Source organism: Lynx rufus, unplaced genomic scaffold, assembly GCF_022079265.1.
Source record: "Lynx rufus isolate CCGP_SWC_20201006 ecotype Redwood Valley unplaced genomic scaffold, mLynRuf1.p SCAF_3, whole genome shotgun sequence".
Taxonomy (NCBI): Eukaryota; Metazoa; Chordata; class Mammalia; order Carnivora; family Felidae; genus Lynx; species Lynx rufus.
Window position 1 is genome coordinate 87,555,627 of NW_025814845.1, and position 288,358 is coordinate 87,843,984.

General features: G+C 41.1%; 1 protein-coding gene across 4 annotated transcripts; it reads right to left on the reverse strand.

The window, feature by feature from the left end:
• Positions 1–3,364: 3,364 nt before the first annotated feature.
• On the reverse strand, positions 3,365–124,224 carry LEF1 (lymphoid enhancer binding factor 1). Of its 4 annotated transcripts, none has more exons than XM_047092168.1 (12): positions 122,715–124,223; positions 120,210–120,276; positions 118,653–118,786; positions 39,598–39,730; positions 33,280–33,370; positions 31,606–31,689; positions 29,408–29,530; positions 28,204–28,366; positions 23,201–23,308; positions 18,180–18,228; positions 17,504–17,544; positions 4,406–4,572 (listed from the first exon to the last, which is right to left on the reverse strand). In XM_047092168.1, the coding sequence occupies exons 1-11, from the start codon at positions 122,928–122,930 to the stop codon at positions 17,510–17,512; spliced, it is 1,203 nt and encodes a 400-aa protein (XP_046948124.1). In that variant the 5' UTR covers positions 122,931–124,223; the 3' UTR covers positions 4,406–4,572; positions 17,504–17,509. The 4 variants fall into 4 exon arrangements, with proteins under 4 accessions (XP_046948123.1, XP_046948125.1, XP_046948124.1 ...); XM_047092170.1 differs by lacking the exon at positions 122,715–124,223 and adding an exon at positions 121,425–121,630; XM_047092167.1 differs by lacking the exon at positions 17,504–17,544 and having other exon boundaries at positions 3,365–4,572; positions 122,715–124,224.
• Between the last annotated feature and the right edge of the window lie 164,134 nt (positions 124,225–288,358).

Genomic DNA, 288,358 nt, shown 5'->3' on the forward strand with positions numbered 1-288,358 from the left:
ACAGCAGCTTCCAAAAGGGTTATCTGTTGGGGTGCCTGGGGGGCTCTAGATTTCGGCTCAGGTCATGATCTCAACGGCTTGTGAGTTCGAGCCCCATGTCCGGCTTTATGCTGACAGTGTGGAGCCTGCTTGGGATTCTCTCTCTCAAAGAAAATAAATAAACTTAAAAAAAAAAAAAAAAGCAAAATGGTACCTGCTAGGTGATGGCCAACACCAATGATCTTAGTTTTGTCCATAATACATTTGGAATCACGTCCTTCTTTTAGTATTAAAATGCTTAACTGAGGTCGAACTATTCAGTTTCTACTAAAAAGCAGTTCAGATTTTGGTGTAATGTATGTATTCCTAGAAGTTAGGTAGTTTTGTTTTTTTTTTTTTGAGGTATAATGAACATGTATTACGTGCATGTGTATAGTAGGATTCAATATTTGTATAGACTGTGGAATGATCGCCACAAGCGTAGTTCACATCATCACTATAGTCACAAGATTTTTTTCTGGTTCTCTTAGCAACTCTCCAATATGCAATACAGTATTATTAACTGTAGTCCCCATACTATCCCGGGACTTCTATTATAACTGGAAGTTTGTGCCTTTTGACCCTCTTCACTCATTTCTTGCCACCTCCCCCCTCAGGCAGCCACCAGTCTGTATCAATGAGCTCTTTTTGTTTTGTTTTAGATTCCACATATAAGTGAGACCAGGCAGTATTTGGTCTGGGTCTGGCTTCAGTTGGCATAACGCCCCCAAGTTCCAGCCAAGTTGTTGCAAATGCCAGGATTTCATTTTTTCTTATGGGTTAATAGTATTCCATTGTGTATATTATACTGTATTTTCTTTACACATTTATCCATAGATGGATACATCGGTTGCTTTCATATCTTGGTCACTGTAAATAGTGCCGTGTCGAGTATGGGGGCGCATGTGTTTTTTTGAATTAGCGTTTTTGTTGTCTTTGGATAAACACCCAGAAATGGAATTGCTGGATATGGTAGTTCTTTTGATTTCTTGAGGGAATTCCACACTGTTTTCCACGGTGGCCGCACCAATTCACGTTCCCACCGCCAGTGCCCAAGGGCTCCACGTCCTTTCCAACATTTACTTCTTATCTTTTTGAGAACAGGCATTCTAACAGGTGTGAGGTGATCTTTCATTGCGGTTTGATTTGCGTCTCCCTGATGATTAGGGACGTGGAGCACCTTTTCATGGACCTGTTGGCCATCTGCACGTCCTCTCTAGAAAATGCCTGTTCAGATCTTCTGCCCATTTTTTAATCAGAGTGTTTGTTTTTTTTGTTTTTTTTTTTTCCTACGGAGTTCTCTGTATCGTTTGGATATTAACCCTTTATCAGAAATGAGAAGTTAGGTTTCACAGGGCAGCTCTTGACATTCCCCAGGTTTCTGTGTATGAAAGATAATACCCTGTGGCAGGAGTAGTAAACGTAATTTGTAGAACAACTACTATGTCGTGTGGAACATTTAAGTTTCTCTTTTCTGTCAGAACCACGCATTAGCCCCTCAGGATTTTTCTCTTTCAGAAGGAAAGCCACACAGACATCTTGTTATTGCTCACAGGCCCTTGATTAGAGGTTTCCATGTTGTTGCTGCCTTAGACCAAACTCTGGGGGAAAAAATTACTGTACTTAGGACAGCTGTAGTCATGAAACAGTTCAAAGGCCCCTTCGAACAGCTCAACAGATCCTTGCCAGCAACCTTAGCAACCAAACCAACTAAAACTAGGAGTTTCAAACACCCCCTCTTAAGGACCAGGATGCCAGCTGTGACCTCAGAGGAAGGCTGGGCTCCCAGAGAGGCTGACCTGTCGTCCTCCTCCTCTTAGCACACAGTTCGGCTCTGAGCTTGCAGGGAATGGAGCTGAATCACTCCCAGATGAAGCAGAAAGAGCCGGAGGCGCGTCCCTCTGCCCGCAGATGCCCCAGGGTGGCTTCCGTCGGGCTGCACCTCTCGAAGACTCCCGACTTGCCTTGCCCAAAGTGCTGCCTGCAGAAAGGTTTGGCAGAGTGGGCCAGGAACGAGCACCACACTGGGGCAGCCGTGATATCTGGGAGAAACAGGTTTTTCTGGAAGGAACATAGAGACCTAAGAGGGAATCAAGTTCGTGGAAGGAATATCTGACTCGGAGGACCCAAACAGACCATGTCCTCATCACCGTTTACTCATCTTTTCTGTCATAAAAACATAAAGGAACCACCGGAGAGAGGGCCGGAGTGGGCTTTGGTGGGTCCTGTTCCCAGCCTCGGATCCCGGCTCGTACTGGGTCAACAGACTGTTGCTAGTTTCCTTCTCAGTCACCGTGTTGGCATAAGGCCCCCCGCCCTGCCCCCCTAAAAGTAACACTTCACTACCCCCTCCTGCACCGTTTGTGTTTGGATTTTCTAGTGAACTCCCGGGAAGAGCATGAATGGCAGCTTTAGGGCGTTTGGTTCCTGAACGTTAAGAAAACTCAGATGGTTTTCAAAGGAGTCTGAAAACTTTGTAACAAGTACGTCTCCTGAACAGAATAGGGTTCTCCCCGGTTGGTTTCGCGTCTGGGACTGACTGAGGAGGAGCTGGAGAGGCTCCAGAGGACAGTAATGAAGATGATTAAAGGGCCGATGATGAAAGGTGGAAGGAGTCGGATCGCTTCGCGGGAGGAGAGAAACGGGCCGGTGACTTAATGGCAGTCTTCAAGCGCGGTCCGTGCAGGGTGAATGCAAGTGTGGGGCCAGCTGTTCCCCAGCTGTGCTGGGGGTTGGGAACGGAGACTGGCTACAACTTCAGCAAGAGATTTCAGTCAGGCTGGTGGAATCACTGGTTCTCAAACTGGTTCAAGGGATGCAGAGCCACGAAATACTGATTTTTTTTAACTGAAAATGTATATAGCTTTTGCTAAATCAGATACCAACTTACAGACCAGCCTAAGAAAAGCTTAAGGGAAGATTATGGAATACAAACTGAAACCTGGGAAAACGTTGGCTTTTCGAGACAGGAGTGGGGGCACAGGGACACCTTGATTTGGGGAGCCCAGTTTGAGGACTGCAGAGCTCTGATGATGGGAAATGACCCCAGGCCTGCTGACGGCTGGGGCCCAGGTGGCTGGCTGAGGCGCTGAGGGAGGAAGAGAGTCACTCCCATCCAAATCCTGGGGACAGTCTTCTTCACACTGGCCCCGATTTATGTCTACACCTGGGAGAGGAGGAAGTGGGGTCCAAGCCGTCCAAATACCTTCGAGGACTGCACGACCTGGAGGCAGGGGAAGGCGCCCCTCTGATGTGGCGAGGCCAGGTTGGGCCTGGCCCACGGATTTAGTTCGCCATTACCAGCTGTGATTGTTAGAACTTTTTTTTTTTTTTTAAAAAGGACACGTTGTTTTAAAATGTTTTATTACAAAGCTTCTTTTAAAAAATGCTCAGCACGTTAACTCAAACTGGAATGACAAACGTTAGATGGCAGTTTGGGGCAAAGGCTGTGCCTTGTTATTCAAAAAAAAAAAAAATGGGTACATCAATGCTCATTTTAACAACTGGCATAAAATCCCACTAATTGGCTAATAAAAACAGATACAAATACAGAACATTGAAAGTAATAACAATTCAAGTGCTGGGCTTTTTACAACAAGGGGGTGAAAAGGAAAGAAAGGAAAATTCACTGCAAACCGGCCTGCTGACGGTATGTGTCAAGGTTTACCATTTAAACAAAGGAGATCAGAAGAAAAATAAAATGAAATAGGACTGCCAACTGCTACCCACGGCGTGGATTCAGCTGTTACATTTATTTAGCTCTATCAAACACCTTACGAAGACGGGAGGCCACCATTTGTTACAATTCACAGAGAAGCCACTTGCCGGAAAAGATGCCGCTCAGAAAGGGGCGGCTTCTTTTCATTTCGTTTTTATTTCCAACTTTTCCAGATCTTTGAGTTTTACTTAAAAGCTCATAGCTAGCAAAATATACAAGAAAGTTTAAACTAAAAAGTGTAAATTAAAAAAAATTCAAGTTTAAAAAAAAAAGCAAACACAAGACTGATCCTTTTGCACTGTTAAATAAAAGCTTCAGGAGAAAGGCAAAAAAAAAAAAAAAAAAAAAGAAGAAGACCTAAACAAAAAGGGACGTCTTCCACAAAGTTCCGCGCTGGGGTGTGAGGACGTGCCGGCCGCAGGCTCGGGTTGCTCCTGGCAGGCAAACGTAGCCAAGTTACTGTCCTTGCCAAAAGGTTACAGGTGTGGACGCAAGACGCTCTGGGAAGTGCTGAGAAGTGCACGCGGAGAGGAGGGAGGGCAGCTGCTCAGCCTGCTGGCATTCTCAGGTGCTCTGTCTGCTTGGCTGGGAAACCTTTTATGCTTGATTTCGGAACTTGGCTCTTGGAGTAGATGAAGGGGGGTTTGGCAGTGATTGTCTTTATGGATCAGCGTCTCTAGCGGTGACCTCAGGGTGAAGGTGGTGTCAATTCTCCATTGGGGTCGACTGGGCAAGCCCTGGAGACAGTCTGGGTTTTCAACAAGCTTCCATCTCCAGAAGAGGTCCCGGGGTCGCTGCCTTGGCTTTGCACGTTGGGAATGAGCTTCGTTTTCCACCTCAAGAAGGAACAAACGAAATGTTGTTAATGTGCGTTTGTCACAGGCCTTTAACTTCTGCATACGGCATGTGTCTTGAGATCTCTGCATCTAATAGTCCACTCTGGTGATCTGGTGATGGCTAAAGCGGCAGCCCTAGGGTAGCCCCAGATCCTCGCACTACGTTGGAGAGTAAGTCTACTTCGGTGAAGTTTTGCCGTGGTCGCATGTACGCGTATGTGTGCGCACAGGGACGGGGAATGCGTTCACCACCCCGGGTGCTGAGCAAGCGCAGGGTAGGCACCATGAGCTATTAGGGCTGTTGGCACTATAGTGACCTGGCAGTGACTCTTATCATTAACGCACCTACTGCCAGCTCTGTCCCTCACAATGACTGATGGGAACTGTGAAGAAACCATCTATACATGTAGGTCGCTGCTGACAAAACAAACGAAGCGGGAGGAGATCGGTCACAGAATGCCGACTTCAATTCCTATTCTGTAAAACTGACCTTTCCCTATTTAACAGGGAAACACATGCTACAGCACTGTGGTTTTTAAAATTTAAGCAGGGTACAGATAAGAGCCAGGAAGGACGGTACCTTTCCAAGGACAAAGGAGCAAAGCCTAGACCAGTGGGGAAGGCACCCTGCACTTTCCTATTTATGCTGTACTTGTGTAGCACAGATTTTCAAAGGTTTGGTCCAGGCTGCTGCCCCTGATGAGGAGTGGCCCTGCAGTCCTGGGCTAGGAGCTCCAGCAGCTGGAGACAAGTGCAGGCATCAGGATGGACTGCTCGCTGATGGGCACAGACTGTCCCTCTGCTGCGATCCGTCCCCACCCCCAGCTGTGGGCTCACTCTGAAATCAGAGCTGGAGACTGTCCCCCCACCCCCCGCCCAGCAGGGCGGACACGTGGGGCAGCACCCTGCAACTCCTGGCCCGGCAAGCCGTCCTTCCCCTCCCCTCCTCCCTTCTTGAGCTGAGCACAGTCACAAACTTGGCTGTCCAGCATGGCCATTTACCACACGGATACTGTGTGCTTCCCTGGAAAGAGTCCCAGTATCTCCTAAAAAAGCCATTTCTTTGCACAGCCTCACATCTTCCCACTGTTGTCTCAGTATTCCAGCGTCCTCTTACAAATGCTCCTGGAAAGCTGCTTTCACAGATGCTCTGTACAACTGCAAACCTAAAGGCGACCCCTCCCCACTCAGGATGCTCTTCTAATGTGTGTGTAACTGGCACTGGAATCAGTTGGCAGAGAATGTGTCTTGCTACCAAATAAGACAGACCGGATGCGACTGCTCCTTTAAAATGCAGGGCCATCAGGGCAGACCAAGCCTTACCTCCAAATGGGAGAAATGGGGGGCTTACAGAGTTGCTTTATAGATACAAAACAGGTCAAATCACAATTCTTTTCAAGAAACCACAGGCATGAGGCTCCGGAGACTGGAGACTTCCCACATCTAAGGCTTCACTGGGGGGCTGTGGCTGGGCCAGGCCAGGCGAGCCCCAGCACGGCCCAACCCACCAGTGAAGTCGGTGCAATCAAAGCCGGCAATTACTGCTCGGGCTTCAAAGGCAGCGCGGCGAGGCCCATCTTACAGATGTCAAGGCTTGGGCTCCCTCCGCCAGGAGTCACCGCGTGGGCCATTTGTAGAGCGGGTTTGGAGGCGGGCGGCATAGGTCTCCTCCCTCCCCCGACCGTACCCACCATCCAGCTGAAACCCACGAAGTTCCCTTGGACCAGACTCTAATCTTGACAAAAATATCCCACCAAGCAAACGGAACCAGGAACTCAAAAGGGCGGAGTCACTTACGAAGAGCCCAAGTAGTAAAGGGGTGGCTGGAGATTTCATGACTGGATCTATTTCTGGTAAGTAAACAGCACTAACTCGGAGGCATTAGGACTGTGTAGGCCTTGATGCCAAAAGATGCAAGAAAGGACAGGGTGGGTAGGGAGTCCTTCTCCACAGGCTCAAACGAAGACGCTACCAAAAGCTGAGTGCTTCATCCTTGGGGTCTGCAGCCGAGCCCCCCGCCTCAGGCTGTCCCCGGCGGGAGGGGCCCAGGAAACAAGCCCCTTCCTGAGGCTGAGGTGGAGGAGAGGAAGGTCAGCTCCAGCTGTCCAGGCCAGGCCGGGGGCAGCGGAGCCGCTCTGTAGGAACAACCTGGGAATACCCCCTGCGTATCGAGTGATACCATTTCCTTGTTCAGAAATGCTGAGGAGTCCAAAACGATGGGCCGGAATAGAAAGATCCTTCTCCCCCCTCCCAAGTGTTGCTAGGAAGGAGCAGGACCTTTAAAATGTTTTCAGTCATTACACAAGATTTGAGAGAATATCAGAGATAAGTTTTGCAAAAGGTAAACAGAGGCAGATTTTAATTGCAAAAAGTGCCCCCAGAGCAGCACCCCACACACCTCATGCCAACTGCCTAGCCCTGCTGGCCGGCCTTGGGGCAAACTGTGACAGAGTGCTGTTATTTCAGGGTGTAAGATCTAGAGGCAATGACTTCTAGAGCAGGAAGCAAGCAGGACAGAGCTAGTCGGGCCTTGTTATTTCAGAGCACACTGAGGCCCATGGTCATTACATGACTGGTGCATTATGACCCCTAGAGAGTACCCGTGCCTCTGGGGGCCTGTGGGTCACAGCCTCATGACTTTGTGACTCTGAGGTAGCCTTGTCTGCAAGGAGTTGGTGAGGGAGGAGGAAGAAAAACACGGTCTGCTGAGCACGGATATGCCAGGCACGGGACACACGCTCTACACGCTCAGCGTCACATGATCACAACAGCCACCATCCCCCCCCCCCCCGGAATTCTGACCATCTACAGAAATTGGGGGTGGTGTGAGGTTAAACAACCTAAGGTCACCCAAACTACAGGTGGCAGGACTCACTGTTGAGCCCTAAACCGATGTGCTCTCTACTGTATCTTGGGGCTAAACTGTCGTTCGTTTTCTTCTCCTACCTTCCAATCATCCATCTGCCCGTCACTAGTCAATAGCACTGTGGAGGTGGGCTGCATCTAGACTACCGCCCACCCCAGGATATTATGCTCTGTGAGAAAGCAGGATGCTGAAGAGAACAAGAGGCATAAGAAGTTAACTGTGAAGTTTAAATCTCCTCAAAGATTGCAAGTGTAACCTACAGAAGCCAGCTCCAGCCCCTTGTAAGCGAACACCACCCAGTGTTTGAGAAAGAGGAGAAATGACAGTGTGTGGTTAGGGAAGCTGCCACTGGGTCGTCTTTCTGCAGCTAGGTGTGTCCTTAGTCCCTGAGTTTGAGACCGGTCAGTCTGCCAGCCACAAGCTCTGAAGCAAGGAGGTGCCCAGAGCCCGGAGGAAGGGGGTCAGTGCGGTGACGGGTCTCTGGCCCTGTGCTTGGATCCAGGCTATACATTCCGAGGCAGGGTTACTGAATCCATGCGGTTTCCTCCCCTGTGGTTATTCAAAGTGAATTATCAGTGAAAGCGGACTTGGGCAACATTGAGATGATTCTGAGGCAGGCGTGTAACTATTTAACAAACTGCTCTAGGGAAACTTCTGGTTTCTATCTGCAGCTGTCGGTTTCCCTTCCCGATGGGCCCCTTGTGTCTCCTCTGTGAGCACATACATCACAACGGGAGGCTGGGCCTCCCTGTGCAGGTCTTATTCGCTTAGATCCTTGCTACTTCTGGAAACAACACAGAAATATTCTCGAAGAACTGTTGGAATAAGAGAGCCTCAAAACATCATTTTAGCTCTATAAGACGAAGTACTTCAGGAAGACAGGAACTATGTAGATCCACCTCAACCTCCCATCTCCAAATTCTTTATCCAATTCACATTTCTCTAGAAGTTCTCCCACACCAAAGATGCCAACTTCACCTCCTAAAAATGAGGCAACAGGATCAGTGCGTACTTTCTTTTCAAACCAAGAATTTCCACTGTTACACACACACACACACACACACACACACACACACGTGTTTATGTCTAAGCATATGCTTGCTGCACAGGGAGGCGACAGTGCACTGTGCGGTTCACAGCAGAGCTCCAAGCATAGTCCTGGACTGGGTTTGAACACTGGCTTCATTACTCTACCAGGGTTATCTTGGGCCAATTACCCGAACATACCAAACCCTGGTTTCCTCATCTGTAAAATGGAAACAGTAAGTTCCCACGCTTCATAAAATGGGTTTGAGGGGATGAAAGGAGACAATGTGTGGTGAGCTTGGCGAGTGCCTGGCATTGGAAGGACACAATAAGGGTTATTACTGCAGTGGGTGGAGACTGGGAGTTAAAGACAGATCCAGGTTCGAACCCGGCCCTGATGCACCCCAGTCACGTGACCCTGGACAAGTCACTGGTGTTTCCTCATCCCTGTCCAGGGCTGCCTCAAGACTGGCATGGGGTAATCTAAGCAGAGACGTCTAGCAAAGCACCCAGGACACAATATGTGGACCAGAAACGTCCGTTCCATTTCTGATGCTCCAGCCTCAGCATACTTGGGGGAGTGGGCAGAATTCATACCATTTATAGGGCTTCTGGTGGAAAGTACAGACCAGTAGAGAATTCTGCAAAACCTCTCTTATGAAACATAAAATATCTCTTATGAAACACAGTATCTCCAGACACACAATGATAATTGAGAAAAGTCATCGCAAAAGGGCAGCCAGAGAGATCTGTTGTGATATTCTCAAAGAACGTACCTAAAATTTTAGACAATTTCAGGTTAGATATGAATTCAAATGTAAGCAAGAAGATGAGCACTACTGTCCCACTGAGATGCCCTCACTGTCCTCTCATTCTGCCAGAAAGACACAGTGACTTTGCTGAGGCTCACGGACGGTTTTAGGCAGGCTCCCCTCACTCATCGGGAGCTTGGCTGGCCAGCCGGCAGCCTCAGGTCTAAAGAACGCAGCTGGGGAAAAGGAAGTAAAAGAGCCTCAAGCTATCACAGTGCCATCGAGGAATTCATGCGCAGAAGCCGCCCCCTTCCTTCCAAGATCACCCTGCATACACCAACGCAGAGCCCATTTACTTTTAACTTCTAAATTATTCAGATATACTTCTTTTTCTGGTTCCCGAACCCACACAACAGATCGGAAGAACGTGTTACTTGAGAGGAGGGCAGCGTCTCAGGAAGGGAAGGTACAAAAATGATAAAGGAGTAGATTTCTTAAAATCCTACATTATCTGCGGTCAGTTAGCATAGTGGCAAACAGCACTGAGTCCTTGTTACCATATACTATATGCACCGTAGAACAACAGCATGAGGTACTAAGAAATATTTAATTTGAAGGAGAAAGAGCTGAGTGGCACTCAAGAGTTAAATTACATGTTTTGATACTTAAAGAGGGAAACCTACAGTTCTCTGGGAAACCATTATCCAGAAGGGCTCATTTCCTCAATAGTTCCAGATGGCTCAGTGAGAAAACCATTCTTCTTAAACCAAATTTGTCCAAAATAATTTTCTTATTCTATAAACTATTCTTAAGTGCACTGATCTTAATTTCATGCTCTTTCATGAACAATACTAAATATTACATGTCCCGAGAGGGTTTAAATGAGCCTCTCCCTCTCCTATTATGAGCAACTTTGCTGGCCAAGGGTCCATTTCTCTGTTTCAGTTTCCCAAGGCAACTTAAACACATTTCTGGCTCTCCTGACCACTGAAGAATTGACACTGTAGCACAGGAGAGATTTTAAAAACCTTCACCACAGGGATGAGTGTCTCCCCACATCTTCACTAAAGCACGGCTGCTGATCTAACAGATCCCAGTCACCGGCTCACTGGTGAGCTGCAACAGACACCCACTGGGTTGCTGCCTAGCCCCCTTCTTGATTATCCCAACTCCCAACACCCCCCACAGTGAGAGCAGTGTGCCCCGATGGCGATTTTGTACGGTGTGACCGTTCCCTCTGGCCACAGCGGATTGTGGACCGAGGCAGGAGTCTGACCCATGCTGGGCTGACTGGAGTCCCTTCTCTGGAATTTGAATCCTCATCTCTTTGGGAGACTGACACTGTCACAATGTGTCAGCTCGGGAGCTCTGGATACATGATCAAAGAACTGAGAAAGTCGATGTACAGAAGGGAGAAGAGAGCAGTTTTCAGGGGCACATGTAAGAGCAGGAAAAGGCCATCTTCCAGTCCTCTCTCTGGCTCATTTGCACTGTTGTCTTTGGCTTCCACAAGATGCCACTGCATCCTTCAAATGGACTTCCCCGTTCTCCTTATGCCAACATGGGCTGTCTCTTCTTGCCATCAAAGGCCCCCGCGCTATGAGTCAGCATACAGCGTCCTGAAGAATGGTCAGAATTTGAAAACCTGCACTCCGCACAGCATTTAGTGTAGCCACACAGTGTCATTATGCAGCCATCTCTCTCTCCAGGACAATGTGACCACGCCTGCCCTTCCAGCCAGACGTCTGGATTTTCCTTACTGAATGTTCTTACTAAGAGACATTATAGTTAAGTGTCATTGCCTTGTGAATTCTTTACAGGTTTCTACTAATCTGTGACAAGTACAGCAGGAATTTGAGGACAAACATAAGAGGAAGGAAGACACAAGTAGGCCACCGCCTCAGACAGGAACATGTCTAGGGAAGGTGACATGTGGGAGTGTCTCCGGGCCATCAAAATCTCCATTTCCTAGGAAAGCAACCTGCTGACCCAGACAAGACCAATGCCACACCAGCGGCTGCCTGGCAAAAAGGCAGGAAGTCCCCCACTAGGCGAGGCTTCCTTTTTTTTATTTTTTTAATTTTTTGTTTATTGATTATGAGAGAGAGAACATGAGCACATGCATACAAGCGGGAGAGGGGTAGAGAGAAAGAGGGAATCTCAAGCAGGCTTTGCACTGTCAGCACAGAGCCTGACATAGGGCTCGATCCCATGAACTGTGAGATCATGACCTGAGATGAAGTCAAGAGTCAGACACTCAACCAACTTAGCTGCCCAGGCGCCCAAAGGGCTGCAGCAGGGGTGCTTTGGGAGTGCGAGCAGGGTGCCCGCTGCAGGCTGCACGGCCAGGCCCTGCCCCCATGCCGTGTCCTGCGATGGGGGGCTGGTCTCCCTGATCGGACAGCCACCTGCCGCCAGGCTTCAGGCTCCCTTCCCAAGAGCCCCGAACCCTCACACATCTCCTGCTTGTTGAGTGACACTTCAAAGTATTTGACCATAGTGTCTAAGCGTGGGACAAAAAGATGAAGAGTGGAAAGCAGGATGTTATTTTTTCCTCTTTCCCATTTTCAAAACGTTAATTTTTACTTGGAGACTCTGAACAAGCCTGAAGGTTTTTGTTTCTGGTTTTATTACTTTGTAAGAGCTTGGTTTTGCTTTCTAACTGGCCATGTCAACCGGAAGCAAAGAGCCAGAGGCTTGCTGATACCTAATGACTCCATCTGCTCTCAAGGCACAGAACTCAGAGCGAAGATGAGGCACCAGTGGCAAGCTCGCAGGGCGGGCATCAAAGCCTGTACAAAACACTGTTGTCTGTGAGACCCCTGGGCACAGATGGCTCCCTGACTCCAAGAGGGCGCGGCTTCGGAAAGACCCTCAGTCCCACGGCCGGTCCCGGAAGTGTCTCCAGCCCCATGCTGTAGCGCTGTCAGGAGGCTGCATGAGCACCGGGGCCCCGGGCCCCCAGCCCTTAGTTAATAAACAGCCCATCAGGCTCCCGAGCATCACCGTCAAATGGAAAGCTAGAGATGTAAAGCTAAGCACTGTGCAATTAACTACTGCATTCTATACTGTACTAGAAATTACCTCTCCCACACACCTCTTGGCCCCAGGGAAACAAAGCCTCAAGTAAAAAACACATTTTAATCTCAGGTTAGCAAGTATACAAGGTAGAGATTACACCAATATCCAAAACCTGAAGTTTTTGTGAGTATGTCTGTATGTGGGTATCTGTGTGTATCTCTCTGTGTTTAAAAAGGTGTTGTTTTAAAGACAGTTTGTTCTTTTAAACTAGCTCTTTGATGTTATATAGTCAAAAGGAGTATGTTGAGATATAAAAATCTTTTCAATCTATGTAATTTTAAGATAATGGGATTTTTTCATTTGTTAAAGTAAATATTAATAAGCCAATTTGTAAAGGTATGTTTTTACATTAGTAAACTTGGAGTGATAATTCTCTCCAGCTTTTCAAAAATTTTAATTCTTCTGTAACTCCCATGAATCTCGATTAAGTAAGGAAGGAAGGGAAGTTCAGTATTTGATGACAATCTCTGACTTCTGACAAACTCTCGAGATGTTACATATTCCAAATAAACTTGGACCAAAACACTGGAAATTCCCAGCAACTTGATCACTGTTCTATCAATTCCCCTCATGGCTACACAGCTCAAGGGTTACTTACTCCAGAAAGGCTTCCTTGATCTCACTCCGATGTAGATACTTCTTGTTCTTATTTTAACACAATGTATCCATCTCCTTTATAGCACAGAATGTATTACTTTATAATTCCTATTTATTTTTATGTCTTTATCTTCTGAAACTAAAAGCCCCTCCGGGAGGGGACAGAGTCCATGTGGCAAATGCCCCACTGCTTAGTGCCGTTTCTGACTTGCAGTGGTCCTCGCTGGGTGTTTGCAGAATGAATGAAGAAATGACTGGCATTTACAACAGTGGCCTAGAGCTGGACACAGCAGAACGTGTGCAGGCTCATTCCCCGAGGCCCTGGACTTCCAGCATTCCTACAAGTGACAAGTTCGTCCTAAAAGCTCAGGATGAATTTGGCTTTTTTGGAAGACCACACAGCTTGGGAATCACCTCTACCCTGAAAGAAAGTCTTTCATGCAGCCCGTTTCTAATTATCCTAAAAGTCACTGCAAAGTGTTGAGACCAGTCAATGCTCATTCATTTCAACTGATTTCACCAGAGTGAATACGTGTATAAAGCGTGCAAGTGGAAACACACGGGAAGATGGGGACACAACTGGTATACGGGGAACTGTTAAAAGGCCAGTTATGTTGGGCTGCAGGAGACAGCTGCAATGGTATTTCGCACCCAAAACATGAAAGCAGTAAATGAAACGTCTGTCTTTCAAGGAGCAGAAATACAAATTTTCAGAGGGCTTTTTTGTTCCCTGAGGAAAGATTTTCCTTATTAAGTGGTGGTATTTCCCTACAGTTCGTTGTCCTATGCTAGTTCAGAGGCAAGAGAGTTCTCTCGCCTTTGTGCTCCATGCATGGTCATCTGAGCTCAAAGATCTAATTTAACAGGACTTTTCTTTTAGGAGGCCAAGAGAGGGTTAAGTTCCACTGTGTACCTAAGAGAAATAAACCCTCTCAAAATACATCTTCACATTGGAGTAACGGTATCTTCCCCTCCTGGGTGCTGGGTTCCATTAGCTCCACCTCACTGGAGAGGAGATCAGGAGGGATTTAGCTAATACTCAGCAACTTCCCTCCAAACTGAAACCAGTTGCCCGAGATTTCACGCCCCGTCGTTGGCAGGATCAGCTCTAATCAAACAGTTTATCTGTCACTGGCTTGTTTCTAAGGTGAAGCCAGCACTAGTGTGGATGCAGTGTGGCCAACAAGGGGCTCACACCAGTGGAGAACCAGATTCCCTAACCAGAGGCGGTCACGCTGGGTGGAGAAGGGGAGGCCGGAGATGATCTACACAGGAACTGAAAAATAGCCACGCTGTTTACATGTCATTTTCAAGACCGTACAGGTGCTTTAGTAAGTTCTGTGGAACCACTCCCAGAACGGGGACTACAAACCTGTAAACATAAAGGAGACTTGAGTCTCTTCAGCAACACTGGGAGGCAGTGCAGACCACAGAAGAGCAAAGCAGACCAGGCAGTAGGGCCACGGACACAGGGTGTCTCAGAGGCCTAAGGACCCAGCACTTTCACTGGAGTGGGGAACCGGAGGTCTACTGGCTTTAAAGGACCTGCCCCAGGCCACACAGTTCAGGAAGGGGCTTCTCTCAGAGCCTGGGTGGCCTCGTTCTCAGTCTAAGTGCTTTCCACAGCACAATGCTCAGTTCCCCGGGTCGTTTCTCAGCCACTGCTCTGGTTTTCAAGGATAGCAGGTCGTTATCGGTATCACCTTCTCAGAAGGGCCTTCATGAGCATCACACCCAAAGCAGAACCCCGCCCAAGTCAGTCCCTGTTTTATTTTTATTACTGCACTCCTATTTTTCTGTTTACTTTTTAATAACCACCCTCAGCAATGTGAGCACTACAAAAGCAGGGACTTTCTCTGCCTCACTCAACACTACTTTCAGGTCACAGGATGCTATCTGGCATTAGTTAGGGGCTCAGTAAGTGCTCAATGTTGACTAAACAAGTCAACTACTACCCTTACAGGAGTTTCTGAATTCCCAAAACAAAGGGGAAGAGTGGACAGCACGGATACCACCATTCCTGATTTCCTGAAATCCTTATGAATGCAAATCAGAGCTCCTCTCTGCTCTACAATTCTTATCAAATGACTGCCAGTGCTGCCTTCAGAAGGAGGACAGTGACTTCAAAGGCTGTGGGACTGGCCCAGCAACAAGAGAAACACTGGGGACTCTGATTAAGTGAAGGAAACCACCAACTGCAGCAGCTGCTGAGAAGTGGGGTTGGGGGGGGGGGGTAGGGGTAGGGGGCACTTTGCTTTTTCTTCTGGGCTAGAGTAGAAAGGACACTTTAACTTTTAGAAAAAATACGGAAGTGACCAGAAAGCATAATGACAGCTATGACATTAAAAAAGGATGTGTGAGATAAATTGTAGGACTCAAATATACTCCACCTAATCTAGTCTAAAATACTATATACCGTGTTAATCATTACGGACACAAAACCAAACTATGAAGTATAGACACATATTTTTTTGCATGATTTGTAACAGAAATGGCATTAAAGATTTTGGTGCAAACAGAAGATGGAGTGAATCAATGAATGTCAGTCCTCAGCACACTGCACTTGTGAGGGTTTTTCCATTTAGAAGCAGAGCATGGAAAGGCTGCTGTCCCTACCTAAGGGTTAGTGATTAAAAGGACAACGTTCTTTAAAAAGAAAAAAAAAAAGAATGCAAAAATAAAGTACAAAAGCATGTGTATGTGCTTGCAACCAGAATACCTTTACTACGACACAGGGCCTGCAACTGTCCTCTCTGTGCTCTTAATGACCAAGCCGGGAGGCCAGCTCAGAAGAGGTTCCTCCATGAACAGCCATTAAGTGGAAGTAAACATGGACATCGTCTGTGATACTGGTTTTTGGGTCCCTTGGTTGGTCATCTATACGAAGGGCAGATCCTCTTTTCAATCAGGGAAAAGGCTGCCACTCAGTATTTAGAAGCATTTTGATATCATTAAACTATAATGATGGCATTGGAAGAACCTGGGGAATCTGAATAAAGATCATGAAAGTTTCACAGAGGAGAGGGCAACTGAGGTAGGTCTCAGTGAGGAGTAGAGGGAAGAAGGAAGGCATATATGATAAACAACCACAGGCCCTAGGTGCTACTCCCGTTGTACAGTTGAAAAGAAAGACTGAAAAGCTGAAGTAGATTGCCCCGGCAAACAGCTGACTGAAAATTTCTATTTGGCATCAAAATGTCTATAACTTTCTTTGGGAAAGTCCACTGAAATTTCAGCACCAAAGTTAAGTTCTACAAGATGAAGCAGGGGGTCATCTGGTTCTAGCCAAGAACCAAATCTCTGCATGCTAACGCTCTCTCGTGAGGAACACTGCACACATATCCCTTGCGTGGCAGGGGAAAACAGGCTTTCCAAGCACAGGGACAGCATGTGCAGTGCCCGCAGTGTATGTGGGGAACTGCTAATAATCTCGTTTGAACTGAGCACAGGACTCATAAGGGCTAGGTTGCAGATGAGCAAGAGGGACCGAAGGGAAAACCCAGGACGGGGCAGAGTAAATAGATCCACGCTGAGTGGTTTGCACTTTGTCAAACAAAAAGCAGTGACCATTTTTTAAGCTGGGAAGTGACACAATCAATTCGTGTTTTGGCAAAAACCCCCCGGGAGCAACACGGAAGATCAACTGGCAGAAAGGAAGCCTGGAGGTGGGAAGATTTCTGCAAAGGCTATTCTAATAATCCAGACGGCAGGCTTGAGAACCTCAGCAAGGACTGCAGCCATGATGAGTTAAGAGGGAAGATTCAACACAGGCCAAAAATATCTGTAGGACCTGGTGTGGGCTGCTGGAGAGGCAGCAGAATCAAACGTAGCTCCTCTGGGAAGAGCTGTCACTGGGAAAGAGGTCAATGCAATGAATTCAAAGGTCAGCTAAATTTTAAGGTCAGTTTACAAAGCCAGGTTCCCACCAGGGCTGGTGGCTCAATCGATCAAAAATATGGTCACTACAGTAAAAAGACAAAAACAAATCGACAACTAAACATTACCTATAAATACTTGACCAGGATCTAGCAATGGTTACCAACAGAGAAAAGAGCCTGATAGCAGAATAGAGTTAATCGAGTCCCCACCCAGATTTTTAAATAACAGGGGGGAAAAAAAATACATAAAGTCCCTCCTTCTCACTAAAAACAGATATATTACTTTTAAGTATCTATATATCATCTCAACTGAGAAGTCTCTACGGAGCAAAACCTTCCAGGTCCTGTGCCAGAATGGGTCTGGGTGCCCCACATGCCACCCAGGGCTTTTCAGAATAAGAGGGCGTTTTGCTTGCTGGTTCTGTGGTTTGTTTCTTAGAGCAGGCAGATTCGCCACTGGTGGTCAGTGCGGAATGGTGAAGAGTTAGGGGAAGGGGAAGAAAGATTAGAGGGGCAGAAGGGGAAGGAAGAAAGAGAGAAATGCATACCATATTGCAAAAACATAGCCGGTATAAAAACCATCAAATTTTTTTTAAGCACTAATTTGATTTTGGTGGGGTTTCCTCTTTAAAGGAGCAGAGTTGAATGCATCAGTATGAGCAAGGAGATTCACAAGCAAGTGCCTCTGTTTATAACTAACGTCAGCAGTAGGACCAGAGAGTCGTTCTTACCATGTTTCAGATGTAGGCAGCTGTCATTCTGGGACCTGTACCTGCAGAAAATTGTGTCTTTAACAAATTTTTACTGAAGAGGTTTTTGTACATTCCAAATACGTAGTAGCTACAACATCAGGTGGGCTCGTTTGATTTACTTTCTATGGTTCTTATACCAGCCATTTTTATTTGTGCAGTACAAGTAGTGGCCTTACTTTTAATGAAAGAAAAAGGGGAAATAAATAGGACCTCACTCACTGTTGCCTTGAATGAATGTCCGGGAAAGATAAACCCTGCTGTCATCATGTTTTCTACTTTCAGAAAACCCAAACCACAGAAAAGGTAGCATATGATAAAATCAGGATAAAAAACTGTTATTGTAAGGAGTTGTGCAAATGGAAACACAGCAGAAGTGCTACGGAGGGTATAGACAATAAAAGCAAACACAAGACAAAACACCAACAGGATTCCTGGTGACAGGGTTTGGGGAAGGAATGTGTAGACGTACCTTCACGAACTCACATTGAAAAGAAAGGTCTTTTAAACATCTTTAAAGCATTTCAGGAAGGAAAGCAGAGTTTAAAACATCAGAGGTTACAGTTGCAGAACAAAAGCAGTGTGTCGAAGATGCCGACTACTTTCAAAGGTATTTGTCAGAAGCAGAGAATTGACTAGAAAGTCACATGGTGCCTACCTGATGTCGACTCCTGGAGTTTCTCTCTCTTCCTCTTCTTTTTCTTACCCTGGAAGAAGCCAGGCACATGGTCATGTTACACACTGGACTATGAACACATGGACGAACGGGATACAAACGTACAAAAGGCAAGAAGTCAACCAAGAAGGGTGCCTCATTCTCTCCCTTTCCCATCTACACCTAGACACACAGACCGAGAGAACGAGAGAAAACAAATTGTCACCTCTTTGTGACCTTTGTCCCTACAGCTTCTTATTGAGTATCAGTACTGACAGTGGAAGTGGTTTCCCAAAGCCACGCCAGGCTGAGGAGGTCCTAGGGCCGTGGCACCAGATACCCGTTCAGAGAAAGCCCACTTAAGGAGGCAGGCTATCACTGACCACCACGCTGGGAACCCGCTTCCGGCAGTGTTCATGATCAATCTTCCTTCCGGTGAATTCTACCATGTAATTAAAAGTACATGACATTAGCTGAGGACCTCTTGTCCCCACGGCACAGGCATGACATGATCAAGGATAGTGGCAGCAAGGTAAGATAGAACCTGAGAAAATGGAAGGTAATTTCAAAGGCTGAATTTCTGGCAATCAAGGACCTTGTTTCCTAAAACAGACACGAAAACGTGCAATCTTAAATACATTTGCAAAATCACCTTCACAGATTTACAATTTTAAGTTCCATTTATACTGGTCTACTCTTGTTTTTCTTCATGATTTCCCCTAAAACATCATTGTAATAGGTAGGGCAAAGACGCAGTATCTGTTCGATTTACGTGAACAGTAAATGGCCAACCTGGATTAGGATAGTACTTTCAAATAACTTTAACAGAACACATATTTCATCCAATATCTCTATCTTATGGCTGCCATAATAATCACATGAACAAGGAACAAAACATAAAACTCTAAGATTACACTGAACATACTATGTGTCTATATTTTTATGCATCTCAGGATAATTTTTCTTCGTGTCACATGACCTTGACCACTGAGGCTTTAGAGCTTAGTAAGGCTGACTCACACTGTCCTCACAAGAGCAGATATTAGTGACCCTGGAAAATGGCATATGGGAAATAATGGAGTTCTCGTTAACATTATTATTAAAGTACTCTGGGAGAAGAGGAGCAGACAGAGGGAGAGTATGCTTCTCACGGGCTTCCCCGGTCTTCATTTCAAACGGGCGTTACTGTGGTTTTCAGAAGATGCTATGACGTTGCTTCATGTGTCAGGAACTTCCTCCTCCCTTTCTCCTCCTAGCTCCCGTTTGCCCTTTAACATCATCTCAAGTGCCAGCTCTTCCAGGAAGCTTCTCGGCTCCACCCCACCTCCCTGTCCCATCCGCCCCTCCCCTCCCCCCTCCGGCAGACCTCACCTCCTCCCAATGCCATAACTGGCTGTGTCCCTGAGCCCCCCTCCAGACGGCCCCTGGCTCCAGATCACAACCTGATATGTCAGCCTCCTCTGCAGCCCTGTGTATGTCCAGCATGTGTGACTGTGGCCTGAGGTGGAGGACTGCCAATGCTTTGTGAAATAGCCTCTACTGTAGTCTAGGTATAAACCAGTGTTATGAGAGAACCAACATTTTATGGTAGACAAAAAGACCGGAGTAGTTTGGATGTACTCGTGTCAACTTACACAAAAAAACTCATTTGTGTGCGGTAAATATAAAAATATTTTTCATTAAAATATTTAATTATAGTTAATACTGGGATTATGAAGCATTACATTTAAAAGCTCTAATAATACAAATATCTGACTGAGCTCACCTAAGAAAATATGTGTGCTGCTGATTTATGAAGACTTCAGTTATAAAATCTATGATGCTGTAGAATAGAGCATTTTAATATTACATAGTTGAGACATAATATTTAATGTGATCTCAGTAAGGATAAGGATGGCATTCTGACACTAACTGCTATGATACAAGACATGTATCTTGTTTAGACTCCATTTCTATGTTATTTTAAGAATAATTAGCTAAAGTGCTATCATTTGATTGACTTCTGTTTGCCTTAGTAATTAATAGGCTTATTGTTATTGTTATAAAAAATCATGTAACAAAGCTGGGTTTTCCCTTCATTCCGGGGGATCCCACAATCAAGTTATGTGAAACAATTTCCTTTAAAAATTCTGCAGGAGAAAATCTTTAAAGGTAAATTCACATTATACTGGATTTCTTCACTACTTTCTTCTCATCTCTCCATATGGACGAAAGGAGAGAGAGCGAGAGGGACAGAGTATGTATGTATTCATCTCTTTTTAAAGCTTTATCCTTTACCTAAGGGTCAGAAACAGAACCTTCACTCAAAGACGTTCAACAAGCAGTGCTAAATGTATACAAATCCACAGCACAGCTCCTCCGTGGGTCACATCTGTCCAGAAAGATGTTAATTACTGCCGAGAAAACAGAAGCACGGTTCAGGGGAGAGAACTCTTGCCCTAAAGCAGTCTTCTTAAGGCCCCAGAAAGACCGTGCCAGTCTGCTGCACAGAAGGCAAACTGCACAGATTCGGACAGTCCGGGAGGGCCGGGTAATAACCAGCAGCTTAGCCACTACCTGGCCCTGGACCAATGACTTAACCTGTCCGACCCCTCGATTTCCCTCATCTATGAAGTGCAATAACACTGTTTATCCCCCCGAATTATTATGAGGATTAGAAAACATCACAGAAGACACTTAAGACAGTTCTGGACAATAGGCACACGGCAGTTAGTACAACGACCAGACGGCAGCTCGTGAGGGTCCGATGAGCTGCTGCTTCCAAGTAACAAAGAGCATGGCCCCTCCTTTCTTCATCATGGTCGCAGCCACCGTTCAAGCTCCACATCCCCACCAGCAGTGACTTTTTTCAGAGCACGTTGCAGGAAATAAATGTGTTCCCTAAGTCTTGGTGTCCCATTTTATGGGACGTATGACCTCAGACATGTAGCCAACAGGACCATCGCCCCCAAGGGTCACACGTTAAATTAGATATCGATTAACGGCTTCACCTTCACTTAGAAGGGACAATTCCTACACCGAATATTAAAACTGTCCTAGCTGCCTTTTCTTTTTTAATTTTTTTTTTAATGTTTGTTTATTTTTGAGAGAGAGGATAGAGCACAAGCCAGGGAGGGACAGAGACAGAGAGAAAGGGAGACACAGAATCCGAAGCAGTCTCCAGGCTCTGAGCTGTCAGCACAGAGCCCAATATGGGGCTCAAACTCACGAATGATGAGATCATGACCTGAACCAAAGTCAGACGCTTAACCGACTGAGCCACCCAGGCGCCCCCTGGCTGGCTTTTCTAATGCCAGGCTCACATGGAGCACGAAAGTGATCTATAAAACTTTAAATTAGGAGCTTAAATAATCAAAACTGTTCCCTTCCATAAAATACAAAACTGAAATATATCATTTATAATACACTTTCTCAGTAATAGTCTTTGCTATATCAAGACCACATTAGTAAATTGTTCAAATTCTAAAGTAATAAAGTAAGGCCCTGTAAATGGGGTATTTTTGGCCAATTAGTATAACTTAAAAAAATATAATACCTATTCCATCTGAATAAAATACATAATAGATATCAAGGTATGTTAAAGTGAAACAAAAATTTTTTTTAATTTTATTTTTGAGACAGCGAGAGAGAAAGAGAGAGAGTGAGCATGAGCAGGGGAGGGGCAGAGAGAGAGGGAGGGAGACACAGAACCTGAAGCAGACTCCAGGCTCTGAGCTGTCAGCACAGACACCAACGCAGGGCTTGAACCCGTGAACCGTGAGATCATGACCTGAGCTGAAGTCAGACACTTACGGACTGAGCCACCCAGGCGCACCTCCCCGCCAAAATTTTTTTAATCCAGTTTTGATTAGCCTGTGGCAAAACAGTCACTTGAACATATTCTTTTTAAGAACTGTAAAATAATATCCTTTTGAAAAGAAATTTGACAATAAGTGTCAAAGAGCCTTTAAAATATATTAACTCAACAATTGCACTACTGTGAATCTATCCTACAGAAATAGCAGCCCTAAACACAGAAAAAAAAACTGTTATGCATGGATACCTTCATTGTAGGATTATTTCCAATCACGAAAAAAAAAAAAAAGGCAACCTAAATGTCTAAAAAACAGGAAAAAATAGTTAATTGTGACATTCACTGAAAATACTATATAGCCATTAAAATCAATATGTAGAAACACTATGCCATAACAGAAAAATGCTTATTATATATGAGAGCAAGCATGACACAAAAGTGTATGTTATACCCACACGTACTTATATCCAAGTAAAAAAAAAAAAACATATACGCAGAAAAAATACCTCGAAGATACCGTAACTAGTCATTACTAATGTTGCCTTTACATGAGGAGATTATGTGCTTTTTAAAAAAATCTTTTTCAACATTTAATGGGAAGGCTTTTTTGGATTAAAGTTTTACCTAAAAAAATGTACTATATAACCAAAGAAAAAAAATCATGATCGCTCAAAGCTTACAAATATATCCAGGAAATCTTTATTATAAAGTTCACTAACTTCCAAAAATAGGAAATAGTACCAGCAATACATATACAGTAGTCCCTGCCTGCCTGTAATTTTGCTTTGCATGGTTTCAGTGGCCCCAGTCAACCAGGGTCTGGAAGCAGAAGGTCTTCCTCCAGACATAGCGTCAGAGGGTCAACAGTAGCCCAACACAACATCACAGTCTAAGTCAGTCACCTCGCTTCATCCCATCACACAGGCATGTTGTCATCTCACATCATCACAAGGAGGGTGAGTGCGGTACAAGAAGATTTATTGCTAATCGCTCACTGTGCCTAATTTACAAACGGTATCATAGGTGTGTATGCACAGAAAAAAAACATATCTACAGGGTTCAGTACTATCCGTGGTTTCGGGCATCCACTGGGAGTCTTGAAACGTATCCCTGTGGGTAAGGGGCGATGGGGGGGCTACTGTAGTCTGAAACACATTTCCCTCACAAAAGTGGCCGAAAGAAAGAATGGGTGAGAGGAGAGAGCTGTTGGTAGGATGAAGAAGGAGCTTACATAATTGTCTCTTGCAGACCAGCCTGGATAGAGCTGCATATGTAGCTGTCTTTCCTTCCGTGCTAATTCATAATATTTAGCCTGCTCTTCACGGGAGAGGGCATGCCACTAAAACAAAAAGAAGAAGGGAAAAAAATTAAATGAAAGTAAAATAGCAACAATATTATATATTTCATGTTTCAAACATTCAAGAATGAAGATAATAAGCACTTAGACTCTGATTTATTTTTAAATGGCAGAAGAGCAAGAGCGGCAGAAATCCACTTGGGAGTCTGGTGGCGAGAGTGAAACTCAAACTTTGCTCTCTCTATCCTGTTCTCCAGTATCACATGAAACACATCAAAGGCAATTAAAGAATCCGAAGTAAAATGATCTGTCACTCACCCTTTCTCTTTTCCAATATAAATTGGAGAGAACTTTCACTGGTGACCTCAACACCCAACTCAGCCCTTTCTCATAGTTTGTACCATATTCTGATATTTGAGACTGAGTACCATGTATTTATGCAAAATGTGATAAGTTCCAGATGTCTTTTCCACCCAGATGCATCATCACCTCACACGGACACTTCCCACTCTGTCATATGAAGAGTCTGAAACCTTCATCCTATGATCTAGTCTACAAAGCAAGACCTCAAGTCAGTCTGTCTGATTCCCCTCACCCTCTCCTCATACTTGTAGAAATCCCACTGTCTAGAGGGAGCACACGGACAACCCCGTACAACTGCACGTGTACTCCTTACGGCTATGGTTTTAGCTTCCTTCTGATGGGAAGCAAGGAGCGTTGTCCAGGGTTATTCTGCCATCTAGAATCTGACCCTGTAGTATCTAATTTAAAGAACGTAAGGGCTGATACCCTGCAAACTTTCCATGTCTGTTTTAATAATTGCCATAATTATGTATCACAGCAAAACAGCTTATGTAGGCAAGGCATCTGTTTGGGAATTTAAGTGGCGTTTGTTTGCACACAACTTGCTCCAGGTCCCCTGGCAGGCAGTTTTCAAGTATTTTCCCCACTTCTTCAATGCCAGGATTTACCAGTGAGCCTTCTGGGAGGAACAGCTGGGCACTGGAGGGACCAACTGGCCAGAGGGGATGGCACGGAGGCACGGGAGAACAGACCTGACCCACACCACACACGCCCACGCTCTGGGTTAGCTCCCGCCTCCCCACTCCTGCTCACCCCCAGCTCTAGGGTGGTAGGAGATTCGTTCTCATTCATGGCTGCCCTGCCTATTGATTTTCATTTCCCTGTCATAGTTTTAAAAAGTAAGTAAGAGAAAAGAAAGGTGTGGCTAAACTGGGGAAAGAATGGAGGAGTGAGGGAGAGAGGCGATGAGAGAGAAAGAGTTCTCCTGGAAGAGACTAAAGTCCTCCTCAGTTTGGACCCGGCTCCTGCGATAAGGCTAGGCAGCGTTCCTCAAGGAACAAACACCTGCTGCTCCCATTTCTTAAAAGACCAGGAACCCAATCTCAAGAACACTTTAAGCACCTTCTGCCACATCCCACCCACCTCCCACTCCAGCCTCCGGCACAGGCAGTGCCCAGGGGCAGGGCAGGGGATTCTGGCTCCTCTGGAACCAGTGCTTCTGTGCCTGGGCCTCTGCGTTGGATAGGCCAGACGGCTTATTTTTTAATTGCTTTAGAGGTGCCGAGTATCAAGTAGCTAAGAAGCATGACTCACAGCAGGACTTGGTCCAGCTTGAAGGCAAATCAGGTAGTATGTTTTTCTTTTAAAAAATGATGGGGGGGGGGTGGGACAGGCACTGGGGAGGTGGCAAGAAAAAAAAAAAAAAGCCTGAAAAAAAGCTACGTGAGACAGTTCTTTGTACTAGCAGAGTAAGCACAATTAGCAAAATCAAGCCGAAGAAGGAGGCATGTCTGGGGCAATAGTGTGAGTTTGAACCAGGCTTCTACCAACTGCTGGCTTTCCTAAGTCTAGAACACTGACCCAGTGCTAGAGACTTACACAGGAAGGGAAACCAAACTGGACACAGAGGAAAAGATCAGCCTTGACTGTTTGTTTGTTTTTGAGAAAAGACTAACCATCAATATCTACACAGTTCTGGTGCTAAATATGATTGGCAAAATGTTAACCAAAATGTTAACCAAAAAGGAACAAACAGGGAGACAAAAAGGGAAAAAAAAAAGTAAAAGCATACTTTTTATAAATGTGTTTATTCATTTGACAAGTCAGAGTGCTCTTATACCAATGTAATATATATCAGTATAATTTCACGTAGTTTATGGCAGCTTTATAACTTGCTGGGAAAACCTGGAATAAGTTTTATAAAACTTCTCTCTCAAAATACGTATGGAGGTTGGGTCTTCCACGAAATCAACCAGTTATTTTTCAGCTAAAACAGGACACAGGTTGACAAAACTGAGCAAAATGCAAGGAGAAAAAGCAGGCCACAAACTATATACTTGAATTTCCAATTGCTTTTAGTTCCCTGATATTTCTAATGCATAAAATCTACCCACATATAAAAGACCATTTACCAGAGTAAAATGGTGGGTAAAGCAATGATGTTAAGGCTTTATTAATGTAAACGAAAACAAAAAAATCTAGTACAAACTAGAAAGATAGTCTTTCTTTATAGGAATTTCTGCAACACAATGAGCTATAAAAATACTTTTCTATGTCTTGCTTACTGAAAATTTGAGTTAATCTTTTAAAAAACCAAATTTCATTCTCAAGATGTTGTTGGGAAAATACTCATTTAACTTGGAAAAAAAAGTTTATAGTTCCAACATAAAAAAAAATTCTGACAATAAATTTGCAATAAATGGACTTCCTTTAACACCCTGGAAGGTCTGAAAAGGCTTATTTTAAATTAAGATTTGTACTATTATTATTTATAACATGAAAAAGAAAACCTTAATTCAAATGACTGAACATTTCTTTTTTGAGATATGTTGATGATGAATAAGAATCAAAAGATAAAATGTTCTAGGATGGATTTAAGTTCCACTTTTAAGAATTCTAATTATCTCAGTGTAAAACACATGATTTTAAAGCCAGGAACTTTAAAGAAACAGCAAGGACTACCCTGCCAGAGGGAAGTGATGAGAGGACAGAAAACCTGATCTTCATCAAAGATCTCAGAGACCTATAAATAGAAACAGGTGTCCAAATCAAAGACAGAGAGAGACCCCAAATGAGAACCATCCCTTAGGACACACGCTCTGATCTGGGGATCGTTAAGGGAGCTGAGAAAGTAGCAATTGTTGGAAACGTGCATTAAAAATAGGAAGCAAACCTCCGTATAATATCCTTACTTGCTCTCTTGAGCAGGAAAATAATTCCCACTGGAGGGCCAGGGGACCTTTAACTCAAAAAAGAAAAAAAGCTGAGAGTTTTATTCAAACTGAGAGAAGCACATCAACTCTTCTTTCCCTCCGGTTTCTTCTTTTAAAGGGTCAGGGGAATGGTCATCAGCCTTTAAGCTTTTAAGGTGAGGTTCCTCAAAGATGATGGGAATCATTTATCTGCTATGCTCTGGCTTGGGAAATCATTGTAATTATTGTTATTAAGTGTTTAAGAATCCACAGGGAGGGACAGTATTATACACAGGGCACCAAGAGAGCTATAATCTGCCACCACACCCTACCCCCTGAAACCCGGGTGTCCTGCAGATTGGAAATAACTGCATTTTTATTCTATCCAACAGGAATCAATAATGCAAGTAAGCTGGCTTCCCTCCATCTGTTCACATGGCCTGGAAACCTCCTGAATGTCTTACGTTACAAATGTTGAAGCTTATTAGGTTTGTATCAAACATGGTAAAAATTATCCACAACAACAGCTAAAACACCATCCTCTAAGTTTCACAAAGGTTGTCAGACCTTCTTTGCCTAAATGTTCATTTACAAATCATGAATTCCTTGAGAGGCTGCAAAAAACAAATACACGAGGTCGTGATTTAAGTAGCTATCACACATATATGAAGAGCATCAACAAATTAAAATGAAGCATTTCTAAAATTATAATTTTCCCACCATTCGTCAGATACCTAACGTTTTAAAACCATTTCAATCCTGAGAAAAGCACCTGGAAAGATTTACTAGCCTATGGGCCCGGTGGATGGAGAAAGAAAGTGTCCGTCCTAGTTGTAGCCTACTTCCTGGTATACAGGTGATCAGAAAGATATCTTGGCATGGGTAAAAGAAGGAACGAAAAGAAAAGGGACAATCCAGAAATCATCCACATATACACTTTAAGAACCAGAAAGCAATTTTTCTAGAATAAAGATTTTTCTGGCCCATATAAATTCTTCCAGTTAAAAGCTTCTGAGTAGAACAGATCCACTTCTGTCTTGGAAGGAGTGGCCACTTGCATTTGCCAGGGTTCTTGCAGAAGCTTGGCTGGTACTACATGGCCTTTCTATAGCTCCCTATGTGGGCTAAGTGCTTTCTTGCTTCAGACGGTTGTTCACACACCTGTCACTGCACCTGGGGAGGGTCCGTCCATCTCTCCCCACTAATCACTTGGTTAACTTCTACTCCTCATTCAGGTCTCAGTTTGAATACTATTTTCTTAGAGGGGCCCTTCCCTAGCTCCCTGTTACTCCTTCTCATAGTCTTACTCTTTACGTTCACAGTATTTATCACAATTTTAATTAACCACTGGGTAATTATCTAATATCTGCATCCTGTCACAAACCTTTAAGCTTCATGAAGACAAAGACCATATCTATTTTATCCAGCAATTATTATCTAATGCCTACCAGAGTACCTGGTACATGAAAGACACCCAATAAATGATAACAGGGGGAATGGTTAACATTTACGGGAGGTTTTCTATGTGCTAGGTACAATCTAAGTTGTTTACAATGCACTCTATCATTTAATTCTCCTAAAGATTATTAGCCTATCTTGTTCTCTCTGTTACTTCCCAAAGTGGCTGGTGATTATATAAATACATTCTATGACTACCTTTAAGGAAACAGTTCCAAGGTCACCATAAAAATTTACATATCCACTCACCCCCAGACTACTTACCCTTCTGCCCAGAATCTGGTTGATAGCTGCACTTTCTTTTAGAGTACACTCAGCTACAACATTCGCTCTCATTTCTTTCATGTATAACATAAAAGCGTTCAGAGGCTTCTTAATGTGAGGTCTTTTTGGCTCCTGTTCCTTTCTCTGTTCATGCTGAGGCTTCCTAAAAGGTGGTTGGGATGGTGTGGGGGCAGGGGGCGGGGAGGGACAGAGAAAGGAAGAGATGGGAGGAGAGAAGCAGAGCACCTGTTCATGTCACCAGTCAAAGTCAGGCCAGGGATAACCCTCTAGAAGGGTTGTCAGAACAGCATTCACTTAGAAGAACAACTCATTGGGAGTAAGGATCCTTTGGTTTGAGAAAGTTTACCTACAGTTATGGAAGTGTTTGACACAAAATGTAAAAGGGTTTGTGAAGATGCTCCATCTAGGACCCTGAGGCTGAGCTCCTTGGTTATCTCAGGAAAAGCTGAACACATAGTATGGGTAGTTATTCCTCTTTCAGAATTGAGGTTCTTAACTTTTTTGGGTCAAGGGCCCCTTTGAGAAGCTAATGAAACTCTAGACTCACTCCCCCAAACAAATGCGTGTTGGCTTTGCCTACATGTGCAGGGGTTTTATGGACTATCATATGCACCCTGCCACCCCAACCTCCCATCCTAGTCTACAAATCCTAGATTAAGAAACTCATTCACTAATCTCTTCAGGGAATTTAGTCCTGCTCTAACAGCCTGGGACAAACCCTGGCCCAATTGGGGGATCCTAGGCTTGGTTGTCCCTTTCCCTTGAATTCTGTGCTTTCGAAGCCTCAAGCAGGGTGAAGTGCGTGTCCAGAAGGAAATACATGGAACTTTCCGGTCTACTTCCCTCTGGTACCATCAGGTGCTCCCCAACAATCAGAACCCAATTTAAAACCTGGTAGTAGCTTTAGCAGCTCAAGATTATTCAATGCCCACACTCTGAAGATTACTCTGTTTTGGTGAGATTCCCTTGATCTTCTGGGGTCTGTGCTCCTTTCCAATCTTAAAATCAGCACAGTGAGAATCAAGCTGCCTAAACTCCTCAGGGGCAGAACTTTCAAGGCAGAGCTACACTGATTTTCATACTAAAAGAGAGGGGGAGATATTCAACGGTAGCAGGAAGAAACTGTGTTTAAATCCTCACAGTATCTTAAGGCATTCATAGGTGAAATCAGATGTGTACTCACACGTGCATTAGGTCACTGTCAGTGTGGGGATGTTCCTGTTTGACCTGAGGCGTTACGATAGCTGGATGAGGGATGCCAGTTGTGTGGGGACCAGGAGGACCAGGAATCATATGATGGGAAAACCTAAAAGAAGGAAAGGAAAGAAAGCATATGTACTAGTGGCTGTTGTAGCAAAAGGAGGCAGAACCCTGAAACATTCTACTAACTGCTAATGACTGAGAGTGAAAACACATCTTTATACACAGGAGTATTAACTACGAATTAGAGTGGGCCAATAATTAATTTCTTTCTGTATTCAGGTGGAAAATATTTATACTTATTCCTCATATAACAGGGTTTTTTTTGTTGTTGTTGTTTTGTTTTTTCAAACTAATAGAATCTGACATTTTTCCTGGGAGGGCTCTAGGTCCTAGAATTTAAAAAAAAAAAAAAAAAGAGTGACTTTTCTTGCAAAGCAGTTTTTAAAGAAGGATTCCAGTTTAGTGTAATTGCTGGAAATATAATACTTTATTAGGATTTAGCTTTTTAAATGATTTTTAGATAATAGCTAAAGACACCACATTAAAATATCTCTGCGTACATTCCTAAGCAAACCACCACATTAAATAAATCTTCTCATATTGTTGGCTTCTTTATTGATAGTAGGAGACAATGAGAAAACAAGGGACTGGAAGGGTTTTTGTTTTTTTAAAGCCCCCAATTTAATAAAGTTGCCATCAACATCATTGAAAACAATCTTTTACACAGAAAGTAATGTTTGAGAGATCTAGCCTTATGGAAAATTGATAATAAAATTAAGGGGGAGGATACAGTTCTGCACCAGGTAAAAACTACACATGCTAAAGGCTTTTCTCCCTAGTATGCTAAAGAGCATAAAAAAAAAATTTTTTTTTTAAATATCCACCACCACACAAGCCAAAGGAGGGTAACTGCCATGCAAGAAAAATAAAAGAGAGTACTTTCAATAAACGCTTTGGATAAATTTGAACATCCTGTCGAAATTTTTGCTTTTCAAACTGCTTTAAAGTAAACATTTAATTCAACAAGAACAATGTTCTCAGATCTTTTATCACATCCAGCACAATTAATTCCTTCATCTGGGAGGGAAAGAAGGCACCCCACTTGGATCAGAAACAAATTTTTAAAAATTAAGGAGGCATGGGAAAAATACAAATATTTGATTAAATAATGACGCTCTGCTACTTGGATCGTTTGCAAAGATACATGATGCTGGTTATTTGCATGGGAGAAAATCCTGTCATCACAGAGTTCTTACGATGTTAAAAGGGGTAAAAATATATTTGGGGGAAAGGTATTAACTTCATGCCCTCCCAACAAGCTAGATTTCCAAGTTGCTGAGCAAATAATGATTTTTTTAAAAAGCTGAAATCCACCCCAGAACTTGCGAAGTTCATACCTATGTAAGTAAAGATTCACGACCAGTTAGCAGCCCAACAGTTTGACTTCCAGCCCAGTACGGCTAGCTCCCCTGGACAAGCCACAGTGAACACACAGATGGTGCACAACAAGTGTGTGTGTACATCAAGCACAGGGCACAGACGCCATCCTCTCCAGAAGCAGAAGCATTACACAGAGCAGTGTGGCATGGCAGATCTCACAGAGCTTCGCTTGAACTAACATGTCCACACAGGGCCTGATTCACACACTAGGACACACACCCCGGATGGCCTGACAGCTCATAAGCGCCATTCATTCTCTTCTGACAGCCTTGGTCCAGGAAGGCTCTAGACTACCTGGGCATTTTCAAACACTGTCGCATTAAGCTGCTACAACTTTCCTCCAAGAAAGCAAATTACAGAACTCAGACCAAACCAGTCTTTATCCTTCCCCCTTCCCCCACTCCCGGAATATTTTGAATCAAACAAGCTCTTCTTATAATGTCTGCTTTCAGGACATTTCACATCCCACAGTCAGGAGGCAGTAAATTCTTTGGGACGCACAGTGTGGTGTGGCCGAGTCCATCTCCCTGAGGGGTGTGGCTGTGCTGGTGGGGTGCAGCGTTTGGCTCCTACCCAGGAGTCTCTGCGACATCTAGTGTGGGAGCCAGGCACACTGCACAGACAGACACGTGGCTGAGGTATGCACCCTCCTAGCCAACCGAGAGGCAAGCAGAGGCGCACACAATGCAAGCGCAGGAAGAGCAACTTGTCCTGGGCCCAGTTTCCGCCTCCACCTACCTGGACATGGAAGTGTCGACTGACAGTGAGGATGGGTAGGGTTGCCTGAATCCTCCCGTGATGGGATATACAGGCTGACCTTGCCTGAGGTCACAGAAGAAAGGAACCCATCAATGACAAAACACGAGTTACCAACCAGCAATAAGAGTTTGATGAGGGGAGAAGAGGGAGGGCTTCAAAAGAACTGTGTTCGGGTATTACAGACCACGGCATTTCTTCAGTTATCCAATGGCTTCCCTTCTTAACCTCCACCTGATCAAAGCATCATTTACCTTGAAGAGCTCCCACCCTCAACTTTAAAAACAAACCAGCCCATGAATTACCCTTCACCCCTTTCTCTCTCCCAGCCCCACTGATGCTCTGAACAAAACAGGCATGTAACAAATGTCTACGGAGTGTAACGGAACTGTGAGAATGGGGAGTACTCCTTTCAGAGTTTTGAGAACTTCAGGGAAGGAACGAGGGAAGGGAATGAAATTGATATAAAAATGAATAAACATTTTAAAAGCATTACACTCCCCCTACACTTTCGTATACTCATGCTACAGTCAAGAAATAAAAGATCAATTAATTGGAATTATTCCCTCTCCACTGTGAGAATTCCATCTCTCTCATTTTTTCCCACATCTCACATTTCTCATTTACATCATCTGTATTTCCAGCTACCACTCAGCACAGGATTATTGCCCCTAAGTAGTAAGTTCAGACAGAGTAATTGATGTAGGTTTGAAGGTGTATGCATAATCAGTTAAACAGTTATTGACTGAGAGATTTAGTGCTAAATAGAGACAGACAGACAGACAGACAGCTGGAATTTCCATGGCAGGATGACAACTTCTTGCTGAAGAAGAGAACATAAGGGTGTCGAGGTAGGGAGACTGGGGCAAGGAGAGGGGGCCTTGGGGATAGAGGACCAGATCAAGAAAGGAGAGGGTCCATTTCCTAAAGCTGGCGCAGTGTTTCTGTGGAGAGAGCAGTGGGGAGAGGATAAATGAAGAAAGGGTGGGGGGAAGCTGTGTGCTAATAGTAAGATGATAAAAATAGGCTACACTAAGCCTTTCTTCCAAAAATATATTTCCTCTCCTTTACCTTTATAATTTAAAAATTTTTGAAAACAGCAGTAAGAATTTTTTTAGACATAAACAAGAAAACAGAAAGTGTTTGCATTCTGAAAAAAGAAAGTCCACACATCAGTTTTTCACTTGTCTGAACTCAAACTGGTGCTTACTTTATTAACATTCAAACGATGCTTTTGTAGTTTTGAATTTCTAGTTATTTGTCATTTACTTCACCTGCTCATTTTATAAGCAATGTGTCTAAGTTTGTTTCAAAAATAAGTTGTTCATAAAAAACTAGACAAGAAAAACCACACTGAGCACTCTGTACAGGCATAGCAAGTGCCCAAAGCCACAAATTGAATCCATAAACCTATAAGCTTCAAAGCAAATGCTACATAGTCATTTTCTACACATATTAGCAAAGGCATTCAATCCATTTCAAAGTCTGTATGTTTTTCAATCTTTCAAATTGAAATGAAATAAAGTTAGCACCTTGCTTGTTGATGTGAAATTTCTTCAACTCTGCAAGTGTTATCATTCATAAAGCTAATTTCCATGAATGGAAAGAAAAACATGTGTTCAAATGCCTGACTGAAGGTTGCAGGAAGGATCTTACCAGCCAAGAGGTGGGGTAATCTGTCCAACACCACCTGGAGACAGAGGATAAAAGGTAGGGATCTCAGGAGCTGGAGGATGTCTGGACATGCCTGTTCAAAAGAACAATGAAGGAGTAGAGTCTCAGATTCACAGAACATTTGACTATAAGGATAACAGAAAAGCAATAAAGTACTTTATGCCATTAATACTTAAGGTCTAGCACCAAACAATGTTTACCGGATGCATTTAATTGAAGTCTGTTAGCTTTTCTCAAGATTTCAAAATGTGAGAAATCACGTCTTAAGATAGGACATCCTGAGGAACTCTTGAAAGAGTAAGTATGCTCTGTGTGACCATAATGAGATTTTTAAATTTTTTAGTTTGCCCTCATTATTTCACTTTGGTTAGGAAAATGGTAGACAATTGTTTTTGTGTAGAATGGAAAATGACAGCCTTCCTAAGTAGATGGCCTGCCATGGCGCTCAAGGATTAGGTAAATTGCCACTTTCATATTTCCATTGGCTCCCTTACGGACACATAGATTTGGGAAATGTGATACCTCGGAGGATCAAAGATTAATTAGGAATCATCTTCAGCCCCATAATGGTCACACTTGATATGATTCATTTGGTCTCTGCCACTTCAGCTCCAACTAAGCTCTTCATCAAGTTGAGTCCTCTGGGCTCCAAGGTCAAGCTGTTCTGGATTAGTTGTATTCCACAGAAAATGAGAATGCCACCAAATTGTTTCTTGAGCTCACAGTCCCTGGGGTACACTGCCCTATAACTGTAAAAACCACCTAAAGATTATACCTAATCCCAGTCCCAAATGACATCTCTTTGTTTATATTCTACCTTGGGTGTAGAAAAGAAGGGACACATGCATAAAAATGCAAAACATAAAAACCTAAGATTCGGTGCATTTTGGGGAAAGTGATTCTGATTAGGAAAAAAGCCACAAAAGTTTCTTTATATAGTTCATCTGGCCTAAGAAGCCCACTTCCATATATAAGCACACGTTTCCACATTTAACACCCAGATATGCATTCAACGGTTATGTTCAGACCAACATGTGAAATTAGGTGAGCACATGAAAGATGCTCTTTAATTATTCTGTTTTTACTGTTTAAAATGCCTATGAGTTTCATTTGGGTCTTAAAAGATATTTAAGGTCTTGAACATATGGGAATGACTTAAGTGTTGCCTTCAAAGTGGATGTTAATTTGACTCTGAAGTTAGGATAAACTATTTCTCAACTCTCATAGGAAGCAAGTAGGAAGAAGGTTTTTAATCCCTCAACAGCTTACATGAGATTATCTCATTTTTGCTGTTTTTAAAAGATTGTCTCAAATCCCTCCCCTTTTTGGCTAGAAATACCACTGCTTATGGGTCACAGTGGGCCCCAAATTTCATACTCTGGGATTTTTTTTTTCTTGGGCCTGAGGAAGTTCAGGCAGTGGGGTGAATCTAAGGGAGCCTACAGTGATGATTCGTGATATCGGATTCACTGGGGAGTTTCTCCAACATGCTGCCCCCCACCTCCAAGATCCAGAAACCTCCCCAGATATTAGGGTCTGTAGCGGGACTGCTCAGTTTAAAAAGAAAAATCAGACTAACTCATAGGAGCTCTGGAACCTTCGTGGAAATTTGAGCTTGAAAATCATGACTAGAGGTTACAGACTGTCAGAATTGTCCACTTTAATCCTTTGTTTTGCAAATGGGGAAACCAAGGTGTGGGATGATTAAGTGACTGTTTAGGCATCCGGTTAAGGTACCTACAAAATATGTATTGTCCTGGACTTTTACCCCTGGGACACAGCCATGCGTAACTTGCTGATGTCATCACACATCTAAGAAGACAAGCCTAAACCCTGCTCTCCGCTCTCGTCCACGTTCCAGGCACACTTAGAATGCTGCATCAGTGATTCTGTAGTAGCAGGAGTGATGCAAACGAACACAATACAAACTAGGTTGATTTGGTTTTACTGCTCCAAGGAGAAAGGGGGAAACCACCATTTACTTAGCACTTGCTACATGCTAGTTCCTATGCTGGGTATTTAGTTTGACTGTTTCCACTCATACTTCAAATACCCCTCCTTCTAATGTCTATAGCTCTGAGATATCTTTCTTCCTTGTTTGAATCTATAATGTTTTATTTGTACTTGTAACAGTGTACTTAAGATGGTCTTCATTTTGTTTTATAGTTAGTTTGTGCCAATGATTTTTCCGTGTGAGCTTATATACTGCTTGGAAAAAAGAGACGATGTTTTACCAATCTATGTTCCAAACTATGGTGGTCTCCAGAGGAGGTTCTCAATAAATACTTTTGAATGACTGAACAAATGAACTAGTAGTGTTTAAACAGACCCATTCTTCATTCGTCAATATTACCAACAATTTTGCCAACCATTATACCAACAAGCACATGGTGTGGCTTAGGCCATTACATGAACAGAAAATGGATCTGTGTTTTCTACACAGCCTATTGTCATGTTAGGATCCTAGAAGTGGATCTCCACCAACTGCTATGCTACTGAAGACACATTTCACATCATTCATTTAACTAATATTTACTAAATACTATGTGAAGGAGAGGCTATACACAGCATAGCCTTAAAGATTTTCTTTTTAATGTTTATTTTTGAGATAGAGACAGAGAGAGAGAGAGAGACACGGAGTGTGAGCAGGGGAGGGGCAGAGGGAGAGGCAGACACAGAATCTGAAGCAGTCTCCAGGTTCTGAGCCATCAGAGCAGAACCCAACTCTGGCCTTGAACCCAGACACTACCAGATCATGAACTGAGCCGAAGTCAGCTACTTAACAGAGTGAGCCACCCAGGCGCCCTTAGCCTTAAGGATTTTTAAGCTTTTATAAGTAACTCTGACAATTACAGATGAAATGATTCTGGAATCAAACTCATATGGATCTATTAATTCCTTTTTTTTTTTTTTTTTAAGTTTATTTCTTTTGAGCAAGAGAGAGAAAGCACAAGTAGCGGAGGGGCAGTGGGAGAGTGAGAGAGAGAATCCCAGGCAGGCTCCATGCTGTTAGTGTGGAGCTCAATGCAGGGCTTGAACCCATGAACCATGAGATCATGACCGGAGCCAAAGTCATATGCTTAACTGACTGAGCCACCCAGGTGCCCCTGGATCATCAATTATGCCACTCACTAGCTACTTATCTTTGAGGAAGCTATTTGTTATTGTTCTTTAAAATCAGTATAGAGGTGCCTGGGTAGCTCAGTTGGTTGGGCATCTGACTCTTGATTTCGGGTCAGGTCATCATGAGCTCATGGTTCGTACGATCAGGCCCCAAATTGGGCTCTGGGCTTATAGCGTGGAGGCTGCTTGGGATCCTTTCTCCCCGTCTCCGCCCTGCCGCGGCTCATGCACGCGCATTCTCTCTCTTTCAAAAGAAATAAACTTAAAAAAAAATAAAATCAGTATAAAAATGGAATAGGGGTTGTTGTGAGGAATAAATGCATGAATATATGTAAAACAGAAAAATGCTTGGTACACAGTGTTAAGTGCTACGTGAGTGTGGTTACTTATAAGGATACAATGGGTAATACAAAGACAGATATGTAAAGCCAACATTTCCTAAAAGCTCTTTCTTTCCAACGTTTTCGTAAGACATAATGAGAAGAAAATGACTGGTATCAGCTTCCTTTCCCTTTCCCACACCTACAACCTATACCCACACACATACCCCACACCAACACGGTGAGAGAAAGGTAAAACTGAATGTGTTTCCTACTGTGAAACGAACCTATTTTCCTACAAATGAGAATGAGTTCTGCTACAGTATATGTTTATTGGATAGTTCTATCTATGGTTAAAGCATGGACATAATACTTTTGTATTTATTATTATTATTTTTTAAATAAAACTAACCAGCCTCCCAATAGTTTTGAAATTAGCAACTCTGGCCTCAGTACCACCATGTTCTAACTAATTTAGCTACATGATATAACTAAAAAGACTGGCAGTAGAAGACAAAGAGAATAAAAGCAAGAGACCTAGTGAGCTTTTTACTTATTTTTTGGTGATGAATGTGACCAAGTGGAATGATACAAACCCCAAATCACGTAAATTAGTTCTTTTTAAACCAATGTTACATATCCCCAGAGAGAAATGGTGACAAGGTATATAAACTCTTTGCTCACAAAAAAGTAGCAAAACAAACAAACAAAAAAACTTTATATTAAGAAAAAAAACAAACACTGTATGCAGAGTAGAATGCAAAAATCACAAATTTGGGGACAAAATAAGAACTTCAGAGAAAATGCAATTTTCTGATCATGCCCACTTGTTCTTTATCTAGTTCTGGGAGTTTGTTTAAAAAAAAATTTTTTTTTAAAGCAATGACATAAATTACAATTAGTAAGACAAAACAAGGTAGGGCAGTAGAAGAGATGGAAACAAAATACAAATGTAACTGGTAGCCAGTCATAAATTTGTCTTTTTAAAAAATAGAACTGTCCTAGGATTCTTGGAAGAAAAAACTTCTGAACCATAATGTGTTATTTTTTTTAAATAAGTGTGTTTCAAAGTGATTAGAATAGGGCCTAGGACATAGGAAGCACCATGTAATTGTTAAATAAATAGTTAAAAACCAAATAAATCACACTATTGGATTCTTTGAGCCAATAGCTTGTTTGAGGCTTTTATATCTATCTTTAACTGTCATTTATAGCTTCATGGCTCCCAGATATGCATCTCTAGCACAGATATCACTCCGAGATGGTGACCTATAAATTACCTACCTTCTCTCTCCCTCCAGATATCTATAAGGCACCTGAAATTACCACCATGACCAAGGTCACACTCTTGATCTTCCCTCTCAAACTGCACCTTCTTCCTAAAATACCCATCTCACCATACATCCTCAGACCTGTCTTGATGTTTCTTACTCCTTGGAGGTCCTTGATAAAAGGAAGTAGAGGAAGGACTGGAAATGAGGAATAAAACCAAGGCAAACCTGGAAACATCTGCATAGGTGATTCTTACATTTCCTAGGTAAAGGGTACAAAGCTCCACTCAAGCCAAAGTCTAACAGTGACTAAGTCCTCAAATAAGCAGTTTTAACAATGGATGGGAATGAAGGCATTGAGGATGTAACCTACAAGAGTTCACAGTAGTGGAAAAAACACCCAGCCTCTGAACTCCACTCTTTTTCTACACTTACTAACTTTTCTTGTCCACTATAGTTCAAAGATAAGGCTGGAAAAAAGGGTGAAATGCCGGTGATGGCAGATTTTACATCTTTACATTCTCTGTTTTCACACAGTTTTATAGGATCTTTTATTTTGAATTTCTAAAGATCCTGTTGAGGTCCAAGTGTGTATGTACATGGAAAGAGGAAAGGCAAACAAATTCATCTTCAACGTATGCTCTAAGCAGAATGGACCAGAAGGCCTGCAGAACCTGAGCTCTAAGTCCTACAACCAACTCATACCAACACCCACCACGTTAGAAACTGGGAATTCTGAGAGTGCCTGGGTGGCTCAGCTGGTTGAGTGTCTGACTTTGGCTCAGGTCATGATCTTGCAGCTCATGAGTTCGAGCCCCGCATTGGGCTCTGTGCTGACAGCTCAGAGCCTGGAGCCTGCTTCAGATTTTGTGTCTCCCTCTCTCTTTGCCCTTCCCCCACTTGTGCTCAGTCTCTCTCTCAAAAATAAACAAATATAAAAAATTTAAAAAAAAAAACCTGGGCATTTTGATTTTACAAACTTCTTATGCTATGTGTTCTTCTATAAACAATATAGAAGCAGAACTGGGTAATAATGTAGAGAAGCAAAACAGGATTCATGTTACTTTGACTTTAACAGAGATGGTTTTATACTTTAATTATTATTAATATCTAAGTTGGTGCTGGTAAATAACAAAAAGAGGATAAAACATAATAAGGACTAAAACCAAAAGAAATCACAAAAGGATGAAAAAGAGAACATTCAAAGTAAAAATCTCCTATGCTGTCTGTTTTCTAACATTTTTCTAACACTACCATCAACACCTACAACTGCAATAAATGAATACTGTAGGGGGCACCAAGCACTGAATTTTTAGTATATCTGTACAATATATTGGTTTATATGGTGGATTCTAGATTTTCAAAGCTGTCACTTTGAAAATAACCCTTTTATGTTTTTCTTCTTCTGTTTTTTAATCCTGAAAAATAAAAGTAGTAACAACAAATCTTTTAAAAAAACTCCTACCAAACAAATGTATTTTGATCCACCCAGTGACATACAGCAAAGGCACCTGTACAGGTACTTGGTCTGATGAGATGTGGCTCCTCACTTATCGAGAAAGGCCCAGGAAGGCAGGGGCTCTCACCTTGTTTGGAGTTGACATCTGAAGGGAGGTGTGAGGGGTGTGATCCTGGAGAAAAGTGCTCGTCGCTGTACGTGATAAGGGGGGTGAGAGGATGGACCGCGTGTGATGGCTGCACCACAGGCACCTTATTTGACTGCAAAGTAACCACAAGGTCAACAGTTAATAGGAACACCTCTCCCAAAGAAACAGTCACAAAATAGCAGTAACTGGGCATTAGCACAACCCAAGAATCATCGCTAGACCTGAAAAATTGAACTCATCTGCTGTACTCATTACACCTTCAGAATTTTTCCATGTTAAATACTCAAGTATATGGGTATCATATACTATCAGTTATTCAATCAGCACCTATGAGACTTAGGTTATTATTTCATATTACATAAATTTCTGTGCATACATATTTATCACCTTCTGGATTATCTCCTCAGGTTATGTTCAACTGTTCAACCCGGAGTTACTGGAGCAAAAGTCACAAACGTTTTATAAACTCTTTTTTATTCATTACATATGTCTGCAATAAAAAGGCACTCAAAAAACTGTTCAATAAACAAATAAATGAATATTACCAATTTGAAGGTCAAATTTTTAAACAACCCAATCAATATAAATTTTCTGTACTGATATCCCCTTAGTGTATATAATTTGTAAGTCTACAGTTTGTACATCTTACAGAACCACATTACACCATTTTTTTTCATGTCTTATAGCTTTGTCAATCAAATATGACCATCCTTTCATTATGCTTTAGCACTACTCGGTTCGTCTTCAGGTTCTCTAGTTTCTACAAGTTTTGACTGATAAAAGGGAATTTCTAATCTTGAGTTTAACTGCATAATGGGAAATGTGGCCTGAAAGAACACTTTAAATTGTTAACATTTTATATGTCTTATATTAGCTTAAAAATAAATTTTATTATTGAATTTGGAAGTCTAAAATTACATAACAATAATATTTTTAAAGATTCAGGTTATTTTTTGGGCTGTATCAATTTGAAATCTGGGATCTCTTTATTTGTTTTAAGTTTAATCCCCCCACCACCAAAGGAAGTGCTTACTAAGCAAGTAATGTAAACAAGACTCAGGCAGCTTAACCTGATTAGGGAGATTGCTTTTGATAAACTCTACACTGCCTCCCCCTGCCCTTGAAAAAAGAAAGTAAACTCGATGCAATTATATACATGCAAAATATGTTTCTGGTTTTAAACTTATCCATTAATTACAGCAGTCCCAGGAAGATCTCAATTTTTACAAACACTACAGTAATAAGTAACTTGTGATTTAACAGAAATAAAATACAATGAATTTTGAATATTCACTAAGTAACTAGTTCAGACAGGTCTTTACCAGTTTGAATCAGTGAGATTTTTACTGTGCTATAAACTAAAATACATGTGAAATCTGTTTCCCCAGAAGCAAATATCTATATTAAAAAATATATATATTGAGGAACTACCTGACAACTGCACAGTATAAACTGCTTAAAATGTGGGTCCATGTTGAATGGTTGAGAGCCCTATAACACACTTGCTGACATACACACTAATTTTAAATTTGGTGTTTTTGTTTGTTTTACAAATTAGATATAAAAAGTATGTGGCTCCAATGGGAAGGACTACCCTCAGGAAAATTAGGAACAATTATCCTAGTAACACTTAATTCTCTTTACAGCTAGTAATACTAATTTTCTATACCCTATCATTACAACCTCCACCCAAAAAAACTTATTAAAAAAAAAGGGGGGAAAAATCACCCTTTTTTAGACAATGACATAATTTCCATACTAGATTTTCCCTGTATGATCAGCTCCCGTCTAATGGCAGAACTTGCACAGCTCGTATAGCCCTGGGCATTTATTAAATAGAGCACCATTATCAAAGCCCCATGCCTTTTCTCTATATACCTCAGCACAGACATCTATGCATATAAATGTGTGAAAGGTTAAAAAAATGTTTCAATGCTTTTCAAGTGTTAATGATGCAGTTTGCCAAATACACAGAATGAGCTTCTTAAATACAAGGAATTTAGAATGCTACAGGAGGTGGGGTGGGGGTGGGGATAGAAGGATATCATTACAAACCCTTTTTAAAATGGAAACAAAAATCTCAACACTCAAATGCTAAAATGAATACATTTCAACTCCACTAAACTGCTTTGAGTCTCATTTCAAAAGTCTCATAAGAAGCATAATTGCCAAGCAATCTACAAAGGTATTTTCTTGGAGTGCTTATAAAGAGTAAGCATTGCAGAAATCTTCTGGAAATATATATATTTTGCATGCCTTTCTTATTTCCAGAGCACCACCTTAAGGAACCTGCATTAGCAGGCAGCATCTTCTTAATGTCTGACCTATCCCTCCAGTCATATAGCTCAGAATCTGGTGCCATGAATTTTTGCTAAATTATGCTATCCTTGCTCTCCTCTTAATTTTACGGTTTTCAACACAGATTTGCTTTCCTGTGGGAAGAAGATAAGAAGCTGAGGATTTTAATTTAAGCTCTGGCCTTGTCTTATATTTTGCAAGATGGATAGTGAAAGCAGTACTAGTAGGTGTGTTAAAGCCAACAAGGATTATGTCCATTTTTGTGGCCAAATAATAAAAGCAATATGAAATCTCAATAATATGTGTGAGCACAATTCTGAGGTTTGTATTTTGCCTCCTGCTGACCACCCCCACTATGTATATAAACGGATCCAACCCCTATGCTAGACATCACCAGCTTGATCACGTGTCCACAGCCCTAAACTGTGGGCTTCCTCTGATAGGAGGAGTTCTTGTTCTCTGATACTATATGTACACACAAGGCAAGAACCCAGGCAGTGGTACTCTGTGTAAGTTTGAAGACAGACAATATAACCATTCTTAATTCTAGTCCTCTAATCTCCAAATACCAGTGTGGTGTATGTTGTAGTGGGGAATAGGGGAGGAACAACCATTTGACTAGCTAGTCAAAAGGACAATTTTATGTAACTATATTATAATGCGCGGTTATACCTGCATATGAGGGCATATGTGTATATTGGTTAAACACCTAAAATGTGCCAAGCGCTCTTCTAGCACTGAAGGTCAAGAGAGACAAGGTCCCTATTCTTACTCAGCTTCCTTTCTAGGTGGGAGTGGGATGGGAGTGGGATGGGAGTATTGGAGACAAAGAAAAAATACGTAAAAAAAAACAAAACAAAAACAAAAAAGACGGCAGCAAGTACTATGAAGAAAAGGAACTGGGTGATAGGAAAGCCAGTGTGTATCTAATTATATGCCTTCATATCACATTAAAGCTGTAAGAAACCAAAATTTCATTTTAAGAGATTTGTATTTTCTAAGACGAGAAGCTGAGAAATGGAGGCCCCAGGAAATGGATGATCAAGCCACGACTACTGTCAGCACTTCTAATAATACAGCCTTGCTCACTACACAACTGCAGTGATACAGGGTCGCAATGCATAAAAAGGGAATGGAAACCCCTGGGTCACTACATACAGTGGAATCAAGTAGTAGAGAAACACCATCTTCCCGGCTCCCACTCTATACTGGGTACTGTGTACCCAGGACCTCACTGAACAGAACCCAGGTCTCCCGACTCCCACTCTGGTGCTTTTCCCCACGACACATCTCCCTGTAAGGTAGAGATGAAGGGTAAAAATCACATTGACTCTTTTTTCTTTCGTAGGTACAGTCAAGCGCATTCACAGGTACATTCATTGGTACATAGGTACATTCACAGGTAAAGTCTTAGTTTCCAGTGGAAAATCACCAGGTATTTTCAATGTGTGTCCTTTGTTTCATTATCCCGGGGTAACAGCACCCACTATTAATCCCATCTTTATGAGATAACCTGGCGACCTTGAGACATCCTGAATCTTCCACTGCTGCTCAGAGAGGTTCAGAAACTTGTCTAGGCTCACATGGCAGTAAGTGGCTGACCCAGGACACAGACTCTGATCTTCCAACTACATATTCTTTACTCTCAGGCTGGTGAACAAAAGACAGGTAAGAAAGATGTTAAGAGAAGGTACCAGAAAAGGGAAAGAAAATATAAGGGGCGTGGGGAGACTCTAGAAGACAACTCTCTCACCTACACTCCGCACCCACACATGGCTATCAGTAGGAAGCCTGCAGTCTTTTCCCAAGCTTGGAAAACTACCAGGCCATGCTACCTACCTAGTGCATAATAATTATTATGCAACTAACACAAGTGCTTACTGTGTGCTAAGCATTTTATAGTACCTTTAAAGCAGGTACTATTATTATCCTTCTTTTACAGGTGAGGAAACTAAAGCATAGTGAAGTCAAGGAACTTTCCCAAGGGGACAGAGCTAATAAGTGGCAAAGCTAGGTTCAAATGCAGCAAGTCTGGCTCTAGGGGCCACGTTCATTACCAGCACACCATGCAGCTTCCCCGAAGAGCCAAGTTCATAAAATCTTGGACACTGAGTTGACCATCTGGGCCATACCTGACAGTATGTGACATAGATGAAATGACTGTGTGGTCTCTGTCCCAGGCACAGGAATCACACCAGACAAAGAGGCACCTCAGGAGAAGTGGTCAGAGCTGCAGAGACTCAACTGGCGCCTTTCTCTCCAGGACTGGAAAACATTCCAAGGAAGCTAGCTTGGCTGCCACCCAGGCTGGTCCTTGCAGGTAAGGACCTCTTTGGCATCATAGCCAATAAAACCCACACCTCCTGTGGACACGAAGTGGGTGCCACTTAGGGATCCTGAGAGCCACCCCCAAAGCAGCGTTCCCAGAAATGACCCACTCACCGCTGGCAGTAACTCAAGCTGCCATGAATGTTGTCAGCCTCCGAGGATGTGGTTCTGGGAAGGACTAAAAAGTGGTTCAGCGCCCTCCTGGCTAAAGCCGTGGGCCTGCTGGTAAGAGCAGGAATTGGGGGAGAAACCTGCTGGTCTAGTAGCTTGTCCCCATTCTGCACATCCCCAGATTTCGACTAAACCCACAGTGCAAGACCTGGCTGTGCATAAAGGCCTTGAGTTCCATTTCAATTGGCTGTGCATTTTATCAACGATCCTGCTGGTAATAACCAAATCCAGAGAATATTAACATTCCACCAACTTACTAAGATGAGGCATTTCATCTGGCCTCAATTTTTATGGTGCGATTTTACTTTTTATTAAACTCAAGAAATCTGGTCCTCGTGGAACAGAAGCCATGTAATTTTATATTGTGTCTTCCCCTCCTCTTCTGAGAAGCTGAGCTTCTCAAGCTTTCCCACAGAGGAGCAGATTTAATTTACTCCAAAAGGAAGGATACAATGGTTTTCTTGCATCGACTAGACCTCAAAAGTAACATTTTTTGCACTGGAAATCTCCTAAGCTCCACCAAAGCTAAACACCTGATTTCTGTCTGATGTGGCTTTCAAATCTAAGACCACTGCAGGCTGTGATGCAGCAGCTTTTTAAGGTAACAGTTAGGGCCTGGGCTCTGAAGACTTCCTGAGCAGGAACTGGTAAGTTCTAAGGTTCGCAGGACAAATATTCTTGAGCCCGAGTCTGGAGGCAAAGGGACGGTCTCTCTATTGGACACCCAGAATGTTTTCTGAAGAGCAGAAGGAACGTGTCGTAGGGGAAGGAATTAATATGGATTAGACACCCAGTTAAGTGCTAGTCATTACGGCCATGTCTGTATATTCTCTGGCACTCATCCACATAAGTGGGCAGTTTCACCTCTATGTTTATAGAGGGGAAGGCAGAGTTCTTTCAGACACAGAGTTAAGCAATAATTAGCTGAGAAAGGACTTGTGCTGGCATTAGTTTGACACCCAAGTCCCTACTCTTCTTGTTCCACACGGCTTGCTCCTCGGCTTCTCTCTCCATCTCGGTTGCAAACTACCCCGCCAGATGAGTGCGGCCTGCAACGAAGCATCTGGACAGGAACAACCACCCACGTGGAGAATAATGGTGTCATCAGCAGGTCTGCAGCTACTATTTTCCTAGTTCTCCAGATAGTGGTGATTTCTATATATTATATCATTTTGTCTTGGAATCACCCCTAAGTTAAGTGTTATGATTTTTGTTTTACCGGGAAGAAAACCAAGGTTCTGTGAGGGTAAGGAACTTGTACAAGATCACACAGGATGTTAACCTCAGGACTGGAACCCCGGTTGGTGACTCTGAAGTCCGCAGCTTGTATCCCAGGGAACCAAAAGCAGACAGTCCTAGCATTCTCTGGCTTCCAAGTGGAAGAGATGAGTAATAATATAGTTTAATATTCAAGTACATGGGCAGTGGAGGCAGAGAATTCACATGCCATTCATATTCACTTGGGCACTACACTTAGGTAATTCACTTAATTATTCAGAATCTGTTTCCTCATATACAAAGTGGGTCGAATGATACCTCATAAAATTAAGGCATGGATTAATGAATAATTCACATAATATATGCTCAATAAATATTTATGGAATGGATAAAGGAAAGAAGAAAGGAAAAAGAGGCCGATTAAATGAATTACTCCGACTCCCAAATGTTTAAATTGCTCATCGCTAAGACATGGTATATTTTAGAATTTAGACTGGCTTAGATCTGCCGTAGCATTCATGTACACGTAGGTTTGCTATGTGCTTGCTTTGTTTCCCTTTTTAGACTGTAATTTAATAGATAATACAATTTTAGCCCATTCATTTGAAAAAGCTCTTACATGGGTGATGGGCATTGAGGAGGGCAACTGTTGGGATGAGCACTGGGTGTTTTATGGAAACTAATTCGACAATAAATTATCTTTAATAAGAAAAAAAATAATAAATAAAAAATAAAATAAAATAAATGAAAAATCTCTTACAGTAGTTCTCAAACCTTTTTTCTCTCAGGGCACTTAACACTCTTCAAATCCACTGAGGATCCTGTTGAGCTTTTGTTTGTGTGGGTTTATCTACAAACACTTATCACATTAGAAATTAAAATGAAAAATTTTTAAATATTAATTCATTTAAAAACAACAAACTTATGTTTGTGGCATGTTAACAAAAAGTATTCTTCTGAAAAGTGACTGTTTTATAAACAAAAATACACGGGTGGCATAGTTTTACATTTTTTTTGCAAATCTCTTTAACATCTGGTTTACTGATGACAACTGGATTCTCTTAACTGCTTTTGCACTCAAATTTCCATCTTGATATGTTATTTTGGTTGAAGCATATGAAGAAAACCCGACCTTGCACAGATGTGTTGTTGAAAGAGGAGTATTATTTTCGTAGTTTTTGAGATTATTCTGGAACTTCTTTGATACTATACTAAAACTTGACAAGTGGTAGTTTCTGAAAGGCCATCTGCAATGTAGAATCAAAAACTATACCTAGATACTTTTCCTACCTTACATTAAAATCCACTGATCTATCTTGCATTTTGTTTAAATTTAACCCTGCATGATTTTGTTACATTACCCATTGGTCATTTGGCAAATACGGGTTGACTGAGTTGAAACATTTCATTACACAATATAAAAATCGCATTAATATCACCATTGCTCTCATCAGAAACCTTTAAGGATTTGGGAAGCTATGTGGCCCACAGTAATGGATACAAATTTTCTAAAATTCTAACTTTTGCTTGAAAGCTCAAATTTTACCACTGGCAACAAATGCTGTCGATTGTTTTCACTAAAGAGAGACCCACTTTGCTCATTTGTGAGAAAATATCTGCCGACTACCAAAGCTGGAAGAGCCATAGTTTGTCAGGTTATGCATTCGAGGGTCAAGATTTAGTAAAATTAGTAATTTTTGCTGCTTCATCCTAGGTGACAGTGGCAATTTTTTTCTTGGGAGAGTGCTGTGGTACAGAATTCAATAATTTGAATTACTTGTGCTATTACTGGTACTATTTGGAGCTAACACCCACCACTGCTCCTGCACCATCAGTGCAAACGTCAACACGTCAACACGATGGAAAAGACAAGTAATGTGCTAGTGCTATCATGAGGATAATGACTTTATGGACCCCCTATCTCAGGGAGCCCCAAGGCTCCTCAGACTACACTTTGAGAATGCTGCCTACAGCACTCGGACTTGTACTACAGAAAGAGTGGATTGTCGACGATCAATGGTAATAAAGTGAAGAGTATTATGTCAGTTAAGTTGAATTCAGAGAGAAAATGACTCATGGATTATAATATGGAATGTTTCCATGATATACTAAGCTCTCGTTTTTCCCCCTCTTGTTTGCTAGGATTCTGAATGTACCGAATCAAGAGAAATGTGGGAGGCAAACAAACAAAAATAATATATGCCACATCCTTTTAAATGATGTTTAAAAATTTTTAAATTCCTTTGACTCCTTTAATTCAAGTCAGTACAGAACTCCAGACTTGTGCTCTTTCATCAATTTTGAATTATTTTCACCAAAGGGATTCTTGATTTACAGTAGCTGGGAATACAGATTTGTACCCTTTGATGCTAAGAAGCCTTCTTCAACTCCCTCAGTCACACTCATCGTCTGCACTGCACTTACAGCCCCTTGGACCGGACTCTTCATGTATTTATTATACTGTACTGTTACTATTTGTGTATCTGGTTTTTCTCACTAGAGGTCATACCATGGTGACTTATCCCCAGCATCTAGTGCAAGTCCTGGCAAAGCACAGCCAGTCAATACCTATTTCTTATACTTCTAATTGTCTGAATGAGGCATTTCAACACTAAGAAGTCAACCCCTTTCAAGAAAGAATCTGCACCTCTACATTTCAAACAGGGATTAATCCTTGCATGTTCTACTGCCGCATAAAAAATTACCACAAATTTATTAGTAGCTTGATGATATATAACGATTCATTATCTCATGGTTTCCATGGGGAAGGATTCCAGCATGGTATGACTGGGTTCTCTGCTCAGGGAATCACAGTGTATTGGCTGGGCTGAATTCCTGTCTGGAGGTTCTGCAAGATCATTTCCGTGTTCAATAGACTTCAGTTCCTTGTGGCTGTCCCCATTCCCTTGCTAGCTGTCAGGTGGGGACCACTCACATTCCCTAACAATGTATGCCCTCCATTTTAAAGCCAGCAATGGTGCATCAAATGTTTCTTGTTTTGAATCTCTGACTTCCTCTTCTATGCAGTGGAGAAACCTTTTGGCTTTTTAAGGGCTCATGTGATCGCTTCAAGCTTACCTCCTAATCTCTTTTCCCTCAAGTCAACAGGGAGAGTGGGAGAGAAGGAGAGGGGAGAGACAACTATGATAAGCTCAGGGTGCTGCCAGACCTATATCATCCGTTAAGACAAAGATAACCCATTTAACCTCATTGTTTCTCTTGTTTACAAAACATTATTACCAAGTTAATCTTTAGCAGATAAAAAGGAAGTGTCTTCACAAACATTATTTGGTGTTTTAGTTATTCTGATCACACAATAATGTTCCGAGGTTCAGTTAAGTTTTGTGTTTTTCTCCTCTTTTCTTTTTTTATCCAGGGGCCAATGTCAAGAGTATGTTACTCACACGTATCAGAATTGACAGGTGTTGCAGTTCAGCAGGGAAGGGACAAGGGTTAGGATTAGCACATCTTCCCCTTCCCTCTTCCTAATATCAGGGAAATTGGGGAGAACTACATGCAAGGAAAGGCCTACATTAACTACAGGGTCATGGCTTTAGGAATGGAGGAGGACAATCACTAAACAGAGTTGAGGGTCCAAATACATTTATTTTGAAGAAATTTTAAAAAATATTTGGTTTTCTCTCCAACATCAACATGTCCGATTTTGGCCTATCATCTTATATTTAAGTGCAACTCTTCTATTACAAGGTTATGTCCAACCTTAAGCTTTATTTTAATTTAATAATCTGACCCTATAGGGTGACTAGAGAGTCATAATTGTCTTACCATTTATTAGTCACTAATGCACTGAATGCTGTATGAAATAAACATGGTAGAAATGAAATGAATCAAAGAAAGATCATTAAAAAGAGAGAAAGTACAGGTTGCAACAGCTAAAACCCAGATGCATGAGTGAGAAAGACAAAGGAAGAGACATTCACTGAGTATTTACATTATTCTAGGAACTATGAGCTATGCTTTTATACCTGTGCTCAAGTTTATTTCCCCATTTTCAAATGAGGACACAAACCCAAGGCTCAGAAAGACTTAAGTTTTGCCCCAGGTCACACAGGCTAGCCTGTGAATGGTTGAACGTGGATCAAATACTGAGTTGTCTTATCCCAAAGAGCTGACCTTTTCACCATGAACAGCTAAAAAGAATGGCAACAAAAAAGAATAATTCATTCTCGGAGCCAAAAGGGGACCCACACTGGAGGCTCTAGATAGAGGGACTAGGGTTGAGGCTGGAAGCTGAGAGAAGATCAGAGTAAAAGATAAAATGACTTCTAATTATGTGAAGTTGCAACATCCTATTATTTGACTGATTTCATACCTCCTCCACTACATCCCTAATCCTCTGAGTGCCTGCCTTTATTATTTGTGTTAAAGATTGCCCTTTGTCCATGTTAAGATTGTCCTTTGAAAATAGTGAGAAACAACTACAGTTGTTCAAGATTAGCAAACAAACCAAAGAACAAAACAAACAGGTTTGAGATTTACTGTGCTAGTGGTGAAATATTACAAGTAAGGCCAGAGAGTGGCTAGGCTAATTCAGAAGTAAAAGGCCTTAATGAAAGAAAGGATCACTGAATTCTAAGGACACAGGAGAGACAAGATGAGCCTGCCCAGACCACTAGCTCTATGACTGCAGGTTCTATGGAGTGCGTACACGTATATAAAATTTTACAGTGGAAGGACATGGGGTAGAGAAAGATTCCAATGGTTCATAAACATTTTCTGGATCACAGACACAGATGTGAAGAAAGCTGCGTATAAGTGTTTTTATACACAGACACAATCACCCATCACCGGATTGTGGCAGGAGGTTGCACTGTATGCATAGGGGAGGACAAGGACTACAGATTAAAAACTACTGCCCTAGGGTACACGGAGTGCTCAGTAGGAAGAGCATGTGACTCTTGATCTCAGGGTCATGAGTTTGAGCTCCATACTGGGTGTAGAAGTTACTTAAATAAATAAAACTTAAAAAAAAAAAAAAACAAAAAACACTGCCCTTTTCAAAGACAGAAGAGCTTTAACAATCACTGCATAATAATATTATTAATAAGCTGGAAATTAATCAGCTTGTCAAAAGTAGTATTTGTGTAGCTCACTGGGAAATAACGGAAGTAAACAAGTCAGTGCGGCTGGGCAAGAAGTCAGAGCAAGAGCCTTCTTTGGATCGTCACAGAGAGCTTGGAGCAGGGGCAGCAGGCGACGCTTCCCTCTGTAAGCCAGTGACAAGGCTGAGTGATGACAATGGGTGATAGCAAAGGACAGAATAAGGCAACTCCAGGAGCTCCAGAACAAGACAGAGTGCACTGCTTTGGGGTGAGTGAATTCCCAGAAATTCTCCTCTGAACCTCATCAACCATTATTCCTAAACAGATTCTATCAGGCCTTTTGGTGCTGGTCTGGGGACATGTTGATTAAAAAGGCTCTGCCCAGGGATGGCAGACCCAAAAGGAAGGGAAGTCTTCCCGTGGCCACCACGGCAGCATCTATCACCCAGTTTCAGAGGGCCAGAAGATCTCTTTGTGGCACTCAGAATGTCCAATGGGACAGGAAGAATGTCTGGGGCCCAACAAACTGGATGACCACAGCTCTTCTTGGGGTAGGAGGTGGCTGGAGCCTGCACGGGGTCATGGTCAGGAAAGTCCCACAGCTACCCAGAAGGGTAGTATGGATGAGCTGTTTACATGGTCACACTACAAAGGCATGGTGCACAATTCTACAGGGACAAAGGCAACAGCCCTAAACCTAATAATTCCATACTGCAAAGGCACCTTTCACACTTAAGTAACTATGAAAATAATGTGCCTTATTTTAGTTTAAATAAACTGATTTTTGTTTTAAGATCAGGTGTGAATCATTTACAAAACAATAAGAAAGTTTCTGTGCAAATTTTGTCCCACCAAGCCATCTCTGATTTTAGTTAAGTGTCATAAGTGTAAAAATAGTCTCTGCTTAAAACTGGGTGTTTTTAAAAGGTGAAAGGACTAAATTTAAGTCTGTGGGATCCTCATTTTTCTACAAAATTTGCTTTAGAGTTTTTCAGAAATCAAAAGAAAAAGAATACAACAAATATATTATTTTGTGTTCAGCTACTAACACAAAAATTCTAATTGAGCTAAAGTTTATTAGGAAATTCAAGTCATTTTCCATGAGTGTATAAATGTGGTATTTACACTGTAATATAAGCACTAAAGCTAATCTATAGAGCTGCACTGCCCAAAGTGGTAGCCATTAGTCACTGGATTTTGAGCCCTTAAATGAGTCTGTAAGTGTTGTAAGTGTGAAATACATACTGAATTTCAAACAATGTGAAAGAAAGAATGGGAAAAATCTTAGTATCCCTTTTTTAATACTGATTACACATTGAAGTAACATTTTGGCTACACTGCATTAAATAAAGCTACTACTAAAATTAATTTTACCTCTGTCTCTTTATTTTTCTGATGTGGCTACTAGATTTTTTAAAAAATGTTTTTATTTATTTTTAAGAGAGAGAGAGAGAGAGAGAGAGAGAGAGAGAGAGAGACAGAATCTGCAGCAGGCTCCAGGCTCCAAGCTGTCAGCACAGAGCCTGACATGGGACTTGAACTCACCAGCTATGAGATCATGACCTAAGCTGAAGTCAGATGGTCAACTGACTGAGCCACCCAGGTACCCCTGACATGGCCACTAGAAAATTTAAAATTCTATATATGAGTTGCATTTGTGACTCACATTGTATTTCTTTTTAAGAAAAAAAATGCTTAATGTTTACTTACTTTTTAAGAGAGAGAGAGAGAGAGAGAGAGAATGAACAGGGGAGAGGCAGAGACAGACAGACAGACAGACAGACAGACTCCAAAGCAGGCTCCAGGGTCTGAGCTGTCGGCACAGAGAGCCTGATGCGGGGCTCGAACTCATGAACCATGAGATCATGACTTGAGCCAAAGTCAGATGCCTAACCAACTGAGCCACCCAGGCACCCCACTCATATAGTATTTCTAACAGGCAGGTCTGCTTTATAGTTCAAAACCTGTAGGTAAGATTGCCCTTTTGCCTACTCTACTCCAATAGACTTAAACAACAACAAAAAAGTAGGCATATTTACTGACAAAAGTTCCTTTTGGAAAAGGAAACTTACAGATAAGGAAACTGAAAATCAGAAAAGTTTAGTGGAGAAGCTGACAAACATTAGATTTCAATACCCCATATTCAGGGCCAAGTCAAGAAATTTAAAACCAAGTATTTATAGAAGTATAGTATTAAACTCTAACATTTCATATTATGTATGAAAAAAATTACTAAATGATATGTATCTTTTACAGGTTAGAGTGAGCCTTCTGAATAAATGATTTTATTGCATTGCAGTTATATGTAACTTCTTCAACTTGTCAGCTCGGATCATTTTGAAAACACCTAATACACATTTTCAGATTCATTATAAATTAATGATTAACTCATTCCTTGATGTGTAACCATCTTTTCCATCTCATATCAGAGTATACTGCCTGAAAAAAAAACCCCACAGCTTATCTTGAGTTAAAGTGATGCTGCAGACATCACTCTTCATAGGATATACTTTATGAGTCAAGAAAAAATAACCTTTTGTTTTGGATTTAAAAACAAAATCCTGAAATGAGTTGAGGCAGAAAACTTAAATGACAAATACAGTAGATTATACAAATTAGGTTTTATGTAATTTTGTACGTTCTGATTCATCTTAAAGCCCCCAAGTAAGTCAAACTAGAGCAAAAAACTCTCCTTGAAAATGTTTACTTCAGAGGTAATAAGAGGAAGCAAAATGTAAAGAGCTTTTAAAAGATTCTTTTTTTTTTTAAGTTTATTTATTTATTTTGAGAGAGAGAGAGAGAGCACAAGCAGGGGAGGGGCAGAGAGAGAGGGAGAGAGAGAGAGAATCCAAGCAGGATTTGTGCTGTCAGTGCAGAGCCCAATGGGGCTAGATCTCACGAACCTCGATCGTCACCCGAGCCAAAATCAAGAGTGGATGTGTAACCAACTGAGCTACTGTCCCTAAAAGATTCTTTTTAAAAATTTGTTAATGTTTATTTTTGAGAGAGAGAGAAAGAGAGAGAGAGAGAGAGAGAGAGAGAGAGAGAGAAAGAGAACAAGTGGGGGAGGGGCAAGGAGAGAGGGAAAGACAGAATCCGAAGCAGGCTCCAGGCTCCGAGCTGTCAGCACAGAGCCCGACGTGGGGCTCAAACCCACAAACCGCGAGATCATGACCTGAGCCAAAGTTGGAAGCTTAACTGACTGAGCCACCCAGGTGCCCCAAAACATTAACTTTACTTATATCTTATAAAAGAGAAACATTCTACAGCTAGTGGAAAATTACAACAGCAAAGATGAAAATAGCTATTCTCTGCTGGTGAAAAACGATACTTCTGCAAATATAAAAGCAAAGATAAATTCTACTTTGTACCATTTATTGTAAATAGAAAATTTCCTCTCTCAATTTTATTTTGCATCTTTTCTGGGAGGAACATGCTGATGAACTCAAGGCAGACACTGAATGCCCCATCTAGAAATCTTTCCCAAGAGTGACCTAGGTTGCCTTTAATTTACGGTAGCATGTTGGAGCTGGCTTGTACTAGCTTTAAAGAGCAAATTCCTAAATTTTCAGAAATTTTGAGAGTCTGTTAATATTATGTTGATAGCTAGAAATTGTTCATGGTGGGATTATTTACACCAGGGAAACTGGCAAATGTGAAAAGTCAGTGCCACTTCCCCTGAAGCTGGTTGTTGAACATGTAACAGCATACTACTGGGGACCACTGAAACCCTTCCTAAATTATGAGGTGAAACAAAGTTTTCTTTCTTTATTTCTCTTTGACAAGCAACAGGAACATAATTTTGATCTTTGTCTGAAACCATTCCAGGACAAGAAATTTCAAAAGATCATCACTTGACATGATCTAGGATGACCTGATCCATGCTCCCAGGTCCTGCCAACACTTCAGGAATGTGTGGCCATTGGTCATTAATTCCTCTCCCTGGTTTCTCGCCGCTGGGCCTCAACAGCACACGGTCTGAGTCACCAGATAGAGAAGGAGTTCCACTGCACAGAAATGAGAAGAGACACGCAGAAGATTCAATGGGTTATTTTCCTCCCTCTTTTCAAGGAAATAATTAATGTAGTAAAAAAAGTGTAAAAATGCCTACTATAATTATTTTTAAAGTTATCTATGACAAACGTATCTTACACAGAAAAGGAAATAATCAAGACCATGTCATGTGTGCATTAAAGAATGCAGCTTTCAACATGAGGGCAGTATGTCAGACTGCAATTATTCAGGCCACCTGCACAGAATCTGGCATGGGGCTCAATATTAAAACAGAGGGAGATGAGAGGCTATTTGTTGTCTTTGCAGCACATTCATTCAGGCAACGTAACATCAGTTCTTATAGGGATATCTGAAAATAATTATGAATTTTAGGGAGAGTTATAAAGAAGCAAAAATAATGTAAGGGCTAATTAGACAACGTCCTTTAAGACACTCAACTCTTTAATAATGCTTTTGCCCAGGTTGTGATACCATCCATGATTGGAAGTAGGGGCTGGTTCTTGGGCAAGAATAATAGCATAGTGAAGTTGAAGTCAAAAGACCTGGATACTTACTATTCCTGGTCCCACCTGCTATTTGCTGTGTGAACTTAGGCAAATGACTCACCCCTTCTGTGTTTCAGATTTCCCATTAAATGAGGCCTATATTTTCCCTGGCTAAGTTTGTGTAAGGATCAGATGGGATCATGCATAGAAAAACATTTTGCAAATGGTAAAACACCATGTAAACACCATATTAATTCCACTTTGGAAAAAGGAAGTCATTAGGCTCATTTCCTATACTGAGAAAATATTACCTGAATCAACGTGTATGAGTTCGGTGAAAACCAAATAAAGGTAACTTTGAAATTTACTGCAACAGTAATGGCCTCAAAGCATCCTCTCAATCATTGTTTCACTACTGATTTGCAGCCTCTACTTCCCTAAGATAACTTCTTCGTATAAGAACATTTTTTCTGTGATGCAAACATGTTACAATATGGTCCACTGAGATGCATGAAGGCATTTTAATTCACTTCTTTAACCTGGTGTTGTCTGCTCCATCTGAATAACTATATATATATATATATGTATATATATATATAGTTAATTTTTTTTTTTTTTTAAGGGAGAGAGCACACGTGCACATGCATGCAAGCACGGGGAAGGGGCAGAGGGAGAGACAGAATCCCAAGCAGGCTCCATGCTCAGCGTGGAGCCCAATGCAGGGCTCAATCCCATGACCCTGGGATCATGACCTGAGTCAAAATCAAGAGTTAGATGCTTAACCAACTGAGCCACACGGGTGCTCCTGAACACCAATATTTTAAAGATGTCTGAGTGAAAGGAGATGAAAGGATGACTGGCTGGGGAGGATAATACAGAAGATGGAAAGATATACACTGGGGAGCCAAGAAACACCACAGATGATCCACAAACACAAGAAGAAGCAAGAAAGGCAAATGCAGGGGAGAGGAGGGGGGTAGACAAGAACCTCAGCTGTAACAACTTGAATAGCACCTTAAGGGTTGGATTGCTGCCATCAATAAATGTGGGCCTGAATATATTCAATGCCCTTTCCAGCACTGATGACCCTGTGATCCTAAGGGTTCTAAAGCTTTGAATTACAATAGTCTAATATCCTGTACTTTGGATTTTTCTAGTAGCAGCTACAGAAGAAGAAAGTTAGGAAGGCAGAAAACAAAGCAAAACAAAAAAGAACCATGTACAATTAGAGATGACTTATTTACCTCAACATTTTAAAAATCAGTTGAAGATGGATGAATGTCACACTGCTGATGGGGCACAGGTTCAATGGCAGCATGTACTGGTAACGTGAAGGAACACCAATAAAGCTCACAGAACAGATGTTAAGACAGAAAACAGGAGCATTTTAATTGTCTTTAAACCTTGTTCCCAGCGTGAGGACTTGTAAGGTTATGCTCATCATGATCTCAGGACAGGACCTCCAGATGAAATGGGGTCATACTGCCAAAACTCCATTAAAGGCTTCTCCCTTCCAGCAGCAAAGCCTGAACCCACTGGGTATTGTTGCACCCAAATCTACCATGAATCTCCAACATTAAATTAACCTTCAGAGACAGGGGCACCTGGGTGGCTCAGTTGGTTAGGCTTCTGCTCTTGGCTTCCGCTGCTCAGGTCGTCATCTCACGGTTTGTGGGATCCAGGCCTGTGTTGGGCTCCATGCTGACAGTGCAGAGCCTGCTTGGGATTCTCTCTCTCTTCTTCTCTATGCTCTTCCCTCTCACACTGTCTCTCAAAATAAATAAACAAACTTAAAAAAAAAAAAATCAACCTTCAGAGACAAGCCCAGTTGGACAAGTCTGTGACAAGGAAAGTGGCATTCCCCCCATCAGAGGGGCAGAAAGATAGCAGCCACCTATACAGTTCATTGCACATTCACAAAAAGGCCTGCCCAACATCTCCACCAACAAAGTGAGCTGCCCCTCAGTACTTGGAGGCTCTACGAATTGCATGATTGAAGAGCTATGGTCCTACATTAACAACAAATGTGGAAGAAGACTTGGCTTTATTTCAGGAGTCTCACTTTCAGGTCTCCTCTGAGTACGTTATTGCAAAGAGGCTGCAGCTTTGGCAGTTGGGTCCAGCTATGAAGAAGCCACTCAAAGGAAAGGCTGAGGTCTTGGGGGTGGGGGGGGGGGGAGCCAGAATTGGACTATAACAAAACAACCAAATTTACGTTAGTTTACAAAGTGTTTTCATGTTCCTTATTTCATTTTGATCTCACCACCCCCTGTAAGGAAAGAATTGTCAACATCCCCAAATTTTTAGTAAGGACACAAAAACTCCAGAAAGTCCAACCAACCTCACACAATAAGTAGAAAAGGCTGGACTCCATCTTGTTTCCTTTCACCAAACTTGATGCGATCCCCTTTCTCATTATCCAGTGGCCAATGCCCCCTCTTAGGTTGGTCTGAGAAGGTGACCTGCAGCGGCCAACAGGACCTCAGAGGCAGGTCTGAGAAATGTCAGACTAGAAATGCACAGGCCAACAAGAAACCACTGCAGAGCATTCCCTTCCTCTTAAAATGCTATCATTGCTATCATCATCTGTGTTCATGTTTTTGAAATTGTTATGCAGTATCAACTTATCATGCTAATGAATAGTACAATCAATAAATTATTCACGAGCCTCATGATTCCCAAGCAAAGCTGATGAGTGGAATGTCAAGAAAGAATGTAAAGCTATCATTCTATTCAGAGAAATCCTGTCCGTAGAAAAAAGAATCATCATGTTGAGAAATCTATGTGCTATTTTCTACTTTCCCTTTAAGTTGCCAGTTTATGTTAATAATGGTCATTTTCACTTTCTCCAACCCTATTTAAGCCAGTTTTAATGGATAAATGTGCAGGTAACACAAACCCCTGTAAGTAACACATTTTCTTTTGTTTAACAAAACCTGGAATTTTCTCCCTCAGCTTATGACTAATTCAGTTGTGTTTTCTCTAACTAAATACGTTTTAACTGCTACTGCTCTTTAAAATTTTTAACTAGGTGATACTTAGGGCGTTAAAAATAGTTAAAAGAAATAGGAAAATTGCTTTTCAGTTCCTCAAAAAGTCAAACAGAGTATAGCTTAGCAATTCCTCTCCTAGGTATTGCGCCCAAGAGAACTGAAAACATGTGTTTGCATAAATACTCTTATACAAATGTTCATAGCAGCACTATTCCTAATCGCTGAAAATTGAAAACAACCCAAATGCCTATCAACTGATGAATGGATAAACTGTGGTATATCCCTACAATGGAACAGCATTCACCATAAAAAAGGAATGAATTTCTGATACATGCTACAACATGGATGAGCCTTAAAAACTATGCTAAGTGAAATAAACCAGACAAAAAAGGTCATGTGATTCCATTTATATGAAATGTCCAGAATAGGCAAATCCATAAAGACAGAAAGTAGGTGAGTGGCTCTAAGAACCTGATGGAAGAGGGAAATTGGGACTAACTACTAATAGGTAAAGGGTTTCTTTTGGAAGTGATGGAAATGTTCTGGAATCAGTGGTGATAGTTCACAACTTAGTGAATATGCTAAAAACCATTAAATTGTACAATTTAAATGTTGAATTTAATGTTAGTGAATTACACCTCAATTTTTTTAAACATTTTTTTTATGTTTATTTTTGCGAACAGGGGAGGGGCAGAGAGAGAGACACACACACAGAATCCAAAGCAGGCTTCAGGCTCTGAGCTGACAGTTCAGAGCCCAATGTGGGGCTTGAGCTCACAGACCGCGAGATCATGACCTGAGCTGAAGTCGGACGCTTAGCTGACTGAGCCACTCAGGTGCCCCATACATCTCCATTTTTAAAAACAAACTGAAGTCACAAAAACTGATTTGGACTGAATGGAGGCTAGCTTTACTTTATATGTAAGGCAAATTGAAGTGAAATCCCACTGTTTATGGCTTTTGTATCTCTGAACCTAGTAATTTCACATGCACTGATGGCAGGGGAATCTGAGAAGGCCAAACTTTGGATTATATATAACCAAAGCACAGCCCGCAGCAAAAGCATGACATACTGTGTGTGTTTAGGGACACGGAAAATACCCACATTATCGTACTAAGACCTAACTAGCAGCTTACCTCCCACCTTCCCACAGACACACTTCCGGAGCCTATCTCACAGTGATGGCACTAAGGCTGTTATTAGCCCTTTTCTGCCCCTCCCCTTACAGGAATGCTCTCTGGAGTGATTCCATAAACAGCATCAGTCTGACTCTTGGTGCACACCGCCAGTGAACTGACAGTTGGGAACTGGAGGTGACCTTTTCAGGTATTCCCCAACCTGCTGGAGAAGGATTAGGGTGCGTACAATCCTTCTGGGAAGCGGCACTGTCTGTCAGCTTCCTCTCGGCTGCCAGGTGGACAGATGGGCATGTGCTGTGGGAGCTTAAGGGTGCACCCCTTGCAGACTCTGAAGCAAGGCATGCACAGAAAAACGCAAGGGACTTCTGCTGGCCCAGTCACCAATCCAGGGTGGTAGTCATCAGTAACTTCAAAACTATACATTTTTAACTTGGCACACTGCTATGGTTTGTATTTTTTCCTATATTTAAAAAATGCAACAATTTTTTAAACTTCAATTCTGTGAAGAGTCTACTTCAATGAAATATCTACTCCTTAGGAGGACTACTAGGGTTGAAATAAAAAGCTTAAAGGCTACTCCCTTAGAATTTTAAATTGTTTTCACTTCACATATCTCCATTTTCCCACTGGGCTTCAAAATTAATTTCAATAATGTTTCAAAAGATGATTTTTACTGTAATGAATGAATTTTTAAGTCTTCTGTTTCATTTCTCTATAGAAGATCTGGCCAAATTGTTATGATAGAGCAACGAAAACGATCCCATCTCTAGCAATGTAAAGTCTCGATCAGGGTTTCATTAGCCTCCCATCATAGGATATGTGCAAAATGACTTCTGGGCTTGAGATGAAATATTCATTTTATCTCATACGAGAGGGGGAAAATTGCCACTTCAAAGTGATTGAGTGCAAAGCAGTTTATTAAAGTGGAATTTGAGAGCTGGAAGGAGCCTAAGGGCCCACAAGCCTGACTACCCTCAGTGTCCAATGAGGAAAGCGACTTCCAGAGAAGTTAGGTAGCTAGTCATATGCAGCCAGACTCCAGATCTTCCCACTCTGGATCCAGTGCTCCACCTAGGACACGGTGCCATGACCAGATAGACCAAAAGTGCTCAAAGGTGAGACCAAATCTGGCTCAGGGAGAATGAACAATCTAATCAGTTCAGTTCTCTTCATTAAACTTTCAATGGAGCGCCCCCCCCCCCCCCGCCCCTTGTTAGTTCAGGGCCAGACAAGGAAGCATGGCAATGGGGACAAAGAGAAGTAAAATCTCATGTCCTTTCTCAAGGAACTTAGTATCTAGCTCCAGCAGGTAAGACATATATGCAAGTAACTGTAACATGGAACGTTCAAAGGAAACTACACCGGGTGGGAGAGGAGCAAGTCCGGCAGCAGGCATTAGGATGGGGGGATGGTGCTGACAGAGGGAATGGTCCCAGACCTGAGCACCACAGAGCAGGCAGAGGACAATGAGCTAACTGGTGACAGACTGGGTGTGGTGGGGAAGGGAAGGGCCTGGAGAAAAAACCTTCCAGGCTTCCAAACTACAGAAACCTCAGAGAGCATGAGGCTGCCTTTGTGGACCAGAGTGGGAAAGGGAGGTGGATGAGGATCAGTAACAGGCTGGGTTTTCCATGTTCACGGGAAACAAACTGGCAGTGATGATAATGCCACACATCCATGTACCAGATATTTTTGTTGTCATTTCATGTGACAAAATTAACAAACTGACTTGCATGAGGTCACTGGGCTAGAAAGTGGCAGAGCCAATATCAGACTCCAAGGCCTGACTTTTTCTGGTCCCCAGGCATCCTACAGACTTCACAATGCTACCTTTTATCATGGATGAGTTTTAAAGATCAGTTGCACCAGGTGTTTATCCAAGGGATACAGGTGTGCTGTTTTGAAGGGGCACATTCACTCCCATGTTTATAGCAGCGCTATCGACAATAGCCAAAGTATTGGAAAGAGCCCAAATGTCCATCGACAGATGAATAGATAAAGAAGATGTGGTTTATATATACAACGGAATATTACCCGGCAATTAAAAAGGATGAAATCTTGGGGCGCCTGGGTGGCGCAGTCGGTTAAGCGTCCGACTTCAGCCAGGTCACGATCTCGCGGTCCGTGAGTTCGAGCCCCGCGTCAGGCTCTGGGCTGATGGCTCAGAGCCTGGAGCCTGTTTCCGATTCTGTGTCTCCCTCTCTCTCTGCCCCTCCCCCGTTCATGCTCTGTCTCTCTCTGTCCCAAAAATAAATAAACGTTGAAAAAAAAATAAATAAATAAATAAAAAATAAAAAGGATGAAATCTTGCCATTTGCAACTACATGGATGGAACTAGAAGGTATTATGCTAAGTGAAATTAGTCAGAGAAAGACAAAAGTCATATGACTTCACTCATAGGAGGACTTTAAGACATAGAACAGATGGACACAAGGGAAGGGAAGCAAAAATAATACAAAAACAGGGAGGGGGACAAAACATAAGAGACTCTTAAATATGGAGAGCAAACAGAGGGTTACTGGAGGGGTTGTGAGAGGGGTGATGGGCTAAATGGGTAAGGGGCATTAAGGGATCTACTCCTGAAATCATTGTTGCACTATATGCTAACTTGGATGTAAATTAAAAATAATTTTTAAAAAAAGAAAAAAATAAAGATCAGTTGTACAAAGAGCATTGTTTTTCCAAAACCCAGTCATATTAGTAAAAAATATATAAAAAAAAGTGACGTCACATGATCATCCAAAAAACCCCCAACAATCGAAGTCTGTTTACACATATTTCTATTCCCTTTCGATTTTTGTGAATGCTCAGAGAGAGGAAACCCACCTAGGTGAGGAAGTAGACAGGCTGAGAAACGGGTAACAGCAGAGAGACGAGTAGAAATCAGACAGCGGGCCAGCACAGACAGTATGTCACCCAGAGCCCAACAGTGGTCTGGTAACTTGAACCTGACTGGAAAACATGAAAAAAACTAGCCCCACACCTCTCATGCCTCTTAAGATGAAAAGGCCCTTCGGTGTTGGTGAACAGGCTGACTAGGCCTTTAAATAGCCCCTCTCTCTGCCCCTCACCGTTTGTATTCTGCATGAATGTACAGACTCATGCCTGGAAGAAGGGCTGAGGTCAGTGACCTCTGCAGATAAACACGATGGAGTTCATAGGCATAGACAGGGAAAACCATTTTCTGAAAAGATCACACAGGTGTAGCAGGCTCAGTTCTGGGAAAAATGGTATTTCATATAAAGTCTACAAACAGAAAAGAATGGAAATATATGCACTGAAAAGCTAACCACGATGTTAACTTGTAAGACTAGAGGTGATTTTTGTCTCTTGTGCTTTTCTGTATATTCCAAAAATTTGGCCAAGGATATCATGCATTAGCCTTATAACCAAAGAAAAAAATTGTATTCTACATATATAAAAGGGAAATTTTTGTGTTACTTGAGCTTTCTAGTATAGAAGAAATAATGAATTTTATTTTGGATAGCCACTGAAGTAAGCCTCACATGTAAATTTTTAGGTTTTTTACAAAATTTCCCCCTATGTTTCTGTCAAGTAAAAGATTATCTACCCACACACACACAAACACTTTGATACTATTTTATTAGGCCCATCAAAGCAGAACAACTGGGCATCACGTCCTCTATCATGGAGTGCAACACTCCTTGCCCAAGCCCACTCTGCTGCTTTCAGTGCCATTTCCCCTGTGACTGAGAGAACAAGGTACAGAAAACCTAGCACAGGCACAGATCAGGTGGGGACAGATACCATACGAAGGTCTTGCAACGGGAACCAGGATATCCTCAGAAAGCACACCTCTGATGACCCAGAGCCAGACAGCACAGTATGAGGCTGGCTAGAAAGGGACAGGTCCTCTGGACAGAGATGGGTAAGACAAAGAAAGCCATGAAGTCAAACTCTTCTCCAGCCAAATTCAAGAGAGAGATGGAAGTATCGGTAAGACCCAACCATATGTTCAATCATTCTGGAAAGTGTACAGCTGCAAGGGACCTCAACCTTGATACGTGGCTTTATAACAGTGTGCTTCAACTTTGAGGTTTCCTCTCCAAATGGCTCAGATTTTCCACATCAACCTTCAGGTGCTTTGCAAGAGATGACAGTTTTGTAACAAGCCATAACATTGTGCTGGTAATTAAAAGGTCTCAGTTTATCATCATCTTATCTGTCATCAGTTTGCCATAGCACCTCTTTCTTACTTTCGGCTTCTTCTAGATTTGACTCACTTATAGTATATATACCCTTTCTCCTTGCAACCTGACCTGGTTAGGAGGTGCAGCACTTATGTTTTACTGGACTTGGTTCTTTCCTATCCAAATTTAAGCAATGACATGCATAAGAATTGGCATTTTTCTTCTGAATGTGTATACTCAATCATATTACAACATGGCAGATACCCAATGGCCCTGGAACTGGGGACACTTCCAGCAAAATACAGGCAGCCACACGGTCAGGAGAAACTGAGGTCAAGTGCTGGAAAGATGTCCCACTTCATCTTACCAGATGTTTTCCAGGAGGTAAACAGGATCACCCATAAAACCCATACAAACCACTACCTTCTCAATTTCCTTATTTATAAGGTACACTTGCATGAAACTAGGAGTAACAGTTAAATATTAGGTTTAAAAATAAACAGAAAACAAGCAAACAAGCCCTTCCTGTTGAGCTTCACTCGTGCCCCTATTAACCTTCTTAATTATATTAGAAGATCTGGAGAGAAGCTCTTACTAATAATTAGAGCTGACTTATGTGTGTTTTTCATTCTCTGTCTGCAACCAGGAATACAGGATTGGATCCAGACCGAGGATCAAATTCAATAGGTCCCTCCTGTGTCCCCAGTTTAGCATGCAAACTTTGATCTATAAAAACTTACATTTCTACCTAGGGATGTTTTGATAACAAAGGAGCTTGGCAGACAAAAGAAAATTTGTTAAATCTTCTAGAAGCTACTTATCTGCTGTGGGCATGAAATCTTTTGGCATATTTGAGTTAGCACCTGTGTGGAAGAACTAATTAAATGCGAGGAAAGAAAAATCCATTCCCTGTAAGGCCATCCACTATTCCTCCTTAGTGTTTTAGCCTGAGCACTTCCTCAGTCTGTTTCAATGATTAACAGATGAAAACTAAATGCTGTTGACTTGCTGGAGGCGGTCATCTAGAACGTCTCTGAAAACGAAGAGGGGACAAGTTGTCTTCCAGTATAGTAAGGTGATCAGGCATGAACTCTGTCTGGAGCCAGACTGCCTGGGTTGCCTGGCTTTGGCAAGTTCACTCCACCTCCATGTGCCCCAGATTCCTCTTTTGAAAAATGGGGAAGAACAGGAGCACCCATGAAGGACTCTGTGAGGAGTACATGTGTTAATGTCTATAAACCACTTAGAACAGCACCTGGCGCATGGTAAGTACTGTGTCAGTGTCAAGCAAAAATAAACATATGTGACATGCTTAGAATGGTGAGAAGCATTATATATTATTACCTTTATCTATACAAAAGTTAATCTAGAAACAGAGCCCAAACATTTAGGGTCCTGAACACAAAGACATTCCCTGAGGTTCTAAACTATGGCCTCCTGTTGTATACGCACAGATTAAAAAAAAAAAAAAAAAAAATCCAGACAAGTTATTTTCCATCAAGTCCCAAGCTCTTGGGAGTGTGGGTGTGTTGGGGGTGGGGGGCGGTGGGGGTCAGGTGCAGCAGGTCCACAGAAATACCCATCTGCCCAGCCCCATAATTAAAAGAAGTCACCATTATAGAACAGATTTGTTTGAAGTTCACCAGAGCTTTAACAATACAAATTACTTTCTCCCAGTATTTCAAGCAATTATCACTTTTAAAGTCTAGTGGGGGAGGGGTGTGAAAGGGAAAGTAATGAGGATTTGTATTAGAACTGCTTTTCCCTTCAATTGTTTATTATATTCAGCAAGGGCAAGTAGCCCCCAATGAGGAGGGGAGATGGGGAAGAAAGGCAGATGGCAATGTTGGCTAAACAGTTTTCCAGGTAGAAAATTAACATCCTCCAAACAATACTTGTTAAATTTTTCTGTGTGCTATTTTGAGTACAGCAACAGGGGTCACTAAGTATTATAATCATTTCCTTATGGGGCCTGTTTTCACTTTCTAAAATTAACATGTTGCATTATTTTATACTCATTTCTCTGAAGTCAGAATTTCTTCCAAACATCATACGGTGTAGGCATTTGCTATCTCTACAGTTTAATAGCTTCAATCTGTCCCTGGTGATACAAGGATGTCTGTTGCCTAGAAGGTTGCTAATAGGATGATTATAATGGTCTTTGAGATTGACACTTGTGCTACCAACATTTAATAACAAAACAACACAGGAGGTCATTTTCCAACAGAGAGACACATCACCGTCCTTTATGTCTTCGCCTTCCTAAGAATGTCCCCCTTTTCACTGCTCTCAGGAAATCATCCCAGCTAATCTATGTCCCTCTCCCAGCATAGGCTCTCCATGCAGGCCTCCTGGTATAGTGCCAAGACTGATAGATCTGGGTTCGAATCTTGACTCCACACCCTTTATAATCCTTGTCAACTTACTTAACCTCTTCTTCTTCCACTGTAAAATGGAAATGTTAATATCCACCTTACAGTGTTGTGGTAAGGATTAAGGAGAAATATATAGAAGTCACAGTCCTAGTAGCTGCTCAATAACTACCTGGCAATCCCTCACAGGTTTCAAACCTTGGATGGGTCCAATAACCATGAGGTCTCTGAAATATGTCTGTTTGAGCATTTATTAAATTGAAAGAAGTTAGGTCTTTTTATATGCTGAGTTTCCTAACAATTGGGCAAATTCAGGCAAATAATTTCCTCCAAGTTTCTCTTAAGCAGAATATAGAGCTTGTCAACACCTCCCCCTCACCCCAATATTTCCTCAGATTACATCAAAGAATGAACACATGAGTCACAAAAGGAAGAAAAGGATTATTCATGAGGACAATCTGAATAGAACCCCTATGAAGGTAAATGAAGAACACTCACTTATAAGATGCCCCCATGCAGACTTGACTCTCTGCCTTCCCCTCCCATTCCCACTGTTTTGTTTTTTTCCTGAACGTATCTAAAGCTTTGATGGCTTCACAAGAGCTGTACCTTCATCTCAATCCCCAGCACATTGGCCTATAGTTCATTTCTGAGAGCACCATCTGCTGAGTGTGCGCAGTGACCCAGCCAGTGAACTGCACTGTTGGTTAGCCTTGCAGCAACCAGGCTATGCTAGAGTCCCAAAACTCCCGCTTGAGGGGAGGAGAGGAGAGGAAAACAAGAGAGGCTGCAAAAAAGAGATGCCTTCCCTTCTGCAACTACCACAGCAATTCTCATCCCTGATTCTGTCATTTATCCCTACTACCTTATTTAAAAGGAGAGTTGAAGGATGAGGTAGAAGAAAACAAGGTGAGCAAGAAACCTGTTGGCATACAAGAGTGGCAAATGGCTTAAAGAGGACTATTCGTGCTACATCTTCTCGCCCATGAAATCAAGCCCTGCCGTAATCCTCCCTTCAGAGGTCAGCAGCTAGTGGTCAGAGCAGGCAAAGAGACAGACACGAAACAGTGGTTCAGTGGTGCTGGAACGGCGGACTGGTACCAGCCAACCTAGATCATGTTGACATGTTAGCAACTGGTCTACATCATATGGCTGTCGGGGATTTAGAAACTCTCGTCCCTGGAACCCTGCTCCGTGAGCCTATGACAGCTTTGGCGTAGTCAGATGAGCGCCTGAGAGATCTACTCCGAAGGGCCAATGCCAAAGAGCTCCTTGGCCTGAGGGTCACTTTCTCACCATGTGCCCCAATCCTCTGTATAGAGTATTCTGACCTTAGTTTTTCACAGGCAAAGAGAATGTGTCTCTTGAAATGGTACCCAGGACTATCTGGCCACCCTACCACCTGGACGCTCATAGCCATAGGATGGGGGTAAAAAGGATGGTGCCCAGACCAGATTGCCAAGCTCTGAATCTCATCTCTGCCACTTATTAGATGACCCTGGGTAAGTTACTTGTCTTTCTGTGCCCCATTTGAAAATAAGGATCATGATAACAGTACCTAGTTCAGAAGGTTGTTAAGGATTAAGTGAGCTGCTATTAAGTTTTTGCATCAGTTCCTGGCTCTTAAAAATGTACAAATAAACCAATATCTGCTTCACAGTAACCAAATGTCATTTGCACCTAATACAAATGCCTTAGCATGAGTATGATTCATATGTGCTCCTCATTTTAAACTTAAACCCTTTTAGAGAAAGAGCCCTCTCAGAAAAGGCAGAGTCAAGCCAGGGTCTCACTCCACAGAGTAGAGTGTCATCTGTCTCTTCGACGTCCCCAAGAGACCCATAAAGTACATCATTAAGCAATGTCAAGAAAGCATGGGCAGAAACTGCCGTTTTAGAGTGGAAACAGCAACAGAAGAGGCAGGAGCCTCGAAGTGGAAGCCTGGTGCTGCCATAAGCCTAGAAGCTCTAATTGGAGAATGCTGTTCAAAGTTGAGATATTAACTGAAGTGAAAAACACACCATGTGTCAAATTAATGGTACCAATGGAAACCATTCTCCTTGTTTAAGGTCATATGTGACCAAAGAAGAATAAATGCATGAAGCCAGTAACTCCACAAATCAAGAATTTTCAATTTCGAAACCAGACACAAAGTACATGGGACAGAGAGGTTCTGATGAAGGCAGAAAGGGATCAGATGAAAGAGGTCCATAGGGCTTGGTGTTGCTGTTGTTGACCAAGCGTAGGGGAAGAGAGCCATTCAGGTTTGCTTTGGAGAATAGGGACTGGGGACCAGTGGAGCCGTGTTACATGGGGGAAGGGAGCATCTACTGAATGCCCCTAGACAAGTCCCTGAAACTAATATGCACACAAAGAAATAGAATTGTTGTGGGTGTGGAGGGGGAAATGGGGACCAAAGTCAGGGAGCACCCACCCTACCACAAGCCTACCGCCTGTACAGTCAGGCTCACCTAAAACATCCTGTTTTTGCCACAGATCACAAGCACCTTAAACCCAACTCTGCACCTAGTGCTGTCAAAATATCAAAACACAAGACATCTACAAATCTGCTCTTCGAAGAATTCAACAAGTTTTCCCTGGCACTCTTCAAAACGGGAGGAAGGGTAAACACAAAACAGTAACAACCACACTGAGAGGCTGGGGCCATGAATAAACTGAAGATAGGTGCATTGAGACAGAGGGGAAAGAAGAGAGGATGAAGCAACACATAGCTATTTCTACCATTCGGCCACCCACCATCACCACCGCTCACAAAATTTTGAATAAGAGGACACATTCAAGTTGAAAGTTGGTTTACTCTACTTTCAGCTATAAAAGATTCAGCTTAGATACTAGACTCATTAAAAACCACCATGTGAAGAAAAAGAATAGAAGAAAGGCAACAAGTAAGTTTAAAGTTACCTGGATTTCTTTCCCTTTTTGTGTGTTGAAATGCAAGTATGTGTTAGGGAAACTTCAGGAAGTTTCAATTACTCAAAATGTGACCTATTTCATTAAAAGTCATCAAAATTCCATTTTTTTCATCGTAGAAATTCAGTATATTTAGGCAGTTACAAGCATTCAAGGACTCTGGAGTCTGAAACAGCCTAGAGTATTTAGCATTCAAGCAAAACAAGAAACATAAAGAAAAATTGTCCTTCAGAGATTTTTCTCTCTCCTTTATCCATTTGGTAAGCAAATTAACCTAAAAAATATTTTCAGAGTTAAGTAAAGAATCTGTAAAAACAAGCCAGGGAGGACCAAACTTGCATAAATGATAGAGGTAAGAGCATTCTGTATACAAAGAGCCACACAAATGCTGCTGCTGCTATAATCGTCATCGTCGTCGTTGTCGTCGTCATCATCATCATCCCTGTTGTTGATACAGCTGGATGAAAAGAAGTATCAACTGAGCCCCTCCAGAGAGTGGTTACTGTAGAAAGACTTTTATCGCCACTACCACCTTGAGGGGCCTGTGAAGGGGAGAGGTCAAAATGAGGAGAACAGCAAAGGCACAGAGTTTGTGAAAGTCTGGATAGTCAGCGTAAAGCAGCATGAAATGCTAAGATGACTTTGGTAAGTGGAAAAACTCCGTAAGCTGAAGATACGAGATTTAACACTTAGGGAGAAAACATGGAATACAGTGAGCAGTGGCTAAAGGGCAAGGAAAACACCTTGCATTCTAGAAAAGGAGAGAAGTCAGGACCACTCTCAGAGGCACATGTCATATATAACATACAATCTGTCACCATCAAATGACGTCAAATTACAGCAAATGTGCAGTATTTGAGAGAAGCGCCTGTCCACAGTCGGAATGGAACAGAATATACACATACATACACACACTACTATGACTGGTATATATATTCCTCTGCTGGAGACAGAGAGTCTCTACTGGCCATGTGAACACTCTATATATTAGCAATGAGCTGTCCAAATACATCCGATCAATAGGCACAGCTTAACACAAGGGCCCACTTGAGGATGAGAACCAGGAGTAAGCAGAAACAGCATGATGACCTGATGAAGAGGACTTAGATATAATCTGGTTTAATATTAAGAAGCTACCTCCTCTCTTGCCGGCTATAGTGAGCCCACGGCATTCCTCTGCTTTTCAACCTGAGAAAATCTCTATTTAAACGTTATGTTAAAGTGATGCACTTTGAAGAGATAATGGTCTTTCTAGAAACAGTTTTGCTGATAACCAAGAATGTGTAACTCTGAGCTCTGCATCGAAAAGTGAATTAGTGACTGATGCCACAGTACAGATGATTGCTATCAAATCAACAGGACACAGCTGAGGTACTAATACTGGCACATGTTAAAGAGAGAAGAGAGTTTTGTGGCTATTGTAGAAACATACAATATGACTCTAATCTCTCCCTGCTCCTGGAATATACTAGAAAAGCAATCTGTAAGAGAGAATGTTGAAAGACTGCACTGAAGCTTTTCAAAGCATAAAGCAGTGAGAGACCTTGAAATCACTTTAATTCTGTCCTTGCATTTTTCCAATAGGGAAACTGAGGCCCTGTTTGAAGAACACTGGCCAGGGGTGCACGTTCCTCTTTACCTTGCTGTCCTCCCTGCACTGAGAAGCAGTTATGGAAATGTTATTTTTGTAGGGAGAACTGAAGCCACTATGACAGAAGGAAAAGAAATGGTGGCTTCAATTCCGAATGCAGCTGCAGACTCCAAGCTGGTTCACAGCCAGGTATTGACTCCTGGGTAAAGGTAGTGGAACCCCATGATAACTGAGGTTGTCACGAGGGATTAGGATGGGGACCCAGTGAGGAGGGCAGAGGGACGCGGGCTGGACAGGAGGAAGAATTCAGCAAGAGAAGAGGGCCCAGAAGAGCCATCTGCATCCATCTCTAACGGAATCTGCCCACAGTACCACAACTCACCTCACCATGGCTACCTGTCTACACTCTAACTTGAAAACTGCTTGCCAGGACTGCTGTCAGGGTCTCAGCCCAGGGCAACTGGAAGAGCGTGTGGCTCAAGTGTGAATTCTGATACTGAGCGTTGGTTTTCCTTCTGTCTGTGTGTGAGCCTGGCTGCGTTAACCTCCCCGTGCCTCAGCTTCCCGTAGGATAAGGATAACAGAACCTACTTTGTGAAGTTCACGGACCCAGGGTGCTGGGAGCAGTGCTGGGCATACAGTAAGCGCTGCTTAAGTGCTCACAAACGAAGGAACTGGTTACATCCCTTGGCTTCAAGCCCACGAGCCTCTGAGGCTGGCAACATGTGAGCGTGGTAGAGTCACTACATACCTCACATCCACACATCCTCTTTTCTCTGAAAGGGAAAAGGTTAACCTTTTCATTTGAAAGACAATTTGGTTTCTTTCTTTAAAATAACTCCGCTTTGTGTCTCCTTATTACACTTCTTAACTCACATAAAACATTCAGAAAATCCAAATAAAAGTTAATCAAAGAATTACCTGATAACTGCCACCCAGAAAAAAACTTTTGAGATGAATTTCTTTCCAATCTTTTTTCTCTATTACAGTTTCACACATATACCTTTATTTAAAAAAAAAAAAAAAAGAAAGCCTATGATGGTTTGCAATCTAGTTTTTTACTCAATATACAGTGACTAACTTTCCTTGTTGATTGTGTTTTACGACACCATTTATAACGTTTGCACTGTTTGACCATTCCGTAAGTTGCCACTTGCTAGCATCTTTAGGGTGAGACTTGACTTCCACGTTCCTATTCTCACCTATTCTCACACATCCCCAAAAGAAAACAAAAGCGTAACAATGAAAGCTTTTGATGGCAACCCTGAAACACGTATTCTCCTTTAAAGTTTCTTTCTCCCCAGCTCAGCTGAGCCCCGGTGTTCGGACTAGAAAAGCCTCTCCATTTAGGGTCTGGAGTTGCAGTGCCTGATTAGGAAAGGGCAGTACCGCAGCCAGCTGAGTGTCTCTCTGCTCCAGGAATGCCTGACCTTTCCCAGGGCTTTGATCTAGCAACCTCCTGCGGGGGCGCTAACTGGCCTGGGTGGCTAGCTGCAGGGAGGGAAGGGAGCTGGGGCTGCGATGGAGTGTGGGGAGGGAGGGGCAGGACCCTCCAATGGGCAGCTTGCCAACCTCCTGAAACTCAACTCAGAATGTCCAGCCGGAAGATTCTTGGAGCTCACCTACCAACTCCCCATTTTAGAGATAAGAGAACCAAAGCTCAGGAAGATAACAGGACTTAATTAGGCCTGTGAAATACAACTTAATATTAGCGATGATAACAGCCACAATTACTATTGCTACCAGTTGGAACATTTGCTGTGCACCAAGTACTGTGCTAAACAAATGTTTACTCCCAACGACAACCCTGCGGGATTGTTATAATTATCCCCATTTTAGGGAGGGGGTAGTGATGAGGGTTGGAAAGGCTAAATTAGTTGCCTAAGATCACACAAGCTAGTAAGTGGTAGAGGTAGGAGTCAAACCTAGATCTGACACCACAGTACAGGCTCCTTCCAAGCACACTGTTAAGAGCGAATAACTATTTTCAATTCCACTGCACTGTCTTTTAAAAGATGAGCTTATTAGTAGCCACTGCTGATTTAGAGGATGACCAAGAATTCATGCTTTCATTTCTCTAGTCACCTTTTTACCAATCTCCCCTCTGCATTTGCTCAACAGTGACACAGAAACACTTGTCAGGTCCCTTTGATGGTAGTCAACCTCCACGGAGTTCATAGAATACTGGTTTTAGGCTACATGGGAAGTGCCAACTACAACTCGATGGTTAACAGGCAGGAAGGTGACAGACTTGACAAACACAATGGCCACAGTGAATGACAAATAAAAAGGCATTTTTTTCTAAATTTCTCCATGAGGCCATTTCAGGCTTAGAAAGGCCTCAGGCCAGGGACTCTCCCAAGTACATAATTACACTGCTTCTCTTAGATGATTATCAGGTAGGAGACAAAGATTTCAAATGGTTTGTTTACTTATTTTTTAAAAGGCAGAGTCTCTTTTCAGAATGACTCATGTAAGCAATTTTAAACAAACAGCTGTGGCAGGAGCCGGCCATTGCAGCCCTGGCTGGTGGGTAAATGTGCTGAATCCATGTGAGTTCATTAGATAAGTCTTGACTCATTTTCTTTAATGAGACCGTGTAACCCAACATCCACCTGACCTATCTCCCGGGTTTTGGTCGACACACATTTGGTGTTACAGTCTAATCTGTTCTTGAGCTTCTTTTGGTGAAATAAAACTTTGCAACTACATTTTTTTTTTTTCAAACACAGGACAGCTATACATTCTTTGTGAGGGAGCTATATACTTCATGGCATGTGGTCTGTGGTCAAATACATTCAAGTAACCTACACCAAACAAATCCAAAAGTCTACTTGTAAAAGGAGGATTTTGTTCAATTTCATCGTCTTCTCAGTAGGTCAGCTATGTAGTGTACAGGTGCAAATTCTTCAGAAAGGTGGACTTCCCAGTCTTAGTAGTTTCTTTTTTTTCCACTTTCTGGACTACTGTATGGATACATGGAAGATGATCTTTTTTCTTTCCTGCTCCTCCCATCTCTCTTAATTGTGCTTGTGGAATTCTGAGGTCTAAAGGCCAACAGGAAAGGCTGTGATCACAGCTCTGTCTTATAGAGGTGAAGGCCAACTCCCACATTCAGGATGAAAGCTCAAACACCAGGTTACCAAAAATCACATACTGAGGAAAAAAACAAGTGTTTGGGTTCTAAATCTTTTGTCTCCATTTTCTGTTAACATGGGGAGTTTCTTTTTTTTTCTTTCATTAAGAATAGATCAATTCTATTCTTGATCTCCTTTGAAAACATATACTGAAATTTTGTTCTGTTTTAATTAAGTAAAAGCTAAGAACATGACCAACTCTCAAACTTCCACTCAGAGAAATTCTGAATCTAGTTTATTAATAATTTTTTTAAACGTTTATTTATTTTTGAGAGACAGAGATAGAGCACGAGCGGAGGGGGAGCAGAGAGAGAGGGAGACACAGAATCCGAAGCAGGCTCCAGGCTCTGAGCTGTCAGCACAGAGCCCAACGCGGGGCTCAAACTCATGAACCGCGAGATCATGACCTGAGCTGAAGTCGGAGGCTTAACCGAGTGAGCCACCCAGGCGCCCCATAAATCTAGTTAAAATATGTGATATGGTTCAGATTTATGGTGCTCAAAATGTCATTTAAACATTACAGTCATACAAAATGACACTGAGAATTACCCACACTTTTAAACGAAATCCCACTGAAACACACACCAAAAAATAGCTCAAATGTTCAATAAAAGGTCTTACAGTCTTTGCCACTGTGTGTATCTGGGATTATGTTTAATGGTGTGCTTCATCACTAATAGCCTTTGTTACAAAAAAAAAAAAAACCCACTATGTATGTATCTATGCTGTGCAATTTGGCAGACTCAAATTTTTCCTATGAAAGAGCCTAAAAGTTTGACTTACTAATAAATAAGTGGTTCTCCAACTTTTTGGTTTCAGGATCCCTTTACTCTTAAAAATTATTGAGAATCAAAAAAAAAAAAGCTTTTGTTTATGTGGAATATATCTATCAATATTTACCACAGTAGAAATTAAAGATAACTTTTTTAATTTATAATAACAATAGTAGTGAATGCATCACATGTGAACATAAATCACATATTTTCATGGAAAATTAGTGGCACTATTCTACATTTTTGAAAATCCTTTTAACATCTGACGTTTAGTAGAAAACAGCTGCATTCTCATATCTGCTTCTACATAAAATCTGTGATACGTTTAGTTGAAGTTTATGCAGAAAATCTGGCTTCACACCAATATATAGCTGGAAAAGAGAATCATTTTAATAGCGTTTTAAGATGATTATGAATATTCTCTCTTGATGCTGCACTAGACAAAATGATGATTCCTCAACGGTCAGCTGCAATATGGAATTTGAAACCATACAGGTAAACTTTCCTCTCCTGTTATACTAAAATCCATTAGTTTATCTTGCACACTGAATGGATCTTTCACCTATGTATGATTTTGTAACAACCACCAATAATTTAGAGAATGCCGGTTTATGGATTTATGCAGATCTTCCAAACACTGACACTTTTCATTATACAGTATCAAAATCACATTTGTCAGTATCACCAATATCTCATCAGAAGAGTCTTTAAGGATTCAAGCTTCAAGCTACGGTGAGAAACACAAGATTCCCCAAATCCTAATTTTCCCTTGAAAGTCTGAATTTTATCATTGGTAACAAATACAGTTGTTTTCATGCAAGTGACAGGCTCACTTCGCTTAGTTTTCATAAAAGGCTTACCAAATAACCAAGTTATTAGCCATATTTGACCTGTCAATCGTTCTGTAAAGTAAAAATTTAATCGCACAGACTTTTTCCTTGAAACAGCCATGACACTTCACTACAAGCAAAGGTGTATATGTACTTCTCATTTCATCACCAGAATATTAGATAGAAGGGCATGTACTCAAGGGTCTAAGTTTAATAAAATAACTTTTACTGCTTTATCAAGTGACACCAGCATTTTATTAACCAAGTGAATGATAGTAAAGAATATAATCACTATTAGTACAGTGGGTACCAATGCCTTGACTTATGCTAAGGTGCCACTAATTGTACTCACCATTGCTTTCATATCACTAGTGCAAACGTAAACACGGTGGAAAACAGGGGGGAAAAAGACTTATTATCATGGAAACATTTTTGATCTCACGGACTCCTCCAAAATATCTTAGGGGCTCAGGGGTTCAGAGATTATACTTTGAGAACCTATCTACTAAACCAAACCTACTGATACTGATCCACCCATTTAAAGGAGTTGCTTTTATTTTTGCTCTGGGCAAAGAATAGAGATACCAAAGCACAAGCCAAGCATGCCCTAGTATTTTAGGTCTTACGGAGTAACCACTTTCTTTTCTCTCCTTTTGGACCATCTGTTCCCAATAACCTGTATAACGTTTTCTGGCCAAGATCTTAAACTGATTTTTAATCAAGTTATGAATACAGGTGCTGATAACTGCTAGCAGCAGGAGAGAGTAGTCCTCTGCCTACATTGTTAACAATAATTTCTCATGCCTCATTCTCTTTGATCCACCACATACTTACTGTACCTTTAGCTTCTATAGGCTATTACTAGCATTTGAAGGCTATATATTTCCCTCTAAGTGTCCCTTTGGCTGCATACCACTGATTTTGATATATAAACTTTTTATTACTATTCAGTTCTAAATACTTTGACTTTTGAGGCATTTTAAAGTTTTCCTTATTGATAGAAGAGGGTTTTTCCTATTTGTCTTCTTCTAAATTAATGGCTTTGTAATCAGAGAATACAATCGTATGCTAATAATCCTTTGAAGTTTGGTAACACTTGATTCTTGGCCCAATATTTTATAGCCTGGAGTTGCTGGATACAACAATCCACATAATCCATTTGATCAAGTTTGTTAATTGTGGTGTTCAAATACTTCAAAAATTTTTTAAATGTTTACTTACTTTTGAGAGAGTGAGAGAGCGAGAGAGCAAGAGAGAGCAAGAGAGAGAGAGAGAGAGAGAGAGAGAGAGAGAGAAGGAAGGAGGGGCAGAGAGAGACAGAGACACAGAATCCAAAGCAGGCTCCAGGCTCTGAGCTCTCAGCACAGAGCCCAACATGGGACTCAAACCCACAAGCTGTGAGATCATGACTTAGGCTGAAGTTGGACACTCAACCCACTGAGCCACCCAGGCACCCCTCAAAAATTTTATAGATTATTCTGAGGAGAAGGGGAGTGTCTAGGGATTACCAATTACTGAGATATGTTGAAATCCCTTACTAGACTGTAAGTTTGTTTATGTTTCCTTGTGGTTCTGTCCATTTTTCCTTTATAGATTTTGAAGCTATGTTATAAGCCTAACAATTCAGAATTAAACTTTTGTCTGATGTTATCATAGTTCCATCAGCTTATTCTGGACTGGTCTTTGCATGTAATACCTTCACTTTCAAAATTTTCCTTTGCCTTTCCATACACATTCTGTAAAATTTTTTCAGATCACTCTTCCATTTCATTAATTCCATCTGCAGCTAAATCTAAGCTGCTCTTAAACCCATCCATTTTAGTAGTTACCTTGAAATATTTTTTCCTTTCTAGAAATTGTTTGATTTTTTCAAAATTATGCTTTTTTTTTTTTAAGTTTATTTATTTTGACAGAGAGCAAGTGAGCAAGCAGGGCAGGGGCAGAGAGAGAGGGAGAAAGAAAGAGTCCCAAGCAGGCTCTGCACTGTCAGCACAAAGCCCAACACAGTGCTTGAACCCACAAACCATGAGATCATGACCTGAGCCAAAGTTGGATGCCAACCAACTGAGCCACCCTGGTGCCCCAACTATGTTACCATTTTTATATACTCTCTTGATCTTTATTCATACTTTTTAATTTCCCTTTACCATTTCTTAAACATATTAAAGTGTGTAATAATTCTATTTTCTAAAGTTGTACTGTCCAATATAGTAGTCACTTGCTATGTGGCTATTTAAATTTAAATTTAATTAAAAACTCAGTTTCTCAGTTGCACTAGTTAAGTGCTCAAGAGTCACATACAGCTAGTGACTACCACACTGGATAATACGTACAACACTGATTTAAAGACTCTGATGTCTGACTCAACTGAATCTGTTGACTGTGGCTCATGGAGCCATGTTTCCCTGTGTGTTGTGATTTTCTTCCTTCCTTTTTCCCTTCCTTCCTTTCTTTTCTTTTTTTCTTACTGTAAGTGTCCATGTCTTATAAGTTTATCTACAGAAATTCTTTGAGGCCTATACTGAAGGTAAGGGCTTCCAGAGGGGATCTGTCTTTGCTTCTGCCATGTATTGGGAAACATTACCAAACAAGAACTCCTTTAAAGAAAATTCCCAATTTGAGATCTTTCAATCCACCTGGATAATGTGAACTCAGTTTACAAATCTGAGTGAAAGCTGGCTGTGATTACAGTTCTCAGGGGGAGTGTTTTTTCCTCTTCTGGTCTGTGCCAATATTTGAGACAACAAATTTTCCTTGCAGTTCCCTGGGAAAGTGGTTTCTTTCTAGTTCAGCTTTACACTGAAGATAGAGCCTTTGGGATCCACCTTTCTGCCGGGGTTGGAATTTTTCTGTTAGACTCTACTCCTTGTCCTGTGAACCCTGCAAGATGTAAAATGAAGCTTGATTCACTACGTTCAACAAAAGCCAGCTTCCATGGACCATTTACATCACTAGGTTCCCATCCCACGTATACTTTTGTTTGGCCTCTTAGTATCCCCTAAGTTTCTAGTTATTCATGGACGCATTCAAAATGTATACTTTTAAAAACATGTATAGATTGGATGTGCGTATGCATGTTTTATGTGTGTAAATTATGAATGTGTACATATTTCTGTATATGAGTGTGTTTAAATAAAACATATCTTTGTAATTTCAGCTTATTTCATAGATTGGTTGGTTAGAGCATCTCACCTACCATGATGCTAGAATTAGAAGACCACACCAATTCTGAAGATGCCTAACATCAATTTTAAATATAACGTTAATAATCAAAGCCACCATTTATGGAGTATCTTGACTGATCACCTATTAAAGTTTAGAAAGCTTGAAAGTTTAGAGACTTTCAAAGCAAATAACCATACAAACTAAGAATTATCCTTTCAGAGGTTTAATAACCTGTCCCTGGTCACACAGTAAAAGGCAAACCTAGATTTAAATCCATGCCTGTCAAATATAAAAATCTGTTCTCTTAGCAAAATAGTATGGTGTTGTTACTCTAACTTACACGAGGTAACTGAAGTCCTGGTCCACAATGACCATACCTGCTCCACAATATGAAACCTGTGACGTCAAACATTTTTGAATTTTCAGAATTTTCAGATGTATGAAAAGTAACATAGGATGGATACTGCATAATATGTAACATCCCCAGCAGAGTCCGGGGCAGTGTCTAACCAGATATATGAGCAGTCACACTAAGTGGGTAGATAATGGGTGTAAAAAGTCTCACATCAATTTTGTTCAGCTTTGGCTATCAAATACGTTATGAAAACACTTTGAGAGTTCAGGGCTTTTTCTGGATTTCCTCATTCTTTTATCTGTGAGCTATCTGTCCAGAGTCCAACTTGGACCTAAAACTAAAACTTAGGTTTTTTTTTTTTTTAACCCTTCTAGGTGTTACCTTTCTAGGTATCACAGGATTTGCTCCATATACTTTAATGTGGTATCCCTGGTACTAAGCTGTGAGAAACATTAATTTTTGTTTGTTAAATTTGAAATGAATTCTTAACTGAAAGACTAATCCATATAGAATTTAACTCTTCCCAACTTAGAATTCCAACATACCAACTTATTTTCTCATTACAGACTAGCAATTATTTTTCTCTGGACTAGCTCACTCAGCTTACTAGTATTCATTGCACTCATCAATTCAGTATAACTCAGCCATTATCATGCCAATATTATTTACAATGGTAAGACTCCAGTGCTTTAATTAATTTTTTTTTAATTTAAAAAGAGAGTACAAATGGGGGAGAGGGGCAAAGGGAGGGAGGGAGGGAGAGAGAGAGGGAAGGAGAGAGGGAAGGAGAGAGGGAAGGAGAGAGAGAGAGAAAGAATCTTAAACGGGCTCCAAGCTCAGCACAGAGCCGGATGCAGGGCTAAATCTCAGGATCCTGGGATCATGACCTAAGCTGAAATCAGCCAGATGCTCAACTGAGGGAGCCAGCCCCCCAGTGCTTTTAAATATATCCCTCCACACATTACCATTTTTAAATTTCTCACTGTTACAGTGAAATGTGTAGTTTTAGAATTTACTTAATGAACTAGTAAAAATGTGTGGAAGTTCAGCAGATATTCACATATTATTGATCATTTATATTTTAGTGGGATTTTGCAACTTTGAGATTTTCCAAAAAATCATTTGTTTACTATTACATACCACATTAGCTTTTTTTTTTTTTTTTCTTTAAAGCACATGAGTTTAGAAAACAGTTTAGTAGTCAAATTTTGGAAACAACTGATTTACAACAGATGATTTAGGTGCAGCAGTGTGAATGTGCAATATTACCACCAAAGAGAGGCCATAACTTGCCAGACTTCAATTTAATGTAATTCATAAAGGTTGGTCAAATCCATTGTGATACATGTATAAGGTAAGCCTAAATGTATTTTGTTGTGTTATTTAAAACTCTAAGTTCAAAAAGTTACTAATCATAACAGTGTGGACAACACCAAAACCCACAACACTACCCACAATCTACCAATTTTGAATGTCTAAATTCTTAGATGGACAGGAGACAACCTTACTGAAATGGGGTAGTTTTTGTTGTTTGTTTCAACAAATGGTCCTATTCCAGTGTCCGCTGGTCTTAACTATGTTTTGCAACTTTCTCATTTCCACTAAGGACTGAAAGCTCCAATTATGTTTCTTAAGTTGCAAAAAATTTTATATACACAGACATAAGCCAGTTCTAGAATTGTGACCATAAAAAACCCAGATATCCTGAATATAGTTTTACTAAGTGTTCAGAAGTTATTTTAGGCAGTTATGTCATTTTGCCCTATCAATATTTTTCATCTAAGCTCCTAACCAGGACTTGAACTGGTTAGTTTGATTTTAACCTTCCTATACCATTTGGTATGTATATAAAGATATGACAGGGATGAAGGAAAAGTGTGTAAAAGGATCAAAGTTAAGGTAAATCACAACTGGATAATCATGACTGTATTTAAAAAATTTTTTTTTTGTTTATTTATTTTTGAGAGAGAGAGAGACGGAGTGTGAGCAGGCGAGGGGCAGAGAGAGAGGGAGACACAGAATCCAAAGCAGGCTCCAGGCTCTGAGCTGTCAGCACAGAGCCTGACGCAGGGCTCGAACCCACGAACTGTGAGATCATGACCTGAGCAGAAGTCGGACACGTCACTGACTGAGCCACCCAGGTGCCCCAATCAAGACTATATTTTAATAGTTAACATACTTCTCTCCTAATTTTTTTAACCTTAAAAAAAAAAAGACATAGAAAACGTCATTTATTTACTTCATTATTCACGGATTTGTATATATGTGGCCCTATTTTAGGGGCTGATCACATAAAGGTGGCCCACATTCTGGAGAATCTGTGTACAATCTAATGAAAAGGATTAAGATGCAAATTAATAACTTTAACACAATGTGGAAAATGCTATTACTTGAGGCATAAATAAAATACAACAGGGGTAAGTAAGGCCAACTAGGGCTCAAAGAGGGCTTTTCAGGGGAGGTGACATGTAAGCTGGGTCAGAAGCCCAGAAGTTTTCCATGTGGTGGGAGTATTTTGACAGAAAGAACAGCACACGCAAAGGCCGAGTCCAAGAACAGTACTTGGAAACCAGGTATAGGCTTGTAAGTACACTTGGAACTCCCATCTGACAAATCAATTCTTTGGGTTATCCTACAACAGGGTTTCTTAGGTTATTTCAAAGCCCTTTAAATTTGACAGGCTATTAAAGAAACAGACGATATCTAAATATCACTTATTTCACTTATTTATAACGCTGTGTTCCTAAGGAAATGTGGACAACTTGAAGACTGCTATATAAATCACTGAAGCTAAACCTCCTGTGACCCTCCAGAGAGAGGCAGCTGCAGAGCAGAAGGGAATGGTGGCTAGAAAGAAGCCAGCCCAGGGGTTCACTAATGACAAGAAATACTTTACAATTACTATTGTGTTGTCACAAATTTCTTGTTCTCTTTCCTTCCATGTATTTGAAAACCACCAGCCAAACCATTTCAAAGGGAATACAGGTAGTATCCCCAACTGGTCTTACAGCACATCTCACCCAGAAAATTATAGCACTCTGCCACTACAAGGAACCAGAGATTTTTAGGAATATCAGTAGTGTGAAAATGGAAGTCACAGAGAACTTATGGATGTACAGAGTATAACTTGTACAAGATAGGAAAGACTGGACTGTGGGAAACAGAATTTAAAGTTTCAGGTGTTTTGAGCCAGGCAAAGAGAACTAGGTCAAGGACTGGGTGTCTGTCCTTGTGTCTTTCTTTTCTGGAGCCTTCCACCATGGCCCTAAATCTTCTCTGTAGGGTCTATGTTGGACATTTCAATCCCACAAGCCTTATTTAATTCTCCAGTCATTGGAGGTTTGCTACTGTAACACACGCAAAGAATTTTCTCATAATATGTGAGTGCTGGGAAAAAAAACAGCAAATGAATTATGTACTGTTCTCAGGAGGGTGTCATACTCTCAAAAATCAATACACATGCAAATCGTATTACAAAAGTGAGAATATTCACCTGTTGCGGAGCTCCCACAAAGGCGCTTTTACTAATGCAGGCAGAATCCAGCAGTCAGGACCTTCACAAGGACCTTAAGTCTTACCCTCCAAAGACAAGTCAGAGGTTGAAGAAAAATAAGAAAAAGATGAACTGGGGCAAGACCTCTAAATATCAATGTTTGCAATGTAAGCAAAATTATTTAGGTGTCATTTAAAAAACTATATCCTTAAAAGCCTAGCAAGAGATCAGTCACTGGTAGAAAATCAAGGAAGGATCAAAAAAAAAAAAAAAAAAGGCTTTTTGTTTTTAGAGGATAAATTGATAACTGAAAGTAAAGAGTTAGACTTTTTTTTTTTTTTTACCTTTTGTAAAGATATTATTTTAAAGCTGACTCTAAAGAAGTTCTTTTCTAAATTATGAGGTATGTTCACTTTAAATAGGAAATAAATATATAGTTAAGATATAGCACTCATAAATATCTAAACACAGCATTGCAAAAATGTAACACTATATGTGTGTATGGGCAAGGACTAGAAAAGATAAGGAATAATGAAAAGAGTTATTTATTAGGGTGGTAAGGCAGTATATAACTTAGCGCATTTATTTCTTTCATTGTTGCTTTAATACAGATTAAAAATAGAAAGAGGAAAAAGAATCCATAAAAATGCCTATCATTAAAGGTTGTTTGTAGCAATCACATTAATATTATCACAGATAAAATAAATGAGCACTTCCCAAAGTATTAAATCATATACAACATTATCATTTTGGAAAATAAGACGAGGTAAAACCTGAAAGAGCCCACTAGACACCATCTTCGCCACTTCCTCCTCCCCCAATACCTCAAAAAATGGAATCAGGACACTTTCTTCTATTTCTGATCTTTTCCCAATTCCTGACATTACCAAACATACTACTCCCAAGGGAAGAGGAAGAGAATAGAGAAAACCAAGTTTCCTGAACATCTTTATAGGATTCTGGCCAATTCAAAGTCTTGCTGATTATATAGAACTCTGGTCAATTGCAAATTGTTTAGATTAGCCAACCAACTCAGTAGAAAGACACAGAAACATACAATCCCTTTTCGTTCTAAAGGACCAGTGGTCAATTAAAATGCTCTTTGCCTCTAACATTCTAAGAGCACTAGAATTCCAAAGAAAATTATATAATTTTTGGAAGAACCAATATCTTTGAATCAGTTTCTCTAAGTCTCAGAATATATATATATATATATATATATATATATATATGTATACACACCTCAGAATATACCTCAGAGTATGCATACACACACACACACACACACACACACACACACACACACATATATGTAAGGAATAGTTAGAAGCTCAAACCATGTATGGACTGCATGAATTTTGAAAGCTCTGTTCTGAAAAACATGATCATTCATGAATAATAGAAAGGCAGAAGGAGAGAGAACAATCCAAGTAAAACGGCATTTTTCTAGATTCTGAGAAAATCCATATCAGAAAGGCCATATATAGAACAAACCCTGTCCTAGGTGTCCCATCTGAAAAACAAACAACAAAACTTTATGGCTTTTCTCCTCATTCTCCATAAGCCTATCCAACAACAAAATATTCCCAATTAATTCAGGCCATATCTTGGCATTCTAATTGTTTAATAAAGTTAGAAATATTGTATACTTAACTTTGTTAGTAAAAGCTAGTTGCAAATCCAAGGCACAAAAATGTGATATTAGTATTGGGCATTTACTAGGGTATAACCCTAGGAATCACATTGTGTATTCTTTGAATAATTTTCTTAGTGGTGTCTGAAGTATCAATAATAAATAGTATCTATTTAAGGGGTGCCTGGGTGGCTCAGTTGGTTGGGCGTCCACTTCAGCTCAGGTCATGATCTTGCGGTTTATGGGTTAGCTCTGTGTCAGGCTCTGGGCTGACACCTCAGAGCAGAGCCTGCTTTGGATTCTGTGTCTCCCTCTCTCTCTGACCCTCCCTTGCTCACGCTCTGTCTGTCTCAAAATTAAACTTAAAAAAAAAAAATGCTATCTATTTAGGAAAGAAACACGGTCCTCTTAAGCCATGTTACGGGAGGTAATGTTATTTACAGAGCGGGTAATCACCAATGTATTCAACAATGATCCCATTTTTCATTTGTTTTCTTCCATAATATCATCTGTCCCAATTGTCACTTACAGAAAAATAATACTTCACACACTTCCCTTTGAGTTTAAGGATGAGTTGAAATAGTCCTTCAAATCTCTCCCTTCAAAGATTTTTAAAGCACAGGAGGAATTCAGGTTAAAAAAAGAGAAAGGATAACCTGAAACACAGGTGACCAGAACCAATTATTAAGACTGCTTATATGATTCTCTTTAAATAAAACCATTGAGAGCCTGACAGATAACTATCTACCTGGATAATGCTGATGAGATCCTTAAAGGCAAAGACTACTCTTTTATGTTACCTGACAATCCTATAATGCTGTGTTATCAGCCTATGATTATATTAACTGTTTACAGTTCATCAAAAGGCTTTCCAGTTAATTTTCTATGAGGTGAAAATAACATATTTCCTTCCCTCGTCGTCTGCAAGTTCCTTCCTGGAACTTAGCCTTGTCCCTAACCAATAAAGAAAGAGAATTAGTAAGGTATACATTTTTTAAAATCTTAAACAATATTAAAGTATTACATGTGTGCTATATAGATATCATCTTCCCTAATTTAAACCACTCAAAAGTCCCTAGGCAATTGCGTCCCTAGGCTGACGCAATTATGCATGAGGCCATCACAAAAACAGACTTCCATCTATTAGACAGAATTTTGGTCGAAATAAATACATTTGCAAACACCGAATTCTCAAGCAACGGCATCAAAGTCCATCTCTGCAAACCGCCTAAGTGGTCTAAAGAGGAGACTGCTGAAGACAGACCCGAAAGCCCTTGTTTCGAGTAGTATTCTGGAACAAACCAATATATGCTACTAGTTACAGTGATGGATTCTGTAGGCATGGGCTCTTTGGGAGCATAAATACAACTTGAAAGTTTCCAACATGCTAAAAATCAGACAAATCCTGTTCTTGTGCAGTGTATCGAACAATGTAAACTGTATCCTATAAAAAACTAAAAATGTAAAAAGTTCCCAGTAAAAATAAAGGGTGTGTTGTATAGGGTATGATGAGAGAATGAGACTGTTTTTAGAAACCACACAAGAAATCAGGATTATTTCTTTCTAGTTGGAGTCTAGTGTTAGGATTTAGGTCAAACAGGAGGGTAATTTCAAAATGCAAGTTCAAAGTTTTTATTGATGATTTGCACGATGACCTTAATCAGGCAATGGGGTAGACAGATTTAGGAATCCAAAACATTATAGGACTAGACTGATGTGCCTACGCAAGCAAGATGAAATTCAACAGGATAAATAAGGTAAGGCACTTGGGCCCAAAGAGAATTTACTTCATGTCCAAAGTATATGAGAAACATAATCCAGTCGTCTGGCTGATGGTACTGACATTCTAGAGACAAATGAGTTCCCCAATGGGGAGGTTAACTGTTCTTTCCCCTAAGCCAGGAATACTACCCTATTCTGTAGCCCCAAAAGTCTTATACATGTCTTAAAGCACACTCTTCCCAAATGAGATTTACTCATTGTCCTAGTTAGAATCTCTTTCTTCCTCCCCTATTCTCCTTCTGCATTCTGAGTTTCATTTGTAGCCCTTATAAAATAGCACCTTGGCATAGAGGAACCTGGCTCTGTCCATCAATCATACTTTGAGACCTAGAGTGCAGGCACCATGGGCCCCTCCAAGTGTTTTCTTCATGAAAAGTACTCAGTAATGCTTACTGAATTAGTATGCATCCAAATCACCTGGAGGACTTAATAAAACAGGTTTCTGGACCTCACCTACAGAGTTCTCAGGAGATCTGGAATGGGTGTGGAAATTTAACATTTCTAAAAAGTTCTCAGCTGGTGCTGATGCTGCTAATTCAGGGACCACACTTTGAAAACCTCTGGGTTAGTTCAACCACATGAAACAGAAGTTTATCACAAAATTTTATTTAGAATTTAAACTTTACAATAACTGTACCACTCTATGTAATCAAGAGACACAGGTAATAAATGTAAAGCAATTATAGTCTTCTCCATCATCAGGTGCCTGCACTCTTGGCATGACATCCGATGTTTAGTTTACATCCTGATTCGCAAAATGCACCGTGGGCTCATTTTCCCAGAGAAACTTCTGTTGGAACTGACCTTACTAGGGCTAAATCAACTGTCTTTTTGTTTTAAGTTTGTTTCTTTATTTTTCGTAATCTCTACACCCAACATTGGGCGAGATCAAGAGATGCAGTTTATTAGCTGTGTCTTTTAAGTTAATAAATGTAGAGTTGATGGAGAGTTGAAAGAGGTCCAGTCTTCTACTCAATAAACTCCTTTGACGACATCCTTAAGAGATGGTTACATAGCAAGTCCTCACCCCCACCATAAATGATCTGTGTTTGAGATGCTATCACGTTGAAAAGTAATCTTATTTTATCATCAGTATGTGGGAAACTCTTCCTTAAACTAGGCTAGTATTTCCCTTTCCAAGACTTCTTTTTACCTATTGGTAGAGACCTGCAATCTCTCACCTGAAACCCTTGAACCACAAATTTTTCACTTAATTTTTCATTAGCAGAAAAGGAATATAGGACACACGTTATACATTACATAGTTCCCTCAGTGGGGTCCAGGGCAGTACTCTATAATCAAACACATTTTTATTTTTGCAGTGAGGCATAGGAGTATTCATGCTTAGTGGAATAAGGACTATAAATACTTTCACGTCAGGGTCAGATTTTGCCACCAAATTTAACAAAAAACTCAGTTTTCAGATTGTTTTTCAATTCCCACTTTATGGATAAAGGACTGTGGACCTGTATAATCTTGTTCTCTGTGATTACACAAAGTCTATTTCTTACTCCACATCAACTTCTTCCACTCACCTATCTGAAGACAGCCATCCCATCCCATTACCCACTATGCCTCCTCCAGGTTACCATATCTTCTAAATTATCAACTGACACGTTAATTCAGTGTAATGAAAGAGGACTAGGGAAAAAAGTCAAGCCAAAGCCGCCTTATGTCTTTATTTAAAGTTCAAACGTGCAGTCATGTAGAACGTGGGAAGAGCACCCAATGTTAGAAAAGACAAGACCTGTGGAGCTGACAGGTGAGACGGTACAGTAAACTCAAGACAAAGGGATGAAGGGTTACACTTTGCCTCTGTGATTCCAAAGCAAAGAGGAGAACTTATCTTTTTTGACCACTATTGTGTGCTGGGCACTGTTTTTGAGGATTTACATACCTGATCCCCAATCCTTACAAGAGCCTGATGAAGTGGGAGGCATCACCATTTTATATAGGAAGGAATTAGCACCTTGAAAAGGTAAATTACTCCAGCAAGCCAAAAGTAAAACCAAGATTCATATTGGATTCCAAGTCTGAACAGGATGTACTCTGATCAAAAACACCAGAAGAGTACTAATGATGAATGGCTCAGTAAGTCTGTTCTTAGCCCTGCCTCTACACACGTTTTATTTTTTTATTTTTTTTTTATTTTTTTTTCAACGTTTATTTATTTTTGGGACAGAGAGAGACAGAGCATGAACGGGCGAGGGGCAGAGAGAGAGGGAGACACAGAATCGGAAACAGGCTCCAGGCTCTGAGCCATCAGCCCAGAGCCCGACGCGGGGCTCGAACTCACAGACCGCGAGATTGTGACCTGGCTGAAGTCGGACGCTTAACCGACTGCGCCACCCAGGCGCCCCTCTACACACGTTTTAATCAACAACCTTAGCATGAAGTGCCTGCCTTTCAAATTCCAACAGGAAAAGAAAATGGGAGGAATAAAAAAAACCAGATCACTGGATCCAAAAAGGCTAAAAATATTCAAGTGACACTGAGAAGAGATTTAATATAAAACTTTGTAAGTTGTTGGTTCACACACCAACAGGTTGGAAGAAGACAGAAGTGTCAGTTGCTCAAAATTAACTTTGAACCCTGGTGTCAAAAGGTGATTAAAACTCTAAAACCTGTGGCTACATGAATAGAACTCTAATGTCCAGAATAAGAGATGCCACAGATCATCCCGATGCTGTAGTACTCAGACCCATCTGAAGTACTCAGGGGTTCAAACCTCAAGCAAAACATGTGATAGGACAGGGACCAGAACAGCAAAACTTCCGAAACCAGAGGTTTGAAGTACGAAGTATGTGTGTGGCACCTGGAAGAGTGGAAAGGGGTAGGAGGAAGGCAAAGACAGCAGTCTCAAATACATGTGAAAGAGTGATTCCATTTATTTTCAGTGTTGGGCCTTAACTGCAGGTGCCCCTCCCCTCAGGGGCAGGGTCGGGTGGGGTGGGGTGGGGTGGGAGAGTGAGAAGTGAGGGAGTTACTCCTACAGCAGGTTGGCCTCACCTGGGCAAAGCTACCATGCCGTGTCTACCCTCCAGAAAGTTAGGCTGGTCCCCCTAAGTCCCTCCCGTTCCCAGTGTCTAGGTTACAGGCCTTGAAGAGGGGCTGTAGGCAACAACGCCCCTGCTTTGTCTGTAGAAAACCTCTAACAGAGGGAATTGGGAGCAAGTAGGCTGGCTGAGTGACACTTCAATGGACTGCCAGCAGGGGAGAGATTTTTAGGCAAGCATTGACTTGTAGCCCTCCTCTAGCCCTACGGTGTAGGTAATTATCCACTCGGAATCCTTCAGGGGCTAACCCAGCTTGGAGCCTGCAATTCCTTCTGCCCTCCTCCCACTCACCCCATGGGCCGGCTCCAAGGAATCTCTTCTTTTTGGCCTCATCACAAGCCACCCCCACCAAATGTACATCAAACAATATGTATGATTAAATACATCCTTTAAAATTCCTTAGGCTGATTTCTTCTTTACCCATCCATAAAGAAAACCAGTCAGAAAGTTATTAGACAAACAGGCAAACTGAACAAAAACTGGTCTCGTTTTACCTAGAAACAGTGCAACCACTCATAGGAAAGTGAGGATCGGAGGCAAGAAGACTTAATTAAATCTTTCAAAAGTTAAAATTCAGGTAGAAAAACAGAACATGATAGACAAAAGAAGGGGAAACAACAACAACAACAACAAAACCCTGATGTTAAATGCAAAATAACTTCCAGAGGATTATACTAAAAACTTTAAAATCATAAAACATAAGTCATCTTTTCTAAGATGCACAAGTATTACAAATTCTATCAAGAATTCTTATTAAATGTTTATCCTTGTAACATTTCTGCTTTGTCCTTCTGCTATACATAGCCCCTCCAAGCCTTTAATCCTTCAGTTGCACTGGCTATTCAACCAAGTATTCTAAAATCAAAGGATTATTCTTTATGGAAACATTTATTTGCATGCTAAATTGCCAGTTCAAATACTTCTAATGAAATAACAGGGGGGCCTGGGTGGCTTAGTCGGTTAAGCAACCGACTTCTGCTCAGGTCATGATCTCACAGTTCACGAGTTCGAGCCCCGCATCAGGCTCCGTGCTGACAGCTCAGAGCCTGGAGCCTGCTTCGGATTCTGCGTCTCCCGGTCTCTCTGCCCCTCCCCTGTTTGTGCACTCTCTCTCTCTCTCTCTCTCTCTCTCTGTCTCCACTGCCCCCCCAAAATAAATAAACATTAAAAAAATTAATAAAAAAAAGAAAAATAACATACATCTCCTTGAATTTCCTTTTTTTGGTTTTGTTTTTAAGCTTTATTTATTTTTCAAGATTTTGTTTTTATGTAATCTCTGCACCCAACATGGGGCTTGAACTCACAACTTTGAGATCAAGAGTCACATACCCTACCTATTGAGCCAGCCAGGTACCCCTGTTTTGTTTTTAAGCTTTAGATATTTATGCTACATAGTAACATTCTAGGTTTGGGTATCCCACACAAATCTCTAGAGCTCAGCAATGCATACAGGATCAAATACCAGAAGTGTACCTTTTAGGGCTCTTCTAACTGCAGAGTTAGAGTTATGATTTCCATGTTTATAAAGTGTATTTAATCATGCCTGAAAATCACTTAGGGTCATGTGTCCTCCAACAAGATTTGTATTTTTCTTTCAAAAGCATAAATGTTTGTGATTATATTTGCTATGCTTGTAAGATTTTGAAATAATGTTCTAACTCAAAATAGCCAAGAGCAAAATGAGAGATATCTTCCAAATAATTTTTATGAAGTTCTCTACACAGAGGTATGTAGTAACTAAAAATTAAATAGCCCCAAATAAGAGCTCTGGGCATTCCTTTAAAATTCTAAGAGGCTGGTTAAACTATCACATTGTACACCTTAAATATATACAATTTTTATTTGTCAATTATACCTCAATAAAGCTGAGGAAAAAACCTGAAAGGTTGGCTGATCTTTTCTGCTAAGGACAAAGCTATTTAACCCAGACTAAGTTTCTTTTGGCTTCTCAAAATTTCAGTGTTTTCATTTTAAATACTTTTAAGTTAACTTTAATTAACCCTAATTAATATATTTTGGTGTCCTTTCCCTAAATTCTTCTTCAAACAGTGCAGGAAAGGGCAAAATCATTAAATACATTTTTCAACATATTTTTACAAAAACACTACAAGCATCTCAAAGTTAGACATTTCCTATTAAACCAGAAGGCCACGTGATATTTTAAGTAACATCAAGTTACCTTCACACTACTACTCAGATTTTCAATTTAGAGTCTGTATGTGATAAAACTGCCCTCAAAGACCCGAGGTAGAGAGAGAAAGGTAAGGCAGCGCGGCCAGTCTGATGGCACTAGGCGGGTGTGCTGGCGGGCGAGGGGAGCAGTCTGACTGCAGGAAGGACAGATATTAGTCACTACACTGTCCAGAGTCTAGTTTCATCCCGAAGGACCATTAACAATCTAGTAACCTGAATCCTGCTTGTGTCACCCACCATATCCCTGAACATTATAAACTTTAGACCCTTAACCCATATATTGACTCAAAATATTTGAAATATGGCCTTCCTTTTTACCATTCCAAATGCTAGTGAATTACATATGCACATACTCTGTGATATGAACTTAATTGTCCTACAGAATTTATCCAACTAAATATACCATTTGTGAAATTTAAAAATTTTCTTCCTTTGAAAGAGATAAGCTTTTTCCTTTAGTATATTAAAAAGGCTAGAAAATAAATACAAATCATGTTTCTTCCCTAAGTTTCAAATTACTGAAACCTAGAGTTTAAAGAATTATTAACCATATATTTTCTCCCATGATCTTACAGCCCTTACAACCACCACACCAAAACCTCCTATTTGTGCATCTTCAATAGAAACTCAGGCTTAGATAAAACAGGCTGGACTCAACATTTCCCTCCAGAGCCTAGGCTCTACTCTAGGAGTAGGACATGGAGAAATTCAAATATCAAAAATGCATACATAGATAAGCTAGTACATCTCAAAAAGTTAGTACGAAAATGCAAATAATGTTTTAAATTAGGGTAGAATAGACTGTTGTTAGCATTCTAACAATGACAATAGCTATCATTTATTAATTAGCACCTAAATGTCATGTATGCTTCGCATTGGCATTGCCTTTACACAGGGCCCATGGGTAGCTACTACTAACACTCTCATATTAGAGATAAGGAAAAGGAGGATTAGAATACTTAAGTAATGTGTTTAAGGTCCCAGAGCCATTAAGTGGTGGAACTAGGACTGAGGTACCGGCGATCCAATTCACAAACTGGAAACACTGCGTCGCATGCACACGTATCTACACAAGGGTAAATATGCCTGACAGTTTACCTAGCATATACGTCTCTACATAAAAGGGGTTTAGGAACAGCAATCTGGTTGGAAGAGGGGATTAGCTCTATCCTGAAGAATGTTTTACTTAGCACAGGTGTTTATTTGGGGTGGTTAAGAATATTACTGCTGGAGATTATGGAGGCCAGCCCCCTCCCCCACCCCGACCCCCCACCCTGGCCATCCCACTTCCCAGCCAAGCCCTTGCAGCTGCCACTGGCCATATGAGAGTAAAAGAGTTCAGAAGGTAGGGCTGGGGCGTCACAAATTCCAAGGTTCTCCCACGTGGGCCAGACTGGAGCTTGCTGGAGCACGGCACCTCTGTGCAACATTCACCAACTTGCCCCTTTTTCCTCCCCTGCTTTCTTTCCTTCCTCGAATGTAAACATGAAGCCACTTATAACTACATCCTCTAAGGAGCCTGGAAGGATGACAAGAAGGGATTAAAGATAGGAAACGGCAGAGAGAGACTGGAGTGGAACTGCTAGCTGAACCCAGCCGGAAGGAGAGTCAGAGGACAAAGGCCTAAAAGTACAGACTGTGATTTTCTACCATTGCTTAATTATAAGAAACTAGAAAGAATCTTCATTCCACTTCTTCTCTCGGGGCCTACAGCACATACTCTAAGCTTCAATGTTTATAATAAAGTACATTCATTAATAGTTCAAAAAATTTTTAGCCTTAGATGTGTGGAAATGGCTCTGCCATCTTTCTGCTCATTAACTCTCTGCTAGGAAATAAAGGCTGCAACCCGCAGTGTGTGGTTGTTTTCCATTTGAGTTTATTTAATTTTCAAAACAGTGAGTCATCTGAACTATGCAAATGAAAGCAATGATGGTTTTACTCAAATGATTAACTATAGTTTACACATAAAACAAGTTTCTTTAAATAGCAGGGCATCTAGTTCGACGATGCCAACCTAACTAACCTCTTTCCCTTAAAATCTGGAAGCTGATTACCCAGCAAGGGGCAGACCAGGCTCCACAGTGGTTAGGGACATGGATGTTGAGGCTGGCTCCTGGACAGAAGCTCAGGTACACTGTCAGTGAGGAAAATAAAGAGAAATCGAGGGAAAGGTAAGAATGAAAACTGAGGTGCCATTTTATGAAAGACCTTAGGGAAGCTAAGAAGGAACTGTATCTTAGATAATCTCAAAAATGTTTACAGCTACAAATATCTAAAGGCATAATCCACCCCCCCTTCCCCCCCCCCCATAACTTGGATTCATAAAAATGCATTCTGGCTCATATATCAAAATGCTAGCAAAAATCCTTCAGATAGTTAATCTCCAAAAATATCTGACATTACCCACAAGAAACAGGAAAAACACAGATTTCTTACCTCAAAAATAATTCATGGGGGCTTTCTTGCTCTCCTTAGAAATTTGGCTTGAAGAAAGAACACACACTATAGAGATTTGCCTTATTTTTCATGTAAGTCTACAGCTTTCAACAAATGTTAAAAAAAAAAATCCTCTTCTCAATTTATATTCAAAATATCGAGGGATTATCGAAACCTCTAATTTGCTGTTGGAAGTCTGTGGCGAGTTTTATACCTTGAGTGAAATGCAATCTAATTCCTATGTGGTTACATTTAAGAGGGAGGGGGCAACTTTACTGAAACCCATGCTCCAGGCAGCCCTGGAGCAGACTGGATCCAGTCGGAAAAGAACTGGCAACCCTAAAACTTTTTGATAAGATAAAAATTCATTGATGTTGGCTCACATGAGGCCCACTTCAGCTCTGCACTTGTCCTCCCGGTTTCCTTGGCATATCTGCTCCTTTCCTCTATCTGCTTTAGCATAACTTTATTTTTCTCTTTTATCTTTCGATAACTGCACCCAGGGACCGGAGGGGATTGATTTTTTGTTTTGACTTATTGTTTGAAGATCTGTAACTCAAAGCAGCTCTCACGCCTCTGATGTCTAAGCTGGAGCGGCATAAAAGGTAAACCCGGGCCTGGGTAGCAAGCTGAGCGGCAGCAATACCATTTTATAATCAGCCATCTAGGTTTTCATCTTATTTTGCCTCCCCCCCACCCCCCTCCTCCCATAGCCGGGCTAGCTGGCAAAGTGTGAGGTTACTCCTATGCCTTTTTGAGGTGACAAGAGCAAGTTAAAATAAAAATAAATGCCTCGACAGCTTTGCGTGCCAGGGCTCTGAGATTAAATACACTTCTACTTAAAGGAAAAAGTTATTTCCTACCTAGAAAAAAGGCCCTGCTTTTATTCACAATGAAAGGAGACTTAAACGCATTTCAGAAGGCTGCTTTAGAAAAATAACATTTGAAAACAAGGGAAGATAGTGCAACTGACAAACCATTTTTCCAAAGGGTTTAAATCAAGATGCAAAAACAATGCTTTTTTGAGGCAGATTAGTGAACTCAAAACAAAAATGTCACTCCTGAACCAGAAGATGTTTAGAAAGACTCACATATATGAGGTTAGAAACTTTGGTTGTGTTTTCAGTTTGGTGTCAGGATACACTCCAAATTAGCAAAAGTAATAACCCAAAGTTCGCTTTCTCTCTCCTAGTAGAATTCTCAAATTATAGGATTATTTTTGCCTTAATTCAGCTACTATCAGATTCAAATGCTAGTATACATATATACAAAAACCCACAAGAGTTTTTGAGGGTCTGTTTCCTGAAGTTGTTCAGCTTGCTGAAATATGGTTACATATGCAAACATTATCTCCCAATTGTAACCTCATTTTCTGCTCTGCTGGACAGCGTGACCAGCATTTGTCATCATGCCTCCCCCGCCTGCCACATCATTCATACGTCTATAATTGTCATCGAGATGTGGCATGTCAGCAGGACTCCAGTGTTCTCTGCTCCCCGTCTCCACACAGTCACTCAGGTAACAAACCCGTAATCTCGTCCTGTTTTCATGATGGTTGAATTACACATAATTGTTTCTGCACAGTGATTGATTTCTGCCTGAATAGAGACCTCTGCCTTTTCTCAATGCATGCGAGTGGCAGCCAAGTCTCTCCATCTAGGAGGAGGCAGCAGCCTTTGAAGAGATCAAAGCCAAGGCCGCAAGCAGTTGTGCGCCCTGGGAATATGGAAAGCCTTTATGCTCTCAACCCCATTTCCAGCATCATGTTGGATTGCAGCTGCATTACATTCTGCCAGCATTCTTAATGCTTTTAGTATTGACTCTGACATCACCGATAGCTGTTTTAAAGTAACAAAAGCCGAAAGATGACTTATTTTCACAACTCTGTAATTGGAACATGCAAAGATGGGGGTGGGGAAGCAAGAATGAAGGGGAGGGAAGTACATTTGCTTTTAATTTAAAGCAGCACAAAAGAAAGCCAGCAAAAAAAAAAAAAAATTATATAAGTTTCCACAAATGAAAAACATGTCTTTCATATGGAAAAACCAGCAGGGGCATTTTTATAACTCAGACCACACAAAATGAACTGATGGTTAAATACACACTTTTTCAAGCCTAAAGGGTAAAACGAAAACGATGGGGTAAGTGATTCCAATTGGGAAAGGGACTCTAACATGCTTTCAGTCTGAAGACCTTGAAGACACCTGATGCAAGGTGAACCACTGAGCTGCTGCTCAAGACCTGCCCCTCCCCCCCTCACCTGCTCCCTTTCAGTCAATTCAGCAGAGCTAAAATTTGCATGTGTAATAAATCACATTTGGGAAATTGTAAGTGCATAATTCCTTATTAAGAGGAAAAATTATATGAGAGGAAAAAAAGTCAAAAGAGGTTTTCAATTCCAGCTCCATACACACAGGCACAACTCAGTCTGCCAAGATTACACCTTGATATTTGAATCAAAACGTGAAGCCACCAAACAAGGCAGAAAAAATCTTAAGGATACAATATTACCAAAATATATCAACACCAGTATGCTACTCTTTCTTAAAATAGCAAATAAGAGTCAAGGTATTTCTGATTTAAAAAAAAAAAAATAGGACATTTTGGTTGCTATTAAGCACATTGTGCAAATATATCCATTATTGCATTTAAAATCAACCCAGAATACGAGGTCAACTAATTACCATCATACTAAGTCTTTAGGGTTACATATGGTGCTATATATGTCCCTAGCTATCAGAAAATTTCTTACATGGCTATTTTCAAAAATGTCTGCCCCAATTCATATATGCAGCTCTATAGAGAAACTCCAAATTAACAAATGGCAGGGCTTTAGGATGAAGAGAATGGGAAAGCATAAGAATTTTTAAAGAATTTATAAAATTGAATGCATCCCATTTATTAACGCTCCCTTTTCACAAAGATTTAATATTGCTTATATAGATACTAGTCAATGAACTATCAGTTTTTTACTTTTCCTAATCTATGAAGTTCTGAAATTTACTGACATCGAAGAAATGACTCTGAAATAACTGCCTCCTTTCATTTTGTACAAAATCCCTTAGTTCTGAGACACAAGTAATTGGTGAACAAAAGCTGCCTTTGTCTACTCGATAGGATTTTGAATCAACAGGCCTGGTTGTAAGGTACCAAACTGTACATTTTGTCTGAAAAATTTGTCTGAACTGGAAAACTCTTTAACAGCTTGCCTACCTCAGTTTACTGGGTTACGGTTCCGATGTTTGTTTTATTTGGGGTTCATTTTGCTTGTTTGTTTTTGGAGGAAGGTGTGCAAACTACACGAATTTAGAAATACAACACCAAAATGCAGCAAGAAAAAATGAATCATAACATTTCAAAGTCCAGATTTTCTTCTCTCGGAAAAATGCTCTCTTTCCTTAATTTTACCATTTTGAGAAGAAAATGCCAGAAATAGGGTCCAGTTATTAAATATTCTTCCCTAGGTTGCATTCCTAATAAGCTTATCACATTTTCCATACCCCTAGGCCCCAATCTAATTTCAGATTATCACGCGAAAACCATTTCTTTTAGGATTCCATCATTAGCCTTCTCCAGCCAACTAATAGGCTGAACAGCCGGTGGACGCATCCCAGGCCTTTCGCTCACACCTAAGCAAAGCAAATCAAATCAATACAGGGGAGACTGACTGAACCCAGGTCCCCTGTTCACAAACAAGCGTGCCACTTTTGCCAGATTCTTTCCAGTGAGTCCAATATTCTTCAAGACCCTCCTTAGAGAAACCGAATTTGGAATTTTAGTCGCCTGAACTGCATGTGAGGTGACAGAGCACCAACCTCGAGACAGACACCACGGCGGCTGAGCAGAGACGCACGAAAAGCACACAGCAGCTCAGCAGCCGCAGCAGCTGTGGGCCCCACATACTCCTAAGACTACCCCTCAGCAAAAATTGCCATAATTGAGAATTGCGGTGACAACACTGTAATAACACACAGGAGACTCGTTATATAGCATAATCTATATGCTGGCCTATTTATTTTTCCCTTCAGGAAAGAATATAATCTCTTGGAGGACCTGGAGGGTTTATATGCTGCTTACTGAAAAGAAAATAAAACTGCATCAGAGGTGAGGACTAGGGGAGGCGAGCTGAGTAAGAAACAGGACCAATAGGCACAGCCAGAGGGCTGGGATCCCTCCAGGTGAGCCATTTGAATCGCTCCACACAAATAAACATTTATTCTTAAAACCTTAAATAATCAGATTCCATGCTTTCCTTTGATAAACCATTTCAATGTTTATTAATCCCTCCCTCTGAAGTAATTCTTCCAGCCTAAATTCCTTTGACGATTTAAGCCCATTTCCTTTGGATATTTCTTCAGCAAAGAACAAAGCTGGTCATAATGGTCACAAACTCGTGTCAAAGAAAGTCTTAGGTTTCAAACTGCCCTCCTGCCTTCTCCAAGCCAAATGACCAGCTTCCTATCGGGCAGATCTCTGTGGGGACCAGCAAAGAGTTCCGCCATCAAGATCCACACGAACAAGGCAAGATATGGACAGTGCCCAGTATTCAGCCTGCTCGTCAAAGCCTGAGAGCCAACTCGCTCAGGGCTTTCTTTTCCAGTGCTTTCACCACATGCGCACACAGTGCATATTTGGTTTCAAACAGCAACCATGCCAGCACAGACATCTAACCCAGGGAAAGGAAGGCGGCAGAATCCCCACACAGCTGCTGAAGGGTGGGGCCGCACCAGGGTCCCAGCACAGCCTCAGCCCGGCACCGGGGGCGCAGAAGTCCAGGTGGTTCTCTGAGCAGCCCACAAGTAACCCACAGAGCAGACAACTGACACAACCAGACAGAAAGAGAATGAATTTCATAGTGCTGTGTAATCTACTGGTCTCAGAAACAACCTTCCTGTGAAACACATAGCAGCCAGACTGTGAGAAGTGGCCTACTGGAACAGACAGGAATATAGTTCCAATTTACTTTCTCCATCAGTCTACAGCAGTGGGTTCTAATGGACTATACATTAAGAGTACACAGCATCACCCATTGGGGTACAGGAAGAAAATATGACAATGTCAATATATATTTTTATGTTAAAAAATTTAAGCTTTATAAAAATATTCAATATGCGGATTGTCACTGGGGCCCCGATTTGCTCTGTATGTCAGATAGGCAAGAGTGCTAGGTGGTCTGAAAATAATGCTAATAATGCAAGCACAAGCAAACATTAAGAAGATGGCAAAGCTAACAGCTATCCTACTTCTTTCTAATACCAACTCTTTAAGAGCCTGCATTAGAGCTAAAATCTTCAACAAGATCTGAGAAGAAGCTGACCAAAATAATAGAAATTATCAATTTTTACTGGCATTAAGGACTTGCAGCTTCCATCAATGACCATAAACATTGACTTAAGTATATGTAATTATCTAAGTTATTACATAATTATGTAATTCAGGTATTTAATTCATAATTATAAAAGTTTTTTAGCTGATAAGGACCTATAATAAAAAAAAATTCTCAAGGGTACCTGGGTGGCTCAGTTGGTTGAACCTCTGACTCTTGATTTCAGCTTAGGTCAGGATCTCAGGGTCATGGGATCGAGCCTCATCGGGCTCTGTGCTAGGTGTGGAGCCTGCTTGAAATTCTCTCCCTCCTTCCCTCTCTCAAAAAAAAATTCTCAGCACTGATTTGTAGATCTGAATTATCACTTAACTTTGACTTTCTTTCCTCTCCAGATAGACTAAACCAACTCCTTTTCTCAGTGCACTGATACTTGTATCTGCATCAGGGAAATTATCTAACCTCAGGGAAGTAAAATACCGCTATGAAAAGCCAGAAGGAAGAAGGAATGAAGTAGTGATACACACTACAATATGGACGAACCTTGAAACTACTATGCAAGGTGAAACACATCAGTCGCAAAGGACCACATATTATGATTCCATTCTTATAAAATGTCCCAAACAGGTAAATCTACTGAGACAAACAATAGATCAGAAGTTGCTTCGATCTGGGGTGGGGGTGAGGGAATGGGGGGCTACGGGGATGAGAGCTCAAAGGCAAGAGGTTACTACTCTCTGAGGTAATGAAAATGTTCCAAAACTGACTGTGGTAATGGTTGCATATATCCATTAAACTATACACTAAATGAGTGAACTATTATCATGAGTTATATCTCAATAAAACTTTATTTTAATTTTTTTAATGTTTGTTTATTTTTGAGAGAGACAGAGCGTGAGCAAGGAGGGGCAGAGAGAGAGGGAGACACAGAATCCGAAGTAGGCTCCAGACTCAGCTGTCAGCACAGAGCACAGCACAGGGCTTGAAGTCACAAACTGTGAGATCATGACCTGAGCCGAAGTCGAACACTTAACCAACTGAGCCACTCAGGCACTTCATCAATAAAACTATTTTAAAAATAAGTAACCATTGAATAAATGTTTGCTGAATAAGTAAATTCCTCCTCCCCCAGTTAAAAAAAGAAAAAAAAAAAAAGCCAAGGGGAAAAACCTCCTGGATGTCAGCTCCCCAAGTAAAATTACAATGTAGCTTAATCCTTGTCCACGGAGTTACTTGTGACTTTAAAACAACAAAATGTTTACTCATGAAGATGCAGCATCTGGATGACAACTGTGGGCAAGGAATTCTAGAAATATACTGGGGTGTGAGAAGAGGAGGAAAGCAAAAAATCAGTATGGGCTGGTTCTCTGAAGGCAGACCTTCAATGGTAAGCAATTCAACCCAATGAATTACTCAAGGTAGATGTCCAGATCTCCCCTGGTATTAAGTTTGCACTTTTGGTGCCCCCCAGAAAGTTACTAACACACGAGATGCCCTCCCAGGGCCAGGCAAAAGTAGTATTAGGTCAATTTTCTACCTTTCTCAAATACCATCAGACCTTGCTTTACTCCTAGAGCAGAAAAACCTCCTTTGCCAAAGCACTGAAGTCAATTCTGATGCCTTCAGTACTGATAAAACAACCTGAGAGAAATGCAAATGTGTCTTCATCTCTGATCCGGCTCAAAGGTCTGGCACCAAGAAGCCCAGGAGCTTTTAAACAAGGAAAACACACTAACATGACTGTGCCTTCTTAGTCCACACAAGCCATTTGTTATTACCACTTCCAGATAAGAAAACTAATGCCTAAAGGTGTCAGCAACATGTTCAGATACATAGAGCTAGTGAATGATTTGCTTGACTCCACGTCAGTATTTTTTGCCCACCATAAAATTACCAACTTAAAAAAAAAAAAAAAAAAGTAAAAGCCCTCTAACTTTTCATTTTTCCTCAGCCAAGTATTTTCAAACTTCACATTGCATACACATTACTGAGTTCACTCAAAAACTATTAAAATAATAAACACAAAATAAACATCCCCGTTGTCCCTAAATTTTAACTGCTTTTTCATTTGAAGGTTAAATGTCTTATTTCCCTTGCCACTACACAGAGACCTCTGTTCCTTCCTGATGACCAGCCATCTTGGGAGGAAACGTTCTGTTTTTGTTTTTTTTTAATTTGATCTCTAATTTCCCCAATCAGGTACATAAGAATCCCTCATCAAATCTAGTTAATATGATCTTGCCTTACTTAACTCTGGTTGCAGCTCAGAATTATTTGATAAATTGTATATGCGGCTGAAAGCAAACATCCTCAGGCCTGCAACTCACAGGTCTAGTTTAGCACTTTATTCCTAGCACACAGGGATTCCCTGCCATGGATTTTGACCAAATATTTCCTCGGTTAACTAGGCTACATCATTTTCAAAGCTGCGTTTCCAAACATCGCCCAATGTTTCAAACTGTGAGTAAAGAAACAGAAACAAAGGTAAAAGTCATTTTCCCGTTAGACACCTAGCAGAAAGCTGATCCTGGATTTGGGCTCAGTCCACTGCATGATACAAATAAATGAAAAATTGTCTGTTTTCATGAGATTCTGTTTGCCCAATTCTAACTGTGGTCAAGTTTGACAATAACTATTTTAAAACATGGTTAAAAAGTACACAGAGCAGATGTCTTACAAATAAAGGTTTCTGGTGATTGTGCTAATAAAACAGTGCCATAGTACCAATGACATGAAACAGAAGAGGGTGTAACTCCTAGCCCTCGTTCTTACCAATACCAGTTAACTTGGCAGCAATGTTTATAAACTTTTTCATTTAAAATGTTTTATGGGGCGCCTGGGTGGCTCAGTGGGTGAAGTGCCTGACTTCAGCCCAGGTCATGATCCTGCACTTCCTGGGTTTGAGTCCCATGTCGGGCTCTGTGCTGACAGCTCTGAGCCTGGAGCCTGCTTCACATCCTGTGTCTCCCTCTCTCTCTGCCTCTCCCCTGCTTGCACTCTGTCTGTCTCCCCAAAATAAACAAACATTAAAAAAAATGTTTTATGATGGGGACGACTGGGTGGCTCAGCTGGTTGAGGGTCCGACTTCGGCTCAGGTCATGATCTCATGATTCATGAGTTTGTGCCCTGGATCAGGCTGTCTGCTGTCAGCATAGAGCCCGCTTTGGATCCTCTGTCCCCCTTTCTCTGCCCCTCCCCTGCTTGTGCTCTCTCAAAAACAGACATTAAAAAATAATAAAATCTCTAAAAAAAAAGTAAACACGAATTAAAAAATAAAATGTTCTAGAAATGGTTATTTTTTTGTTCTAGGTTACTTAATATACATGACCTTTTAATTTAAAAAGTATTTATTAAGCAACTTTCCTGGCCCAACCAGAACAGAGCTACACAACCACTTTTAAACAAGTAAACCAAACAGTCTCTACCATGCTTCAAATGGGCCACATTAAACTGCAAGCAGGTAAAGAGAGAAGGGCACATTGTAAAAACTGCAGTCACGTGGAGCTGCCGAAACAGGCTGTACCACGCCAGGAGACCTGGCTCATCTCTGCCCCTCCGGGATCCCAAGGTCTGCACTACTGATGCTGCTTCTGCTCACTCTGTGTCAGGCTGTAGGTGCTGCACAAGTTCATGTTTACAACTGTAAGCTCACTAAGGGTAGTGACTACCTTCATGGACATTTACCCACAGTATGGCTCAGCACAATGACTTTCAAAGTAAGTATACCTTCCATGAATATCTATGGGATGAATGACATATCATTCCTGAAATAAACATTCTCTGGTGTTTGTCTTCATTCTACCAAGATACTTGTTTACAGTTTAGGGTTAGTGCAGAGAGAACAGAGACAGGTACAACAACAGACATCTTCCTCTGAATAGTGAAATGGAATAAAGTGTTCTTTCTGGTTACTACACCATCCTACCAGGGACAAAAGAGTTTTATTAGCATCTTCTTTCCTGAAAAAAAAATACAAGAAATGAACCAAGCTAATGCCGGAAAGCATTTTAATTAAGTAGCTAGTTGTTTATACAATAACCAGCAAGTAGATCTCAATTGTGTTCTCATAAAGAAACAGAAAAATCATAATTTTGTTGTAGAATTGTTTTGAGCCATTATTTTAAGAGTAGTTGATCAAAATGATTAAGGGGCGCCTGGGTGGCGCAGTCGGTTAAGCGTCCGACTTCAGCCAGGTCACGATCTCACGGTCCGTGAGTTCGAGCCCCGCGTCGGGCTCTGGGCTGATGGCTCAGAGCCTGGAGCCTGTTTCCGATTCTGTGTCTCCCTCTCTCTCTGCCCCTCCCCCGTTCATTCTCTGTCTCTCTCTGTCCCAAAAATAAATAAACGTTGAAAAAAAAAATGATTAATATGCTTTACAGATAAAAAGCTCACATAAACTCATAAAGATATGAACAAGCGGGGCGCCTGGGTGGCGCAGTCGGTTAAGCGTCCGACTTCAGCCAGGTCACGATCTCGCGGTCCGGGAGTTCGAGCCCCGCGTCGGGCTCTGGGCTGATGGCTCAGAGCCTGGAGCCTGTTTCCGATTCCGTGTCTCCCTCTCTCTCTGCCCCTCCCCCGTTCATGCTCTGTCTCTCTCTGTCGCAAAAATAAATAAACGTTGAAAAAAAAAAAAAAAAAGATATGAACAAGCAATTCACATAAATATGTAACCACATAAATATGTAACCACATAAACATAAATATGTAAATACATATTTATAATCTACTTGATTAGATTTCTATTTAAACCTATATAACCAGAGAATACCTATCCTTAGAAATCTATTTAAATCTATATAACCTATAAAAAATAGATTACAGATTATGTATGTTTTTAACAGGGTTTCATTTTAGCATGATTTAAAATTTTTTTTAATGTTTTTATTTATTTTTGAGAGAGAGAGGGAAACAGAGCATAAGCAGGGAAAGGGCAGAGAGAGAGAGAGAGAGAGAGAGAGAGAGAGAGAGAGAGAGAGAGAGAGAGACACAGAATCTGAAGCAGGCTCCAGGCTCTGAGCTGTCAGCACAGATGTGAGGCCGGAACTCACGACCGCAAGATCATGACCTGAGCCAAAGTCGGAAGCTTAACCAACTGAGCCACCCAGGCACCCCGTCATTTTAGCATGATTTAAAATAAAAACAATAACGTTCATAACTGAAAACATAATCAATAAATTGAAATATTCTCATAACTGGATAGTATCCAACCATAACTGATGACCCAGACCTATATTTATTCACATAAAAAGATGAGCACATGATACATTTTTAAGGAAAAAACATTGTAATAAAAATAATCTTATGAACCCATTTATAAAAATGCTTGTATTGTAAGTATAGATGCAGAAAGAAATCTGAAAATGTGTGTGTGTGTGTGTGTGTGTGTGTTTGTAAATGGAACATTATATCTGAATGGTGGAAACATATTTTTAATTTATTTTCTCTATTGTTTAATGAGTTCCCTCAATTTTTTTAAAAATATATTACTTCTTAATAAAAAAAAAAACAAAAAAGGCATTTTTTTTTTGAGAGAAAGAAGACTGCTCCTAGTAAGTATCTTCATAACAAAAAAAGTTTCTTCACTTTTTAAAGGAAACCCACTGTTGCAACTTCTCAGGAATGATCATCATTCCAATTAATTCTAATTTCTCTTACTTAATCTAACATCATGATACCACAAAAATCACCACTAACAGCTCCTAAAAATGAAGCACATACCACATTTTAATTGTTTATTGTGCAAAGAACACTCTTTGGCAGTAGATTTTTGCCTGTAAATGCTCAGCTCTTATGGAATAAGGAGACAACATTATTTATCAAAGAGATTCCAAGAACCACAAAACCTCTGGCCACCCAGCTATTTGATTAACCTACTTAAATACATAAGATTTGGGGACACAGGGCCCCTAGAAGTAAGCAATAGGGACTCCCATAAAATTAGACATTTATCAAAATGTGTCTGATACACCCAAAGAACAAATATTTCCTGGGAATTTTCAAGAACACATTAAACAATCACATGGTTATGTGTTGAATGAACCAAAAGACAATTTTTACATATTCTAAGAACCTGTTATTTAAGCCACTACTAACGCTAAACCGTTTATATTGTTTAATAAAACACATGTATAACAGACACTTTTAATCCTCAAAGTAGTTTACTGACACTGACTAAGGATTCTTCTCAACACCTTTTCAAGGGAGAAACTAGTTTATGGATTGGGTCCCAACTCCTGAATTAGGGATACCTGGCTTTGAATTCAAGTTCTACCACTTACAAAACTTTGGGACTACAGTAATCAAATAACTTCTCTGTGCCCCACTTTCTTTTTTGGAAACATGGAAAGACTAGCAATATTCACTTCAAGTATTTAATAAGAAAAATGCATGTACAGTGCATTCATTAGATATTACATGCTAGTATATGAATACTATTACTCTCCTCACCTCTGGGCAGTTCTATGACTCACAGTCATACAGAAGCTTTGGGTAAAATCCAGGCAGCTTCAGAGGTAAGTAAATGAAGTGATTTTGTGAGGCACTGCGGACTTAAATAAATGATGGGACCAAAACGATGGCCATAATATAAAATGTTTTGACTCCAGATATTGGTTAATTTTTTGTTTTCTTAGCATGAAAGAGAAACGTAGGATAATCCTTAAACCAAACTCATGAATGTCTGTCCTGAAACTTGCTCTTCTTTCTAAATTCATTTTTTCCACAAATGCTGTCCCCTCATCATCAAGCTAGAACTTTCACCATCTTTTATACATCTCCCCTTCTCCTTGCATCTAACTGGTTTGCCTTTGAACTCCATATTCACCACGAGCACAACTATTTCTACCAAATATAATATTAAAGAAATTTACAATTTCATACACTATCTCATTTTATACTCACAAAGCTTCTATAAGAATTCATACACCTTACTGGAGAGAAATTGACTGATTCAGTGGTCATCTAGCATCTTCTGTGTGGCAGTGACAGTATTAATAAACTGAAATTGCAGAAAGCACCCAGCAGTATAAGTCAAGACCTGGGCCCCAGTTATGGTACCACTACTTACTAGCTGTGTGATTGGAGCAAATGACCAACTTTATTTGTACTCCTACTTCTTGAACTGTTTTATCGTGGTCCTTAATCTCTTCTATGCCCTCTATTCCTCAGTTTCTCAACCCTCTTTATGCCCAGTCTCACGTGTAAAATTGAGATATTAGGGATATCATCAGGTTATTCTGAGATAAAGTGAGCAAAAACATACAAAGGACTCAGAACAGTTCCTATGTACTATGTACTCAAAACTGAGAGATGGGGCGCCTGGGTGGCGCAGTCGGTTAAGCGTCCGACTTCAGCCAGGTCACGATCTCGCGGTCCGTGAGTTCGAGCCCCGCGTCGGGCTCTGGGCTGATGGCTCAGAGCCTGGAGCATGTTTCCGATTCTGTGTCTCCCTCTCTCTGCCCCTCCCCCGTTCATGCTCTGTCTCTCTCTGTCCCAAAAATAAAAATAAACATTGAAAAAAAAAAAATTAAAAAAAAAAAAAAACTGAGAGCTAATGTCTAGTCCATGGACTCCATGTTGAATGTTCAGAGAACTTCTAAGCTTAATTTCAGCTTTGTGATTCTCTATAAGCTTTTTTTTTTTTCAAGGGTCTCCATTTAAATATGGAATGACATCTGGTATTATTGCCCGATATTAGTGGGAATTCAAATTTTCTGCTAAATTTATTCCACAATCATCTGGAAAGTAACCTGCTCTATTCCAGGTAGTGTAACAGGTTCTGGGCAATAGAGATGAATAAAACAGGTGCTCTATCTGCAAGGAACTAACAACTAGTATGAAATACAGATGCAGAGACAGCCAACTATTATTAGACGTGGTAACAGTTATGAAGAAGGTCCTGTGGGAATCCACAGGAGACAGCACTTAGTCTTAACTGGTGGTAGAATCAGGAGGGGCTTCATGAAGGAGGTACCATTTAGCCTGGACCTTTAAAGATGAACAAGATTGTGCTGGCAGGGAAGAGGGAGCAGGGCACTTCAGGGAGACCAAGATAAGAAATGGAAGTTGGGGATTTGGGAAAGGGTTTAGGGTATAGGTCTGGAAATGTAGGTGAATGGTAAGCTGCAGGGTAGGGCAGTAAGGAGACAAGCCTTGAAAGGTAGATGGTTCCAAAATGTGCAAAGCTTTGAAAATAATGCTGAAGAATGTGGGATTTATTCTGTAGTCAATGGAGGAGGGCATTCCAGGAGGAAACCTGACCTGACTAGAAGAGAACTGAGTGCCAGTGGTCTCTATGAGGGCTAGGCAGAGAGAAGGTGAGCTCTGGGGCCAAAGTGCCCAATGTTGCTCTACTGCTTTCTCGGTTCGAGGCCTGTGCAGGTCACTTAGGTCATCTGAACCCCAGTTAAATTATTAAGCAGCTAGTGGGTCAGTGTTTTTCCAAACCTTACTTTAGGTAAGAATCAATAAAGTAACGTGTTCAAAGTGCATATGCATAACCTGCCTGCAGCTTCTGGTTCAGGACATCTGCAGAGGGGCCCAAGGATCTGCCTTTTTAACGAGAACCACCCCCACACCCCCCCCCCCGCCCAACTAGTAATTCAGATGCAGTCAGTCCCTGTCCCAGAAACACTACCAATAACACAGAGCACTGTGTATTTCTGCAAATAGAACAGGTGGCAATCCATGTTATAGGTGAAGAAACCAAGGTCCAGAGAGAATAAGTCACTGGCTGAAGAGCACACAGTGTGCCAGTAACAGAGCACTGGGATCCAGATCTTTGGACTCCACCAGCAGTACTCCGCTGCAACTCCCATCGTCGTATGAATGTGTCTTTTACCACTACTGTCTCTGGGCCACAGTCTGGTCAGTCTATCAAGGCTTATGACTAAAGGGATAACCACTGTGCCCTTCTTCCCTACTCCCTGGCTTGGCCAATAAAGTAGGAACTTGTGTTCTCTGGGCAGCTCCCAGGAAGGCAGCCTTTTCCTCTCCCATCTCCTCATAAGGCAGGACTACTCCTCTCTGGTGATTTGGAGAAAGAAAATGAGCAAGGGTAGAGGACTCTTTTTTCTCTCTTTGAGGCCAACTTGCCCAACCATGGATTTGTTCTCACCTCAAGTTCCACAGGAGATAAGCTCCCAGCCTCTGTTAGGGAAGTCTGTGGCTCAGTGATGTGTTCAATTTGGGGAAGTCAAAGGAAGTCCAAATTCATGTCATAGTCCAAGCCATATTCGCCAATCCAGTCTTATTAATAAATAAGCTGGGGGCACCTGGGTGTCTCAGCCGGTTGAGCATCTAACCAGCTCGGGTCATGATCTTGCAGTTTGTGAATTTAAGTCTCATGTCAGTCTCTCTGCTGTCAGCGCAGAGCCTACTTTGGATCCTCTGTCCCCCTCTCTGCACCTTCGCCACTCATGCTCGCTCTCGCGCGCTCTCTCTCAAAAATATGTAAACGTTAAGATATATATATAAACAGGGGCACCTGGGTGGCTCAGTCAGTTAAGTGACTGACTTTGGCTCAGGTCATGATCTCACAGTTGGTGATGGGTTCGAGTCCCACGCTGGGCTCTGTGCTGACAGCTCAGAGCCCGGAACCTGTTTCAGATTCTGTATCTACCTCTCTCTCTGCCCCTCCCCTTGCTTGTGCTCGCTTGCTCTCTCAAAAATAAATAAATAAATTTAAATGCACACACACATATTTATGTGTGTGTATATATATATATATATACATATATATATATATATATGTATATATATATATACACAAACTAACAAACAAACAGATACTCTGCTCTCCATCTGTCTGACTTCTTCATTAGCACTGGACTCATTCTTAACCAGAAGAGGCATGAAAATTATCAGCCTCAAAACACCAACCATAACCAAACCTGAATATAATCAAATACATACTTTTAAATATGGACTTAAAATAAATGTTTTTTTTAAGGTTAAATTGCAATGTTGGGTTAACCCCAACTTAAAAATAAGGTGCATTCACTCATTGCCTTTAATTCTGCAGTTCTACTTCTAACAATTCATTTCAAGGAAATCGAATCTGTGCAAAGATTTAGTTAGAAAACATGCACTTTGGGGAGCCTGGGTGGTTCAGTCAGTTAAGAGTCCAACTTTGGCTCAGGTCATGATCTCACGGGTTCGTGAGTTCGAGCCCCATGTTGGGCTCTGTGCTGACAGCTCGGAGACTGGAGCGTGCTTTGGATTCTGTGTCTCCCTCTCTCTGCCCCTCCCCGGTTCATGCTCTGCCTTTTCCCTCTCTCAAAAATAAATAAACATTAAAAAAAATAAAAAAGAAAGAAAATATGCATTTCATCACAATGTTGCCGAAGACAGGGAAAAATGTGACTTCATCTGAATGTCTTCAGCAAGACTGATTACATAAATTAGGCAATCATTAAAAATGATGTTAGGTGCGGTTAGGGGCGGCTGGGTGGCTCAGTTGGTTAAGCATTTGACTCTTGATTTTGGCTCAGGTCAGGATTACAGTTCAGTTTGTGGGATTGAGCCCCACATTGGGCTCCTTGCAGACAGCATGGAGCCTGCTTCAGATTCTCTCCATCTCTCTGTCCCTCCCCAGCTCTTGTGCTCTCTCTCTCAAGGTAAATAAACTTAAAAAAAAAATGATGTAAAAATTATATACTGTATCTTGGTGGGAAAATAAAGCAAATTACATAACAGTATATTATGTTCCCATTGTCATAAACATATAAAATATATATTTATATATGTGCATAGGTACAGTAGAGGTCTAAAAGGCTACATAGTGAGTTTTAAGAGTGATTGCCTCACACAGTGGGATTCTGGGAATTTAATATTTGTTATTCGTCTTGCTTATTTTACAAATTTTTCTAGTGACCATGGATTGCTTTTTTTAATAAAAGTATTCTATTTTCATAAAAAATAGTGAAGCATTAATGAAATTTCCAATAAAATCAAAGTAATAACTGCTTTTCTATTTTATATTTTAACCAATATTACGATTCATTTAATAAGTGTTTTATGTTCTGAATGGCAAATGTGGCTATTTTCAAAGAAAATAAACACCTCTTTCTATCTTAAGGGAGGGCACTGACTCCACAACTCCATGGGGATCAGAACACCCACCTACAGTTTTCAGTCAGGACTAAACTAAAGAACAGCTTCTGGCTCAAAGTAGTCGTTTTTTTAAAAAGGGTGTTTTTCCTTTCAAAAAAAAAAAAATCTTGAGTTTTAATGTAAAAATTTTAATGTATACAGACAAATGAGCAAACACTAATTCAAGCAACGTTTGGGAGACTTAATTCTTTTCCCAACCTTGCTAGTTAGCTAAACTGGTTAGCCCAATGCAGTAAGCAGTAAATAATTTTTTACTTCAGTACTTTTGGGTTTATTCCAGACTTTAAAAAAGTCTCACTGTTGGAGTCACAGACTAAGTCTAACACACTTGAGACAAGATTATAGTACCTTTTTCTTGATCCAAGTCATCTGAACCAGTGCACCAAGATGATATGTGATCATAATTATGAGATATAATATTTGCCGTTAAAAATGGAAGAATTCTTTGCCAAGAAAGCTGACTCCATGTTGAAATATATTTAACATTCACTGGGTTTTATTTAGAGAAAAAGTAAAGTCTTAAAAGGATGGAAGCTGGAATTTTCCACAAGGCTAGAAAATCACTGATTTCTCCTTGCTCCTGGGCCAACACATCCCCTTGGACCTGATCCTTTTAGGTGCCAGGAAAGCTGGAAAGATTTAAGTTAGAAGAAAATTCAAAGGGGAAAAAAATAACTTGCCTGTCATCCTCTACATTCACATGGCTCTTAGATCTCCTCTATATGATTTTTGCAGTGGAGAGAAGAAACTTGGCTCCTAAAGGATTAAGGGGAAAAGTCTCCTAACCAAAAAATATTCTTACCTCCATCCAAGGAGTTAAGAGTTATCTGGCAATTTCATATCAAATATTAGAAGGATATGAGATTTTTCATGAATATGAAATTTAGAAACCTGCTCCTTCACACATCTCATTCTCTATGGTGCTAACAAGAAAAATCACATGCTCTCCTAACATGACTAGAGAGAAAAAAGGAACCCAAGAGAAGAAAGCCACTTTGGTAAGGGATGTAATGACAATTCCCAAAATTTTTATTTATGCAAGATTTTTCTTTTTTTGTTCTTTTTTTCCCGAAAGTTTATTTATTTATTTTGAGAAAGAGAGAGAGTGAGGAGGAGAGAGAGAGAAGGAGACAGAGAATCCCAAGCAGGCTGGGCACTATCAGTACAGAGCCCAATGCCCTGACTCACAAACCCTGGGATCATGACCTGAGCCCAAGTCAAGAGTCAGACACTCAACCGAGCCACCCAGGCACCCCTACGCAAGAATTTTCTACAGGTGAATGTAAGGCCTTCACTCAGTGTCCAAATTTCAGGTCAGCACAGTGGCATGACAAAAACCAAACACTTCTTCCTTTTCTCAGGAGCTTACTAGGTACAGTCAAACACCCCTTGTGGCTACAGCATTCCCAGCAGGTGGGGGTCCAGGCACTGGCTTATACCATCTGACACTCCTGCTCTGTTCCCTTAGCTAGTAAACCGAGTACTTTTACAGGCTTTGTGCCACCTAAATTTCACATCAACCACATAAAGCAGGCAAGAAATATTAAAATTTCTCATTTTATAAATGAGGAAACAAAGGCTTGATGGAGGTTAAATACCTCCCCCCACGGCTTTGGGAAAGAATGAAGGACTTGGGACGAGACCTCAGGTCTCTGACATCTTACCCAGTACTGGTCTTCCCCACAGGTTCGCCTTCACAGGGAACTACCTGGCTCTACCTAACCAAGACTCAAATATGTTGTTCTCAACAACTCAACATCACAGAAGGACATAATTTACAGTACACATTGGCCTAGAAAAGTCCGCAGTGATAATGCCACATATATTTAGAAGGAACACACAAAAATTTTTAATACCTGTAAATACCTCAAGTTTCACTGGGAAACAAAATGGTTCTATCTGGGAAAGAATAAAAATAAATTGCATTAACCATATGATACTAAAACATAATTGAAGATGATTTTCTATTACTATTGTATTTCTATCTCAAGTATCCTTTTGAAAAAAGTATTTCTATCGCCTCTTTTTCTTCAATTAAGTTTCTAGAACTAAGTAAGAAAGTACTTCTTGTGACCAGTCCTCATATGAGGGTCCAGTTCCATTCTTTTTCATTCTTGCAGCAAGCTCCCAGCTGGCTGTTTTTAGCAGTTACTTGAAAACTTAACAGTCTTTAAAGAGTGACTTTGATTTTCTTATTAAAGATTCTAGCCTAATGTTCTCTCTTTTCACTGATGCAACAAATCAGAGAAAAGATAAAATAATAAAATACTAAGGATTATTTAGCGGACAGTTTTTGCTTTTAACATAGCATTTGGTTTGATAAAGAGAGATCACTTGGAAATATCCAAAAAACATACATGAAAAATTTCTAGTGCATTTTTTATTCAGCAAATCTACTGACGTGTCTATTCAATGCTAGGCTGAATGGAACTATCTCATAATTCATCAGTAGTCCTTGATCAATTGACCAGCTGATCAACTATCATCAACAGCGGATAGGTTTTACTGCAGAATTTTTCAGGATTGAAAAAAAAGGACTTATAAGTAGGTATTAGTATGTCAGCATTTAAAAATTTGCTTTGGTAACTGTTTCATTAAGAAGCTGACAACATGAAGGGAAAATTAAAGCTCCACTTGAGCCACTCCTCCTTCTAGATTATAGAGCCTTCCCTTCAGCTACCCCTCATGCAACCTTTCTCTGTGCTAAGTAAAATTGCAATAGTCCTCTTTCTTAAAGTGAACGTAACATCAACAACAAATTACTATGATGAGGATCAAAGCCTGATTCTGAAAAACCATCATCAAGTTTCATATAGAATTATGCATGGACATAGCTCAAAACAATGGCCAACAATTAAAAGTTTTTTAGCGTCTACCTGCCCCTGGTTAGCTGCAAAAATAAAACACATTTCTAGACTCTCTGTGACACAACATCTCTGCCAGTCATATTTCTCCTATAGATGGGAAAAAGGGGACAGGTAGTAGGCAAAACTCTTGTTTGCTCTGTAATGCCCTTGCAATATTCCCCATAAAGATTGAAGACCGGTAAGTACCACTCCTGAGAGCTTTGTGAGTGATCTACACATAGCAAGTAGTTAATTTCAGCAGGTTTACAAGTTTAGTTTGAGTGGGTATGGTGTATAAAGGCATCATCTTACAGAGATTTTAAAATCCCCTGAACAATCCAAGTAAAATAAAATACTGGCCAAAGAAATATAATAAATATAATTTAAAAAAAATAAAAAATTAAAAAATTAAATCCCCTGAACATCCTCTTAAATAGTCTGCAAACAGTCCCAGCTAAACTGGCTACATTGTCAAAATCTCTGGAGTGAGCAATCCCTGTTTCCTTTCCATCTTCTCTACTCAACTGCCCACTCTTCCTGTCAAGTCAGTGTATTTCAATATCCCTCTCTTTCTGCCCCCATGCCCCACCCAACCTTTGTGGTTCATCTCTAGGTCATTTTCTGGCTTTACTTCTTCAAATTTTATAAAGATTGAATCACTTACATGCCTAAAATGACTTAAGAGTTTATAGCAAAGTGTACAATTCCTATACTGTGACTTCATAAGGTCATAATTAATATTGAAAAGCCATCATGATCTAAAATATATTTAAAAAAGTATTTAAAGTCCAGTGGCTGCCTTTTCCAAATGAGTAAGGACCTGTCAGGACAGTACAAAGCAGTACTAAGTCTCTTGACTGCTACAGTATTAGCTTTCTATAGACTCTCTGTTTGGCATAACCACTTAATAATATTCAAGATACACAAGTTTTAAACGAATATCTTCTTTTTAAAAAACCTTCACTCCCATGATAGCAGCACCTATATAATGCTGAACTTTACTTTTGCCAGGGAATAAAACATATGTGCTTTTCTGTTAACCCATGGACAGTGCTGGCTTATCTATTTGGAAATCAAAGGGAAACCAGTTTTATAAAATTCCAATCATGTCTATAATACATAAATGAGGAACAAAGGGGTCAGAGAGTTATGGAATGATCTACTGCCTAAAGAAATGTCAGTCACATAAACCAAAAATGGTTCTGCCTAAAGAACTGATAGGATTAGTTTAAAACAGCAAAAACAACACAACAGGACTCAAAAAGCTACAAAATTTTCTCAACTGATGTTACGAAAGAATACTTGTGAGGCTACAAATTCAAGTCCAGTTGAACCCCATCGTGAGGTCCAATCTCGGTCCTGGTAAATCGTACATAAGTCTCCAACCACAAGATAGACTGAACCAAAATAATGGGGTTGATGAGAGCAACTTCAGGACCTGTGTGGGGGCAGAAGAGGTACTTCGAAGAGCAAGATTTTCTTCAGGATGGCTCAATGGTCTTTAGTTTTAGTGAAATTGGGTTGTTCTCTTATTTTTATGAACGAACAAGAAATTTCTAGTCATTTTGAAAAAAATATAGCTGAATAAAGATCACACTTTGGCTGCACGAGTGATGCAAGTACGGTATTAGCTACTGGAGGGTCAGATGTAGGTAGTATGGCTCCCTGGAACGCTTGAATAAGCAAACCATTTGGTCCTGAGATAGCTCAGATACATGAAAGGTAGTTGCGGGGGAGTAAGGTGTCGCATCAGCTTCCAATTATTCAGACTAAGATCCTTCCCTGCTTTGTAGCATTACAATTAAAAATGTATCAAATGAATGAACTAGAAGAGTTTGAGGGCTCTGGGGAATTTCCCCACACATTCTCCTGACACACACATTCAAATTTGAGATAGAACCCATCTTCTAAAACTTAAATTCTCCTGCACTTCAGGTAAAGAGGCAAATTTAATGTACTTAGCTTCGGAAAGTATGCAACTTAGAAAATTTAAAATAATTTCTCACTAAATCAAATTAAGTAGCTTCTTGTAAAGTGAAGACACCCCACCTTAAAAACCTTGCTCAAAATATAAGCCACAGTCTCCCTCCACTCTTGAATTATTACTTCTGTATTTTCAAAGCTATTCAGCAATGCACAGTGGTATAAGTGTAAGCTTACAGATAAGCATAAGCTTACCTAGTTCCTAATTCAAGATGTAGCAATGACGAAAATCAATTTTAAGCTGTTTGTGAGCAAATACAAACATGGGGGTAGGTTATCACAAAGTCATAATAGATACCTATTATATTCTGTTCATCAGAAATCAAAATGATGTTTCTCTTAAGGTAAAAAAAAAAAAAAAAAAAAAACCATACAATAGAACAGAGATGCTCAAACTAATGAAAAAAGATCCCCTGAACATTTTAATAGCAATGTCTACTAAAAATAAGAAAAAAAGGAAAGATGAAATGCAAACATAAACATCTTCTTTTCCCACCTAAAAATCCATCCTGTGTGAGCACAAAGAAACAATGAAGTCAGCAGCACGGTGCTGACCAGGTGTTACTGCGGTAGGTAGGTCGGTGGGTCCTACGACCCAGCTGTAACATTTGCTGTAGCTCCCCGCAAGACGTCTGCTGCTTTTCCCTCCCATGCACCTGAAGAGAAATGAGATGCTTCTCTTCAGAGGTGTTAAAAACTTGGGTAGCCTATGGGACAAATGTAAGTCTGACACCTAAGATTAATAACCACAGTACATTATGCCAAAGGGAACTTTCACTTTGTTGAAGCCGGCCAAACCCCCTGCTCACATGGTATTCAGGGTATTCAGGCACGCAAGCGCCAGGACCCAAAGGAGGTAACAAAGTATTTTTTTCTTTTAATACTTTACCATTGGCCTAGAGGGACTGCCATAAATAAGACTCACAGAAAAAAAAAAGGCTTGGGAGTATGCTTTTAATAAATTCTCTAGGGTCCTTGTTCTGAAATATTTAACAAGCTTCAGCATCTTCTTACTCTCTATGAAAATGACCAACTCAAGCCAAGGTTTACTGTGCTTTAAGAACTGACACCAAATGTGTTGTTATTATTACAGGTGTTTTCTTATTAGGCCTGATTTATTTGAATTGAGAATTCGCATTTAAAATTCTTTGAGATACTCATTCATAATATTTCTGATATAAACACACCTCTAAGAATTCCAGTTCTGAAACATGTAACTAGCCAGTTAAAACTTCCCTTCAGAAGGAAAAAAGCTGGACTGGCAAAGGTGGTTCTCTTGAGTAGGTAATACTGTACTTAGGCCCCAGGTAAAAGCTGTGTAAGCATCTGTATGTCAGTATTTGTCTAAAAAGGAGTAAAACGCATATAGAATTGTTAAAATGAGCTATCAACAGAAACACATCTGTGCGTGCCAATTGGCCTTAGCTGATAATCTCTGGATATGTGCAGGTTCCTATAAAATGGAAGATTCTGTGTGAGGAAGGGGCGGTCAGGGCCCTCCCCCACCCCCAGATGTTTTTCTAGTCCTAACACCTGCGGGCAGCAGATGCCCGTAAACAAGCAGTTGTTTGTAATGCAAATGCAAGTAACGAGGATTCCTTGGGGCTACCCCCACCTTCAGCTCAAACACAAATGGTCACCCAGCTCCTGACACCCTAGATGAAAACTTATCACTGAGAATGTCAGTTACACAAACACTAAGTCCTGCTAAGGAGAGAGTTAAAGAGCAAGACGGCAGAAAGCACGGTTAGGGGTGAATAAGAGAGGCTGCTTTCCGGTTAAAGTGTTTTGGATCTCAGACACATTAAAAACAGCTGCTAGGTATTAAAAACCGAAGACTGCAACTACCCTTAAAAAAAAAAAATGGACATAGCCTTGTGGTTAAAACTGAAAAGCTTCTATAATTGTGCAAACTGCAGAATATCGCAACAAAATGTGCCTAAAATAAACAGGTCCTAAAATATAACAGAATACACCAAAACAGCAGGTAACAAGGTAAGGTAACTGTTTCCTAACCACACCCCTTTCCTCCAATCTACACCCACCAACATTTATTCTGGCCACAAATCTTTCCTAAACAATGAATGACTGTTCAACTCACTGACCTCAAAATTTTAATACGTATACTAACAATAAATACCTTCTATCAGAATTTCAAAATTATTAGTATTGGTGGGGGTGGGGGGTGGGGGTGCGTGCTGCGTGCTGGAGACCTAAAGCAGAAAGTGCTAATTTAAAGAAAAGAAGCTTAATTTTCAATATGCTTAGGGATAATTTATCCGTATCAGATTTTTATTATATTGACTTTTAACAATTATCGTTTTGAAAGGAGAAGTGGCTGAACTAAAGAATAAATCCCACAAATACTTATTAAGCATTAATTGTGTTTACAGCTGAAAAGTGTAAGATTGTTTTAGGGGTTATCTTCTATTGTTACCAGTGCAGAGACTATAATTTAGACTTGTCAGAAAGATTATTTGTTGTTCTAAAAAGACTTTCAACAGAAATCTTCAATTATCCCTTATCTAAAACATATTCTCCTCCTTACCGTCCAAAAAAACCCCAACAAAACAAAATAGCCCAACGATAAAAGAACTGAGATGTCTGCATATTTAGTTCAACAAATATAAAGTCACCTACAAATTTTAAAACTCAGAAGCATTTATACTTGGGGTGGTCTCTAAATATTAAACTGTATTTGCTTAATTAGTTAATATACTTTTTAGTCAGGAGATTCGTATGTATCACACAGACATCTCTATCATCAAATATTTGAAAAGCCTTTTAAAATAAAATGTGAAAACTCTATTTCATCTAACAACCGTCACAAGTTTGCCAAGATCACCATTTTAGCTGCTATATGAAAATTAGAAATATCTTATTCCCTACTTGAAAGTTCAAATATCTTTTGGAAATTTATGGAAAAATAATTACATTAACTTCTAAATTACAGTGCCCACACATATCTCATATACCTCTCGTTCTAACAATCAAAGACTACAAATAATCACAAATACTCTTATTTGTTCACAATTATTCTTCTCTCTGCTCCTTTGCTGAATCTTCTAGATCCCAGAGGTATTAATACCAGTACTTTCCCCAGATGTCTGTGATTTTTTTTTTCCCCCACTTAGTGGAAGCACTGGACTAGTAAGGCAAAGACCATAGGTTCCATTTTCACGATCCTGGATTTCTCTCCCTGGAGGAACAGACTAAACCCCTAATCCCCAAGACCCACACATACATGTTCTTCACTGGGGCTTAGGTGGCAGAGGGAGAATAAGTCTGAAATAGGGTAAATACACTGATGGATCAGTGAAAATCCATCACTACCACAGAAGGGACTATTCTCTGGGAGAACTCCAATCACCAGTACATTTCACATTCACATACTATACAAGTTACCCTTTAGGTGTTTTCCTACTGTATAAAGGAGGTTTTCGCTTCCCAACAAAGAAAAATAGCATCAAATAATGTATCTGAAATTCTTCACAGTGTTCAACATTTGCATAATGTAGTTATAATGCTACTGCATTTTTTAGAACTTGAAAAGTTAAGTGAGCCATGAGATAAAAAGAACAATTTTCATTAGGATTATCTTCAAATGATACTTTCTCAACAACGGACAATAGAGTAAAAATACCTCATCCCCACCTGACCCCCAACTGATTTGTTAAAAAACATAGGGTAATACAATAAAACGAAACACTGTTTTAAAAGCTGAAGTAACATTCTAAATGTTCAACTACAAATGAGCTAAAGTAGTTCTGATTCTAGATGGTTTATGGGCAGTGAAAACTATACAGTACTTAGTTAATTGAAAAATTAAATCAATTTTCTCCTGTCATCAGCATAAAAAGCACAATACTCATAAAATCATGAATTTGTTGACTTAGCTTTACTTGATTTCCTGATAACTGGAGCTCTGTTATTTATTAATCTTAACCAATAAGCCAAAAGCTAAAATTCCAAAAGCAAGACATCAAAGGTAGTAAGTACTCTTTCAAGGCAGCCATTCTTCACAGCAGGTCTTATTTAGTAATGACCAGTCACATATAATGAGAGTATTTCTAAAGTGTTTTAAAAAACAAACATTTTGCTAACATACAAATTAACTTCCACTTCTGAAAATAATTTGCAACATCAGCATGTTACTCACTGTTCTTGGGATGGGTGGAGAAAGAGATCCATTTGACATGTATGGGTCATTATTCATATTTGGCATCATTATGTACCCGGAATAACTTGAGTAGGAGGGTCCCTTGTTGTAGAGGCCTCCATCTGGATGCTTTCCTGAGAGAATTCAAATAACAATCAATGATGCATTGATTTCCTTTTTATATCACTGTATTTTCATCTGAAAATCTAATAGTTCTATGACAAATCAGACCTTATACAAAAGACTTGTTTACAAAATACTGTAACTGGATTATTATGCTCTATTTTAGATTGACAGTATTTATTCTCTTAAATGACTTAGCAGCGAAACAGATGTTTTAAAAACATGTGGTTCAATTTACTTCCACTACTGATGGGTGTTTTTACAAAAATAAGTGTTATTCATCTTACTTAATTTGCTCTAAAACTAACAAACTGGACCAAGAAATACAGGCACAGGGAAAAACACACACAAATCTAAAGCTATATTATAAACGTATAAGGCCATCTGGCTACACACACACACACACACACACACACACACACACATTTACACACCTGAAGTTATGCTCCACCATATCGGCAAACTCAAAAACTCTACCCGTGATTGTAGATTTCTAGAAATTTTCTAGATTTTATCAAGAGAAAGAGTTGTATCTAGTACATGGACAACTAATCAAATTTATAAAGGATTAACTCCAGGAGACTTAATTTTATGTACTACACCATTCTGCCAAAGAAATCTGTGTGTGTTTACTATATACATTTCTTCTCTTTAATCTCTATAACTACTTTGTAGCTCAGAAGAAAGTCTGATATTACAGTTCTCTTCCCTTCTGCTCCTGGCTGACATATTGTATGCATGAACACTTCATTCTGGTCAGGCTGACTGTAAGTAAACTGGAGAACAGAAATGCAGACTATTCGAAATGAAAACCCTACAGATTATTCTAAAGTCACAGGGAGCTCTCCTTAAATATAAAAAATATATGCAATTTTTAAATTTTTGAGCAAGAATTAGAAATGGGGAGAAAGTCTAACATGTTCCATATGCAAAGTTCCTAATTTTAAGAATAAAGTTTTATATTTTTACAAGTTAGATTCGATTTACTGGGCCATATTCAGTCCGTGCATTCACTGCCTGCCCTCTCACGGTAACAAGAAATAGCAATTTTACAAAGGAAAATCCATTTGAAACTATTTCTTGTTGGAAAATAAATTGGTGTAGACTGTCACTCTATAACAATGCAGAAAAAAATAAGCCAATTAGAACTTTGGCTAAAATAAGGAAAAGAGGAAAACTTATTATAGACATTTCCTCTTCCACATAGTCTGGAAGTCAGCTAAAATCCAAAGGCCCCTAACTCATTCAAGACAGTTTTAAAATTATGTAAATATACATTAGACATAGGCAGTAAGTTCACTGGATTTTCTTTCCCATTTTGTTAAAATAGTGTTATTTTATTAAAATAGCACAGTCACATCACATCTGATACACCTATATTCACAAATTGCACGTGAGGTTATAAATTTGGGAGAAGCCGAATTAGTGTCTTACCGTCATCAGGGTGTTCTCTGGCCTTGTCGTGGTAGGACTCCTGAGAGGTTTGTGCTTGTCTGGCCACCTAACAGCAAGAACCCCCATGCCCCCAAAAGAGAAAATCAACTTAGAGTTTGTAGTAAGTGTGTGTCCACTGGTCATTCAAAGGACGAGGACTGGGTGCAAGTCAATGTACCCATTTTACCAATCTAAGAAGGATAGGCTAGGGTTGAGAACGGGGAAATCTTTTGCTTTTTCTTTTCAACACAAATTTTTCGGTGACTATTATCTACCCAGGACGAGAAAGTATACAGAATGATAAAAACAGTAACAATATAGTAAATCTGGGAAAGACCCACACGGTGCTGATTGCTACAATGCATCAAGGCTACTTGGACACCTGATATGATAGGAGTTGGGGCTTAATGGGGTTCATCCTTTTGATAGCTTCCTTAACCACAGTTCACTTCAATCAGTACTGATTAAAATCGGGCTGAAATATCATTTTACAACTAAAAGTACATTTTAAATAGAAACTATGCACTCACAGATGGAGGTCTTAAGGCAACTTGTCCTAAGCAAGTCCCAGCAGGAGCCCCCCACTCCTTATAACCTACCATGGCAGGCTGAGTGCAAGCCGACAAGAAAAGAAGTGAACTATTTCTGTGGTTAAAGGGAGGAAAATTTGAGAGTTGGGTTATAAATATCTAAAAGGTAGCCCAGCTAATATCAATTCTGGTAACCACCATCCACCCAGCCTCAACCACGTGCAAATCAGTGGTATTACCCCTTCACCATCTTCCCTGGTCTACCCCGTGCCCACTTACCACCACAGCAAAGATTAACAGAGCCCTAATCCCTGGGTTCTATGCTTCAAGCTGCAGAGCCCTTCTTTCCAGAGCAGAAACGCAGTATGTGAAGCGGGTGGCAAATTTACTCATGGAATAAGGAAGGACAAGCAAAATGAGAAGAAAAAAGAGGCTGTTCTACAAATACAAGCTTGGCCTCTAAGTGTTTTTTGGACGTTACTTGGTTCCTTGGCCATATGTCCTCCCGGTAATCTTCTACCCCCAATACATAGTCACAAACCTTTTAAGTGGGGTTGGGTGTACCCTAGCTCCCTTCCTGACCCCCCCCCCAAATTGGCATGTTGGAATGAAAGATTCGAGGATAACGAACACCTTTGTGTGCTCCTAAGAACCCAGGCCCCCAGCCTTCCAAATGCATACTCACCCCTGCCATTGGGATACAGAAGGTAACTCTGAAGTGTTCTTAATCGTGTTGTTTAAAACCAAAAATGTCCCCGCCCCCAAAACCACACGCTTTCTTTTTGGGGGCAGAAGGATGCCATTTAAGGGAAAAGGGTATACCCTCTAAGTTTCTTTGGAGGGAAAAAGCGTTGGTGAAATCATTTGAGTGTTAGGACTTTTCTACCGGATTTCCTCCAAAGCGTTTCCCAGTTGTTAAAAGAGGGTGGCCAGTGGAGTGTCGGGTATCAGGGTCCATCCGCCCACCACCCCCCCCCTTCTGAAACTCCCCGCCGCCTGAAATAGCCCTTCCGCGCGGTCCCGCTTGCGGCTTTCTCTTGCCGGCACGCACGTGTCTGTATTTACTCTACTTGGGTTACCTGCGCTATCGCCCGCAGCGGGCCAGGAGATCAGATAAAGCGCTTTTCACCCTTCCTTGTGTGGGTGCCCTGGCTTCCGCCACATCTCGACTTTCTCCTTTTATTCTGCATAGATTTAAGGCCTGATCCAGGCCCCAAACTACCCCAAATATAAGCGCTTTTTTACTTTAAGTGACCGGGGTTGGAGAAAAGCAGTGTTGGCGGCGGCACTGGGAGGCTTCCCGCCCTGTGGTGGCTCGGCTCGGTGCGCCCACGGCTCCCTGCAGCCGGCCTGGGCGCTGGGACTCCGGCAGCCGCAGAAACCCAGGCGCGCGCCCCCTGGGCCGGCCGGCTCCGCGCGAGCCCCGCTTCGCGGCGGTTGGGACCGCCCCGCCTGTCCTCGGCCCACGCCCGCCTCCCCTTCCTTTCTGACAGCGGCTCTGCTCGTCTCTACCTAAGCCTTTGGTGGTTTAACGCACTTTTGCAGACATCTACCGAGAGAGATAGCGGGTGCACTTTATTTTCCGTCCTACGGAAGAACTTCTCAGCGTTGTTCAGACATCCTCGCTTTAATGCATCGCACCCTCGCAACCCCACTAAAAAGTCCGCACGCAAGACGTTAGGGGTTAAGGGCGGCTTCTGCTGCCCACAAACCAACAATTCAGTCATCGAACCTCAGAACTGACCCACTTGGAGTAACCTTCGCTGCACTTCTCCACCTCCCACCGACACCCACACCCCCACACACGAAGAATGTTGGCCGGGAGGCCTATCCAACCCCCCCCCAAGCCCCCACCCCAGCAAACGGAGGACCTACTCGGGACCCATCAGTCGACGCTCCCAGAATCTCCGTCCCTCCTCTAATTTTCCCCGGGACCCGCCACGCCTCTCGGACCTTAGGGCAGCGGCCCGCTCACCTCGTGTCCGTTGCTGGCCGGGATGATTTCAGACTCATTAACCAAGGAGGACTTGATGTCGGCTAAGTCGCCTTCCTCTTCGGGGTGACTGATCTCGGCGAAGATTTTCTCCTTCTGAGGATCGCCCTCATCCTTGAAGGGGATCATCTCGTCGGTGGCGCAGAGTTCCGGGTCTCCCCCGCCGCCGCCGCCGCCGGCCCCGGAGAGTTGGGGCATCCCGACCACTCGGTAATCTCCGCTCCGCTGGAGGAGCACCCGAGGCGACAGCGGGAAAGACAGGGGATCAACGAAAGAGGAAGGAGAAAAAGGAGATCTGGAAGGATGCGTGAGGGCGAAGAGCGGGCGGAAATGGGGCCGGCAGCCCGCGGCCGGAGCAGCTGCGGCGGTGCCCGAGCCCCGGCGGCCGCCCGCGCCTTCCCGCTCCGCGGAGACCGGCGCCTGCGCCCGCCCTCGAGGCCGAAGGGCACGGGGCTGCTTAAGGCCGCTACAGCCGGCGCCTCTGGGGGCGTCTGCGCTGCGTGGCGCGTGCTAGGCTAGGCTGCCCCGGGGGCCACCCGACGCCCCCAGCGTCTCCAGGGTCTGCGCGCGGAGGACGCCGGTTCCGGTGGAAGCACGACTCTCCCAAGTGCAGAGGAGGGTCCGTCGGCGCGTCTCTACGCAAACCTCTCCACCCTAGCTTCCCCGGTTGCCAATTTGGGAGTTTGTTTTCCGAGAAAGGAGGCAAGCTGGGCAAAAAAGACTCCGTTTGCCTCAGCAGAGAAGGTACAAGGAGAATCAGAAGATAACGAAAAGTCCACTTCCTGGAGGATAAAAAAAATTAAAGAGCCACCCGGGTTGGAGATGTCCGTTTTAGAGCTTCTTATTTCCTTCCCTTTCGCTTCGGTTTTCCTTCTCCAGGCGCATTTAATCTGCTGGAGGAGGAGGAGGAAGGAGGTGGAGGAGGAGGAGGTGGAGGAGGAGGAGGAGGAGGTGGTGGAGGGGGAGGAGGAGGGAAGAGAAAGAGAAGAAGTTTGCCAAGAATAAAGTTTGTGCGGGCGAGCGCTGGGAGTCGGCAGTGGAGGGTACGGCGGGGTCTCGGGGAGTCACAGCAGGGGCCTCGGACCCATATGCTTCTGCGTGGAGCTCGAGCCGACACACACACACACAGCCCGACCCCTCTTTGTTCCCGGCTCGAGTTTCTCAGTCTGGCGCTCTCGCTCGCCGCTCTCCACGCCTCCGCCGGGCCGCTCTGTCAAAGCAAAGGGCTGCACCTTCGGGTTCGCCTGGCCGAAGGGGGGGGGGTGCCCTAGCTTGGCCGCGTTCGAGGCTCCGGGTGCGTCCAGGCTCCTCGGACTGAGAGTGCTCAACCCGGGTCCCTCCTCCGCACCCTGCCCCGCAGGTGAGCGGCTGCGCCTCCCCACTGCTTCTCCTCCTCCCGCGCCTGGCTGGCGCTGAAAAGCTACCCACTTGCGTCGCTTCTCCTCCCCCTCCCCTCCCCCGCCTCCAGCTCTCCTCGGCCGCCCGCTGGGGGGGGGGGGGGGGAGAACGGCGAGAAGGAGGTGGTGATTGAGGACTTTTTTTTCTTTTCCCAGAGCCTGTAGGACGAGTCCTAGTGCTGTGTGTGTGTGTGTGTGTGTGTGTGTGTGTGTGTGTGTGTGCGCGCGCGCGCGCGTGCGCGCGCCTAGAGGAAAGAATCAGGCAACTTGCTGAGAGAAGGAAGGACCCAGCGCTTCCTGTAACCCACGAAGAAGCACCCTTTGCCCGCGTGAAATTGACAAGAAATTCTGCTGGGAAGGTTTAACTTCAACATCTAAGTATCCCCTCTCTTGTTCCACACCCCCCAACCCCGACCTTCCTCTGCAAGTCTCCCCCCCCACCCTCTTTCCCGCCTCCCTCTCTCTCCCTCCCTCCCTTTGGCAGGGCTACGAAGATGAAAGAGAAGCCGCCGCAGCTGTGATCGACACCACATTGATAGATGCTCTGACAGGGCGGATGAGGCGGGAATTGGGGACAGAGAGAAGGAAAAGGGGAAAATATAACAGACATTGCTCAACTAAGAGAACGGAAACAAGAAGGACAAGGAAGAGAGTTGTGGGTTTCCGAAAATATAATGTCAAAGGACAAGAGAACGCATGCTAGCAAAAATTAAATCTCCAGGCTTACGGAGAAAAATAGGACACAGAAGAAAAAAACTGAAGACTGGATCTTAATTACCGCCTTTTAAAACAAGATCTCTTTCAGTACATCCTCACCATGGGATGTACAGAGAAAGTTGTGCTAGGTTTCTCGTGGAATTTAGGAGATACACACCACAGTGTATGGGAACCAAATAGAGAATGAAAAAACAACCCAAGGAGGGAGAGAGAAGGCAAAAGGACCCAGGAGTGCGATGCCAGTAGAGGGAGGGAGGACCGGGCAGTCTCTGGCACCTCGGACTGTGCACTCAAAGAGACCCTTGAAGATGCAAATCCGAATCCGACCTCAAAAATTCCCCAACCTCCACCATCTCTTTGATGCATTTTGTACAAGGACAGAACTTTTAAGGAGATGCTTTGTGAAAGTTACAGTATAAGTGAAGCTGAAGTTTGAAAACATGTTACATTTTGTTCCTTGGCTCTCAAACCCCCTCAGTTAAAAATCCAGGCAAAATTATTATACCCAATACACTAGCCATCTGTAAAACCTCAGAACAGTAAACAAGAAGCAGGGAGAAATGTGTCTCCATCTACCTTAAATTGAAAATAAGGAAAACACTACAGAATCAGACGTTAGCTCTATTTTATAGGAAACAGTCATGCAAGGATCCCTCTTTTCCCCGGGGGAAAATTGCAAGCTGCTGGACATTATATAAGTAAAGACCTTAACAGTGCTCAAAATGAGCACTTAAAACTTTGCCTACTGCTAACTACTTCCTAGGGATGGGAATTTACTAGGAAGCAATTTTTTAAAACTATCATTTAAAGGGTTCAGTTGGTCACATACAGCACTGTCAGTTGTCACACATATTCTATCCGCAGGGATTGGGGCAAAATTAAGGGGCTGGTGATGGGAGCCAGGAAGAGTAAAGCATTAAATACACTTTAAATGCTGACAATGCAAAGCCTTAGAGAAGAAAAACAAAAAGGATATTCTGCTGTTAAAATGTGTCTGTAAGATAATACTGAAAAGATTGGCAAGAAACCCATTTTTTAAATTGGTGGCAGTAGTGAACTTGTCTTGAAGTTATGCACCAATGTGAGTGCAAAGTACTAGGGCTGTAAACATGTAGCTATGACATTAATACCCTCTGTTCTAAAAGAAATATGGGAAAGCAAAGTCAAAAGTTCTCCCACAAATGTGCCAATTTGTCTGATAGGAAAAGAACTGGGAAATACAAGTTTCACTCAAGTAGCCAGAGTAGAGGTTCCTTTGCATCAAAATGTTGAGGAGGGGCGGGGCGGGGGGGGGGGGCAGCACACAGAATGGCCAGAGGATATTTTCTGGAAGCCAAAAAGATATTAAGTGGCAACTCCTACATCTCCCTGTTTAAGTGTTACAACTAATTCGAATCCCATTTTCTCCTTCATGTTAATTATCTGGACTCCTGGAGTCATTTGGAGATCCCGTTCAGGTGTCCTGGGGATTAGAAGCTCGAGAAGATGGGGATTTGGGGAATAATAACTTGTGGGAACTGTTTACTTGAAGGGCCGAGGGTAGGTGACTGTGTTTGGTACTTTTCGGTAACCCTCTCCTATGGAAACATTGTTTCTAACGAAATCACCGAGCGCTTTGCTCTGTTTATGTGGCTGTTTGTCCTCCCCGAGGCGTGCGGGTGTTGACTGTCCCTAGCGTTGTTGCTAATCTTGAGACGGGCTGTACTTAAAGGGGGCTTTACCATAAAACATTCACCCAAGTATATTTGAAGCTTTGTCTGAGAAGGAGGTTGACATCTCCACGTGAAGTCTGTCTCTCCTGGGGCGGGTGGAATGGGGGTTGGAAAGCAGGGGAACTCAGGAGGGGTGCAGTAACCCCGGCAAGAAGTTCCTTCTCCTCTAACAGGTTCGGTGATGTTGCAGGCAAAGGCATTTCTGTCGCCGGGAGGTCTTTTCTTATTCGTGTGGGGGCTGCTATTTCATATGCAAGCCGCCGCTTTGGGTGCACAGTCCGGGATGTGGTGGGTGCGGCGCGGGAGAAACACCGCCGCCCGCCGCCCCCTTCCCTCGGATGTAGAGGCGGGTTGTTCGTGTGAACTCGAGCGAACGACTAGAGGTTGGCTGTTGCAGGTTCACTCCTTCAGGATGTGGGTTTCAGGGGGCGTTTTGATGTGATTTAATTCCGACCGTGAAAACAATTGCTAGGGGCTGGCTGTATTGCTGTTGGTTTTTCCCCTCTTGGTGGCTTTGGTTGGTTTGGGTTTAGTTTGGGAGCGAACAGTGACTTGTTTTATATCAACACTTCCCTCGGTGCAGGGCGCCGTCGCCGGCGCTGCGCGTGGGGGACGAGGCGCCCACCCGGGGCCGGAACCGAGGAGAGGGGGGAGCGGAGACGGGCCTCGCAGTCCGCAGGGTAAACGCGGCCCAGGCCCCCGCGGGTGCAGACAGGGGAGCTAGAATGACCCCCACTCCCACCAGAGACCCCTCCCCCCTGGCGATTTTGCTGCCAAGTCGACTCAGCTACAGACACTCAAGTGAGTCCTTAATTACAGGGAGGAGAGAAAAAGCGCGGTGCCCTTCAGAGCCCTCTCCGCCCCCTCGGTCCTAACCCCCCGCCCAGACTCCGGGTCTTCCCCTTTGTGTGGCCTGGAGTCTCTCCCAGCTACAACTTTGGTGGGATCCCAAAGGAAGGAGGTGGCGGGGGCCTACGGAAGAGGATGCTCGAGGGGAGAGCAAGGACGGGGAAGAAGTAGAAAACGAAAACTGTGATTCCAGGGACGGACGGAACTCTGGCACCCTCGATTCCCCACCCTAGCTTCGCCAGAAGACTAAACCTGTGGGCACCTTCAGTTTAACGGACTTGGCGGGGGCGGGGGGCGCGAGGTAAATGGCAGTTTGCATCCCAGGGGTTCTTCCGCCTCTTCTGGTCTCCTCCTCAGACCGACAAACCCAGCCCCCTACCCGCCGGGTAACAACTCCTGGGACCGTGAAAGAGTCGTTCCCAAATTCGGGGCCAAATTCGGGACGTCGGGGTGGCAGCCTCGCGGGGCCCGCCCACGGAGCACCCCGCGGCCGCCCGCGCGTCCAGCTCTCCGGTGGCTTCTCCCGCGCTCGTGCGGGTGCGGGCCGAGCTCGGCGTCCGCAGCTCGCTGGATGGGGGGGCCGAGGCGCGCCGGTGCAGAGGGCCGGGTCGTGCCGAGGCCACATCCCATCCTCCTGTGTGGGACCAGCCGGCCCTCTGCCACCCGAGAAGCGAGGGCTCACATCCCGGGGCCGTCCGGAGAGAGAGGAGTCAAGCTGGGGTGATCGCGGACAGGAACGAGGGGACAAGGAGCAGAATGGGCCAGAAAGAGCCCCGCCACGCGCCCTCGCGGCGGGGCTCCGCAATGGGAACCCCTGTCAACCGCCGCGGGGACCGGGGCTCCGGCGCAGAGGCACCGGCCGTACGTCTGGAAGGGGGAATCCCCAGTACGGAGTGGCATGGATGTGCGTGCTGGGATAAATGTGCAGAGGCCACAGGACGGATCGCCTAGTGGGCTTGGCGTAAATGCTTTTCTCTCCGGTCTGAAAACTTTTCTCAGGCGCCTTAACTTGGCGTGGGGACCGGCCTCCGGCAGCGGCGGCCCGCCCCTTGGGCCCCTCCCCTCCACAGCTGGTCCCCTCCGCCCGCTCGAGCCGGGGACGCGCGCGGGACACCAGCGCGGAGAGGCCGCCTCGCGCGCGCGAGCCGCGCCTTATATCCGCGGAGGGCGGCGCCTGCGCAAGGCCCGGCTCGGCGGCACGGCCTTTGAAGTCGTGGCGGCTGCCGCTTTCATCCTTTCTTTTTTCCCTTGCAGGCCCCTTTGTGTGACTAAATTTGGCAAGAATATGGATCCGAGCCAGTCTTTCCACGTGTGCTCCCAGCTCCCAGCTGAGAAGGCCAAGGGTTCTCTTCCGGGTAAGGAGACAGGGAGAAAGATCAAAGAGTTTGGGGAGCTGGATCTGAAATGTGAATTGAAAATAAAAATCAAGCCTGGACACATTCCAGTTTCTAAAGCAAAACCAACCCTCAGCAGAGGCCGTCTCGCTAAGACTCCCCTTCTCCCTCCACTCCTTTTTACTCTTCTCTCCCTTTCTTTCCCCGCAACCGTTCTTGAGCACGTGGAATAAAATAAAGAGGACATAGGGAAACATTTAGTTCCTCCAGATTTTGTCTTGCAGTAATTTTTATTAGGGAAAATATCTTGTTCATAATTACTGTTATGTGAAGCCGAATTTCTTGAGCCATAAATATTGTCTTATTGGCAGTATGCTTCACACTTTCTTCTGTGGCCACATTGGGAAGAGAACGTTGACAACACCTGTGTACATGTTCATCGTGCATGGTGCTTCTCTTGCTACACACGATATGATGCACTACATAGTTTTTTTCCCCACAGAAGTTAGATCCTGCAAAAACAATGCTAATATTTTTTTTTTATCAGAGCACTATCTATCTGGGGTCTATGGTTTGAAATCCTGTTGACAGACTTCTGAAATCTTTTCCTACAGGCGACTAGCTAGAAAGTTTGTCTTTATAGTTTAAAAAAACCACAAGGCCCCTTTTGGAATACACTACTTGAGCAGTATTCTGTTGTTTTAGAAGCAACGCAGTATGAAGAGACTGCTTTGAAATAGTGTAATGCGGGGTTGGAAATCCTGGTTCCGTGGTGGGCACCACGGCTGTCATGCCATGCTGTGCTGACCTCAAGCAAGCCATTTCCGGTCTTTCTTTCTGCAGAATGGGTGTAATAATGGCCTACTTGACAAGATTGTTGTAAGAATTCAGTGAGGTAATGCATGTGAAAGTAGGAAGCAAAGATGATTCTTCAGGAGACCTGTAAGTTGCAACACGAAAACTTCTAAGGCACTAGGAGTCTCTACCACAGGAGTAAATGGGGATGGTTTCACACTTGCTCATCTACTGCTGTGGCCATCTCCATATCTGCAAGTTGTGTTACAAAGACACCAAAATCATCGTAGCATTTGTTACCCCTGGAAGTGTGATGAGAGAAAACATTGCAGGGAGAGAGAGAATGTGATTTACCTCTGCCTCATGCTTGTGATGGGTTCCTAATGGATAGATAAATGGATGTAGACAAATGATACTGGGAATAGAATATTATTTTGGGAGGCATTTGACACAGCTCATAATAACTCTGAGACCTTAGTAGTATGATGGTCTATGAAAGGGTTAACATGTAGCACGTATAGATAAAACACTCAAAACAACAACATTAAGAACGCAGAGGGGAGTGACTAGAAAGGTGTGTAAGAGATGTTTCTTGGGACTGAGTAAATCCCATCAGAATTTACGTTTCAGCATAGAATGTGATCACATAGCTCAGACTGAGGCATCTCAAGTTTACAAGGCAATAAAGGTTATGGCTAGAGCTGGGTGTGTAGCACTGAGGGCATTTAGCTGAGTGTGCTTCATTTGTGATCTTCCCTAACTTAAGATAGCCCCTCCGATGGAATCATTTCCTGGGCTCCACCTCCCAGTATAAGCTTTCCAGTGAGACCTGTGTACAGAGTGATGAAAGCAGGAGTAAGGGGGTGGTTTCCAGTGTTCTGGTTCTAGTCTCCTTCTGTGGCCCAAGGCTGCCCAGGTACAAGTCCTCCTGAGATGCTCTATCTCTTTGGGCTGCCTTCTGCTAGTAGCAACACTCAGATCTTGCAAATGGTGTTGAAGGAGCTCTATAGCAACAGGGGTGGGGGGGGGGTGGGGAGTACTTATGTTCTTCCTTTCACCCTTCTTAACGGATGCAGCCATTTTGAAATTTATTTTTGGCTGGAAAAAGAACATGGACCAAGGCACTGAGGATTTTGTCTTGTTTTGGGGGGCAATGGGGAGGCCCTGAAAATACTTAAGGAAAACCTGGGGCCCTCCGTTGGAGAAAATAAACTCTCTGAATGGGGAGGCATGGTTAAAGGATTTTCTTATTTTTATAAATCTGTTTCCTCAGTGGATATGGTAATGAGGTGTTTCTTGAATCGAGGTAAATGCACCTCTTAAGATGGGTGGCCTCTGTAGTCTTTTCAGGCCTCCTGGGCTGTAGGAGCAGGGCCCTGGGCTCTGTCAGCATTGAGCCAGAGTCTAATCCCTGGTCTGAGGCGAGAAGCCAAAGCCACAGCCTTCTTGCCTGAAGGCAAGGGCAGTACCAACAGAGCCATATGGAGATTAATGAAGAACAAGGTCATTAGTCTCATTGTTTATCCAGTTACTCACAGCACAGATTTGTGTAAATTTCAGCTACCGTGGTTGCAGTCTGTCTTTGATGTGTGTAATCTATACATTTTAGTGCCCCAGGAAAGCGCCTGACAGGAACTACATCCGATGCCCAGAAAACACATCTACACAGGCACAGTGCAGCATGTTGAACAATTTTCTAGTGAGTTCCATCAAAGTAAATAAACCAACCTGGATGGTCAGGATGGTGCCTCCTTTTTATCATGATATAACTTTTAGGGGTCCTTGTGATTGATGTGTATTTGTTTCCACTTGAAATGGAGTACCTACTTAAAACCTTCATTTACCTCTCAGAGGAGAAGGGACTTGGCCTATATCACATTTGACCTTGGGGCATCTGGGTAGCTCAGTCGGGTTAAATGTTTGACTTCAGTTCAGGTCATGATCTCATGGTTCATGAGTTCAAGCCCACATCAGGCTCTGTGCTGATCGCTTGGAGCCTGGAGCCTGCTTCTGATTCTCTGTCTCCCTCTCTTTCTCTGCCCCTCCCCTGCTCATTCTCTCTCTCTCTCTCTCTCTCTCTCTCTTTCTCTCTCTCTCTCTAAGAATAAATAAACATTAACAAAATTAACAAAAACATTTGACCTTGAGGATACTTTCTTTTTTAAAGTACTTCTGTCCATAAAAACAGACTCATTGAGTGGAGTTATCCAGGCTAATATATACATTTATCCAGAACACAGCTTCTAGTTTTTTAACTCTGTCTTGGGTGTGCAGCTATGCTTAAACTGAGAATTAACAATTACTGGAGTAATTCAGAAGGTAGGCTGAGCCAATGCAAATAGTTTAGGCTACAAAATTGTCATCTGGCTCAACTGAACACTTTTCTCTGGCAGAAATAAAGCTAATTTGCCTGATCTGAATTTGACTTTTAAAGGTCCTCTGATCCCCTCTGCCAATTACAGATCTCAAGCCCACTTCCCTTAGGTTAACTTGGCAGAAAGCAAGGGACAGAGATAAATTACTATGCTATGAAGTTAGACAATGATTTTTGACTGCCAGTTCAGATAACTGCACACAATCCCAAATATATTTTGAAGCTTGAATTATCCAGATATTTGACCTTTGCTGTTCAAATTCTCTGAATAATTTTTAGATTATTTTCCTTTGTATTGCAGGAACAGCAAATCTCTAGTAGCTGAGGCAAACAGACCTCGTACAATCTCTCTTGCACTCCTTCAGTAGCCTCCAGCTGGTTTCCGGCTTCCCCTCTTGCTGTGTTCCATGCATGCCCTACAACAGTCCATGCATCAGAGAGCAGTCAAAGTCATCCTTGAACAGTCCCTAGTGTGTGGAGGAAGCTTCTAAGTTGCCGTCAACGCACTCCTGACTTTCTCTCCTACTCCTTGTTCACTGTTCTCCAGTACCCGGCTCTCTGTGCAGTTCCTCCAGTGTGTAAAGTGCACGTGCATGCACGTGCACTGTCTTTTATTTGCTTTTGACTCTGCCCAGAGACTCTTGGCCAGGTAGATATTTGCAGGACTCATTCTTCATGTTTCTGCTCAGATGACTAGTCCTCACCTCCACTTCACCCCAATTCTGGGCACTATCTATTCTTTTACAGGCTTCATCTTTCTTCATCTATCACTTCCTGACATATTTTTTAATATTTATTTATCCTTTACCTTCTTGTCCCACCGGAATGTAAGTTCCATGAGAGTATTTGTTTTCTGATATTCCCACTGCCTACAACAGCTCTTGGTACACAGAAAATATACTAGAAACGTGCTGCATGCTAAGTTAATACAGCTTTTGAACCCTCAGTTTCTTATCTGTAATGCTTCCTTTATGGAAGATTATATATATTTGATCTAAAATTACCTGGTATATAGTATAAACGCTGAGTAAGTGGTAGCTATAGTTGTGTAGATTAGCACTGCCAACAGAAATATAGTGCAAGTCCCATATATAATTTTAAGAAGCTGGAAAGAAAAAGATTAAGTTAAATTAAAATTTGCTTAATTTTATTTATCTTATAAAAAATTTCTGTTCTTTTTTTTTTTTTTTTAATGTTTGTTTCTGAGAGAAAGAGAGACAGAGAGACAGAGTGCAAGCAGGGGAGGGGCAGAGAGAGAGAGAGAGAGACACAGAATGTGAAGCAGGCTCCAGGCTCTGAGCTGTCAGCAGAACCCGATGTGGGGCTCGAACCCACAAACCACGGGATCATGACCTGAGCTGAAGTTGGATGTTAACCGACTGAGCCACCCAGGCACCCCCCCCAAAAAATAATTTTTTTTTTTCATTTTAGAGAGAGAGAGAGAGAGAATGTATGTGCATGGTGTGTACACTTAAGGAGGGGAGGGGCAGAGGGGGAGAGAAACAGAGACAGAGAGAGACAGAGAGGGAGAATCTTTTTTTTTTTTTTTTTTAAGTTTTTATTTATTTTTTTGGGACAGAGAGAGACAGAGCATGAATGGGGGAGGGGCAGAGAGAGAGGGAGACACAGAATCGGAAACAGGCTCCAGGCTCTGAGCCATCAGCCCAGAGCCTGACGCGGGGCTCGAACTCCCGGACCGCGAGATCGTGACCTGGCTGAAGTCGGACGCTTAACCGACTGCGCCACCCAGGCGCCCCGAGAGGGAGAATCTTAAACAGGCCCCACACTTAGCGTGGAGCCTGACGTGAGCCAATCCTGTGACCCTGGAATCATGACTGAGCCAACCAGGTGTCCCAAATTAATTTTAATAATGTATTTTATTTAACTCAAATATCCAAAATACTGCCATTAAAAAAAATTTTTTTTAATGTTTATTTATTTTTGAGGGAGAGAAAGAGAGCACACTAGCATGAGGAGTGGAGAGAGAGGGAGACACAGAATCCGAAGCAGGCCCCAGGCTCCCAGCTGTCAGCACAGAGCCCCACACGGGGCTGGAACTCATGAACTGTGAGATCATGACGTGAGCCGAAGGCAGACACTCAACCCACTGAGCCACCCAGACGCCCCTAAAATAGTCCCATTTTAACACGTAATCATTTTAAACACTTACTGATGAAAGATTTTACGTTCTCTATTTCATATTAACTTTTTGAAATTTGGTGTATTGTTTGCCTACAGCACTCTCAGTTCAGACCAACGACATTTTGAGGGCTCAGCAACACACATGGCTAGAGGCTACTGTATTAGGCAGTTTTGCTGTATTCGGTCAACTCTTTAATGACAAGTGTGTGTCTGATTCATCTTGGTAGCTCCCTTGCTACAGTAATACCTCGCACACGCACACTTCCCTTAAAACAGTAGATGATGAAAGATGTGTCAAAGAATATTACATATCAAGTAATATTATTACAACGTATTGTTACATACTATTTTTCATGGCAAATACAGATTTTCAACTTTATTGGAGAGTGAAATAAGTCTGAACTACTTTGAGATTATAATCCTCACTTTAAATGCATTATAATAGTGCTTTGCACGTAATAGGGGCTCAGTAAATAGTTGTGGTTCAAGTATGTTGTTGAATTATTTCTTTTGAGTATGTTTTCACATTCTAAATAGTGGATTCACCAGTGCGCTTTAGAAAATATGTAGGTTGAAGATTTCCTGTAGCGTTTCTTCTTGAATGACTTTCCCTCCCTGGCCAAACTGCTAAGCTCGAAGTTCCCTACAGGTCATCTAGGATCATAGGTTTCTCAGGAAATAGGTAGTATGGAGAGCTCTGGCTCCCACCCCAGATTTCATTTTCAGCTATACTTCTAAACTACTTTTTGGTCACACATGGGCCAGGTAGTAAATCTCTGTCTTCTGCCTGGAGTTTTCAACCAAAATACTTTAATAAGACATTAGTCTTAGGCTCAGGCAGACGCTTTATAGTTGCAAAATTGTTTCACCCATTTCAGACATTTAAACCTTGATGCAATAAAGAAAGTAAAATGAAATTATTTTGCCAGCAAGAAGATCACTAAAAATATATTCAAGATACTGTCATTGAGATGTTCATAGAGATGAAAGGTCTGGTTGTTTGAACTAGGGGATTTGTTAAATACATTCTAAAAAGCCATACGGTGGAGGCTATGCAGATACGAAAATGGTGCCATATTTTTATTCGCTTGAAGAAAAGATATTAGTATTATGTTAAGTGGAAAAAGTAGATTATGAAAGAACAAGTACAATCCTGCCTCATTAAAAAAGAAAAAATCCCCTTCACGTTAGCATTTATTAGCACATAAGCTCTATGAGGGCAAGGGCACTGCCTTGTTTACGACAGTATACCCAGTACCTAGAACTTCTCCTGCTACAAACTGGGCACTTGGTCAATATCTATTCAATATCTCTAGGAGGATAGACACTAATATACTGACAATAATTTTCTCTGAATAGTGGAGACTTGGGTGGTGTTTAGTTTCATCTTTGTGCTTTTAAAAACATTTATATGCAATGAATCAAGATGAAGAAGATTTTAAAAAGTTAAAATGTAATGTGATAAAAAAAGATTTAGGGGCTCCTGGGTGGCTCAGTCGGTTGAGCCTCCGACTTTGGCTCAGGTCACGATCTCACAGTCTGTGAGTTCGAGCCCCATGTCAGGCTCTGTGCTGACAGCTCAGAGCCTGGAGCCCGCTGTGCATCCTGTGTCTCCCTCTCTCTCTGCCCCTCCCCCGCTCATTCTCTCTCTCTCTCTCTCTCTCTCTCTCTCTCTCTCAAAAATAAATTTAAAAAAAACATTAAAAAAAGATTTAAAAAATAAAAGAGCTGATGCTAGGGAATTTCGACAATAAGAACAGCCATAATCTAAAGAAATAAATCACCAAGGAAAAGAAGAGGATGAAGACATCAGTGGCAGTGTTGGAGCCACTGCATCAGAGCAGACACGATTTCAGGACAAACTGAAATTGTGAGCATGCAGAAGTTAATACAGACGGGCTCTGACCATTTATAGCAATTTTTTAAAAAGGCTTTTTTTTACTTTTAAGGCAAAATTTAAACAGTGAAATGCGAAGTTTCTAAGTGTACAATTAATTCAAGGATTTTTAAAAACATTTCACTACATGCGTTAACAGAACGAGTATCCCTTCCATGCACTAAAAGAGCACTGTACTGAATGCAGCTTGCAAGTACTTTGTAGAAACATCTTTATTACAAGTTTTGGTAAATACATACACCTGTGAAACAATCACTACAATAAAATTACAGAATACTTCAGCTACTCTGGACATTCCCCTAGAGAATGAACTTATTTTGTTATTTGGGGTTTTAAAATATTTATTTTTAAAGTTTATTTATTTTGAGAGAGAGAGTGAGCATACATGAGGAAGGGGCAGAAAGAGAGGGAGAGAGAGAGAATCCCAAGCAGGATCCGCACTGTCAACACAGAGTTTGATGGGTGCTCCCAACTCACTAACTGTGAGATAATGACCTGAGTTGAAATCAGGTCAGTCAACCGACTGAACCACCCAGATGCCCTGAGAATGAACTTACTTGGAAGTAAATTTTAAGCTACATTTTTGGTGAAATGTCATGTGTTGTTAGATTGTTCTTTTCCTACTGGCTGCTTTGGATTAAAATACACCTTTCCAGAAAATATGCCAAAAATGTACTTTATATAGGAAGGGCAGAAATGGAACTCATAGTATCAGGTTAGCTATTAAAATGCTGAATTGGAACACCAGCCAGGTAAATTCGGTGAAATACTGCAAATTGTTTTTCAGTGTAATAGATGAAATGATGTCTGTGGTCCCAACAAACCTCAGAAGAGGTCTTGGTTGCTCCAGACAGGGATTTTTGGGGGGAGGAGCTTTAGGGGGTAAACTGAGAAGGAAGTGATGGGGTGATTTCCAGAGACAGCTGCATCCCAGAGACTTGGGAACATGAGGATCTTTGGTGGCTGTAGAAACACAGGAGAGCAACATAGTGGATTTGTTCATGCCCCCAGTGCATGCCTCGTGAGCTCAGCATTCCTCTGAGCTCTGTCTGATCTAGTCCACTGCATACACACACACTTGAACACAGCAAACAGGAGGGTCTTCTGGCTGCAACACAAAATTGTGCTTAATGTGAAGAAGAAGAAAAAAAAAGTATTTCCTGGATTTCTCTTATGGGGAAGTGTTAACAAATACAGACGGGATGTAGTCTGATGTTTTTTCCCCTTATTGTGAAATAGTTGACGTTCTTGTCTTTTCTCTCTCTGTCTCTCTGTCTCTAACATGAAGATAAACCTGAACTTCCAGGAAAGGGAAAATTTAATCAACTTAAATATGGGTTTCCAGAACAATCTGATCAGTAAGCAGGTCAGAACTGTCCAAAAGAGGACTGTGGAATGGATTGCAGGATGGTTCGGATCAGATGATTTCTTAGCCAAGTGTCAGAACTTCTTGGATTGCTATCCTGATAGTCCAGAAAGACATTGCATTCTGTGAGGGAAACAAAAACAAAAACTATAATATGTGTAGATCATGAAAATTTTGCATATGTAGTTTCTGTAGTGACTTGTAATACATAAGTCAGTAAGTTTTTCCTTCTCTCTTTTCCTCTGATGAGGCACCAATGATCTGGAAGATAGAAAAAAGGAGGTAGAAGAAAAAGCGAAGAAAGCAGTACTTCTGAATTATCTCCAACCTGATGATGGAGTTGGTTCCATTTAAATTCAGTTATCAACATAATGAACACAAAGTCATATTCATTAGTGTTCTCAGTGAGAACATAATTATTGACTCATGTACAATGTGAATTGAGTTACCAAAATAAAAAGAAAAGAGAAGTTGCCCCCTCTTTCCTTTTAAATTAAATTCTGTGTCATGTTGATCTGAATACAATCCTGAGTTTTTAACTGTATAAATTAGTTGTAATGTCTGCAGTATCAAAATAATTGCTCCCTGAGACCTTTCATCTGTCCCCCTTTCTTCATGGACCCTGCAGCATGTGGGGTGTGAAATCACCTGATAAACTGTTTCCACTGGTGAGCTATGAGAATTTCATAGTTAGACCCCTGAAAATGAAGGGAATTAAGAACTGATAGGAAAGATGATTTGGTGCCCAAGGTGGTGAATTGGTCACTAGAAAGACTCAACTAGGTAAGAACCACCTTTGCATGGTGGCTATGTAGGTAAGAAATAATAAGTAAGCTGAAAAGTAAGATAATAAAAAAGATTCATTTCCATGAGAAGGCCAGGTGGACAGAGAGCAGTAATCAAAGTTAAATTATAATCTGAGAAAAAGGAGCAGGAGAGGCAGTTTACTTAATGACTAAATATTTTCTTTTGTCTCTCCCCTTCGCTTGTAAACCAAGGTGGTATTTATTTGTTTGCTTGTTTTCCAGGCAAGAACCAATGCTTTATAATTAATTATATTCATAAGTCCAACAATAGTAACAGCAAAAATTATTTTCAAATGATAATCATTGTCATTGTATCTGTTTTTTTTTTTATTACTAAAAGAAAAAAAATGTTGAAAATCAAATGGACATTGTACATTAGGTACTGTGAGTATTCCACTTTCTATGGTTGATTAAAAAAACCTATTCTGTTTCACGTAATGCTTCAAGTAAATTATATTTTCTGCCTCTCACATTTGAATACAAGACTGTTATCTTAGGGTTCCCAGCACTATGGAAGAAATATTTCATAGAAATAACTCTATTTTAGCTGTACTGTCTCTTTTCTGTTCCCTTTTTACTGAAGGGGGAAAAAAGGAGAAGAAAAAGAAATAAAACAACAATAATTATATTTCTAGCCTAAGACTATGATCCTTTGAATAAAACTGCCCTCACTTTTGGTTATGCAGGAAGGGTAAGTGATACCCTATTTTCTCATAGTTTCTTCTGGTCTTAGTAAAGATGAAAGAGGAATTTACAATCAAATAAAAATGATACTGCAGACATTACAACTAATTTATACAGTTAAAAACTCAGGATTGTATTCAGATCAACATGACACAGAATTTAATTTAAAAGGAAAGAGGGGGCAACTTCTCTTTTCTTTTTATTTTGGTAACTCAATTCGCATTGTACATGAGTCAATAATTATGTTCTCACTGAGAACACTAATGAATATGACTTTGTGTTCATTATGTTGATAACTGAATTTAAATGGAACCAACTCCATCATCAGGTTGGAGATAATTCAGAAGTACTGCTTTCTTCGCTTTTTCTTCTATCTCCTTTTTTCTATCTTCCAGATCATTGGTGCCTCATCAGAGGAAAAGAGAGAAGGAAAAACTTACTGACTTATGTATTACAAGTCACTACAGAAACTACATATGCAAAATTTTCATGATCTACACATATTATAGTTTATAAGCCAATATTTTGTTCAGGTAAAAAGTAAAGCATAAATTAAACCAATCATTAAATATCTTAGGCGAAAGAGAAAAGAAGCTGTTGTGTTGGGTATTTTGGGGGGGGGAGTTATGGTGGGGTTTTTTTTTGTTTTTTTGTTTTGCCTGAATTAATCAGTTAATCAATTGAACAGAACTAATATTCAATTATATGTTATTTTGTCGGGGAAAAAAATCAGATATTTCTTTAGGTTCCAAACAATGCAAATATTGCCACACAAAGAAGGTAGAAGATATAAATACAATCCTCTTCTCTCATTCTTTCTTGAACACACTCCAGACATGATTTTAGTCTCAGCTCTCCACCAAAATTGCTAAATCTGACGGTCAATTTTCAGTCTCTTTGTTGGACCCATGGTCAGTATTTGTCATAGTTCATCACTCTTCAAACGCTTTCTTCACTTGCTTCCAGGATGTCATCAGCTTCTGGTTCTTTCCTGGTCTCCTGGGCCACCCCTCAGTCACTTTTGCTTGTTCCCCATCTTGTCCCTGACTTGTAGTTGGTGGAGAGAGGGGCTTTGACTCAGACTCTCAGCCCCTCTCTTCTGTCTATTCATTGAGGACCTCATCCAGTCTCATGCCCTTACATACAATGTGGATGCTAACAACGCCCAGAATTAAATCTCTCCTGTAGACTGAGCCCCTGACTCACAGACTTGCGTATCCAACTGCTTACAGACCTCTCCATTTGGATGTCTGCTAGTTATAACATATTCAGCATCTAGCTTCTGATCTTCTCCCAAATCTACTCCTCCGTAGTGTCCTCTATCTCAGGAAATGGCAGGTCTACTCTTATGCCACTCAGGCTAAAAGCCTCAGAGCCATTATTAACCCTTCTCTTTTCTCTGACTCCCTGCATCTAATCTAGCTACAAATCCTTTACGTGTAAAATATAACCAGAGCCAACTACTCACCAACCCAGTTCAAGCTGCTATCATCTTTCATCTGGATTTCAACAATAGCTTCCTAAATGAGCCCCTTGTTTCTGCCTTTGTCACACTTGCCTACTATCTGCGAAGCTGCCAAAGTGATCCCCTTAAACCTCAGTCAGTTCAGATCTTTCTTCTGCTCAGCGTGCTCCAGTTGCCTACCATTCGTAACGGCCTACACGACCCTATATGATCTACACCCACCTTGGACTTTATGGTCTCACTCCTCCTGTTCTTCCCCTTGCTTGCTCTGGACCAGCCTTGCCACTTTCCTTGCTTTTTCTGCCCCAGGATCTTTACACAAGCTATTTCCTCTCTAATATTCTTCCTCTAGATCTTTGCATGGCTTACTCTCTCACCTTCTCTGGGTCTTTCCAAATATATCTTGTCAGTAAGGTCTTCTCTGATCACCCTACTTAAAATGATAGCCTCCCCCTTCTCCTCCCCACTACAGACACTGGTAGTCCCTGTCCTCCTTTCCTGTGTTATTTGTAGCACTTATTGCCAGCTGACATCCTGTACCTATTATTTATTTATTTATTGGCTATCTTCCCCACTAGAATGTAGTTTCCTGAAGGGAAAGGATTTTTGTTTTTCTTTCACTGCTATATCTCAAGGCACCTATAACAATTTCTTACATGTAGAAAAAGTCCAATAAATATTTCTTGAATGAAAGAATATCTTAAAAAATATCTATGCACAGCTTGGTAGCACATGGTACCTGTATACTTTACCTATTATAATAGTTGTGAGCTATGGATGGGTGAATTGTTTGGTATTTGTAAAAAAAAAAAAAAAAACCCATATTTTATCATTTATTTATTTATTTTATTTTATTTTTAAAATTATTTTTATTTATTTGTTTTTAAAGTTTATTTATTTTGAGAGAGAGAGAGAAACAAATTTAGCAGGGAAGAGCAGAAACAGAAGGGGTGAGAGAGACTCACAAGCAGACTCCGTGCTATCAGCACAAAGCCAGATGCAGGGCTTGAACTCACCAACCGTGAAATCATGACCTGAGCCAAAACCAGGAGTCAGACACTTAACTGAGCCACTCAGGCACCCCAATAAACCATATTTTAAATGAAGCTATTTAAAATAGCTTCAGGGAAGCTATTACTTGGAAGAATTTGATGATTCTTTTATAAGGTAAAATTCCTTTTTTAAAATGACCATTTATTCATTTGTCTCTGTGGTCAATTTCATTCTAATGGCTTGCTTGCCTAGAAAAGAATCCTTTTTTTTCTTAAAGCTGTTCTTTGTTTTTTTTTAATGTTTATTTATTTATTTTGAGAGAGAGAGAAAGCACACTCGCGCACACAGGTGCATGGAAGTGGGGGAGGGGCAGAGAGAGAGAGGGAAAGAGAGAATCCCAAGCAGGTTCCAGTCAATGCAGAACCTATCGTGGGGCTCCATCTCACGAATTGTGAGATCGTGACCTGAGCTGAGATCAAGAGTGGGACGCTTAACTGCCTGAGCCACCCAACTCTGTTGGGCAAGCAGATATGATGAGGCTATTTCGAACTGACAGGAAGGAAGGTAAATTTAAATTTTAAAATATTTAAAAAGGTCTGTTTTTCAGTGGTCTGGCTTGGGCTCGACTTTATCGTTCCTGTGCTGCTCCTGTCCAAACATTTCCTGGGGTGCTGGAGCCCTTGGTTGGTTATATGGAGGAAGATTTTTGAGTGATTGATAGGCTCAGAATAATTTCCCTTGACTCAAATAATGAGAAAGCTATTTCCTTTTCTATTCTCTTTCAATCTCAGTTTAGTATCTAGCAGCATCTGTGGGACCCCACCCATATCTCTTTACCTTTATCAAGTCAAGGCACTCCTGCCAGACTTGCAGTTGTAGCATTAGTATATTCTTTGGGTGAGGTCTTCTCTTTCCTCTGGGGTCTTCTTTGATGCCCACAAAGTAGCCCAGGATTGCTGGGGAGTTAAGGTCCCCGGGATCAGCCTTCAACAATGGTTGGTGTATAAATACCCCAGCTCCCTCATGCTTTGTGTGGGCTAATTCTGAGGTGTGTTCTGTGCAGGCTCCCAGAGTTTCCCCAGAGGGATTAACTTTCAGTTGCCCAGAGTGATTGCTGGCTTGATAACACAGCAAGTATTGGCTTCCTTCCCTTTTCTATCTCATTTCCCAACTCCCTTATTTGTATTCTAATGTTTCCTTCACCTTTTGAAGTGAACTACTTGCAACTGAGTTCTTTTTACAGGGTTTGCTTCTGGAGAAATCCAAACTAAAACAGTACTGGCAAGGCTTTAGCTACTCCTAGTGCCTATAGAGTTTCCTTTGACCAGAGGGCTAGTTCAGGCCTCAGGCTAGAAACCTTGGGTTATTGAAAGCATCTTGCTAGACTTACTGGCAGTGGTTCTGTTTTCATTATACTTATTTTTCAGTTACCTTCCATTTACTGTGATAATGATTTTCCATTTGCTATTATGATATAAATGGATCCATTTTTTAAAAAATGTTTATTTATTTTTGAGAGAGAGAGAGCGAGCAAGTGCATGCATGTTAGGGAGGGGCAGAGAGGAAGAGGGAGACAGAGAATCCGAAACAGGCTTCACACTGTCAGCGCAGAGTCCAATGTGGGGCTTGAACTCAGGAGCCATGAGATCATGACCTGAGCCAAAGTCGAACGCTTAACCCACTGAGCCACCCAGGGACCCCTAAATGGATCCATTTAAATTTAAAAGGGGAATTGGTTTAAATACAATGTTTATTAAATAATAGGATAGTGGCAAAGGGATTTGACAAAAGTCATGGACATAAATAGCTGAGGTTTGGGAGACATGTTGCTATGGGTTCCTGAGCTAGCTTTGTGGGACTTTGGGGGGGAACCAGAGAGTTTTCCACTATGCTTTCTGTGGACCTTCACAAAACAGTAAGCAGTAATAAATACCAGTAATGTTATTTTATGCTATATTCCCTATAAAGTTGGTATCTCCCGTTATGACTGTAAATGCTTGAACATATTAAATAAATTTGTTTCATTGATATAATTTTTAAACTTTTTTAAAGTTTATTTGTTTATTTTGAGAGAGAGAGAGAGAGAGAGAGGAGAGCATGTGCACGAGTGGGGGAGGGGCAGAGAGAGAGGACAGAGAGAATCCCAACCAGGCTGTATGTTGTCAGTGAGGAGCCTGATGCTGGGCTCAAACTCAAGAACTGTGAGATCATAACCTTAGCCGAAACCAAGAGTTGGTTGCTTAACCAATTGAGCACCCAAGACACCTCTCATTTATATAATTTTTAAATGTTTCCTTTTGAAATATTGTACCTTCTTCTTCCTCCCTTGACCACTCATCTCTTTTCTTTTTTTTTTTTTTTTAATTTTTTTTTTTTCAACGTTAATTTATTTTTGGGACAGAGAGAGACAGAGCATGAATGGGGGAGGGGCAGAGAGAGAGGGAGACACAGAATCGGAAACAGGCTCCAGGCTCTGAGCCATCAGCCCAGAGCCCGACGCGGGGCTCGAACTCACGGACCGCGAGATCGTGACCTGGCTGAAGTCGGACGTTTAACCGACTGCGCCACCCAGGCGCCCCCACTCATCTCTTTTCTAGGAACAGAAGGAAGTAACAATCACCCATAATCTCAACACCCAGAAATAAGTACTGTTGACATTGTGTTATATTTCCTTCCTGTCCTTTTCTAATGATGTATATAAATGATGTGCTGAACCCATTCCAGTTAAATTCCCTGATGACCACTAAGAACAAAGCTTGTTTTCACTTGAGTCAAATTACTTGTTCCCTCCACAGCATTTAACACTGCTGATCCTTCTTGAACATCTGTCCTGCCTTACTGACTGTGACACCACTCTCCTTTCTCCTCTTCTAGGTCTCCTCCTTCTCCATTTCTTTATAAAGGCCCCCATGCCTGCTTGTTTCTTTTTCTTTTTAAAACATTTTTCAATGATTATTTATTTTGAGACAGAGAGAGAGGGGGAGAGGCAGACAGAGGGGGAGATAGAGGATCCATAATGGGCTTTGCACTGACAGCGGAGAGCCTGATATGGGGCTTGAACTCATGAGCTGTGAGATTATGACCTGAGCCAACATTGGACATTTAATGGACTGAGCCATCCAGGTGCCCCGACTGCTTGTTTCTTAAATATAGGCCTTCCTCCGGTTGTTCCTGACAATCTCACCATCACACGCAATTTACTCCAAATCCCTCACCTCAACCCCAGATCCAGGACATCCTGGACATTCCTGGCTGTCCCATGGCCACATCAACTCATCATGTCCAAAATTATACTCCTACTTTCCTTCCACAAACCCATGTTTCTTCTGTATTTCCAAACTCATCAATTTAAGCCCAAATCAAGGTGTTATCCTTGACTCCTCCCTCTTAGTCACCCTTGGATTGATGAGAACCTAAGTGCCCTCCTCTCCACCTCTTGTTGCTGCCCGCCCTGTCCCTGGCTCTTACCCTCTCCGAAAGAACTGCCCCAGTCTCTTGGGGAGTCTCCCAGCCTTTAGCTACCCCATCTACTACCTTATACCCAAAGTGATTTTTTGGTACAGAAACTGATCGTGACATTTTTTTGCTTAAAACACTTAAGTGAAAAGCCCAGGTCTATGATAAAACACTAAAGTGTTACCTCTACAGAATGAGGGTAGAGCATGTATTTTTTATTCTATGCACTTTTTTTACTACTTGGTTTTTCTTTAACAATGAACATATTTTTTCCCCAATTAGCACAAATAAAGATAAAGATTTTCAAGAGAAAAACATGTTCAAGGAACACCTCCTGTTGCTTACAGCAGGGGACTAAAAAGTCGTGAGCTCCCTGTTTGACTCTCCCTAAGGCTTTCGTTTCCCACACCATAGTCGTATGCTCTATGACCCAGGTTTATACAGTAGGCTCCAGGCATTCTGAATTACGTGCAGCTTTCCAGGCGTTTGGTCATGTGGTTTCCTCGACCAGCAACGCCTTTCTAGTCTTCACCACTTGCCCTGTGCCTGAATGTCCTTCAGGACTCAGGTGTGTCACCTCTTCCGTGAAGGACTCCAGGCCACTCCCCCAGAAGGCTACAGAGGTAGCAGAGAGTTGGTTCCTCCCTGGAGTTGATATTCCAGCAGTGGGAAGCAAACATGCAGATACAGAAAAACAGCTTGGTGAGGTGTGTGCAACAGTGGGCAGGCCTGCCAGCACATGGTGCACTTAAAGGGTACGTGAAACTCTGTTTGCAAAGTGTATTTGCAAATACAAAGTTGTAATCATATTATTATGTCTACACCTAGCGCTGTAGCACTTACAGATAAATGGGAACCACACTTGGTCAGGTTGCTAATGGGAAGTTGAAGGCTTCCTGCTGAACAAACAATGTTACTTTTCGCTATTGAGGATTTGGGCCACACGGTACTTTGATCTAAAAATTTTAGTAGATAAAGAATGAATATTTATTGTTTTTACGAGCATTGTTTTGTATAAAACAAATTTGGGGGAGTGGAAAGGAATAAATATTTGGGACAGCAAACATTTAAATGCCAGCAGTTAATTTACTTTCTTACCTTGATTTACAATGGTAACATTTGGGTGGAGAGCTGAAAAGAAGGAACACTCTTTTGTTCTTGTTTTATTTAGAATTTCCAAAGTCTAAAGAATGTTTTTATTGCAAGTACATAAAATAATGAAAAAAACAAACAAACAAACCCTGAGGATTTAGATGCCATTAGAGAAGCTTAACCTTAGGGTGTTAAATGAGCAAAGGATACTCTAGCAGGTTGCTTTTGGATCTTTTCCTTTTTTTTTTTTTTCTTTTTAAATACCTTCTAACTTCAAATTTGTTTTTCTAAGGAAAAGGGGGGAAAAGGAGTGTTAAAAGGGGGGGGGGAACAGTTAAAAGAAACTAGAACTCCAGGCGAGTAGACCCAGGACCCCACAAAGTGAGTGAGCAGACCCGACTGATGGTGGGTGGATTGAGGTGAAGGACACAGTAGGTGTCTCATAGACTAGAGGATTTTATTTGGATGACCCGGATAGCTCATCTAATACAGCATGGACGTCTCTGTCCTTTGCCTGCACAGATCCAGCCTGCATGACTAAACAACCACCAGCTCCAGAGTCTTAGAAACCTAAAATCCTAAAATCACATTTAGAGCTGGTGTGCTGTTTAACAAGGGTCATCTAGAGGGAAAGCAACTGATAGGCTCAGGAGGTACTGATGCTGGCTCTTAATGTTTCAAACATACCATTTGCCTTGATCAGATGTTATTTTCGGGAAAGAAAATAGTCTTGTCTCTGGGACTCTGCGACACTAAAAATTGTTCTGAGCTTTAAAACTACTCCAAAGTTTCATAATCTCCACAAGCGTTCAAAGGGCAGAAAAACCCCACAGCTTGTGTTTTTCCGGGCCTATTATTTTATTTCAAATTTGATTTTCTTTCTGTTTTATTTGTTTTACATCATGATCACAAGCAAAATGGTGTAGCTATGGCAATGCTTATAGAATTTGTGTGTCCTGCTCGGGGCCTAGTGCTGTGGGCGGTGTGGGTGTTGGTGTCGCACACTCGAGAGCAAGGAGGAAGGTGACATCAAAGAGCTTGAAGACTGAGCACATTTACTTTTCTGATTCAAATTACTTTGTTTGGAAAAGAGTAAACACAATTACCTTAACAACTGAGCTGGGCGGCTTTGAGGGTTTAACACAACCTTGTTTTCCTAGGGAGAGGGTGGGGACTGCTGAGGATGGGGGAGAGGGGCCTCAAGAACCAGGTGGTTTTATTTGTTTTCACTTTCTTCTCCGAAATGCATTTGAGTAGTAACAGGGCATTTGATTTTCTTATGAAATTGACTTTGCTTGTTTTCCTTATTTAGAATGGAATTAACATTGATTATAAAATAATTAGGCCAATGGAGAAAGCCCACAAAATTCTGTCACCGAGCCTCTTTCTACATTTGTACCCTCAGCCAACAGTTCCCCTGCACATATCCATGTAGCAACACCAGCCCCGCCCCACCCCCACCATGATGGCATGTTATTCATTGTTTCATTGTTTCCTTTTTTTCCATAGGGGATCCCAGAGGGCTTTTCACCCCCAGCTCCTGTAGAGCATCTGTGGCGTAGTATTCCACTACATGGGTGTTACCTAGTTTATTTAACCTGTCTTCCGCTGGTAATTTCTAAGATTTGCTACCAAAATATTGGTATTTTGCTACCAATACCAACACGGCCATTAATATTCTTGTAGTTGTGGGATCGTGCAAATGGGACAGTGTACCTGGAGGGTGAATAGCTAGAACTGGAATTGCTGGGTCAGGAGGTATGAGCACTGGTGGTTTTGTTTGGAATTGTGTTGCTTGCCTCCAGAAACAATCATACCAATTTATACTCATGCCAGCCATGGATGAGAATGCCTGTTTCCTCACATCTTTGGGAACACAGTGTGATGTCAAACTTCTGGGTCTTTGCCAGTTTGGAAGGCAAAATTGTGCCTTAGTGTGTAGTTTAATGTGTACTTACCTTGTTAGTAAGGGTGAACGTCTTTGCTTAAGTTTAAAGAGCTGTTTGTATTTCTTATTTTGTAAACTGTACTTTTCCTATCCTTTGTCCACTTTTCTATTGGGTTTTATTCTTTTTCTTATTGATTTCTTATAGGTCTTTATGTATTAATAATGCTAGTCTTTTTTTCTGAGATATGAATCACAAACATATTTGCCAGTTCACTGTTTGTATTTTATTTTGTCTCCTCACTCCTCACCCTGTGCAGAAAGTTTTTATTTTTATGTAGTCAAATATCCAGGTCTTTATCTTTTATGACTGAAAGGTTTTATTTTATACAAGAGGCTTTTCTCAAAATATGTTATTTTTAAAAATCCTTCTAGGTTTTCCTCTATTTACATATGAATTCATATTTGATACATCTGGGAACTTATTTTTGGTGGGGCGTACAAAGTAGAAGACCAGCCTTACTGATATTTTCCACATGGCCACCTGTTTGCCTCAATACCATTTATTGAACAATATCTTTTCATTAATGTTCTAAAAAATTAGTGCTGTATATTAAATTACCTCGAGAATTTGTCTTTTATGAACATTCTGTTTTATTCCATTGATTAGTTTGAAGAGTCATGCACTAGTACCGCTTTGTTTTAGTTTTTTTGTTTTTTTTTGATATGAAATTTATTGTCAAATTGGTTTCCATACAACACCCAGTGCTCATCCGAACAGGTGCCCTCCTCAATACCCATCACCCACCCTCCCCTCCCTCCCACCCCCCATCAGTACCACTTTGTTTACAAACTATAGCTTTATGATGTATTTTAAAATCCGCCTCGCTCTGGCATGCTCTCCTATGACCTTTCCCCCCAGATTTTCGTGGCTATTCTTGCTTGCTTACGGACATTGAAACCAGCTTATCCACTTGTCCCACAAAAATTATTAATTTTTTTTGTTGGAAACACGTCAAGTTTACAGATTGACATAGGGAGAACTGAATTTTAGGATATTAAGTCTTTGACCAAGAACACAGGTATTTTTTGCTATTTTCTTCCAAGTCTTCCTTTGTGTCTAGTAGCAGATTCTTTTAATACTCACTCCAGTAAAGGGAATGTCTCCTAATGAAGTACTAGCAAGAGAGTAAGCTCCCCAGAGAGTTTCTCAGAAAAAGCAAGCTTTGGGCTTAACTGATGCATATTTCTAGTCTTTGAGAATCACCTTTCTCTTTATTAAATATACTTTCAATAATTTTGCATCTGTGTGACCATATTAATAACCAAATTAATAATTTGCAAAATTACCCTGCATGGTTTTTCTGTTTCGATATGATAAGAGGCCAGCAAGATGAGTTCCTGGTTTCTAGCATTGTGCTGTCTTCTCTTTCTCTCTTATTTTTACATCTAAATTTTACTTAGTTTTTTTTTAATTAAAAATTTTTTAAATATTTATTTGATTTGGGGAGAGAGAGAGAGAGAGAGAGAGAGAGAGAGAGAGTGCAAGCAGGGGAGGGGCAGAGAGAGAGGGAGACACAAAATCTGAAGCAGGCTCCAGGCTCTGAGCTGTCAGCACAGAGCCCGATACAGGGCTTGAACTCACGAACTTCGAGATCATGACCTGAGCTGGAGTAGCCGGACGCTTAACCGACTGAGCCACCCAGGCTCCCCTTAGGTTTTTTTAAACCGATTTTTTTTTAGTTTGAAATGATTTTAGATACCCAGAAGAATTCCAAAGATAGTGTAATGTTCCTGTGTTTCCTTCTCCCAGTTTGTCCTAATGTTAATATTTTAAATAACCATTGGGCATTTGTCAAAACTGAGGAGTTAATGTTGGTATGTTACTTTTAACTAAACTTAAGTCTCACGAGTTTTCCCATTCATGGCATTTTTTCTTTTGTTCCAGAATCAAGTCAGGAGACTACACTGCACTTAGTATTGTTCTTTGATTAACCTTGCTCTTTATAGCTTCTAGGGTTAACCATGTAGGTTCTTGTCAGGGCTGGAGGAAAACCCTAATGACCACAGAATCAGATCATCTGATCACATGATACAGCCTTTCTGCCCCAAATGTGCTTTCCTGTATTTGCATGGTTTCATTAATTTAAACACAGTGTGTATTATGTTTGTGTGTGTACAATATAAAGACAAACTAACATTTCTTTATGTCCTAATGATTTTCCTTCAAATACTGTTGACAAGGTTGTCATGTATTGTGGTAAAAGTATTGTTTGTTAAATCAACAAATGGATTCTTCTTCATACTGTCCACATTTGCCTAATCTATAAAGATAAGCAGTATGGTTTGGGTTAGTGATTAAAAACAAGGGTCTTGAAAATCTGGGTTCAAACCTAACTCAGATATTACTAGCTATATAATCTTGGGCAAGTTACTTAATGTCTCTGAGCTTCAGTTTCATCCCCTGTAGAATGGAATGAGCATAGAAACTTCTAGAGATAATGCACACAGAGCTCTTAGTGCAATAGAAATTTCTAATAAAAGATAGTTTTTACATATGGGCCATCTCTCATCCTCCCCGTTTTCAAATAGGCTTTATATACAACATGTCCTTCAGGATCACAGCTTGGAATTTAGCAGTATAATTTTTTATGCTGTGAAGGAACAAGTCTGGGGAGAGGTTTCAGTAATAAGAGTTTTGGCAAGTACCAATACCACGCACTATTCCAGTCTCCCCTCTTTATATTCATTGGTATTTTATTCTGGACGCAATACGTTTTCCCAAAGTGTGTTAGTGGATTAATGGGTTCAGATACACATGGAGGTTGGAGGAGTGTGGAGCAGGAAGAATCTCTTCCCTTCTCTCAGGTAGCTCTGTGTGTAGCTACGGTGTTTGAGTCTAGGTGGGGATTGCCAAGAGACTGGGTGGCCCCACTTGGGGCAGAGCTCTCAAGCCTGATTTTGGGTGAATCTCTGGCCGGTTGTTTGAGGTTGTGGTTGTGGGGGTCCTGAGGGAGTTTCCATTAAGGGTAACTTTGGGTCCTTCTGGATGCCAAAGGGAAATTTTCTAGTTTACCTGGAAGCATTCAAAAAGGGCTAGACAGCAGGAGTGGAAGGCAGGGGTGAGCTCCTTGGTCTGCTCTACAGACCATCCTGGGATAAAGGGAGAGATTCTAGTTTAGGTTGTTTCTGGGAGATTTATTGTAATTAACATTTTTCAGTCAATGCTATTATCTCTGCAAAACTGGACACATTTTGCAATATGGAAATAAGTATTCTTGGCTTTACATATAAAGGCCTTCCATCTGAGCTCACATATTTCTTTACCTGGAGGTAATGCTAATAATACTTTCTTCTTTAAAAAAATTTTTTTTCTATTGTGCTTTTAGATCCTGTGTGTGTATATTTATATCTATTTGTATGTATATTATTATATACAATAATATAGTATTATTTCAGGTTCTGAATGGAAAATTCTTTATGAGGAAGTAGAACATTAAGTTACAAAGTTGCTCTCTTTTCTAATGATGTTTCCTTGATAATGTTTGGAAACATCTCATAGATAATGCATAGTCCCCCCCTCAAGCCTATTTAGCAACAAAGTAATCCCCAAACCCAGTAATAAATAATCCACATGCTTACAGCACTCTTGCAGATATACATATTGTTGTTTCAGGATCCAGAACATGAGGAGAGAGAAGGTTGATTTTTGGTATATTATGTCATTGTAGAGTAGACTGACAAATTTTTTCTTTGCTATGGTATATTTAATACAGGATACTGCTTTACATTTTTACAACTTCTTTACAAAGCTGATGTATGGATCTTTACATCTTTGACTATGAATGTAAATTATCACTACAGTAAAGGGAAGAAGTCTAACACATACTTTTCTCACACTGCTTTCTTTTTCTTCTTCCAGGAAAACCAATTCGGCTATTAAGGGAACCTCTCAACAGAGCAGAGGAGGAGAAGGCAAGGTTTCAGAAAGAAGAGCTGTTTACCATCAAAGCAAACTGGGTTCCACACAGACATAGCGTATCATACACAAAGACAAAGGTAAATGCTCCATGGTTTTTACAAGTAATTTACTGTGCTTATGTAAATGTACTAGAGCCTCTAGAATTCTTACTGATCATATTACTTGTTTTTCTATTGTTAAAAAAAAGCCAAATAATCAAATATAATTTAAAAAGTCAGTTGTCTGGATTCCCCTCCCGACTCCCCCCTAACCCCCCCATCCAGTAACCTGATGCTTCTGTTGTGTCGACGTCTATATATCTGAGAACAGTGATGTGTTGTTTGTGATAAGTGCCAATTTGGTGATACTATATAATGAAAATGTACTAGCCTTTCATTTATCAAAGTGCCTTTCTCTGCTCAGTTTTAAAAAAACAGAAATTTTACTTAGAGTTACATATTTCTTGGGTTAATTCATATTTTATAAATATGTGAAATTATTAATTCATTCTATCTGTAGCATGTGTGGACCCTGAAGCTTATGGCAGTGCTGTTATCTATTGCAGGGATGCAAACACGCTCTTTGATGTGTTATTCTTGGGGACTAGAGAGGATAAAGATGGAATACTCATTGGGCCCAGTTCTCCAGATGGCCTGAAAATGTAGCAGTGGGTTATATGCATTTCCACAGAGCAGGGTCATGATTCTCTAATCTGTACCATGTTATAGATAACAGGACACTCCAGGGAGTAGCAGCTCCAGCCATTCTTGCTGTATGTCCTTCTAGGATGTGGCACCAGAAAGTCACCAGTCCGCAAATAGCCCTTCCTGCACAGGTGTTTCAGTAAACTGTCTCTGCATCCACTGTGTGGAACGAAGTACATGACCCAGGAAACATGCCTTTTGTGAATAACAGAAATAACAATCACATACAATGCCAGCTTTATTTCTATTATCTGACAATCCTCACAACAACCCTCTAAGATAGGTTTTTTAGTATCCCTGATTTACCGATGAGGAAACTGAGGTATAGAGGGGTTACCCATATAACTCTATTATTCTCTGGCCCCAACTTGTGTTGCTTTAATGGATGCGGGCTGATTCTTGGCGTTGAGATTCTTTTTTTTTTTTTTTTTTTGATTTTTCTCCCTTAGGACTTTATTCTCTAATTTATTCATTCTATTGTTTAGTCAGCAAATACGTGTTGAGAGATACTATGGACAAAGCACTGGGTTCGTCCTATACCTGTCTTGTTCATGCTGAGGATACAGTCATGAACAAGACAGGTATAGTGGTAGCCCCATAAAGCTTCCACTCTGAGGGGTGCCTGGCTGGCTCAGTTAGTAGAGTGTGTAACTCCTGATTTTGGGGTTGAGTTTTGAGCCCCATGTTGGGTGAAGAGATGACTTAAAAAAATAAAATCTTTAAAAAAAAAAAAAAGCTTACACTCTGTTGAGAAAGGCAGGCATTCAACAGAGAATCACAATAGACTGCAATGCTGGTTGGGGAAACCCTAGATGCTGCAGGAGAGCAAAGCCAGCGCATCTAATCTGGTCTACGTGTCAGAGTCATTTCTCAGCAGTGGGGTGGGATTTAGCCAACGAAGAGAAAAGAGAAAATGGCTGTCGGCAGAGGAAACTCCAAGGGGGAGGCAGGTAGGAGGTCTGTGAGATAAAGAGAACATGCTGTTTGAGGAGCTGAAAAACTAAGGTCAAGTCTGGAGTTGGAGGGAAAATGGGAATGATCAGATGGAGAGGGGTACTGGGGTAGAGGTTGGAGGGCTTGCCGTGCCATTTTGAATTTGCACTTTAAACTCAAAGAGATGCCTTTAAAGGGATAATCAGGAAAGTGATGTGATTTAATGCACACCTTCAAAAAAGATCAATCTGCTGCCCTGTGGAGAAGTGGAGGCAAAAGTGGGGCTGGTAAGACCAGAGGGTGGCCTTTCCAGTCATTCCCTAACCATCCCCTAACCACCCCCCCAAACATCAGGATACTTCTTTTGTAACCCACAGGGATGCTGACAAATCCTCTCCTTGGTCAGCAAATACTCAGCAGGGTAAGATACGTTCCAGGTGCCTACATTCCACCAAAGGCCAGTGAAGACAAATTTTTGATTTATGCAGCTGGGTGAGAATGACCTACGTAAGCTTCCAGCAGCTTGTGTGCTCACCTGAGGAGAGCTGGGAAGCAAAAGAACCCAAGACAAGGCCGTTGGATGTTTGATCACTATTAGTTCATTCCGTTGACGTGCATCAATTCAATAAACATGTTGGCACTCAAATTTTTGTCCAGTTAATGAGAGCTTTCTAGAATGCTTTTCAGGTGCCATTGTAGGCCTTGATGTAGATTATCTCACTTATTCTTCATCATGGCCCTCTGAAGCTAATAGTCACTTATTCTCCAGCTTCTAGTTCAGAAAGCTGAGGCAAAGAGAGTTTGAATTACTTGCCTAGGGCACATAACTAGTGAGAGAAAAGGAGCCAGAATTCTACTATATGATCATATGAATAAATGAATGAGCAAATACCTACTGCCTCCTCTCATTGGCCTCTAATAACACGTGAGAATGCTCACCTGATTGTGAACTTCCAATCACAAGACTGATTGAAAGACACTGGGTCATCTCTACTGTCTTCATGTAGATTTAGCAACCATGTAGGGCCCACTCAGTCTACCATCTGTGGCTCTGACCCTTGAATGGGGAAAGGAAAATGCAACCAACTACTGAGCTTTCTATATTGTGGGGAGCATGTTACATTTGGTTAGCCAATTAAAACAAGTTTCTAATAAAGAGACAGTTTCTCTAGGGGAAACAAGTATGTGAAAAAGATTACACAAATTTTTAAGGAGTTTACAGTTAAGTTGAAGCACACATATACCCACAAAAGGTAACAACATACTCAAAAGCAACCAGGATCCTATTATGACTTTTGCTTGCCTTAGCCACTTTTGCCTTTGTGGATCCCTTCCTTCATTTAAAAGTAACTAAGATTAGGAGCACCTGGGTGGCTCAGTTGGTTGAGCATCTGACTCTTGATTTCGGCTCAGGTCATGATCTCATGGTTCATGGGTTCAAGCCCCACATTAGGCTCCATGCTGTCAGTGCAGAGCCTGCTCCGGATTCTTCTCTCTCCCTCTCTCTCTGGCCCTCCCCCACTCACTTGCTCAGTCTCTCTCTCAAAATAAATATATAAACTTAAAAAATACATAAAAGTAACTGAGATTAGGAGCACCTGTGTGGCTCAGTTGGCTGAGCGTCTCTGATTCAGGTCACGATCTTGTGGCTCATGGGTTCGAGCCCCATGTCTGGTTTTGCTGACAGCTCAGAGCCTGGAGCCTGCTTCAGATTCTGTGTCTCCCTCTCTCTCTGCCTCTCCCCTGCTCATATTCTGTCTTTCTCTCTCTGTCGAAAATAAACATTAAAAAATTTTTAAATAAAATTATATGAATTTTACAAATACAGGGTACAAAGATGAATATAATACAGATTGGTTTCATTATTATATCTTCATTATTGTTTTCTTTTTTCTTCTAGTTTTGAAAGAAATTAACATTAAAACATTTTTTGAGAGCCTGTAGGTACTATGCTGTTGTACCTAATGGATAAGTTTCCTTTTCCAAATAAATGATGCAGTGAGGAAAAAAAAAACAGAAGAAAAAGAGATTGTTTTGATCTGAACTATGACTCTAGGGGATTCAAAGTTAGCCAAGAAGATGATGCTAAGTGGTCAGTTTCCAGGATGAGGCAAAGATGGAATGGGCAGCTGAATAAAGTCCAGAGTGCAGTGGGAAGGAAGGGGGACAGGTGCACAGTGAGAGAGACCAGAGATTCCCTTTTATCTGATGCCAGCTGTGGAGATTGGGAAGAGATTGCTAAAAGACACTGTGCAGGGTGAGACAGAGACCAACATGGGCCAGTGTGGGTAGGGAAGGGCATGGGTAAAGGTGGGATGCTGGCCAGAACCCTTAGCCAGGGCATAAAGCAGGGGATCCTGGGGTAATGCTCAAGTACAGGGATGAGACTGTGCAAGGCAATCCGGAAAGGCACATGGAGCAGAGTGATATAGTGATACCATGAAGTGATCATTCTCTGTTGGGGGTAATTTTATTTTTGTGCTCCTTCCTGTATTGCAGGGCCTACTGATCATCAACACCTAATAGCTAGAGTTCTGGATGTGAATGAATTAGGTTATACCAATTCGGTGCATCTTGTGAGACTTAAATTCATACCTAAGTTGGGAGAAGCATGGACTTTGACACAATTTTGCAAAAGCAAAAACCTTCGTGCCTAAACCCAGCTGAAGCCTGCACTTATGTCATATCTGCTACGCTAATCACACAGCCGAGCCCAGAATCAAAGAGGGTGAGGCAGATCACTCCCAAGTTACTTGACAAAGGGCACCAATGCAGAGAAGAGTGAAGAACTAGGGCTATGAAGTTGATACGATACAAGAAGTAACGTGATACAATCCCCATAATTAAAAGGACCACTTCAGTAGCTGTGTGGATCACGGGGAGCAAGACGGGAGTAAGAGACAACAGGGAGGAGGCTATGGCAATAGTCCAGGGTGGAAATGATGGTAGTTTGCAGTAGGGTAATAGTGGAGGTGGTGAGAACAGGTTGAGTTCTGGATATATCTTCAAGGTAGACTTGACAGGACTTCTGATGACTTAGATGTATGATACAAAGGGTAGACAAGAATAAAAGATGACTTCTGGGTTGTTGGCCCAAGCAAGTGGATGTCACTTCCTTTGAGGCTCCAATAGTCCAAGATATGATCCATTCATTGGATGGTGATTACGTGAGTGGGTTCCTTTGTGATAATCCATGGAGTTGTACATGCCATGCATTTATATCCATGACTTTCTGTACTCATGTTACCTCTCATTTAAAAAGCCAGGGAAATATTGGTAGAAAGAGGCTCAGTAAACACTGGAAATCAGCTCCCCTATTTCCTTGAACTAATTTGCCTTGGCTTATAAATTCCTCAAATATCTGTTGCATTCAGTTTGGACCTCTTGCCTGGATAATTGCAATCAAACTAACTTATTCCACTGCCTTTGGTCCCCTGTCCGTTCTCACACTGCAGCAGAAAAATCCTTATAAAATAATACAACCACAGCTCTTTCCTGCCAAAAGTTACTTCCCAATACAGTAAAGGTCAAACTCTAGTACTTATGATGTAAACCCTTTCAGCTCAGGCTTCTCCATATCCATACCAAGTCTTTCACTGCTCTCTCCTTCCCACTCTGCGTTCTGGCCATCGCAGCTGTTTGCAGTTTACTCAACACCTTGGCCTTGTGCCTTCCTCTCTCTGCAGCGTCCTGCTTGCCTTGTGGGCCTGGGTAAGACCCTACTCAATTGCCCACCCCCACTGTGAGGCCTTCCCAGTGTTCCTAGGCAAAACCTCACCCCTCCTTTGTGCCAGCACCTGGCCTTACACTTCCCTCCATGTATTAGGGCAAGTAGCATTTTGGGTTATAATTATTTTGTATTCGTGTTACAATTATTTTTTAAGGCATAGTTTATTTTCTTTTTTCTATTAAAGAGAACTGAATAAAGTGAGAGAGCTAGCCATTTAGGGATGGCCTGTATGAAAAGGTAATAGAAAGAAGGAAAAGGCACCCCAAATCTTGCTATTTCAAAAACGTTTCCTTTTATTCTTTCCTTTCAGTCTTTTTCAATGCTTGTTTTTATTTTTTAATTTTTTAGTTTTATTTTTGAGAGAGACAGAGAGAGAGGAAGCTTGAGAGGGGCAGAGAGTGAGGGAGACAGAAGATCCAAAGCAGGATCCGTGCTGTCAGTGCAGAGCCCAATGTGGGGCTTGAAATCACGAACTATGAGATCATGGAGCTGAAGTGTGATGCTTAACTGACTGACCCACTCAAGAGCCCCCGTGCTTATTTATAAAATATAGTTGGAAACACACAATATAAATTCTGTCTTGCTTTTTCATGTAATTTTGTAATGATTTTCTCTTGATATTTAGAAATATTTCAGGGGCACCTGGTTGGCTCAGTTGGTTAAGCATCAGTCGTTAAGCATCGTGGATTCGAGCCCCGTGTCAGGCTCTGTGCTGACAGCTCAGAGCCTGGCGCCTGCTTCTGAATCTGTGCTTCCCTCTGTCTCTGCTCCTCCCCCACTTGTGCTCTCTCTTCTCTCAAAAATAAACATTTAAAAAAATATTTCATATGTTTTTGTAGAAAACCTATTTCTATGTTGTTTCTTAATACCTATACTTCTTCATGGTGTATTTTGTTTACATGTGTTATTTGCCCATCAACTTATTGGTTTAGTGTTTTTTATTGGTTTGTATAAGATTTTCTTATATCAAAAATATTACCCATTTTCAGTTAAAAAATATCATTTAGGATTGAATTAGTCTGCAATTGACAGAAAACCAGGTATATTAGTTTTCCTCCCTCCTCTCCCCAGCTTTATTGAGGAATAATTGTCAAACAAAATTGTGTATGTTTAAAGTATAGAACATGATGATATGATATATGTATACATTGTGAAATCATTACCACAATCGAGTTAATTAGCATATTTGTCGCCTCACATAGTTGCCTTTTTTTTGGATGAGAATGCTTAAGATCTACTCTCTTAGCGAATTTCAAATATACATGGCTGTATTGGTTTTCTATTGCTGTTGTAACAAATTACCAAGCTTGATGGCTTAAACGAAACAAACTTACTCTTAACAGTTCTGGAGGTCGGAGGTCCAAAATGAGTCTCACTGGGCTAAAATCCAGGAGTTTGCAGGGCTGTGTTCCCTTCTGGAGGCTCTACGGGGGAGAATCTGTTTCCTCGCCTTGTCCAGCTTCCAGAGGCCACCTGCGTGCCTTGGCTGGTGGCCCCTGTCTTCGTCTTTGCAGCGGGCAGAGGTGAGTGGTCATTTTCACATATAATTCCTCCCACCTCTGCTTCTGCCATCACATCTTCTTTAGCTCTGATCTCTCTTTTACTTCCGTTTCTGCTTTTAAAAACTCTTGTGAGGGGCGCCTGGGTGGCGCAGTCGGTTAAGCGTCCGACTTCAGCCAGGTCACGATCTCGCGGTCCGTGAGTTCGAGCCCCGCGTCAGGCTCTGGGCTGATGGCTCGGAGCCTGGAGCCTGTTTCCGATTCTGTGTCTCCCTCTCTCTCTGCCCCTCCCCCGTTCATGCTCTGTCTCTCTCTGTCCCAAAAATAAATAAACGTTAAAAAAAAAAAAAAAAAAACTCTTGTGATTACACCGGGCCCACCTGGATAATTCAGACTACTCTCCCCGCTTTAAGGTTAGCAGAGTAGCAACTTTAATTCCATCTGCACCCTTAATTCCATCTGCACCCTTAATTCCTCTTTGTTGTGTAACATGGCCCAGCTACAGGTTTAAGGAATTAGGATGTGGACATCTTTTATTGGGGGGGGGGCGGGGCGGGTGTTATTATATGCCCCACCAGGCACCTCAGTAAGTAGTTACCTGTTTTATGCAAAAATAAGTCTATCCAGGACTAGTAGGACAATTTAATTAAACCATCAGGTAATCAGGTTTTCCCCGTCTTTTTGCTATATCATCCTTAGTGTATGGATCTGTGACCTGGTGCTTCTTGCCTCGTGTTTGCCAGATGGCTGCTGAACCTCCAGGCATTTCTTCCATGCTCCAAAAAGAAAAAAGGTGGCAGCGTGAAGGAACAAAATAAGAAAGGGCAGGCCAGCTGAGAATATGTCTTAGGTCAGATTCCCCAGCAGCAGGCCTTGGCCCATTCTTGTGTTAGTGACTTACGTAGGAAGTATTTCTGGGAGAAATTGATGAGTAGAGTAAGGGAAACAGCATAGAGAAGAAGATAAAGCCACGCAAGGGAGTGCTGCAGCCCCATCTTGGACTCTAAGCATAAATCAGGCAGGTTGGTGTCCTCTCAAAGCCAAGTAGCTCCCACATTCAGACCTCCACCCCAGGCAAGGGGGAAGGATGGGGAGGTGAACACCCAGGCCCTTCTGACATCTAGGCAAAGATACTCTAGTAGCTCAAAGGTCGTTGAAGAAAGTAACAGGTGTGAGCTGTCAGGATCAAGAACAAGAATGTTGTCACACACAGCAGATAAAGGGTTTCTGAGGGGAACTGGGAAGAGCACCAAGCATTTGCTGCAGTGTGTCTTTTTTGTGAAGTTTCTCTGGATGCCTTCTTCAACAGTCTCCAATACTTTTCTTCTTTCCTAACTTACCACATAGCCACCCCTTGCTGCAAAGATGTCTAAGACAGGATTATTAATTGGATACCTTGCTCCTTTGGCAACACTGGAGTTCTGTTAGCAAGTAAATAGGAAAGAATGGACACCAGGTAGGCAATCATCAGAGTCTACTAAAATATAATTCTCATTTTCTTTACTTTCTATTAAACAGAGGATTAAATATTTTACGTAGTTGATATTTTCTTCTGTAATTTCATCCACTATTGTAAAATTAATCAATCTATGGGGCGCCTGGGTGGCGCAGTCGGTTAAGCGTCCGACTTCAGCCAGGTCACGATCTCGCGGTCTGTGAGTTCGAGCCCCGCGTCAGGCTCTGGGCTGATGGCCCAGAGCCTGGAGCCTGTTTCCGATTCTGTGTCTCCCTCTCTCTCTGCCCCTCCCCCGTTCATGCTCTGTCTCTCTCTGTCCCAAAAATAAATAAACGTTGAAAAAAAAATGTTTTTTAAAATTAATCAATCTATATCATATCTGTATTTTCTAGTTTATAAAAATGTTTAGTTCTTTATAACTTATTTTGGTAAATAATTTCAAGTGGTGCTACAGATGATTACCCATACATCTATATAAACTTGCTGTGTGTGTGTGTGTGTGTGTGTGTGTGTGTGTGTGTGTGTGTTTTATGGCCATGCATGTATTCCACTCCACTGGTCTGTTTGTATATCCCTTCTTCAGTGCCACATTTTAAAGCACAATGTGATTTTATAACATATTTGTTACGCTTGTTTATTTATTTTAAGGGGGGGCACCTGGGTGGCTCAGTTGGTTGGGCATCTGACTTCAACTCAGATTGTGATCTCAGGGTTCATAGGTTCGAGCCCCGCATCGGGCTCTGTGCTGACAGCTCAGAGCCTGGAGCCTGCTTCAGATTCTGTGTCTCCTTTCTGTCTCTGCCCCTACCCTGCTCATGCTCTTTCTCTGTCTCTCAAAAATAAATTAAAAAAATTAAAAGTGAAAAAAGAAAAAAAAGAGAGAGCGAGGAAGATTGAGCGAGATTCAATTAGATGACGATTAGGCTCCCATCCAGGTCTAACACTTTGTCATCCTGAGAGTTATGTAGCTCTCTGAAGTAGATTCCACTTGGCTGACCCTGTTGAGCCTAGCTAGTAGTGGCTGGTTTCAGCATGAATCAATGGATGCTCTTATATAAGAGGTGGGGTGAGAGAACACTTCTAGAAATCCATGGCTTCTAGTCTACCTACTGGTACACTTTTCTACTTCCAACCACCTGGGATAGCTTCCTTCCTAGGGCACCCAAACTAATTTTTCTAAATCAAAAATAGAGGAAAGCAACAACTTGAATCATTAAATAATAAAAGTATTTAATAAATAACTATAACTATTAACATATATTTAATTAATAAACTAAACTTCGACTTGTGCTTGGCACATAATAAACACAACATAGTTACTATAGTGTTTTTCACACAACGTGTCCCCTAAATGCCACTCAGTGACTTTATCTGCTAATTTCTCAAAGGAGCTTTCCATCAAACACTAAAGAAAAGACTTGCCATGTAGGGCTTATTGAGAAGGGGACATGTCAAATTTCAAGTTGACAGTTGAGCTTTATTATTCATGGATTTTGCAATTGTGAATTCACCTACTTGTTAAAATTTATTTGTACCCCCTGCCCCCAATAGATATCGGGCATGGGTGGGATGGTGAAAACTCTGAGTTGCCCAACACACACATTTCTCAGCTGTGATTGAACAATCCGGCACTGTATTCTTATTTCTGTTTGCACACGATAAACAAGTATCCTTTTTGTGGTCAATTTAATCTGCTTTTTGTATTTTTGTGCTTTTTGTTGGTATTTTTGCTGTGTAAAATGGCCCCAAGAACAATACTGAGTTGCTGTCTGTGTGCAAGAGGCTGTGACCCTGCCTTATGGAGAAACTTCCTCCAGTAGATAAGCTTCATTCAGACACGAGCTGAAGTGCTGTTGGCTGTGAGTTCAATGTTAATGAACCAACAGTATGTGTTAAATAAGATGTCTCTAAAGAGAAACACATACAAAATAAGGTTTTGTATTGATTTCTTGACAAAAATGTTGTAACAAGAAGCTCATAGGAGCTTAACCCTATATTTCCCCCTGGGAACACTGGTTCAGTGTTTGCTAATTCAGTGGTTGTGGTGACTGTACAGAACATAACTACCATGAGTAACAAGAATCAAGTGTATTTTCCAAAGGGATATGGGGCTGCTTATGATTTTTAACCTTTTTAAAAAATGTTTATTTATTTTTGAGAGAGAGAGAGAGAGAGAGAACACACACACATGTACATGCACAGGCACGAGCAGGGGAGGGGCAGAGAGAGAGGGAGACAGAGAATCCCAAGCAGTCTTGCACTGTCAACACGGAGCCTGACATGGGGCTCTGTCTCACAAACTGGGAGATCACGACCTGAGCCGAAATCAAGAGTGGGACGATCAACCAACTGAGCCACCCAGGTACCCTAACCCTTTTTTTTTTTTTTTTTTAAGAGAGAGAGCGAGCAGTGTACGCATGCAAGTGGGGAAGGGGCAGAGGGAGAAGGAGAGAGAGAATCTCAAGCAGGCTCACACCCAGTGCAGAGTCCAAGCAGGGGCTCAATCGCGTGACTGTGAGATCATGACCTGAGTCCATATCAAGAGTTGGTCGCTTAACCGATTGAGCCACCCATGCGCCACTTTTTTTTTTTTTTTTAAATGTAGTCTCCATGCTCAACATGGGGCTTGAAAACTCATAACCCTGAGATCACGAGCCATGGACTCTGTTAACTGAGTCAGCCAGGCACTCGTGATTTTTTAACCTTGAGTGTTCCCATGTCACCTCCTGTTCCCCAAAGATGGGACTCCCTGTATCTTATTCGGGCATGACACAAGAAGCATTTATAATACCTGTGACACCCACTCACAGTGCCTTCCTGTTGAAGTCATTTAGACCCCGTTAGTTATGAATTTTCATTATTTTCGTTAACACCATATATTGTATGTTCAGTTTTGTCATTAAAAAAAAAACTGATTGCGATGCCTGGTCTCAGTTGGGAGAACATGCGACTGTTGATCTCGAGGTTGTGGGTTTGAGCCCCACATTGGGTGTAGGGATTACTAAAAAAATAAAATAAAATAAAATAAAATAAAATAAAATAAAATAAACAAACTTATAAAAAACTGGTTTGTTTTGAGAAGCACTGAATATTGGTTTTAAGTAGGAAGAGAAAATTGCACCCTGATTAATGGTGTTGTAGATTCCTCAGTGACTCAGGAAAGCATTTTCTTAATGAATAGGCATCATTAAGTTCTACCATGTATCAAGCACTGCACTAAGCATTTTATATACATTATTTTATTGTATCCTCACAACAATGCTGCAAAGTCATCTTATTGTCTTCATTTTGTCAGTGAGTATAGATCAGGGAGCTGGATTCAAATCCAAGTCTATTTGATCTAAAGTTCAGGTCTTTCTACTAGAGCGTTCACCATAGGCACTACTTGGTCATATTACGTGTCCTTCCTTACAGGTGCTGGATAAAACCCATTAGGAGAACACGAGTCAAGTTTACTCATCCAGACTGAATATGTCACATTCACACCTTCTTGACCCAAGGTAAAGCAAACAAATGAAAAGAGCATGAGACATCTTCCACAGATTTAACCCATGCTTCAGTACTTTAACCAAAAGAGAGAAGTGTACACGGGGGAAAAGGAAAGACATACACCAAGCCATCTGCTTTTATAATACATTAATAATAAATACAAACAAATATTTGTGTTGTATCTACATGTCATTAGCTGTGAAAAAAAGCACACAATTCCAGAAGTGGCACCTTTAGCTCTAGCATGCAGTGACAATGAAACAGTAGTTGCTATGCCAAACAAATAAAATAGATCTCTCTACCAATGCTTTCAGGGTAATGGTAATTAAATAGATTTTTGGTCAGTCCTGTCCTATATCCTGCACTAAGTTGATTAACCTGTTTAATGAGTATATGAGAATGACCAAAGCTGACCTCACATCAAAGAGCCCCATTGTTGCTGTTAGCTGACCTGAATTTTAATTGTGCACTAGGTTCTTTAATTGCACCACAGATGTGCTAGAGAATAGAGCAGGTACTTTAAGCGGCAGTGGGTTTCTTTTCCCATATGTGTTTGATTGCTCCAAACATGCGATATCAGATGCTATTTTGCGTATCTAGGCTCTGAACACTCCCCCTCTTTGCAAAGACTCACAGTTTAACAGTTGTTTTTTGATATAGTTGGGACTAGTGATCAGTTTTATTTATATGGGAAAACTTACCTTTGTGTATTACTAAACATCACAAAGAAATTTAGGAAAAAAAAGTCTGTAAATAAATCAGCTGTGAATAAATTAGAATCCAGTCTTCAGGACTCCTTTAAGGCCTCAAGCCTCAGTCTTCAGCCTCCAAGAGGATTGTTAGAGGCAGATGTGGCTTCCTCAGTGTGCTGTCACCAAGGGCCAGCTGTTATTTCAAGCTGCAAGTACCAGACCATAGAAAAAGGAAGCTAGTTCTTACGTGATAACACTCATTTTTTAAAAACCCTTTAACATGTGCTGTAGTCTTCTTTCCAATTTCTCTTTAACTTGTTTTGGTAAGCAAGTTGAACAGGGTATTTTAGCTATCCACCTGCAAAAAGACAATGACACTTTGAACTCATGTTTCATTGTGGCACTTTCAAAAAATTCAAACAGAGGTCATAAACCTCTGCTGCTTAAGACTTAAAAAAAATAAGGTGGCTTAAAATCTTTTTGTGACAAGACGTTTTTTGGGGGGTGGGGGCAGATAGGGAGAGGGCATAGATAAATAAGGATAAATAAAGCAACTTCTGCTGCTCTCTAGCTATACTCTTCCCTGCACCCATTCCTGGGGTAGAAAGTGGACCCACTGAGTGGGAAGGGGCTCACATGACTTCTGTCATCCACTCTACGGCTCATCAGCTGTGACAGATCCCAGATGTAGATGTGAAATGGCACCCAGTCCAGGATGAGTGAGAGGCATGTAAACAGTGGAAATGGCAGTGGGGATGGAGGCAATGTATGGGACCAGCAGGAGACCCCAGGGTGTGTCTGTCTCTAATTGACCAAGTAGCTTGCACAGTCCTGCAGTCTTGGATTCTCAGGCTGCCTTCTTTTAGTGCTTTTCTTCTCCTGCTGCCTGCCTTGCTCATTCAGCTTCTTGTCTAGACACTAACTCGTACTGTGGCCTTGGGGCATTCATTTAACTTCTTTGGGCCTCGATTTCTGCAACTATATACTATATACTACATTATCTCCCAAGTTTGTTCCATGATGCTGTTTTGTGGTTGTCTTAGCAGAGTATTTGACTGAATGATTAAACTTATTTCCCCTTTCTTTTTTTGAGGTATCTTTAGATTTTATTTCATGTCCCTCCACAGCAAAAAAAAAAAAAAAACCCACAAACAAACAAACTAACTAACTAAACAAACAAACAACAACAAAAAACACCCACAGGGGCGCCTGGGTGGCTCAGTTGGTCAGGTCATGATTCCAGGGTTGTGGGATTGAGTCCCACATCAGGCTTTGTGCTGAGTGGGGAGCCTACTTGGGATTCTTTCTCTCTCTCTCTCTCCATATGTGTGTGTGTGTGTGTGTGTGTGTGTGTGTGTGTGTGTGTGTATATGTGTGTATATATATGTGTATATATCTATATCTATATCTATATCTATATCTATATCTATATCTATATATCTATATCTATATCTATATCTATCTTTGCCCCTCTCTCCTGGGAGAGGCTTTCTCCCTCTTTTTCAAAATAAATAAATTATATATATATCTATATATCTATATCTCCACAGTCTATTGGTCATAGGTGGTTTTTTATAGCTAAGACAAAGTTGTTGGACTCCGGATAGTCAGAAGATGATGTTGGGGTTTCCCCCTAGAATTGTGATTAGTTCGCTAAAAAGAAGTATCTATATCCGTACATGCTGGTACATTATCACAGTCAGAGAGGGGCCATGTAAGGAAAGTCAGGAAAGGTGAGGGCCAGCAAGGGTGTTGGTGTCATTGGCAAGATCCCATTAGTGGTGATTTGCTCCCCAAACAGAAAGCATTAGATTATTTTATTGTTTGGGGAAGATAGCTAACACATCAGCAGGACCCCTCCTTCACACAGTAAGTCAGCAGGAGGCTAAGGAATTTTCGTTCTTCAGTGTGTCTGGTTGCAATTTATCCCATGTCTAAGTGGGCACTATTATGTTTCTTCACTGTGTTGACTGGTATACTCCACAGTGAAACCTTCTGTAGATGTTGAGGACAGAAGCAGAGGCTCAGAAGCACAGTTCTGGAAAAGCAGGATTCAAAGCACTTTCCTTAGAGTTGCTCAGGTGGGGAACAGCCCTGGAGGTGGTGAGGGGAGCAGGGGAGGTGAAGGAGGGAGTGCAGAGGTTGGAGGGGTGGAGGAGAAGGAGAGTCCACCGAGACTAATATGATACAGGTCCCTCTTTGGAAGCAACTCTTCCGGAAATGCTCTGCCTGTAAATACTCTTTCTTCATCATAAGAAATCTCGTTTCCTTGCTTTGTGCTCTTTTTTTCAAGTACCATGTCTGAGCCCCTTCTGATTCACATTTTGGTTCCAATCAAATTAGAGGTGAGGAGGCAGCATCAGGGTTATGCTAAGGTGTCTGGGTGTTGGTCCTGTGTTTCCTCACACCCTGTGCAGAGAAGACCCAATCATCCCCCCTAGGAGATGCCACTAAAACCTGAGGAACTTATGGTAAAGGGCGGGGGAGGAGGTGAAGTCTGACCTTACCCAGAATGCAAATTCAGGAAAAGGATGCCTAGACCTGCTCTGTGAGGAGGAAAGAGTGTAACTTCTGTGGGCAGGAGCATGTGGAGATGTACCATCAGACTCACAAAACATCAGTTCTAGAATCACACTCAGAATTTGCACATCTGCAAAATTATTATTATACTGTAATAATTGTTGGTTAAACAGACAAAGATTTTACCCAAGCTATCATGGTTCATTATTTTCTCCCATTTGGAAGAGATGGCTCAAGTTGTGGCGGATTTGTGAGTCCTCTTAGGTAACAGGCTTTGGAATTAATTTCTTCCCCCAAAGGGTTCATTTTGGCTCTGGTTCCAGTGACACTTACTATCTGTGTGAACTCAATCAAGTTTCTTGATTTCTTTGAGCCTCAAGTTCCTGATCTGTGACCTGCACATAATAACATTAGCTATAGGGAATGGCTGCTTTGAAGACCCCATAGGAAGTGTCTTTGTGAATGTACATTATAAATTACTATATACATTTTAATCTTTTGCTTCAGCCATAGCAAATATATAAAGACTATTATGCACCTTTTTTTTTTTTTTTTGGTATTAGCCTCGTTCTAAGTTCCATTTACTGTCCTTATTTTTGTTTTTTTTATTTCTTTCCACTTCCAATGTACAGATCTGCTGAATATATAAACTGTTTTGGGGAAAAGACATATTTATTATGTATAAATAAGCAAATAAATTTAAATTATAATTTCACTAGCGGATTGCTAAAAGAATCAGAAAGGTATGCTAATATGTCAACCTTCCCCACCTTACCACCAACGTAACATTAGCCCTGCTAGCTTATGTGAACCTCTATCATTGACTTACAGTATGCCAGGTGCCATCTGTGGCACTTTACTTGTCATAACTTTCTAGGGGAGGTGATACCGATCAGTGTTTAGCTGATTGACCAAATCAGTTATGTTGCCCACCTTATATGGCCCAGGAGTGGACAGATTTTTGACTTTAGGCCATGTACCGTCCAGGGCTACCAGCTTGGTGCCACCATAGGCTGTCTTCTTGAGGAGACATCTCCCAGTTCATACACCTGGAAATGGTAGGAAAAATCCATTCATTCATTCCATAAACAGTTAATGAGCCTCTACTATGCACCAGCTACTATGGCAGGCACCCCGGGGAATGTAGGAATGCATGATGGATGGTCCCTACCCTCTGGGAGTACTTAGGCCAGTAGAGAAGCAATTATATAGGTAACTAAGTAGCTTGATGAAGTAGGGAGGTATGTCAGAGTGCTTGAGTGCACAGTCCCTGGAGCTGGCCTGCTCTGTCATCTACCAGCTGAGTGGCCTTGGACACGAACCTCTCAGTGCCTCAGTGTCCTATCTATGTCTACAGAGTGTTAATAATAATGGTCGTGGTGAGGTTTACTTAAATCAACACATGTAAAACATGTAGAACAGTGCCTGGCACCACAGAAAGCTCTTGATAAAGGATGATGATGGTGATGATGATGGTGGGTGTGGTGGTGATAAGAGGTCCAATGTGGAAGGCATGTCAGTTATCCAGGAGGCTGGGAAGGGCATGCAGAACTGGTCTTGTTGGCAGAGGAGAAGGAGCTCCCTCCAGGTGGAGGGTTCGGCACTATGGGCACAGTTAAGGTAGAGAGAAGGATGTTCTATGTTCTCAGAATTTTTTTAGTCAAGCAGGAACTGCTCTCAACTCCTGAATTCTGAGCTTGATGCTAGAGTGGAGACAAACATGGCATGTTTCCATCTCAAGACCATTTTGTTTGTTACCATGGCTGGTAACAAACAAATTGACTGGGCTGGATAAATATGGTTTGTAAGCAAATATATGCTTTTGTCAAATAGACATGGTCAGTGCCTACAGAGGCAGGAAGGTTGATAGCAAGAAGAACTTGTCTTGTTAATTCCAGGTTGGGGAACATCTTGTTAGGAAAATGAACAAATCTGAACGAAGGTTGGTGGTGTGGTCTGAGTTTAGCAAATTATTTCTTAGTCCTTTGCTTTCTTTAAAAAAAAAAAAAGTCATGGGCAGGTTCATGACCCACAAGCAAATGATATCAATGTTGAGCACAAACCCCAACCCCCCAAAATCCCTGGCATTTTGTTTTATCCTTCTTATTCCTAGAAATGTTCCTTTAAAAAAATGAGGGACATGAATTGCTATGAGTCTCCAAAAGGACAGAAATTACTAAAAATAAAACAAATGACAGGTAGTGAGAAAAAGCCCCACCTAAGTATAGCTGGTACATAAATAAGCCCACTTATATATAATTCAGTGTATTCTGTTAGAAAACATTGAATTCCCAAACAGAATAATCAGTTTAAAATTAATGTGGTTTATTAACAATTAAAAGTGATAACACAAGCTGAAGAGATTGGAGGTGAAATGTTGAGTTTCCTTTGATAGGTAGAGTAATTACAAAGTGTGCTTTTGAAGTTCAAGAAGACAGCCTTAGGACACAACATTTTTAAAGTAAAAATTGGCTTGCCCTCTGTTCAAGTGATTTATTTTGCACTAAGCAATGGGTGTGAGACATGATGTGATTTAAAATTTCATCCCTTGATGGAACTGCTTGAGGGTGACATGATTTTTTTCTTTTTTCTTTTCTCAGCCTGCTCAGCCTATGAAGTTTCCTATCTAAAAGTTAATCTTCTGAAATTCCTTAGGAATTTAAGGAAACCTAATCTTTTGGTATGTCAACAAAAGGGCCTGAGTATATTGCTTTCCCTCTGACATTCAGGAGCCTCAGAGTGCCCGAGTGGCCCCTAGCAGGAGCTGGTGCTTACCATGGCCAAGCAAATCCAGCCATTCTTGTTTGGTTGCCTATTAAGTAATTACCTTCGGGAAACTTCACCTCTGCCATTAAAAATTCTCTTTCTCTCTTAAGAGAGCTTGAAAGATGTGGGGGTGCATTGAGGAGGGGAGGCGTAATATCCTTGAAGAGGAAAGTTAAAAGGAACTGGGATTTGGTTAAAATAGAAGTTTAGATTATCAAGGGAGCAGGTTATGGAGGGAGAGAAGAAGAGTCATAGTTTAAAAAACACGTTGATATTTTACATGTTTCAGTGAGTGCTTCATCTCTATTTTCGCCAAGGAAAATAAATGCATTTAACGGATTTTTAAAAGTTTTCAATAGTCTATTTATTAGAAAGAAAAAAGAACTTGTAAAAAAGTCTCTTATGGTATGCTAGTAAATGCTCAAAAACTGGCTGTCTCAGCGAGGGGAGGGCCTGCCCTGATCTGTAGCGTTTGTCAATTTCCTTGGTGTAAATGCTCCCATGATGGTGGATCCTATAAATGTAAAAATGTGAAGCTGGGGAGAGACGTAGAGAAACACACCATTATTCTTTCCATCGTACAGATCCAATAAATGGAGATAACCCGAGGAATGTAGACAACAGTAAAAAATTGTAAAACAAACAAGGAAGTGATGAGTTCTGAGTACTTTTTATCTTTGTTTTTAATCCAACTTAATTATAAGTTTATATAAATTAATTTTTAATTCTGACTGTGTTTAACAACCAGCTCACAACTTTTCCTGAACATTTAAGGTGGCTCTCAAGAACCAGTATGAGCTCGTTCTAGCATGTCACTAAATACATGTATGGTATCTGTGGAAAGGGGTTTGGAAGGTCACATCCCAAATTACTGACCGTGGTAATTACCTCTTGGTGGGGGGTTGTCATGGTATGTGGAAGGGGACCTATGTGCGTGCGTTACTCTGTATACTTTTGTGTGTATTGCTAGTATAATAAAAGTGAATACAAGATGGTTTTTATAAAATATGTATTGTGTTTATACCAATACCTCCTTTCCCTCCTTTCAACGGAACCCAAACCCTTGAGGTAGCATGGCTCAAACAGAGGGAGTGTTGGACTAGGCACTAAACAATTGGTTTTTAATTATGGTTTGGCCTCTGACAGTCTGGGTAACTGAGAGCAAGCTATTTGATCTCTCTGAGCCTTGGGATCTTTGTCAAATGAAGATATTTGAAGTTTATCTGGAAGAGTCTATTCAGTTCTGTCTAACCTTTACATGTCTGATTATTTTCTTATCTCATTCAATAAGTATAAAGACTACACACCCAGGGACAAAGAGTTCTGTGAAGTCCCAACTCACCACCGATTTTATTTATTTACTATATTATTTATTTATTACTTATTTTATTTCCTGACTTTTCAGAAGATTATGGACTTGAAACTCATGGTCCCTGTTAATAATCATAATGATTGGCCGGGTTGAGAGAACAGGGGTTTTGGAAACTAAGGGCAGGTGCAGATGTTCTCAGATTAGCAATATTCCTAGCAGAGGGTTTGTTGGTTGACTGGCTCACTGATGGTGTGTGTGACGAGGGGGCCTGGAACTTGTGCCCTGGAGGAGTTCTCTCCCTGTGCTGCCTGGTTCGCATTCTTCTGGAATGAATTTGCTTGAGTAGCCGTCCTGAACGTTGGTCTTCATTGAGCTGACTCTAGTCTCCGACCAGACAAATTAAGAGTTTGTTCTCAATCAAAATAATAAAATGGATTTTGACGGTTTTTATTTTTAAACTGTAAGATATTAGATATTCATTGTAGAAAATTTAGTAAGTACAGATGAGCAATAAAGAAAAAAGGAAGATCATTGATTTTAAAGTGTAGAATTTCCATTTTTGTTTGCCCCATGTCTTACTGGGCAAGCTCATCTGGAGCAGCTGCTTTGTGGATACGTATCTGAACATATGCGTGTTTGAAATAACATCATCCTTCTTTTTTTTTTTTTTTTTTTTTCAACGTTTATTTTATTTTTTGGGACAGAGAGAGACAGAGCATGAACGGGGGAGGGGCAAAGAGAGAGGGAGACACAGAATTGGAAGCAGGCTCCAGGCTCTGGGCCATCATCAGCCCAGAGCCCGACGCGGGGCTCGAACTCACGGACCGCGAGATCGTGACCTGGCTGAAGTCGGACGCTTAACCGACTGCGCCACCCAGGCGCCCCAATAACATCATCCTTCTTGAGAGTGAGGCACAGCATGTACGCAGCACGTGGGCTCTGGAGCCCACGTGCTCAGGCTGGAATCCTGCCTACACCTGCTGACTGTGCGACCTTGTGCACTTCACCTTGCCGCTCTGTGCCTTAGTTAGCTCATCTGTAAAAAGGGGACGTAGAATGTGCCTTGTAGGTTTGCTGTGAGGACTGAGTGAGTTGAGAACATAAAGCCCTTATAGAACAGTGCTTGGTACACTATTCAGTGAATGACAGCTATTTTTATTTTATTCTACCATATATTGCCTTACCGTCGTTTACTAACCTTGCTGTTGGGCATGCAAGTGGCTTCTGATTTTTCACAACTGAGATGAGATCTCTTATAAGTTACAACTTTACGTATATCCTCAGGATACAATCTTAGACCTGGAATCACCGAGTATGCACATTTTAGTGTTTTAACCACATATTGTAAAAGTTAAAGTCCTCTCTAGACGCAGCTTAAAGAACACCCATGTGAGTGCACAAACAGGTGTGTCCCATCTCTCCCTCATGTCAGCGCCACTGAGCAGATTGGGCTTTCACATTCTTTACCAAAATGAGAAGTACATCTATTTCCATAATATATACGAATCTATGCTTTTCATCTTAAATGCAAAATAAATGCCCTGAGATACCATTAAACTGTGAATAAATCATTAAATTGAAAGCAAGTGTTTTTTCCATAATTATTTCACCTGGTTGTGCCTAGGCATGGAAATACTTCAGTGTTGAGCAATTTCCCCCTTCCCCCCACACCTCCACCCCCCCAAGCCCCAAACTGCCCCCCAACTGGCCCCACTACTGGGCAGCAACAGTGGAAGAGACACAAACTGCCTCAGGGAGAACCTGTACACCAGAGTCTGAAGGCAAAGGGTATTCCTGTCTCTCCTTCCCAGCCTTCTTGTCAGGCAGACTGCACTTCCTGCTGCTTTGAGGTAGATCCTTTCCATGGCCTGAGGGGAAGATGCTTTGTCCATCCCTTTGGGCTTGTTACTGTGCTTGAAAAGTGTGTTAGCCTGGCTGAGAGGGATGCTGAAGAGGGACAGCTACAGTGGACAGTATATCAGTCAAGGTTCTACTGAAGACCAGAACGTGCAAGACACTGGAGACTCTCAGGCAGGAACCGGAACTGCTATCCACAAGTGGGATTTCTTCTTCCCAGGAAAAAAACCTCAGTTTTGCTTTTAAGGTCTTTCTTCTGATTGGAAGAGGCCACTCAGATGATTGAGGACAATCTTGTTTACTTGAAGTTAAACTGATTGTCGATGTTAACCACATCTGCAAATTATCGTCACAGCAATACCTAGGCTGGCGCTTAATAACTGAGTACTTTAGCCTTGCCAAGCTGACACATAGGCAGTCACAAGAAGAAGCCAGGGTTCATGAACAGAAGTCCAATTCCCTCTCTCACCAGGTCCCTGGGTCCCTTGGAGCTCCATACCAGGGAATGCACAAGACTGCTGAGCTGATGTAGAAGCTGTTCGTAGTCAACTCCTGTCCTGAGAGAGGAGAGTACCAACCTCTCCTCATAGGAAGGCAGAAGGAACTCATTAGCCCTATGTTCATGCAGGATGATTTGAAAATTATAAGTCATCAGGTTCACGTAATTAATGATTTTAGAGGAAAGTCCTGAATATCCATTCAAGGGACTATTGAGAGCAATGGAGGGCCAATCACGACATAACTCTGTCTTTCCAAATATAATTCCAAAGTGAGTTCAGAGGAGCACTACTTCCATGGGATAGTAGGTAGTAGGTGCAAGGTGAAGATTCCATGGTCAAAAAATTTTAAGAAATTCTGGGTTAAAGTTAAACATGTTTCTAAACAGAAAAACCGAAGAGCCTCTTTAATAGGTTAATGTGAAGGTACGCAGTATGTTCAGCTTACTTGACTGTGCGATCCATTTTTTGCTGAGCACATTTTGAGTCTAGTGTCCCACAAAATACTTTGGGAAAAGATGTTATAATCTATACTGTTGGCCACTGAGAATACAGTTGGAATAGAATTCCTTCCAGATTATTTTATGCATTACCATCTAGCACCACTAGTTTCTGTACAAAAGTAAGTTTGTAGAAGAAGTTATTGAACACCCACTCTCATGTACTGGATCTCCATATGTGCCAGGTATTATGATCAGTGCTGGGAACACAGGATTGCTCAAGAGTGACACAGACCCTCATCTCATGGAGCTTATGTCTTCTCTAGGCATGTGTCCCCTCCTCAGGAAATGACCCCTCAGGAAATGAGTCCTCAGATGTTCTAGATGGATTCCCAACAGACCCACCATCAACTCTGGTGCACAAGTCTCTTACAGGTTAGAGGATTATAGAAATGAGACCATGTATCCAAGCAAACAGTCTGTGCCTTGGCCGGAGGAAGGGAAGTGCTAGGAAAATTCACATTTGTTTTGCCAGAGAACTAGATCAAAACCAAAAGAAAGAGAATCCTTTCATGTGGGGTGGGCAGTCTGGCAAAAAGCAATGTCTCTGGGGTTGATGGAAATAAAAGGTGACCAATTTCCCCTTCCTGCTGCCAACATTTTCTCCTGACAGCCAGAGACATCCTTGACTGGAAACTTTGAATATGAGAAGATTCAAACAACAACAACAACAACAACAACAACTCAGTTTTTTCACAGCCGTATAAAGTTAAAAAGCTGGCCAGGAAAGCCCATACCTAGTGTTCTTACCTCTGGGTTCCTTATTAGTCTTACTTTGCTGAAGCCGAATTTTAGTCAGGGTGAGATACTCTTGTGACTCTTAAAAATAAAACAAAACCAGATTGGCTGCCTTATGCTGGACTGCTGATTCCTTGGTTTGCCACGCCCCATATCTTACTGGTCAAGCTCATCTGGAGCAGCTGTATAACATACCTAGCCAGTGCTTAGTTGTGAACACAGCTCGCAGGCTTTCTAGAGTCAGTGTCCTATCCTGGGGAGTGCTCACTGGCAAAGAGAAAGTGATTCTCCAAGATGATTGGTGGGAGACAGGAATAACAGAGGGCTGCCTTTCCTTGCATCTTACACTTGATAGCAATGAACACACTTTTATTAAACATTTATTTTATGCAAAGCATAAAAGAAAGAGACATGAAAGTAGGTCAGATATCTTGACAGTAGACATTTAAATTTAACTCAGAATGGGAAATTATCAGTGGATGTTTTCTCAAGTTGGAATTGGACATGGACCTTTTATGTTTATTGTTCCTTTTATGTTTATTCTAGTGTCTAGTCTCTGCCTTTTTGCAGCCCCTTTCCCATAACGCTTCCATTTGACTCAACATACTCATTTTTCAATCAGCTCTGATTAGGTGAGTGAGCAGGTTCAGTACCTTTGCCTTACCAGGTGGTGGGGCATGACTTAATCTTGTTGCTACAGACTGTTTTGGGGATGAGTACTGACCTACCCATTCAGTTTTAGTTTCCCCTTAATGTTGGCCTCCCACCGATTTCCAGTCCATCCCATCTTGATGTTTAAATGTTTTTAAAACATTCCTTCTTCTAAATCCCTTTGGAATCCACAAAAGCTCTTAACTTTGTAGGAGCTGGTCCTCTATCAAGTCAATTTCCTTAACCGAACTTGCACTCAGCCTGAGCAAGACTGATCCAAGTGATAGAGAAAATTTTCTCTAAAGGTCCTATATAACCACGTGAAACTTTGTAAATGGTAGTGGTCAGTAATGCATGCTCAGGGCCAGTCGATGTGGGTTCAGATCCTGGATCTGTCATTTACTTGGTGTGTAGTCTTCAGTAAATCACTTAATCTCACTGGGTCTCTGTTTTCTCATGTATAAAATAGATACATACATAAGCTTATAATATTGTTGTGAGGACTAAAGGAAACTAAAGCACTCAGGATAGTACAAACTACATAGTAAATAGACAACAACGTTAACTAGTATTGTTGCTATTATTATTCTTCTGGTTGACCTAAGGGACGGGGACAGAATTCATCAATTTGGGTTCTGCTTTGAGACTGGTAGGGGTGTGGGAGGTGTTTATCCGGATTGCCAAACTCACACTGGTATTTCATACTTGCAGAGAGTTCAGGGTTGACCCAGGACATGTTTACCTATCCAATCTGCTATAGTAACTTTGGAGTTAGGAGTTTAAACATGATCTACTCTAATTTTGAGTGCAAAGTAAAGATTGTCACCATTGCACATCAAGCTCCACACTGATCCATTACACAGGAGCTTAGGCAAGGTAAACAGGTGACCTCTCACCTGTTTTACTGCTGGAGCACCGCCTGGTTGAGTACCCCTCCCCACCTTTGAACACCAAGCTTTGAACTCTTGCCTAAGACTCTCACACCTTTTCTTTAAAATACTTCTTAATTTGACTATTACCCTTGGGGAAATCTGCTTGCCAAAAATTCCAACAGTAACTATGGGCTTGAGATCCTGGGGGTAAATTAGTATTGGATTTCTGGGCAATTTGCCCTAAATGCTAACGTGTAAAAATGCACCTGGATAAGGACACTTTCCTTCTGAGTCATAGATTTGTGGCCTAATTTTTACTTACAAGAAGAAAAATGCTACTTTTTAAGAAAACTAAGTTCATTAAATAGGGTTTACCTAGATAACAACTACCGTGATATACCCAACTTGAAGGCTGGGACTCCGTCACGTTCGCCTTTGTGTCCCTCACAACTCTTAGCCAAATAAATGCCTTGTATGTTGTAGACACTCCCCATAATATGGTGTGCTGAAAAGAGGCTGTATACTGGAGGCATGAAGTCTTGGGTTCAAATTTATGTTCTGCCGCTTACCTACCAGTGTTGGGGTCCTGACTAAGTGTTTAACTTCTTTGAGAACCACTTCTGAAGAAAATAATGTAGGTAGAGTGCCTGACATATTGTCTTCCACTGCTGAATGTTATGTGATTGAATCTAGGATTCCCTCCCAATTCCGGGGACCCTCCTGGACTTTTGAGAAGCTTATTTTGTAGTGCTTAGTTTTATAAACTTTTCTCAAAACCATTGCTATTAGAAAATCATTCATTAAGCATAACCTATTTTTTTAATCATAGAGATAAATCACATTTGCTCTTTTGCTACTCGGTTAAGAAAAAAAAACTAATTATTATGCCTTTGGTGAAAATTAGCCACTTTTTAAAGTAGAATATAAATTATTCTTAACTTACTTTTGTGAAATCATTAAATCCTTGGGACAGACATTAATTCTTTTTTGAATACTTCATACCCTTGGAAAATTCTCAACCCAAGCTTCCAGGCAGAAAAAAACAGATTACTCATCAAGGAAGCTACTAAGGTTGGAATCGACTTTTCATAGGTAAATAGTATAAACTAAGAGCTGATGGATTCTTTAAAAAAAAATTTTTTTTTTCAACGTTTATTTATTTTTGGGACAGAGAGAGACAGAGCATGAACGGGGGAGGGGCAGAGAGAGGGAGACACAGAATCGGAAACAGGCTCCAGGCTCTGAGCCATCAGCCCAGAGCCCGACGCGGGGCTCGAACTCACGGACCGCGAGATCGTGACCTGGCTGAAGTCGGACGCTTAACCGACTGTGCCACCCAGGCGCCCCAAAGAGCTGATGGATTCTAAGGAAAAAGGACCACGACCCCAGAATTCTACATGCAGACAAATTATCATTCAATTGTGAAGACGTGAGAAGACAGAAAACATACTACTACACACATTTTATAACAAAAGTTTCTCATGGAAACACTCCACCCAAATGAAAAATAAATCAGAATAAAGAAGTCGAGAAGGAAAGCCAACGCATACATGATAGAATGGTGAGCATGAAACTTATAGTACCTAACTGATATTGTCATTGTAAAGTTTAATGCAAATTTTAAGAATTTTTATACCAGGGGAGACAGATTAGAACAAGAAAACAATCTGTGACTAAAATTTCAGTTTACTTCAGTGAAGCCTAGGAGTGGGGAGAGGAGTTAAAATTCTGCTGAAGTTCTGAGCTTGATGGTTGTGTGGAGATAGGCTACAGATTTTGATTAATTCTTGGCTTTGAGAGAGAAATAGAAGTTCACTTATATTTGTTAGAGTGATAAGCACACGCTAATAAAGAAGAAAGGAAACAAAAAGTGGGTATAATAAGTTGAAGTAAAATTGAGAAGGCAGCAATAACACTACGTCAGTAGTAAGAATATATAAGGGGCAGGATGAATGTGAATGAGTTCCTTCTCTTCCCCACACGGTTCAACAACACACGCACACGCTAACAAGGAAAGGCTTTCCAATTGGTTGAAAGAGCAAGATCGCTATTTTCTGTTTATAAGACACATACTTAAAAACAAATGACAAAGGGGGCAGCTGGGTGGCTCAGTCGGTGGGGCGTCCCACTTCGGCTCAGGTTACGATCTGGCTGTTGGTGAGTTCAAGCCCTGCATCAGGCTCTGTGCTGATAGTGCAGAGCCCGCTTGGAATTCGCCGTGTCCCGCCTCTCTCTGCCCCTCCCCTACTCGCTCGCTCTCTTTCTCTCAAAAATGACAAAGAATTATTTTTAAAGAGACATGAAAAGATGCATCAGGTAAATGCATGCAAAAGGAAATTAGGAATGAAATATAAGAGACAGAATTTAAGACAAAATACACTAACAGAACAGAGGGACTATTTTAATATTAATAAAAGATAAAATCCACCAAGAACATACCTATATGCACTGAAAAATGCTTCGTTGAATTGAAAACTGTTTGCAACCAATAAGGCAAAACAAAACTTACAAAAGTTCTTACAAATTAATAACAAGTCAACTCTCCAAAAAAAGAACAAGCAGAGTATATACGAACACATAGTTCATAAAAGAATAAATGCAAATGTCCATGCTCTTTATATTCAATGAAATGGAGATTAAAGGCACAGTGATATATTTTTCACATATCCAATTGGCAAAGATTTTAAAATTTATGACATTTAGTATGTGTGAGGATATGAGGAAACTGGTACTCTCAAAGCAACTCTTGGTAGGGAGGTGGACTGATAAAATATTTATTTTTGGAGAAGAGTTTGTCAGTATTTATGAAAAATTTTAAATGGATCCATTTCCAGGAATTTATCCTACAGAAGCATTCACACACTTGTGCAAAGATATATTTATAGATATTCAGTATAGCATTATTGTTAGAAAGAAAATTTAGAAATAAATTATATGTTCATCAACAGAAATTAAATCCTAGCACTTCTTCCCTACAATGGAATACTATGCAGCTATTAAGAAGAGTGAAGTATGAAGTATGCAATGATATAGAATAATTTACATGACATATTAATGGAAAAAAGCAAATTTCATAGCAGTATATATAGTATGAACTTTTTGTCTGTTTATACATTGTAACAAGGATAAAAAATAGTGAGAAACTGATAGCAATGCTCGGCTCTAAAGAAGAGTTAAAACTGTGGAATTGGGGGCGCCTGGGTGGCGCAGTCGGTTAAGCGTCCGACTTCAGCCAGGTCACGATCTCGCGGTCCGTGAGTTCGAGCCCCGCGTCAGGCTCTGGGCTGATGGCTCGGAGCCTGGAGCCTGTTTCCGATTCTGTGTCTCCCTCTCTCTCTGCCCCTCCCCCGTTCATGCTCTGTCTCTCTCTGTCCCAAAAATAAATAAACGTTGAAAAAAAATTTTTAAAAAAAAAAATAAAAAAAACTGTGGAATTGAATGAGATTGCTCAAGGCAAGCTAGAATTAGGAGTGAAAATCTAAGAATGAAACATATGAGTCATTTAAGGGTAGGAAACCAGCCTACGTCTATTGTCCCAACCATCTATCTATCCATACACTCACAAACAACCACTGGGCCCCTACTATGTGCTCACTGTTGTACTTGGTGTTGGGGACACAAATATGAATGTCAGGTACAATTTCTTTCTTGAGAGGCCCTTACTATGGAAAAGATGATGGTGTATCCTTCATAGGTAATTCAAAATAGCAACAATACTGAACTGTGAAGAAGTATGGAGGTGCATCAAAGGAGGTTGTCAACAGCATGAAGTGCTTGAGGACTGAAGAACACACATCCAAGCAGTTCTTGGATACCAGCTGGGTGTCCTACGATTCAACTCCATTCTGACACTATCTACCTGGAGATAGCATCAGATTCCACAGGTTAAGGTCTCAGTTCTACAAGACTGCCCTCCACTTCAGATGCCAAAGGAAAGCCTAGATTGTTACCTGTGCTTCTGATTGACCAGCTGTATATCAGAGGTTCCCATGACTCGTTCCCTGGGTTTGATTAATTTGGTAGAGTGGCTCACAGAACTCAGAGAAACATTTTATTTACTAGATTACCAGTTTATTATAAAAGAATATAACTCAGAAGCAGCTGGAAGGAAAAGATACATAAGGTGTGGGTAAGGGTGTGGCACTTCCATGACCTCTCCTAGGGCACGACTCTCCCCACATCTCCACATTTTCACCAACACAGAAGCTTTTGGAACTCCGTCCCTTTGGGTTTTTACAAAGGCTTCATTACATAGGCATGGCCGATTAAATCATTGGTATTGGTGATTGGTGCAACCTCCACCCCCCTTTCCCCTCCCTAGAGGTCAGTGGGGGACACTGAAAGTTCCAGCCCCCCCCAGTCACATTGGTTGGTTCTTCTGGCAACCAGCCCCCCTCCTTAGGTGCTTTCCAAAAATCATCTCATTAACAGAACAAAAATCACCTAATTTTATTGCTCTCATTACTTAGGAAATTCCAATGGTTTTAGGGGCTCTGTGCCAGAAACAGGGACAAAGACCTAATATGTATTTCTTATTATAAGTCGCAATATCACAGGACCTATTGGGATATAGATAATGTGGGCCCACAGTTTCTTCTTTGGAAAGCATAAAAAAATTTGGAGACCTTCATGATTTACTAGAAAGACATCCTGGACAAGTTTCAGTGACGTGGTATGGGTCATGGCAATCCTCTGTCATCCATCCCCACTATGAGGTCTGGGATCTTCCACAGAGCTGCAGGGTCTAATCTTCAGGCAGCGTGTGTCCTACCTGAATGTTGTTTAGATAGTATTTTTGAAACGAATAAAAGGATATGAAATCACTTGACTGGTTTTCTACCCCTTATTGCATGGAATTTTTTGTCTCATTATATTTAAAAGAAGTGAAGTCACTCATTCTCTTGGTACTTGACTCATAGCCAGCGCCCAGCTTTTCCATGTGTCCGTGATTGGCACGTACCCTGCTTTCTTTGTCTGAAAGCCCCCTCCCCTTCCCCCAACCTGGCTACTATTTCTTCTTCAGTTTTCAGCTCAGATGCAACCTCCTACCAGAAGCTGTCCTAGCTGACCTTGCAAGTCTTGGCTAGTACCTGTCTTTGTATCTGTTGTAGCACAAGTCCTGTTGTTTGCTTCTAGGTGGTTTGTGGGTCTGACTCCTCCAGAGGCTAGAGCTGTTTGAGGGCAGGTTGGCACCAAGCACAAGTCCTGGTTGGGTCCTATGTTGGGTCCACATTTAATAAATGCTTTCCAAGTCACTTAGTTAGTCATCAACTGAGCAGGAATACTTCTTTATTCTGAGATAGAAGTGAAGTGGGAGAGGAGGTGTGACGACATAACTGATTGGACAAGTCAGGATAGAATCAGACTTGCTCACAGGCACCTGTTATCTCAGTGAAGGAGAGATTAGGCCACCCGCCGAGAGCAGGGGAGGCAGGGAGCTGGTCGGACCCTTGAGGAAAGTGGTAAAGGTTTGGAAGAGCTGTTATGGAGAACGGAAATGGAGTAGATGAGAAACCCTTGAGGGGCCAGTTAAGATTGGAGCTCATAAATTTATAATGGAGCCCAGCAACATGAATATATAATTTTCTCCAGAAGCGTTAGCAGATCTGAACCAGAAATAGACAAAATAATGCTAGTTGCTATTTATTCATGCTTACTATATGCCAGGATCTATGCTGTAGAATTAAAACACCTATTTTCTATTCCTCATAGGGAAGTCTGTGATGTAGTAATTATTATTTCTGTGATATGGCTGAGGAAACTGAGGTCTGCAGAGATTATTAACTTAATAAAGTCACACAGCTGACAACTGACCGAAGGAGATGCAGACCACAGACTGATTCCAAAGGCCAGTACTTCATCTGGGGCCATGCCATTGCACTGATGCTTCTGTGGGTCCACTTGGGTTGAACTGAGTTGGGTTTTGTCATGGCGAAAGCAATAAAACAAGGAAGGAGGCTAGAAAGGAAGGTACTGGCTAGACTGCTGCTGACTAAGTGTGGCTCTAGGTAAGCCAGTATCTGAATCCAGGTATGTTTGAAGGCCTCCAAGTGACAAGAAACCAAAGATGTCAGCAATATCAAAGGCTAGCTTTAAAAGAGTAAAGGAGTGGGGGAAGGGCACAGATAGAAAGGTGTGGTTTGCTTTTAGGAGTCTCCAGTGACCCACTTCCAGGTGATGTAAAGCTAAAGTGTAGCCATGGGAATGGATGTGAATGAACCAACATGAAGGAGGCTACAGAACTACAAGATCCTCATGTATTATTTCTTGGGAGGTGAATGCCTGGCATATTTTAGATGTTCAATATAGAATGAATGAATGAATGAATGAATGAATGAATGGATAGCCACAAAAGAAACTATAAAGTAGTGGGACTTCTTTTGTGGTTTGTGAGCATTTATCACTCTTTTATAACCCCACTTTACCCATAATCTAATGAAGTAGAGGTAGAGCAAAAACTGAAGTTTGCCATCTAAAATGAAAACAAAATCATCCCCTGGAGTGAGTATCTGATTTTGGAGAGTAGAGTTACAGGGGTTCAAACATCTGAAACTCTTTTCAATTGGAAGAGAAAAGAAAGTTCAATGAAAACAGTTATTGTTATTATGGGTGAGAAGAATGGTGATAAAAGTTAGAAATGACAATCTTCTAGAAGTTCTGTTGTTTGTTCCTATCTTGTTACACGAGTTAGCGCCTATTACGCTCCTCCAGCAAAGCAAGTATGAATAGTCTCTGTTTCGTGTGTTATATCATGGACCCAGGCTTGGTCAACACTTTCATGCTTTGAAACCTGTAATCAAGACATAAAGTCTTATTTAAGCTAAGTCATGATTATCCTTCACAAATGGAGTATAAAACAGAATCCTGGTTCGTGAATTAGTTCATTGTTTTTCCCTGCTGATGTTTGATTGTTAGGTATAATATACATGCATGCCAAGTGATGAGAGATGAAACACCATGATGTAATCTTGCTGTGTTTCAAAGAGTAAAGCCTCCAGGGTATTGGTAAACACACAGCAAAACAGCCTCACAATACACTTCTGTGTTTTATGGTTCTGTCAAAATCAAAGGAAATGTATTTACTTTGGAACAAATAATTGTGGGAAATTTCTATAGTGTCCCTGTGGCTTGTTTTTCATGGTAACTAGAATTCCCTTTGGTGTGTGAATAGCATTGTATAAGTAAGCAGTGTTGGACAAAGGACAAGATGTATTCCAGTCTTAATTATGGTATAGAGGAGTTTTACCCCAGGCTTCTTCACTTATCAGGAAATAGCCATGCAAAGGTGCGTTATTGTTCCACAGCTAACAGAGTTAAGGCTCCTAACTGAATATACGCTTGGTGAAAAATAAGAAAAAGGTCATTTCTCAACTCTGAATCCTTAGATCATTAAAACTAAAAGATAGCCCTGGCTCTCTGTACTTTGTACCCTTTGTGATTTTGCAGCCGAGAGGGTAAGCTCCATGCAACCTGGCCATCTGGCTCTGGCATTTTCTAGGTACTTGGCAAATAGCAAGCATGCAGCTCTTTCCTGCTTAACTATGTGATGGGATGGTAAAGACTGACTGTAAAGAGCTCCTTCTACTTAAGAATATACCATAAAAGTAGCACTCTAAGAAATAAAATCTATGAACCAAGAATTTTTAACACTCTCCAAACCATACTTTCCTCCTACCTTTCTTCTAAAATAATTAAACCTTAACACTTGTAAATTTGTTTGAAATGACGGAAAGACTCTCACTCTTTAAACATTCTCAGATATCACCCTGCCTAGCATCAGGTAGAAGTAGAAATATCCTTAGTTGTCTGAAAGCCGGGGAGACCAGACAGCGAGGCCGCACCCTTAGTTTTCTGAAGGCTCAGTTGATTCTTATACTATGATTGAATGTCATTATTCTAATTATGAAGCATTTATATTGTGAAACTGGCAAACATGGGGTTAATTGATGACACTAATATGGATATGCCAAGGCAGAAGTAATGATACACTTTGGAAGACAAGAATACATTAGAGCAGATTGTCAGCAGAATCCCAGTGAAAGTGAGTCACAGCAAAGGCCTGGATGGAACCAGAAATGTGCAAAAAACTCCTAAAACTCATGTTTATATTATGAACCTTTAATTTTATTCTGCCACAGTTAGATGGGTGTGTATCATGGTCCTTGACTGCAACGACAGGAGATTATAGACATATCCGCATTCTAGATCTATTTTCACCAAATTTTTATTTCTTATCTTTCTTCAGAATAATGCAATAATTAGTTTAATTGATTCATGTTCTTGGGAACTACTTGTATAAATAAAGAGTATTGTATGGACCATAAGATCCGATATGATTCATTTTATGCAAAGTGGAAAAGTTATTCATTATAAATCAAGATGATTATATAAAACACTGCATACTGTCATTATGCTCTAGAAATTAGAGTATTTCAGGGAAGAGGAAAAAGGACCCACATGATTTGTAATTTACATCCTGAAGTTTCTTCCTTTTTCAGAAAAACAATTAAGAACATTTTTTTCTCCTTTTAAATCAACAACACACAATTGTGAGAATTGGGTGGTGTTTAATTCTTGTGAGAATTTCACTGAAAAGGCCTAACTCAATTCTATTTAAACTTGGTTTCAAGTGATTTCTGTAGTATCTTGTATTTTCCTTGGTGATCTGTGCTAAGGCATTGTTATTAGAGCCACATAGCTGGAAGGCAGATTGCACAGGCATAAGATATGAGTGGGTGGTCAGGAAGTGGAAACAAGCAAGTATAGGTTTCTTTCAAGAAGTTGGCAGTGAAGAAAAGAGAATGCATGGTAGCTTGAGGGGGTAGCATATCAAGGGAATGCTCTTTTAGGATGGGAGGAGAGACTGTAGCTCGCTTATAGGCTAAGGGGAAGGACCAATGGAGAGGGAGAAAGGGAAAATCAAGTGAACTGACAATATGGATGTTCCAAGAGGATTAACTTGCTAAGATCAAGGTCACAAGCATAGTGGGTAGCCTTGGAGAGCAGGAAACTGTTCTTTGTGCTGGGAAGGAAGCAAGAGAAAATGGATAGGAATTTAAAGATATTTTGAGGAGGAATGGGGCAAGTTGAAAGAGCTATCCCATGACCTCAGCTGGGGTAAAGTGGTAGGAGGATTTAGAGAAAGGAAACGATGTGAAATTGGCTTTGTAGGGAACATGATTGGGATTCACTGAATTGAAAGTACAGTTGCATAGGAAAAGTTAACAGTTGAGACTGGATATATAGATTGAAATGGAACTATTCAGTTTTTAAATTATTGTTATTTTCATTTTTAATGTTTCCAGTAATGGTTAAACCTGGGAGAAGAAAATGTGACTATGGATGGTTTGAAGACGCAGGTTAGAGGTTCTCAAAAGTAAGTTAAGACTGGAGAATATGGACTAATAGAATTAATGGGACTAGATGAAGATTTTAAAATGGAATAAAAGTCCACTCACCAGTGACTGGTGAGAATAGGGAATGTTTTAGGAACTGAAGGAAAATGAGGGCAAAGAGCAGGTTTCCTAGGGATCAGAGGTTATCATCAACGAGAGGCATTTAGGAATTTAAGATCTTGGAGGTGAGCAATTCCAAATTATAGATAACCAGATCTAAAGTGGTGGTCTGTTTATAGGCAGGACAAGTAGAAAAGTTCAGGTGATCAGGTCATGCAAGATACAGGGCTTGGAAGGGAAGACATAGTAGACAGGGAGGTGCCTGTGGAGTTTGAGCTTCAGTTGCACCAGTAGTTATCTCCTTGATAGCGCTCATTATAATAAATAATGTTCTCTTACTATTATTGTGTGTCTGCCTTCCCACCGGTCTGCTAATCCATAGAACTTGAACAATGTTTTATTTACCTTTATGTTCCTGGTACATGATGCAGGGTTTGATGCATCTATCAAAGCAGCATAATTGTTAAATACGTGAGTAAGAACAAAATTCAAGCCAGGTATCATTTATGAAAAAGCTAAGAAACATGGCCACCAAAAAAATGGAGGAAGGTGATATATATGGGTGGCTTTGATTTCAGAGGCAAGCAGACGTTGGGAGGTAACTGACTAGGTTTGTGACTGGAGTATGCTTCTCTCAAAGGTGATGGGTTATGAGATGAGTGGTCACCATTAGAAAGGGTTGTAAGGGAAATGGTATCTTCAGGGACAAGCCAGCATTGAGGAGAAAGCACAAAATGTGTGTTTACACTGAGACAGAGGTTCCCCAGGGCATTGTGGGAGAGCCTGATGGGGGTGCAGGAATTCATGTTGTGGGGAGGGATGGAGTCGAGCCAAATCAGAAAGAGGGTATGAGAACTGATGAGAGAAGGTAGAAATTTCCATTTACAGCAGTAGTCCAGGAATAGGAAGGAGGAGGGAGTTTGGGAGGCAGGCTGAAGATGCAATGGTGATTCTGGCAGAGTCTATTGAAATCATACTATCTAACAATTACTGAGACCTTATCATATACTAGGTAGGCACCATAAGAAGCACTTTTCATGAATTATCTCATGGGTTCCCACAGCAATAATATGAGATAAATGATATCATTTCTATTTTCTGGAAGATGAAGTAACCTTCCCAAGGTCACACTGTTAGCCAGTAGCAGGCCTAGGATTCAAACTTCCAGAGCCTGTTCTCTTAATCATTCATTACACATTTAGCCTTCAGAATAAACCCCCCTGCTCCAACAAGTAGTGTCATGTTTTCACAGACACGTCCCACGTGTCATCCAGGGGTGAAAGTTCTAAGAACTCAGGAGATTTCAGGCCCTTGTTAATCAGGAGAAGGACACTCATTTTTGTTTTGGCCCGGGGTGGGTGATCTTCAAAGCTCCATGGTGAGTCACAGCTTGGAAAAGCACCTCAAAGACTGAAACCATCGCAGCATGTATAGATTATTGATTTCGTTTATTTTGTCCTTTCTTAAGAAAAGCTTAGGCAATTATGGAAAATATGTAGCTTTGACAGAAGAAAAAAAAATCCTTGTTTAATAACTGACTGAAAAAAGACAAGGGCATTGATGAACTTCCATGAAGGGATTGTTGTGTGTGTGTGTTGCAGAATGGGAGAGATAGCAGTTGTGTGTAGAGAGATATGGTTTGGATGGCATGTGAGGCAGAACCAAGTGACAAAACTGAAGGAAGCCCAGACAAAATACTCTTTTTTTTTTTTTTTTTTAGAGAGAGAGAGAGAGAGAAGTGGGGGGGGGATGCGAGCGGGGAGAGGGGCAGAGAGAGAGAGAGGGAGAGAGAATCCCAAGCAGGCTCCAAGCTGCCAGTGCAGAGCCTGACCCGGGGCTTGATCTCACGAACTGTGAGATCATGACCTGAGCCAAGATCAAGAGTTGGACGCTTAACAGACTGAGCCACCCAGGTGTCCCCAGATTAAAAATACTCTTAATTGTAAATTGTGCTCCATGTAAATGTTTCACTGGGCTGTGTTATGCGCAGTGAGAGGGCTGAGCAAAGACAGAAGGGCCTCTGGGGTATCTGGTATGCATAGGAGAGTGACATCTGGCATCGGGAAGCAGAGTGTTTTGGGGTGAATGGGGAAGGTGAGAACAGGGACTCCAATAGAACACCAAGAGCTTCATCTGGGAGCTTGGAAATTTATCATGGGTGGGCAAAGAGGAATTTAGAATTGGGAGGATACTGTCAGGAAACAGAATGTGTGAATGTGGGCTTGGATATGCTCTTCTTGCACCCTGGGTTATTTTAACCACACGGTGATCCTCAGTCCTGGGCCTGTGGAAAGGGCTATTCACTCTGTGATACCTGAGGCAGTAGGGGAAATTTGGCTTGAAAAATGATTCAGAACAAACTATAGTGTGTGTTCTGGGGACACATCGAGGAGTTTGCAACTCCTGTCATTTTGGCTTTCTCTGAGCCTCAGCGTATTCAAGTGCCGGTCAAGGGATCAGTTATAGTCCACACTGCAGCAATTCATGAATCTTGCTCACCTTCAAGATCTTTATTTCATAGTTATTTGATACAATACTAGGTAGTGCAGATGACAGTCCAGATCTAGACTCTGCTACTTAGAAGGTGAAACTTCAGGTAGGTAGATGAGTCTACTCATCTATAAAATGAGAATAATCAAGCCTACCTCCCAGGATTGTTGTGAGGACTCAGTGAGAGTCTGTGGGCAGAGGTCATAGCAAGTGACTGTCACACAATAATCTGCAATAGACGTTAATTTCCCTTCCCTTCCCCTTCTCTCACACTTTGGTGTTGGTGCAGTTTTGATCATGACTGTTGGACTCAGCCGCTGCACACTCTGTCAGTTAGACATACTAGATTTGCCTCTCTAGACCATTCAGAAAAGAGGATTGGTATTTTGATTGCTCAAGGAAATGTGTTTAGATCAAATGAATTAAGACATGGCTATGTTGAAATCATTTTTACCATTAAGAGAGTAGTAAGAGTACCTGACAGAGGGAATAAAAAAATCAGAGTTTTGTCTGAGAACCCGAGAAGACGTATGGGTAGCTGTGTTGAAATAGTTTTCCTAGCCACTGTGAAGCCTCTAGATCACAACATTTTGCAAAATAATCACTTGGAAGAATATTTATCAGTATAACTAAAGCTAAACATGCACATACCCTATTACTCAATACTTTTACTCCAGGGTATATACTCAGTAGATGTAAGTACCTATGTCCACTAGAGGACAGGTACAGGAATGTTCATAGCTGCTTTATTCATAATAGCTCCAAACTGAGAACAACCTGCATGCCCACCATTAGTAGAATGGATATGTAGTTTGTGGTATTTTCACATAATAGAATACTACACCACAATAAAAAAGAACAAATTAATAATACATACAATATCACGTATGAATCTCATAGATATATATCGAGTGAAAAAGTCAGACACAAAAAGTACCTGTCAGGTGTAGTGAATTAAAAATGGCAACTACTCTCGACGGGAGACAGAGTTTATATACTCGTCCCTTGAATATCAGTTGCTGTTGTGACTTGCTCTGACCAATGGAATGTGGGGGGAGAAATACCATCGTGTGGCTCTTCAGCCTGAACCTCAGAGGACTGCAGCTCTGACCCCCTCAGAACATGGATGCACATGATATTGCCTGGCCGGCCCTGCTAGACACATACAGCCCAACTGACAGCAAAAACCACTAGATATTTATTTGAGCCCCATTAGATCATGAACCACCAAACTGAGTTGCCACATGCCTGCCTGCAGCCACATGAGTGACCCAAGGTACAAGAAGCAGAAGAACCTCCCAGCTGAATGCAGGCCAAATTGCCCACCCAGAGAATTATGAGTAAATAAAATGGTTGTTGCTTTAAACAATTAACTTTGGGGGTGGTTTGTAATATGGTAAAGATAACTGATACAGGCTATGATTTTATTTGCATGAAGTTCAAAGATAGGGTAATCGATAATGATAGAGGTCATAAGAGCAGTTATCTTTGGTGGGACGCTGGAAGGTGGCATAAGGAAGCCTTTCCGTAAATGCTTTATTTATTGAACTGGTTGGTGGTCATACAAGTCTATTCTCTTGGTAAAAAGTCATCCAATTGTACAGTTGAGCAATTGAGATTGTTGTACTTTACTATATGTAAGTTACACCTTAATTAAAACACACACACACACACACCTGCACACACACACACACATACACACAGTGTACATGATCCAGAATTTTGAGAGACACAGGCACGACACTATGTAAATGAGTTAGCAAGCAAGAATGCAGTGGGCAGCAGAGTCAGCAGAACAGCAGAGAATGATAACTGGTTGGACTGTTGAAGATGGAGAACATTTATTTAAAATATCCTTATTACCCACCTACTTTGGACAAGCACTCTGCTGAGGATAAATACTTGAAAAAAAAAAAAAAACACAGTCTGACCTTGCAAATTACATGTGCTAAGTAAGCCAGGCCAGACCAAAGGTGAGAACTAAATGATACTATTTTACCATAAAAAATGGGCAACTGAGGACATAAGATGTAATTAAAAACTAGATTATAAATCCCATCATGGTCTTTGAGAGATTAACTGAATAAGTACTGCTTATTAAAGTTCAGATCCATCAACAAACCTATAAAATTATGTAATTCTGTATAATATAGTACATGATTATGAGACTCGAAGCTATCACTGAGTTTAAAAATTGTCAGGGGCGCCTGGGTGACGCAGTCGGTTGGGCATCCGACTTCAGCCAGGTCACGATCTCGCGGTCCGTGAGTTCGAGCCCCGCGTCGGGCTCTGGGCTGATGGCTCGGAGCCTGGAGCCTGTTTCCAATTCTGTGTCTCCCTCTCTCTCTGCCCCTCCCCCGTTCATGCTCTGTCTCTCTCTGTCCCAAAAATGAATAAAAAACGTTGGAAAAAAAATTAAAAAAAAAAAAGAAATTGTCAACATTGAAAGTGCTGCCCCTCTCTTGGTTAGAGCACATTTTAATACTTTTGTCAATGAGCTCGACATTGCAGCATATCAGAGAGTGGTTAAACAATTTTGCACACCCTTTATTTACTATCAAGTACAATGGTAAGTTTCTAGAAAACATGTCACTGCACTCAGCTTCTACAAAAGGTAGAATTGTTCAGTGAGCTGGATGAAGGCTGAGAATGAAGCCACCACAGAGGAGAGCAGGCTGTGAGGTAGAGAGATGGGGTTCTGATGACATTGTTTGAGCCCCAAATCCAGCTATAGTGAAGCATAAAAAATTTTTCCTTTATTACATATTTGGCTTTTTGCCACTTGCAGGAACCCTAACTGCAAGAGTTAGCTTGACTGTCCCTCCTGCCTCTTGCCCCTCCTTGGCTTCTAGCTAAACCCTTACTGTCTCTTCCTAGGCACAAAACTATCTAGAGTTATCTTCTTTCTTCCAGGTTATCTTCTTATGTAGAGTAAAGGTGTAATAGATAAAGGTAGTGGCCAAAAGACTGACAAATGGTAACAATGGCAAGATCTAGAATTTTTTCTTGTTTGAAAATACGAATTCTAGGCAGTTTCCTGGCTGCTTATATATGGATATAACCTTACTATACACATATATTAAAGATAAAGCTTGGGGTAAGATAAACAAACAATAAACAACTTTAATACATTTACTTTACCTTTTAACCACTTAGTTAATTAACCTATTAATTCCCCATTATGAATTGTAACCATACGTACTTTCTTAAGATAATTGGAATCATTGCTGTTTATCAAGGGGTGTGCTTTAGTTTAGTATGCATTGCTTATATAAGTAATTTATTACTTTATAGTAGACCCTTATATATGTGAACTTCATGCATTTCAATTCAAGGAAAACTTATGCTAGTCACTGAGTGACAAGAAAGGAATAAGACGTGGCCCTTATCCTTAGGGAATTTACAACTTAGAAAGACAGGCATATAAACTGTTTGTGGAAATCAATCAGGACGTGGTGTCAGTGTCATCCAGTAGTAATATATATAGTCTGTTATCCAAATGTATATGTAAATAAAAGTAGAGAGCTTGAAATTAGGCAGGCAAGGAGAAGCTGTGGTTCTCTCACATGCTCTATTATAATCTCTTCCTTGTTTGTCCTCCAAACTAGAAGTAGAGTCTCCATCATCAGGCTAATGCCTTATTCAGTTTGTATTCTCAACTTTTGCACAGTGCCTGGCTTAAAAGTATTTTGCTGAGTTGCATTAGTGTTGTAGCTGTGTCCTTGGTTCATTTAACTTTATAAATACATACCATATCCATCTCTCTTGACTGCCGGCTGCCTTTCAGTAGTTCAGAGGAAACAAGTAGATTCCTAAATCTTGCCTTTTGCTTTTAACATGTGCTGGGCATCAGGCCAAGCAATGGCCAGGTGGACAGGCAGACAGGAGTCTAGAAAGTTTATACCAAAGGTCAAGGAAAGGTGGATGGCCTTGGGTTCAGCCAGGCATGAGAAACATGATGGGCCCAAATTCAAGAAGTCAAGGGTCTGGGCAGGCAGCCAAGGCAGCTCTAGGAACAGAGTTGGAGTAAGGGGGGCTGTGGGTGCAGGTGAATGGGCAACTAATTCTCATGCATGGCTCTAGTCAATTCAAGAGCTTACTCCTCTGAGTAAAATTCAATCTTAGGAAATGGAAAATGCAGAGGGCTCTTGATTGATACTGGCTGACTGTGTGGTGAAGCTCCAAGGTGGTTCCTTAAGGCACCTCACTCCATACATTTTCCTACTGACAGCAGGATCTCACTCATATGAACAAAGGATTCTTCTGCACAATACTTGTATAAACAGAATATTAACTAATGAATTCACAAGTAGCTATTTCTTATTTATGTGCATTAAAAAAGTGTACTTGTAAATTTTAAGTCTAAATCCAGTCACAAAGCTGGCTATAAAATATCTACTCATGTGTATTTATAGGAACACCCCCCCCCCCACCACATGCATATATGCACAGAACTAGAGAGAAAATATCACCGAATCATCAGACTAGGATCTGATAATATGGAACAACACACACTATTACTTTGAATCTTAATTTATGGAAATGAAATAGGGTTTCTATCAGACAAACTGAATCCACTTAGTACACATGTGTTGTGTGGCTCTGGGTTGGACTGACAAATTTGTAGAAATTGTTCAACATTAACCCTTAGAATATAGTTAAGTTCTTTGAACCTGACATTAAATTTCCTGAATCAGAATTTCACATTGTGCTGTCATGGAGTAACAGGGACTGTGTTTACCCTTCTGCATTAGACAACTAAAAAAAGGGCAAAAATATGTGAAAAAATAGTGTCTATGTTAAAATAGGCAGTATAAGACAATAATCTCTGAGAAAAGGAAAACAAATGAAGCAAGCCCTGTGATTAGCCCAGCTCACTGCCTGGTGAATGTTTCCAGGCTGCAGTGCAGTCCTCCCTGAGTTGAGGAGAAGGAGGAGGCCAAGGGGCCAAGGTGGCTAAAAATCTCAGGCTAAGTACCAGAGAGGAGAAAGCTATACACACACACACACACACATACACACACACACACAGAGAGAGAGAGAGAGAGAGAGAGAGAGACAGGAAATGCTGTAGAGATGTGAAGAGTGTGCCCTCAGGTCTTTAGCTAAGTACTGGTCAGGGAATGTGTGTGAGGAAAATTCTGAGGCCTTGGAATCAGTAGGAAGACTTAGGTAGAATAATCTTTGGAGCCCACACAGAGCCAGGAATAGTTCATCTTTCCAGATTAAAAGCAAGCCTTGAAAGGCTCAATTTGTTTCTAAGTGACTTGAGTTACCCACACCAATGTTTATTTAAAGGAACACAACAACAAAAATCTATCACTCCACAATAAAAAATTGACAATGTCTAGCATCTAATAAAAAAATGACTAGGCATGCAAAGAAATGGGAAAATACATGATATAACGAGGAGAAAAATAAATCAATAGAAACAGACCCAGAAATTATCCTAATCCTAAGATTAATTGATAAGGACATTAAAATTGCTATTATAAATATGCCTCATATGTTTAAGAAAATAGAGGAAAGCATGGGCATGATAAGGAGAGATGTAGAAGAGATCTTAAAAAGGCCCAAATGAAACCTCTAAAGATGAAAAATCAAAGCTTGAGATGAAAAATACACCACATAGGATTACTAGTAGACTAAACACTACAGAAGAAAATATTAGTGAATTTGAAGACATAGCCATAGAAATTATCCATAAAGCAACACAGAAAGAAAAAAAGACAAAAAACAACAAAAAGGAAAGAACAAAGAGAAAAAAAGACCAAAACAGCATCAATGAACCTTGAGACAACATTAAGTGACTCTATCTATACCTATTAAAGATAATGAATTAGTTAAGTCTTCCCACAAAGAAAACCCCATGTCCAGATGACATTTGATTCCTACCAAACATTTAAGGAAAAAACAATACCAATTCTATACAGTTTGACCATTTCTTAAAAAGTTGATCATATACCTACCATATGACCTAGTCATTTTATTCCCCATTTACCCAAGGGAAAATAAATCATATCTCCACATGAATAATTGTATACAATTGTTCATAGTAGCTTTGCTCTCATAAAACTGGAAATACCCATGGGCTCATCAGTAGGTGAATATTAAAATAAATTGTGGTATGTCCAGGTAATAGAAAATTACTATAAAAAGGACAAGGTATTGACACACAGAACTACATGAATGAATTTCAAAATCATTATGCTGAAAGAAGTTAGACAAAAAGGAACACATATATAATGCGTTATTCCATTTACATAAAACTCTAGAAAATGCAAACAAATTTACAGTGACAGAAAGCAGATCAGTGGTTGTCTGGGCATGAGGATGGAACAAAAAATGAATTACAAAGGGTCACAAGGAAACTTTTGAGGGGTGATGGAAATGTCTGTTATCTTGTTTGTAGTGTGGTTTTATGGAGACATATTTATATTTATTTATATCAAAGCTATCAAATTGTATACTTTAAATATAGGCAGTTGATTCTATGTCAATTATCCTTCAATAAAGTTGTAAAGAGGGGGAAGGAAGGAAGGAAGAAAGAAGGAAGGGACAGAAGGGAGAGAGAAGAAAAAGAGGGAGCACTGGGCAACCCTATCTTTGATATACTTCTCTTTTGCTATTGACCTGCTCAGCTGATGGGCTTTCCTATTTACCAGGGGCAGGGTTGGATCAAGGCTGAATTCCACAGAGTGTTCTGTGTGGTTTGTCGTGGCTCGTGGGGCACTGGCAACTAGAAGCAGTCCTGCTTTGGCCATTGGAGCCACAAAGAGCTGTGACTGCCTTGGATTCGTGCCTCTGGCTTCTTCTAGAGAAGCTGTTTAAGACTGTGGCAGCTGAACACTTGAGTCCAGGCCCTCATTGCTGCAGATTTCTTTGGGAATTGACAGCATGGATGGCAATCCTTGAATTTTGGATAATTCTGTTTTTTGGACCAAAAGTTTTCACTCAGTTAAAAATCAGCTGCATAGAGATAAGGAGAAACATTTTGTTATGCAACTTTCTAAAGTACTTGAAAGAGAATGTAAAATTTTTGAAATGTTTAAACTTATATGAACATTTGTGACCTCAAGTTATTCTTAAACGATGTAAGCCTTAAATATAAGTGATTAGGAACAGCTAGAAAGGAGGTGACTGGCGAAAGTTAATTCCACTTAACCAATTCTTGCACTTCAGAGTGCAATAGATTTTTCTAGTGAAAGAACTAAGCAAAAAACCTAAACAAATATAGATACATTGAAGACTGATATTTCTGGAAATGTAGAGTCACTAGGACAAAAATCAAGTCCATGAAATCACCAGTGGCTACTCTCGTTAGAGAACCTAGCTGAACATCATGTGGCAAGGTCTTCCGCAGAAGGTCAGTGTTCATCAGAGAAGACCTTCTCCCTTCCCTCCTCTCAGATTCCCACCTTGGTGTCTAGATTTTGTTCCTCCACCTCTAATTCCAGTTAAGTTTCTGTGGTGCTGGTGAATCTAAGGGGACATGCAAACATCAGGACTTTATTCTTCTGCTTCCTCAGAAAGCGTGTATGAATCCCATGAGGATCTTTGCTGGAAAGCAATATTTCTGGCCTGCAATATCCTTGTATCAAAATAAATACTTTTCAGGATGCCTGGGTGGCTCAGTCGGTCGAGTATCTGAGTCTTGATTTTGGCTCAGATCACGATCCCAAGATGGTGGGATTGGGCCTTGTGTCAGGCTCCATGCTTAGTGTGGAGCCTGCATAAGATTCTCTTTCTCAATCTCTTTCCCTCTCTCCCTCTCCCCTCTCCCTCCCCCCACCACTCCAAATAAATAAATAAATAAATAAATAAATAAATAAATAAATCCCAACACACACACACACACTCATGCGCGCACGTGCGCACGCATGCACGCACGCACATATACTTCTCCAGCAAGGAGTTTTCCTCATTTTCCTCTCCATAGGCTGGATGCCCTCCCACTGTCGAGCTTCTGGCAGGAAACTGAAGTCTCTTTTGTCTCTCTTCTAAAGTAAATTTGAGTCATCTATCATTAAGCGATTATATACTTTTTCAAGTTGAAGTTTTGTAGACTAATAATTCCTAGGTTAGTGGTTTGTAAATAAAGTTGATTAAAATATTTAAAGGACAGAAAAATATTTGAAGGTGCAAGACTAAAAAAAATTGCCTGAATCCCTGATGTTACTTTTTACATTTTTGGGGGGAAAAAGAGTAATTTGGGGAGAGAAAACCCAAGAAAATAACATTTGAGAGAGTGTTTGGGATTTAAGAAATATCAGTGATTATTCTTATGTAAATCACTTTTCCATAATATCTAGTTTTACTAGTGTGTTAATTGGCCCTGGTCCTGGGGATGAGAAAACTCTAAAATATATGTGTATGTAAAATGAAATTTTTAAAAAATGCCTCTGGAATTGGGTCCAGTTTCTTTGCTAGGTGTTCAAAGCCCTCCTCAATCTGACAAATGCTCCATTCCTAGTTTATTCCCTAATCCCATTTCATGCATCCCTTATGCGTTTTCCCTATTCAGTGCCTTTCCATGGATTTTTCCTTTTTCTTGTGAGGCTTCTTCTCTAGCACCTGTTAAAAACCAAGCCATTTTGGAAATTGTGCAGAAATGCTCGTATTTACTGTTCACTAGATTTAATCAGTTCTTACTTCCACTGAGATAGCCCTTTGCTTGCCCATCTGTTCTAGCACTCATGCTGTGCTTGGTGTGGAGTACATTTGACTCCACAGGTGGCCTCTATGTTCCTAGAAAGTAGAGACCGTCTAACTTATTTTTGTAACTCTGATAGCGCTTAGCACACTGCCTTGCATAAAGTACCAAGGTTCACCAGGCCACACATACTTAAGCACAGTTCACAAAGCAGAGGAGAACCCATGCTATTTATCCTCTTGTTATAAAGGTGCTTAGGTTCTCTTGTAAGGATGTCTCAGGTACACAGTTGGGATTTGTGCATAAAGTCCCTGTATACTAACCACTGACAATACCAGGTTTGGATCATATGACCACTTGTGGACTGGTGTTGGGGTCCATCTCAGTGTATCCGGATGGACTATGAGAAGGGGAGAGATGGTTCCCCAGGAGAAAATCAGGGTGTTATTAATGGCAGAAAGGGAAATGGATCCTGGACAGGAAAAAGCCACAGAAGAATACTAGGACTTCTTAATTACAGACTCTCATAATTCAAAACATGATAATTTAGTAAAGGACTAAATTTTAATAATATTAATAGAGAAAATATTTATTTAAGAAATTAGTACCATAAGTAAAATTACAAACATATTTTTTAGTCTATGTAACAGAAGAAACTTTAAAAAATAATGCTAATAAATTGTTGTCAGTCATTAAGGTATTAATTCGTCCATTCATTTTAGAAATTCCTTTTGAATGTTCAGTCAGGCATTGTGCTAAATGCTACAGGTACAAACTCTTTAAGATCAACAGATTCCCTACATCAGTCTCGTACACTTTAAGCTGTTGAAGTAAATACCCTCCTTGGCAGTGTGGATGGAATTTCACTTACGTCTTACCCTGAAAATTAATGCAACTTAATTTCTTTAAAAAGTGTCTTGTAAAACGTATTTTGAAACTTAGTATTTTTAATTGATTCATCCTGGCTTTGCTTTTAGTTAAGCCAAATTAGTAATTTCACCAAATGGTGCATTTCTTTGGCTTCTTATGTCTGAAGAGCTCAAGATGACCATGTAAGAAGGCAAACATGCTAATATCATTTATACTTCTTTCATTACGATTAAGCTATGACAGACACGTGATCATACTTTCTAATGTAACTGATCTTTTTGATGATCAATCTCTAATCTGTGCTGAGTCTTTTTGTTTTTGAACCACTTATGCAGAAGCAAAGGCAGGCTTTCTTGTTTCAATTATATTGAATATTCACATTATTTATTAAAGGAGGATTATGTAACATTTAAATGAAGGCTCCAATCCATAAAATACCTGTCACAGATTAAAAACATGTACGTGGATAAGCATAATGCATTCATTTATAGGCTATGGATCTGCTATCCCTCAAGGAATGTTAGAAATCCACGTGGTGTCCCTGGGCGTCGGGCTTGGCCACAGCATCTGTAGCTGTAGAAGCCAGTGTGGCCCAGGAGCTCCCCGCTGGCTGCACATCTGAACAGCTTCAAGAGTACAAGTTTCCCCATCAAAGGTTTGGAATAAATTACACTAAAAAATTGGCTCCAGAAAGAGTTATTTTGGATAGGACAAGGTGAAACTCTCATGAGGTGCGCTAAATGAATCCCTTCTGTGCAGTGGGTGTCTGTGGGAGAGTTGGTTGGGGGTGGTTAGAGCCTGTGGGGGAAGTGGGAGAATCCAACCCCCCACACTTGGCCAGAAAAGCCAAATCTACTGACTAGACAAAGGCTTGAAAATTCAGTTTCTTAATAAACGGCTTTATAACCTAATATGAACACATATCTTATGAACTAGCAATCTTTTTCCTGATACTCATTTTCCAAAGAATGTCTTTTCCCTCCAGTGGAGTGCTAGAGCCGGCCCGTGCCAGTTTATGAGAGCTGATTGTGAAGTTTTTAGGAATTCTGTGAGCCCCTGATTAAACATAGCCGCTATTTAAGAATTCAATTTCATAAACTTACAATTACAGCAGTTATATTTAAAAACAAAGGTAACAAAACCCCCCACTCACCACTTTTAAATTATTTTGCTACATTTTAACATGACCCACGCTCTTGAGGTGATTTACATCCATCCTACCTGTACCGTGAACAGAAAAGATAGTGCCGTGCTGCCTCGCTCTTCACGACCGCATAGTCAGTGAGTCACAACGATAGTTTGAAATCTCCATGATGGGAGTATTTACACCACAGAAATTGGCTAGAAATCATGGCTTGATTTATCCTTTTGTTGACTATCTAGACGTAAGAAAATGATGGAGAAAATAGTAATAACATGAGTAGCATTAAGTTTAAATCTGTTTTGTGCCTGTATTTGTTACCTTGTGGACAGCCCCCTCAAATTGAGGAAATATTCCTTTGATATTCAGAAACTATTATCTGATTCAGCAACGAAGCTGCTTACATCATCCATGAACAGGTGTTGTTCTGACGCATGTCTTTGTTGTTTATTACTCCTTAATATAAATGAAAATATTCACCAGTATTCATGTTGGAATTATACTTGTTTGATCATTGCAACCATGGGTGGCTAAGGATACAACAGTAAGATAAGAATCAAGGAAAGTGTTCTGTGAGAAATCAACTGACTATATGGAATTTCTAATGCAGAGGCTTGAATATTTTCTTACAGTTATATTTTATAGTCAAACGTTATTTATGTCAGGAAATTTATATTACACGTACACATGTATTTATGTGTGCATGTTTTTCGTAGAGAGCCAATTGTCAAACTTTTCCTAGCACACCACTGCCCATAAAGTTGAGTTTCCTACTCTTACTTAGAATATACCTCTATTTTTCCAGAGCGAAAGCCTCTTCCATGTGAGATATTGGAGGAGGAGCTATGGAGCCAGTGGAGGAGAAAGGTACTTGGTCCACTTGAGATGGCTCTTGGAACCCCCACCCCAACAATTAACTACAGCTTTGCCAGAAGAGAAGGAAAAAGTTATACCTGTACCTGCTCCTGCCCCCAGGCCCTAAATGTGGACCTGATTCATCAAAAGACTACATGTGAAAAACAAAAAATCCAGTTATTTCTTTGGACTGCATTCCCATGACATTCTTTTTCTCTGGGACTCTGAACCCATGGAGCCATTTCCCATCTCCCGATACATGCTTCAGACCCTCTTTAGTTCACTGACCTACTATACCTCCTTCCCTTGTATGCATCCCCACTCCCGGCTTAATGGTCTGGTATCTCCTGATGCTACAAGCTCTGGTCCACAACAAGTGAGCTGGCCTCTACCACCAGCACTCCCCACTGACACCATCCAGGGAAAGCAATCTGGAAGCCTAATGGTGGGCATTGGTGCTTTCAGAGGCAGGTTCTTCTTGGACTCCATTTGATCAGTGGCTCTGCCAGGGACAGTAATCTGAGGAACACGGGCAGGGCAAAGGAGGCACATGTTGGTGGCCGCATGGCGGCTGAGATGCTAGTTTGTGACCCATTTGAGGTGCCTCTTGGGTTATCTCAGTAAGAGGGTAGAGCTAGGTGTTTAGAGGAAAACTGGCCTTAGTACTTTATAGTTTCAGGGCATGCTCCAGTATTCTGACTTTACAAAATGGTCTATCTCATCCTTATTGCAGTATCCTCTGGAGAGCTGCACAGCAGGGAGACTGTCTGGGCCAATGGGAAAAGACTTGCGGTCAGGGGACCTGGTTCTTCTCTCAGCGCTGCTACTGATGAGCCCTTTGGCCTTGGACAGATTATTTTACTTTTCTGGAACTTGGTTTTCTATAAAATGATCTACAGTTTCTAGTAGTAAAGGTCCCTTCTAACTCTGTCATCCTATGACTCTTTGTCTTTTGTTTTACAGTTAGAGTAAAAGAAGCACACAACTTTGGTCAAAAAGTCAAGGGCAGAGTCTAGCATATTGGTCATATCAATTCTTTGAATACGGGCCTCAAATCCTTTATGGCAGTAGGCATAAATCATAAATAATTCCAGGCTACTACTCCCAGATTTCTTAGAAGGATCAGAGCACTGACATTCTTTGGCAGATGAAAAAAGAAATTCAATTATCTGGAATGCAAAGAAAAAAAGAATATTCTCTCTTGTTGAAAATCTTTCTGAAGGGCAGTAGCAGTTTTTCTTGCTTTAGTAAGAACAGAGAACATAGCAATATTTCTTCCATTATCATGGCTCTGTTCTGCTTCAGCATTAAAATCTCAATACGTATGATCATTATGCATTCAGTATTACATGCTCTGCCTGTAGAAGATTTAAGAGATTGGCCTGAATATATACTGTCTTAGGTGTACGTGGAGACATTTTTATCAATTGTATCTGTGGTCTCTGTGAGTCACTTAAAGTTTGGATCTTTTTCATGAAAGTAAAATGATGAAAAAAATGTAAAATATTTTTTGGAGAGTAGTGGTAGTTAGTGTTCCATTTCATTGAGTTCTGGTTAATTAAGGCTCTGAGATGTTTAAAGAATTCAGAAACATAAAACATTTGTACTATGTTCTGAGTATCAAAGACTACAGTTGTTATTTAACAAGACAGTTGCTCAGAAGCAAATGTTTTCAGATGCTGAGATAGAAGAAACAATGCGCCAGACCAGCCTGACCTTCCTTGGGTAGGAACTGCTCCCCTTCTGACATGGTTACTTCTTCAGTATAGGACCTTGGGGTAGTCTGGCTTTATTCTATTTAAAGTGCATGTTTGAGCCCCTTCTTTGTACAGTCTTAGACCCCAGTGAGCTTGTATTCTAGTATTCAGGTATAAGGCATAACCCCCACCTAGACCGCGACCAATTTCCATGGCCATGGAAGAGAAAGGGACGGTGAAAAAGATGACAAAGAAGAAAAAAAAAGAAGGAAAGAGATAGAAGAAACAAAAGACTAGGATTAGTCATGAAGAGCTCTTCCTTAATTTTTAAGTAGGAGAAGAGCATCCAAATCTCAATAAGAAGAACAAGAGTGCTTGTGCCCTCCACTTTTGGAGTAGCCAGGGTGGATCTTTTCCTCTCATGGGAATCACGGGCTCTGGGTGTCAAAACTGTGGCATATAGTTCATCCACTGGGCTGCACTGACTCAAGATTTTCCTGTTCACTGTCAAAAGTATATCATAAAACTCTGTTCTGATCACAATGCTGTTTCAGTCATGCAAGGATTAGTGTCAAAAAAGAAAGCGCCAAGCTACTAAGCATTGAGCTACTTACCTGAAGTAATTCAGAATTAAACAAGTTTCTTGATGATCCTGGATGTTGGAGGCTTTTTGTATATTATTAGGTAAGAAAGGAAGCTGACAGTGTTCATTCACAGCCAACCAACCAACCAACCAACCAACCAACCAACCAACCAACCAAAGAAACCAAATCTCTCTCTCTATCTCCACAGCTGCATTCCTGTTAAATGCAAAACATTTTTTTTTCTAGTGTTGATCTTTTGATACAGCCATGCCCTGATTATTTCTATGTGGCTTACTCATTTCATCAATTATCCAGATAGCTTACTACTTCTCTTGCCTACCTGTTAGCATCTTTACCAATAATGAGAGAAGAGGATCTCAGGTAACTTTATTTGGCTATATATTAACGGTTCTTGAATTAGTTTTAATGGAGAGAAGGTTGAAACTAATGGGTACAATAAAGATTTTACATTATTCCTATATTTCAGTTGTTTCTGTCAACCCTAACTCATGTTTCTACAGGTATTTGAAAAGTTATTTTCACTTCTGTATTTTTAGATTTCAAGACCAGTTCTGTCAGATGGCTGAGACCCAACCTTACAAGGTAGTGGTGGTGATGTTGATGTGCTCCTGGCTTCATTCTAGGTAAATAAATCAATAATTACTCTTTTGAGCCTTTCACGTTTCTTTTAATATTCACTGTGGAAAAGTTTAGGTAGAAATATATCTGTCTATCTGTATCATGCGTATTTTTTTTTTTTTTTTGTGAAAAGGGTAATGGAATACAGAATGCCACACATGGGTTATTCCCACTATGAATTAGTCTCTTTTATCTGTCTCTGACCAAAACAGATGTTGGCAGCCTTTCTATTCCAGCTCTCTAAGTCAGACTAAGACTATCAGTTCCGCTTAGGAAAGCTGTAGGGAAATGATTTAACTCTTTCAATAGACCCTTACTAGTTTTTCCCTTGGTTCCTTTTGATTATAAACTACAAACAAAATGAGAATGCATCTCAATGCAACAATAAAAGAAAAATAGCAATATTAAAAATACATCAATACGACTCTAGAGGGAAGTGAATTTTTATTCAAGGACTTTCAAGAATTCTGACATTGAAAAGACATCTTTGTTTGAGGAGGCAGCTGAATGTGTTTCCAACTTATAGTCAGCATTCATTTGCATAGAATACCATAAGAGCCATTTCTTTTTTTATTCGGAAAAAAAAAGGATATCTATCAGAGTGTGGCAGGATGCATCCTGCTAGGATTCTACTCTTCTGTAGAAACTGACCATTTAAAAAAGTCATTCTATGATTGGTGCCACAATAAAGCTCTTGTACCAGGATTCTACAACAAAATGTAAATTAAAGGAATGTGAGAAATAGACTACAAGGGAACGAAAGGATCAAAGGGTGAGAAAGGAAGGTGAGATGATTAAAAAAAAATGTTTAAGAAACACATAGCATTTCAAGAATTTATCATGGAACGAAATGGTCTCTTAAGATTTGCCCAGGGGAGGGGGGTGTAAAAATTTATTTGGCAAGTTACTAAATAAAGACCTGAAGCATTTTCCAAACCATGCAAAGGAAAGAGGAAAAGGCAATGACTTCTTAGACTGTTAGTAGTTACGTATACGTTAGCTCATTTAATTCTCACCCTTATCCCATGAGTTGGTTATTTCTATCATTGCCTTGTCATCTAGTACCCATGCCAAGGCACCTGTGCCCTAGACTCCCAGGCAATTAGTTTTGTGGAATAATGTCTCTGTTGGCACACTCCCCCCCACCCCCTTCTCTCACCCTTCCAGGAATATTGGAAATGCAGGTCGGGAAGAGCCTCTGTCTTGCATGAGTGCTTCCAACAAAATCATCAAACAATAAGGATAGCTAAAGATGCATTTGATCACCATGCATCTGGAAACTCAACCTCTCCATACTGCCAAAGTAACAGCTAAGATTTATTGACATACTTCCCACCTGCTGGGAGCTATATTAAAGTCTTCACATATATTACCTAATTTAATCCTTCAGCAGCCTGCAGCATAGGTGCTATATTTTGTCTCATTTTCAGAAACTGAGGCTAAAGAGGTTATTAGTCACCTGATATCATATGGCCAATAAGTGGCAAAGCATTGTATTTTTTTTATCCCAGAGCTTGAATACCTAACTACCGCCTCTGAAAATCCAGCTCTGTTGGATGTTGTCCTTTATTTCTTTCACAGCCACTAAAGCAATGGGGTAGGCCCTCTGTTTCCCTTCTCTAAGAACCTCATCACAGAACCTTGAGGTGGCTCTCTCACCATGGCACCTGTCACAGCGGGTATGCTGTGTGACATAAGAAACATCACAGAGAGGTATTTCTTAAGATGCACAACATTTCCTGCTGGTGATAGGTGATGGCCAAATTGTGACTTGTTGATCACAAAAGGCCTGAAACAGGGATTTAAACATCAGAGGAAGTCACGGAAGACAGGAATTCACTAATTGCCCGGGTCACATGATATGCATGATTTCAAAGCCCATGTGCTTCCTCCATGCCACATGAAAGTAAGGACTCAACCAGAGCAAAATGAGGACTTCTGATTCCCTCACCCACCCCACCTTGTTCTCTAAGATATGACTAGGAAGCAAAAAATTAAATATCTTTAGATGGGTGGGAAGGGAGGGAGAGAGTAGGAAGTTCTCTAGATTCTCAGCTAAGAGCACATCACACGCTCCTCAGAGTACAGAGGAGGTTGGGTGAGTCTGTAAGGAGTTATAGCCACATTAAGCTCCATATGGTTAGTACCATGCTGGTGGCTCAGCTTGACAATGATGAGCTCTTTATCACATATTCATTACACAGATTCCATTATATTTCATATTGGCCATCGACATGGCCAACAGTAATGGAATTCATTCTGGGATGGCCTCTGGGGTACTTTCAGTTTATAAACACCATTTTAGCTGGGTGATAAGGGGATTGAGGGTGTGAGATTGGTATCAGGAGGACAGAATCAGAGAAGGAGGCTAATATATGTACCCAAAGTGGGAGCTAATTAGTCAGTGACCAGGATTTGGGTCAGGGTAAGATCAAGTCTTGCAATTTGTAAAATAGATCACTTCTTCATCCTCTTTCCATTGTACCGAAAGGTTGGGGTGTTCGTTTGGTATGGCATGTTTTGGATCTACTATGATGCTTTCAGTCAGTGAGAATCTATTCTGTGAGGTGACAGTCCTGCCTACTCTCTAAGCAGCCACCTGTCCGACACAGCTGTGTTGGCCCTACAGGCAATTTGGATAACATCTGTTTTACGAGCGCATTGACATACTTGCATGCAGTTTGGAAGTTGTCACGGAGCAAACTGTTGCACATTTGTCACTGGATAGTTCTTTGTACGTAGTCCTCACTTACTCCTGTGGCTGACAACAAAGTAAGCATCATGTGTCTACAGAACAGCTACTTCCTGGTGACTGTACTAAAATTCAAATTTCTTGTTGACAACTTTTTCCCCCTCCAGAATTCCTCCCTCTTCATTCCACAAGTGCGCACCCGCCCTGTTCTAGGAGTTGGGGATATAGCAGTGAATGGGACAGGCAAGATCCCTGCTCCCACAGGGTTCGCATTCTGGTGGGGGAGATAGACAATGAACAAAATAATGTTCAAAGCACACAAAATAGGGGATTGTTTTAGAGGGTGCTTGGAGAGTGACTTGAGAGGGTTGGTTGGGGAAGGCTTCTCTGAGGAGCTAATAGTTAGGCTGAGACCAGAAGGACATGACAGCCGGCTGAAAGACCTGGTAGTGCCTCGTGGGCAAAGAGAAGAACAAACACAAAGTTCTAAGAGGAGAAAAATGTGGCAGGTTCCTAGAACAGAAGGGAATTTGGACCCTAAAAATATGGTGGAGAGAGGTAGGAAGTGAGATCAGAGGTGGGCAGGCCACATTTGGTGTTGAACATTGGAGGCTCCTAGGAAGGAGTTGGGTTTTGTTCTAAGTATCTGGAGAAATCTCTGAAGACTTTTGAGGGCAGGAATAACATGATATGATTAATATTTTAAGAAGGGTGCTTTAGCTGTTGCTGTGTGTAGAGGACAGGGATGGGAACAGGAGACTAGCTGGAGGTGAGATGGTGATGGCTTGGACCAGGGAAATAGCAGGAGGCAGATTTGAGATCCAGGGTACCAGGTGCATGTTGAAGACATGGAGATGGGAAGAGTGGGGAGGGTCACTTTTAGGAAGGGGTTGCGGGTAAAATCCATTGTTCTGTTTTGGCCATGATAGTCTTGAGATGCTTATTAGATGTAGAAGTGGAGAGTCATGTTGGAAGTTGCTTCTGTGTGTCTGGATCTCAGGACTGGAAATATAAAAATTTGGACTCCTTTTACAAATTTGAGGCTACCTCATTTACAGTGAAAATGAAAACATTTTAAGATCTAGATGGGTCCTAGAAAACAAAAACCTAGGAAAAGGAAAGGAAAATTGTTGCATTATTTTCCCTGAAGTTATCGCAAGAACACACATCGATGTATGAGGTACATATAATCTGTGCTACATAAGCACAGATTACAAAAATCAACAAGACCTAAAAACCACAGGCCAGTGGACAATATACACACATGGACAGACACTTGTTTGTGAGTTACTTCTTTGCCCTGTACCAAATGGAAGGTTTTTACTAGGTGCGCATGTCATTTTCTTGGGTACTGAATGAGGAAGAGATCCCGTGTCTAATCATCCAGGTCACGAGAATCAGCCCTGGAGGTCAGTGGGATGATGTGCTGGAGGCAGACCACTCTTGAATGCTAACATGGTGTATGGTGAGCAGGGGAAAGGGATGTCTCCACAAGGGGACAAAGGAGCCTGCTAAGAGATCACAAACCTTTGCCTTGGGGCTGAGGGAAGGCTTTGCAGCAGAGCTGATGGAAAACTTCACTGTGACATGGGAGGTGCTTTTTGAATGATGAGTAGGTGTTTGTCTTCTTGGGGGGTTTGGGAGGCTGTTTCTACCCAAGGAGTTTTCTAAGAAAGAAGAAAGTCAGCCCAAACCACTTTTTTTTTTTTTCAACTTTGAACACACTGCCCAGCTGGACACACAGATCCAGGCAATCTTTGCTAGATGAATTGAGTTGTTCTCTTACTTTAGAAATCTGCCAATCTGCTAATCTTCCAATGCTTCATACATGAGTTAAAAATCCCACATCTTTGTATTTACCCAGCTTATGGTGACTTGAAACACATTTTCACTTAAAGCTTGACTGGAGGGGTGCCTGGGTGGCTCAGTCGGTGGAGCATCCGACTTTGGCTCAGGTCATGATCTCACGGTTCATGAGTTTGAGCCCCACGTCGGGCTCTGTGCTGACAGCTCAGAGCCTGGAGCCTGGAGCCTGCTTTGGATTCTGTGTCTCGCTGTCTCTCTGCCCCTCCCCTGCTTGCACTCTGTCTCTCTCTGTCTCTCAAAAATAAATCAACATTAAAAAAAAATTTAGAGCTTAACCTGAAAGTACTCTCCTACACAAACTCCCATCTCCTATCATAGAATTAGTAAAAACTATACATAAGTGGATTATTGCAGCATAACTATACGTATTTCCTTTTATGTAAAAAGAAAAAATCCAAAATGATAATTATAGGTAATTACTACAGTGTTAAGCCTCAGTCTGTTCCCCTTCTACCCTAAAGCGAGTTCATCTGGGAGTCACATACTGCAGATGGGTGCCTTGTTTTTAAACAGACTGGTGCTCTCCACACTTAGTTATCATTGCATTTGTTGCAGAATGCTTTTTGGCCACTTCCCGGCTGCAGTTTGCAGTTACTCTCTCTCCCTGTTGCAACCCTTAGTGCCGGTTTCTTCCTCTTCATTTTAATGACTCAACACTCATGTTGAATTGAAGACTCAGAAAGAGATGGGCTCTCTTACCCATTGGTGGCAAACTATTTGCAAACCACTGCCCTGTTTATGTCACTTTGGCTGCCCCAGAATGCCTGCACTTCCCCTGGGAATTGTACAGAGCAATAAACTCACAGCCAGAAACAGGTTAGTTTGTAGGCAGGTACCAATCTTAGTCTAATTAGTCTCTAAATTTTGTTGGCGCATGATGGACTGAATAGTAGTGGTTTCTTGGAGGCAGCAAAAAATTAATTCCTCTTCCCCTTCCCAGCGGAGCAGGAGATGAAAGTTGACTTTCTGCTGCCAACACGGCTCCTGACCATGATTGTGTAAAAGCATTCACTGGTTTTATATTTTTTATAACTTTTATATTTTATATTGCTTCCTTGTGCAAGTCATGCCAACTTTCTAATTCCTCAGGTTGCTAAATGGGGATGGTATCTTCTTCATGGCATTATGAAGATTACATCAGAACATATATAGTGTAGCGAAGAGCCTGGTTCATTCTGGGTATATGGCGCTTTGCAAAGATTTCCTTTTACCCAGAAGACTTAGTGGGGCTGTTTTTTAATGATGCTCCTGATTCCAAATTTCCTAAGTTAAATAATTAATTTCAGCTGTCAGTAAGTGCCTCATAAGACATCAGTATCACCAGTGGCCCACTTGATCATTTACTTTAGTGATCTGAATAACAAGCCCTGGTGATGTTGTTTGGAGTTGTGCTCAGGTGGTCGACTCACTCTTTAAGTGGCCTGACCCAATTTGGTAGACACACAGGGTTCAGATTTATGCCATGCTTGACAAGTCGGTAAATTCTTGGGAGTTCCACAAAGTTCTAGGGCAAGATTTTGATGAATCTCCAAAATGGACATGTTTCTGTAGTTCCCCAGCTTTTCTACAGTTAACAGTTTCGGCTGCAAATCTTCATATAAGCTAACCAACCTGAAATAAAAATTTATTTCTTACTGTATTGCTATTTTGAATAAATATATTAAAAAAATTAATCAGAAGGGTACCTGGGTGGCTTAGTCACTTAAGTGACTGACTTCGGCTCAGGTCATGATCTCAAGGTTCCTGAGTTCGAGCCCTGCATCAGGCTCTGTGCTAACAGCTCAGATCCTGGAGCCTGCTTTGGATTCTGTGTCTCCTTCTTTCTCTCTCTCTGCCCCTCCCCAACTTGTGCTCTGTCTCTCTTCCTCTCTCAAAAATGAATAAACATTAAAAAATTTTTTTAAATTAATCACAGATGTGACTTACACTAACAGAAGATCCAAAAGCTAGACCTTGGGTGGGGTGATCATATGTTTTAATTTGTCTAGTACAGATGCAGTTTATGCCTGTTATCCTACTGTAATTATTAATAGCACCCCCCTCTTACTCTTAAAAGTTGTCCAGGGGCGCCTGGGTGGCTCAGGCAGTTAAGCATCTGACTTCGGCTCAGGTCACGATCTCACGGTTTGTGAGTTCAAGTCCCATGTCGGGCTCTGTGCTGACAGCTCAGAGCCTGGAGCCTGCTTCAGATTCTGTGTCTCCCTCTCTCTCTGCCCCTTCCCCACTCGCACTCTGTCTGTCTCTGTCTCTCCCTCTCAAAAATAAATAAACATTTAAAATAAAAAAAAAAAAGTCCCAATTTGGACAGTATGGTGGACTGGCCTAGTATAGTACACCATGCTCCCGTCACTAGCTATGTAGTCCCTCGGGAGCTCCGGCATTGCATCAGAATTACAAATGATTACATGGCATAGCCCATTGAGGTGGCTTCCCAATGGTCTTCTATGAATAGCTGAATCTGCAAATGTCAAGGATCTCCAGGATTTCAACTCCCACTGAGCCACATCTGTGTACCACTAAGCAGATGGGATGGGGCATCTTTCAGCAGGCAGACTCCCACTTCGTTCAGAAGATTTCACCAGTGTTTGAGGTTACTTCCTATCACCAAGTTTTTATGGCGTCAGAACCCAGCCTGAGTAGTTCTTTTTTCTGCTCTCAAGCTCTATTGTTACTCGAGTGTGCTTCTTAAAACAATGAATATGTAACTAATTAAATGCCTTCAAGAAAAGGGAGATGTAAGGACCTAATTTTATTGACTGACATGGACAGCAGAGACACACAGAGCCTGCTCACATCCTTTGTAAAGTCTGGATTCGAAGACACTTCTTCACTCCCCTCCTGCCATAGGGAGAGACGCCATCACACATGTTTATTGACTGGTAGATAGCAGAGATCTGTTGGCCATATGCCTGTGCATAAAACAACATAGACCCTGACAGGAGATGCTCTTGTAGCTGCATTTAGGAAAAGTTTTCTCTGTCCAGAGGTGCTGTGATCACATTGTTGATACCAAACCAGCTGGCTGTGAAGAACTCAATGGGTCATCTTGTATACACTTTACCCACTAGGAAGGACTATGTTCACACCAGCTCAGAAAAGCTGTCTGAAACAACAAACATGGGTCAACCCTAAAGGATAAAATCCCCACTCCCCCGCAGTAACACATTTTGTTTTATTCAACATCTTACCTCCAATTCATGCCCTTTAATTGAATCTCCAAACTTTTTTAATGTTATGCTCACCACAAGTATAGCTATCATCTGTCACCATACCATAGTATTATTTCAGGACCAATCCCCAAACTTGTTAATATTGATGGAAATGGAGCAAGTACTTATGGTTAATATTACACTATCAAAACAACAATCACAAACACGTAGCACTATGTGCCAGGCAGTGGTTCAAGCATTTTACATATAGTAACAGATATAATCCTCACGGAAGCTTAATGAAGTGGGCACTTTTATTGTTATTTTACAGGCAAGGGAACTGAGACTAAGTCTGGCTCCAGAGTCTGTGTGCCTACACTGTTTGCTGCCCTGCCTCTCGTATACTGGTGATGTTCTAGAAAGCAGTCAGGGAATTGCAGCTCACAAGAAACACCTCCCGTCAAGTTCAGTGTTGGTCCACTCGTGTGCATGTGGTTGACGGATCCTTGCCATGTGCCTGTCAATAACCATCCCTATCCCTTAGGATGGAGAGTCATATCCCTGTCCTCACAACCTTCTTCTCTGAAGGCACAATCGATCTAAATTCTTTTGCTTCTTTCATCGTGAGGACAGCTTCCGAAATGTTTAATCATTTTGGTTGTTCTCTCCAAGTGCCCCACAACATGCTTCCCCTGGCACCTTCAGCCCCAACCTACCTCATCCTCGCTGGACACATAAAGAAGAGGGCTTTTGTATGGTGTAGGGACAAACAGGAGAATAAAATCACACTCTGCCCCAATCCCCCAAATCAGAGCTCATTTAACCAGGAGGCTAAGACAACCATGCTTCCCCGATTCCTTTCTCTGACCCATGGAAGATAAGTCATTTCGTTTTCCATGAAGAGGGGTCCATACTGCCACAATTACAAGCCTGGTAAAAAATCTTTGGTCGCTCAGAAAATGATAGGACTGGTGGGAGATGTGAATACATGTACCTTAAGCAAATAAACAGATAAAGGAGAAACCACGCCATGACTCCAACCGGCTGTCACACTGTTTTGAAACCTCTCCCGCCTTTAGTAAATGTTGTAAGGTAATTGAAGGTTATATATTTTTCTTTCCTCGTTTCTTGTGGTATTGTGGTCTTCCTCCTTAAAGGATGGCCATCCTTTCAAGTGAGATCCAACAACCTTCCTCAAAGGTTGGGAGTAAAACTGAGCCCAAAGTACTTTGAAATGATATTTAATATCAGGCTGTCAGGGGTTAGGAATATGAAGGTGTTTGTACATGGAGGTCACTTGCTTGGTTATATTACTTGATTTTGTGAAACTTCCATGTCCATTCAGAAGATATTTTAAATAACCAGCACATGTACTACCCACAGTAGCTGCCCCCAAAATGTTAGTTTCTCATCGTAACCATAGTATGTTAAGTTATGCTTCAGCATGGTTTAAAAATGCCATCTGGTATCCTCACTTTCACACTTCATGTTTGGCCTAGGTTGTCATATTTGATGTAAACAGGAACAAATGACAGCTTTCACATCAGTTCCTAAGTGACTCTTTCTGAAGACCAGCATTTCTCAAGGTGGGATATGTGTCACTCTGCTGGTTCACATGTCAGTATATTAGGTGGTATACAGTGAGCTTTTTAAAACACTCTATTAGTGGGGGCGCCTGGGTGGCTCAGTCAAGTAAGCATCCAACTTCAGCTCAGGTCATGATCTCACAGTCCGTGAGTTCGAGCCCTGCATCAGACTCTGTGCTCACAGCTCGGAACCTGGAGCCTGCTTCGGATTCTGTGTCTCCCTTTCTCTCTGCTCCTACCCCACTCACGCTCCATCTCTCTCTGTCTCTCAAAAATGAATAAACGTTAAAAAAAATTAAAAACATTTTCTCAGCTGTATATTTACTTAACATGTATTTGAAGAACTATTTTTAATATGCAAATGTATTATTTCGTGGGTATTATTCCTTGAGACAAGGCTAAATACAAAAGGAGTGACCCAAAGGAAAAATTTAGAGCAAGTACACCTGTTGTCCAATATGGCAAGAATTTGGAGGGAAGGTCATGAATGGATAAAGTTTGGGACCCACTCATATAGGATATCTTAAGACCCAGGGTCTCTGTTTTCCTTGATGTATTGATGGCTATAGATAAATGCTAAGAATTTTCTTGCTCCTGGTCCAATATCTCCTAGATTTGTCTTTAAGTCTCAAATTTTTCTGCCCATTCCTGACTCTTGATCTTGTTCTTCCCTACCCTTGGACTGGATTTTCCAAGTCTCTGCTCTTTCTGTTCAAGGCCCCTGTCATGTAATATGCTTCTGTGAAGCCAAATTCCCACCCATGCAGTAACATAGCATTTGCTGTTTCTGTTACCCTGCATCACATTCTCTCTGTCCTCCCCGACCTCTGATATAGTGCTGCTCTTAGCTTGCTAACCTATGGGTGTTGAGTGGCCTTGGTTTCTTCCGAATGATCAGCCTAAGGGAGGGCAAAGGAAAAACCAATTCAACCACATCACAGATCAAAGTAGGCTCAGAATTGTTATTACCTCTGCTCATAAATATTCTTCTAAGTTGACCTGCTATCCATCAGGCCAGTCCAAGAAGGCTCACATTCTCTCGTATTATAAATTACATCATCAATCGTCTAGGAACAATAGTGTTCATTTTTAGGTGGCTTGCTTCTTCATTAGTCAAAATCCTGATTTTATTGATTTATTATTATTCTGGATTCTGGATTTCAACCAAATTGCAAAGTCAAAGGATATATGCATTTAGAATTTTGATGTTTTGCCAAATTGTCCTCGAGAAAAGTTTCGTAATTTATCTCTTACTACACACTTGCTGACATTCTTGCTTTAATTTTAAATGTGTAGGTCAAAAGAATGCTTCATTGTTGTATTAATTTGCATTGTTAAAATTATGACTGGTGTTTTTATTTTAAAATATTTTTAATGTTTATTTATTTTGAGAGAGAGAGACAGAGAGAGAATGTGTGCATGTGAACAGGGGTGGGGGGAGGGTAGAGAAAGAGGGAGAGAGAGAGAATCCCCAGCAGGCTCTGTACTTATAGCACAGAACCATGAGATCACAACCTGAGCTGAAAATCAAGAGTTGGACACTTAACCCACTGAGCCACCCAGGTGCCCCTAATGTTTATATTTTAAAATTATGAGTGGTGTATATAAAATTATTAGAAGATTTTCACATTTGTCCTTTGCTTATTTTTCTTTTTTGCCTTTCTTTCTTTTTCCTTTCCTCCTTCCCTTTCTTCCTTCCTTTCTTTCTTTCTTTCTTTCTCTCTACTGATTTATATCTTTCTGTACAAGCAGTATGTATTACAAAAGTTTAATTCAAGTTTGTCTTTTTTACTTTCTTCATGGTATTTTTTTTCCTACAGAAGTTTAAATTTTGAGACAAATTTAATAGATCAATCTTTCCTTGTACAGTTTTTGGGTTTTATGGTTTCCATAAAAATACCTTCCCCACAGATTTTTTTTAATCTACCCATTTTAAAATTCAGATTTCTACTTTTCAAAAAGGGATTCTGTATTTGTTCCATCTATGGCATGATAAGTGGGACAAGCCACATGAGCATGTGAAAAAAGGGAAGATCCTGTGCCTGGCCTCGCTCAGCGGCCTCCTACTTCTCTCACTCCATTCTATCTGTGCACCACTTGGTTTTGGCTTCAGCTCCTGACCCCTGAAGTCAGTCCTTACTGGTTTGGATGGCCTCTTGGAACCCACTCTCTGGGGCTATGGACCTCAGTCTGGTGCAACACTCTTTGTTGAGTGAGTGCATCAAAGGGCCTGTATTAAATAGAACAGCATCTGGGACAAAGTAAGGGTTACATAATTGTTAACTACTACTGTTTCCAAGTGTTGACCTGAAATTGCCTTTTTCACAGTTCAGAATGGTTAAATAGTTGAGGCTGCTGACAGTGAGGACAAAATCAATTTCTAAAATTCCAACAGGATACTATAAACAAACTAAGAAATATATATTTACCCATACTCTGTTTTGCAATATTTGAAAAGGTTAAATTATTAGTAATTCCTTTTAAAATAACTGCAGTGGTCTATTTGGAATGTGGGATGCTTAAAGTTTGAACCGAGACCTTCTGGGAGGAAACATAATAAAAAGCTTTGCTAGAGGTCCCTTTAATGTGTTCTCATCCTGTAAGGAATGACTCTCCTATTGAGTTTCTGTGCCAGCTCCTATGGTCTCTTCCCCTCTTGCCGAATGCCTGCCATGTACATTGATACATAGTTGTATTTGTTTTTGTGGGATTTTTGCATTTTTCACAGAACAAATCAAGTCATTGATAAACTATTGCAGACATGTGTTTTATTTCCCATTAGATTTGGTTCTTTTTGCCAAAAAGTATCCCGGTTTTTGTTAGGTGGAGAAGGGTCTTAGGTTTTTCAAACAAGTCTGGAGGCATCATAATTAGTCACCAACTAGCAATGCCTCTGTTTTTTTTTTTTTTCATTATTCTTCAGGTTAAATCATAAAAAAAAAGAGAGAACTATTTTATGAAGAGCTTACTGGGAAATTCCATATTGTGTTGAAAATATCTACTGTAATAGTTAATAGTAGCCACTGTAGGGACATTGATAGACTTAATTTGCATATTTTAGGCCATATTTTAAATTCAGTCTCTTACCGTATCCTCAAATGAAACGTAAAAAAAAAACCCAAAAACCAAAAAAACTGGACTCCATCATCTGAGATCATTTTTCATGAGCTTGGAACACTTACTCGGTCTTGTCAAGTCGTGTGCTGGAGGGGATGGCTCCAACTCGGGAGTGATGAATGTGTGCATCTCTTCCCAACTCTGTTTTTAGTGACTTCATGTTGATAGTTTGAAACTGGCCTTTCTGGGAGTATTTACACCATGGAAATTGGCAAATACTATACATTGGGGCTTTATTTTCCAACAGTCATTTGGCTAGCACACCACTGGTTTCTGTCTTACATCTTACAAAGGGAGGTGATTAACAGGCTATTGCTGGAATAATTTGCTTTCTGAGTTGATGTAACTGTATATCTAAGGGATTATGTAACTAAAAGTCAACAGTTTGGCTTTAAATTATAGAATGAGTACCTAGTTCTTCATTTAGCAAATGGTATTTAGCAGTAAACCCAATTTTAACTGGAAAAGGCTATAAAAGTTTTGTAGGCCTGTCTCCTATCCTTGCTACAGGATAGTTGTTATTTTTGTCTATCCTGAAACTCCTCCCTCTTTTCTGATAATAGCATCTTGATTTTCCTTTGGCAACTCTCAGTCCACATGGTTTAGGAGGGAGGGATTGTTGACTCCAGCCCACCCTCCTCTCCTGCTCTAAGGGTGTGGACGTGACCCAGGCCTGGCCAAAGAGGGTGCTCCATGCCCATGGCCACCAAGAATTGTGCAAGGGCAAGCACGTGACTTAGTTCTGGCTCGTGGGACTGCTGCTTTCCCATTTCCATAAAAATAGGTTCAGAGGAGGCACTTAGCTGTAGCTAGAGTGAATTCCAGCAATTGCTGGTGCCATCAAGAAAGAAGAAACTCCTTCCATTCCTGTTGTTTAGCTGATGTAGTGTAAGACTGAAGCTGTAGGTTGTCCTCTTTGCCACCATTTGAGGAATGACCTGCCTGAGTATGAAGCCAACACAAAGGCAGGGAGAACCAAGTGATAGAGATTCCTGATGATACTGTGTGAGCTTCTGAATCCATCTATGCTGAATCTAGAATTATATTGAAGCAATTAATTTCCTTTTTGCTTAAGCCACCTAAATTAAATTAGTTTTTGTCACTTTCAACTGAGAGCTCTCACTAATATAAATCCTTTCTATAATAACTTTAATGAATACTCAGCAACTGACTTTTGAGTACATCTAGAGATAAGGCCCTCACTATTTTGTGAAGGAGTTCATTTCCTTTTTTGAGGATTTGAAAATTCTACACTGATCCCAAATCTAGCTCCTTTCATTGGTCTTATATGTGTTATCAAGGGCAACACTTCTCAGTGTACATCTTTATCTGCCTTCCTGCCCTTCACAAACTTAATTATCATGCTTCTGCTAAATCTTCGCTAGCCAACCATACTTAGTCTCCTCAAAGATCCTGCATGATTCTCATCTCCCTAGTCATACTCTTGCGGAGGTACAATTGGTCAACATCTTTTTAAAAACATGGCGTACTTATAGACTGCTATTTGTCGCATGGTTGAACATTGTAGAAAGGGATTATTACCTTGTTCTACCTGGAGAACTATTAGCGAGATGCCTAAGGGGGAGAGTGTATGGTTAAGATCTGGCTTCCATTTCTATTTTTACTTCTACTTCTACTTCTATTATTTCACTCCTTCGGGGTTTATTTTCCCTTTCGATCCCAGGGGTCTTCTCAGCCTTTATCCCTTCTCTTTCTATCTCACCACTGTTGCCCTGCTTCCACCCCTACACCCCTGCCCGCTACTCGTATTAAACAAACAGTAAAGAAAGACTTTGACTCATATATTGAGTTGAAGTGCCAAATAAACGGTAAGTTTCATGTGCTATCTTTCTTCAAGGGTGTTTTTATTTCCATAGACAAAGCCTTGTTTAATTGAGTCAAAGAACAAAAGTTCCAATTGTGGAGTTTTAGCTGTTGGTGAGCCATATTGACAGGGTGCTTTATTGAAATGATATCATGTTTCAGCCCCCTTTGCTTACAGACTCTTTGCCAGCCTTCAATCTCCAGGGTCCTGCTTTGGCAACCCGCCCCCACTGCCAGCTCTCACATTTACAGCCGGCCCCTCTGAGCTTGGTGATGTCCAGCTGTGTTTTTGCCTTCTTATTCTTCATGAAGCAAAATAGTTCTTCTTCTCAATGGAAAACAGATTAGACAAAAACAAAACAGACATTTCTCCTGTGAAAAGCGCAGAGGTCCTCCTGTCACTGGGGCAGAAATGACCTCAACGTCCTGGATGCTATCCAAAATAAGAATAAGGGTTACATATTTTACATATCGCAATCATTCAGGGATCACATACTTCAGCCATTTTTAACCACAGTCCAACTCTATAGGTTTGATTGGGCAACCAGTCTATCTGATACTATCATTTAAATGACTAAAAATTGCAGACCAATGTCTTTATTTTCATTTCAGACACATAGATTCTATCTGGTTTTAGCATTCTTTTTACATTGCTAATAAAGGAGTTGTGTGTATGCGGTTGTTGTTGTATCCCAGAGACTAGCCCAACTCCTGGCTCTCAAGAAATTTTTTGGCAGTTGTTTACAAAAAATTAGTATGTAGATATAAATATTCAAAGCAATATCACAAAGCTATTTGAAACTCATCCTCAAAGTTTCAGTTCTTCAGCAAGCTTAATGGAATTTTTTCTATAAAACTTATTTATGGAGGAAAATTTATGATAATGCGGGTCCATCTTGTACTAAATCCTAGGATATTCAATTCTCAAAAGTAGCAGAAAGACCTCTTTATAATATCGCTTTTCCCAACGTCAGTGTGCTTTGGAAGTAGACCACCAGGCCAGCATTATAGTGACATCCTTGTGTACACACACATTGAATTCCTCAAGCAATGGACGATTTTCACCAAGCTGGCTTCTCCTCAAAAGTCGAAACTTAATTTTTCTTTTGGTCAGTTTTCGTGTTAAGAATCCGTTCCAAATCACTTCCCAGTCTCTCTCCATGAAACCGCCACTGGTTAATGGAAACCTAGGGTACTTGATGGGGTGGGATACAATGATAAGTCCCTTAGTCTATTTTCTTCTTTCAATAAACAGGTCTTTTCTAAGGGAATTGCTGGTGGTTTGATCCTTGGCAGGTACTCTCCTCAAAAACGTGTCTTACAAGAGCAAGCAGTTCTTCTGAGTAGAATGAGCACCTTTCAGAGCCCTTTCTGTTTGTTTAGTTTCTTGATTATATGAAGTACATTAAAACCAGTCCAAGGCCCATTAACATAATTTTCATGCATGTTAGTTCTGGCAAAACACACCAGGCAGGAACTGTATGATAAATGAGATAAAAAATTTTGATGGAGCAGCGAAATAAAATAAACTTTTGCCATATAAGAAAACAAACCATGACTAGTGATGTGTATGGGGATCAGTTTGTGTTAGGGTGGCATTCTGAGGGTGGCCTCTCGTCCTTAGAATGTTCTGGGGAGAAAGAGGCCCTGTCTAATTCCAACAAGGTCTAGTTGCAGCTTTAAAATAAAATATTATATCCTTTATTTAGGGTTTGATTATCCAGGCTGTGGATTAAGTGAGGGTCCCTGTTACTTCCTCTTCTTGGCTGCCTTTTTTTAGCACTTTGCCTAAAGAAAGGTCAAGGGCAGACAGAAGAGTGTAATTTGGATAAGTTTATGTTGAGACTTATTAATACTTTAGGGAAGAAATTGTTGGAAGTTGAGTGGATTCTTTCTAACAAGTTTAATTTTGCTAAGTTAGTAGTTTATAGACTGTTATGTGAGCAAGCCCTGTTAAAAGTGTCTATCTAAGATAGTAGTAAAATCAGGTTCATGGGGTCTGGGCTGAAAATACAGCCTTCTTGTCAGATAGGCCTGGAAAATTTTCTTCAAGATGATAACACAGCCTCTATGCACCTCCCCCGCCCCCCCCCCCCCAAATTATGAAAGGGAGAAATAACCTCAAAAAAGACCTTGAGAGTGTTTTGTTTTGTTTTTTAAGAAATTTTAAAAACTGGCCCCTGGAAATAAGGTATATTATTTCCCAGTATGTCAACTGTTCTGATGTCACCTAAGTTTTGCCTCATTGAGAGGATCTCCAGTGTAAAGCTGTGTTTCCTGGGTGACAGGAGGAAACTTCCACACAGGCATCATGTCCTGGCAGAAGGTGATGAAATCACACTCATGTGTGTTTTGGATTTTCTTTGTACTCCTCAAAGACCGATCAACCAGGAGAAATTCAGTAAAGTAACATGAATGAGATCATCGGAATGATTGATGCGTTTCAAATGTCCTTGCCGCTGCCTTCGTAGACAGCACCGTCAGTAATTGTGAACTGGTTATATGCCACAGGTGACAGGAAGTCCTTGCGTTTCTGCTTTGAAACACGTGGAAAAACACAGGACCATATCTTTACCACCCACAGCACATTCTAGCCTGTCTATAGTTAAACAAGCCATTGGATCTGCTACCATAATAAAAATCCTCATTATCTCAGTTCTATAATGTTGATGATGGCCTTAAAGTTTGTTTTTGGAATGCTGGGAAAATGGTGGCAGCACGATTTGGGGGTCTTCCTAAATTCCCCACAAAAAAACACAGGGTGAATTGTATGCTATATGAATGAATATATACATGGAAACTCAAGATCAGAAACTATAAGGAAAAAAAACACAGCAACTAGATCATAAAACTAAAAATCCATGGACAACTATGAAAAATCCGGGGAACAAGGTAAACCAGTGACCCCTAGAATATGAGCTGCAAGATCGGTATCTTTCTGACATCTGTGTAAAAGAAAACAGAGGGAAGTAATGGGGCTGGATTTGATAAATATGAGAATAATGGATAGCCCCCAAAAAGATGAAACTGGGAACTAAAGGCAGGTCATTTTGATAACAGCTGACTTTGTCAGGACAATCGCTGGTGGTACAAATTTCTCATGTTAAGGCTTACAGTAACCGGGGCAATATAGCCTCTGTGAGCTCTTAAGACTGACCCTCCAGGGCTCTCTCCCAGTGCAGGACCTCACAGTGAAGAGGTGCAGAAAAGAGAGGGTTCAGATAAAAGTGGATGGGTGGGGAAAACAGAGCCAGGAAATCTTAGAAAGCAAGCTGCCCTGTGTGTGTGTGTGTGTGTGTGTGTGTGTGTGTGTGTGTGTGAATGCACATGTGTGCATGAAAACTAGACTTCATTTTTTAGAAATAAAGTTTTAGATACAGAAAAATTGAGAAGACAGTACAGAGTTCCCATATACTTCCCACCCAGTTTCCCCTATTATTAACATCTTTAACGGTTATTACAATTAATGAAGCAATAATAATACATTATTATTGACTGAAGTCTGTACTTAATTCATATTTCCTTTGTTTTTACCTAATGTCCTTTTTCTGTTTCATCCCATCCAGGATACCACATTACATTTACTTATTACGCCTCCTTAGGCTCCTCTGGGCTATAACTGTTTCTGAAACTTTCCTTGTTTGTTATGATCTTGGCAGTTTTGAGGAGTACTGGTCAGGTACTTGAAGCTGCCATATGTGTCTATATTTCAAACGATCTACAAAAACAACAGAAGAGAGATCTCTGTGAAGTTAGAAAATTTGTATGAACCAAAACCCTTCCTAAAAGTTCAGGAAACTAATTTTACGTAAGAATTGGTAGCAGAAATCTTAAGGTCAAATTCTACACACAGTTATCAAAAGAAAAAAGAGTATTGAGAGCAGAATAACATTTCTACAGGTAATAAGTCATACCGGAAAGAAATAAGTAAAAAAAAAAAAAAAGATAAAATCTATAATGTACTATTTCAAAGGCAAGCTAAATATTTTAAGAAAATTATTCAGAACACGAAAGAACAACAACAGTTGCACTTTAAAAAAGTCATAGGATGGAGGATAGGTGTCAAAAATTTTTTAATAAAAGTAAAAATGAACACTAAATTAGAGGAAATGCCAGTGAAGGAGCAGAAGGTGAAAAGGAGGACAATTTTAAAGTTTAAAAATAAAGGATGAAAGAAATAAAAAGGATTCAAGATAATAAGGCAGACATTTGAAGACAGGCAAAGAAAACAAAACCTGAAGATACTAGGAATTCCTAAAGAAAACAACCAATTGGGGCGCCTGGGTGGCGCAGTCGGTTAAACGTCCGACTTCAGCCAGGTCACGATCTCGCAGTCTGCGAGTTCGAGCCCCGCGTTGGGCTCTGGGCTGATGGCTCAGAGCCTGGAGCCTGTTTCCGATTCTGTGTCTCCCTCTCTCTCTGCCCCTACCCCGTTCATGCTCTGTCTCTCTCTGTCCCAAAAATAAATAAACATTGAAAAAAAAAAAAAGAAGTTTAAATAATACTTTAAAAAAAAAAAAAGAAGACAACCAATGTGCAAGAACAGAACAAATACAAAAATTCCAGAAAATGTTTCTGAAAGACAGAGAAAAAAAAAAAGAAACAACATTTTAAAAAGCACACTGTGAACCTTGGAGTATCAACCCAGAATGACCAACACGAAGAAAAATTCTTGTAAAATTACTGAACTGTAAAGAAAAATTCTCACAAAATCACTGAGCTTAAAAAAATAATCCTAATCCTTTGTGTATGTGGACAAATAAAGCATATGGCATATAAGGAAAATCAATTAGGTTGCCATCAGACTTTGTGGCACAACAATTTTTTGTGCCAGAAGGAAATGGTATAAAATAAAGAAAGACACTCAAGGAAAGAAAATGTGTGCCAAGATTTTATATCTAGCAAAACTGACTTTCAATAAAAAAGGGCATGAAGTTTATAATCAAGATGGAAGAACTCGAGAACTATTGTCCCATGAACTCTGTGAAAATCTTGTTGTCCTAGGTATGCACTATAGTATGAATCTATGAGGTATTGTATTTTTAAAAAACATATGTGCATATTTGGTGTGTGTGTTTCTTAGCTCTGTTCACTGAAAAGATCTAGAAATAATAACCACCTCTGAAACAATGAGTTTTCCTAGGGTCCAGATGTGGTCTAGAAATACTATTCTCCTCTAAAAGAAACCAGGATTTATTGGCAAATGACTGATTCCAAGTCTGGGGCAGGGGACACACAAGATGAGCCTGGAAGATCTTGTAATGCCAGGTAGCCAAGAAGCTATCAAAGACCAGTAGGGTCATGTCTGATGGACTTGGGCACCACCTTGAAGACACGGCTCCCAACGATCAACTTGAGCTTCAAATTTGGTAAGAATTGCGAAGGCTTGAAACCCATTCTGAAGGTAACAGGGACTGATTTGTTGCTTTAAAAACTGGGTAGGTAAAAGAAAACAAAATCAAGCATTTATCTACCTTTCCTTTGTGAACCATACCACCACATATCTCCTTATAAGATTGTTAGAGCTAACAAATGAAAAGAAAATGATACAATCAGAATTTCACAATTTTGTAACATCTAATGAATTAATAGATCCAGGCATTGAATCAATGGCTGCTTACATCAAAAAGGAGAGAACATCAGACATTATATGCCACTTGTTGGAAGAATACACTACCTAGAGCTTTGCCAAACTGAATCTGATCAGTCTCTGGGCCCAGCTACCAATTTGCAGGAGATATCAAGGACAGGAACAAAATGAACTGCAGTGGGAAACTGAAGTGGGAAACTTCAGTTAGTCTGAGATTTTTTTTTCAAAAGATAAATTGTTAGGGGAAAGAAAAAGGATAACCAGTAGATTAAAAGAGATTGAAAATATATGCCAGATTTTAAAGAATGGGCAAGATTATTTTAAAGAATGGGCAAGATTACATGACAGTATCTCAGGATGGACACTTGGGCGATAAAACTAGAAAGAATTCCGAGGAAATGATTGCTTTTAATCTCAGGTAGTGGTTATTTTTGGAGGGAGGGAGCAGTCTACAATGGGCTGAGGCACTCTGAGGGGCTGCTGGGTGGCCAGCAGAGTTCTGTTCGTAGACCTGAGTAGCGGTCATAGGCTGTTCACCTGCTAATCCAGTGTTTCGAGTACCACCTCTAGGATCTTTGTCAGATCTGCCCCCACCTCCGCTATCATTTCTTCTTTTTACATACAGTGAGATTTAAACAATAACGCGTGAGTTTAAAATCCACCCCCTCACTTTTTTTTTAAGTTTATTTGAAAAGGAAAATGCCTGTGAAGTGGGTTCGTAGTGCTAATTACATTTTCATCCCTAGTGCGTGTTTCTCACGGTGAGACCATCAGAACACTTGCTTCAGAATCACCTGGGTGGTGCTGACTCAGAAGCTCTGGGGAAGGGTGTGGGGGTTCTACAGTTTAACGAGCTTCACAGGTGATTCTCACTCAGGGTATAGTGGAGAACTGCACTGGTTTGATTCCTTGTACCGCCTGAAGGAGCGGAGTGGGCATTACACTTGGGGAAACACGAGATTCGGGCTTTAAAGAGAGAAGGCTGCGTTCGATTCCTGGTTCTGAAGTTTTCCCACTGTGTGAAGGTGGCCAAAGGACCCATACCAAGTCCCTATTTCCTCACCTGTAAAACGGACGTAAGAAAACTTACCTCATAGGATTCTTGCAAGAATGATGTGAGATCCTGTTTGATGAAGTGTGGACCCAGAGAACACACGCTATGCTCTCTTCCCAGGCCTCTCTACGTTCTGACTTTTAATCTAGGCTCAGCATGGAATAATTATATCACTTGAGGCAAATTGCTCAACTTACTTGCAAAGGTATATTTTTGATTTATTACATAGTGAGGGTTCTTGATTTCGTTTCCTGCCATTCCTTTAGGAAATTAAGGGCAAAGAAGTCCTTAGTAATTTCATAAACTGATGACCAGTGAGAACTGCCCACCTTTGCTGGGAGTACTGTGAACTTGGACTAAGCACTCGCTTTGTCTCCATGTAGCGTCATTAATGCTCAGGCAGCAACTTCTTCACTCGCATCCAACTGTAAACGTGTGCTTCACAAAGCTTATATTGAAAAGAGCCATTTTTTCCCTACCTCTGACTAGCTATCACACACCATTTACCCTTTTGTCATTTGAACACACAAAGTTGTGTTAAAACATTCTAAATGAATTGGCCAGTAGCACTTCAGACCCAGAAACAACAATACTAAGTAAGTAGCTCGTTGAGGCAACTAAAATCTTTCTTGCCTCATCCAGAATTAATCTCTGTTTACATATCAATGATATTGAGAGCACAAAGAACAAAGGGTTAAGATGTGACAGTGGCTACATTACCCGCAAAGTTCATGTGTTTACATCCTGTCATGCAAATGCCAAGCTTATCTCATTCTGAGTATAGTTAGTTCTCAGTAGTTTATAGGGACAAAAATTAGTCATTTTAGGGGAAAAGAATTGACGGCTACTTATTAGGAGCTGGACATATACCTATGGTTGTCTGCTTTTCATGAGGATGGAAATGATTTAGTTCTTGGGCCAAGCATAGCATTCTTTATATTACTCCTTTGAAGCGAAACTTAATTCTTTATGTATTTTTTAAATAAATTTTTAATGTTTATATATTGAGAGAGAGAGAGAGAGAGAGAGAGAAAGGGGTCAGATAGAGAGAATACCAACTGGGCTCCACGCTGTCAGCACAGAGCCCGATCTCATGAGCCATGAGATCATAACCTGAGCCAAAACCAAGAGTCAGACCCTTAACTGACTGAGCCACCCAGGTGCCCCAATTCTTTGTGGATTTTTTTAAAAAAATACAAGCCCTCAAAGAGGAAATCTCACCTTAAGTAAAAATGAGGCAGTTAACTATTGATCATAATATGTAGGTGTCCAGATAATGGCTTATGAATCTGGGCTGGGTGTATAGATTGATGGGAAAACCCTGCCAGAAATTTGTTACCTCATTGCTGATTTCAGTGGAAAACTGAACTTATGTTGATAAGAATCAGAGAATTTAAAAAGAACTCTTTTACTATACAAGTGGTTTAAAATGTGTGCTAGTTGATTTGTTGTTTTTGGAGCTTAAATGAAAATGTGCATTAACACTCACTTCTAAACAATGATTGCAGTGGCTCTCTTTCTGGATAACCTTTTTATTCTACTATTCATTTAAATGTTCCCTTTCTGAACCCTCTTGCACTGTTGGTGGGAATGCAAATTGGTGCAGCCACTCTGGAAAGCAGTGTGGAGGTTCCTCAGAAAATTAAAAATAGACCTACCCTATGACCCAGCAATAGCACTGCTAGGAATTTATCCAAGGGATACAGGAGTACTGATGCATAGGGGCACTTGTACCCCAATGTTCATAGCAGCACTGTCAACAATAGCCAAATTATGGAAAGAGCCTAAATGTCCATCAACTGATGAATGGATAAAGAAATTGTGGTTTATATACACAATGGAATACTACGTGGCAATGAGAAAAAATGAAATATGGCCTTTTGTAGCAACGTGGATGGAACTGGAGAGTGTGATGCTAAGTGAAATAAGCCATACAGAGAAAGACAGATACCATATGTTTTCACTCTTATGTGGATCCTGAGAAACTTAACAGAAGACCATGGGGGAGGGGAAGGAAAAAAAAAAAAAAAGAGGTTAGAGTGGGAGAGAGCCAAAGCATAAGAGACTGTTAAAAACTGAGAACAAACTGAGGGTTGATGGGGGGTGGGAGGGAGGGGAGGGTGGGTGATGGGTATTGAGGAGGGCACCTTTTGGGATGAGCACTGGGTGTTGTATGGAAACCAATTTGTCAATAAATTTCATATATATATATATATAAAAATTTAAAAAAATAAATAAATATTGGTAGAATTCAAAAAATAAATAAATAAATAAATGTTCCCTTTCTACCAGGGAAAGACAAAAAAAAAAAAAAAAAAACACCAATAATGTGATGAGAACACAGTGAGTTTAGAGCTTGGTAAATAGGCACTCTTGACCAGAACTGATGGAAAATTCAAACCTACTCATTTCTCGGTGTAGAAATTAAGAAATGAAAGCATAATTCTGGTGCAAATTCTGAAACAACCCAAGATATGATCAATCAGTTGCAAAGTGAGTTCAGGCACGGACCAACTAGTTACCTAACTGAAATGCTGTATGTTTGTAGATAGTCTAGGTGAAAGTTCAGGAGTTTCTTCAATCCATCTAGCTGACATATCACTTCTGTCTTGCAGTGATTGTTCTAATCCCACAGTTCAAGAGAGCCTGCCTGTGGAAACATCTTTTGGCTGGGCAGAGAGAACCTGGGTTGGAGATACACCAAGCCACAATTTAAATCACCAGGGAAGCAGGGGCACCTGGGTGGCTCAGTCAGTTAAGGGTCCGACTCTTGATTTTGGCTCAGGTCATTATCTCGTAGTTGGTGGGTTTGATCAAGCCCCATGTTGGGCTCTATGCTGGCAGCATGGAGCCTGCTTGGGATTCTCTGTCTCCCTCTCTCTCTGCCCCTCCCCAACACTTGGCATGCATGTGCTCTCTCTGTCTCTCTCAAAATAAATAAAAATAAACTTTAAATCACCAGGGAAGCATTTCAGTGTTTTAGGGTATCCACTGATATACTTTGTTTCTTCCTCTAACACTTCTACATGGAGAAATAACCTAGGCTGGGTTGAGATTCCTTAAGATAGTGAGACACCTCAGGCTCATTCAAACCATGAATGAAATGTTGGAGATAGTTATAGAATACTATGCAGACTGAAGTGCTCTCATAGCCCAAAATTCAGCACATTTCAAACTATGAGTAGTAGTTTACATGAAAAAAAAAATCCTCCAGGAGTGTGTTCAAAATGTGGATTCTAAGACCCAGCTTCCATGGATTCTGATTTACTAGATCTGGATATTCATGAGCTTGCATTTGAACAAGCACTCCAGATGATTCAGATACGGTTGTCCTCTGGTCCACTTTTCAGGAAGCACTACTCTAAGGAATCATGTATAGTACTCATCGTCAGACTATTCTCTGCAGACATTGCCACATGACATATGCTGGGCAGAAAAATCCAGAAGGATTTAAGAGCACATTTCCTTAAAATGCCTAAGTACTTTCTGGAAAGGGATGGGCTGGGGAACTAGCAAGAATGGCCACCAATTGCTGCAGGGTCCCCAGTGAAAATAACCTAGAATTGTGAGAAGTTATTTTCCATATCCTTTGAAACCTAGTCTGTAGATATCTGCCCTTTACCATAAGAAACTATGCCACTATTCGTAAAATGTTCTATCCACAGGAGAGAACTAAACCACAAGCTGGCTTGGAAGCCATTGAGCACTTCAAAGGAAGGGGCTCAAGTTAGAACCCTGCACAACTCTTGGTGATAGAATCTTCTCCCTTCCATTCACCTTTTTAAGGTCAATGTGCTATGAGTTGTAGGGTAGAGTTGATCTTTGGTGAGTATGCATGTAGGCCCTTACCCTTCCAGTTGGGTTCACAATCTCCTTAGGACTGCTATGGAACTAAATTCTTTCAGTAAATTAAATTATAATAATAAACACCTGTTAGTCTTAGAGCACCTGGTCCTCCTTTGAAGTTTTTCTAGACTCTCAATGGTAGAAGGTGTGTGAAATAAAGGAGCTGATTCTAGGGAGATTCCTCACTAGACAAGGTAAGACATGGAAGGGAATATCTGATGTTTTGCCAAGAGCTATTTTTTAAACTCTTTTTTCCCCCTGATCTTAGCCCTTGGGTGAAGTAGGCCATCCTATGATTCTAAAGACAGAAAGCTTTGCTGATGACTCTATGAGAGATTTTTCATTGCTATATTTTTTGTTAAATTAGTGCTTTTAACTTCCTGGAAAGGGAGCTTAAGAGGATAAAATCATTTTGCAGGTAAAATTTACTTTAGAAAGTCATCTATGAAGTAGTATTCCCCAAACTTTAATGTATGTCCAGATCTCTTGGAAATCTTGTTAAAATGCAAATATAGTAAATCTGAGGTAGCATCTCTTTTTTTTTTTAATATGAAAGTTATTGTCAAATTGGTTTCCATACAACACCCAGTACTCGTCCCAACAGGTGCCCTCCTCAATACCCATTACCCACTTTCCCCTCCCTCCCACCCCCCATCAACCCTCAGTTTGTTCTCAGTTTTTAAGAGTCTCTTATGTTTTGGCTCCCTCCCTCTCTAACCTTTTTTTTTTTTTTCCTTCCCCTCCCCCATGGGTTTCTGTTAAGTTTCTCAGGATCCACATAAGAGTGAAAACATATGGTATCTGTCTTTCTCCGTATGACTTATTTCACTTAGCATAACACTCTCCAGTTCCATCCACGTTGCTACAAAAGACCGTATTTCATTCTTTCTCATTGCCACATAGTACTCCATTGTGTATACAAAATGAGGTAGCATTTCTAACGAGCTCCCAAGTGATGTCCATGCTGCTGGTATGGGCCCCACACTTGGAGCAGTAAGGTACTTGAAAGACATGTGATAAAGAAATAGGAGTTTGTGAACTTTGGATTTATAGCACTCCTTTCAGTTCTGAAGTATTGTCTCTCTGGTTAGACAAAGTCAAGTCTCTGCTTTGGTTTGACTACCAAGAATTTTACAGTTGTGTGTATTTATTCCATAACTTTTGAGGAGCATGGCTGGTGCTGCCATCGTGATGCAACTAACATGATGCTTCAGTTTATACCATGGTGCAATCTGCTGTCCACAAACAAAATGCCAGGACATACAAGTTTTAAATGGTCAAATCTACATTTTTCAACAGATTTCCTTGGCATTTGAAATGTGCATAAGAATCACACTAATAGGGGCACCTGCATGGCTCAGTCGGTTAAGCGTCCAACTTCAGCTCAGGTCATGATCTCGAGGATCATGGGTTCGAGCTCCACATTGGCCCTGTGCTGACAGCTCGGAGCCTGGAGGCTGCTTTGGATTCTGTGTCTGCCTCTCTCTGATCCTCCCCCAATCGCTCTCTCTCTCTCTCCTTCTCTTTCTCTGTCTCTCAAAAATAAACGTTAAAAAAAAAAAAAAGAATTACACAAATAAATGGGCCAAACCTACATTTCACACAACTTCTGGTAAAGAATAGTATAGTTGTTGCTCTTCAAAGCATTGCCCTTAACTGAATTCTCTTTGATGTCTGGGGTCTCAGAAAGAGCTTGACTTATCCAACGTTCTCACGACTAAAGTAATGCACTAAAAAGCAACCGATTTCAGTAGCCTCAGCACAGCATTCTGAGTACCCCTTTCTCTACTGTGCATCAGAGTATAAGTTCTTGGTGTAAGACCAAAGACAGGCACAGAGCCCATGTCATAGTACAGCAGTTGGTTCCCAGGTAAATACAGCATGTTCTCCAGGGTGAGCTCATGTGGTCTGCAGACCCTCTGTACACTTAACAGAGGGATTAGGGCTATTATAATTTTAGAGGTTTAGTTGTCATCTTTGATTTGTGTTCAAATCTCTTCTCTTAGGAATTTAAAAGTATCTGGTTATGTTTTTGATGAAATTGCCATCAAAACTAATGACAAAAACCCACACGAGTTAGAAGAAGTGGGAATGCTTCTGGGTGAAGTTTGGAAGAATCTTTCCTGAGACCTACCTACTTTTCTTTAAAAAAACTTTTTTTTTAATGTTTATTTATTTTTGAGAGAGAGAGAGCACGAGCCGGTGAGAGGCAGAGGAGAGGGAGACCCAGAATTAAAAGCAGCTCCAGGCTCCTGCTGTCAGCACAGAGCCTGAGGGGAGCTCTAACTCAGGAACCATGAGATCATGACCTGAGCTGAAGTTGGATGCTTAATGGACTGAGCCACCCAGGCACTCCCCTCCTTTTCTTTTTTAAGAGAAAAGTGGGAATAAGAAAAAGAACCAGAGAAAAATAACCAAGTAACAAAGGATATGGAAAATGAGTTTTTTAAGAAAAAACTGATGGGGATGGAATTGTTTTACCTGTAAAAATAAGGATTAAGGAGTCAGTTCCCATTTTTAGAAATCTGGAGGGTTATTACAAGGCAAAGGGATCCAGTTATTTTCTGTCTTCACAAGGAAAATCTTTCCAAATGTAGATTTGACAGATAACCTCTCTTGAGTATTCTCAAGAGCTATCATTTCATTCCTTTGCAAAGTTAAATAGTGTCGATTTCAGATATGATAACTGATTCCTTTTTATGGCAAAACTCATTGTGTGAAATCTGTATCCATTTATAGAATGGCTGGGTTGTTTATATGAATTAATAGTGATATTTGCGGATCTTTGCAATTTAAATTTAGTTTCACCATAGCTGGAAATGTAAACTGCTTACACTAATCAACATTTCATAATTTGTTCTGTCTTCTTTTGAAGTTCTTTATTAGCTGTGCCCTCTACCATAAGATCACCACCGAACCCCATGCTAATGGGTATAAATTATAGTGGTGCCAGCTTGTCTTACCTTTGTTAAATGTGTGCCAACTGTTTCACAATGAACCTTTACTTTCCATTTTATGACTGGCTGTAAAAACTGTGCTTAGAGCCAGTGAATGGACATGGCATATTATGTCCACAGTCTTGAAAGTCCCAACAAAATCCAGGTTTATTTTGTTTTGTTTTGTTTACTCTAGGGATAGTTCGTGGCATTTTCACATCTCCTTTACTCTCTTTTCCCCTCTTGTCTTTGCTCACTGTTTTCCAAAATAAGATTGGAAGAAAAACAATATGAGAGTAAGCCGGTCAATTTTACTCTTCAGTGTCACTTCTGGTAAGGGAAGGAAATTGATATTCCTATAAGAACAGTTATCTATGATTTAACTTAACACACAATTCTCTTCCTGTCTCCATTATGATTAGGGTTGGTTGACAGCCACCTGCGAATCAGATGCGCCAGTGGTCTAAAATTTGAATCAATCAGGTGGATAACTAATAGTTTTTACAATTGATTATCTTATGGGAAACATTGGTTTTATTTCCAGTTTGCAACTTTATAAAGGTTGTAAATTCATCATTTTGTGGTAGGGTTTAAAATGAGATAACCCCAGAATATATTTTTCATGAGTATAAAGAAAAAAGCAAGAGCTTAAAAACAGTGTCTGAGGCACTCATAAACTTACATAGAAAACAAAAGTACTCAGAAAGGAGAGCCAACAAAAGGAGATCCAAATAATACCTGCAAAGAGTCCAGTGATGAGCAAGCATTGTGAAGTTGGTTGGATTTGAATAAAGAAGCAAAATATTAGGAAAGAAAAGGAAAAAACAGTTTTAGGGGAAGAGAACAATGATTTCTAATGTCTTCAGCAAATCAGGATAAATATAATCTCCAGATATTCTCAACAGAGCTAACAGAGAAATCTCCTGGGAATATTTCCATATTGACTCTTCTTGAAGGAAATTGAATGGGGAAAAAAGTCTTTGCAGTTCCAGGGTCATTGTCATTTCTTAAAGCATGGAACAGGTTTTTCTGAACCACACATTCCAAAGTATAGCTCCAGCAGACCAAATGAACCAGATTGATCTGGTTCAGACTTCCCTAGAGCTATGATCCTAATGGATCCTAAATAGGGATTCATGATTTTTTTTTTTTGTAAGAGAGGCATGTAAGCAAATAAAGAGTAATCTAGAAATTCCATACACACCTTTTTAATTGTAGAGCAAATGGAGAACCAGCCCAACCACTGAATTCCTGACTCTAATGCCCACTTTATCTCCTCTGTATTCTCTTGCATGAAACACGAAGCTTGTAGTGGGAATCTTCTTTGTGTTTATTCCAAGTGGCTGATTGACATGGAGGTGGAAGGTGAAGGGCCATTTGTTGACATCTGTGTAATGCCAACCAAGTAGCAAAGGGGAAAGTGTATGCTCTCTTATTCAGGAAAACAAATCCTGCTGCTTCACGCTGCTTCACAAGCAAGCCAGGTGTCTTAAAGCCAATGGAAGAAAGCAATAGGGCTGGGCACTTGAGCCTCAGCCCAAACACCACAGAGAAAATCATCCCATGCTCATATATTTGACATCAGAAACACTGTTCACTGTCTCTGAAATTGACCAGGGCATTCCCAATGGCTCTTGGAGAAGGAAACTACAAGGGGAAAGGAGAAACCCAACATTATTAGTAGCCTCAGGGGGAGACAAGGCAAAAGGTACCATTTTATAATGCAAGAAATGCTGAGAAATAGCCTCCCATATCCCAAGGGAAAAGGAAGGCTACACTCTCCAAGGGTTCATTTTTGTGCACAGCACTGTTTCCTGCCCGGCCATAATATCTCAGAATCTTTCTCAAGATAATGCTCCAGGGAAGCCTTGACAACTGGCTGGAATTGACCTCAGACCTATTTGATGCCCTTGGTCTTTGCTATAGGACAGTAACATTTCTTCATTGAAGAAACCATTGTGCTGGTCCACAACCGTTAATGGATAGGGACATTAACGGTTTGTTTCATTCTAGAAACTCTCCCCAACGGCATAAAAATATGGGTATAATACAAATGGGACTGTGATTTTCTGCAGATAGATCATATGACAGATCAATGCATAGGCCATATCCTCCTCCTGCCTGTCTTATTCACTAGAATTCCAAGCAGTCAGCACATTTTTGACAATGTAGTCAATGCTTAGTAAATGTTTGCTGAATGAATAGATGAAAAAAAAATGGTGAAAGTTAAATCACAGTGGCCAAGTCTCATTTTGCAATTATAGAGTGAGTTCAAAAGTTAGAATTTTTTCAATTTTGATTTTTTCCCCTGTATTTTAATTAAATATTAATACCTGCTACCATTTAATCTATCAGTAGCAAACAAATGCTAAAAGAAAACTAGTAGCAAACAAATGCTAAAAGAAAAACTTTGGAAATGTGATTAAAAAGAAAAGAATTCTAGGGGTTCCTGGGTGGCTCAGTTGGTTGAGTGTCTGACTTCAGATTTTGGCTCAGGTCGTGATCCCAGGGTCATGGGATCAAGCCGCACGTCAGACTCCATGGAGCCTGCTTAAGATTCTCTCTCTCCCTCTGCCCTTCTCCCCTGCTCAAGCAGGCTCTCTCTCTCTCTCTCTCTCTCAAATAAAAAAAGGGGGGGAAAGGAAACAATTATATGTATATATTTTGAGAAGAAAAAAAAATGGCATACAAATAATATGGGCATATTTTCCACCGGTAAAATGCATGGAATTCTATGTCACCAATTCATGGTGCCCCACAAAGAACATGATTTCTTAGGTGTTCCATGATCTGAATGTTTTTAAACTACCCTCAGATGCCAAACCCGACATTTTAGAACAATGGGTTTTAAACCATAGCATGCATCAGAATTACCTAGAGGGCTTATTAAAACCCAGATTGCTAGGTCCCACCCTCAGAGTTTCTGATTCAGTAGGTTTGCATTTCTCACACGTTTCCAGGTGTTACTATTGGTCCACAGACCACATTTTGAGAACCGCTGACTTAGGGCGTAATTTCTTGAGATAATGATACCTCTTATTGTTTTGGTTGCTCCTTACCAAATACCCTCTGAAAGATGCTGGACATAATAAGAGCCACTGATATGTATATTGACTCACTTAAGCCTTATAAAACATTGTCAGGTGTATACTATTATTATCTCTATTTTGAGATAGAGAGCATTTGAATAGTAAGTGGGAAGAGCCAGCCCTTGAACCCAGATTGTCTGGCTTTAGATACTTAACTACAGCATCATACTGTCTTTTAGGAAAAGGGCAAACTGAAATTGATTCTCCCAATCATGTAGTTTTGATCCAAGGCAAGAAAAATAACCGAGCAGATTCCAAAGGCCTAACTGTTCAAAAGAGAAGCAAGCAAATGGGCTTTCTAGATTGGGGTCACTCAGCACACATTCCCCAGCATGTCTCATTGTCACTACTCACGGCAGAATGAAATCTTCCTTTTTCAGAGGGCAGAGCAAATGATTGGAAACAACCTGGATGTTCTTTCAAAGGGGACTGATACATAAATAAAGGCTCATCCATTCAATGGAATAGAGCACAGCTGCAAAAGAATGAAATAAGGAAACTCTTTATGCACCAATATGTAAACAGCACCAAGATGTATAGTTACATTTTTTAAGGAAAAAATTAAGACGTTTATGTTTGCTTAAATGTGCATAAAATATCCTAGGAGGACACATAATAAAACAATAATAGTCACCATGTGGGAGCAAAGGACTGGGCCACCAGGGACAGAAATGGGAGGGAGACTTTCCCCTTTTCTATTTTTTTGGTATTTGGAAAATTAAATAATTAACCTTCAAAAGTTGGTGATGGATTTTCTCTGACCTTCCTTATTTGATTACCTGAGGAAAGCTTTGCACTTTGGGTTTAGGTCTCAATTTATTCCTAGCATCTCATAGGTCTCCTCTACCAGATTGGAAATGCAATAGTGCCCGATAGGCCAGAGTTTAGGGCTTGTTCAGGATTAGCTTGTGAGACACGGTTAGGATGGTGTGTGTTTCAATAACATAGGAATTGTTTTTGCATTGTATGTAAACGACTAAATGTGAACAATTTGGAGGAAATAAAAAGCTTAATTCTCTTAGGAAAGAGAGGCTACTTTAATAATAATGGTGTCACTTTTATATAGCACTTTATAGTTTATAAAATCCTTTCACATGCATTAGGTCATTTATACCTTACAAACAGTTTTGAGAGGTAGCTATTATAGTCCCATTTAATGGATGAGGAAACTGAGGCTCAAAGAGTTCCAGTAACTTGTCCAAGGTCAGAAAGCTATTAAGTAGTAGACTTGGTACTGATACCCAAGTATTCTGACTCAAGGCTTGTGCATTCCCCACTCCCCCCTGCCTTTTTATAATTATAAAAAGAGAAAAATTAATATGCCTTTAAAAAAAAGAAAAAGACCAAAACATCCATAATCCCATGACTCCAACAAAAAACATTATTAAATTTACATATTATCTTCCAGCGTTTGTCCATGTGCCTACAACTATTATCTAGTTACAATCATAATATATGTGCAATTATGTATTCTGTTTTTTCCCCCACTTTGCGCTGCTATCCTGAAGCATTTTCCGAGTTGCAACATAATTTTCATAATTAGCAAATTAATAGGTTCATATTTCATCAAGACCCATACTAATGCAATCTGCTGCTTTTTAACATGGATTCATTTGATCCATTTATTCACTCATTCATTCATTCATTCATTCACTCATTCACTAATTACTAAACTCCTAATTACTATGTGCCTGGCCCTGTGCTAAAGGCAAGGGACATGTCAGTGATAGGCATATACTCAGGAGAAACAATGAGGTGCCTGAAGGCGAGGAAGCAGCATGTCAGGGAGTAAGGCAAAGCTTCCTGTAAGAAGTATATGCTGAGACATTTAGATAATCGTTGAAATTTAATTTAAATTTATAACACAGCTCTAAACACCTTTGTGCTTACAGTTTTTCTATTTTTTAAAGTTTTTTTTTGGGGGGGGGTGCCTGGGTGGCTCAGTGGGTTAAGTGTCCGAGTTCGGCTCAGGTCATTATTTCGTGGTTCGTAGGTTCATTGCCCCACGTCTGGCTCTGTGCGGACAGATTCTGTGTCTCCCTCTCTCTGCCCCTTCCCCAGCTCACACTCTGTCTCTCTCTCCCTCTCTCTTTCAAAAATAAATAAACATTAAAAAAAATGTTAAGTTTTTTTTTACGCAAGTACATTCCATTTTTATGGCTTAAGTATTTGTTTCTCTACCTTAATACCAGAAATATATAAGTGTATGGTTTCATTATGACCTCACCAACACAGACTATTTTTATTGAAAAACAATGTTTGTTAATTTTATAGTTGGAATATGGTGCTCCATTGTTGCTTTAATTTGCATTTCTTTGGTTAATAGCAATATTAATATTTTTCCATTGACTTGCTTATTAATCGTATTTCTTTTTGTATGAATTGTCTCTGTTTTGTCTTTTGCCTAATTCTCTATGAGGGTCTTACGATTTTCTTGTCTATGTGTGGGAGTTCTTTATGTAATTTATTTTAGTTTTATTTCCACATCATTCAAAAATTGATTTGAACAGACTTTTTATATTGTGAAGATGATACAAAAATGAGCATTTGCCATTTTTACTGAAAATTTTTCTTAGTCTATTTGTCTTTTTATTTTAATATTTATAGCTTAAAGTTTTTTTAAGTTTTTTTTTTTTTTTTAAATTAAGCTCTATGCCCCACATGGGGCTTGAACTCATGACCCTGAGATCAAGAGTTGCATGTTCTACCAACTGAGCCAGCGAGATGACCCCATTAGGTTAAAGCTTTTTTTAAGGGAAGTTGTCTTTGTATAGGGAAATTGTGTCTATTTTATTCTCAAACTTACAAAGTTATTACTTCTCTTGATATTTGATTATTAGATCTTCTGCGCTAGTTTTTTATTTTTCTTTAATTCTTTTTTTTTTTAATTTTTTTTTTCAACGTTTATTTATTTTTGGGACAGAGAGAGACAGAGCATGAACAGGGGAGGGGCAGAGAGAGAGGGAGACACAGAATCGGAAACAGGCTCCAGGCTCTGAGCCATCAGCCCAGAGCCTGACGCGGGGCTCGAACTCCCGGACCGCGAGATCGTGACCTGGCTGAAGTCGGACGCTTAACCGACTGCGCCACCCAGGCGCCCCTATTTTTCTTTAATTCTTAATAGCAGTTGGAACTCTTTTGAGTTTGAGTGAGGTATAGACTTAAATTTATTTCTCTCCCCGGTTTCTAACAAGACAGTACAATATCATTTGTAAAAATATTTTAAATTTCCATACCATATATTGCATTCTTAGGTGTAACAAACATCCTATATAGGTCCATTAGTGCATATGTCTAGTTTTGTAGTAGAACTAACACACTGTTTTGATTTTGCTATATACTGTATTTTACTCTCTGATAAAAATAAGTCTTTTATTCTTACTCATCTCTTTGAAAATATTACTTATAGTTTCACCTATTTGTTTCTCCAGATGAATTTTATTTTAATTTTTCAGAATATTAGTAAAAATCTTACTGAGCTTTTGACTGGGTTGAACTGAAGATGTATTTATAGAGTATGTGTGTGTGCATGTGTGAAAAGAATCAGGTACCTTTTATATATCTAATTTTTCCATTTAGAAGCAGAAATATTTCTCCTTGTACCAAACCAAGTAAGTTAAATCTCTCAACATATAAGTAATGTATATCCCTTGCTAAATCTGTAAGTATTTTATAGTTTTGGTAGTTATTTGAGAAGAAGTTAAACATTGTAGTTATAATTAAACATTATGTTGGTTATTAATGGTAAACAGGAATATTTATTAGGTTTTGCATGTTTATAATGCATCAGGAAATTTAAAGATTACTCATGAATATAAATAGCATTTTTGTGAATTTCTTTGGCTTTTCTAAGTGTATAGGCATATACCTTTTACAAGTAACTATATTTTAATCTCTCTTTTTTAAAAGATTTTATTTTTCAGTAATCTCTATACCCTGTGTGGGGCTTGAACTCACAACCCTGAGGTCAAGAGTCACGTGGTTTTCTGACTGAGCCAGGAGCCCCTTAATCTCTTTCTGATAGTACTGTCTGATTAAATTATTCTTCAGCATATCTAGTAAGTGGTAAAACTGGGGCTGGCAGTAGGGTCTGTTGGAGAGCCCATGTGCTACTTCCTGTTCAGATGTAGAGATGTTTCCCAGGCCTCAGGGCCCCTTGGTTAACAGGGCCGGGTTTAGAGTCATGCTCTGCACTAACCCGCTGTGTAACGCTGGGCAAGTTGCTTCCTTCTTGGGGCTTCATAGGATCAACTCAGTTGATTTCTAAGAATTTGACCAACTCTAAAATACTTTGAAATAGAATTACTTTGAGAAAGTTATCTGAAAGGCATCAATTTGGCACAGTTTTTAGATAAGAGAAATTGCCAGAGGAAGTAACCATGTGAGGTTGTGAAGAGCAACTGTTATCACTGAATGCAAAGAATTGAGATATATATCAATTGTATATGTGTGTATATGATTGATATATATATATATGTTTATATGCACACACATACACACACATACTCAGTGTTCTTATGTGCCAGAGAAGAAGGTTCACTTCTGTTTTTTTTGTTTGTTTTTTCAAGTTTTTAAATGTTTATTTATTTTTGAGAGAGACAGACAGAGCATGAGCGGGGAGGGGCAGAAAGAGAGGGCGACACAGAATCCAAAGCAGGCTCCGGGCTCTGAGCTGTCAGCACAGAGCCCAATGTGGGGCTCAAACTCACGAACCGTGAGACCATGACCTGAGCTGAAGTTGGACACTCAACCGACTGAGCCATCCAGGTGCTCCAAGAAGTGCTCACTTCTTGTTTTGAGATTCCTTGACAAAAACCTGCTTGGTTAACATTCTTGTCTAGATGGCTTCACTGGAAAAGAATGAAAAGGTCATGGTCATTGTGGTGTTTTGTTTTATTATAGTTTATTGCAACATTCATTGACCTACTGGTAGAGTTCTGAGTCATGACCCAGCTAGAGATAATGATGGTAAAAAACACAGAGAAGATAGATAAATACAACAAGCTAATGGGAGAAGAAGAAGAGATTTTAAAAATAGTAATTTATCAACCTATAAGTACTGGTACATAACGTTGCGGCTAAGACTATACAATCTGGAACCAGACTGCCTCAATTCTTATTCTGGCTTTGCCACTTACAAGTTGTATTAAACTCTTTTTCTTAGCTCTCCCCTCTTTAATGTTTACTTATTTTTTTGAGACAGAGACAGAGACAAAGACAGAGTGCGAGCGGGGGAGGGGCAGAAAGAGAGAGACACAGTATCCGTGGCAGGCTCCAGGCTCCAAGCTGTCAGCACTGAGCCCGACGTGGGGCTTGAACCCACGGACCACCAGATCATGACCTGAGACGAAGTTGGCCACTTAACCTTCTGAGCCACCCAGGCGGTCTATCAGCTTCCCACTCTTTAAAATGGGAGATAATAATATGACTTACTTTGTAAGACTGTTGTGAAGAGTAAATAATTTAGTAACATAAAGAGCTTAGAAACTCTAACTGGCATATAATAAACTGTCAAATTTTATTACTGTAATTTTTCCTAAAAAACATTAAAGATATACATCAGATTAACCACCTTTTCAAAAAAAGTTCCTGATGATTATCCTGCCCCAACCTTCTCAAATTATACCTTTCTGAGGTGGCTATTTGGGTGCCTTGTTAATCTAAAATTTAAGTTAAGCATTTTACTGTTAGAATTCAAAGAACTGCATGCCTTGGGTTCTTTTATATTTACGAGGCTTAATTCCAGTTTATGTTCCAACTTGCACATTACATTCTTTACCTGATTTATTGCTACTTGTAATAATACTATTTATAACACTTTTCGTCCTTAGTTCTCTAAAGTTTTACATACCTCAGTTCATTCCAGCTCACAGGGAAGTAGGTGGTCAAGTAGCAGAATCTCTCCTTTTGCAAGTAAAAAAACACACAAGGCTTAATGGTGAAGTGACCTCAACAAATTGGTGGTGGGGTTGGTAACATAATGATGGGTTGATGTATTGCTTGGGCCTCCACGTTCTCAGGCACTCTCAGAAAATTGCTCATTTCTTTAATAAAGGCGGGTGGCAAAGAGCATAGAGTCTGGGGTCAGACAGATTTGGGTTCAAATCTGGATCTACCATTTACAAACTGTTGAGTCTTAGGAAAGTTACTTGACTGCTCCCAGCTTCCGTGTTTTCCTGTAAATTGGGAGTGATAATTTTGTCTTCTTTATAGAGTTTTTTTTTTTTTTTTTTTTTTTTTTTTAGGAGGGGGAATAGAGGGGTTGGAGGATAGTGGGTCAACTAACACATAGGAAATGATCAATAACTGTGGTCATTTTTATATTTGAAATTCACCTCTTTCAGGATGCATAGGCCATCTTCACTTGAGCTGATGCCATTTTCTTTTAAAGGTTTATTTTTATTTTTGAGAGAGAGAGAGAGAGAGAGAGTGCAAGCAGGGGAGGGGCAGAGAGAGAGCGGGGGACAAACAATCCTAAGTGGGCTCCTTGCTGACAGCAGAGATCCCCATGCGGGGCTCAACCTCACAAACTGTGAGATCATGACCTGAGCCGAAGACGGATGCTGAACTGACTGAGCCACCAGATGCCCTGAGCTGATGTCATTTTAAACAAGGCCTCTTGCTTAGATATTTGAGTCTAAAACTTTTGTAAATGGAACTATTAGTGTAGAGCTTCAGCAAAGTGGCTTTGTTTTGAATTCTGTTCTTCAGGACTGCGTCGGATTGCATGGTCTGGCCCTATGCTATAGGAGGAAGACAAGGAGGAAATGTGTAAGTATCCCCGGCAAAGAATATTGTGGGTGGAGTTTCTCACACTTTAGCACACCAGAATCACCTGGAGTGCTTGTGAAAACACAGATTCCTGGGCCTGATCTCAGAGTTTCTGATTCAGTATGTCTGGAGGGGATCCTGAGAATTTGCATTACTAACACATACTTCGGTGATGCAGATGCTGCTGGCCCGGGCCCCACACTGGGGTAGTATAACCTTGCGCTCAGACTATATATCCATTATGAGTCACAGTTGGTGTTTTTTGTTTGTTTCTTTGTTTTGTTTTGTTTCTTACAAACAATTGTATTTCTGTATAGTCAGTCTCCCTAAGATGAAAACCTTCTATAGGACATGGGTTACCTCTTCAATTTCGTGTCCTCCAAGTCACCCATTTCAGAGCTCAATGCATGCTCAATACCCAATGAAGACTTGTTTAGCTGTACTGAGGAGGGTTAATAGAAGACTTCTCACCTTTCATTTCTTGCTATTTTTTAAATTTCTCCTTCCAGATGGATGCCCAAGGTCTTATAGGCTTTCAGCTAGGGTATTTTTTTTAAATATAATTTATTGTCAAGTTAGCTGACATATACTGTATACAGATTTTGGGGGTAGATTTCCATGATTCATCCCTTCATACAACACCCAGTGCTCATCCCAACAAGTGCCCTCCTCATCAGCTAGGGTTTTCAAAATTCTTATCGTAAATGGAAAATGCAAAAATTGTCACATATATAATGTGAGTATATTTAAACACACTTCATATTTTTTAAACAAAACAAAAAATTAAGCCTCCAAAAGGAGGTGAGCACAGAATGGTCTAGTTTTAAGAGCTAATATGGTTACTGTTATCATATAGCAAAGTTGAGCTTCCTGGCAGTAATAGGACAAGTATGATGGATTACTAATTCTCTTATTATTATTAATTATTATTAATAATTATTAATTATTCACTACCCATTAACATCCTTTTTTTTAAAGTTTATTTATTTATTTTGAGAGAGAGAGAGAGAGCACATAAGCAGGTGAGGGGCAGAGAGAAGGAGAGACAGAATCCCAAGCAGGATCCCTGCCATCAATGCAGAGCCTGATGTGGGACTTGAACTCACTAACTGTGAGATCATGACCTGAGCCAAGATCAAGAGTCGGACGCTAAACTGACTGCACCACTTAGACACCCCCCCCATCCACTTTCTTGATCTGTTACATCATAGTCTTGTTTTCTCTGCTTTCTAATTCCCTTTCTCTGTATATTGGCCCTCAATTTCTGCTTATGGTTTTCTTCAAATTCCTCTTCTGACATTAATCAGCTAATACTTTCTCTTTTTATTCTTAAACTCCATACACACCTCTAACTTTCCTTGAATTCTAAATGAGATACCTCTTCTCCTCTGGCTTTCATCCCGAATGATGTCCATTAAACCACTCCTTCAGGGAAGGGAGGACAATTTATATCTTCTGTGTGGTTGATCTTAGGCATGGGGGCAGTGCTCAGCATCAGAAAGGCCATTTGATAGGCTGCAAGACCTGTGCGCTGATAGACCTCTAGTTCCTTCAAGAGAGAAACAGGAGAATGAAGCAAATGACAGATCTTTAAGGGAATAAAGCTTGTGGCAAATAGGTTTCCTCTTGAATGCAGTGGCTTCCTAGAGTAAGATCCTGCGTCTGTTTCTAGGATCTACAGGAAGGAATGCTGTGATCCATTAGTGATGTCTACAGAAGTGGAGGGTAGGGAGTGGGTAGAGTGGCAGCCTGCCAGGCAGGTGTTTTCTATTCCTGCATTTTGCTGTAAGCTGATTATCAAAAATGTATCTTAGGCCCAATAGGGGGAAAATAAGAGTTTAATAAGAACTGGGTTATATGTGAGGGCTTGGTCTCAAAAGTTAAGGACCCCAGTTACTGAAACCAGGTTAGAAAAGGACTAGACATACATATTGACTTGAGCCATCCAAATATTGAACTGAGACTCTTTAATTACATTTTGATTGTTCTTGGGCCTGGAATGGGGGCTAAAGCTGTAATTTGTTGTCTCCTACCTCAAAGGAGGTAGTTCCATAAAGAAACGAGATAACTTGTTTCCTAGTTCTATAAAGAGGTAACTTGGGATAAGTAGGCAATATTTTTAGTGATGACATTGGCTAGTAGACACTTTGTGGTTTGCCAGCTGGTGCCACTTAAGGGCAACTTGAATGCGAAGAAACTACCCTAAAGCCCACCTTTAGGGTCCCTTCCAGTGCTACAGTGACCAGGACAAAGTTTTCCACTCTCCTAATTGTCAATACCTCATGGTTAGAAAAAGAACAGCTTCAACATAAAAAGAGACATAGGCATTGGCTAATCCAGTCCCTTTATCATTTTGATTCTTTTAGTGATTTACTAGTTAAGAGACCTAATTCTGGTTCTGCTGCTAATTAGCTGGTCTTGGGCAAATCATTTAACTTTTCAGGGCCTCGGGTTTTTTATCTTTAAAATAAAGAATTTAGCTTGATCTCTACCACCCATTCATATCTCTAAAGTTTATTGGGCTTTGATTTATCCCCTGAAAAGTGTCCAATAAATTTCATTCACTCTACAAATGCTTACGGAATACCTATTCTTGACTAGACACTAAGTTGGGCACTAGGAATACAAAATCACACCCCCCCACTCCTACCCTTTCCCAAGAAACTTACATTACAATGGAAGGTAAGTGCGTAACTGCTTTGAGAGGGTATAGTATAGCCGCTAAGAGTACAGGTTCTATAACCAGGCTGCCCAGGTTTGAATCCCAGCTCGGATACTTTCTACGTTTGTGACACTGGACAAGTTTCTTAACCTCTCTGTGCCTCAGTTTCCTCATCTCGTCTTCAAATGATATCCATCTTATTTGGATGGTAGGAGAATTAAGTAAGTTAATAAATAAACATAAATCATGAAAGCAGTTTCTGGGTGGTATAGATGAGTGGGTTTTTAGAGGGACCTATTTTAGGGGATTCTTAGCTGTCATTTAAGTGAGAGCAGCTCTCTTTAGAGGTTTTATAAATTAGGCAGCTATATATTTCATTTGAAAAAAGGGTTCTACTGCTTCTAAAACAAACACAAATGAAGTAAGAAGTTTGACTCTCAAGACCTTTGGTGTAGAATAAGAATATTTTCTTGGTGAAGATTATGTCTAAACCTAGGCAGATTGGATCCTTTCTGGTTACAGTCCATACTCCATTAAAGAACCACTATTAACTATGGAACTGTCCTACAAGGACAAGGTGGTAAATAACTACCACCTTGTTTGAGAAGAGCGTTGGAGAGCATCATGCCCAGGTCTTCATTTCTAAAAGGAAGGTGTGACATGACTCACCCAAAGTCACAAAACCTGTTAGGGAGAGACCCTGCACTGGCCACTGGGTGAGGTTCTTTCTAAACTATAGAGCTCCTGCGGATGTGCTCTGATGGAATACTGGGGCCTGATGTGGAATATCGACTTTGGTTTTGACTTTTTTAATCAATAAATATTTCTGCATATATCTCTAAATATACCTTTATATAAGACTTTATATGTCTTTATATATCTCTAAATGTATCTTTATATATCTTTATATAAGGGCTGCATATATCTTTTGCAGTCCTTATCTGCAAAAATTGTAATAGTATCATTATCACACCTAAAAGAACAGTTAACAATAATTCTGTAATGTCAGTAAATGCTCGGTCAGTATTCAATTTTTAGATTTTGATGCAGTTTAAAGTCAAAGTGATCACCTTTGTGTGACCTCTGAAATATTATGGAAACTTTCTGGGTCACACATTTCTCATCTGTGAACTAGGGATGATTGTACAATTATTAGGGTTGTTGTGAACATCAGATTTGTAAAGTCCTACTATAATGCAGTGCATGTTAAACATTTAAAAAACCACTTTTGAGATGGTGAAGAAAAAGTGCCTGGCACATGGTAGATGGATACTTGAAAACTCTCACCCATTAATATTGAACAATCAGTTGTAATACGATATAGTAAGGGTTAGGTCTGGAGAGAGGAGATGGTCCCTGGAGGGTTAGGCAACAAATACCTTTTTGAAGAGATGTTATTTATGAGACAGATGGACAAGACCAGTAGGAAAGAAAAGGGGTGCTGCCACTTTCCAGGAGCCTTTCTAAAAATTTTTAAAATTTATTTATTTATTGAGAGAGAGAGAATGAGCAGGGTAAGGGGAGAGAGAGAGCAGAGAGAGAGAATCTTAAGTTCTGCACTGTCATGGCAGAGCCTGGTATGGGGCTCAAACTCACAAACTATGAGATCATGACCTGAGCCAAATCAAGAGTCATACGCTTAACCAACTGAGCCACCCAGGTGCCCTTCCAGGTGCCTTTCTACAAAGAATACAAAAACATCCCTGGAAAAATTAGAAAGATGGTGCCCTTCCTTGAACTGCTGTTTCCTCACTGTACTCTTTATAGAGTTAGTGAAATGTACAATGGTCTGACTCCTGCGCTGGACATATAATAAATCTCTAGTTTTTAACTTGAACATATGACAAAAGAAGAATTATTAGGTATAACCCCACTACTTTTAAGGAGAGTGGATCTTGGTAACCAGAGGGTTTGTTGTTTGCTAATCACAAACAAGTTCCTCAGTCTCAGTATAAAGTATGCAAGTTTAGATAGAATGACTGGGACAAAGTTAAATTGCTTTACATAAAAATGGAAATATGGAGGCATACTAAGGGGTAGATACTAAGAAGAAAGCCTGCTTGCTGGAGGAGAAACAAAGAGGGAATCCCATTCCTGAAATCATGGAAACAGAGAGAAAGAGCACAGGGCTCTTTAGCTGAGTTCTGCCTTATACACTCTGGGAGTCGAGTGAAGTCAAATGACCCCCTCTCAGAATTTTTAAAGACATAAAATAGATAGGATCAAAAAAAAAAAAAGAAAGAAAACAATTATAGAACAATAGTTATAAAAATATTTTTTAAAACCACAGATTTGTTTGGGGGTGGGGAGGAATGAATAGGAGGAGCACAGGGGACTTTTAGGAGAGTGAAACTACCCTGTACGATATTGTAATGATGGACACATGTCATTATACAATTGTCAAAACTTGTGGAATGTAATACCACCAAAAGTAAACTCTGATTTAAACTATAGATATTGCGGGGCGCCTGGGTGGCGCAGTCGGTTAAGCGTCCGACTTCAGCCAGGTCACGATCTCGCGGTCCGTGAGTTCGAGCCCCGCGTCGGGCTCTGGGCTGATGGCTCAGAGCCTGGAGCCTGTTTCTGATTCTGTGTCTCCCTCTCTCTCTGCCCCTCCCCCGTTCATGCTCTGTCTCTCTCTGTCCCAAAAATAAATAAACGTTGAAAAAAAAAAAAAAAACTATAGATATTGGATGGCAATGATGTATCACTGTAGGTTTATTGATGGTAAGAAATGTATCACTCAGGTGGGGAATGCTGACAGTAGGGGAGGCTATATAGGTGTTGGGGTGGAAGACAGGGGTATATGGGAACTCTGCACTTTCTTTTTCTTTTTAAAAATTATTTATTTAAGTAATCTCTACACCTAGCGTGGGTCTCGAACTCATGACCCTAAAGATCAAGAGTTGCAAGATCAAGAGTTGCATGCTGTCTGGACTGAGCCAGCCAGGCACCCCAGGAATTCTGTTCTTCCTGTTCAATTTTGCTGTGAACCTAAAACTGCTCTGAAAAATAGACTCAATCTATCTATCTATAGCTATATTCGTGATATAGTGATATATGCATTTGTTTATTAACACTTAATGAGATCTAGTACTGAGTCTAACTACCATAATTCAAAATATTGATGACCATAAACAATATTTCGAGATATTTGCAGCTACTGTAATATGACATGAAAATTACTCTGATTTCTATTAGTGAAAAAGTCACAGGTACTGCTAATGCTACTATAGTTTGATTATATTCATAATTAAAGGAAATGCTAAATTTCAATTGTAGGTCACTGAAAATAAAGATGTAAATTACTTTCCATCCAAGCTAAAAGGTTCCTCCCCTCAAATTTTGTCCATGGAATCCTTTAGGAAGAGGAGATCCTATGGTCCCTGATTAAGGATTCCTTATCCAGACTCTAGAATACACTCAGTTCAATCTCCCATCTCAAAGATTCTGGGGCTGTGTCCCATTATTATCTTCTTCGAAGGTTTCCCAGCTGACTTGGGTTGTTTTCTCTTTGTTTTTGGCAAATAACGCTAGCGTTTTCTACAGCCAGCTGCCCCCGCTTATTCCCTCTATCCTCTGATATTCAGGAAAGGCAGAGATGCTCTTAACATCAGCTGATGCAACACCGTGAGAAGCTGTCGTGAATGAGAAAGAGGGAGGGGATCTTCAAACTTGCTAGTTGGTCTTTTATGTTGGGTGCTGGAAAGATGTCTCTCCTCCATTGGTTACTAATAACAATTTGTAGTGTGTTTCAAAGGACTTCAAAGGACTTGGCCAGGATTAACTAACGATGTCTCAGTTCTGCTGTTGAGTTGATTAAGGTAGTATTGCTTTCTTATAAAAGTGCCTGATGGACGTTGCTCCACTATTCCTGAAATCTTATTGAGGTAAATAAAAGGGAGATATGTCCAAAGACAATTAAACTATTGTTTTCCCAGAGTTGCTCTACTATTCAAACAGAAGGAGTACTCTTTAGGCTGGTTATATAACTGAATGGATAAATGAATCTATTTTTTCCTCACTAAGCCCAGAATCCTTCTCAAGACAATATTCCTGGCAGCTATTACTAAATCAAAAGAAGTAGGTTTTCAAGATGGAATATATATGCCTACACTATGCCTTTGATATAATATCACTGTTAAGTAACCTTATATTGATCTCCATTTTCTAGTGGGTAAAGCCTAGACTTCTTGTTATGGTATTCAAGGCCTTCCCTAAACTCACCCAGCCTATCTTTCTACCATCACGTTCTTACTCAAACTAGTCTCTATACTCTACCTTTTTCTGAGCATAAACTGATCTCTCAAATACTATTCATTTTGCTCAGATCATTCCTTCTGCCTAGAATGCCTTGCCTTTGGCTTATGTTATTCCTTGTACCTCCCAGACACACTCTTGAAGTCTTTCCAGATGGCATTCATTACTCCCATTCATATGCTTTCTTTATACATTTCTGATCACTCCCTTGTCTCATTTTGCCTTGAGATGTAGTTGTTTATGTACCTCTGTGTTCTCGGGCAGATTATGAGCCCTGAAGAGGAAGAATCACATTTTTTTTCTATTCCGTTCTAGTGCCTAGTTCAGTGCTATGCATGTAGGAGGCATTCAAAAAATGTCTGTGTAAAAGAATGAATTATCCTGCATTATTCACCCTTGAATTTTCCCATGAAACTATGCTTATGATTCACGAGAACTAAGGGAGGTCACCACTGTGTGACTGAGCAACTTGTTACTATACAGACCTAAGTCCCTTCACAAGCCATCCATCCCTCAGTCCCACTTTCATCTTCCAATCCAGTCATGCCTTCCTAGAATCCCCATAAACCAGTTCTACCAGGATATGGTAGGCTTCCCCAAACCCTGGCGTACTTTCACATTTTCATGTCTTCATTATCCTGGGCCATTTGCCCGACATGTCGTTCCTCCTTATGTATACAGCAAACTCCTACTCATCCTTCAGAGCCCAGATCAAATATCTCCTGAACTCTATAGGCTTTCTCATCAGACCAAGATAGAACTAATTGCTCCCACATATGGTTTTCATCAACACTTAAAACCATGACAGGTGCATAGCAGGTGCTCAATAAATAATTGTTGAAACCGTTTGCTCCCAACTCTTTGTTCGTGATACAGTCTCAGTCAGAGGCAAATCCACTGATGAGCAACTCAGGCTCTCATATCAGTCTTGCTCAAGTGGAAATCTTTTGGTGAGGAAATAGGACGTGAGCAGAATCGAGGAGGCTAAGAACCCTGAAGTCTTATTTCTCTGTGTGTAGCGCTCTATGTGCAAATGGTTAAAACAAGAAGGAAGAGAGGAGGGGAGGGAGGGATTTGTGAGAGGAAGAAGAGTCAAATTAATCTGAGCCTGTAATCTGAGCAGCAGTTCAAGATCTATGCCCTTACTGTTGGAGCTTAATGTCAGAATGTCATAGACCAAGCTCATAATTTAGTTTATAGCTAATCTTTATAGTAATTTAAAAAAAAAATCTAGAAAGAAGCTGCCTGGCACCATTTGCTGAAGACATTTTTTAATACTGTCAAATGATTCGTAATTATACAGGGTGAGTGTATCGTGTTTGCTCTGTAGTGGTGGTGCTGAGACTCGTTAAGCACTTTCTGCATCCAAGAGTCCTGTTTTATGTAAACAAGACCTCTGAGGAAGATACAGATGGGTAATAAAGATGAAAAGAAGTGAAGTATATTAACACGAGGACAAATTAATAACGGCCTTTCCATCCTCTACCAGGAAAATCGGTCACTGTGGAGTCATTGCACTTTTCAAGGCAAAAGGGGACCAAAAATCCAGACAAAGCAATAGACAGAAGGAAGATGAAATCAGGCAGGGTTCCAGGGTCAAACTGCTCTGTGAAGATGGTCTGCACCTTGGGAAGCTGCTATCTGTGCGCCCAGCTAGGCCTCTGGCGGTGGGACCTGCAGAGGGCTTTACTTGGCCACAAATGAGATTACTTTTGAGGCTTTTGTCCCGGTCACTGGGGCGTGCAGAAGCTACATTAGGGGCTGGTGAGAGGAAGTAAGAGGAAGGTAGGAGGATAGGAGTGGCCAGACGCCCGGGGAATGAAAAAAGAAGACAGGATCAACAGAATCGCTTTTGTTCCTCTTCGCATAAAGGAGCGAGAGCCTGTGTGTTGTTGAGGTTTGACTGAAATGAATACAGCGTTGACGAAGCTAGGCCGGGCTAGCACAGGTGGGGAGCTGTTTGCATATCAGCAGTTGACTGTCTGAATTCCTAGACAAGTAAGTCAGCTCAACTGTTTCTGACTGACCCGAGCCTACACAGGTCACTCCAGTGTGCAGAACGTAACACCAGGAAGATACCAATGGGATTCCCAAGCCTTCACTTGGCTCGAGCTTATGCGTCCAGAGGGCCTGCTCCCTGTCACCGGATTCCAGAAAGTGTTCCCAACCCAGAGACGGCCTATTCTCCTACTCTTTAGGCCTCTGTCTAGCCCTGGCATGAAGTGACTTGGTGCCTCCTGGTCTCACAAAGACTCTTTAGATTCACACATCCTGGTGAAAGGCCCTGACACCTGCCTGGAGTGGGGCGAGGCACGCCAGGCTCAGGGCAGAAAGCTTTAAGGAGGCACTCAGTCTCAGGTACTGACCCTGAACTTGCATGACCTTGAGAATAAGTGCCTCTTTAAATTTTGCTCCCAGGAGCCTCACTTGCCTCCCTGTAGTCTGGGCTCTGACCTGGAGAGAGATGCCCAGTGCTCTGGAGAGAGATTGATGCATCCTGTTAGTTTAAAAAAACCTCAAGCCAAGTCTCTCATTCAGCTTGATTGCTCTTCTCATAGATTTACCTCAGCTAAACTTGTCTTTCTTTTTACTGGTTAAAGACTATGCGTGACCAGAAACGAAACTGTGGGTGATATTTTGTATTACACAGTGAGGGGACCACCTTGCTTTCTCATGGAGCTCAGAGAAGGCCTGACTAACACAGAGGCTGAGACCCATCACGGAGCTGTCCTGACTTACCCATGACCAAAATGACCTGGATACTCAGGGTCTACTCCACCCTGTAGGAGGGCCCCATGCTCAGTTTAATGCTCTGCTGTCACAGCCTTGAGGTTCTTAATAATTTTTTAACAAGGAGCCCCACATTTTAATTTTGCAATGAGTCCCAGCTGGTCTTGGCTCTACATAACAGAATAGATAAAAAAAATACCTGGTATGTCAAGCCCCCTCCCCACCCCTTTAAAAGCCTTGCTGACCACTCTTGGAGTAGACACACTGCCCCCGAAATAACCTACAAAACCCAACTTGGTGGGCCTCAATTCACCTCTCTGACCCTGTATTGTGTCACTTTCTTCCTCACTATCCACACTGCCTTCTGGTGGCCCTTAACTGCGCCACTTTCCATGTTGCCTCAGTGCCTTTGGAATATCTGTCTCCCCCTTTGCCAGGAATCTCTTTCCAAGCCCCACCCCCACCCCCAAATTCACTACTGCCCATCCTTCAGTTCTAAGCACAAACTTGAGGGGCGCCTGGGTGTCTCAGTCGGTTAAGCGACCGACTTCAGCTCGGGTCACGATCTTGCAGTTTGTGGGTTCGAGACCCGCGTTGGGCTCTGTGCTGACAGCTCAGAGCCTGGAGCCCATTTTGGGTTCTGTGTCTCCCTCTTTGTCTGCCCCTCCCCTGTTCACGCTCTGTCTCTCTTTCCTTCAAAAATAAATAAAAGCATTAAAAAAATAAATTTAAGCACAAACTTGAATTCCTTGGGGAAGTTCCCCTGACCCAGCAGGCTGGATTGAGCCCTACATTGTACATTCTCACAGTGCTCCATTAGCATTTGCCATGATTCGCAATACAGTCTGTGTGAGATCATCTGATTAAGGTCTCTGTTTCCATGTGATTCCATGTTTAGCAGGTACTTTTGTTTGTTCTGCTCACATTTGCAGGTTCAAGGCCCAGCGTGGTGCTGGCACTTAGCAGGCACTCTGTAAATAGCTGTGAAATGGAAGGATAAGGAGGCCCAGGGTAATCCTGGCTGGGATATGTGTGTGGGGAAGGAGGGGAAAGGTGGAGGTGGGAGGTGGGCTGAAGGGCAGTAGTAACCTCTGGAAGGAACTGGAGCAAAGCTGGTTCCAGACTGTTCCAGACAGCTCCAGACTGTCAACACCCAGTGCTTCCGATCTGAAGTTAGCTCAGCTCCAAACCAAGGTTTGGTGAAGGGAGATGGTGAGTGAGTGAAGTTTAACTGTGTCGAATTCAATTCCCTGATGGTCAACCTTGAGATCGCAATAATTAGAGAAAAATACATCGTGTCCGACATTTCTAATGAGCACAGGACTTTCAGTTTGCAGTGTGGTCTGTTAAGTATTTTAATAGTTTGGGGTTTCATCTCCTCTTTTCCTTCTTTATTTAGTGGTACATTTCCCTTTGGTGGTTTTATTCCCTTTGATAGACTTGTAAAAGCATTATTTTTTTTCCAACTCTGTGGTATAGCTCCCTCTGTCTCCTTGCTTCCTTTATCTTTTCTTTTGCAAGCCACTGAAAGTCACGTGCTCTTCTTTGATTTTCTTCTATGGTTCCACATTCCTGTATTGTAAATCTTTTCGCTTGTGATCTTTGAAATATCCCCCACAAGGTCAAAGTGACGGCTACTTGTTTCTTTGTTGGGAAAAAGGAAGTCAGGCCTCCGTTTTAGCTTTCGGACTCCCAATCTTCCTTCAAACCCCCATTCCCATCCCCACCCCCAGCATCTTATTTTCTCAGGTCCTCAATGCTTCTTGTTTTGCTTCCAAAAAATAGTGTGACTTTCTACCATTTCTCTCTGTGACAGGAACTTAGGACATTTTTTTTTAATCTTCTTACAAGAGGGGAAAAAAAGACAAATAATTGATCACTTTTCTAAGCAACTATTCAGTTGTCTAAAGATAGAGTTTTATAATCAACATATAGAGGTTTCTCTAAGGATCCATTTTTCATAGCCTTGTCGTCCATCAGCTGTTGGCATCACTGAAATCCTCAATATGAAAAGGGATTGTTCTCTTCCCTCATCCCCACTGAGCCCCTGCCTCATTGGGACAGCCAGGAATATGGGAAATGACATAAATTTTACTATTTATTAATCCATTTAGATCTAAATCTTAGCTAAATGATAAGTAACGGATGCTTGAGGAAAAAATGAAAATGTGATAGAAATACCAATTTTCAGATGGCTTTGGGTCTCAGTAAAGGGCTGGGTTGGGCACTGATTGGTCTTACTTGAAGTCAAGAATATTTAGCCATTTCACCAGGGTGGTAAAATGCTTCTTTATGCTTACTTGACTTAAAAAAAAAAATGTTTATTTATTTATTTTGAGAGAGGGAGGGAGTGTGAGCAGTAGAGAGGCAGAGAGAAGGGAGAGAGAGAATCCCAAGCAGGCTCCACACTTAGCATGGAGCCTGACCCAGGGCTTAGTCTCACAACCACGAGATCACGACCTGAGTGGATATCATGACGTGGGCGCTTAACTGACTGAGCCACCCAGTCACTCCTATGCTTACCTGAATTTTTAGTGTTTTTTAAAAAAGTTTATGTATTTATTTTGAGAGAGACAGAGAGAGAGGCAGAGAGAGAGAGAGAGAGAGAGAGAGAGAGAATTCCAAGCAGGCTCCACACTGTCAGCACAGAACCCAATAACAGGCTCATACTCAAGAACAATGAGATCATGGCCTGAGCTGAATCAGATGCTTAACTGCCTGAGCCACTCAGGCGTCCCCCCTTGTCTTACTTGAATTAAAAAAAAAAAGTATTCTTTCTAAGTTATGATGCAGAAAAAACTACTTTGCCCCACCAATGTATCTTTTTATTTGGCTTGCTTCCAGCTGCCTTAGCATGTAATGCACATGTCATACTGTCTACATTCTCTTGAAATATCCCATTTATATCTTTCTACTGACTTCACCAATCATCAGCAAAGAGACTTTGGACAAGTTACTTAACTTTTCTGAGCCTTGGTCTCCTCAACTGTAAAATGCCAACAACAACAAAAACAACAACATGTATTATTTCCTAGTGACGTTTATTAACTCATCTGTCCATCCATTTATTCAATAAATATTTCTTGAACACCTACGATGTGCCTAGTTACTCTAGGGACACCACAGTGAACAACACAAAGTCTCTGCCTTCATGGAGCTAACATATAGAGGGCTAGAGAAACATAAACAAATAAATATGCAATCAGTTCAGACGTGCTAAGTTATTTGAAGATGAACAAAGCGGAGTAAAGAGAAAGAGAATGATAGGGGGTGTGGCAGATTCGTTCCCCAGGGAGCAGATTCTGGGACAGAGACTAGAACCACAGGGGCTCGTTAGAGAGTGCTCTCAGGAACTCTTAAATACTGAGAACAAACTGAAGATTGATGGGGGTGGGAGAGAGGGGACAGTGGGTGATGGGCATTGAGGAGGGCACCTGTTGGGATGAGCATTGGGTGTTGTATAGAAACCAATTTGATATAATAAATTATATTTAATTAAAAAAAAAAAGAGAGAGTACTCTCAGGATCAACACCTGTGGGAGCAGAAAGGCACAGGAGGGTAAAAGGCCTCAATTGACCCCATGGGGAGCTCTGAAGCTGAGAAGGCCTTTCAGAATTGACCCCAGTTAGGGCAAGGGGTCTGGGCGCTTATACCCGTGCTTTGAGCAGCCAAACATGAAAGGTGGTTCTCCTCAGCTCAGGGCAATTTCCAGAGAGCTGAGAGCTTAGCGTTGTCAACTGCCATCACCTCCAGCACCTGGGGGAATGAGTGCTTCAGTCTTGAAGGGGGGTATAGGTGGTGCATCACCACATCCACTATGAGTGGGAAGGGCTGTGCTACTTTATATACAGTGATGAAGGAAGCTTCCTCTGACATGGTGACATTTGAGGAGAGGAAGTAAGGGTTGAGCCTTGAAGATGTCTTGGGAAAGAGCTCACCAGGCAAAGGGACCAGGCAGTACTAAGACCCTGATGTGGTCAGTGGATCCAAGACCCGTGTGGCTGAAGAGGAAAGGGCAGTAGAGAGTACCAGGAAATGAAGTTAGGATGGAGCCTTGGACCAGATCATGCAAGATGTTTCACAGACTGTAAAGGAGTGTGCGCAGCACGTGGTCAGTGCTCAGAGAAGTTGCTGCCGTCAGCGCCATTGCTCTTGGTGACCATGTCTTGTTTAGCTGTGTGTTCCTTGCATCTGACACAAGCCCTGGTATATAGTATGCCGTCAGTTCTTGCTGTGTGAACGAAACACATACATTCTTAGTTATTGCACTGTTGTGTGTGTGGTTTTTAGTATGCAGCAAACTCTGGAACCTCTGTGGGTACCGATTTCAAGGTTAACGAGCTCTTGGAGAACAAAGAGCCACGTCTGGTTAACTGATTCTTTCTCGTGCCCAGTCCAGCCCAGGTGTGCCCAGAGGCTTGTGATGTGGTCTACCACGACCTGTGGTCTGTATAGGACGACTACCACTCTACATATTGTATGGTTAGAATAATGACATTGTGATACTCTCATAGTCTGACTCCTAGGACCTAACATGGGGATCTCTTCATGCTATCTTCCATTAAAAATTTAGTCAGTCATTTTCAAATTCACCTTTTTCAAATATCATCTCTGATCTCTGCTCAGAGGATATGCCCAGGCTGCCAGTTTCTTTCTGCAAAGAGAGAAAGTCATAAATGCATCAAATACCAATAAACATCACATACCATACACGTGGGTAGAAGGTGGCCCCCAATATAAGTTGAGCTCATATTTTTGGCTGTTTTGGATACATAAACTTTTCAGTCAATTTTTTTGCCTATTTAAATATATAAACTTTTGGGATATAATTAAAACAGGCAATTGCCTACTTATAATTTATTAATTTAGATACACATACATATTTAAAATTAGGTGCATAAAATATTAATTTAGAAATATTGCTTTTTTCCACTTACACATTTCATGACACAATTTGATTCAGATTCCTCATGGGCAACTTTGACATCAGTGGTGTTTTCTTCACCAAAACATCTTTTAATTCCTCAAATACAGTTTTCAAAGCAGATCATCTTCTGTCGATTTTAAAATTCAGGATTGATGCTGTCATTGTATATTTCCTTATAAGCCATAGGTACTTGTTTATTTAATAATATTTTTTCCTCAAATCTTTTCAAAGATATATATTTGTGGTCTTGTAAAGTAACCATCTAGGTTATGCTTTAAAAATCTTGTTCATGGGGCGCCTGGGTAGCTCGGCAGGTTAAGCGTCTGACTTCAACTCAGGTCATGATCTCACAGTTCACAGGTTTGAGCCCTGCATCAGGCTCTGAGATGCTGACAGCTCGGAGCCTGGAGCCTGCTTCAGATTCTGTGTCTCCTTCTCTCTCTGCCCCTCCCCCACTTGTGCTTTCTCTCAAAAATAAGTAAATAAACATTAAAAAATAAATAAAAATAAAAATCTTTTCAAAATAAAATTGACCACCTCACAACCCTTAGCATGATTACTATTAAAAAAAAAATGAACCCATAAAATAACAAATGTTGGTGAGGAAATTAGAACCATCATGTGCTGTTGGTGGGAATAGAAAATGGTAGAGACAGTTGAAAACACCATGGTGGTTCCTCAAAAACTTAAAATAAAATTACCATATAATCCAGCAATCCCACTTCCCGGTATATATACAAAAGAATCAAAAGCAGGGTCGCAAAGAGATATTTGTATACCCAAGTTCATAGCAGCATTATTCACAGTAGCCAAAAGGTGGAAACAACCGAAATGTCCACCGATGGGTGAATGGGTAAACAAAATGTGGTATATGCATATAGGGAATATTATTTTGCCTTTAAAAGATCGGAAATTTTGACATGTGCTATAATAGATGAGACTTGAGGGCATTATGGTAAGTGAACTAAACCACTCATAAAAGAACAAATACTGTATGATTCCACTTATATGAGGTACTTAGGATAGTCATATTCATAGAGACACAAAGAATGCTGATTGTCAGGGATCAAGGGAGTGGGGAATGAAGAGCTATGATTTAAACAGTTGTAGAGTTCCAGTTTTACAAGATGAAAATCATTCTGGAGATGGATATGATGATGGTTGCATAACAAAGTGAATGTGGGTGCTTAGGTATATTTCACCTTGATTAAATAAATAAAAATAGAGGCGCCTCGGTGGCTCGGTCAGTTGGGCATCTGACCCTTGATTTCAGCTCAGGTCATGATCTCACGGTCATGAGATCGAGCCCCGAGTCAGGCTCTGAGATGGGTGTGGAGCCTGCTTAAGATTCATTCTGCCTCTCTCTTTACCCCTCCCTGCTAGCCTGTGTGCGCTATTTCTCAAAAAAATAAAAAATAAAAAAATAAAATGGAATGAAACAAAATCAAACATTTACAATTGTAGGATCAACCCCTTTGCAGTAATTACTAGATCTATGTAATGTTTTTTGATTAAAAAGAAATCTGATTCTGCCAGGTAACCAGTAAAAACACCCAAAGTAGGCACTGTTTGAGGTCAATTCAGGCGAATGTGTCTTTCCCTCAAAATATTTTGTTATTCAAAATAAAGTAATTAAAGAGCTCCCTATAAATTGACAGGATTTTCAATGACTTGAATAAACTCTTTCTTTTTAAAAGAGTAATTTTTTGAACAAACAAAAGCACCTCATATTATAATTGGACAGTACAGTAAATAGAAAATGCATAGTTGAACTATACAAAATTGCCTGTACTCAACTGTTTTTGATCTATGAAAATATCAGGTTTGTATGATCATCCTATTTCGATTATTTTTTTTTTTGTAACATCATGAATTAGAAAAATGTATTTAAATACAGTGCTGGTCTGAGATATTTGTTTCAAGGTTCAAACTTTAAGTAATTTCAACAGCCAGATTATAAGTTGCTTTTGATGCTAAGCCATGTATTTCTAAAGCCTCCTTGTATAGTCCCTAGAGGAAAGAAGTGAAGCTCAAACTTTGTTAGTTTCTTTAAAATAAAAAGAAATTTTAAGAATGTATCTGACAGAGAGCACTTCATATGGATTAAAAAGTTGTTTTAAAATGCATCTTGGGGCACCTGGGTGGCTCAGTCGATTGAGCGTCCAACTTTGACTCAGGTCACAATCTCATGGTTTCATGGTCTGTTGGAGCCCCATGTAGGAGCCCCATGACAGCTCAGAGTCTGCTTGGGAGTCTCTGTTGTCCTCTGTCTCTGCCCCTCCCCTGCTTGTGAGAGTGCTCTCTCTCTCTCAAAAATAAACATTAAAATAATAACAATAGTAATAATAATAATAATAATAATGATGATGATAGAATATACCTCCTTGACCAAAGAGTGAAAATGAAGGTTAGATTTATCACTTTGAACATTCATTCTTTGAAAAGGGCTCCAACCCTTTTAGGAGCTGAACCTTTGCCCTCTGCCTGTGACTCAAGGACATAAAGCCTGGAGAAGGTGATGCAGAACGCTCAGTGTGTAAAAACTACCTGCACTTCCTTTGCTGGATAGATTACTTTTCACGGGTCAGTAATTGCCTCCATTTTGAGTTCATTCTTCATTTCTTTTTGAGAAAGAAAAAAAAGTCAAACCTATATGAAACTTGAAAGAATAGTACATTACCTAGCCTCGTCAATTGTTCACATTTGTCATATTTTCTTTCTTTCTTTTTTTTTCAATTTTGAGAGAGAAAGAGAGTGCAAGCAAGGGAGGGGCAGAGAGAGAGGGAGAGAATCCCAAGCAGGCTCCACACTGTCAGTGCAGAGCCCCATGCAGGGCTTGATCTCACAAACCGTGAGATCACGATCTGAGCTGAAACCAAGAGTTTCTATATATTGTACCTATATATAAACATACATATATGAACATTTTTTTAATTTCCTAACCACTTAGAGTTGTGAATATCATGACATTTCCCCCCTAAATACATCAGCACATGTCCCCTCAGAACAAAGCAATTCTTGTAGATAACCAAAACACCATCATCACCGATAAGTAATAAAATATTGTTATAATAATAATATTATTATCTACTATGTAGTCAGTATTCCAGGTTTCCCAATTAAAAATATTCTTTGTAACTCTTTAAACAAATCTAGGACCCTCTCAAATATCATTCATTAGATTTAGTGGTCCTGTCTCTGAAGTCACGTTTAATCTAGAACAGTCCTGCGTCCCCATTTCTGATTTTTTTGTTTTCTTTTGTTTTGTTTTTCATGACACAGACATTGGGAGGGTCCAGGCCAACATTTTGGACTTGGCTTGCTACCAGATCCAGGTGAAACCTTTTGGTGAGAATTCTATCCAGGTAAGAGGTCTCCTCGGAGTCACATCAGGAGATTTTTCATGTTGGGGTGATGTTAAGCTTGATCACTTGTTTAAAATATTTTAAGTCCATTCTTAGCAACTTGAGTTTTTGAAAGTGGTTTCTGTCCTTGTGCACAAATCTGTGAAGTTTCTGCATCTGACTACATAGAAAAATCTTGTAAGTCTTGAGTGTAATTAAAATCTCATATCCAAACTATTATTAGCTTGTGTCAAGCAGGTTTTATTTACATTTCAACTGAAGAATGATGAATCACCAATTTACTGATGACTTTAGTGATATGTGACTCTCCAAAAGACTGAACGCTGCTTTAAGAAGACTACAAACGTCGCAATGCTTGTCTGAACTGCCTAGGAAACTGAAAGGGTGCTTGGTCATTTTTCTTTCTCTCTGTTTCTCCCTGTCTCTTTCTCTTTTAGATTCCTTTCATGTAACACTGTCTCATTTTATTTCCCTGTAGGTTACTTCAGTTACAAGTTATTTTGTAAAGAGGAGACATATAGAAGAAGGCACTTGTGAAGAAACATTTAAACTCAAATCTCTTTTTCACTGTAGTTTTTAGCTGATGAATATTTTGTATCTTTGACAGAATTTTCTGTCTACTTCCTAAGAACTTTGTCCAAATAACTTTTCTGCCAATATAAGCCCCCGGAGCAATCCACCATGCATTGCTTTGTGCTCTGGGGAATGGCTGACCTTGGTTAGAAATTAATTTATTACTTCCTGTTTCCTTTACATCTCTCACTTCCCTCCCCACCTCCTTGCGCTAATAATGACATATAAAGTTAATGAGCACTGGTAATTAAGAGGACCATTTTAGAACAAGTGAGTTGGGTATTCAATGCCCTTGACCTAAACTTTACTTGGAGAAAGGATAGCTGAATAATGAGAAAATGGGATTCCAAATCAGAAGCCAAGCGTGTCTCTTCTGCCAGTAATTTGTGTAGCTTTAGCTGGATCTCTTTACCTCTCTATATTTTATTTTGTCCATCAGCTAAATAGGACTTACAATAATTTCTCATTAAGAGTTTTTGAGTGGACAGATGAAAAAGCCACAATATGGTAGCAATATAACTTCTAATTTGGGAACTAGGCAATATGAATATTTTTACTGATTATAAAATCCAATATATTTTCCTGGGCCCACTTTTACACTTTCACCTACTTGAATCAACAAAAGCCACAACTTAAATCTTTTTAATTAAATGGCTTAAAATAATAATTTAAAATTTAAAATTTAAAATAATAATTTAAAATTTAATTAAATTAATTAAATAAAAAATTTAATTAAATTAAAATAAAATTAAAATAAAAAAATTAATTAATTAAATAAAATTTAAAATACTTTATTTCTAATTTCTCATATAATGTCCAATTTTGTCCCCAGAAAATTTTAAAGCTAAAAGTAACCTCTTATTTTATAAGTAATCAATTAAAGGAATATTAGAAAATGTAGATAAATAAGAGGAAAGACAATCAGAATTCCTTCATCATCAAGACAGGACCGTTGTCAATACCTTGGGTATGTCCTTGCAGAAAGGATCATTTAGATATATCCTTTTATAACCTGATTTTTCTTTTCCATTTATTAATCTATTTTGAACATCCTTCTGGTTCATCCAAAGCAACCGTAACAGATGCTGCTGTGAGGTACTACCCAGATTCTGCTTTAGGACCAAAGACCTATTTACCCAGCTGTCTGCTACTGGCAGATAGCCCTCAGCCAGAAGCAATTCTTAGAACTGTTGGATGAAGGTATTCACCTTGCCCCAGGGCATAGCCCTTTGCATCAGCTGCTGGCCTCCAGCAACTGGAAGGTGCCAGGAGATAAAGGCCAGGCTCCCTTACCTTGACTGTAAACAATTCTGTCTGGAAGTCCAATGTACTATCCATTGTGCAACACAGCCAGGCACTTGTCTGTAGACAATTTTGAAGGGCTATTCCAGCTTCAGAATTTCCTGAGGGGTAGATCAGGGCCTACAATTGGGACCACATAGCAGCCCCACTTCTCCCTTCAATCCTACCCAACCCATCACTTCTCTTCCAGAGGCATGATCCCAAGGAGTACTTTCTTATCAACCTCCCCTATGCTCATCTCTGTCTCAGGGTTTTCTTTCAGGGAACCCAACATACAACAGTTGCTATTGGGAGCAGTCTGAGAAAGCAGACCCTAAGAAGTTTAGAGATGGATCACTCCCCTAGCTGGCGGTGAGGCTCCCATCAGTGGCTGGAGGTAGAGCATAGATAACCCCTGGCCCAAGGCAGCAGAGCGTTGTTAAAGCTTTCACTGATGGTGAGCTAGGATGTGATACTGATGGAAGAAAACGCACTAGCTAATGAGATGTATCAGGTATTAATAAATATGCGAGAAATAACATAAGGGCAGTTCGATGGGTGGCTATTGTGAAGCTCAACTGATTACTTTGGAAAAAAGATAATAAAAGGTTGAGAGTAATTATTTGACAGTTAAATGCCAAGAGTGATAGCCAGAGGACTTCCTTGGTCGCTTATAAAATACTTTAGTCTTCACTAGCTAGAGGCTACAAAAAGCTAAGACCAAGTCCAGGTAAAGACCAAGTCCAGGAATTAATCATAAAATTCACAGAGTGCTAAAGAAAGGTTAGCAACAGAGGCAGGTAAGCTAGGGAAGAATGAGTCCCTGACACACGGGATGAGGATGTTTGGGTTGATGATGTCCAAAATCTTGGATCTTAGATTCCTCTGAACTCTGAAATAGCAGAAGGAGTCTACTCTTCACTCTTCAAGGTACACACTGCCTCCTTGTTTAAAGATGCTGCAGAGGCCTTTCTCCTACAAGAGAACATACTCCTTCCTTGGGATCTGTCCCCACTTCCCTGTCATCAGGACAAGAGTTAAGTTACAGTATAACCTGGCTAGGGACATTCTGAGTCTGATAAAGGAGAGAAGGGACTTTACCCCAAAGGAGCTATAGAATCTATCTAACATGTACCATCAGAAGAGTATACAGGAAAATGGCTTCTGGGTATGCTAGGTTGGGCGTGGATGGGGTGGGATAAGGGAAACATAAAGTTGGATAAGGGAAAGCTTACTGGTTTGAGAGTACTTCCCCAGGATACAGGATTTAACACTCTGGCAAGGACACTGAGTGATGGTGCAAATGAGCTGTTAAGTGGGCTCCTGGAATTATGGGAAAAGAGATGGCCCACCCTGAGAGAGAAATGGCACAACTGCCATGGCAGATGCTAGAGGGAGAGATTAAAAAGATCAGAAAAGTGGGTATGTTACAGCGCCTTGACTATGTAAGGTGACTATAGTCCATGGAAGAGTCCAGAGGATTTACCACTTACCAAAGCAGTAAGGAATGTGCTGGCGAGAGGGTACCATCGCCACTACGAAATTCAGTGGTGGTTCTCCCATCAGGTGAGGCTCATGGTAGAAAATGCTTACCAAACTGGACTCACCGATAGTAATGGGATGAGGCTCGACCATCAGAGGCCAAGTGTTTCTTTTGAGGGGAATTCTTCCGTTTCGTCATTTTGGATAGTCCCTGGAGTGGCGGGGCACTTCCCCTGCACTGTCTTGAATAACTTGCATTGGTGGGTGTGGCCACAGTCAGACTGGTGTGTGCCTTCTCTTCCCCTCTCCTAGGGGTGGGATTCACTGTGGGGTGGCGGGGCCCATCTGGGCTACTTGCACACTGCCAGGCTTGTGGTGCTGGGGATCTGGCGTATTAGCTGCGGTGGATCGGCAAGGTGCACGGGGGCGGGAGGGGCAGGCTCAGCTCGCTTTTCCTTTGGTGATCCGCTTCGGGAGGGGCCCCTCTTCCATGGGCCTCTTGGCCAAGTGTTGAGTGACAAGCTCAGAGGGCATTCCGGGGGGCCTGCCCCACAGAAAGTTATAAAGTTGAGTAATAGCACATAGTATGCCTAGGGACAAAATAGATGGGTAACCAAGAAGGGTGCTACTTAAGCTGCTCAATCAAAAGAAATCAAGGGTGGGTGATAAGGCAGTTGAGGACAGTCACTTTAATAAATAGTCACAGTCTCTTGCCTCCTTTTCTAGCTCTGAGAAATCTGACTGAAGACAGTGCGATTCCCAGGATGAAGGATTCCACAGTATCATGGCAAGTACACATGGTAATGGTTGCCTGGTTGTCCCGCAAAGAGACTTACAGCCATTTACTCTGGTGACCACAGACTAGGGAGATGGGGGGGGTACCCAATCATAGGGTAAAAGTTAACCCAGAGACCTGAAGCATCATCATGACAGCATATGGAGGCCAAGCAATAAATATAATCCTGATCCAGCTGTGGTTCATCATGGGTCTAGTGGGTCCATGGACCCACTCAGTGGTCATTTCCCTGTCTCCAAATGTACCATGGGAGAAGATATACTTCGTATGTGGCATAATCCCCATATTGGTTTCCTCACTTTTGGAATAAGACCAGTCATAGTGGGAAGGCCAAGTAGAAGCTCTGAACCTTCCAACCCACCCCCCACTCCCAGCCAAAACAATAAATTGAAAATAAAATCACTTTCCAGCCACCTTTATAGTCTAAAGGATGCTGAGATGGTAGGCCTCATGATATCTTTATTTAATTCATCGGTTTGACCCTTGAAAAAACCAGATGGATGCTAGCAGATAAGGACCTACTGCAAACTCAACTGTGTAGAAGCCACAATTACAGATGGCATACCAGATGTGGTATCTTTGCTACAGCAGATTAACAAGGCCTCAAGTACATGATATGTGGCCATTGGTCTGGCACATATATTTTTTCCCATCTCCATAAGGTAAGAGGATAAAAAACAATTCGCATCCATCTGGAATGGGCAACAGATTACATTTACAATCTTGACCTAGGATTATATCAACTCCCCTGTCCTCTATCACAATATAGTCTGAGGAGTCTGAGGGGACTTTATGCCAAACGTCACACTGTTCCACTAGAATGATGACATTATGCTAATCAGATAATGAGCAAAAAGTGGCTAAGGGGCGCCTGGGTGGCTCAGTCGGTAAGCGTCCGACTTCGGCTCAGGTCATGATCTCACGGTTCGTGGGTTCGGGCCCCGTGTCGGGCTCTGTGCTGACAGCTCAGAGCCCGGAGCCTGCTTCGGATTCTGTGTCTCCCTCTCTCTCTCTGCTCCTCCCCCACTCACACTCTGTCTCTCTCTCAAAAATAAATAAAGATTAAAAAAATTAAAAAAAAAAGTGGCTGGACTTTGGTGAGACACATGCCCTCCCAAGGCTGAGGAATAAACCTTACAAAGATTCAGAGCTATTCACATTAGTGAAGTGTTTGAGGATCTAGTGGTCTGGACATGGGAGGGAAACCCCTTCATCCTCTCCAAAGTAAAGAACAAATGACTGCATCTTGCATGTCCTACCTCATAACACTTCACACTTGCCTTGGGTTCTGAAGGTAGCATATTACATACCTGCAAACACAGCTCTGATGCATATATCAGATGACACAAAAGGCTAGTGGCTCTGAGTAGAAATCAAGATAAGTTCTGTAGCAGGCCCGGGCTATGGTACAAGTAACCCTGCCACTGAGGTCTTACAATCCAGCAGACGCTATGGTTTTAGAGATGTCACGGTGGGAAAGACACCATGTGGAGTTGATGGAAGGTCTTAGTAGGAGAATTATAACACAGGCCCCTGGATTTCTAGAGCAGGAGTATGCCATCTGCAGTGGAGAATTACACACCTTTTGAGAAACAGCTCCCGGTATTATGCCTGGTAAAGATGGAGTGCTTGACCATAGGGTACCAAGTGACCAGACCCCCAGAATGGTGCATCTTGAGCTGACCCCTTTCATACCACCAAGTGATATGGTCACATGGGCCCAGCACAAACCATCATATGATGTAAGTGGCACATACCGGAACAAGCATGAGTAAAGCTGGAGAGAACAAGCAAGCTGCACAAGGTGGCCTAGGCCCTGTGTCATCCACCACTGTTCTCCCTCCATCCACCATGCTCCTTCTCCCACAGCTCACCTTCACAGTCCTCTGGGGGTACTTTGTGACCAACAGAGGAGGAAAAAGCCTTCCCTGAATTATGGATACACCAGCCTTATATGTGTGTGCAACCTGCAAAGGGATGGCTTCCCTTCCAGGGATAGCAGAAAATTCTCCCAATGGCAAATATTGGAGTGGCGCTGCTGGTCACCCACTCTGTGCAGAGAATGGCCTGGTGTCAGAACATACAGACTTGGATGCAGCACCGAATAGCTTAGGCAGCTGGTCAAGACCCCAGAAGAAAAAAGATTAAAAGATAGGAGATGAGGATTCGAGGCATGTGGATCGACATGGGAATGAACGTGTGAAGACGTTCAGGTCGCATGTCTAAATCCCAGCAGGGATCTCCCACCATGGAAGAGGAACTAAGTAGGCAGTATACCAGCCAGTGTCTGTCATCACCTGATGCTGGCACAATGAACCAAATAGTCAACACTCAAGTAAACCTAATAAGAAGCAATATAATTCAAATGATGGTGATAAATGCTGGGCAGAGTAAAAAAGGAAAGAAGGTAGAGATCGACTCAAGTATGTAAGCTTATAAAGGTGTTCAAGGGAAGCAGGAGGCTAAGAATGGGAAGGAGGAGCGGGCAAGCAAGAATAAGGCCGAATGGAGAGAGGGCTGTGGGAGAAAGCGTTCCCCAGCCAAGAGAGCAGCCTTAGAGAGATGTTAGAACCGAAATGTCTATTGAACTGAACTGAAATGAACTGAAATTTATAAAGTGTTTTATTGTGGACCTGGCTTAGAGTTAGGTATCCCTACAAAATCTCACCAACCAAAGATGATATAGCCCCTGTTGCCAAATGTCCAAGCTCTCTGTAACAGAGGCCAACTCTGAATCCTGGCCACAGCGCCAGCTGCTTGTGGCAAGTTGCCTCTTCACCCCTAGAAAGGGCATCTTGAGTGGAAGAGACACGTGTTTGGAGTATGACTTTGCCTTCAGGTCCTCAGTCAATACCATCTCCTGGAAGCTGACAGTACATTTGACCCACCTCTACAGGATCCAAATAACATCACATTAGACCAAGGAACCCACTTTTACAGACTCACAGTCATATCACATACCACACTACCCAGAAAGTCTGGTAGAATGGTGGAACAAGTTCAAGTCACAACTGCAGTGTCTGCTTGGAGGTGCTTTTGAGGATGGAGATCATCATTGAGATTACCGTGTTCACTGTAAATCAACAAACCCAAATGATGAGTATCTCAATAGGTCAAATACAAAATCTAGTAATGAATGGATGGAAGTAGGAGTGGTCCTGCTTACCATCCCTCCCAGGTACATGCTGAGGATTTTGTGCTTCCTGTCCTCTCGCTCTGACCTGTGCAGGTACAGAGATCCTGGTTCCCAAAAGAGGAATACTTCTGGCCAGAGGGTACATCGCCCTGTTATGAAGCCAATTCTATGCTCGATGGGACTTCCCTTGAACACCTTTATAAGCTTACATACTTGAGTCGATCTCTACCTTCTTTCCTTTTTTACTCTGCCCAGCATTTATCACCATCATTTGAATTATATTGCTTCTTTATTAGGTTTACTTGAGTGTTGTCTTTCTCTCTCCTCCACTAGAATGTAAATTCCAGGAGGGCAGAGACATTTACTTATTCCCATCTGAGTCATCACTGCCGAGGTCAGCACTGGCCACATGGAAGGCACTCAATACATATTTGCCAAATGAATGACTCTACGATGTAATTTTTTGTGGGCGGGTAGTATTCCATTGTACGTATGCATCATCATTTATTAAATCAGTCGCTTATTGCTGGGCAGTTCATTTTCCTCACATTCTTTCTCCAGTGAAATAATGGCAGGCAAAGTATTCACCTATATCATCTATTATTTCCTTAAGATGAATTACAAGTAGTATAGTTTGCGACACATAGGAAGCACTTGTAGTTTTCCAGGCTTTTGATATGTGATGCTTCATGGTTTGTTTTACAAGTATCATTATACATGCAATTCAGATTTAGCTCTCTTTGTGTCCAATAGGCTTTTTCTACTCCATATAAAGCCATCTAAGCCATAACCTGACACACCTCAACATTTTATATAAGAAATCCAAACATATTCAGAATGGTTTATTCTTCATTGCCTTTGCTGAAGATTATGTGGGGGTCCCTAACCCAAATTTTAACCCAACCCCACAACAGCCCTTCATGAACCCAATGAGCCATTTGAGTTCTCCATTTCATTTCTCTCTCTCAGGCACTCTTGGCTGGATGACCTTTTTTCCTCCAGCCCTCACTCCATAGATCTGCATCCTTACCTACTCATTTCTTTTTCCTCTTTCATGCATTTATACCCCCAAACTGAAGTTTCTTCCCCACTTTATCATGTAGAGAACTATTCTACTTCCTTATAAAACTGGGCCCCCATATAGAGACTCAGGAGTTTGCTTTTAGCCTATATTTTCTTCTGTAAGTCTCAACAAGTTTGTGTCTCTTCCTACAGAGAAATTCTGAGACTCTAATGCATAAAAGAAAACATTCCTTCTTGAGTTTTGTTTTGTTTTTTTCTTAAGTTACTCCCTCAGAGCACAGAAGGCCTAATTCCAACATTCTCTCACTATGTGTATTGTGCAATTCCACTTGGAGTTGTGTGTCACATGTATTTGATGTGTGTACTTGGTACGCTTGGGCTTTCTCCAGAAGTCTTTTCTTCCTGCCATTCCTCCATTGGTTTATTTGTCTTCCTCCTTTTAGTCTCAGGTTCTGAGCTTCAGAGGTGAAAGATCTGGATTGGAGTCCCATTTCCACCACTTACTAACTGTGAATTTACATAGGATACTTCACTTTCCTGGGTCATTGTTTTCCTCATCTGTAAAATAGTGCCTACTGTCATGAGGAGTAAATGAAATAAGACGTAAATTAGCACAGTGGCTGAGGTGATGCTCAACAAATGTTAAATGTTATTATTCTATTCTTCCATGTGGCATTTCTGCTCTTTACATGGCTTCTTGGGCATTCATTGTCTTCTGTTTCTTCATGCTTTCCATTCCTTAGTTTCACTAATTTCTTCATCCTTCACCTTCCCTCTATAGGAACCCCTGATGAGATGAAGTCTTCTGAGGGCCCCTGGGCGGCTCAGTCCCATAAGCCTCTGACTCTTGATTTTGGCTCAGGTCATGATCTCGTGGTTCGTGAGTTCAAGCCCTGCATCGGGCTCTGCGCTGGCAGTGAGGAGCCCACTTGGGTTCTCTCTCTCTCTGCCCCTCCCCCACTCACATTCCCTCTCTCTCTCTCCCTCAAAACAAACTTTATAAAAAACAAATAAATAAATTTTATTTAAAAAAAAAAGGTGAAATCTTCTGTAACCTGCCCTCCCTATCTTTGTTTCTCAAAAAGTTTCATTCTCGGGGCACCTGGGTGGCTCAGTCGGTTGAGCGTCCGACTTCGGCTCAGGTCATGATCTCGCGGTGTGTGAGTTCGAGCCCCGCGTCGGGCTCTGTGCTGACAGCTCGGAGTCTGGAGCCTGCTTCAGATTCTGTGTCTCCCTCTCTCTCTGCCCCTCCCCTGCTCATGCTCTGTCTCTCTCTGTCTCAAAAATAAATAAAAACATTAAAAAAAAAAGTTTCATTCTTCCTGTCTTCTCACTGCACTCTCTTGTTTAGCTGTAGCGTTTGGAAATATTTTTCATTGTCTTCCCCCTATTACAGCCTGAACTGTATCTTCTTTAGTTTTCTCTGTTGTTTATGTGTAAATTCCTACTCACCACCTCTTCCTTCTCTTCCAGTCTTTTCTCCATGCCTTTAGGCACTTTTGTTATTTCTCCTTCTTAATTGTCCTTCACATCTGACTCAGTGATGCTATTCTGTTATGCATACATACTCCCTTTACCTCTGTAGAGATTACATCTAATTCTCTTTTCCTAGAGAGCAATGACATTCATTCACTCATTTATTCATTGAGTGAATGTTATTGAGAGCCTAGTATCTTTAAGGTGCTGGATTGGATCTTTGGAAGATAGAAATTGAAGAAACAGTCTCTACCCTTAAAGGACTCAAAGTCTAGTGGGTAAAGAGATGACACAACAAACCCAATTTGGGGTGACAAGTCCATGAAAGGCGTGATGCAGGGTGGACTCAGAAGGGGCAGTTAGCAGGAACTGAGGTGGAAGGAAGAGGTATAAAGGAAAGCCTCCCACAGATGTTGACCTCAGAACTGAGTTCTGAAGCACAAATAGGAATAAGTCAGGAGAAGTGGGGTATGGATATGTTAGAGAGAGTGCAGATTCGAGCTAAAGGGGCAATATTTGCTTTTGCATGGAGTCTAATCCTTTACAGTTGAATCACTTCACTGTTCAGTGCATTCAGATAATTTCTTAAACCATAGCTACAGGATGTCCTTTTTTTTTTTTTTTTAAACTGCATTCCCCATCAAGAATGGGGGTTAAGAATGAAAAGAACTTCTGGTTTGGTGGTCCTTTGTTCTTTTTGATAGAGCCCCAAATCTTTGCTCTCTGCTACACCAAATCTAAATGAGTTTATAATGTTTTAACCTACTTTTTCATTCATGAAGCCAATAAGAACATTGTTTGTATTGACCTGCTAATTAGAGTAACCACACAGTTCTGGCATCTTTTCTCCTGATATGTCTTCTAAACTTTGCATAGAAGTCTACACTTTTTATAGTTTTCATTAATGCAGGTAAACATGCCTCATGGGTTTGCTCAAATGCATTGATAATCAGACTCCCGTCTTATGGTCTTTTGGCTTCATAATGAAACTGCCTTCAAAGAAAGGGGTCCTACCTACAGAGGATCCAAATGTTGTTATTATTGTTATTGTGCCCCCCTTCCCCTGCTCCTTCCTCTTTTGCCTCTCTTATCACAGCCCAACTCACAACAGAAGCTTGGAGCTCAGTAAATAATGTGAGCCAGAACACATAAGGCTGAGACTTGGAAAAGAGACATGGCCACTGGGGTGAGGTAGGCCCTTGATACAGACCCAGCCGAAGGCAACCCAAGGAATTCTAGTGATAAGGGCAGAGCATGGTATTTAAGGTATTCGGTGCTTAGAAGACACAGTGATAGATGATGGTAAGCCATCTAGGCAGGTGCGAAATCTGGCTGGAATTTTTATTGTCTTTGCATTGAAATTATATATTAATTGAGAGAGAATTGAAATATCTTTTTTTTTTAAAAAAAAGGTTTATTTATTTATCTTTGAGAGAGAGAGAGAGAGAGAGAGAGAGAGAGAGAGAGAATGCGCTTGAGCAGGAAAGGGGCAGAGAGAGCGGGAGAGACAGAATCCAAAGCAGGCTCAACGCTGGCAGTGCAGAGCGCCCGCATGGGGCTCAAACTCACAGACTGTGAGATCATGACCTGATCTGAAATCAAGAGTTGGATGCTTAACCAACTGAGCCACCCATGCGCCCCAAGAATTAAAATATCTTTAATATGAAGTCAGTAACCATCAATACGGTACATGTTTCTTTTATTCAATCTTCTGTATTTTAATAAACTTTTAGTATTTTTTCCATAAAAATGTCTTGTATATTCCATGTAAAATTAAGTCACAGATACATTACAGTTTGGCTGCTATTCTGAATGATACTTATGATACTTATTTTCTAGTTAGTTATTGCTGGGATAGAAAACACTATTGACTTTTGTAAGATGATCTTAAATTAAGGCAAACTTGCTGAACTCTCACTAGTTTTAATGGTTTTGTAAATGCTGTTGGATTTTCTATGCACACAATCATATTGTCAGCAATAAACGACAACTTAATATCTTTTATTCCAATGCTTGTGTAGCAGTTATCAATTGGAACAAATTATTCCCAAACCTATCAGCTTACAAGAGCAGATTTATTAGCAAATAATCTCTAAGGTCAGGAATCCAGGAATCTGACTTAGTGTTAGAAATCACACAGCATTAATTCACCTTATTCTATTTGTTAGAAACAACTCACTAAATCCAGTCCAAACTCAAGGACTGAGAAACTAGGGTCCACTTTTTGAGAATTTATGGACATCTTTTTTTTTTAATTTTTTAATGTTTATTATTTATTTTTGAGAGAGAGAGACAGAGTGAGAGTGGGGGAGCAGTAGAGAGAGAGAGGGAGACACAGAATCCGAAGCAGCTTATGGACATCTTTTAAATCATCGCATCTTATAATCTACTTTTTTTTCTTATTTTGTATTTGGAAATTTTTATTGGTGAGGACATCTAAGAAAAAGTTAAGTAGGGCAGGGATCATGAGAACTTTGTTTTGTTCCAGACCTTAAAAGAACTGAGCGTTTCTAAGGCTTCTCCATCAACTACCATGTTGCCCTCAGTCTTCTGGCAAAACGCTACCTCAGATTAGAGCAGTTCCCTTGTAGTCCTGGCTACTGAGACTATTGTTTTATCATAAGTAACTACTAAACTTCATGAAATACTTTCACATTCAGAGATTTTTCTTTCCTTTATTTTTCTTTTGTTTTCTCTTTTAAGAGAGGCTTCCTGGTATTACACCACTGTTAAATTCCTGAGATAAATCTCACTTGGGTTTTTTTTTTTATTGTTTATTTATTTATTTTGACAGAGATAGAGAGTGAGAGGGGGAGAGGCAGACAGAGCGAGAGAAAGAGACAATCTCAAGCAGGCACCGCACTGCACAGAGTCTGGTGCAGGGCTCGAACTCACAAACTATGAGATCATGACCTGGACTGAAACCAAGAGTTGGAGGCTTAACGACGGAGCCACCCAGGCGCCCATAGGTTTGTTTTTCAAATGTTATTAGATTCACATAGAAAGTAAGTTATACAGGATTTTCCCATTTGCATTCATAGGTTAAAGAGGCCTGTACTTTTTTTCTTGTGCTGTCCATAGTGGTTTTAGAATCAACGTTTCTTTATAAGCCGCCTGAAATGAGTTGGGCAGCTTTCTTCCCTTTCTATTCTTCTCGTCAACTAAGAAGTTTTGCAGCATGCTTCTGTTAGAGGCTGACCTTCTTTTCCTTCCCGTATGTCTATCTACTTTTACCTGGTTTGGTTTACTTGCTCCCCTAGCTCCTGACTTACTGCTTCATCTCCAGTATAGGGTTCATGCCTCCATTGCGGGCTCTGTGTTCCATATCTAGCAGGGGGCCAACATTTATACTGCATGGCTCAGATGTGCAATTAATGGTAGCTCCTTTATTTTTCCTAACTGGCTCAGACTTCCTCTTGGACACTGCACTGACAATGACAGACGTGGAGAAGGGCATTATAAGGGCATGTGGTGGCACTAAAGTTTGCCAAATATAAAAAAAAAAAGCATCAGAGGAGCTTCTAGATTAATACAATCTCATTTTGAAGAAATATCCTTCTGTCTTCCTCTTAGGCTCCAAGATGACTTCCTGGGTTCAAAGGAAACTTAACTGTATGTGTGGTGAAGGGGAGGGAAGGGAGGCTGCTTACTGGCATGCACAGCTACCTGTAGCTGGAAAGACATCAAAGAACCAGAGAAAAGCCCACCTGTGCTCAAACCAGTCTATCTCTCCAGTCATTACAAAGACGCAGCACGCCCAGATGCCTTCTTGGGGAAGTGGGCACGGGACTGGGGGATTTTTGAAAGAAGACAAAAGGCCCTGGTAGGAAGTGTGGACACTGAATTTGACTGAACATTCATCTGAAAGAAAATAAACGAACCTGAATGAAACTTTTAAACTGAGAAACACTGAACTTAACTTTAATTAAGTGTATTTGTTTCCCTTACTACACAGGCATATGTAGCTTGAAAGCATGGTCAGTTACAAAAACAACGAATGGTCCAACTTTTACACATTTAAGCATAGTGCGTACAAAACCTGACCCTAACTGTATTTAGACTAACAGATTTTCGCTTGTTCTTGGAACCTCATCCATTAGCAGCTGGTCTTCCCCCAATCCTAGCCCCTTCCTGGTTCGGCCCCAGAGAAATGGATTTTAGATAGAAAGCTACAGTCTGGTTCTGGCTGTACTGCTAGCCAGCTATATGGTTGTCCTCTCTCTGAATTTTCTAATCCATAAAATGGGAAGACAAAAGAAACCTTAAAGTCTTTCCAGCTTTATGATTTTATTTTTCTACAATCCCCGCCCCATCCCAGCACTTCTTCTCACCAGGGCATATTTAAACTGGGCAGACAGAACTTCTTAATCAATTATTCCATCTTATTTGCTCCCTTCATTGATTTCTCTGCCGATTTGACTTTGGAACAGGTCATGCTGGGCCTGCAAAGTGACAACTGTGGTCAGCATCCGCCTAGAGTCTGTGGCTGCCCCATATGGCACACTGCCTCTCTCATCTGACTCTCTTCCCCGCTTCTTTGTGAGGAACCCTACTGGCATTTCATACCCTTCAAGTTCTACATCATACAGCCTGTGTGACTCTAAATGCAGGCTTTAAAAATCAAAAGCACCAAAGCAGAGAGTCTGTTTGGATCAGGAAGGCAAGAGTGCACTTTTCTGATTACACTGTTTCCCCAACAAAACATAAATCTGAACAAATGAATCTACAGAATCACTGGTGCTAGGTGAATTCTTCTTTTCTTTTTTGGTGCCTGGTAGGGTTATTTCCCATCTTCCAAAGCCAGAGCCCTAATGAGCTCCAGGGGGACAGAAGTCTGTCAATCACAAGGTACTTTTCAAGTATAGTCATCTCTGCCCCATCAGAGAACCACAAGGCATGAAATAATTAGAAAGCCCAAAGTAACTGCTCTGTTTTACAAGAGCAAAATCCGTGTGTGGATCATTTACATAAACTTGTCACTTCCCATTACAGTTCTAATGTAGGCTGGGTAATAATCGCAGGCGTGCTGGGGGAGGGGAGGTCAAGGTAGGCTGGGCCTCCACACTGGATGCGTAAGGTGCGCATGTGCCGCGCCTCCCGCCGCCCCCACCTTTGTGGACTACTGAATCAATGTAAAGTATCTTTTCTTTTCCATTAAATAAGAACTATTCGTGCTGCTATGGCAGCAGACCCTGTGCTTAAGAGAAGAAAAAAAAGCTTTTGCATCAAGCTATTGTTAGGGGAGAATTCACTTTGAGGAGCATTTCAAAGCTGATCCGATTGGGGAAAGAATCGTGTTAAATATTTGCGATGAAATATTTATAAGAAGAGCACAAGAGCAATGGACACAGTTGCCTGGGAAAATAAGCATTTCTCCTCATTTGGAAATTTTAGATTGGGGTAGTTTAAATGCTCTAGGGGGAATTTATAGAAGTGCAAATACATGTGTGATGTGTGTTCACAAACGTGCGCGGGCACGCACGCATACACGCACACTCACACACATGGTTGAATGGGTTGATAGGATTTAGGTCAATCTGCATCTGAATGCAGTTTCCCAAATACAGCAGCAATAAGAGGTCACTGAGGACTGTCTTGATAATTGTGTTTGAAGAAGCACTGTACTGATGCCAACAGAGCAATACTTCCTGGACTTCCCGAGGCAGCCAGGAGAGGTAGAAGGCAGCCATCTTATAGGTGCTCTTCTCATACCCACGCCCTGGTGAAGGGACGCTTGGAGGGGACAGATTTCCCTGAACCCTGTCCTTCACTCCATCAGCATAATGCTAGCAATGCTCAAGTATATGCACTGTAAAAGGAAAAAGATTATTTTCTTGAAGCCAGAATGTATGCTCTTAGAAGATAGTATCTCCATCTGCGTGGCTGGTGGATTTTTCAAAAATATTTAGCACCCAAACCCTGCCCACCTGCACATACAATTATGTAATAGAAAGTGATGAATGATGCATCGACTAACGTAGTTAAGAGAAGCCCTGCATCAAGTATGTATACTTTCAATATCTGTGGGGCTCTTCTCTCCATTGGGAAGAGAGAAATGAAGGTATTCTGTCTTATTCAGTGTGTCCAATAAATAAGTCACATATTTAACACTTAGCATTTACCACCTGAGCTTTGCCATCGTTTTGTGTAGCATTTTAGATGACTAAGAAACTAGTGTAGGGTAATATGATTAGTGTAAGTAACTGAACAGCTGACTAGGTGACCTATCAACACTGTTACGGATGCTATTTTAACATAGGTGTTCTATAGAGAATTTTACTGTAGGCCAATTTTACTAATCAATAAACATAACACTCTGGCCAAAAGAGCACGTGCTCTGAAACCACCCATTGCAATAGTCTCTACAGTATTTGACTTTGTCTGAGAGGGCCAAGATTACCTAGCGGCTAGGCGGGCAGAGGGAAGATGCACGGGCATGGTAGGGGTCTGAACCACAGCCAGCCTGTTTCTTATCTGAGAGATCACCAAGTGGGAAAGCATTGTGGATGGATTTCAATCAGCTTTTTTCTCCATCCCCCCTCCCTTGCACACAACAAAAGTCTAAATCCCTTTTCAGTCCAGATTGCCCCATTTCCCTGCATGGGCCAGGCAGATTGGAAACATGTTTGTCATTCAGCTTTTCTCCGGGCTAATCAGGAGACACTGGGGTGGTGGGATTTCTGCCTTTCATCTATGGAGCCTGCCTCTAAAAGCAGCCACGCAGAGGCCGCTGGGCCTGCTCGAGAGCTGGGCTGCCTGTCATCTCTGCAGACAGATATAAAAATATTGTTAACCACGAGCCTAAGCAGAGGGTTTAACAGGGATTTGAATCTAAAATGTGATACTCCACATAGACCAACTTGATTTGGTCCAACAGAGCCGAACCCCTTATTCTGTTCTAACAAAGTGTGTCACATAATGGGGGAGATTTTGATGGGATTTACGACGTCTCTGTTTCAGGCCTGCTGCTGAATACATCTACACTGTGAATGAACGTTGCTGCTTCCAGGGCTGTCCTGAGGAGAGGCCCCAGCCATCCTACCTCTCAAGTCAAGGTCTTGTTGATGGGACAGCTTTCAAATTCACCAAGGCGTTGTCCTGAGCATGCAGTGGGATCTGGGTGAGGCAGGGGTGCCAGAGAGATGGTTCCACACAGAGCCTTATCCAGTATCAGAGGGCTCTTGGTACACAGCTATTCGCACACCTCCTCTACTGGCGACTTCATGGGACTTTGAACCTGACAATTCTGGAAAATAGCTCTTTGTAAAGACAATGGATACCAATTATGAGGAGGAGGTATAGAGTGGTGGTGATAGCCCAAGAGGGCTTGTTTGATTCTTGGCTTCTCCACTCACCATGCGACCTTGGCCAGATTACTCTCTATGATTTGGTTTTCTCACCTATAAAATGGGAATAGCCATAGTATCTTCTCCCTGGAGTTGTTACAAGCAGTGCAGGGGATGGTTAAGCATGTTAGGCACTCAATTTAACCCATAATAAATGTTTAATACATAATGTTGTCAGCTGCTCCTTAGAGATCCATGGCAGTTGAGGATGGTTTGCAACTTTATCTCCACTGCATGCTGGCTTATTCTTAGCAATTGCTGTCTGGAAAAGTAATGACCAACATTCTCTGTTGTAAACATTAATGATGCAATGACATCCAGTCACAGCCATCCATCAACACTCATGGATGTTGCACAGAGCTTGACACATACTAATATTCTCTTAAATTTAAATTAATATATTAATTTAATTAATTTAAACTTAAAATTAAATTTCAAATTAATAATTTAATATTAGTTACCCAGATGGTTTTGTAAGAAGTGAGACATGAAAGATTTGGTTGAGTTACCCAGTGCCCTCCTTGAGCCCATTCTTCTTCCTGCCTTCCCATCTCTGCTCCACAATAAGCACTATTCTGAATTTGAGCTTTAATTATTTCCGGACACATTTCAAAACTTATGTATAGCTATAAAAATGCTATAATATTCCTAAGCAATACTTAGTTTTGTACATCTTGGTTTTTATATAAATGGTATATTGAACACATAAGTCTACCACTGACTTTTTCATTCAAGATTATGTTTTAATATTTATCATGCTTATATATTTCTATAAATCAAAATGGATAGATTTTTACTCCAGTACAGCCTTCCATTGCATGAGGTTTTGTTTTTTGTTTTTGTTTTCGTTCTCTTGTTGGTAGACCTGTAGGCTACTTCCACTTTTCCCTTCTTAAATGATTCTGCAATGAACATACCTCTGTACGTGTTCTTGTGTGTATATGTGAGTGCTCCTCTGTGGAGTATATTTAGGAGTAGAATTACTAGGTCCTTGGAGATGTACATCTTCATCTTCACTAGATATCACCAGCTTGCTTTTAACACTATCAGAACATAAGGGTTTGCAATGGCATGTAAATGGAAGGGAATATACTAAATAACATTTACTAGCCAACTTTCTTTGAGTTTCCAGGAACTGATTTAGGAGGTGATATTGCTCCTTTCTTATCAGTAGCTATGGAGTGCAAGTTATTCTTTTTTTCTTTTCCCTTCCCAGGTCTAATTAACCCCTCTGTACCATGGTCCTGGTATAGCCATTGTTGATAATAGAATGTGCCTGGAGAAAACCAGACACTCAACATGGGTCAAAAGGTTAGGAAACAAATAGTCTCCTGGAGTCTTTAAATACTCTTCTTCCTGCAGAGCCCCACTAAAATGAAGCTCCTAAAAATACAACAGCCAAACTGAAAGGGGTTCATTAAAGAATTTCAGGTCTCTAGACTAAGCTCCCTTTACAATAGGGCACAAATACAGAGGCCAATGGGGTAGATAGGAGTAGATGGACAACGCGGCATCCTGGACACTATTTTTACCCACAGTCACTGCAGAGCTTGTTATGGTGCTATAGGGGATAACATTTTACAGAAACCTGCTGGCTTGGTTAAGATTTAAAAGATGGTTGAACTGCAAATAAAATACCAGTCCAGAAATTATTTTGTCTAATTAACGCTGGCAAGGAAGCAAATGATTTTATTTTAGTTCTGTGTCAAGTTATCATAGGAACAGAAGATCAACAACAAAAAAGAGATATGGACCATTTGCTCTCAATTCTTTGGGGAGGGGGCAAGTCTCCGTGTAGATGACAAAATGGTGGGTATACGTGTAGATGCTACGTGCACACAATGCCAAAGCCAAATAAAATTATTTTCTCAGTACTCGCTATTTTAAATCATGAGTGCCATTACTTCCCTTCATTATTATGCCTAATTGTAAGTTGACTGTACTAGGAAATGAACTATAGTTAATTTGACTGTCAACTAGTGACCAAACTGAAGCTGTAAAGGGCAGATTGCTGGCATTAATTAAAGACTTCTGTTTGGCTGTTAGATTCTTATCTATTTGACCTTGTGCCTTCTATAATCTGGCTGGAGGTTTTCTGGGTCAAATGAGGGCTCTGAGTCACTGGACTTAGCACTCTGCGATAGTTTTCTTTCCCTGCAAGAAAGGAACCAGCCTCATAGTGATAGCGCAGAGAATTCCTAGCTTTGCCCTCCAGTTTTCTCAGGCAGATCCTGAATAGGAAGGAGACTTCTCATTTCTTTCTCTCCCCACTATAAAACATCTCTCAGTTTAAATGTGTTTTTTTAAAACATTTTTAAATATTTATTTTTGAGAGACAGAGAGAGAGAGAGAGAGAGAGAGAGAGAGAGAGCATGAGTGGGGGAGGAGCAGAGAGAAAGGGAGACACAGAATCTGAAGCAGGTTTCAGGTTCTGAGCTGTTAGCACAGAGCTCAATGCGGGGCTCAAGCTCATGAACTGCGAGACCATGACCTGAGCCGAAGTTGGACGTTTAACCGACTGAGCCACCCGGCCACCCCAAACATCTCTCAGTTTAAAGAGGTTTTAAAGAAATACAGCCAGAACTTGAACACACACTCTAGGGGAAAAACTCCCATTTTTAACCACTATACTGTCTTCTCACATTAGTAGCTGATGCTCAGTAATGCTAAAGGCACATGCATTATCTTTTCCAATCCTATAACTGTTTTACGATTTAGGTACTGTTATTCTTCAAATACCCCAAAACGTAATGATTCTAACAGGGTAGAAGTCTCTCTCACATATCCCGTAAATATATACTTATGTTCCGTATAGTCATCTAAGGACCCAGGATAGTGGGGTGGCTCCTCATGATTGTTGCAGCTGTTAGCATTTCTAGCAGGAGGAAGGGGAAGGAATGAATGGAGGAGTGTTCCTTCAGTATCCCTGTGTCCTGACCTAGAAGTGACCCACCTAATTTCCATTCATATTCCATTAAGATAACTTAGTTATGGCCACACCTGGTTACAGGGGAAACAAGGAAATACAGAGTAGTCATGTTCTCAGCTATTATTCTACTACTGTGGGAAAAGAGGAGAAAGGATTTCAGCACTGACAATAGTATTTTATTTACAGATGTTCAGGCTTCTTTGTAATCCTAACTAAACTAAACCCACTGGGTCCCTGGGCAACTTGCAGTCTCTATCAGTTATCATCTATATATTACTAATGAGGCAAGTCAGACTCAGCAAGTTGAAATAACCCGCCCAATGTCACATTCTTACTAAGTAGAGGCAATGGGATACAAACTCAGGCAGTTTGAGGCTAAAAGTTGAACAGTTAAGTATCATCCTTGCTGGTGGCTATCCAGAATAACTAATTCAATGGCAAGTCATTTTTCTTTAAGTGAATATCTGTTGTGCGGACTCTACTTTATTCTCCTGGAAGAGTGAGGTAATCAAGAATTTCTCATTATGAGAAAAGTGGGGATGAGTCCTGAAGTTTCCATTGTCTGAGTTCAGAAGGCTAAAGCCTACAGAGTGATTATCCTGCCCTTGGAAGTGAGGTTTCTGTGGTACAGGTAAAAACCTCTGGATTTTCGTGGTTAGAGGATATTAAGTGACAAAGAAAGGTATTACTCTAAGTCATCTCTAATTAAGTGCTTTGGTTTAACACACCCAGTCAAGGATATTTTGAGCTGAAGCTTTAAAAGAAATGCTGCCTCTTTAAGTATAAATCACCATTAATGCTTGGATGAAAGGTATTCTGAACTTGTGGGACCATCGTCCATCGTCTCGACTACGGAGCCCATAACATGGCATGCAGAAAGTTATTTTTATCTACATTTATATTCAGAGAGTATGGGGAGAGGGGAAGTTTAGGGGTTGCTGAGAGAGAAGGGAAAAATTTACAGGAAAGGTCAATGGTAATTTTATTTAATTAAATGAACATTGTTAATTCTGAGCCACAAAATGAAAGCTAATGTATAACTCAACATACATGTGACCAAAATGACTAATACCCTCATTAATTCAATCATGGATTGGTCTCAAAATAACACCGTATTCTATCTGTGTGAACTCTTGGGCAAGTTACTTTATCCCTCTAAACACCTTCATCTGTAAAATGGGACAAAAGTATTGTTGACTTGTAGATTTTGTTGTGAGAAATGAATGCGATGATTCGTGTAACAACACTGGCAAAGTAAATGGCGAGTGCTGAATAAATATTAGGGATTACGGACACTCTCCATAGTTCCTTTCCCTAGCTGGTAGGGTGGGGGTGTGGATAACTATTTCTGTAAGATGATGCAAACATAGTACTGTGGAGGGGGCTTGTCCTCACTTTACCGCCTCATTGCAAGTATTAATCCAGAACTTTGCTAATGCCAGCTCTCAAAATCTTGTGATGAACTAAAGATTTCAGTTAAAGTATTTTTTAATCACCCGGGCAAAAGTAATCACTCTCCTCCCTGTGATGTCTTTGCTTTTTGTTCATACTTCTGTCCTCACGCTTAGCACATTGCGTCACAGATATTTGTTTGCCTCTTTCGACTATTTGCAAACATTACTGGTGATCAGGTGAAATACGAAATCCTCTAGTTTAGGGACGTATTGGCTGGGTCCTGACATGGTGCTGGGCAGAAGGCAGGGTCTCCACAAATGTTTCTTTAATAAGCGGTTAAATGGCCTGGTGGAGGTCGCAGGCACTGTAGAAGAGGAGTCTGGAAATACATGGGGTTTTATTTTTCTGGCTTACCGGTAATCAAGCTATTTCACACTCAGTTTCCTCATTTGAGAAATATTCTTTCCAATGTGCTTCCCTTGCAGAGATGCTGCGATAATTAATGAGGCTCCTTGCAAAGGAGTGATATTCTCTCTCCCTTTGAAGTTTGGTTTTACAAGGAGATCTTTATATACAAGGCCGTAAAAATTCTGTTCTCCTTCCTGCCCTTTTCTTTCTCAAACCCAGAGGTCCAGGAGAGATTATCTGCCTATGAAACTTCCATTTCCTAAATGCCAGCCTCCCTGGAGTCCTACCTGTAGGGTATCTGGGCTGGTCGATCCAAGCCCTCAGGCCTTCCCTTTTCACAAAACAATTTGTGAGCATGCAGACTGGAAAACCCTAACAGCTTGAGGGGTGTCAGCAAATGGGCCAAGGAAAGCACTGGTTCTTCACAGATGCTCTTTACCTTCCCTGTTCTTTCCAGAGTTATCCATTTCTTCACTGAAGAAATGCTTAGGAGGGCTTGTCGGGAGCCATGCTCTGCGCCAGGTGCTGGGCCTTCTGTGATGGCTTGGTGTGATGCACGCGCAAGTGAGTTAATATATCACGATGGAGTGTCATACGTCCAACAGAAAGAAGCGAGGACAGAGTATGTGCAGGTCAAGAGGGCACATAGATGGGGAGCCGAGGCAGAGGAGATGGTACCTGGGTCAGGTGTGAGGGATAAAGAGGATAGACTAGCTTGGTGAATGTGGACTTGACTTCACCGAGCCTCTATTTTCCTCACCTGTAAAATAGGTATGGTAATGACATGGGGGTTGATAAAATAGGTGAATAAAGCAATTTCGCAAAGTATAAAATGCTTTATATATATTATTACTTGTATCTTCCAGCTGTCTTCCATAAGGTAGGCAGCGAGGATGTGGTATGTAGGACACACAAGGGCTGATGCAATGTTGCCAACATTTTATTCTTCTCCTGGCTGGGTTTTAATTATTTTTAATGTTTGTTTGTTTATTTATTTATTTATTTATTTATTTATTTATTTCTGAGAGAGAGAGCACAAGCAGGGGAAGAGCAGCGAGAAAGAGGGAGACACAGAATCAGAAGCAGGCTCCAGGCTCCGAGCTGTCAGCCCAGAGCTCCACGCTGGGGCTCGAACTCATGAACCAGGAGATCATGACCTGAGTGGAAGTCACGCTTAACTGACTGAGCCACCCAGGCTCCGCCCCCCAGCTTTGTTTTCAAGATCCCTTCTTGCAGTGAGGACAAGGAGTTCTGGTGGGGAGCTGTCAGAAGGCCGGGGACGTGGAACCTGAGGTATAGCCTTTTCGGGCTGGCAGCGATCAGCCAGGGTCGTTTACAGAGGAGTTCTAACAGGAATGCAAAAGGAATAATGCACTAGGTTTTAGGTGACTTCTAGTATTTGTAACCTAGTTTGGAGAGCAGCAAAATGTTTTTCTGCACACTTGGGCATGTCCCCATTGGAGCTGAACTTCTATAAACTGTGTCATCTCTGAAATGACAAATACAAGTATGTCACTCACTCCTACTCAACTACAATCAGGTTATCTCCAAATTTACCTAAGCCTCCAGCCCCTTGACCCTTACGTCTCCTCCAGCCCCTTTCTGACTTCACTTTTCCCATTATCCAGTGATCGCTGTCTTGTCAATAGTGTCAACTGTTTGTCCCTTGTCTTTTCAAAGAACTTGTCTCTCCACAACGCAGCCTAAGTCTGTCCAACTGTCTGCTTAAAGTCAGTCTTTTGAATGTCGCTAGAGGAACGCATACGGCTGTGAGATTAGCAATACTACACATTCAGGGTTTCTAACCTCAGCTGCTGCCGAATGGTCTTCTATAACAGAACAATATTTAAAAATATTATTGGATATATTTTTCCTTCCCTGTAATTCCTGCTGCCACGCACTGAAGCCGGGGCATCCCTTGTTTCAGGGGGAAGGCGGTAGTAACCAGCCATAACAAAGGAGTCAGTGTTGAGCTTCTCCAAAATAGGCTCTTGAAGCTCATTTCAGGGAAAATAGACATGAGAGCCAAGATTTTCATTTGAAAGAGCAGGCTTTGTTGAGAGAAGAGAGGATTTGTGGGTTCCAAGGAAACAAAATAGAGAACTAGAGCATAGTTGATAGAGATAACCATAGAGTAAGGAGGATGACTGATATACTCTGATGTATGGTGGTTTCCTGTCATACCAGAGGGCAACGAGAAAAAGCAAAGCAAAACAAAACAGAAACCCATTCTGGGCTGTGGGGTATGACCTGGTGAGAGAGGCAGAGGAACCCCTGGGAGCTGAGACCGGAGTATGGACTGAACCCAAGTGGGGGAGGGGCGGAGGCCAAGGGAGGGTGAGTGGAGATTTCCTTGGGGAGATTTGGGAACCCTGAAGTGAAATAATTTGCGTAATCCTTCTCAACCAGGACTCTGAAAGAAGCCTGTTCCTGGCACAGTGGTCCTGGCAGAGTGAAGTGGCCACAGTCAAGAAAAGATGCCATCTTTAAGTAGAGAGAAGCCCTGACACAGCCTGGGTCCCTGCCTTGTTCCCTCCCCATGCATGGAAGATATCCCGATGGCCCACGTGCCCCCACTGGGAAGATGAAGGGCAGAGGGTAGCTGGAGGCAGGATGTGAAGGACACTCTTCTCCAGCTACTTTTGCAGTTCTGGGAGCACTCCTGTGCACAGTCCTTGAACACCTGTGTTTTCTCCAGGCCTCGCTCTCCTGGCCCTGCTCATGTCTGACACAGATCAACCTCATATATGTGTTCTGAGTTGAGAGAATAGACTGCTTTATCATTTTACCCTCACAGCCCGACTCATAATTGAATCTCTGAATATGTTTCTCAGTTGAATGAATTAACTTCTGTGGGTCCTGCACTGAATTGAACTTTTGCAGCATCTGTGCCACTTTAAGATAACACAGTGTCTTGGGGCACCTGGGTGGCTCAGCCGGTTGACTGTCTGACTTCAGCTCAGGTCATGATCTCGCAGTCCGTGAGTTCGAGCCCCTGTCGGACTCTGCTCACAGCTCAGAGCCTGGAGCCTGCTTTGGATTCTGGGTCTCCCCCTCTCTCTGCCCCTCCCCTGCCCATGCTCTTTCTCTGTCTCTCTCAAAAATAAATAAACATTAAAAAAAAAAAAAAGATAACACAGTGTCCTGTATCTTTGGCTTGGAAGTCTTTACAAGATACTTCTACCTGGAAGTATCTCTGCACCTTTGTTGGGGTATTATTGTCCCATAGAATAGTACATTAAAAAAATTTTGTTTTCAATGTTTGTTTATTTTTGAGACAGAGAGAGACAGAGTGTGAGCCGGGGAGGGGCAGAGAGAGAGAGGGAGACACAGAATCCAAAGCAGGCTCCAGGCTCCAAGTTGTCAGCACAGAGTCCGATGCGGGCTCCAACCCACAGACCTGGAGATCATGACCTGAGCCGAAGTTGGATGCTTAACCAACTGAGCCACCCAGGCACCCCAGAATAGTTACATTTTATATTTTAGACAATAACTACTATATTTTCCATCTGGCGGAGGAAATTGAGGAATAAGTAATATAGTTTTTTGGGGTAATACAACATAACTCAAATGTCAGTTAGCTCAAAGCCCCCACCCTTGTGACAGTAGGTTTCTAGCCCTTCCTTGGAGTGTCCATAGGGTATTTGTGGAAATCCCTAGGGGATGCCTTACTTGTGCCCACAGGTCAGGCTGTCAGATATTGTTTCTTCGTAATACCCACTCCACTCTTCTCTGCATTTGGCTCCAAAGTGTCCACACCTGCTGACCACGAAGCCATTTTGAAAGAGTGCTTCTGCCACTGCCCATGATGGGGACGGCAACACTCATGACAAAGCCACGAAATGTTCCATGTTTGGGATATCCCAGCAATGCTAGATCCTGTGCAAAAGCAGACAGAATAGCTTTCTTCGTAGTTCTGGGCCCCATTTGATCACTGGGCTCCTATGCCTGTGGCCTCACACTTTTATAAGCCTCTGGTTATCTCTTTTCATGAAAAAGAGCTTCATGGAAAAGGTGGGAAACAAACACTACCCCACCCTTTCACACCCCTTTTTGGCCAAGCCCTCACCAAAACTGTCTCTTTTCCGGGAATCAAGCAACAACAGCAACGTTGAGACACTAGTGTATAATAACAGGAGCAAAAAGATGAGTTTAATGGAACAGGGGAGAGAAAGAAGAAAGGAGAGTTCTGTCTGCCTCTGAGGAATTGAGGTACCAGTTCTTCCAATCCCAAATGCTCTGTTTTCAAAATGCTTTGGGGGGTACCCGGGTGGCTCAGTCAGTTAAGCATCTGACCTTGGCTCAGATCATGATCTTGTGGTTCGTGAATTTTAATCCCATGTCAGGCTCTGTGCTGACAGTTCAGAGCCTGGAGCCTCCTGTGGATTCTGTGTCTCCCTGTCTCTCTGCTCCTCCCCCACTCGCACTTTGTCTCTCTCTCTCTCTCAAAGATAAAAATAAACATTAAAAAACAAAAAGAAAAACAAAAAAACCCCAAATACTTTGAATCTGGTGAGATATAGAATCATGACTGGTGGAAAAGGAGTTTATTCCCTCCCTAGTAAACATAGGAAGAAATGGGAGTCAAAAGAGTGAAGCAGGAAAATAGGAAACACCACCTATTGAACGATCCCCGTGTCCCGCAGCTCCACAAAGCATGACAGTGGGACTCCTGGGTGCCGAGTTGCTGAAGCTACCTTCAGAACTTCCTGATCCTATTGCACCGCACACGTGTTCATCTCCCTAGAGATTTTTGCCACTGGCTCCGCCATCTATTCTCCCATTACGGTTTGCTGTGTCCTTGGGACGTAACACATTTTATTCATCTGCTAGGTAGAGAGACTTGGCTGGGTCTGCCCACATGTCTCTTCCCTTTGCCCAAGACAGGTTTCTGCCAGCAGGGCCCAGAGTCCAACCAGCCCCAACCAGTCCCGGCCCTCCACCAAGCCTCCTAGATCCAGTAACTCCCAGTCTTGTACCGGGAGTAGGAACAATTCTTTTGGGTTATAGGTTTGAAACTTGATGTTTAAAAGAAAATGGCATGCTAGAGATGGATGGTGGTGATTGTTGTATAACACTGAACCAAGTGCTTAAAAATGGTTGAAGTAAAAAGAAAAGAAAGAAAGAAAGAAAGAAAGAAAGAAAAGAAAGAAAAGAAAGAAAAGAAAAGGAAAAAGAAAGAAAGCAAGCAAATGATGTAAATGAGTTAATTCTTTCAATTCAGGATGTTTAAAATGAAAATTGTAAACATTTACATAATTTCAAAGAGTTTTTTGTAACTGCATAAAGATTAAGGAGAGAAATAGAACCTAGGAAGATAAATAAGGAAGTATTTGTAAAATCTGTCAGAATTAATAGGTGGATTGGGGCAGATGTACATTGAGTCCTTTGGCAGTGTATCCTTGGATTTTCATAGACAACTTCTACTTTTATTATTATGAGTTTAAGTATTTCTTCCCTTGGTGGAGGAGGCCTATTGCCTGTCAAGAGAGAGAAAAGTTATAGAAACAAAACAAGGCTTTGTGTATCATTCACAAGGGCTGATTTGTTTTTGAAGGAATTTCAAGGAAATGAGGATTCTTAAAACTGTGTTTTATATAGGATTTAGCTAAGCTTTCTCCTATCACTCCGGTCCCACTTTTAGCAGATGCATGCATAATTCTTATTAAAGTTGATGAATCTGCGAGAAAAGGAGAATTTCAGGTCATTTAGAAAAATCACAGGATCCACATGATTCTCAGCTTATTCAAAGGCTCATTTCCAGTGGCCAAATACAAATTCTTCATTTACCACAAACCCCAAAATGTGGGAAGAAGATAGCTGAGTCAACAGGAAATAAAGGAGACAACTCTCAAACTGTGTAGAGAATTAAAATGCTACTGTTCCTACACACAGACATAGACAAGCCCTTGCTTTTAGGAGTGGAGACTGCCCAGCTTCTTACAAGCTCGGGTAGTGCATAAAGACACTATGGGTCGCTATTAAAGACATTTATTTTCAGTGAATAAAAAATTTAAAACACTACTCCAACACACTATGTGCACAAAGCTCTTTGAATTGAGAACAACACTGAGATGCAGTTTTGATTCCTCATACAAGTGGATTGCAATCAAAGAAACAATAATCTCACCTCCCAATCAAACAAACAGCCTCACCCGAGGCACTGCAGGCCCTTTAATGATAACTCACTTATCATTCTCTGTCTCTGGGAAGGGCTACAGAATTATTAGTCTTTACAGATCCAGACGTCAAACCACAAAGGTTTCAATGATTTACCCAAGATCAGCAAAATACGCTCTTCCCCGGGCAAAGCAGAGATATTACATTTTTTCAAGAGATCCCCACCTCTGCTCACGTTGTTCCGGTGGCCCTTCCTAAGAAGGAATTCAGTTCCCAGTCTTGGAAGCTAAATTCCAAGACTGTTCTGATAAGACACTTTTCCAAGTGAGATTCCTCTTTTACTGAAATCTTTCCTGACTGCGCTTCAGACAGTTTTACCAGACGACAAAGGCTGCCCACCCCCCCCCCCCCGCCGCCATGTGTCTCGGGATGCGTCTTGCATACATCCTTCATTCCTTTCGTTAGCTTAATTTTTTAAACTGCTGCACCCTTTCGCTAGCCTAATATAAACAATAATACCTCATTAGCAAAGTGTTTGACAGCATCATCCTGAGGCAGAGTGACTTCAGACAAGGAAGAATGTTGAAGATGAATGACATCCATGCTACGCGTGATTGTAGTAATGTTCTTAATTGTGAGATGTGGACAAAGGAACATCCTAGCAGGTAACCCACCAACAAGCATGTTAAGAAAAAGGCACCTTGGGGGCGCTTGGGTGGCTCAGTCGGTTGAGTATCTGGCTTGGGCTCAGGTCATGATCTCATGGTTCATGAGTTTGAGCCCCGCATTGGGCTTTGTGCTGAGGGTGCAGGGCCTGCTTGGGATTCTCTCTCCTTCTCTCTCTGCCCCTCCCCCACTTGTGCTCTGTCTCTCAAGGTGAATAAATAAACTTAAAAAAAATTAAAAAGAAAAAGGCACCTTGAACTTAGACTATCCTGACTGCATTTAAACCAATTAAGAAGACAGACATCTTAGGGACATTTTTCTTCAGACTCATGTATTGAATTATTTAATGGTGAATACACTAGAACGGTATTCAATAATACGGTGAAATTCTGTTCCTACAAAAAGCTAGTACCTCAAAAGTTTTGGTTGGAAGGTGTGTATGTGAGGTCTGTCAGACTCTAAAACTCATCCATTCATTTAACAATTATTTATTTAGCTCCTACACTATGCAATATGGGTTTATATGGCTCTTGACATTCCAAAGAGTGATGAATTTTCGAAAATCATTCTGAAAGGAATCTAGACTGTCTATTTGACTCCTGTGATCCTTTCAAATATTGGCAAAATGACACAACTTCTATTTCTGCTGGGGTAGAGCAGCATTCTACCATGATATTATAGCTACCATCTCTAAAGGCAAGAAAGATTTATATGAAAATACATAGGTAGTAAATTCCTAGATCTGTCATATGTTTTTCCTATTACTCCTGGCAATAGATACAAAAGCGAACTGCACCTATGTGAGAACTACACCCATGCGAGTGCAGGTCTCTGGCTTAAAAAGGGATAGAGTCCTGATAGGTGCCTTTAAAAGACACTAACCCTTTTAGAACCTTGAGATTTCAATACTGGAGATAAATATTTTTCCTCCTAAGTGCCCAGAGGGAAAATGTTACGTATTTTACTTTGTTCAGGATCCCTACTCAGTTGCAGGCAGAACTCCTTCTAAAAGTTTCAACAGAAAGGCAAGCCAAAATGTGCAGGCACACCATCAAGTGTCTCTAACTTTTCCACGTTATGGGCATTGAGACAGAGCAAAGGGGGCCCACAGAAAGAGGGACAGAGAGTTGGCAAGGCCAGTGCTGAACTGACTAGATTTTTCTTCCAAGACTGCATGCTCTGGTTCACCTTGCCACCCTGTATTTAAGTAAGTTGAAAGGATAATACACAAATGATAAAAAGCTGATAATATTCTGATTTCATACACTTAAACACAGGTGAGGATATTGTCTGTGCAAAATTATAAATCAGATGAGATTTATAAGATAGTTCACAGGCTCTTATTCATATTTTATTTAAATATCTTAGTCCATCTGGGGTGCCTGGGTGGCTTAGTTGGTTAAGCATCCAACTTCAGCTCAGGTCCTGATCTTACGGTTTGTGGTTTGAGCTCTGCATTGGGCTCTGTGCTGATAGCTCAGAGCCTGGAGCCTGCTTCAGAGTCTGTGCCTTCCTCTCTCTCTCTCTCTCTCTCTCTCTCTCTCTGCCCTTTCCTTGCTAGTGCTCTCTCTCTCTCTCTCAAAAATACATAAATAAAAATTAAAAATTTTTTTTCAAATCTTAGTCTATGACCATTAGAAACTTTAAATTTGATATGCTAACCAAAATAACTAATACCTTGATTTGAAAACGCCAACACATTGGGGCGCCTAGGTGGGTCAGTCGGTTAAGCGTCCGACTTCAGCTCAGGTCACGATCTCGCGGTCCGTGAGTTCGAGCCCCGCGTCAGGCTCTGGGCTGATGGCTCAGAGCCTGGAGCCTGCTTCCCATTCTGTGTCTCCTTCTCTCTCTGCTCCTCCCCCGTTCATGCTCTGTCTCTCTCTCTGTCTCAAAAATAAATAAAACGTTAAAAAAATTAAAAAAAAAAAAAGAAAATGCCAACACTATATATAATGAAAGGTGAATTCAGAAATGCCATTGTAATGAGTAAATCATATTTATCAAC

Excerpts from the sequence above, each read along its gene's own strand:
- LEF1 (XM_047092167.1), bottom strand. The coding sequence starts at position 122,930 with ATGCCCCAACTCTCCGGGGCCGGCGGCGGCGGCGGCGGGGGAGACCCG. Across the intron at positions 31,690-33,279 it reads ATTACCCCACCTCTTGGCTG|GCAAGGTCAGCCTGTATATC; the intron begins GTAAGATCCTTC and ends CTGTGACCTCAG. Across the intron at positions 18,229-23,200 it reads GGTCTGCAAGAGACAATTAT|GGTAAGAAAAAGAAGAGGAA; the intron begins GTAAGCTCCTTC and ends GGCTTCTTCCAG.